General features: G+C 43.0%; 10 protein-coding genes and 1 non-coding gene across 13 annotated transcripts in view; 6 read left to right on the top strand and 5 right to left on the bottom strand.

The window, feature by feature from the left end:
• Nucleotides 1-25791: 25791 nt before the first annotated feature.
• Nucleotides 25792-27366, top strand: MARCKSL1 (MARCKS like 1). Its single transcript, XM_075264651.1, has 2 exons — nt 25792-25937; nt 26310-27366. The coding sequence occupies exons 1-2, from the start codon at nt 25872-25874 to the stop codon at nt 26811-26813; spliced, it is 570 nt and encodes a 189-aa protein (XP_075120752.1). The 5' UTR covers nt 25792-25871; the 3' UTR covers nt 26814-27366.
• A 7416-nt stretch (nt 27367-34782) lies between these two features.
• HDAC1 (histone deacetylase 1) lies at nt 34783-56846 on the bottom strand. Its single transcript, XM_075264649.1, has 14 exons — nt 56749-56846; nt 48763-48875; nt 47677-47794; nt 47314-47388; nt 44993-45131; nt 44699-44840; nt 41522-41614; nt 41336-41444; nt 39468-39608; nt 36972-37080; nt 36759-36889; nt 36534-36677; nt 35744-35792; nt 34783-35621 (listed from the first exon to the last, which is right to left on the bottom strand). Exons 1-14 carry the CDS (start codon nt 56795-56797, stop codon nt 35594-35596), a joined length of 1440 nt encoding a protein of 479 aa, XP_075120750.1. The 5' UTR covers nt 56798-56846; the 3' UTR covers nt 34783-35593.
• A 16593-nt stretch (nt 56847-73439) lies between these two features.
• Nucleotides 73440-102851, top strand: LOC142195141 (double-strand-break repair protein rad21-like protein 1). The gene is made up of 13 exons (XM_075264692.1): nt 73440-73583; nt 73941-74070; nt 74161-74260; nt 74667-74770; nt 75102-75269; nt 75357-75452; nt 91495-91626; nt 91775-92004; nt 96915-97008; nt 97198-97325; nt 102140-102196; nt 102356-102436; nt 102663-102851. The coding sequence occupies exons 1-13, from the start codon at nt 73440-73442 to the stop codon at nt 102849-102851; spliced, it is 1653 nt and encodes a 550-aa protein (XP_075120793.1).
• Nucleotides 102852-108706: 5855 nt separating this feature from the next.
• LCK (LCK proto-oncogene, Src family tyrosine kinase) lies at nt 108707-168009 on the bottom strand. The gene is made up of 13 exons (XM_075264687.1): nt 167967-168009; nt 146895-146992; nt 139807-139882; nt 130336-130426; nt 129149-129247; nt 119426-119529; nt 119104-119253; nt 117091-117243; nt 114585-114764; nt 113819-113895; nt 113473-113626; nt 111834-111965; nt 108707-108909 (listed from the first exon to the last, which is right to left on the bottom strand). The coding sequence occupies exons 1-13, from the start codon at nt 167983-167985 to the stop codon at nt 108707-108709; spliced, it is 1536 nt and encodes a 511-aa protein (XP_075120788.1). The 5' UTR covers nt 167986-168009.
• TRNAS-CGA (transfer RNA serine (anticodon CGA)) lies at nt 127024-127105 on the bottom strand. The gene has a single exon. It is a non-coding gene; the product is annotated as a tRNA-Ser (tRNA).
• Nucleotides 163980-168473, bottom strand: FAM167B (family with sequence similarity 167 member B). The gene is made up of 2 exons (XM_075264720.1): nt 167967-168473; nt 163980-165753 (listed from the first exon to the last, which is right to left on the bottom strand). The coding sequence occupies exons 1-2, from the start codon at nt 168249-168251 to the stop codon at nt 165490-165492; spliced, it is 549 nt and encodes a 182-aa protein (XP_075120821.1). The 5' UTR covers nt 168252-168473; the 3' UTR covers nt 163980-165489.
• Nucleotides 168474-180739: 12266 nt separating this feature from the next.
• Nucleotides 180740-197506, top strand: LOC142195139 (myotubularin-related protein 9-like). Its single transcript, XM_075264688.1, has 10 exons — nt 180740-180936; nt 184624-184777; nt 186862-186987; nt 187070-187243; nt 192725-192942; nt 193017-193178; nt 193439-193580; nt 194100-194320; nt 197186-197337; nt 197418-197506. Exons 1-10 carry the CDS (start codon nt 180740-180742, stop codon nt 197504-197506), a joined length of 1635 nt encoding a protein of 544 aa, XP_075120789.1.
• Nucleotides 197507-197682: 176 nt separating this feature from the next.
• EIF3I (eukaryotic translation initiation factor 3 subunit I) lies at nt 197683-207065 on the bottom strand. Its single transcript, XM_075264706.1, has 11 exons — nt 207008-207065; nt 205946-206038; nt 205699-205786; nt 205387-205452; nt 205025-205174; nt 203776-203903; nt 203453-203563; nt 200696-200785; nt 200012-200085; nt 199830-199922; nt 197683-199749 (listed from the first exon to the last, which is right to left on the bottom strand). Exons 1-11 carry the CDS (start codon nt 207008-207010, stop codon nt 199668-199670), a joined length of 978 nt encoding a protein of 325 aa, XP_075120807.1. The 5' UTR covers nt 207011-207065; the 3' UTR covers nt 197683-199667.
• A 72-nt stretch (nt 207066-207137) lies between these two features.
• TMEM234 (transmembrane protein 234) lies at nt 207138-215369 on the top strand. The gene is made up of 4 exons (XM_075264726.1): nt 207138-207398; nt 211079-211145; nt 211227-211319; nt 214212-215369. The coding sequence occupies exons 1-4, from the start codon at nt 207231-207233 to the stop codon at nt 214280-214282; spliced, it is 399 nt and encodes a 132-aa protein (XP_075120827.1). The 5' UTR covers nt 207138-207230; the 3' UTR covers nt 214283-215369.
• A 21472-nt stretch (nt 215370-236841) lies between these two features.
• Nucleotides 236842-255396, top strand: KHDRBS1 (KH RNA binding domain containing, signal transduction associated 1). 2 transcript variants are annotated; one of them, XM_075264701.1, is made up of 9 exons: nt 236842-237043; nt 246005-246132; nt 246982-247098; nt 247203-247349; nt 247839-247957; nt 251357-251552; nt 253086-253153; nt 254083-254141; nt 254798-255396. In XM_075264701.1, exons 1-9 carry the CDS (start codon nt 236941-236943, stop codon nt 254890-254892), a joined length of 1032 nt encoding a protein of 343 aa, XP_075120802.1. In that variant the 5' UTR covers nt 236842-236940; the 3' UTR covers nt 254893-255396. The 2 variants fall into 2 exon arrangements, with proteins under 2 accessions (XP_075120802.1, XP_075120801.1); XM_075264700.1 differs by having other exon boundaries at nt 247815-247957.
• Nucleotides 255397-281753: 26357 nt separating this feature from the next.
• Nucleotides 281754-288358, top strand: part of TMEM39B (transmembrane protein 39B) — a 16154-nt gene continuing 9549 nt past the window's right edge. Inside the window, exons 1-2 of one of the 2 annotated variants that reach the window (XM_075264689.1) lie at nt 281754-281865; nt 283214-283395. In XM_075264689.1, coding sequence (XP_075120790.1) covers nt 283268-283395 — 128 coding nt within the window. In that variant the 5' untranslated portion in view covers nt 281754-281865; nt 283214-283267. The other variant, XM_075264691.1, reaches the window with a different exon arrangement.

The raw sequence follows: 288358 nt of genomic DNA, 5'->3' as shown, positions 1-288358 counted from the left end.
GTTATGGTCACTTATCCAATACCCACAGGACAGGGAATAAGTATTTGGACAGGCAGCCAGGCCCGGAAGGGAGCACAGTTTGGGTTTAGTAACACAGATTTAGGCCAGGGTTAGCAAATCCCAATCCCACGTTAGGTTAAAATACGCACAGCAGATACGCGGCGATTTTCAAAACTGCTGCTGTTTTGGAAATTGCAGAATGTCAATTATACCTACAGAAACGCCAGTGGTTTCCCTATAGGTATAAATTAATCAGAAAGTCCGCAGAGGAAAACTGCAAAGTTTCTGTCAAAAGCGCTGCAGTAAGAACCATGATACGTTGCCGTTGCAGTTTTTCCTGCAGCGCTCTTTTTGCTGTGGGACTCCACGTAGGCCTTACCCCGCGTTCACATCTGCTTTAGTATTCCGTTCGGGTGGTCCCCATACGGACTACCAAATGCAATTGCAAACGCTGTGCAGTAAATCACACAGACCCCATAGACTATAATGGGGTCTGTGTGCTTGCCACACACTGCCTGCACAAATCATGCGGACAGGAAAGTAGACTGTGAAATACTTTCCTGTCTGCATGATCCCTGCAGAGATCTGGCGGCAAGCACACGGACCCCATTATAGTCTGTGGTGTCTGTGCGCTTTCACTGGCACACCGCTTGCAGTTGCGTTCGGTATTCCATTCAGGGGGGCTCCCCCGGACGGAATACTAACACAGATGTGAACGAGGCCTTAGACAGATTTAGCGGCACATACTTATCCCTTCATGCTCCGTAATAGTACGTTGAGGCATTTATATCATTAACATTCCTCTCAAAACTATTACGGCACTGTAATACCGGGGGCACATAGGCTGTACCTGCGGCATTACATCCTACTCTTGACTGTATTGCACAGCCGAGGGGTGGGAGCAGTCGATGAAGTTGGAAGATACTCTGGCTCCGGCAGATTAACCCCCTTGATGCCATGATCAATAGTGATCACAGTATCCAGCGGATCGGGGGCATTGTTTGCCCCATAACCCCTCGGACACCCATGATAAGATCGCAAGTTCCAAGGGGTTGCCATGATATCCAGAAGGCCAGGCCACGGCCTGCTGACTTCCTATGCACAGTTCCCATAGGAACTAGTGTGCAATATTCTGCAATACTATGCGTTGCAGGACATTGCACAAGGGATCTGAGATCCCAACTTAAACAGGCGCGGTTTTTGAAATCACAGCATGTCAATTATATATATGGAAACGCCGGCGGCTTCTCCATAGATATAATGGTGAACTTTCTGCTTAAAGCACTGTAGGAAAAAACATTCTTGAGTTTGGCTCAAAAAACCGCAACAAAATCTGCAACAAAAAAAGCTGCGTTTCCGCAACGTGGAGCTTTAGCTTTTTAAGACAAAGATCTGTTGTTGTTAGACATTGCAAATATTAATGACCAAGCCAGGATAACACCCACGCTCCCATGATAACCTACTCTTTTAAAGAAAGAATTTCTAAGTGCCTTAGGTGTTAAGTATTGCAGCTATTTATTCAATATGAGACATGTTACTAGTGAGTCGTTCACATCATTTTTTCATTGATAAATCTGGCCTGTATGTTCATGTGATTTTTCTATCACATTGATTGTTCTATCACCATTTTAATCAACTGTGTGTATTTCATAGAGAAATTAGATTGTAAGCTCCCCTAGAATAGTAAAGTGGTAGGCCAATGCATTATGTAAATATTACGTAATCCATACAAGTAGTTGTGAGTCACACAGTTTTACTGTCCCAGGATATGATGTCACACAGGTATGTTTCTCAATAACACATGTGGCATGTAAGGGACAAAAGGAAACACATGTGACTCATCAAACTCATTGTATCTTCCACATAGCCAAATCTCTGAGTAACTCTCTGCTAAGCTACAAAGGCAGGATGAAGGGGGTATTTACAACAGGAAAATGTAGAGATAGCATTATCAAATGAAGTAACTGATAGAAGTCAGAAAAGTATGAACAGCAGGGACAACGTTTGTGTTAAAGGGAAAATGCAGCACACAGATTTCCAATATAAAGTGTGAAGGTCTTGCAGACTCCTTTATGGGACTTTCTCTAAAGCAATTTTATTATTTTGCTTGTAATTGGAAAAAAAACCCCTCTATTTCCAGTCATCCTCTTTTTAAATGCCTGTATAGGGTAGAGCATACCTAGTAGAGGGTCTACAGTTTGTCAATCCACCAGTGACTCAGGCCTGGCACCATGCTGAGTCTTGTCACTGGAAGATTGAAAGATCAACTATTGTATAACAGTGTAAAACTTTCCAGAGGCCATATTTTTTCAATGGGTGGATGGATTTTAAAATAAAAACACCATATTGATCAGGGGCACAGACTTGTGAACCACAATTTTGCATCTTTTTAATGTCAGAATTCCAGACTGCGGCTTTTTCCAACTCAGATTGATTTAAAGTGGTTGTCTAACTCTTATAAAATATTTAGTTATGCTGCTGATAGAACCAATAAAACAAAAAATTGTATCTCACCTCTCCCCGATTCTTTATTTCCAACAGTGGATTCTGTTTATAGGACCCCAGATGACATCAGCATGTGACAAACAGGCAGGGGTGAACCTAGTCACTCTACTGCCTGAAGCGAACTATAGATTTGTGGTTCTCTGGGGGAGGGTTTTAGGTCCCCATACAGTATATGACCCCCTTTTCCTGCAGTGATATGTTCTGCCACTACGTACTGGATTATTACAATAGGTAGTAGCTGATAGTTTACTCATCAATCCACACTCCTGTAATGCTGAAAAATACTAGGACCTAGGTGGTAGCGGAGGCCAACCTGGACAGGAGCAATGATGTGTGAGTAAACTTTCAGACACTACCTATTGAAATAATCATATAAGTTGCGGACGATTAAAGAAAATGCCATCTCCAGTTTATAACAGGAGGCGCCACCCGAGGCCATCACCTCAGGTTGCCTCATGTCAGATGTGCCCTTGAGCTCAGGAACCCAGCAATTGAATCGGTTGGTCAGGGTCTTGGTAAAAATCTTAAGATGAGAATTTAGCAGGGTAATGGTAGTTAGAGAACTCCTGAGGGTTTAGGATAACAGATATATGAAATCTGAGCAAAAGTCTAATCATGAGGGGAATCAAAATATGCCCATATATTTTGTAATAAAGATATGTCAACCCATCAGGGCTGTGAGATTTCCTCCTGGGGAAGTCTCCTAGTACCTGACCCAACTTCCCCACTGTGATCTCCTGTGGTCAATGCAGAGTAAGGAGTGGCAGAGTAAGAGTCCCACAAGAGCTAATGTAGTCATCCAACATCTGATTATAAAGGGCTTCATCTTGTGGTAACGTGATAGAGGGAATAAAGAGCCTGACAATTGTTGAACAATCGAGCCATGGTTTTCAAGTTGTAGTGAGGAATCCCTAATTTATCTTTAACCAGTTGAGGATTAAGAATAAGGGTCTGGTCACACAACTGATGTAGTAAAAGGGTATGCAATTTGTTACAGTACTCATAATATCAGCGTTTGGAGTATTGCACTGGAGGCTCAACCATCATCAGAGAGAGACCTAAGATTTAGGCCCGAAGGTCTATGATCTTTTAGCAGAACTTTCATGGGGAAAATGATGAGATCACCCTCCAACTGGTAAAGCTCTCTCTCACATTCCTGGAGCAGTTGTTAAGAGGCCCACCACACACCTTCAGCTACCCCAATTCATTCACTTTGGAAAACTGCTTTATGTGTTTTCTAAAGGATAGAAGCTGCGGAGGCAGTAGGCGATTTTTCACCAAAATAATTAAGTAAAACTGTGTAGTTTATCCCTCAACATTGGGTTGGACAGCAGGGATTCATTAAGACACCAGTGGAAGGCCCCGGTATTGGGGCCTGAAGCATGAGATCCACTATCACCAGAGCATGGTCTGACCAAGAGAATGGACAAAGTCCGCCAAGCTAAGTGATCCCAATGTCAGGGTGCAGAGGCCACTATAAGGCATAATACTATGTGCAGGGGCCCCTATTGGGTATAATAGTGTGTGCAGGGGCCACTATTGTACATAATAGTATGTGCAGGGGCCACTACGGGGCATAATAGTGTGTGCAGGAATGTAGTTTGTGCAAGGAGGAGGGGGGGGGGGGAAGGTCGTGGAGTCACAAACTTGTCAAACGTTCCCCTCGGGGCCTGCCATTCCTAGTTACACCACTGAATAGAATGTTCTGCACAGTGAGTTGGGGGGAAGAAAATAAAGAAGAGTCTGAGGCAGACGTCTCAAATTCCTCTTTACTTTCTGATGTCCGAACAGGTTGTATCTACTTCTACTGGAGTGGACTGTAATACAGTCTATTCCATACGTCTCCCTCAGCAAAAAAACCCCACCCAATTGTGATAGTTTTTTTTGCTGCAGTGTGCATGAGTTACTCCAAAAGGGGCCCACTGAAGCTCTATCACCCAAGGGCCCACATAAACCTGGAGCCAAGTGTGCATGTGTATGGAAGATGAGCAGACATAGCTGTAGGCCAAACCTTCATGTGTAGGACCAGCCTATGACTTGTATCCAGACATTTATCAAGACAGCAGAAATCCTAAGGTATTTAGCAACACTGCCAAGTCTTCCAATTAACACATTGCAGCTATTTACACATCTCTCCCAGACACTCAGGTAATGAGTTTGTGACTCACACCCAGACAAACACTCTGATCTGAAGAAAAGCACACTATCAGATATGCAATGCACATTTCAGCAAGATGTGTTCCAGTTGTTCTCTTCTCTCCCGCTGCTCACTGATTTTCTCCAATTACTTTGATGACAGTTGTCTATCTGCTGGTGAGAGGCTTTACGTACAATGATTTTATTAGTTCCATCTCCATCTTAAACACTAATGATATTAAGGTAGTTTTCATAAATCTTACAAAAGGTGATAAAGATAGGACAGGGCATCCCTGTGTTAGAGCAGTGCTGCAGTTACCATGGTGACAGACATGTACCCTACAGTGCAGAGAGACTAGCCTAGAAGAGGACATATGCAAACATATATAGGCTGAAATAAGGATGCAAACCCGCACATGCACATAGTGCTTTTTTTAAAGTGTCCTCATTACTATATGTGATGTTATAGCTCACACTGCCACTAGAGCATATTTATCATGCACATATAAAACCACTATGTCTGTTGAATATTGCACAGGTGACTATTACATCATTACTGCTACCGTATACATATTCTCCTATATTAGATGACCTGGAAAGCACAGTGTTACTGATCACATCTTGAGCTGTCATGATAGGAGAGGATGGAAACACCCAATGCATTTTTATTTTGTGACACAGCCGGGGAACTTGACAAAGCGGGAAGCACCTGGTAGATCATACTGTGGTTAGATGTGTCATGTGACATATTCTGAGGAAACCTTTTACGATTATTTATGCACATTTATCCTCATCTTTCCCGCAGCCTGCACTTGTATAAGTGGTTTAGCTAAACATTTTTAAAATCCATACATTTGAGGAACACTTTTCCAAACTAGCAAAGCATTTCCCTGTGCCTGAGATTTTAAAAGCCATTACACCGTAGCTTCTATTTACATGTTGTCTAGCTGGATATACCTGATAGAAGAACTATAATAAATAATGCCCACAGATACTAGATTTTTTTTGTCATCAGTTCATTTCTGTTGCATTTATAGTTATAACCTCAATGTGCCACATTATAAAAACATGTCATGTAGTATTCACAGAACCATTATCAATGCATTTAACCCCCTAAGGCCCCTTGCAGACGACCGTTGTGTGGGTCAGTGTGCTCTCTGTGTATTTCACGGATAACACACTGACCCATTATTTTCTATGGGTCCATACACACGACTGTAAATTTCACGATCCTGTGTGTGGGCAGATAGCCCAGGCTGCAAAATTTAAAATAGAATCCTATTCCTGTCCTATTTTGCAGCCCGTGCTTCCGTGGCTACTACTCATTTAATGAAAGGAGCCGCCAAAGTATGGCCCATGCACGGGAGGCACACGGGGAGCATCCCCATGTGCAGCCCGTGCTTTTAATTCACGGCAGGCTGGTTGCAGCATGGTCAGGGCCATCGTTAGAGGGGAGACTGGGCAATTGCCCCAAAAGCCCGACCCCTCCGTCCCTGTGCTGTGCACGCTGATACAGTTTAATCCTATGACAGAGCAGGGAGCTGAAAAGTCCCTGCTCTGCCATAGAGGACTGCTGGTACCACACTGGACGTCACAGCACAAGTGACATGATGACGTCACTGCATTGTGCCACCTGTGCCACTACTACAGGGAGAATCTTCGACTGTTCCGCATCATGGAAGCGTGGTAAGGCAAGTACAAAATTTATTTTTTTTTCTGGTAAGGGAAGGGGATTACCTGTTAGAAGGGGAAACTATTATTTTTGGGGGGGCTATTATTTATAGTGAAGGAACTATTAAATATAAGGGGGCTATTATAAGGATGAAGTATTATTTATAAGGTATAACTGTTATATATAATGGGGTTGCTATACACAAGGGGAAACTGTTATATATAAGGGGCCCTGAGCACAGTTGTCTGCAACTGGCCTAAAGCTGTGGCTCCACATTGCAGAAACGCAGCTTTTTTTTGTTGTAGACTTTCTGCGTTTTTTGACCCAAAGCCAAGATAACATACACTGCAACATATAATGGGTTAAAGGGAAGTATGCTATATTATTAATAATAGGGGGAGGGGGGATGATATTATGAACCAAAGTCCATGGTACTCCAACCCAGTGGTCATATGAAGTTATAGGGACAGGGAAATAAAAAAAAAATCTTTCTCTCCCTTCAGCTGCACTTGGTCTCCTGCAAACTGGTTGAAAATCGGTTGAAGTAAAGCTGCAAGTATATGAAACTTCCCTTTAACTTGTGATATGTTAAAATCTAGGAGATAAAGTCAGTTAAAGACACTGCTATCTCAAGCAGTCTCCTTGAAAAAAAAATCTAGCTCAGGGTAAACGTAATACACTACCCTGAGAAGGGTTTGTTCACAACAAATTAAGCTGACCATTTACTCTAAATAGCTATAAGCCATACACTTGATCAGAGACAGCTATTTCTTCAATCTTTCCACTCCAGACATCTCAATCCCTTGACATCCGACATCAGGTGAAAATCAGAGAACCACCATACACATGGGATGCTTCGCTGTTGGCTGAGATTTGTTTGAAGTGTATGGCCACTCTTAGTCATCACAATCGGGCCTGTCTAAAGGAGGCCATAGACCTTCAACATCTGTATTCAAACTCTGAAACTCTCATCCAACCTCTTCATAGATATGTACACTCAGTTTGGCCAAGCAAACATGTGTTCTCAATGACCAGAGAGAAGAACATAAAAATAAAAAGATCGGGCATACTGAATTTTGTGCACCCCTGAATCCTTCGTTGCCCAATTTATGTCAAACATTCAAGCTGGCTGCGATCAGATTGAATCCACAACCAGAGAAGAACAATCTCTGTTCTCAGGATCAGTGAAGATTATAGCAGTCAGACCATCATCAGTCAGCCATTTTTCCTCGATCCCTTAATAAGGGAAGGTCAGGAGTAGAGATGAGCAAACGGCGTTTGATCGAATTGGTATTCGATCGAATATCAGGCTGTTCGAGATATTCAATTCCAATAGAATACCACGTGGCAAATGCACTAAAAATTTGTATCCCCTCCCACCTTCCTTGGCGCTTTTTTTGCACCAATAACTGTGCAGGGGAGGTGGGATAGGAAGTAGGAAAACATAGGCATAGAAAAAAAATTGGAAAAAGTAATTGGCTGGCTAAATCAGGTGACCTCCACTTTATACGAATGGTGGAGTTCAGATTCAGTTCATATGAGACTGTGAACTATGTGACTGTGAGACAGGGATAGATGTACTGGCAGGGTTAGCTAGGGATTAGCTTATTTAGGTAGGAATGTTACTCAAACAGCATTTTGGGGCTCTATCTCGTGGCAGCCCATTATATGCTAGTCGGATCCCTGTCAGCTTGCGTTATGCGGGAGCTGACTTTTTCTCATAGGAATGCATTGACCAGCATTGATTGGCCGAATGCCATACAGTGTACAGCATTCGGCCAATCAACGCTGGTTCTGCCGGAGGAGGCGGAGTCTAAGATCGGTCCACAGCAGTCTTCATTGTGGTCCGATCTCAGATGTAGCAGAGTTGACACAGCTCTGCTACATCTCAGGTATAGCAGGGTTGACACAGAGATGTAGCAGCGCCTGAGATACCTGAGATCGGACCATAATGGAGACTGCTGTGGACCGATCTTAGACTCCGCCTCCTCACAAACGAGCCTCTGGTAGAACCAGCGTTGATTGGCCGAATACTGTACACTGTATGGCATTCGGCCAATCAACGCTGGTCAATGCATTCCTATGGGAAAAAGTCAGCTCCCGCATTATTAGTGGTGTAATACAGGGACTTGGGCATGTTAGATGCCCCCAGGCATGCTTCCCCTGCTGTCCCAGTTGATGTCCAGAGGTGTTGTCATCATTTTCTGAGGTGTCATAGTGGACTTGGTGACCCCCCTGAGTCGAATTGTGGTTTCCCCTGAAATGAACATTTTTTCTCCATAGACTATAATGGGGTTCGATATTCGTTCGAATAGTCCAGTATTGAGGGGCTATTCGAAACGAATATCGAATATTTCACTGTTCACTCATTTCTAGTCAGGAGTAGCTGTCCAACAGATTGGAGCATTTGGCCAACAGCTGTTGAACAGTACAAAACTACCACACAATCCTATTAATATTATAAATGTGAAAGTTTGTGAGTTTGGATGTTCGGATGTTTGTTCCTCAATCACGCAAAACCCGCTCGACCGATTTGGCTGAAAGTTTCCACAAACATAGATAATACACCCGATTGCGCAATAGGCTACTTTTCGTCACAATAGCGCACATACGTTTGTGCCAGGACCCCCACAAAACCCAAACTCACATCACCATCTCTGCAATCTCACACACTTTGGACCATAGCAAGCCACAAAATTCATATTGCCCTCTACAGCCTCGCCCCTAACCCCACACAATCACATATACATATACTTTACCACTTTGCCCCTCACCTTAACGATTCTCCAGGAGGCGCTCTATAACGCTCCGGAGCAGCCATGTTTGCCGACCCCCACCACTCTGACAATCCGCGACACCGCCCACCCATGTCAATACCCCTAGGCGGTCTAATAAATGCAAAAAAAAAATTAAAAAAAAATTAAAAAAAATATAAAAACAAATAAAAAGGATTAAAAATTCAAATCACCCCCCTTTCCCTAGAACACATATAAAAGTAGTTAAAAACTGTGAAACACATACATGTTAGGTATCCCCGCATCCGAAATTGCCCACTCTACAAAGCTATACAAATATTTTTCCTGTTCGGTAAACGCCGTAGCGGGAAAAATGGTCAAAAGTGCCAAACCGCCGTTTTTTCACTGTTTTGATTCTGATAAAAATTTGAATAAAAAGAGATCAAAGTAATAACATTTCCCAAAAATGGTAGAACTACAAAGTACACCCGGTCCCGCAAAAAAAGACGCCCTATGCATCCCCGTACACGGACGTATAAAAAAGTTACGGCTGTCAGAATATGGCGACTTTTCAAAAAAAAAAAATTTAACATAGTTTTGGATTTTTTTAAGGGGTCAAAATGTAAATAAAACCATATCAATTTGGTATCCCCGGAATCGTAACGAAACACAGAATACAGGGGACAGGTCATTGTGGCTGCACAGTGAACGCCGTAAAACCAAAGCCCGTAAGAAAGTCGCAGAAATGCATTTTTTCTTCAAATCCACCCCATTCTGAATTTTTTCCCTGCTTCCCAGTACATTACATAGAATAAATAATGGTGGCATCATGAAGAAAAATTTGTCCCAGAAAAATTAAGACCTCATATGGCTCTGGGAGCGGAGAAATAAAAACGTTATGGGGTTTAGAAGGAGGGGAGTCAAAAACTAAAAACCAAAATCACAAAAATGCCATCGGCGGAAAGGGTTAACTTCAAATACCTCTGTCCCAAAGTCACTATGTAACTTTCTCACAACACCGTATATACCGACTTTTCAAGCGGGCAGCAAAACCCGACATGTAGGTTTTTGCTGTCCGCTTGAAAAGTCAGACATCTTTACAAACGGACACTTAAGGACAGGCACGGAGTGCAAAAGAGCGCACCCGATCGCCTTTTAAATGAATGAAAAGTGTCACGGACACAGCTAGTGTCCGCTGCTAATGTCCGTGCGAGATTTTGAACGGACACTAGGAGCGGACACTACCTGCCGGACAATGACGGTGAACGCCCCCTAACTTTAGTCTCATTTGTAGGTGCACTTTTACACAAATGGTAAATATTGACAAAAGATTTCAATTGTAAACAAATGTTATGTCTCATCTGCATGTAGATATCTTCATAAATATTTGATGGGTCTACAATGGAGGCTCTTATTGTTAAATGAAGAGGTAACATAGTCTTAATCTGATTAAAAACAAACAAACAAAACAGGTTATAAATCCAGCATATGTAAGAGATTATCAGTTTTAACACAAGCATTGAATCTAATTCTGACCTGTATGCTGGAAGGTAGAGGTGATAATTAGATTGTGGGTTTACCTTTGGGCATTTTTTACTTACCCAGTCAAATGTTAATGCTGAGCAAATGGTTCCTCCCAAAGACCCTGCTGTTAAAAGGTAAACAGACCCCCAGAGGTTTGTATTTTATCACCATCAAAGTGAATCTAAGAAGGTAAAAACATAAAAGGTAGAATCTTACATAATGCAGGCTACTCAAACATATTGTGATGCACCAAAAGTAAACTAAAGGAAAGTGGAATAAACTTTTTTAGGACCATGTATGATTGGATAAAAAAAAACTATAAAACTGCATTGAGAGAGTAGAAATTTTCATGGATGATTTAGAGCTGTGGTATGTTCATTCAGTGGACAAATGTGCATTGGTATGCATAATTGACCCCACAATTGTTCATACAGCTGATATCTTCCTACCATCCACATACCTTTTTGATTGTAATGAAAAGTGTAGCCAGGTAAGAGTTCTGAGGCTGGGTTTACCATGATGCTTTCCTGCTGAAGCTGGGAACAGTTTGTAACTGTAATAATGCCTGAAGGATTTCTGCTCTATGACAGGAGACAATCCTGGCAGCTTGGTGATTACTGCTATTGGCCGATCAACTCTAATAGGCCAATACCAGCTTTCCCGCACAGATCCAATCATCCGTGTCACCAGGTTACTTAAAAACTGGCAGTGATCGGATGTCCTTGTACTAACCACAATGCCATTGTACTGACCACCCCTGTCCCTCTACGTGGTACCAGTACTCCTACCCCCAAGCCAGACTGCATACTGGTATATAATATGTACATGGGATCTATCTGATCAAGTCCTAAAACCGTATAATGCAATGAGAAAAACAAATCTGCAGGCAGGCCAGGAACATTCCTTCAGACTGTATGACATACCATGTTTCCCCGAAAGTAGGACCCCCCCCCTCCTGAAAGTAAGGTATGTGGGGGGGGGGGTGTTCTGTTGAATTGCCTAATATAAGGCACCCCCCGAAAATAAGGCATGCCCAAAAATTATTGCAGCTCCGTGTACACAGGAAAACCGGCTGCTGCCTCTGCTGTTGTATCCACTGTCCCTGCTGCTGTAGGATAAGCTGGGAGATGCCCGCTGTGCATATGCTGTGGGGAGTCGGCTCTCCCAGCTCATCCCAGAGGCAGCAGCCGGCATACAGAAGAGGCAGCAGCCGGCTTTACTGTGCACGGTAGCATGCGGCTTCTACGGCTACTGCGCAGGCGCCCATGCCATTTTTTTTTATCAGTGTCAGTTCGCGAGCGCCGGAGGAGGACAGGACCGGAGGACATCGGAGGAAGAAGAGGTGTGGATGAAGAAGACGGCGCACCCTGAATGCCCGCCCAGCGTGCACGATCCATAAGTAGATAACATTCTTTTTTAGGGTTTTATTTTAAAACTGGGGGGTAGTTTAATATAACTTTTACGGTGCCTGAATAGCCTTTTTAAAGGCTATTCACACATATGTGGGGCTCTATCAGCATGATTTTGCTGATAGAGCCCCTTTAACAAATTTTGGGTTGCATTTTCTTCTTTAATCCAAAAATTGTGGTTTGGGCAAGATTTTATATTGACATTTTATAAGTCCATACATACATGTACCAGCACATAATGGGGTATTGTCATGTTCAAGAGAAATTGTACAACAAAATGTGTGGTGCAGTTTCTTCTTTAAACCCTTGTGAAGATGAAAAAGTTGGTGCCAAAGTGACATTTCATTGTATAAAAAAGGTAATTTTTCATGTCTCAATGGTAAAAAAAAAATCCTGTAGAGTCCAAGTGCTCACTATACCCCTTTGATAAATTCTTTGAGGAGTCTAGTTTCCAAAATGGGGTAGTTTTGGGATGGTTTCCATTGTTTTGGTACTTCAGGGGCTCTGCAAATGCAACATGGTGCCTTAAACACATTCTAGACAAATCTGTCCTCCAAAATCCCAATAGCGTTCCTTCTGTTCTTTACCTTAATATGTGTCCATACATCTGTGTACATTCTCATATGGGATAATATCGTGCTCAGGAGAAATTGAATGACAGATCATGGAATGCATTTTCTCCTTTAACCCTTTATGCATAAATTCTAGGGTTAAATTATTATATTTGTAACAGAAATTGAAAAGTGTAAATTTGACCTCCATTTTGACAAAGAAGGAGCGTACAAAAGTAGTCAAATTCAAAGAAGAAAAAAGATCAAAATCTTAGCACTACAAACTAAAATAGTACTTGTAATTTATTAGTTTAAAAAGGAGTGTCAGTGTTTGGCTAAAACCAAATAAATATACACACCAAAGGAAAGACGTATGTTAAACTATACAATTGTGTGCACGCACAAACTGCATATAGACTGACTAAGCAGACACTTATGTAAGATAACCGTCTGTAATGTGTCTACTAGGGCTGATAATCAGTTGTTTAAAAGCTATACAAATGACAGTGCTCCATCAGATGCAGACATCCCTCAAACAATAGAGTGCCACAGTCTTAGACAAATATAAGCCAATATTTGTGATCGGCACCCTTTGATATTATAGTAGAGGAGAAATTACCCCTGATCCTTAAGGAACTTTTGGGCTGCATCCCTAAGGGGTTATAAAGACAACATTTAAACTCCTTATCAAATGCCAGCCCTCCTACATTCCCTGAACTCAAGGATTCCTTCAGTTTGTTGGAGGTGTAATTCTGCTGTTGGCACGCTATGTCATATATTCTGGGACTGCCCCCTGATCCGAGGCTTCTGGAGGGGAGTTAAAGACATTACTAATAGCCTTTTTCTGTACGCTGTGTCTCTAGACCCTACCAGAATCTCTAAACCATATCAGAATCTCTCTCTAGACCCTCTCATCTATCTGCTAAACCTGCCTCCACAGCAGACAGACTAGAAATCGGCCAAACTGTTTTGTCATTGGCGCACAGCTGCAAAAACGCTTGTAGCCCAACACTGGAAATCTGTCACTCCCCCATCCTAGATAGAACAGGTCATCAATATAATTTGGCTGGAAGACCCCTTTAAACTGAGTACGCTCTTTGAGCATGCTGCTATTTTCATGTCTCATGTGTATGGAATTTGACAGAAAAAAACTCTGCATAAACTGGAGGTCTAGTGATTGCCCCTACATTTGATATAGCTCCATACAAAGAAGCTAGGTGCTTTACTCATTAGTGTAATAATAGTTACAAACGTGACGTTAATCTTGTGTAGATTTGTTTCTCCTTGTCCAATTGGTGAAAGTAAAACTAAAAGAACTTGTAGGTTCAGCAAAGAAGTTCTGGAAATTTGGGTGATTCAGAAATATATCCCCAGCAATACCATACATAAAGATTATTTAACAGATCAGGGGAATTCCTAATTCTACACTGGGGTTTTCCTTTAACCCCTTAGGGACACAGCCTAAAAGTACCTTAAGGACCTGGACTCATTTTTCAACATGGACATGTTTCCCTTTTGTATAGTAATAACTGTGAGATGCTTTAAATTACACAAGTGTTATTGAGATTGTTTCTTCACGACACATTGTACTTCATGTTAGTGGTAAACAGTGATCAATATTTTTGTATTTATTTACAAAAAAAAAGGGAAATTTTCTGAAATTTGGAAAAAAACGCAATTTTTAAAATGTGTAATGCTCTGCTTTTCAGACAGATACCACCCAAATAAATGAAAAATAGTATATACCATATCTTTGCTTTATATTTGCATCATCTTTTAATCGTACTTAAATTTAATTTTGGATGTTACAAGGATTACAAGTCTAATTTTCCAGATTCACAAGAAAATTTCCCAAACAAATTTTTTTAGGGAGCACTTCAGTTCTGAGGGGCTTATAAAGGCCTATATATTAGAAACCCTCTATAACTCACCCCATTTACAGAATTGAACCCCTCAAATTCTTCAAAACAGCATATGGGCGGTTTTTAAACTGTTTATGTATTTCATGGTAATTAAAACAATATTTTTTTTTTCAATAATACGTTCATTTATCCCTATAATTAACATATTCATAAGGGGTTAAAGGAGAAAATGCATCTCACAGTTTGTTACACAATTTCACAATTTTCAGAAAATACACAGAAATACGCCACATGTGGATATAAACTGATGTTTGGCACATGACAGCACGCAGGATTGAAGGAGCGACACTGGTTGTTTGAAAAGCAGATTTTGCTGCAATAGTTTTCAGGTGCCATGTCTCATTTGCAGAGCCCCTAAAGTACCAGTACAATGGAAATTCACCTTCAAATCCACAAACAACTTATGTCCTGACTACAAGAACAAACTTCTGACACCACATACTCCTTGCTGCCCTCTCAGACCAGCTGTTTAAAAAAAAAAACAAAAAAAACTCAAAATGGGTCTTGTGAGTTTGTTCATTTGAGGGCAAATAATGCTTCACTATAAATAGGATACTGCAAAATATATAGTTAAGCACTAGATTGTGCTTTGAGTCCATTGTTAAACAAGCACATTACTGATGTTTGTGTTTGTTGATGTATGACAGAAAGAATCTTCTGCCCATGCCTCCCTAATTTCCTCTATTAATACAAACACAAAGAGACTGAAAGATATTTTTCACACTTTGTTGGACTCAACTTGAGTGGATACTATGTAATGTAAGGGGAGACATGTATGGCCACATATCTCTAGGCTTATAGCCAGGGTTTTTGTTTTTCTCATTTACAATTGTCAAGATGGGAAAAACCTTTAAATTTCTCCACATATCTGAAGAGTCACATTGGTATGCCTATTGCAGCTGATTAGAATGATTAGCATGATTAGAAAATTGACTGGCACAATAAATGAGGATAATTAATGTAAAACTGGAAAGCCCCTTTAAAATTGAAACTTCAGTGACAACTGGAGTTTCCCATTGTACCTAGAAATAGGAATGTTTACAAATACAGTAAATCATTAAGCAATGTCCAGCACATAGTCTCTATGGCAGAGTACTTGATATCTTCCTTTCGTTTTCTCTTCACATGATCACATAACAGAAAATGACATGGTAGCAGCAAGTTACCAGCAAGTTACTAGAAAGAATCCCCAATGCTAGGGCATCTATCAGAAGGTTTACAGAATAGAAGTTTGCAGTTGTGCCACCCCCCACCAAATATGCCCTGATTCTTCAGTGGACTGTTTGTTTTCCAGTGTGATAAACAATTGACTATAAGCAAGGTCTCTCATTTGGTAGTTAATTCCACAAACACAGATATTTTTCATGACAAATGTTCTGTAAAGGGGCATGCCAACAAACAAAATCTATAGTATGTTCCCAGAATATGGCATAAATGTCATAGAAGAATCAGTGAGAACCTCAAGATCCTTGTTACGCCATATAGGTATAGTGTATCTTATGGAGAGACATTTGCTTATCTTCCACAAAAACAATTAGGCATATTGAAGTCCAAGAACTTAATCCTTCTTAGAGCTGCCATGAGGAAAATAGGGAAACACTGATATATATTAGTCAACTGTTATTAAAGGGGTTTCTGGGCAAAAAATCTTTTTTTTTTTTTTTTAAATTAAAAAAGGGTCTGTTGATGATATTAATACTTTAATAAATGCACTCAAATACCTTTAGCAGTGTTTTGAGTGATTTCTGTGTGTCTGTGAGAGCTCCTGGAATCTTCTGCATTTGTTTACTTTGTGTAGCTTCCTGTTCTTTATCCTACAACTACCATGATGCACTCACAGCTGACTCTCCCTCTCCTTGTTTCCCTAGTTAGCATGGCCACTACTAGCCATTCCTAACTAAATCAGCCTACCCCTCCCCACCCCATGATACTTACATGTCTTCCTGTCTGGATCTTCTTGCCATGGGAGATCCCTTCCTTCTGCGGGGCGGCTCCTCCTCTTTAGAGCTGGAGAATTGGCTAGTATTGATGACATCCAGCTGCATTTTTTTTTTTAACCAAAGCCAGGAAGGGATTTAGCAAAAGGGAAAAGTATAAGTCCTTGCTGTATATTTCCCATTCTTTTCCACATGGAAATTGCACTAAAGCATAGCTAAACTTTCTGACAACTTTTGATTTTCTGACACTGTTTGTGTCACCAATACATTTTGTAATATACTTTATTAACAAATTTTGGATCCTTTCTGTGAAATCCTGAATTTTTCATTCTTCTCCTTGCTTCTCTATTGAGAGTTGATTCTGCCACTCACTGAATGTTACTTCGTACTGGAGTATGGGCTGTGTAATATGTAGAGAAAATGAAGGGAGGGTCAGCTATATCATGGATACTAATAAGAAATTTTATTTATATAGCGCCAACATATTCCGCAGCGCTGTACAATTTGTAGGGTTCAAATACAGACAGAAAGATACATTACAAAGAAAGTTATTTCACACAATGGGACAGAGGGCCCTGCTCGTAAGAGTTTACAATCTATGAACTATAAAACATACAAACTTGCTTTTGGTGTCATCTGAAAGAGGAACTCATTTTCTTTCTTCTGATACTAAGATACAGTGCAACATAAATGATTTCTAGAGATATCACTGTTTAAAAACACACTCGGGACTGGGATTTTTATATCATACTAGCTTTTACCCGCGACTTCGTCTGCGGTGAGTGGAATATTGGGCGGACACAGACGTGTGAAACTGTAAAAGTGCTTTAAAAAGTTTGGTGGGCTAGCAAATGTGATTTTATGTGTTATATTGTGTATGTTGTGATACAGACAATGTGATGTGTTATACAGCCTGTGTACAGGAGTATATATGTATCAGGTACTGTATATAGCAGTGATAGGAGATACATGTAATATACAGTATAGTATATACAGCCTGTGTACAGGAGTATATATGTATCAGGTACTGTATATAGCAGTGATAGGAGATACATGTAATATATAGTATATACAGCCTGTGTACAGGAGTATATATTTATCAGGTACAGTATATAGCAGTGATAGGAGATACATGTAATATATAGTATATACAGTCTGTGTACAGGAGTATATATGTATCAGGCACTGTATATAGAAGTGATAGGAGATACATGTAATATATAGTATATACAGCCTGTGTACAGGAGTATATATGTATCAGGCACTGTATATAGCAGTGATAGGAGATACATGTAATATATAGTATATACAGCCTGTGTACAGGAGTATATATGTATCAGGTACTGTATATAGCAGTGATAGGTAATACATGTAATTATATAGTATATACAGCCTGTGTACAGGAGTATATATGTATCAAGTACTGTATATAGCAGTGATAGGAGATACATGTAATTATATAGTATATACAGCCTGTATACAGGAGTATATATGTATCAGGTACTGTATATAGCAGTGATAGGAGATACATGTAATTATATAGTATATACAGCCTGTGTACAGGAGTATATATGTATCAGGCACTGTATATAACAGTGATAGGAGATACATGTAATTATATAGTATATACAGTCTGTGTACAGGAGTATATATGTATCAGGTACTGTATATAGCAGTGATAGGAGACACATGTAATTATATAGTATATACAGCCTGTGTACAGGAGTATATATGTATCAGGTACTGTATATAGCAGTGATAGGAGATACATGTAATTATATAGTATATACAGCCTGTGTACAGGAGTATATATGTATCAGGCACTGTATATAGCAGTGATAGGTAATACATGTAATATATAGTATATACAGCCTGTGTACAGGAGTATATATGTATCAGGTACTGTATATAGCAGTGATAGGAGATACATGTAATTATATCAAATCAAATCAAAAAAAGCTTTATTGGCACGTCCGAATAGATATTTGGCATTGCCAAAGCTAGTAGAGTGGGGGGGGAGGGGAGAGTTGGACTCGGGTGGGTGAGTGGTGGGGGTGGTGTGGGTGGTTTGGGGTATAACAGTCCATGGAGTCTCATCTTCCTCTTCGTTGGTGACCGTTATATGGGGAGGTGGGGTGGGGCGGGGCGGTTGGTTTGGGGTATAACAGTCCGTGGAGTCTCATCTTCCTCTTCGTTGGTGACTGCTATATGGGGAGGTGGGGTGGGTGTATTGGGATAAATATAACAGTCCGTGGAGTCTCATCTTCCTCTTATTTGGTGACAGCTGGACACGTATTGGGCAGCGATCTCCACAGTGGCCTCTTCTTCTCCCAGTAGGATGTAGAGTTTCCTCTTCTCGTCTGCAGATATGAAGTCTGGGATGTGGGCAGAGAGTCTTTGGTAGTAGACGGCCCTCACAGCTGAGTATTTGGTGCAGTGTAGCAGGAAGTGGGTCTAGTCTTCTAGGACCCCCTGGTCACAGTGCTGGCACAGTCTCTTCTCCCGTGGCTTGTACGTCTGCCTGTATCGCCCCGTCTCTATCTCTAGGTTGTGGGCGCTCAGTCTGTACCGGCTCAGGGTCTGTCTGTGCTTGGGGTGGCGTATTCTCTCCAGGTAGGTGGCCATGGTGTAGTCCCTTTGTAGGGATTGGTACACGGTGAGTTTCTTGGAGTTATTTATTTCGTTTCTCCATTCTTCAATGTACCGCTCTCTGTTTGCCTCTGTGGTCGCCTTTATTTCGGCCTTGGTTATCATCTGTTGGTGTTTTTGGTTTGGTGGTTGGCTGCTGTTTGGTTGGTGAGTGTCTGGTTTGCTCGGGTGGCTTAGCCATGCTTGGTGGTGGTAGGAGTCAGGCTTGCTCCCCTGGATGTGTGCCTGGAAAGCTAGCGTCCTCTTCTGTATGGTGAGCCATAGGGGGAGTCTGCCTAGTTCTGCCCTGCAGGCCATGTTGGTGGTGTTGCGATGGACATGGAGCAGGTATTTGCAGAACTCCAGGTGGAAGTTCTCTGTTGGGCTGGAATCCCACCTTGACTGGTCTGGGTAGGTGGCTGGGCCCCAAACCTCGCTGCCATAGAGAAGGATCAGGGAGATGACTGCGTCAAATATCTTCAGCCAGACCCTCACCGGTGGTTTGAGGTGGTACAGTTGTCTTCTGATGGCGTAGAAGGTTCTGCAGGCTTTTGCTTTCAGGGTTTCTATTGCTGCTTTGAAGCTTCCTGATTGGCTGAGCTCCAGCCCCAGGTAGGTGTAGCTGTTGGTTTTCTCCAGTGTGGAGCCGTTCAGTGTGAATTGTGGGGTGGTGGAGGCTTTATTGTGGCCCTTCTTCTGAAATACCATGACTTTGGTCTTCTTCTGGTTGATGGGTAGGGCCCATGTGGTGCTGAATTTTTCCAGCACTGACAGGCTTTCTTGGAGGTCTTTCTCGGTGGGGGCCAGGAGTAGGAGGTCATCGGCGTATAGCAGGAACTTCACCTCCCGGTCGTTCAGGGTGAGGCCTGGGGTTGGTGAGGTCTCCAGGGCTGTAGCCAGTTCATTGATATAGATGTTGAAGAGCGTTGGGCTCAGGCTACAGCCTTGTCTGACCCCTCGGGCCTGTTGGAAGTATGCTGTCCTTTTCCCATTCACCTTCACACTGCACTGGTTTCCGGTGTAGGAGCTCTTGATGACGTCGTACGTTCTTCCTCCTATTCCACTCTCTAGGAGTTTCAGGAGTAGGCCTGGGTGCCATACTGAATCAAACGCCTTCTTAAAGTCTACGAAGCAGGTGAATATCTTGCCTCTTCTGGTGTTGTGGACGTGCGTCTTGATGAGGCTGTGCAGGGTGTAGATATGGTCTGTGGTGCGGTGGTTTGGCATGAACCCTGCTTGGCTCTTGCTGAGGACCCCGTGTTGTGTGAGGAAGGTGAGGATTCTGTTATTGATGATGCTGTTGAACAGTTTCCCCAGCGTGCTGCTGACGCAGATCCCTCTGTAGTTGTTGGGGTCATATTGGTCTCCATTCTTGTAGATGGCGGTTATGAGCCCTTTGTTCCAGTCTTCGGGGAAGTGTCCAGCATTGAGCACGAGGGTGAATAGCTTTGCCAGTGCCACGTGTATTGCTGGAGAGCTGTATTTGATCATCTCTGGTAGGTATATAGTATATACAGCCTGTGTACAGGAGTATATATGTATCAGGTACTGTATATAGCAGTGATAGGAGATACATGTAATATATAGTATATACAGTCTGTGTACAGGAGTATATATGTATCAGGTACTGTATATAGCAGTGATAGGAGATACATGAAATTATATAGTATATACAGCCTGTGTACAGGAGTATATATGTATCAGGCACTGTATATAGCAGTGATAGGTAATACATGTAATTATATAGTATATACAGCCTGTGTACAGGAGTATATATGTATCAGGTACTGTATATAGCAGTGATAGGAGATACATGTAATTACAATGTGATGTGTTGTATTGTGTATGTATAGTGGAAAGCTATATGTAAATGTGAGTGAGTAGAGTGAGAGCTACTCCTGAGGTGACAGTAAGGAGTGTGCAGGCAGGTTGAGGCAGGAAATGCCAGGCAGTGTGTGGGAGTCTATAGCTGGGGCTAGGAGTCCTGCTTTTGTGAGTCTCCTGCTAGGAAGCCATGTTGTTTAGTGGCACCAAAAGTAGCCTGTGACTCAATCCTGAGGGAAAACTATGTTTGTGGAAAATTGCACGCAAATCCGTCCAGGCGTTTTATCGTGATTGAGGAACAAACATCCAAACTCACAAACATCCAAACACACAAACTTTCACATTTATAATATTAGTAGGATAGTAAACAGCTCCATATAAATATCCTAATTCCGGGGGCGTAGCCTAGGACGTGCTGTGAACACGCATCTCTGCAGAGCTCCCGGACCCCTTCGGTGCTTTCCCTGCCTTTCCCAGTCCTACCTCATCCCCGACCTCGGTCCTGTGATGGTTCGGCGGGTGGGCCGAAAATCCGCCTCCTCGGCCCGGTCGGATCCACCGCTAGCGCGGTTTCTCATTGCTGCGGCCTCCTCGACATCCCCGGTGGGGGAATCTAAAATGGCGCCGGCACACGCCCTCGGACCAGTGTCGGCAGCTCCGGCTCTCCTCCTGCAGTCTCCTGCTGTGCCGGCCCTCGCTGCGGACTCACCTGCTTCCTCCTCAGCTACCATTCTTCTCCCCTGTGGAGTGGGGACTCCCCGGACTGCTACTGACCAGGTATCTCTGCTCTCCAGTGTACCGACATCCTTATGGCGGCCCCCCTCCACTGCACCCTGCCTCCATGCTGCGCTCCCAGCATCTCCTGTGCCCCCTCACTGTGACCTGCCTCGAGGAGATGGACAACCCCTCCTGTGGTCCCTTTGCTGGCCCAGACCCTGGCCCGGGGGGCTCCTTGCTTTGCTGCCCCATGTCTTCCTCCCTGGCTTCCATGACGCCCCCTGCGCTGCCTGTGGCTCCGCTCCCTGGGACCCCCTCCATGGTGGACTCTTTGACCCCTCAACAGTCTCTGCCTCCCTGGGGCGACCACCCTCGGCCACCGGAGAATGAATTGGATTTTTCTTCTACCCCTGCAGGCCCCTATGGACTCTGATTCTTCTGGTTCTTCCTCTCATGTCTCCCCATCTCAGGGTCGGCCTAAACGCCCTAAGTTGTCGGACATATGGGACCTGCTCCGTGCTATGCCTACTAAACTTGATATGGAGGCGCGACAGGATAGGATTCTGAATGATCTCAAGGCTGACCTGCATTCCCTTTCAACTACTATTTCAGCTCATCAGCACCGCACGGACTCTATTGACCAGCGACTCCTTGCAGTGGAGCGTACTTTGTCCACTCAACGCACGTTCAATCGCCATCTTCTGCTGCAGGTGGATGACCAAGAAAATCGGGGCCGCCGGAACAACATAAAATTGAGAGGCATTCCTGATGCTGTTGCTACTAAATAGCTTCGCTCCATCGCTGTCTTGCTTTTCAATACTGTCCTGTCTAGGCCGATGGATGCTGAGATCAATATTGAAAGGACCCACCGTGTGTTTGGGCCCCGGAGGGCCTCCTCCACTGACCCCAGAGATGTCCTTTGTCGGGTACACTTTTACAAAGAAAAAGAGGACATTCTTCAGGCAGCCTGGTGACACCGGTTTCTCCTTCCGACTTCTGGTAGCTTCCTACGGCTTTCGTTTCTCTCTACCCCGAATTCCCCTAGTATTGAAAGTTTACAGTGTGGTGGCCTAGGTCCCTTGGACTCTCTTCTAGGATACCCGCCCTTGCAGTGCCTGGTTGGTTGTGGTGCCTTATGTGAATGCTGGTCTCCTGGCTGGTGCTCAGAGCTGCTCCCCTATCCCTCTCCCCTCTTTTTCCTCTGGTTCTGTACGTCTACCAGTCTTAGTCCTTGCTGTCTGCCCTTGTGGGCCTTCTTTTATGTGTTATGCGTTGGTTCTGTATGTTTGACTATTTTCATTTGTACACTTTGCTGTTGTGGGCTGGTTACATCGCCCTTAGGGTGCATTCACACTGAGTAAACGCTAGCTTATTTTGTAGAGTAAAATTACACTTGTAAATTTTGCTATCCCATTGACTTCAATGATATTTTACAGGCGTATTTTTACAGGCGTATTTTTTACAGGCGTATTTTTTACTGGCGTATTTTTACACTTGTAAAAAAATATCATTGAAGTCAATGGGATAGCAAAATTTACAAGTGTAATTTTACTCTACAAAATAAGCTAGCGTTTACTCAGTGTGAATGCACCCTTAATGTATCTCTGTTCTGTTTGGCCTACTTCTTGTATGTTTATAAATAAAGAATTTATAAAAAATAAATAAATTCCTAATTCCAACTGTGTGTTCAACCAGTGATATCTCTGGAAATAATTTAGATAGCACTTCAAGTCATATGAAAGAAGAGAATCTCTTCTTTCATATGACACCAAGATCAAGTTTGTAGGTTTTATGATGTACAAGATATAACTGTTTGAAGTGACTGTCTCCTATCCTCATTTTCTCTACATGTCACACAGTACACAGTAACATTCAGTGAAAAGCAGAAACAGATCTCAATACAGAAGTAAGGGAGATAATAAAGAGATGAAAAATTTCACAGATTGGATCAAAAAATTGTTAATAAATTATCTATTCTAAGTTTATACCACTTCGAGCCTTACTTTGAGCCAGAACAACACAATTTTGCCGCCTCATGGTTTAAGAAACATCTCTTTTTTTTTTTTGAGAATCCCCACCTACATCTAGTAAATTGAAAAATTTTAGCCAAAACTAGATGAACCAAGATGTGCCATGTTTCCACTTGTATCTAGTCATAATTACTGTAGTAAATCTGATCCAGTGGGAAGAAAAATACAAACACTGGGACTCCCACTGGTTTCCTAAATAAGTGTTTCTCAACTTTGTCAAGCAAATTACCCCTTTGTAAAAAAAAAAAAAAAAAATTCCAAAAGAGTACCCCCAATGGACATTGTGGTGTTCATCATGTGACAGATCCTGCTCCTGTACTTCCGAAGTGGGGAAGAAAAGCTGGTGTGCTTGGTGTACTAAACAAATTAGTTTGCTTATGTGGACACCTTTGGCAAGCACACATGTAACGTTCTCAGGGTCTTTTAGCTTCAGACCAGTTTTTCACTCACGTGATCATAGATCAGAAGCCATCTGTCTATTTACCACAGGCCTACCCACTGATGTAAAGGAGACCTGCCTTCTTAACCCATACCCTACACACCTCCTGAAGTCTGTCGCTGCTTGTCAGAAGCCGTGGCTCAGTATTTGAAGATAGTGGGTGGTTTGGGCATCACTATTCCCTTAAGAGCCTATGCGTACCCCTGGGGTATATATGCCACAGGTTGAGAACCACTGGTCTGAATGAAAGTGCCATGTCCCCTATTTTCCCTGGGAAAAGATAATGGCCAGGAGTCATTAAATGGATTAGTGGGTGAGCATGTGCCCTGCAACTCTATTCAAAGTCCATGGCACTTACAAACCAAATGGGACAGCAGGGTGCATGCTTGAATCCACTTCATTCCACAAGGGAGGGGGTGGGGAAACACAGGAAATCCAACAGATAGGTGAGAACTTATTATAGATGGAATACCACTTTAAAGAAACATATGGCCAGAGTGTTTTTTTTTTTCTGGTTTAACACCAAACACCCACGAAAATGCATGAAAACACTGTGTGTGTGCATTCAGCCTTACATTATAAAAACATATACATCAGACACTGGCCATACATAATATGAATACTGAATAGCAGCAGTGTAGCTATAGGGAATGGCAGAAGTAGCAATTGCTACCAGGCCCTGGACCTCGTGGGAGCCCCAAATGTCCTTCAGCTACATAAAATATATTTATTCTAAAATTCGCATTGCAACCCAAAAGCTTTACGTTACACCTTTACGTCTGGTACTAAAACATTCTAACTTTATTCTCCATTGATACTGTATTATAGCATTGCATTAACACAGCAAGTAGTTAGGGGCCCCCTGTATCCTTGGGCTCTAAGACATTATCCAAATGGTCCTACATGCCAGTTTTGTATCAGAGAAAGAAACAGCATCATAAATGGAGATTTTCAGTGACCTCTGAGCTAAAAACTTGTTTATCAGACACTGGTTAGGGCTGAGAAAATGTATCCCAGAGGCAGAAGAGACAGGAAGTGTCCACGATTTAGGAATGCATGTCATCTCTTCAGATGCTAACCCCTGGAATGTGGATTGGGTCACCCCTCCCAACTTCTCCAGCCTGACTTGGTGTTCTGTTATCTGCACACAGATCTCACATGTCATCACTTTCATGTATTATACATGTACTAGCGTTTAACTTCGTCACGTAAATATGCTTGGGAACTTTACCTCACAAAGTGTCATTTATCACAGCGCATGAAATTAGGCGCCATGGGGGGTTTCACGTATTTTTCGGTGAATTACAAGTCACCATCTTGTTTCCCATTCACCAATACAGCTGCTTCACTCCCTCTATATGTGCCGCCATTTACTCCCCCCCGCCTCTCCTCCTCCTGAATGCATCTTCAGTCCTTCTCCCAGACACATATGAAGCCCACCCGCGTCGTAGTTGCTCACTTCCCCTTCTCTGTAAATGCTTATTCCCGCCCTAACTCTCCATCTGCCCCCATTTTATATTCCCGTTATCATGGTGAATTTCTATAGGGGACACTTCTTCCCTCAGAAGGGTCCATCAACCCCAAATCACGTTAACACTGCCCAGCGCGATACACAAGGACCTCGCCCTCACCCCCCTTCAGCTCTCTGATTGGCTGTGGCGGCCCTTCTATTGCTGATTGCTGCATTATGATTGGCTGGAGCGTGTCTCAGACAAGCTATATAAAAGACAAGGGAGGGCTGAGGGCGCAAATCAAGAGGCGGATACAGCGGGGTGTATGGTTGGTGCTGCTCCTTGCATTATAGTACGGTCCGAGATCACTGAATAACCCAGACCAGCAGACATGGGAAGTACCGAGTCCAAGAGCCAGAGCGCGGACACCGCCGCTAGTAAGACAGAGGAACAACAGGTGAGAAGATGCTACGGTTCATACATTGCATTATTTGCTATGGGCTGTAGGGTCGGCTCTTTAAATGTGTCAGTCGTTGTAGTGACTGGTATGGCTGAGCTAAAGACGAGTACACCTATAGAAGAATTGTGCTTATGACAGGGGTTTGGGCTGGGTTGCAGTGGGGGGCTTCGTGACTAGGATGCGAGGTATATTTTTTAAGGGAGGGGTGTGGTTAGATTTGCAGCTGACTGGGTCTAAACTCCTGTGATATTAGGTGATTCCCTATGAGCTCAAATCTGCAATAGTTTTCAACCAAACCCAGGGAATCCCCTTTGATGTTTGATTAATACTTAAAATACTAATTTTTATTTTTTTTTATTTGGAATTTAGGAAAATGGTCATGTGAAGACCAATGGTGATACTGTCCCAAAGACTAATGGGGATACAGCTGCTGCCAATGGCTCCGCAGAGCTGGTCACAGAAGAGGCGGGATCAGGAGAGATCATTGAACAAGCTCCACCAGCTAATGGCGAGACCAAACCAGAGGAGCCCCCAGGAAAACAGGCGAAAAAGAAGCGATTCTCTTTCAAAAAGAACTTCAAGCTGCCTTTCAGAAAGACCAAAAAAGATGCAGCCCCTGTAGATGCCACCCCCGATGAGGCTGCTACCCCCAAGCAAGAGGAAGAAGAACCCACCAAGACTGCTGAGCCTACAGCTGAATCTGCTGAGCCTGCCAGCCCTGCAGAGAAACCTGAAGATGAAGCTGCAGCAGGAGGTGAGGAAGCTGCTGCTGCACAGCCTGAGGCAGTAGAAACCGCTCCAGAGCAGACCCCCCAGAGCGAAGAGTCTGTGCCCAGTACGGAGACAACTGCTGAGCCTCAGAAGGAGGAGTAGCAAGGGGCAAGGAGGACTCCTCCATAGACTGTAATATGCTGAGCCCTTTTTTACACCTGTCATTCACCACAGCCCTGGGTCCTGTGTCAGCCTGTGCAGGGTGTGAACAGACCAGTGTGTGCCGAACGTTTCCCCTCCATGATCTTCACTGCCCTCATTAGGTGTTAAGCTGAAACTCATGTCCTGCTGAGGTGAACTGTAACAGACTGACCGCCATCTGCCGTGGTCTAGTCCACTGACAATCATAGTCTTTGGGGCATCCATCGTTGAATATGTAGCTGGATGAGGGGGGCACATGAGCTGCTTTTTCCTGTTCCTGGACCCCCTCCTCTTCATGAGGTGTCCCTGTTCAGAGGCATCTGTGAGTGTGTTGCTGGCTCTTCCTCAGGATGTGAGCTGTGAGTGATCTGGTGTGACTGTCACTTGAGAGAATGTGTGCATTTCTGTAAATACTTTTTTATGGTCTAGTTCTGTGGTGACTTTTCTAAATTCTCAGTTGTGTTTTTTTTTTTTTTTCATTGTGATTTTAAAAAATAAATTTGAATCCAGTTTACTGCAATTTGTCAGTCATTTTTTTATGGGAAAAATCAGTGTCTGCTAGTAAAGAGACTGAAAGAAGGGGGAATTGCTCTTCAAAAGCTACTAAGACATTCATCTTTGATTAGCAGTTACATGTTATCCATTCTACCCAGCTACCAGTCATGTTGGCTTGGGGGAGGTGCAGTCTTTAAACTGCTCCCACCAGAACACCCTAGTGGGCAGATTTACTTGTAATGCCACTCTTGTATGTAGTTCACAGCTAACATTTCAACTTTTTTTTTTTTTTTTTCTGCTATTTAAAAACTTTCTGACTTTTCTGAGGTTTCATTGGCACCCCACTAATCAGTTGATAGAAGGAGTCATGGTGTTGTAGAACAGGCACAAGCAGCCATATACCGTATAGTGGCTGTAAATGGTATTTCTGTTTAAACAAATCAAACAAATCATCCCCACCAATGTCACACTGAGAACTTGTTTTAAGTAGGTTATCAGAAGCTCAATACTATAATGGCAATATCTCAGGGTGGCTTCATGTGTTCTGGTCTGCTGTAGGACCAATAGAATTTTCAAACCATGAATTCTAGGTACCCAACTTGCAGGACTTGAAAGGGGTATTCCCATCCACATAATTATTATTAAATTTGTAGATAATTAAAAGTTAAACATTTTTGCAAATATAAGTAATTTAAAAATTCTGCAGAGTTTTAAAGATTTTCTCTAACTTTCTTAGTGGTGACAGTCTGTTATCTTGATCGGTTGCCATGGATACGACCACCAATGCAGAAACTTTCTAAGGTCAGAGAATCAGCCATGATTTCTTTATTGTGGCCAGGATATCTTCTCATACATGTAGTGTCCCTGCCTGATAACCCGGCTACAATAAGAAAATCATGGCTGGGTTTCTGACAAGTCCCAGACCAAAGAAAGTTTCTGTATTAGTGGTCGTAACCATTGGCAAGCAATCAAGATAAGACTGTCACCACTAAGAAAGTTAGAGAAAATCTTAAACTCTGCAGAATTTTTAATATATTTGCAAAAATGTTTAACTTTTAATTATCTACAAATATAGATATAATGTACATGGGAATACCCCTTTAATCTGACTCCGATATACAGATTTGTGTACATATCCACAGCCTCTAACTTTTTTTTTTTTTTTTCTGCATAAATGTAAAGGTTATACTCTTGTTGGTTCCACTTCTGTGGAATTAAAATACTGCTGCACAATACCAAACCTGAGCTATGACCTGCAATATAAGGGACAGTCCATGTGTCTACCTAGCTTTATGCTTCAGCACAAAATGGGAACTTATACAACTTTTTAGTAACACTAGTACATGGGCCAGCTCACTGAAAGTGTAGGTAGTAGATCTGCTGTAATAATCAGGTGCTACACTCCCGTTTCTAGTGATAAAATGTTTTATGCCTCTAGGTAAGTGATCTAATGCCATCCAAGGTAACAAATGGCATGACTAAAACCAATGGAACCTGTAATGAACTCAAACATCATGACATGGACCTGTAAGATGTATATTCACCACTTCATGGCAAAGTGTTAATTTGTGCCAGTGGCATCACTCCTGTGAAATGTGACAGGCTCTCTCCACACAGGAATCACAACGACACTTTAAACAGCCTGGTCCCTTTTTTTTTTTTTTTTTATCTTTAGATTGTACAACTACCACAGATTTGCTAATGGATCTGATCCCTCTGTACATATCTTTATCAAATCTTGTAACAAGGGCTGATTCATGATTGTCCGCAAGTATTGTGTAACCAAAAGATCTTCATCTTTTCCGTAATTTAACACCTCTGTAGGCTTTGGTTTACTTTTTGTGGCAATTTTTTTTTTTTTTTTTTGTGCACCACTAGGCTCACCTGAAGAATAAACCTGTCTGTGTGGCGGATACATTCCCATTGCTCTTAACAGCTAATTGTCCTTTGTCAAAATACCAATGTCTTTCCAACAGGGGCATCAATAAATCTATTAAAAGTTTAGCAAATCCAGCCTCTGTGAAACACCATTTTGTTATATAATTGTGCAATGGATAATGCACTTAGCGCTCATTGCACAAGTCAGTTACAATGCAGTGTGCTGTCAGACAAGTAAAAGTAACTGACAGTGAATTCTATGCACCCAGCCATGGTCAGTCCAAGATACACAGCCCAAACATGGGCAGTTTTTCCTGAATGGTCATATTCATGGCCACCATCAGCAAAACTCACGTAGCTAATAAACTATAGCTGACAATTGTCATTTTACTTAGAACACTGACAGCCCAGGGACTAGATGCAACTATAGAGCTACATCCAGGTACATTTTCCCCCATGAAAGTTCACACCTCCATAGCAGATATATTAATTCTGGAGCATATGGTTCTAATCTCCCAATGCAAACAGGAGACCGCATGGCCTGGTGAGATTTCTGCATAGCATCCTGGCCATGTCCGTCAAAGAAAGGAGGAGGGTGTGGTAGAACTGTGTGACGTGCAGCAATTCAGAGCAACCCACAGTGCACCAGATGGTCATTTGTCTACAATAAAATTTAATATCGGTAATGGAGGTCCATATTTTCATAAGGGTAAAAAAGGTGTTTGTTTAATATACCTAACCTTGGCGACAGACTCCCTCTAAAATGTCACCAATAAAAGCAGGGTAAATCTCCATTGTATCATTCAAGGACAGAATCAAATGGAAATGCTAGATCATGGAGTTCACATGGCCGTACAGATTTGCATTGCCTAGAAGTTTGGCAGACGTAGTCACAAGTAGCTCTAAGTTATTTATTCTTCAAGGCATTACCACTTATCAAACACTAGATTTCATCGTAACACTTTGAAATAGATTAACCGTGTCAAAAAAAGACATGTGACTTTAACTTTTCACAAAGTGCATGTGCAGCATTGCGGCCATAGAGATATTGCCTAAATAGCTGGCTAGGTTCACATCCTGCATATTTATTCTGGCATAATATTGCATAATCTGCATATAAAAACACAGGTCAATAATACTAGCAATACTGTTCTTACAAACCCTATATATTCAGAGTAAAAAAAAAAAAATCTCAAAGTTCTAGGCATGCTGTAGATCTGAAAACTTGGCATACAATATCTACTGCAGGAAATGCAACAGATCAGAGCAGAGTGTATATAAAACATGACTGAATTCTACATCTAACTTTTATGCTAAATTATATGCGTGTATGTTGTCTGCAAAGGTTACTAAATGCAAAACGCTGTATATGTAAATCATGCTGATCACAAGCACTGCTCCGTGGCAACTGCAGGAGCCTGAATAATTGATGGTAGGGTTGTCAGTGCCGCGACCTTTGGTGATGACATATAATTGCAGCTGTAACCCCTTTGATCATGCTGGAGATAGGAACCACACTGCATCATAAGGATGCAGTTGCTCTGAGAAACACTTATCGGGCCGATGGGTTGCTATGTTAGCAGAGGCCTGACAATTGCCTCCCTACCTGCAATCTTGCCAGAGAAAGCACAAAACACATGTTATTCTATTATACTAGCAATCACTCCCCTTAGTGGTGAAGTATAGGAGGGGGAAGAGACCCCCCCCCAAAAAAAAAAACAAAAAAAAACACTACACAACCTTTTTATTTGGACTTAAATCAATATTTTGCTCGTTTACTGGTGTGTTTTGGGTCATTGTCTTGTAGAAACAGCCATTTCAAAGGAATTTCCTCTTCAGTTTTTAGCAACATGATCAAGTATTCTGATATGTCCAAACTGGTCATTATTAATTATTATTGTTTATTTATATAGCACCATTAATTCCATGGTGCTTTACATTTGGGGGTTACATACAATACACAAAATATACAGGCAGATATAAAACTAACAGTGACCGACTGGCACAGTGGGGTAGAGAGCCCTGCCCGCGAGGGCTTACAATCTGGTATGCGGTAAATAGGCTCAGCCCCATAGTAAGAGAAACATGCCCATATCACAATGCTTGCACCACCATGCTTCACTGTTTTCAGAGTGTATTGCCGCTTGACCCCCAAACTCTGAATTCGTCTGACGACCGGTCTGCGACCCAGTCCACAAAATAGTTCTCTATTTCTCTTTAGGCCAATTGATGTGTTCTTTGGCAAATTGTATCAGCTTCACTACATGTCTACATGTCTCGATTGAGAGACTATAACCTGGTAATAATCCCAGCGTCATTGCTAAACAAAGGCCTCTTGGAAGGTCGGGCATGAGGCTAAAGGGAGCAGCCATTATTGGGTTATTTCACTGGAATCCTGTCTTAAGACGGGCTTGCACATTCCAGTGAGCGCCCTCTATTGGTTTGCAACAATGAGGCAGCAACTGTCTTCCTAATTACATCATGGAAGGCGGATTTGCATATTCTTCCCATAGTTCCTTGCAAAGTGGAGTGCTAAAGGCTTAACAAGTCTCCACACACCTATATGGTGGTCTCTCCCTAAGGAGTGACAATATCCCCCGAACCCTGTCTAAGCCTCTCACCTCTACCAGGTTATAGTCCTCTCTACATCGGGCTGATGAGATCCAACCAGATCGAAACAGCTGTCCTCGATTGAGAGACTATAACCTGGTAATAATCCCAGCGTCATTGCTAAACAAAGGCCTCTTGGAAGGTCGGGCATGAGGCTAAAGGGAGCAGCCATTATTGGGTTATTTCACTGGAATCCTGTCTTAAGACAGGCTTGCACATTCCAGTGAGCGCCCTCTATTGGTTTGCAACAATGAGGCAGCAACTGTCTTCCTAATTACATCATGGAAGGCGGATTTGCATATTCTTCCCATAGTTACATGTCACACAGACATCTTAGGGGCATTCACAGTAGCGTCGGTGTCCAACAGCTAGTGTCCGATGCTAACATCCACGCAAAATCTTGCGTGGCCATTAGCTGTGTCCGTTACATTTTGCATTGATTTAATAGGACATCATGTGCGTTCTTTTACAGTCCGTGTCTGTCCTTAAGTGTCTGTTCACAAAGATGTCCTATTTTTCAAGCGGACATCTTTGTGAACGCACATGATGTCCTATTAAATCAATGCAAAATTTAACGGACACAGCTAGTGTCCAATGCTAATGTCCGCGCAAGATTTTGCAAGGAAATTAGCATCGGACACTAGCTGTCGGACACAGACGCTAGTGTGAACACCCCCTAACTGCCACTGTACTCACAGGTAACTTGTGAATGTCTTTAACCATCCTGGAGCTGATCATTGGCTGGACCATTGCCATTCTGGCTAGTCTTCGAATGGTAGTCTGTTTTCTTCCACGTCTCTGGTTTTGCTTTCCATTTTAAAGTATTGGAGGATTATTTTAGCAGAACAGTCGCCATTTCTTAATAAGGCTGGGTTCACATGGGTTTTTTTTGGGCTGGATTTTGGACACAGAAGCTGCCTCAGAATCTGGTCCATAAAAATGGCTAGCCGCGATGAAAAAGGAAGTTAACTGTTCCCATTGAAATCAATGGGAGTGTTTTTTTAATCCGGAGTCTGAGGCAGGTTCCGCGTCAAAACCCAGCCCAAAAAACCCTGTGTGAACTCAGCCTAAGTTTTACTCTCTCCAACAAACAATATTTCTCATGCTTTCAAGGAGAAATGCATATACAACATGTGCTGGCTTCACCCTTAAAGAGATCATTCACTTTTTTTTTTCTAACACGTTGGAATAGCCTTAAGAAAGGCTATTCTCTTACCTTTCGTTGTCTTCTCCGCGCAGCCATTCGCCAAAAATCCCGGTTCTTGTCGGTATGTAAATAAGTTCTTTAGCAGCACTGGGGGCGGGCCTCAGCACTCAAACAGCACTGGGGTTGGCCCCAATGCTGCAAGAGAACTCTCCAGCGCTGCCTCCATCTTCTTCTGCAGCGAGATTTTCACCGCGTCTTCTTCCCGGTGGCAGCTTATAACTTCTAGACCTCGGGCAAGCCGACTGCGCATGGTCGCCGGCCACAAGAAAATGGCCACTTCCAATACTATGAGAGCAGCCATTTTTCTTGTGCGGTTTGTGCGCTGGGGCCCGCCCCCAGTGCTGCGAAAGAACTCATTTACATACTGACAAGAACCGGGATTTTAGGCGAATGGCAGCAAGGAAAAGACAACGAAAGGTAGGAGACAAATAGCCTTTCTTAAAGGGGTATTCGCATCACGCTTGTTCACCAACCTGCAGGCTGCGTGCTCTCTTCACTTCCTGGTTTTCTTGGAACATTGGTGGGCAGGGTTTCACTTGCTCTGCCATCTGCTATGTTTGCAGTCAGTAATGAGGGATTGCTTGTAAATGCATTACCACAGTATGAAGCGGATGTAGCAGAGCAGGATTTAAATCAGTTTGTAATACATACAGAGGTACCGGAATCCCTATCTCAGCCCTTATCAGAAATCCCGGAGCTCCCCCATCTGAGGAGCTCCGTTACTTGTTAGACATACACAGCTCAGAGCTGCTTCCAGCACTACCCCCCCCCCCCTCGTGGGAAAAAAAAAAAAGCAGCGAGTTGCCCTTTCTTGCCATGGATTCAGCAATGCAACACTCCCTCCCGACTAGGCCCATGCATTTGGTCCTAATCCAGAGCGGAATGCTGATGCTCTACACTGGCCTCCAGTCCCAGCTAGCTGCGGGAGGCGTTTTTTTTTAACCAGATTCTGAGGCGGCTTCCGCGTCAAAATCTGGTCCAAAAATTGAATGTGAACTCAGCCTACGAATGTACTGCAGCAACTGATAAATTGTTTGACATGTGGTAATATTTATACCAAAAACTGTCACTAATCTGGTCATATTGGACTGGACTATTACTTTAAACACAACTGAATAACTCATTTAAGCCAAGAAACCCAACTTTTTAAGCGGTCTCACCAAGCCGGGCCAGTATTTACCAGGATGAACTGAACTGACAAGTAGAGTTCATATCAGTCGAGCTGTATTAGGGTTGCTAAATCCAGTCGATAAAACACAGATATTTCCCAGACTGTTTGGCTGTGTGAAATAAGCCTTACATGTATTTTGCCAACCTCAATAACTTTCCATAAAGTTATGGAAACTTTTAATCAAACTTACAAAAATGTAAAATAGGTTTCCACTTCAACCAGTCATTTCAAGTATCTTCTGAAATTCTTCGCTTTCAGCAAAATCAGCTCATATGATCATCATTCAGAAAATACTTACATGTGACTTTTCCTGTGGGATTGTTCAATTATCATACCAGTAAGGGTAACCAAAGCAAATCTAAGAAGCCATTTATGTGTAACTGAACAAAAAAAAAAAAACATAAATAAAATATAAATATATATATATATATATATATATATATATATATATATATATATATATATATAAAACTAGGCAAACATTTTAAATGTAACATACGTAGAATATGCAAGATAAAAATGTTATGTATATGTTATGAACTTTCTGAAAGAACGTGTGAGAACACTAGTCTGTTGTATGATGTTTTATTACAAAGTTTCTTCACAATGTAAGCATAAAAAAGAAAAATCATTAAAACAAATCCCAGTCACAAAAAAGACATATAAACCCCCTGAACTCTATCCTTACATCGCTCAAGTCCCACAGTAAGATTACATGTAGAAATCCAAATAGCAACCCCTTTGAGGTAACAGGTAAATTTTAACCAGGTGCCCTCATTGTTTTTAAAATGTTGGCTTCAAAAAGGGGGAAAAAAAAAAAAAAAAAGGGAGTAGTAGCAGCATTCCCCCAGCAGGGAATCCCTGAAGAGTGATGGGAAGAGACCTGCATGTCCCTCTCCCATGAAGGTATTATAAGCCCCAAATGGAAGACAACTGGTTATCCATCTCTCTCACCCCATGGATCCTGAATCACGAGGTGTACATACGCTATCAATGCATAAAGAACACAGTATCTTCAACATCAGAGAGCCAACACTGTGGTGCAGGACTAATGGCTGCAGACACAGAATACAGCACCGGTGTACTAAAAGTAATACTTTAGAACATGGGATGAAACAGAAGGGGTTCATCAGGCCTTTCACATGAAGTGAGTAGAGTTAGGGTAAGCCGAGTCACCACCCAACAGAAGAAGGGGCACAGGATATAATGCCTACAAAGACATGATCCGTCTGGTTCAATTCCCTCCTTCCCCAAGCAAAGGGACAGCAATAATTTAGTCCAAATGGGTCTATTTTGCAAGAGTCACTGTACAAGGCATATATAAAAGTTAAGACCTCAAGGATCTCTTGGTCTTCATATTTTGCTTTTCAGCAGTCAGGATCAGGCTGTTTTGGTATCCTCTTTTACCCTGTGGAAGAATTGAAGGAGTGGTAGTTAGCACAGAATTACAGGAAGTGTTACAGTAGCATGTTTAAGTGTGTAAACAATCATGACATTTAAATAAAGTATTGACCATCTTATCAAACTTACCGTTTTGCATCAGACTTGTCATCTTTCAACTTATCATCCTCTTTAACATCTGCAATAAAAAAATAAAAATGAACGCATATACTAGTAAAACAAAAAAAAACAAACAAAACCCAACCATGAACAAAACTAGGCCAAATTAATCCAGGAACTTAAAATGAATTGTCAGTGCCGACGTAATTTTACTATGGGCCGGTCGTTAAGGAATGCATGTTACGGAAAATGCTATGCTTTCTGTTCTCTGAAATGGATATGACCGAAGGTTTGACAATTTCCCTTTAAAACAGTATGTGAACCATGTTCACTACATGGCCAACAATATGACTAGGATTATAAATTATACAATTTGTAATATTGTATAATTAGATGCCATTTGTCATTTACAAAGGAGTCGGGCTATTTGCACAATAAAGGAGTCAGTTGTTTGGCTGCACAGACCTGAAAGAGCTCTAGATAGGCAAGTTAGATAGGCGTTTATGGGGATGAACAGCCATCATAAATTTACATCCCTATGGTGCTGGCATTCCAAACTATTACAGCCAACTTTATAGTATTACACTAGTGGTTAATTTGTACTGTTCGAGTGAAAATAATTACAATTGTGAAAATCGAGACCACCTTTTTCTTTCAACTCTATTGTATTATTCCTCTGTTATTGCTACTACAATTCACTGTTGACCCAAGTCCGACAACCCTTTACCAACATGTAGCTGTCAATTTAGTCACAAATTCAATCATTTTTCTTCTATGTGGTATTATGAGACATACAGTTCCTCATTTAAAGGAGTCTCACCTTTTTTATCTTCATCTTTTTCATCGTCCGTTTTGGCACGTTTTGCCTTTTTGTAGTTTGCAACATTCCTGCGTCCTCCTTCACCTTCATCTTCTGAATCAGAGAACTCCTCATCACAAGCAATCCTCTTGTCTGAAGATCGAACTGCAAGAAAGTCACAATTACAGAGTCAGGGTTTTTTTTTGCATATTTGAACTAGTAACAGTGAATGGTTATGTAACTTACTAGAAATACGTTTGTCTGGATCATCTTCATCTTCATCACCACTATCATCCTGAACAGAATCCTCAGGGATGGGCTGAATTTGGACTCCAGGTGCATGTGGAAGCATACGCAAATTCTCAAACAGTCGTTGCCTGAAACAAAGCCATGAAAACCACATTTACTTACAACAACACTACAAAAGTGGCACTTTATTTTTACCATATGGTTACTTACTTGATCTTCTCCAAGTATTCATTTGTGTTTTGGTTTGTCATATTGGATGGACTGATGTGTAGCTTGAAGTCGGGGCCGAAGTATTCAAAATAGTCATTGTAAGGAAGCTCTGGAAAAAGAAAAAAAAAAGAAAAAAATTTAGGTACTGGTGAATTTCCTAGTAATAAAGATCTAAAACTAAAAATTTTAGAGGACCATTCCACCTCGATAAGATCACAAACAATGTAAAATACAAAAAAAAAAAAAGTGCAAGGCTATACTAACGTGCACACTGCACAATTCCTAGCAACAGCATATACATGTAAAACAGCTCTGAGAAATACTCAATAAGGTCAACACATTATTAACCAATAACAGTGGCTGTAAGTGGGAAATGCAACATCACATGTATGTCACTAATGGTCCCACCAATCATTCATTGTGGGGTTAAATCAGTTTTGTTTTATCAAGTATGAAAAAAGTATATTAAAAAAAAGTTTAAAATCTTTTATGGAAAGTACATATTGGGCATAAAGTTTGACAAATAACAATCCAGCTATATAGTTACACAGGTATGAAGTGAAGCAGTTCTACCTTTCAGTCTCCAGAAAGAAATTATCCAAATAGTCCATGGTAAAATAACAATTGGAGGCCTGCACAGTCTTGAAGTGCATGAGCTGGTTGCAAGAGTGTATGGGCTGATGGGTGAATGGAACAGAACGGCGCTTTCACACAGTAGAGAACAGGAAGCAGATAAGTCTATGATCACAGGCACTGACACCTTGGTCTCTGCTGTGTGAAACAAGAAGCCTTGCAGTTATGGCACCCACTCAGCTCGCAGCTCCCGACAAGGGTGCTAGATTTTAAGTCTGGCATCTGTGTACAATTTTGTTAGATGTCGGGAAGTTCAAACTACATGATTCTGTTACATACTGTAACTATGTTGCAAAAAATGGGTTAGGGTTGGCATTCCCCTTAACAGTCATTACAGATGAGAAGGAGTATAATCTATAAGAACAGACACTACTTTCTTTGTAAGGTCAAATTAATATAAAACTCCCTTATTTTGCTGTTGCAAGAAAGCAATTTACACAAAATTGAATGGTGGTTAAAGAGTACCTCTTTTTTTCCATTAAGTAAAAACAAATTGCTCAGTTTCAGAAGACAGGAGCTGATGAAACTGACTTAAACAAATCAGTCAGTCAGTCTCATTTTAGGGCTAATTCACACGGGGGGCGGATTTTGGCACCAAGAGTGACACAGGGAGCCACATCACTCTCAGATCAAAACCAGCCTGCCACGACTGTCTCAAATGAATGGGCCGACTCCAGAGGTTGCTGCCGACATGCGGACACCGTGGCTCAACGAGCCACAGAATCCGCCTGAAGAAAGGGCAGCTCGCTTCTTTTTTCAGGACTCTACTCACAGCCTCTGCATATTTAAAGGGGGTCTATCACTGGGAAAAGTCATTATTAAACTAATCACACCTTTGCATAGGCTTTAGAAAGTCTATTCCACACCTACCTTTAGTATGTAGATTGCCTCAGTGGTTTCTGAATAAGTCCGTTTTTATTCATATGCTAATTAGACTGGTGCACGATAGATGGTGCACACCTTTCCCACTTGTTTTCTATGGGAGGCTGCTGCTGCCTCAGCTTCCTGTATGCACACACACATAGGAGATAATAGGAGAGAGGAGGCTGCTGGGAACTTCCTGAGCTGGCTGGAAGCTCATTAGCATGTGAATAAAAACGGACTTATTCAGAAACCACTGAGGCAATCTACATACTAAAGGTAGGTGTGAAGCAGCATTTCTAAAGCCTATGCAAGCATGTTATTAGATAAAAATGACTTTTCCCAGTGATAGAGCCCCTTTAAATTCAGATCTGCTGCTCTTTGTTCCCTGCCTGTACACTGCTCAGGAGTTTGCAACTTATAGTAACTTCAAGGAGAGCGGTTTGTTTGCTGGATAGGATGTTAGGCATAGACAGCAACCAGTTTTCCAGATTGTGCTCAAACTTCTCTTTTCCCCCATCAGAGTAAGCTGTATAATCTGGATCTGGAATCTAGTGTTCATGGATCTCCTATGCTATATTCACCTGGGCTTTTGTCAGCTACTACTTTGTATTTTACACTTACTTCAGACAGAATTACATTTATAAAAAAGTCAAAAAATAAAAAACTGCAAACGTAAAAGATAGGGGACAAACCGCTTTGCATAAATAAATTCAAACATGACAAAAGCATTAAACTGTTGCATTGCAAGGGGTGCCATGGGTGTGTCAGTGGCTCAAACAAACATTAAACGATGCCATGTCCACACTTGCTGCAGAGGGACCACAGCTGACAATTACCGCTGTGCTCCTATGGAGATTACAGCTTCTGATACTGATCACTATGACATAACTGTACATTAGTCAGTTAAGTCACAGTGCATTAGAGGGGTTCAAGCACTGCTTAAGTGGATCAAAATGAGAAAACTATTAAGTACAAGCTGTACTCTAAAACACTACAAACCATTGGGGATTTCTGTGTCCAGTGCAACAGCAGTTTCATAAGTCCAGCAGCGGGCCACATTTCTGATTGTGTAGCCACCACCACCCAGCATCAACAATGGAAGGTTGAACGTCTTCATGAACTCCACACATTTAGCATGTCCTTAAAAAAAAAAAAAAAAAAAATTAAGCATTTAATTGTTAGGATTTATGAAACAACTGAATAGTGTGAAGATCTACACACAATCCCTCTTTTACACAACCAAGTTTCAAGCTAAGTGCAGACTAATGCTCCAATATCTATAGAGCAGGCCCCACAAAAAAAAAACACGTAATTGAACAGGGCATCGGGGGAGCCTTGGCTGAAGACATTCGTGTGCATGACGTCTAAAGTTGGAGTATGTGAACTCTATACAGGGTTTCATGGTCATTCAGCAGCACTGGGGGTCCTCTGCAGTACACCTTCATTTTAGCAGAACTTAATGGAAGCGGAGCTGCAGTAACAGTGGCCAGCCGCTATACAGGGCACGGAGCAATCTGCTTACTGCTCCATTGAAATAAAATGTATAAAAGTTCTGAATGTGGGAATGCACAGAAGGATAAAAAGTTACTGGTTTAAGGCTCAAAATTGGCTTAATCGCTAAAGGGTTAAAATGCACATAAAGCAGAGTTTTGTGTCAGTAATAGTTGACACCAAGTTCACATCTATGCCGGTTTCTCAGTTGGAGACTCCACCGCAGAAACCAGCGGAGAGAAAAGTCCTGTATGGAGGACTTTTCTCTCTGGTGGTTTCAGTATAAAAATGGCAGACATCCAACAGACCCCATCATCCTAGTCTATTGGGGCTGCCAGTGTCCAGGGGTAACCTCTGTTTTAGCATCTGTCTGTCGTCCAGGTGCCCTGGAGCTCCACAACAGTGGCAAGCCAGATGCAGAACCTAAGCAGAGCCATTAAATACCAAATCTGAAATCAAAAGTAGTGACCATTTGGGGAGAGTTATGGAAATTTTAATGTGACTGTTAGGGGGGTTAATCAGAAAAAACATTTAAAATGTGGTATATAAGCAAGTAAACTGTAAATGAAATGGGAGTTATACATTATAGGGATTCTATCATCAGAGTCCCATTTCTTAAGACTAACATGTAGGAATTGCCTTAAAGGCTATTCTTCTCCACGCCACCGTTCGGTAGATATCCTGGTTTTCTTTGGTATGCAAATGAGTTTTATCACAGCACTGGGGCCGCAATGCCCTGCGCTCAAACAGCACTGGGTGCATCCCATGTGATGTGAGAAAACTCTCCAGCGACTGTCTCTGTCTTCTTCTGGCGGTCCTCTCTGCGAGGACTTCTTCTGGATTAAAGTGCCACACATGAGCAGTCAGCTGTGCCATCGGGCAGAGCCGACTGCGCCTGTCTGCAGCCATTTTCTTGTGACCGCTTCCAAGAGTGTACGGCAGCCAAAAGAAAATGGCCGCAGACATGCGCAGTCGGCTCTGCCCAATGGTAGAGCCGACTACACAGTTGTGGCATTTAAATCCAGAAGAAACTATTGGAAGAAAACGTCGCAGACAGACATACCAGAAGAAGACAGGAGGTCGTCGCTGGAGAGTTTTCTCGCAAGAAGACTAATTTGCATACCGAAGAAAACCAGGATATCTACCGAACGGCGATGCGGAGAAGAATAGCCTTTAAGGCTATTCCTACATGCTTCTGCTTCATTCCTTCTGCTGCTTCTGATGAGATTGGACAATAAGGAATGTTAACTTTAAATATAAGCACTGCCTAACTACTGCCCACAGTTAGTAAAGCCATGACTATTTGCACACACAACTAAAGAAATCAGTTAGTACACACTTATTGCATACAAATGAAATGTTACTCTAGTGCTTACCTTTAATTGTCAGATTAAAGCAGCCAAGCCTGTCTCCAGATAGTGAGTCTGCTCCACACTGCAGAACCACAGCACTAGGCTGATACATCTCCATAACCTTAGACATCACCTGTTGAAAAGACAGAAGTTATGTGGATGACCATAAGCATAGAAAATTTTAAATAAAGCATTAGGAGAGATCCTTACTGGTTTGAAAATGGCTTCATACGATTCATCATCAATGCCATCTCTAAGTGGGTAATTCACTGCATAGTATTTCCCCTTCCCAGCTCCAATGTCCTAATAAGAAAATTAAAAACAATGTAATAAGAAGGTTAAAATATTATTTGTGGTGGTAATGAAATCAAATATTCTATCTCAGGCTTGGTTCACATCTGCGCACGGGTGCGTTCTTTTACTGTCCGTGTCTGTCCTTAAGTGTCCGTTTGTATAGATGTCCGACTTTTCAAGCGGACAGAAAAACCCGACATGTAGGTTTTTTCTGTCCGCTTGAAAAGTCGGACATCTTTACAAAAGGACACTTAAAGGGGTTGTCCCACGTCGCATACTCACTTGTCTTCGTTCCTCTAAAATCTTCTGTCTTCGTTTCGTCATTGGTGGGCGGGGTCACATATGCAAAGCCAAGCGGCGAGATGCCACCGGCCCTGCGTGCGCGCATACACCAGTCTACCCTTCACAATGCAAATACAGACCCGACACCCTGCGGGTCTGTATTCACATTGTGAAGGCTAGACTGGTGTATGAGCGCGCACGCAGGGCCGGCGGCATCTCGCCGCTTGGCTTTGCATATGTGACCCCGGAGCGGAACAGCATCGCTTCTGCCGCTGCTGGCTTCACGCAGGGCAGAAGCATAGCGATGTGCCTGTGCCGGCGTCTAACAGTCCCCGGCATCCGCCTATTACAGCGGATGCTGGGGAGTTAGATGCCGGCACAGGTGAAGCCAGCAACATCGCTATGCTTCTGCCCTGCATGAAGCCAGCAGCGGCAGAAGTGATGCTGTTATTCCACTCCTCTGCCCCTGTGCCCGCGTCTAACCCTGTATTGGCGGCCCCTTCCCCCATAGGGTAAACTACCCCCCCCCCCCCTCCAGGCTCGCTCCCGTGCACTTAGCCCCTCCTCCCTCCCCCCTGAGAGCAGCAGATACATCATTTGACTCAGGAGAAGCTAGGTCAGGGCTGTGGCCACAAAAGAATGAATAAAGTAAGATAGTGGCCAAACAAAGCAGTTTTGCTGAAGCAATGTATTTAGGAAAAGTCTTACATTCACATTAATAAGCATTATAGATAGGATCCTTGTGATGGGACAACCCCTTTAAGGACAGGCACAGAGTGCAAAAGAACGCACCCGATCGTCATTTAAATGAATGAAAAGTGTCACGGACACAGCTGTGTCCGTGCGAGATTTAGAACGGACATTAGGAGCGGACACTACCTGTCGGACACTGACGGTAGTGTGAACGCCCCCTAAGTGATCATATTAAAAAGTGAGACCTTGGTCAATAGTAAGGTTGTATGCAAGTAGTGACTTTAAACAAACGGTGCAAAAAACACACAACACGGACATCTTATATTAGATTCCAGAACACTGGTTTTAAAAACATCATAAAAGTGCTAGGACAAATACTTAAGATGCAGCACACATCTGAAGTCAAGCAGCAGGAGGGAAAGGTTTACTTCCCTATTTTACATAAGGAACAAAACTCATGACAGCAGAAAAAGATCACAACTAGAGATGAGCGAGTACTATTCGAAATGGAGTTTCAAATAGTACTTGCTCATCTCTAATCACAACCCGTTTTTCTTTATCTCTGCTTCAGTACATAGGTATTCCATTTTTGTTGCCATCCAAGGATATGTTCACACACTTGCAGGCATCCGCGTTGGGAAAACCTTTAGTTCCTTTGGATCTGGGATTGCGAACATAAGTGCATGTTCACAAATATGTGCCATGCATGAACTCTACATACCTTGAACTTCTACTTTTAGGAGATGAAGTGCAAAACTTTTAGCCATAGACCTTTTACACAGTTTGCAAAATGTTGCATTTTGATGCAAAACTCCATAACAGAACGCAATAATTTAAAAAGTTTAGGAGGAGATCTTCACAATATGCCAAGGTTCAGTCTTGGGGGTACAATGTGACTTGGCTGTACTTTATATAACACATACTTCTATAACATACTTATGTAACATGTAAAAATTTTTCTAAACACTTGGCAGCTAAGGCTAGGTTCATACTAGTGTTTGAACTACATTCAGGGTTTCCAGCCCAGAATCCGCTTGAAAAATGCAAAGAGAAAATCCTGCACGTAGGGCATTTCTCTCCAGACCCCATTATACTACGGCCCACCGAGGACATTTATCTGGCCCGCTGCATCTGGCCCGCACCGCCGCCGGGATCGTTCACTAACAGGGAATACTTGACCGCTGCTTTCAGTTCTATGTGCAAATGCACATAGAACTGAAAGCTGTCAGTGTAGGCCGACGCAGGCGCGATGACGTCATCGCTCCTGCAGTCTGAAGGAGGAGGACGCGAGGCAGTGGCTCTTTATGGGTAAGCTATATGAAGTGTTTGTTGTACTGAGGAGTATATAATGCAGTGAAGGGGGTACTGAGGAGTATATAATACAGTGAGGGGGGGTACTGAGGAGTATATAATACAGTGAGGGGGTACTGAGGAGTATATAACACAGTGAGGGGGTACTGAGGAGTATATAACACAGTGAGGGGGTACTGAGGAGCATATAATATATAATGCAGTGAGGGGGTACTGAGGAGCATATAATATATAATGCAGTGAGGGGGTACTGAGGAGTATATAATACAGTGGGGGGTACTGAGGAGTATATAATACAGTGGGGTGGGGGGACATACTGAGGAGCATACAATACAGTGGGGTGGGGGGCGTACTGAGGAGTGTATAATACAGTGGGGGGTGTACTGAGGAACGTATAATACAGTGGAGGGGGTGTGCTGAGGAGTGTATAATACAGTGGGGTGTGGAGGTGTACTGAGGAGCAGATAATACTGTGTCTGGGGCGGGGGGGGGGGGCGTACTATGGAGCATATAATACTGTGGGGGGGGGGGGCAGTGCTTCTGTGGAGCATATAATCTTACGTTTTTTTTAAACTATATTTTTCGGCCCTCCAGTGGTTTAAGGGACAGTGAACTGGCCCCCTGTTCGAAAAGTTTGAGGACCCCTGCTCTATGGCATCTGTGGGCAACTGCTTTTTAAGTGGATTAAGTTTCCAATCTTCAGGTATCCAAGCAGACCCAAAGAATAGAAAGCCGAACTCTAGTGTGAACCTTGCATCAAATAACGATGAGATCTTTTCTTTAGTAATTGGTGGTTCTCATACTTACCCGCAAGTCTCCAGTGCCTGGAAAATACTCTCCATACTTATGAAACGAAACAGTCATGACCCTGTCAGTGGTATAAAAGGCTTCCTCTACACCATCGCCATGATGAATATCAATATCGATGTACAGTACCCGCTGATGATATCTGAATTTGGTAAAACATAACATTTGAAGAGAAAAAAACAAAACAAACACACACACACACACACACACACACACACTCTTGCAGAATTGAATCACACAAGCAAAAAAAACAAACAAAAAAAAAAACACACACGCATTACACTGTATACATACTTTAGTAGTTCCAGAATGGCAAGGACAATGTCATTGACATAACAAAATCCTGAAGCCTCAGACTTCTTGGCGTGATGTAGTCCACCTGCCCAGTTTACAGCAATGTCCGTTTGCTGCTTGTTCAATTTCACAGAACTTGCTGCCAAGGAAAAATAACTTATGAGGAAAACAGTTTTTTTGGGTTATTTTAAAGCCATCAAGAAAAGTTGAGATTTCCTTTCCGTTACATGATACACTATATCAAAATCTGGCTTCCTTAGCCTACACCAAATGGCAATTAAGTGGGACAGGATGATTTATACCATGCTGCACATATCCTTCCGATGCTGCCGACTATAGTGCACTAATGGCAACAGATGATTGTGGACACTCACATTAGTTGCTCCTGCAACGGAATCAATCTTAGCACAATACATTTCACACAGAGATGATTAAAAACCACTCAATGTTTTTGGTAGCAACTATAACAACCTGAACAAACCCTTGATAACCATGGTTTAGATTAGTGGTCCTAAAGGCCCAGTAGGTGTACCCATGAGGGTACATCCACCTGTCCCTGGGGGAACATGAAGCAATGAAAGGCCTGCCACCATGGATATCTCATGGGGTTCCATCACCTACAAACTACATCATCTACCCTCAGAGCATAATTAGAGGAAGCCGCAATTCGGTAATTTAACATAAAAACAGTGCTACTTACCTCTGCTGGACTCCGGCATTGCTCTCCGTGTTCCTCCGGCCTACAGAGAGGACATCCAGCAGATACGCATACACTACATGACTGCCTGATGTCATCTCTGCAGGCCAGAGCAGCACGGGAACAAGTGCCGGAGCCCAGGGAAGGTAAATAACACCATTTTTTTTATGTTAGAGTACCTCCCTGCAGCCTCAGCTAATTATACACTGAGGGTTCGAATAGTATAATTGCAATTCGTGTGCACCAAACTCCCAGCTGCTATGGTACTGTGGGGGTTCTTAGATTACATGTGGAGGCCATTATATTACATGTGCTGGATACTGTGCAGGTCATGATATTACATACGGGGCACTATCATGTGAGGGCCATTAAACTACATGTGGGGGCTTTGTGGGGTTCCTTTACATAATTGTTAATAAAATAAGGATTTGAGCTTTCCTTAACATTTATAACTGATCGCTACTTTGGGGGTACTCTGTTGGGACATTTTCTCACCAGGGGATATTTTTTTGCTTGAAAAGGTTAAGAACCACTGGTTTAGACTATGGTTAATGCAGTAGAAAATGCAGGACGGCATGTTATAGAGCAAAAAGGAGCCGATTAGATGGAGATAATTTTGAGGGAAAAGACGCAATATAATCTTTCATTTAGCCATTGAACTTCTGATCTAAGTTCAGAAGTCATGAAGGTAGTCCTATCAGTGACTAACATATCTCTGTATGCACAGTCATGTAGGGATGGGCTGTCAATGACTGATGAGATGTCAAGGCGGTGGTCCTACCAGTGATTGATGCCTTCTCCTGTATGACTGTACATACAGAAATATCTGTCAGTCACTGATAGGACCATCGCTTTGACTTCCTAAGAGACAAACAGCAGATATAATTAATAGGTAAAGTTGAAAGGGAAGGTTAACTGAGGTTTACATACAAAAGTATTTAGCAAACTGTTCAGCTCCTCCTGTGCTCTATGACAAGGTGTCTGAACAGAATCAAGTTCAACCAAAGGATGAGAAAGAGCCTGACTGAAATTAAGGAAATAAGTATCCTAATATTTCCACAAGCATCAATGCTATTTTGGTGTAAAAAGACATTAAGCCTTTTTTGAATCAGCAGATGGTGCTGTGGTGCTCCTGGGGTAGGCTATAACACAGTAAAGAAGCCATGTCGGAGAGTAAACACCCTTTTTCCCCTTCTCTCTAGACAGATGGAGTGTCCCATTTTCTTTGAGGGGGATTATACACGCAGCAGCTTTTCCTCATATTTCTTGTATGGACCGTTTATAAACATTTATCACATATTCCCCAAATTACTTTCCTCTAGACTAAACAAGTAGATCCTTATCAATTTTGTGGAACTCTTTGGTACAACTTTAGGATACCCCTTGTATGATCTGGTGCCCAGCACTGAACCGTATATTCTAGATAAGGCCAGACCAATGATTTCATAAAGTATCAATAATAAAAATACTATTAGTAATAACTTATGAGTGCATGACACAAACTGGCTGCTACTTAGTATTAAAACTATGATTTCTCCAATTATTCTGGGGCAATTAGGGTACATATGTTGTCTACAGGTAGGAGAGTCTGACCATGCTGACAGGTTGCCATCAAAACACTTACCTACAGAGCCTCCTGTTGACAACTGGCAGAACTCAAACAGTCCATCAAACACTGGACAGTCCTCTCCAACATTAACTGTTTGTGAGGGGAAAAAAACAAAAAAACAAAAGAGTATTAGATCTTTGGTGGTCAGAGGAACCATCACAAATTGGACAAGGGCTGCATCCGAGCTATGTGACCAATGATTATGTTATTTGCCTATATAATGAAGGGTTTGTTGCACTTGGGTGAACTCCACTTTCTAACAGTTGAGCTGCTTGGAGGTCTCTGATGTCAAACTTTACCATTGCGATATGGATAGGCTATTCGATGTTATGTTAGGATATTATAGTACTGGTAAACCCCTTTAAAATGAGCACTTACACCTTTGCATTTGCTTGCTGTATTCTGACATGTTGTCTGGCCTGATAGATCGAAGAAATTTGATATAATCATCGCTGTGATATTTAGTCATTTCTTCTGCATTAGCTTTGTGAGGTCGCTGAAAAAAAAATAAAAAGATAAGTATGTCTTGTCCAGCAGCAAAGTCTCTATATGGACAGACATGGACACTGACAAATTTGTTAACGTGTAACTCCATGAATACACAATTTTGTAATACATCTTCTTAAAGGGTTTTAATAATCCTTACCATCATTCATACCATTTCTGCAGTCCTCTCTATTCACCTTGCATACAGATCTTTATGCAAAAGGGAAGGGGAAGAGGCTGTAGATTTATTGCCCTCTTCTGTGCAGTGGTAGAATCCTACCTTGAAACATGCCAGTTTTGTCATGTAGACGGATGATATTGTGGCACATATTCGGAACAAGCCACTTTCTTGTGCCAACCATGCGCCACAATCTCAGTGGACCAAGTCTCACCACACAATGATTATATACATCAGGGCAGTCATCATCTAAGGCTTCATGCTCATGACTGAATTTGAAATATATAAGATATTTGTAGAGAAGGTCCTAGTATATATTAGACCACATGCAGACTGTACATTCAGTTGTGTCCATGAAGACCAACTCTGAAAGGATGTAAATTAACATCTTTGTAGAATATAGCAGATGCATGGGACCATGCAGCTGCAGGTAGCTTGCTATTACTGCTTTCTTTCTGGGATATCTGGCATTAACAGTTTCTTACAATCCCTGTCTTCCTGAATGTTGTATATACAGCACTCAATGGACGCAGACCAGCTCTGCTGTTCATTTTAGGAGGCTGCATCCCTCCTGTAACTAATATCATCACCAGTTACAGGGGAAGTCAGCAAAGAAGAAAGAGTAATTTTAAAATTCCCCCAAAGGTCTAGTGTTACCTTATAGGGAGCAACACCAAAACATCTGAACAACTTGAAGTAAAAGGTACCAGAAGCAGAAAACAAGTAGACATGGTTAAAATGATCCCTAGTTATTTGTAGCTCACTGCTTAGCTCTATTCTCATATAAACCAAGATCTTACATAGATTTCCATCTTGCGGTAGAGTCCATAGTTCAGAAGCAGATTGTGTGTCATACGAATTCTGTGAGGCTTCATGGGATGTCCCTGCCCATAGTAATAGTTGCCAACATCCCCTATAAATATAACACAAAAAGGCAAGTCGTGAAAAACACATTATAAAACATAGATAAACAATATACAGTATGTCTGACAGAAATATTTTTTGCAAACAACTATAATAAAAGAATTTCAAGACAAATTTAACATTATACTAACTTAATTTTCCCAGGCCAGCTGAATGCTGGTGATCATAAATTGTGAATTAGGTTAACATCCATAGCTAACCCTTGTTCATAAACTCCTAAGGGCATGGCTCCTACTAAATGCACTATGTACACCAGGGGTCCTCAAACTGCGGCCCGCCATGCACTTCTGTCTGGCCCCGCCGACAGGCGTGCATTTATAATGAAGCTCCTGGGGAGCTCGGGCCAGGCCATGGAGCTCACTTCACTTTACCTATTGGAGGGCACCGCTCCCAATGTCTGTGCGATCTGCTCTGCCTCCGGCCCACTGTTTAAAAAGTTTGAGGACCCCTGATGTACACAATTGTTTAATGAATCCCATTTGTCACAGTGTGTTCTCCAATATTATAAGTAATACAGTGCAAAAGCAGATATTGCTCTGTACTATGTAACAAAATGACAGACTTGGCATACACTTTCTGTTCTTGTAGAAAACATTACAATACAATAAGGTATGTCTGCAGTTCTAAACAGCCACAAACATGCAGCCTGTTCCTATACTTTGGTAAGAGTATGACAAAGCCAAGGAAAAGACTTGAGTGTATCGTTCGCAAGAGATTTCGAAAATAAGTGGTGGTAGGAAAAAAAGTGGGAAGAACCGTATGGCTTTTTTTTTTTTTTTTTTTTTTTAAATTAAAAAAAATGGGTTCTGTGTAGTTTCTGGAGTGTGCTAGAGTCACATTTAGTTGTTGGGGTGGTAGCCCTTCCATTTCCAGTCTATAGAAAGCCCATATTCCACAACTGCTTTTTTCCGCTACAATGGAAACCACAACAGCCTCCAAAATGGGCACAATGGAAAATTACTACAATGACAAATAATTTCGGTCCTCCTTTTCAGATTTACCAAGAACACGTTCAAGGGACACACCTTACAAAGAGAGGGCCATACAAGCCTCTCTGAAATGACTGCTGTTTGACAAGTGTCCTACGGAAATCTTGTAGAAAAAAGCAACACCAGAGAATAAAATAAGTCCGAATTCTTGGCTGTACAAGAGAGTTGGGACTACTAAATCAAAGTGTAAGATTACCACCATACAGAGTCATATCATAGGATAACATTCATAGGGACTTGTTTGGCCAGATTTACCTGTATTATGAGGACTGGCTTTCCAATTACAATGATGTAGCCAGCCAGCCCCATATTACAGATAACTAGCAATGAACATGGGAGAGGAGAAAGGAGGAGCAGCGACTCTGGGTCAGGTATTGGTTCTCAACATGTGACCTGGGAACAGAACCGGCTTGGAAACCTTTGGTTAGCCCACCATATAACCTGGGGGAAGAATAGAAACCTTCCCTAGAGAAGCTCTTCAAAGAAGTTATCCAGAAAAAAAATTTTTCTACCCCTGTACCCATTACCTGACTGTCTCTCTCCAGGCTTCTTTCACGTATATTGCCCAAATATCCCTACAATCCACTTCTCCTCAGTACCTGATCAGACACCATGCTGACTTTTATACAGCTTTTTCCTAAGCCATCAATCCCATGATGCATCAGCATAGCATCATATAGACCGCTACAGACTGTATTAAATCCACCTTTAGATGGCTGAACTGTGAGCTCATGCATTCCTAGCTGTGTGACAGAAACGTTCTGCTCTTCAAACGGGTTGCGGCATTAAGGACACTTATTCCCGATCCACCCACAGGATAGGTAATAAGGGTCAGACCACTGGGGGTCTGACAGCCAGAACCCCAACGACCAGGAAAACAAGGGACTGTTAATAGAGTGCTTGAGTAGCTCCCCATTCTGTCCTGTGCCAGCACTGTAATCTCCAGCAGCTCCATAGAAGTGAATGAAGCAATGGTCATGCAACTACACTGGCGCTTCATTCACAAAATAGCCTTTAAGTCGGGGTCCCACATTGTGAAAACGTGTTTTGCAGTGTAAGGGACTTTGGTTATTCCCATCCACACAATGCAGAAAAACAAACAAAAAAACCCAACAAAACACAAGAACACTCAGCAGCAGAAAAACTGTGTTTTCAAGCATGCCCACGTTTTTGTAAACAGCAGCATGTCAATTAAACCTGCGGAAATGTTGGCGTTTTCCATATAGGTATAATAGGTGCTCGGTAACATGACTAAGCCCCAAATCTAACCAGTGTCTGCCAATGTGCAGGATGAAGAGAATCCGCTAGATACAGTAAACAAGATACTTAAAGCATTTTATGATATGACAGCATTTGCTGAACTGCAGCATGCTTATCTCTTGGCGTATTACATCTCATTTCATACAAAAGAAGTCATATGTTTGTGAAATACGCATGTGGTGTGTTTTCTTCTACCAGCATTTTGGGCCGCTTCTTATGCTGTTTACACAGCCAAGTAAATTATCAGCCGTCTGTTCAATGGATCTGTGTGGATGCCATAGTTTTCAAGGACCAATTCAACTCAAGGGTGAATCATGTCCGTGAAAACAAGCCTAATAGGCCAATCTGTGACAAAAAACAAAACATGGAGCACAACTTATTTTATTATGGATGGATAAAGAGCACCACATTGACATGATTTTTGGTTTTTGTCTGTATTTTCCACCATTTTAAATCTGCATTTATGAGGCTTTAACAATATTTATGTTCTGCAGTCAGAAGGAACGGGTTTTTTTTTATTCGTTTGTTGCATTTTAGAGCAAGTTCAGTGCTCCTCTGCACATAATTTCTCAATTTATCGTTAGACTTCTAATAAATACGGCCTTCGTAAGGTCACTGAAAAAGCAACGAATCAGGTACATTAAGGATGAAGATTTATGACGATGCAAAGCCATGAATTCAGCGCACTGTCAGCTTTCCAGCAGTATATAACACTGCCTGTGCCCAAAAGTGGTGAAAGGTCTTCTTTAAGAATCTCCAGCTAAAGAAGACGCATGACTTTACAAGAAGGGGGCGCTCAAACATGGATAACGCAACTGTGCTTGAGGCACAGGGACACACACAGCTAACTTACAAATGGAGAAAAACTTGATTAATAATCCAAAAAAAAAAAAACAACAAAACACTGGGAGGATGAACTTAAGGAGGACCTTTCACTTAAGGAGGACCTTTCACCATTTGGGGCACATGTGGTTTAATACACCACTAGAAAGCTGACGTGCGCCGAACTCAATGCACTATTGGCTTTCGTTTCTGTGCCCCCCGTTGAAGAGCTATCGGTGCCGGTACCGTAGCTCTTCACCATCAAAAGGGCGTTTCTAAACAGTCCGTCAGGAACGCCCTTCCACACAGTAGCGCCTACTGCACTGTACTGTGGGATGGTGAGGAACGCCCCTTCCCCTATAGATAGTGCTTGTCCAGTGTCATCGCTGGGCGGTAAGCAACACCCCCTCTCAAAGTACAGCGCTATAGACGCTGTTGTGAGGAAGGGCGTTCCTGACTGTCAGAAATGCCCTTCTGAGAGTGAAGAGCTACGGTACCGGCACCAATAGCTCTTCACCGGGGGCACAGAACGTAAAAGCAGATAGGGCGCAGAATTCGCTGCACTGTTGGCTTTCTAGCGGTGTATTAAACCGTATGTGTCCCAAATGGTGAAAGGTCCTCTTTAACTGGTTTGCAAACACCAAACACTGTGAGCCTACATGCCAATTGTGTAAATTCAATGTGTGTCTTTGCTTAAAATGAGTCTATCATTGGCAAAATCAATCTTTACATAAGCATAGATTCGGGAATACTTTGTTGTTCAACTTCCTAGAATTTTTTTCATATAAATCAAGGATTTCGCCACATTATCCCTGTGCACTGAGCATAGCCACATTATCCATATTTGAATGTCCCCTTGTTATAAAGTCATGCCCCTTCTCCTTTTAGCTGCAGCTTCTGAAGTGTGCACGAAATCTCATGTATGCAATGTACACTCAGCCACTTCGGTTTGTGCACCATCTTTATTTCTATTCGCGAACAAGCATAGAACTCTCGTGTAGTTCTATGAACAACTGAGCATATAGATATTAAAAATGGCAAAAAGAGTATATGCCATACGCACAGCCTGAACTCAAAGTAGCCGAGCATACACTGCATGTGTGAGATTTCGAGCACACTTAAAGAGGACCTTTCACCACTTTTGGGCACATGCAGTGTTATATACTGCTGGAAAGCTGACAGCGCGCTGAATTCAGCGCACTGTCGGCTTTCCCGATCCGTGCCCGGTGTAAAGAGCTTACGGTGCCGGTACCGTAGTGCTCTATGGTCAGAAGGGCGTTTCTGACCATTAGCCAGGAACGTCCTTCTGCCTCGCGGCGCCAATCGCGCTGTGCTGTGGAGCAGGGAGGAACGCCCCCTCCCGCTCCTGATAATGCTCGTCTATGGACGAGCGCTGTGAGCAGAGGGAGGGGGCGTTCCTCCCCGCTCCACAGCACAGCGCGATTGGCGCCGCGAGGCAGAAGGACGTTCCTGGCTAATGGTCAGAAACGCCCTTCTGACCATAGAGCACTACGGTACCGGCACCGTAAGCTCTTTACACCGGGCACAGATCGGGAAAGCCGACAGTGCGCTGAATTCAGCGCACTGTCAGCTTTCCAGCAGTATATAACACTGCCTGTGCCCAAAAGTGGTGAAAGGTCTTCTTTAAGAATCTCCAGCTAAAGAAGACGCATGACTTTACAAGAAGGGGGCGCTCAAACATGGATAACGCAACTGTGCTTGAGGCACAGGGACACACACAGCTAACTTACAAATGTAGAAAAACTTGATTAATAATCCAAAAAAAAAACAACAAAACACTGGGAGGATGAACAAAGAAGTATTCCCGGAATAGCCTTAATAAAGGCAATTTGAATCTATACTTATTTAAAAGCTGATCATGCCAATGACAGACACTATAAAAAAAAAAGATTTAAAGATATCCTTTTCAGGTTTCTCCTGAGAGCTGCAGGCTGCAGTATTGCTCAGTCACTACCACTCATTCCTTGCCTGTGTAATATAGAAGATCATTGTATATTGCAGACGGATTCCATACAGAAGAAGCTGTGCAGCATTCACCATCCTAAGTTTTCTCTAATTTATGGGAATTTTTTTTTTTACTCTGGCTTCAAAATGAAGAGGATTTTTTTTAATGTAGATTGTGAGCCCCATATAGGGATCACAATGTACATTTATTTTTCCTATCCGTATGTCTTTGTAGAATATGAAAAGGATTTTTAATTATACAATAATTATTATTATTTGATTGGATTAACTACATACTTGGTTGCATACTAACTTTCAAAATAATTCAACCACTAGTTTTTTTTTTTTAAAGGGATTGTCCAAGATAGCCATTATTTTATTAATTATTTTAGGCCAGGGAAGATGGAGACCCCGCTCTCCCCCCCCCCCCCAAAAAAAAAAAAAAAAAAAACACACACAGCTGTCCCCTGATACTCGGGCGTTTCCAAGCATGGTTCGGTCCTGCTGCATTCTCGGACCACTGAGGCCAGTCAGCAGCCTCTGCAAAGGACACAGGCATCTTCACCTGTGAGGTCTTGTGTCCTTTCCTTAGAACACTGAGTGGCCTCAGCAGTCACCGGGCCTTAGGAGAGGGACACAAGACATCTCAATACCACAGACTTCAGCCAGAAGAAAATACTGAAGAAGCAGGATTGGATCGTGCTGGAAGGTACCAGAGCCCTTGGGACAGGGGAGTTTTTTTTGTTTTTTTTATTAAGCCAGGGAAGGTGAAAAATATATATATATTCTGGACAACCCCTTTAAGGAATAAGAGGCTATTGGCTGCTTCTGAGCAACCATAGCAGTGCCATTTGTGAAGGAGTTGGCTGTGGAAACAGCCAACAGATTCCACAGGTCTGGTTACAGCTGCTCAGCTACCACTGAAGGAGACAGCTCTACCCAGTGTATTGTGGTAGCTAGTGGTACTACAGCTCAGCCCCTCTTTAGTCAGTTGCTTTCATCTGGAAAACCCTTTTAGTTTTTGTTTTTTTATTATTATTGTTTATTTATATAGCACCATTAATTCCATGGTGCTTTACATTTGGACTGTAGTACACACAGATTTCTTGGGCATACTGGTATGTTTAGACTACTCTCCCAGTGTTGCAAACCAATAAAGGGCGCTCACTGGAATGTGCAAGCCTGTCTTCCCTGATGTAATTAGGAAGACAGAATCTCAGTGAGATAGCCGAATAAAGGCTGCTCCCTTTAACATCATGCTCGACCTTCCAAGAGGCCTTTGTTTTGCAATGACGCTGGGATTATTAGCAGGTATAGTCTCTCAACCGAGGACGGCAGTTTCGATGTTATTGCACCTCGTCAGCCCGGTGTAGAGAAGACTAACCTGGTAGAGGTGAGAGACTTAGACAGTGTTAAGGGGATATCGTCACTCAATATAGTGAGGAACAAAAAAATTCTCACTCTCTTTAAAATTAGCAACTGGCAAACAAAGGATACTAAATTTGTTACACCAGAGGAAACCCACACAGAGTGACAGTTCAAGTACTACTAGGTCTAGTGCAGGGGTAGGCAAACTTCAGCACTCCAGCTGTTATAGGGGCTCTATCAGCAAAATCATGCTGATAGAGCCCCACATATGCGTGAATAGCCTTTAAAAAGGCTATTCAGGCACCGGAAAAGTTATATTAAACTAACCCCCCCCCTTTTAAAGATAAACCCTAAAAAAGAATGTGCTCTACTTAAGCATCGTGCACTGTAGGCGGGCATTCAGGGTGTGTCTTCATCTTCATCCACGCCTCTTCTTCCTCCTCTGGCGCTCGCGAGCGGACACTGATATATATATAAAAAAAAAAATGGCCTGGGCGCTTGCGCAGTAGCATGCGGCTGCTACTACGGCTACTGCGCAGGCGCCCAGGCCATTTTTTTTTTTTTTAATATCAGTGTCCACTCGCGAGTGCCAGAGGAGGACGAAACCGGAGGACATCGCAGGAAGAAGAGGCGGGGATGAAGAAGACAGCGCACCCTGAATGCCCGCCTACAGTGCACGATGCGTAAGAATCTTTTTTAGGGTTTTATTTTAAAACTGGGGGGTAGTGTAATATAACTTTTACGGTGCCTGAATAGCGTTTTTAAAGGCTCTATGATTTTGCTGACAGAGCCCCTTTAAAACTACAACTCCCAGCATGCATACTTACTCTGCTGTTCTTGGAACACCCATGGGAGTGAATGGAGCATGCTGGGAGTTGTAGTTTCACAGCAGCTGGAGTGACGAAGGTTGCATACCCATCAGTTACATAGCTACAGCTAAGATACTAATGAAACACTTGGGGAGATTCTTCAGCATTACTCTATAAAGAGAATGGTGCAGCTACTACCAGAAACCAATCTAATCCAAGCTCTCATTTTTCAGGTACTCTCAAAAAATGAAAGCAAGGATCTGATTGGTTATTCAGAGCGACTGTTGCACTTCACAAATGAATTCTCACAAGCCAGGCTCGTCCCTATAGATGAATGGCCCCATATAGTCTCAGTACTAGGGCCTAGCAGGCTGGCCTGGGGCTCATACACGGTATACGGGTTTGGCCGGTTCGCACACCTCGCAGCAGACGCCACAGCGGCAGTCCTTTAGCTCACCGTGCCCATGCCAATGGGCTGGCAGGCAAAGGAAGCATTAAGCAATATAATGGATTTCATGCGTGGCACATCTAGTCCCTCCTGGTCAATGGGGCCCATTTTTACACCCGACCTCGCAGCCCACATCAATCATAGCTCTCGCACGAAAGCAATGTCTCCTTATTCACTATATACCCTCAGCGTCCCCCTTACCATCATAATAATAGCACACTTTCTTCTTTGTTCCCTGGGTGTACGCCATTTTCCTTCCTGGGCTCCGGATCCACTCCTGTCCTACGACCCAGCGTCCGCCTACGTGCAAGACTGACTCACCCAATCCGAGCAGCGCTCCTAGAGTCCGGAGTAGACGGACAGTTTATTATCCAATAAGCAAATAGAACGAACAATGGAGGGCGGAGCCTTTCATACTGCTCTGTAAAAAATCAAGGTTAGGTTGATGGACAGTACCGGCTCAGCCAATCCTAGCAGGGACCGGCAGTCGGCATTTAGATGGACAACTCTACGTCCTATAATTAATAAGGAGGAACAATTGAAGGGCGTGGCTATGACGACATTTGAAGATTAGGTTAGGTTGGCTCGCGGAGTGTCTTGTTATCCCTCCTGCCTGCAAATTCTATCGCGAGATTAAACTCCCGCCCTTTGTGTAGCAGCGAGGAGGACACGAGCCGGTTGTCATGTAGAGAGAGCATGGTGTTTTGCTATGAGGGAATGATCAATTACTGGAACAAATTCACAGTGTATCTACTATTGAAGAGGGATAGAAAACGTTTGCCTTTGTTTTAATCAGTAAATTAAATCCACCTATTTATTTTTCTCAATAAATTTTGTGCCTAAAGTAAAATTGAAGGATTACTGTGCCCACAAGACATTTGTTTGTAATGAAGTCTGATCTTGGTGTGTTTTGTGAAAATCCTCTTCAAAATATGCTTTCCATTCGCTTGGCTGGTAGTTTAAAGAGGACCTTTCAATCTTTATATAGCGCCAATATATTCCGCAGCACTGTACAAATTGTAGGGTTCAAATACAGACAGAAAGATACATTACAAAGAAAGTCATTTCACACACTGGGACTGAGGGCCCTGCTCGCCAGAGCTTACAATCTATGAGGTAGAGGGGGTGCCACAAGAGGTAGCAGGGGCGGCATTGCTTAGACCCTTATTTCACCAAACCCAACCACGTCATCATACACACAGGGACAAAAAACCTTGAGGCCCAGGACCAGCACCAACAGATAGCGGGACAGCTGACCCAGCTAGCAGAGGAAGCGCAACAACAGTTCCCAGACTGTAGTATCATCCTGTCATCTCTGCTCCCACGAAAAGACATCTCTGAACACATCATCAGAGATATCAATTCAGAGCTGACATCCAAAATCCAATCAACATCAGGTATCACCCTGGCACAACACCCCTCCATAGACAAGCATCACCTATATGATGACAAACACCTCAACAAACAGGGAGTCAGCCTCCTGGCCAAAGAACTTAAAGACATAGTGCTCAACAGAGACCCCTGGCCCATACACTACACAAGACAAAAACCTGTGGAGAAGTCACCTTCCAGGAGACACATCCAAACACCATACCCCCCTCAACATACAAGACAAAGACCCATGGGCAGGTTACCTGGCTGGAAAATATCTCAAACACAACGTCTCCCCCAAAAAACTGGAAATGGGGACTACTATAAGCCAGGGCAGAAGCCACCTGTGCCATACAGAACAAGGCAGAGCACAGACATGGAGGAGATAAGAACCATGTTCAGCACCCTGTGCAACACACTGCTCCAGACTGGGATCCACAACATGGCCACCAGTCAGGAACCCAGCCCGTCCTGTGCAGGACAGCTCATTACAAGGTATACCCACCAAAGATGACACCACTGACTATCAGTAGCTGGAATATCCAAGGGCTGAACGCCTCAACCTTTGGATCCAAACCAAACGATCCAGACTTTATAGACAGACTAAAAAACATAGACATCCAAATCCTCCTAGAGATATGGACCCGGGCAGAAGATGAATCTCTAACACCCATGGGCTACAAGGAATTCTCTGTCGCTGCCTGGAAAAGCAAGACTACCAAACTAGGCCGCCACTCAGGAGGCATACTAATATGGTTCAAGGAGGAACTTAAAGAACATGTGAAAGCCATCAAACGCGGTGACAACCACATGTGGATAAAAATAAGCAACTCCATCCTCAACGGCCAACACGACATTTATCTCTGTGCAGTATACATCCCCCCATCAGAGTCCCCCTACCACAACCCAGACATCTATGAGGTCCTACAAAGGGAATCTGCCCAGTTCCAGTCCCAAGGCAGAGTGCTGATCTGCGGCGACCTAAACACCAGGACTGGAACAGAGAAAGACTTCCTGTCCTCTGATGGAAACCTGCACATCCCGGTAGGCGAGGTCCACCACCTGGAGTCTGCACAGAGAAGAAGAAATAGCTATGACATAGTCGTCAACAAGAGCGGGAGACAGCTGCTGAACCTGTGCCGGAGTCTGGGACTGTACATAATGAACGGGCGTACCAGAGGGGACTCTCAGGGACGCTTCACACTAAACTCCCATGTGGGCAGCAGCGTGGTGGACTATGTCATCACAGATGCAGACCCAGCAGACATAGATGCTCTCATAGTCACCCCTGAGACACACCTGTCAGACCACAATCAGATCCTGCTGTACATGAGATCCACTGACAAGCCACTCACACAGCAGCCCCACCAGATTGGTCTCTACAACCTGCCACCATTCTTTAAATGGGTCAGCCACCGGGCCACCGAATACACCAATGCGGTTAACCGACCCGAAATCAAGGAACTGCTCACAAACTTCTATATGAATTTCTACCAGCCAGACCACCAAGGGGTCACCCTTGCAGTGAAGGACTTCAGTAACATCCTGTACACCACGGCAGAACTAGCAGGCCTGAAACAGACAAAGCCCAAGAGACCGACTAACAAACAGTCTCACAAATGGTTTGACAGCGATTGCAAGGCTCTACGCCGTTCTCTAAGGGCAGTCTCCAACCAGAAACACAGAGACCCCAACAACAGAGAGACTAGGGAAGCCTACAACAATGTATGCAAGCAATACAAAGGCATCCTCAGAGAGAAGAAACAGAGGTACCTCTCCCACAAAATAGAGCAACTAGAGGACTCCCTCCAGGACAGCTTATTCTGGGAGACCTGGCACCACATGGGCACAAAGCCCAAGAAAAACTCTCTCCACATCCAAAATAGCAATATCTGGCTCAACTACTTCAGAGGTCTCTACAAAAACATCCCAGAAGAAGAACTAATCCCAGAACAGCAACAGATAATCACCAAACTGAGGGACATGGAGAAAGTCATCAAAGACTTCCAGAACCCTCTGGACTCGCCAATCACCATAAAAGATATACAGGAAAGAATTGCCCTGCTGAAAGGCAAAAAGGCCAGTGGCCCTGATGGCATCCTACCAGAGATGATCAAATACAGCCCTCCAGCAATACACGCGGCACTGGCAAAGCTACTCACCCTCGTGCTCAATGCTGGACACTTCCCCGAAGACTGGAACAAAGACCTCATAACCCCCATCTACAAGAATGGAGACCATTATGACTCCAACAACTACAGAGGGATCTGCGTCAGCAGCACGCTAGGGAAACTGTTCAACAGTATCATCAATAACAGAATCCTCACCTTCCTCACACAACACGGGGTCCTCAGCAAGAGCCAAGCAGGGTTCATGCCAAACCACCGCACCACAGACCATATCTACACCCTGCACAGCCTCATCAAGACGCAAGTCCACAACACCAGAAGAGGCAAGATATTCACCTGCTTCGTGGACTTTAAGAAGGCGTTTGATTCAGTATGGCACCCAGGCCTGCTCCTGAAACTCCTAGAGAGTAGAATAGGAGGAAGAACGTATGACGTCATCAAGAGCTCCTACACCGGAAACCAGTGCAGTGTGAAGGTGAATGGGAAAAGGACAGCATACTTCCAACAGGCCCGAGGGGTCAGACAAGGCTGTAGCCTGAGCCCAACGCTCTTCAACATCTATATCAATGAACTGGCTACAGCCCTGGAGGCCTCACCAACCTCAGGCCTCACCCTGAACAATCGAGAGGTGAAGTTCCTGCTATACGCCGATGACCTCCTACTCCTGGCCCCCACCGAGGCCTTCAAGAAAGCCTGTCAGTGCTGGAAAAATTCAGCACCACATGGGCTCTACCCATAAACCACAAGAAGACCAAAGTCATGGTATTTCAGAAGAAGGGCCACAATAAAGCCTCCACCCCACAATTCACGCTGAACGTTTCCACACTGGAGAAAACCAACAGCTACACCTACCTGGGGCTGGAGCTCAGCCAATCAGGAAGCTTCAAAGCAGCAATAGAAACCCTGAAAGCAAAAGCCTGCAGAACCTTCCATGCCATCAGAAGACAACTGTACCACCTCAAACCACCGGTGAGGGTCTGGCTGAAGATATTTGACGCAGTCATCTCCCCGATCCTTCTCTATGTCAGTGAGGTTTGGGGCCCAGCCACCTACCCAGACCAGTCAAAGTGGGATTCCAGCCCAACAGAGAACTTCCACCTGGAGTTCTGCAAATACCTGCTCCATGTCCATCGCAACACCTCCAACATGGCCTGCAGGGCAGAGCTAGACAGACTCCCCCTATGGATCACCATACAGAAGAGGGCGCTAGCTTTCCAGGCACACATCCAGGGGAGCAAGCCCGACTCCTACCACCACCAAACTTGGCTAAGCCACCTGAGCAAACCAGACACTCACCAATCAAACAACAGCCAACCACCAAACCAAAAACACCAACAGATGATAACCAAGGCCGAAATAAAGGTGACCACAGAGGCAAACAGAGAGCGGTACATTGAAGAATGGAGAAACGAAATAAATAACTCCAAGAAACTCACCGTGTACCAATCCCTACAAAGGGACTACACCATGGCCACCTACCTGGAGAGAATACTCCACCCCAAACACAGACAGACCCTGAGCCGGTACAGACTGAGCGCCCACAACCTAGAGATAGAGACGGGGCGATACAGGCAGACGTACAAGCCACGAGAGAACAGACTGTGCCAGCACTGTGACCAGGGGGCCCTTGAAGACGAGACCCACTTCCTGCTACACTGCACCAAATACTCAGCTGTGAGGGCCGTCTACTACCAAAGACTCTCTGCCCACATCCCAGACTTCATATCTGCAGACGAGAAGAGGAAACTCTATATCCTACTAGGAGAAGAAGAGTCCACTGTGGAGATCGCTGCCCAATACGTGTCCAGCTGTCACCAAATAAGAGGAAGATGAGACTCCACGGACTATTATATTTATCCCAATACACCCACCCCACTCCCACCTCCCCATATAGCGGTCACCAACGAAGATGAGACTCCACGGACTGTTATACCCCAAACCAACCGCCCCACCCCACCTCCCCATATAATGGTCACCAACGAAGAGGAAGATGAGACTCCACGGACTGTTAAACCCCAAACCACCCACCCCACCCCCACCATACCCACCACTCACCCACCCGAGTCCAACTCCCCACACACACACTTTACTAGCTTTGGCAATGCCAGATATCTATTCGGACGTGCCAATAATGCTTTTTTGATTTGATTTATACAGTAGTCAGACAATGTTGTAATAGAGGTAACTGTCATTACACAAAGATAAAACTTTATGAGCCCTCACTAGTGGTGTCCTTTAACATGTGGATGGAGCTTGGACATATAGAGTTAGCCTGAGATGGCATCATATCGTGGGGTAATGTGGCAGCGGGGACAGAGGAGGGTTAAATTTTGGGGATTCTAATTATAGTACGGAAGGGTTTACATTAGAAATTGTGATAGGCCTGTCTGAAAAGATGTGTCTTTAGTTTGCGTTTGAAACTGTAGAAATTGGGAGTTAATCTGATTGTCTGGGGTAGAGTATTCCAGAGAAGTAGTGCAACTCGGGAGAAGTCTTGTATACGAGCTTGGGAGGTTCTGATAATAGAGGATGTAAGTGTTAGGTCATTGAGTGAACGGAGAACACGGGTTGGGCGGTAGACAGAGATGAGGGAGGAAATGTAGGGAGGTGCAGCCTTATGGAGAGCCTTGTGGATGAGGGTGATAACTTTATATTTTATTCTATAATGAATAGTCAGCCAATGTAGCGACTGGCACAGACCAGAGGCATCGCTGTAGCGTCTAGACCAGGGGTGGGCAATTAATTTTCCCATGGGGCCGTATAAGAAATTGAAACTATGCTAGAGGGCCGTGCCACGACAAATTTAGCTCCACCCACTTCTACGTTGACTCCGCCCATTCCCAATCATCTTTCCATGTGCCCCCACACAGTATAATCCTCCTACAGTCACCCGTACATTATATGCCCCCACATTGTAATGTTCCCTTCCAACTGCCCCACAGTATTAAGTCCCTCTCATGGTGCTCCAGTATAAACTGGTGGAAACTAGAGGGGACATGAAACTGGAGCAGCTGGAGGGGGATATTAAACAGTGGGGGTAGTTGGAGGGCGGCAATAAATTGACAGCTGGAGCGGGACATGAAACTGGGGGCAACTAGGGGGGTACATTAAAATCAGGAAGCAGACATTAAACTATAGGGGTAGCTGGAGGGTGACAAACTGGGGGCAACTAGAGGCAGACAGGTCCCCCTACAGCTTCCTCCACGGTTTAATGTCCCCCCAGTCTGTGCCCTCTTCATCTACCCCCAGTTTCATGTTGCCCCCCCCCTCCATTTCTCCCTCAGTTTCATATCCCCCTTTATTTTCCCCATTTCATGTCTCACCCCCCCCCTCCATCTGCCAACTCTGCCCTAGTATAACATTCCCCTTCCATCTCTGCCCCTAGGTTACTGAGACACACATATATAGACAGACAGACACACATATATAGACAGACAGACACAGACAGAGTTCTCTCTCTCTCTCTCTCTCTCTCTTCGGCCGGCACTAAGTCACGCCCCCTAGACACGCCCCCCTAGTCAGAGCTGTGCGGGCCGGACTGAATCAGTCAGAGGGCCGGATATGGCCCGGGGGCCGGACTTTGCCCAGGTCTGGTCTAGACTGATAGATGAATAGATTGTAGAGGGGAGAGTTTAGTAAGGGGAAGACCAATTAGTAAGGAGTTACAGTAGTCAAGGCGAGAATGAATCAGAGACACAATAAGTGTCTTTAACCGGTTAAGGACCGGGCCCAAAAGTATGTTAAAGACCAGGCCTCTTTTTTGAAAACTGATGTGTCACTTCAAATGGCAATAATTTTGAGATGCTGTAACTTACACAAGTGATTTTGAGAATGTTTTCTTGAAACACATTATACTTCATGTTAGTGGTAAACACTAATCAATATTTTTGTATTTATAAATAAAAAAAATAGGAAATTTGATGGAAATTTGGAAAAATTGCAATTTTCAAAATGTGAAATTCTCTGCTTTGCAGGCATAGTCATACCACCCAAATACATGAATAAATATTATCTCCCATATCTCTGCAAAATTCCCCAAACCAATTTTTTAGGGACCACTTCAGTTCTGAAAGGAATTATAAAGGCCTATTTAATAGAAACCCCCATAAATCACCCCATTTTCAAAACTAAACCACTCAAATTATTCAAAACAGCATTTGGGATGTTTGTTAACCCTTTAAGCATTTCATAAGAATAAAAATAATATTGAGGTGAAATTTAGACATTTAATTTTTTTTCACTAATAAATTCATTTAGACCTAAAATTAACACATTCACAAAGGGTTAAAGGAGAAAATGCATCTCACATTTTGTTATGCAATTTCTCCCGTTCACAGAAATCCCCCACATGTGGGTGTAAACTGATTTTTGGGCACACGGCACTGCATGGAAGGGAAGGAGCGACACTGGGTGTTTGAACAGCAGATTTTGCTGGAATATTTTTCAGGCACCATGTCTCATTTGCAGTGCCCTTAGCGTACCAAAACAATGGAAACCCCCCAAAAGTGACCCCATTTTAGAATCTACACCCCTCACAGAATTCATCAAGAGGTATAGTGAGCATTTAGACCCTACAGTTGTTTCACAGATTGTACTAACATTGGGATGTGTAAATGAAAAATTACTAAAATGTCACTTTATCCCCAAATTTTCATTTTCACAAGGGGTTAAACGAGTAAAAGCACCCCACAGTTTGTTAAACAATTTATCCTGAACACGGCAATACCCCATATCTGGTCATAATCTGCTGTATGGGAACCTGGCGGGGCTTGGAATGGAAGGAGCGCTATTTTGCTTTTGGATGGCAGATTTTGCTGGAATAATTTTTAGGCGCCATGTCTCATTTGCAGAGCACCTAGAGTACCAATACAGTGGAAACCCCCTAAAAGTGATCCCATTTTGTAAACTACACCCCAGAACATATCAAACTACACAGAACATATCAAAGGGTATAGTGAGCATTTTGACCCTACAGCTGTTTCACAGATTTTATTAACATTGGGGCATGAAAATGAAAAATTACTTTTTTTCCAATAAACTGTCAATTTTGCCCCAAATTTTTCATTTTCTCAAGAGGATAAAGGAAAAAAAAGCTCCCTAAAGTTCGTTACACAATTTCTCCTGAACACAGAAATGCCCCATATGGGGTCATAATCTGCTGTATGGAAACCTGGTGGGGCTCAGAATGGAAAGAGCACTATTTGGCTTTTGAAGGGCAGATTTTACTGGAATATTTTTCAGATCCCATGTTGCATTTGCAGAGCCCCTAAACTATCAATACATTGGAAACCCCATAAAAGTGACCCCATTTTGGAAACTACACCCCTCATATCTAGGGGTTTGGTGAGAATTTTGACCTCACAGCTGTTTCACAGAGTTTATTAACATTGGGACGTAAAAATGAAAAATTACTTTTTTTTCCAATAAATCGTCCATTTAGCGCCATATTTTTAATTTTGCAAGTAGTTTAAGAATTAAAAGCCCCCCACAGTTTGTTACACAATTTCTTCTGAACACGGAAATACCCCATATGTGGTCATAATCTGCTGTATGGGAACATGGTGTGGCTTAGAATGGAAAGAGCGCTATTTGGCTTTTGAAGGGCAGATGTTGCTGGAATAGTTTTCAGGTGCCATGTCGCATTAGCTGAGCTCTAAAGTCTCAATACAATGGAAACCCCTCAAAAGTGACCGCATTTTAGAAACTACACCTGTCAAGGAATGTATCAAGGGGTATTATCATTTTGAGCCTAAAATGCTTCCCAAAAATTAATGTACAAAATTAAAATTGAAATTTTTAAAGAAATATGCCATTTCGGTGCCCAATACGTTGCACCCACTTTGTGTTGTCAGAGACCTGCACCCTAAAACTATTAAGGGGCCATCCCGAGGGGCAAACGAAATAACATATGTGGGTGTAAACTGCTGCTTGGGCACACAGCAGAGTTCAGAAGGGAAGGAGCACTGCGCTTTTTAGCTTTTGGGGTACAGATTTAGAGGGACTTTCTGGGTGCCATGTTATTTTTGCAGAGCCCTGGAGGTGCCAGTAAACTGGAATTCACCAAGAAATGACCCTATTTTGTAGGGGCAATTTTAGGGTCTCTGCAAATATGACATGGTGTCCAAAAACGAAGAATCTAAATCTGCACTCCAAAAGCACATATCGCTCCTTCACATCTGCGCCCTGTTCTATACCCAAATAACGGTGTATGCCCACATGTATGACACTGGTGTACCCCAGATAACGTACTTAATGCCATATGTGGGTAGAAACTGCTGTTTGTGCATAGCCGGGCACAGAAGGGAAGGAGCGCTATTTTGGTTTTTGGAGCACAGTTTGGTTTTTGGACGTCATGCCACTTTTGTAAAGCCCCTGAATTGCCAATAAAGTGGAATCCACAGGCATGTCACCCCATTTAAGACAATACCCCACTGATAGGATTTATCAAGTGGCGTAGCGAACATTTTTAACCCCTGAGTGTTGCATTTATTTAGTTTCTAGAAATGAAATCTCAACTGATAATGAGTAGAGATGAGCGAGTACTGTTCGGATCAGCCGATCCGAACAGCACGCTCGCATAGAAATGAATGGACGTAGCCGGCACGCGGGGGGTTAAGCGGCCAGCCGACGTCAAAGCGGAAGTACTAGGTGCATCCATTCATTTCTATGGAGCGTGCTGTTCGGATCGGCTGATCCGAACAGTACTCGCTCATCTCTAATAATGAGAAGTTAAAAATGAAAATTTTCCAGAGATTTGCCATTTCAGTGTGCAACATGTTGTGCCCGACTTATGTCAGCAGAGACACTCCAAAAACTGAAAAACTGTTAAGTGGGTATACCGGGCACAACAGCTTTTAGAGCGTTCATCTCTGATACAAGTCGGGCACAATATATTACGCACTGAAATGACGTATTCCTGGAAAAATGGACATTTTCACCTCTCACAATCAGCTTCGTATTCATTTATGGATAATAACTTATAGCAACATTTGGGGATTAAAAATGCTCTCTGTACCCCTGGATAAATCCTTCAGGGGTGTAGTTTCCAAAATAACGTCTCATATCAGGGGATTCCACTTTACTGGCGTTTCAGCTCTGCAAAAGTGTCATGGCATCCAAAAGCCAAACCGTCTGTGCCCAAAAACCCAATAATCTGGCTGTGCCCTAATATCAGTTAATACCCACATATGACATTACATATGTTATCCTGGGTACACCAGTGTCATACATGTGGAATAAACTGCAGTTTGGGCACACAGCAGGGCGCAGAAGGGAAGGAGCGCTATGTGGCTTTTGGAGTACAGATTCAGATGTTTGGTATCTGGACGCCATGTCATCTTTGTAGAGCCTGTAGGGTACCAGAAAAATGGGTTCCCCAAAGGAGTGAACTCCATTTTGAAAACTGCACCCCTCAAAGAATTTATCAGAGTTTAGTGAGTATTAGTCTGTGATTTTTTATTTATTTTTGACATACCATCTATATGACCACCTTACCCGTTTAGTGAGTATTAGTATCCCAGACATGACTGCACAGCGGATGGGGAAGAGGGAATATATAAGCGGTGCGGAGATGCAAACACCAAATTCCCTTCTATGTCCCAGTAGCTCCTATGATTGGTGGAGTCACTCTGGGGTCACTTCTGGTGTCTTTTCCCTCATAAGCTGTAAATCTGGGGTGTCCCCTGATATTCGCTCGCACAGCTTATATATTACCTTCCTGACGCAGCCAGTTGTATTCTAATAATTTGGCGATTTTTGCTGACTTTTGTCTTCACATTGTTAGATGCTATATTTTCTTTATTTTTCTGGTGATGTGGCCATAGAAGGGCTTGATGTTTGCGTGATGAGATGCATTTTGTAATGACACTATTTTTGGGCGTCTACATCTTATTGAATACATTTTATAAACTCTTTCTTGCTGGATTTAAAGAAAAAAAAATCTATCCTGGCATTGAGTTTTACATTTTTAATTTTACACCATGCAGCGTACAGTATAAGTAACATGTGGCCTTTATTCTGCGGGTCGGCACGGTTACAGCATGCAGCGTACAGTATAAGTAACATGTTATCTTTATTCTGCAGGTCGGTACAGTTACGGTAATACCTCATTTATATTATTTTTTTATGCGTAACTAATTCTGCAGAGAAAAAACACATTAAGGGTGCATGCACACTACGTAACGCCGGGCGTGTATGAGAGCCGTACACGCCGGCGTTACAGCAGGGCTGCCGAACACTTCCCATTCACTTCAATGGGAGCGCTCGTAAACGCCGCTGTTACGAGCGCTCCCATTGAAGTGAATGGGAAGTGTTCGGCAGTCTGCTGTAATGCCGGCGTGTACGGCTCTCATACATGCCCGACGTTACTCAGTGTGCATGCACCCTTAGGGACATAAATCAATGTTTTTTGCATCGCCATCTTCTGAGAGGCATAACATTTTTATGTTTCAATTGACAGTGTTGGTTGAGGGCTTATTTTTTGCAGGACAACCTGCACTTTTTAATGGTGCTATTATCGGGTGCATATGACTTATTGATCACTTTTTATAGCATATTTTGTAAGGTGAGATGACGAAAAATCATTATTTTCGGCGAGTTTTTTCCTTTTTTTCCCGGCGTTCACAGTGTACATTAAATATTATTTCAGTTTTATTGTACAGATTGTTACGGACGCGGCGATTCCAAATATGCATTGTTTTTATTAATTTTTAGTGCTTTTTTGATATAATTCATTTTCTATAGAGAAAAATGGATTTTTGGGCTTTATAACTTTATTAATTTTTTTCATACACTTTATTTTATTTTTTTTTCACTTTTTTTTCACTTTTTCATGTGTCCATTTGGGACAGCTACAGACACAGGCTCGCTCCCGTGCACTTAGCCCTTCCTGCCTCCCCCCTGAGAGCAGCAGATACATCACTTGACTTTTGAGCAGATAAGTCAGGGCTGTGTCAACAATGAATTGAATAAAGTAAGATAGTGGACAAACAAAGCAGTTTTGCTGAAGCAGTGTATTTAGGAAAAGTCTTACATCCATATTAACAATCAGTATAGATAGGATCCTTGTGATGGGACAACCCCTTTAAGAATCCAAATATACCGAAACATCATCCTTACATTGCACTACCTGGAGCTCTGTGAGTAAATTCTTTTGGCTGCCCGGAACTTACAAACTCTGTTGGGCATGGCCTCATCAATACAGCTCTTTGCATACCTGGCTCCAGTCACTATGGACAGACATAGAGCGCCCCGTGACTATAGTGCTCCAGAAGACTCAGATCCACTATCGTTAGGGCTTCCCCTCCCATGTGATTTGTACCCGTTAACAATAAGAAATAAATAACCTGATCCCTAAAGGAGGGATTTTGGGTGGAGGAACTGATCCCAGCCGACCCACTGCCTCAACGACACTGATGGTTCTGGATGCCAATATGCAAATGACCACTTACCTCTGCGCAACTCTTGGCAGAGGCCAATGCACCTTCACGATTAGATTGATCACTCTGTTTTTGTTGCAGGTTACCAGAATGGGCCTCACCATTTTATCTCTACGGCCCTCTTTTTTTGTTCTCTCATCCCCCTCTCTCCTTTCATGTTCCTCCCTTTCCTGCCAATCCTATCGCCAACCTCAACTTTCTTTTTTAGTACCTACTTATTGATTATTTATTTTCATTATTTTAATATTTTTTATTTAGTTTTTTCTGTTATTTATTATCCCTTTTCACTAATATCCTTCATACTACTCATTTCTCTCTACTTCCCTCCCTCTCCCCCCTTGTTTCCTCCTTATTTCTCTTTTTCTCTGCTTTTTCCAGTCCTTCTCCCCCTACGGTAAGTTCACACAGGGTTTTTTGGTCAGGGTTTTTAGGCCGTAATCGCCTAAAAACCCTGACCAAAAACATGGCTCCCATTGAAATCAATGGGAGCAGTTCAGGTCTTTTTTCCGGGAGCCTCGCAATTCGGCCTGAGGACACCCTCCTCCGGACTAGGCCCATTCATTGGGCCTAATCCGCAGCGGAGTCTGCGGCTGGATGCCAGTCACAGCTACCCGGCTTTTGGATCAGAACCTGAGGTGGTCTCCGCCTCAGGTTCCAATCCAAAAAACCCAGTGTAAACTTACCCTGACAGACACACTCTGTTCCGATCACTGCAACTAGACATGTGCAGCCCCTGCTGCCTCTCCCTAACAACTTATTGCGCACACCTGAGTGGACACGGCTTCTGAACCTGTGCTGCACTCTGTCTGCATCTCCACATGCTTCAGCCTCTCTCCCACCTACCCCACTCTTTTCCCTTATATTCCCAGTACTTAGCTCTGGTCTGAAGTTCTGTCCCATGCAGCTCTATTTTCTGGGTAAGTGACCTTCTATCTAATACATGTTTGGATGCATTAAACTGCTATACTTTATCATGTCTACACCACTCTGATTTTATAACCTCATCCTTGCATTACTCCATTATATCATTTACATTTCCACCATACGGAATCCCACATATTCAGACACTCCCATCTTACCCCACATTGGTCCACATCTAACATTCAACGCTCAATCTCCAACTATCATCCTTTGCATAGCATCACTCTCTTTTGTAATGTAATTGCATCATTATTATTACTTTGATTGCTATTGTTATCATTACTCTATAATAAATATCACTTTCTTACTCCATCTTATCATTTCCACTACCACTGTCACTCTATCACAGCTTGTCTTCTTATATGTATCCCCCGAATTGTAGCTGTACTATCACCTTCCTATATTACAATCTTGCACAATTTATTATGCATGAGTACCCCATTAACCCCTTCCTTCTGCAGGAATTTTTTGATTTTGTATTTGACTAGCCCCCTACCCGCCTTCCATAACCTTTTTATTGCAGGACAAATTGTTCTTCATGATACCCATTATTATTATGTACAATGCACTAGGAAGCTGTAAAAAAAAAAAAAAAAAAAAAAATCAGAATGGGGTACATTTGAAGAAAAAGTGCATTTGTGCGACTTTGTTACAGGCTTCGTTTTAACGGCGTTCACTCTGCAGCCAAAATGACGTGTCATCTGTATTCTATGTTTCAGTAAGATTCTGTGGACACCAAATTTATATGGTTTTATTTGCATTTGGACCACTTAAAAATCTAAAACTGCAAAAAAAAATTTTTTTTCTAAAAGTTGTCATATTTTGACACCCGTGACTTTTTTTTTTTTTCCTTATTAATATAATTCCATGTACAGGGATGCATAGGGCGTTGTGTGTTTTGTTATTTTTTGCGAGGCCAGGTGTACTTTTTAGTTATACCCTTTTGGGGATGTCTATTGCTTTGATCACTTTTTATTCTAATTTTTATCACAGACAAAAGAGTGAAAAAACGTTGGTTTGGCACTTTTGATGTTAATATTTTAATATATAGGGGTTTTCGGAGACAGGGATACCTAATGTGTATGTGTTTCACTGTATTTAAGTACTTTCATATGTGTTCTAGGGAAAGGGGTGCAATTATGTGTATATATATATATATATATATATATATATATATATATATATATATATATTGGCATTTATTATTCCCCCTGGGGGTCTTGAACCCTAGGGGGTCTGATCACTTAAGCAATGCATTGCAAATTACCAATGTTTCTATATGTTTTCCGTAGCGCTTTTAAGAGAAAGTTCAGTTTTCCTCTGCAGACTTTCTCTTAACATTATATCTAAAGGAAAGCCGCCGGCGTTTCCGTAGATTTAATTGACATGCTGCGATTTGCAAAGCGTGTCCACACTGTGATTTCTTCCGCAAAGTGGGTATGGGATTCGCATAATTGCTTGCACTGTAAAACGCCACGAGTTTTCCCGCAGCGTATCAGCTGCAGGCAAATCGCGGCGTTTATGTCCCGTGGGGCCCCAGCCTTAAATAGGACCTTTCACCACCGAGAACAAGTCCAGCTCTTTATCATTGCGCAATATGCACTTTGAACGCTTTAATTTTTAGACTCCATGCTGTGTAGTGATTAAAAAAAAAAATCCTCTGGCTACTTAGTCCCCCCCTGGTGTCCACTACCCTGCACAGACGCTGCCGCTGGTCCGGTCCCCGCTGTTCTCACTCCTCTTCTCGCCTCATTGCCCCTGCCTCCCAGGTTAGTGTTACAGACCTAGGAAGAAGGCGGGGCTTGTGGCTTAGGAGAGTGTGGGTGGGTACTGGGAGGGGAGACTTGAGTGTACTCTTCAAGAGAATTCCCCACCACCTTTTTAGTTATCTAAAATAGTGCTGACTGCCTCACTCTTTCTCCCACAACTACTGAATTGGATGATTCCCCTTTCTGATTGTTAGTTTAAGATTTTTGATGACCTGATTCAATATTATGCTTCCCTGATGCCAACCTCCTCTCACATTTAGGTGATTTGATATGTGCTGCATACCTCCCAACTTTTGAAGAGCAGAAAGAGGGACAAAATGTGTGGCGTGGCAAAATTGGCTCTGCCTACTTGTATTAATTTTTTCATGTGCCCCCACACAGTATAATCCTCCTACAGTCACCTGTAAATTATGTGTCCCCCCTCAATCTCTCCTCCAGTTTCCTATAACCCCTTCATCTGCCCCCAGTTTCATGTCCTCCCCATGTCTTCCCCCAAATCCATCTCAAAATCCATCCCCTCACAATAGAGGTCTCTGTAGACCGCTAGCGATCTTATTTCTGCGAGCGTTTTGTTACTGCTCATGGAAAAAAAGAAGTGAGCTGTCCTTTCTTGAGGTGGACGCCGTGGCGGAAGTCGGCGTGTCTGTGTCAAGACAATCCATCCGGACTAGGCCCATTCATTTGGTTGCGGCAGGTGCATTTTGGTCCTGATTATGACGCGCTTCTGGCATCAAAATCAGGACCAAAATACGTGGTCACTAGCCCGTGTGAGCTAGGCCTAAGATTCAAAGAAATGATCTGACATCAAGAATTAGCAGATGCAATTCGAATTCATCCAATACCTAGCAATTCGAAACCATTAAAACGTTTCTCTTCTGGTCCGCTCAAACTAAATGGACAAATATGCTTCTAGTCTCATGAAAACCTCTGAATGTTGCTACCGCTAAATCTGGATACACCCTACAGCATAGTATGCAGGGTATCCAAATAATCTCTGATAAGAATATCACTGCAAACGTATAAACTTTCCAGATTAATGCAGTTTTTAAAGGCAGTTAATAAACCATTTTTATATATTTCTTGCTCATGCAATTGTTTCTACATATGGAGTTTATTTACTCACGGTATATGCCAGTTTAGAAATCTATTATTTTATTGCTTTTGGTAATGTTATGCTTAGTAACAAAATTGATTACAATCATTTTCAAATCTATTTTTTTTTTTTTTACAGCTGAAACTATTTGCATATTCCTACCAGTGTAAATATGTTTTACACCTATCTGCTTCTGGGCAAGAGAGGGATCCTATCCAAGATCTGGATCGCTGCACACTGGGAGAAGAAACTTACTAAAGCACACATATTTGAATGCAACCTCGAATCAGCTATTCAAAGTATCATGGCACCAAAGGTATGTGCTTCTTTTACAGTTACATTTCTGACGTAATTCAATACAATCATTATTTCCTACTTTTGTCATTAATGGGCCACAGAACATGGACAAAAAGTTTTCTCTAGAATCATGACACTGAAAAAAATCAAGCTCCTACAGAAAGGAGTCCTAGTCTTCACTCCTTGACACTGACCTCTTTAAATATTATTGTTCTGAGGATTGCTGTCGGCAGCCTCATTCTTATATTCTGTTTCAGAATAGTCATAGATGCAAACACTACTGCTGTGCCCTCTATAAAAAATAAATAAATAAATAATTAAAAAGAATAGTAACTATTGTTGAGTGTAAAAATCCCCTTTATATTTCATATTATAGGTCATGCTTGCCCTAAGAACCTCAGGCCATTTACTTCTTGGAGTTGTACGAATATATCATCGGAAGACAAAATATCTTTTAGCTGATTGTAACGAAACTTTACTGAGTATGAAGATTGCATTTCGCCCAGGTGACCTAAACTCCCAGACTCAAAAATCTGACAATTTTGGCTTGTATATGTCATTGCGTGTGTTCTTATTTTTTTTTGTCATTAATATAGGAGCTCTGGATCTTACAGAAAATGACCATGAAGCTAGTTACAATGCTATCACTCTCCCTGAAGAATTCCCAGATTTTGACATGCAGTTGCCTGATTTAAAGTATTGCATCTAGTTTGCTTTTGGGTAAAATGTAAATTTACGGGTAGATTTAGCCATTTTTTAGTTTGATAATTTGACAATCATAACCAGTAAAACTGTAGCAGTCCCTATGCGCCTTATAAAAATCAGAATTCACCCCTGGGGTAAAGTGTTAGCAAAATAAATCTGATATTTCCAAACCTAAAAGGCATCCTCTTTCTCTAACCTGTGCCCTTTACATTAGACGATCTAAAGGCTGTTAAACATCGATCCCAAACCTGTAACTTTCCTGATGTGAGCAACTACAACACTTAGCATGCTGGAAAACAGAACCAAAAACGCCACCAAAAAATTAACTGTGGGCTCCCTTCGTGCTTTAATAGGCAAAAAATATACATTTACCCCTCTCTCTTTCTTTGTTTTACAGCTTAATAGACGTGGTTGATCATTTTGCCTTGAACCAGAGCCGAATAGAGGACATCACAATTCGAGAGGATTGTGACCTACATATAAATCTTCATAATAGTTTTGGTGAGAACATATATTAGATCCCAACACAAATATGATGTACACACCTTTAACCAATCTCTAATCTACGTTAGAACATGACATGTGTAATACATTTGGATGCTATCTTTATAAATGAGCCACAATATATTTCATTATATTCGGGGAATTCATCAATTAGAGAACTGGCGTAGATTATATTGTCGCAACATTAGGTGCATAGTCCTGATCCGCTCCACACTCGCCACAAAGATTGACAATGTATTATTCACATTATAGTTTAGAAATAAATGGCTAATATTGCTTACAGACCTGAACTATCTGTGTCCCTAATTATATATCATGTTTATTATAGGAGATGACTTAGACCCATTCAGACACGGCGATGCCAATGATGCTCCCTTTGAAGTTAGTAACGGCAGTGTTTTACCTGAGCAGAGTTCTGCCCTTATACCTAATGACACAACAGACCTTTTTGCTGATGACTTATTTGGAGATGAAGATTCAACAACAGATTTGTTTGGTAAAAAAATTTAGTTTATCCTCAACAACTGACAGACATGCTATGGTTGTAACATTCAGTACATGTTTGTTTGTTTGTTTTTTAAAGAAGACAATGAACTTTTTAATGAAACCAGTATATTGATTATGGGTAATGATATGAGCCAAGAAGTAATGCTTCCACCAGAGGATCAACCACCAGAAAGTAAGTGCTGTGTTTAAAATTTATAATTTAGAATACAAAAAAGAATATATATTGTGACGGAATAACTTGTTCAGCAGCCATAGCGGTTGCTACTGGGCCCATGATCTTAAGGAGCTCGATGGGCCTCTGTTGCCTTCTATTTATTTGGTAAATAGGCTGTTATTTGCTGGCACCTACTAACTTGCTGATCCCTGCTCCTTCCATCTGCCACCTCGCTACCCTTTCAGGGGGCTTTGTGCATCCCATATCAAGTTGCTGACTCTAATCAGAGTGATATGGCACACACAGGACCCCTTAGAGGGCTGAAGGGAAGTAGAGGTGGTTGTGGACAGAAAGAGGATGATCTGGAACTTGTGCCACAGCAAGATTATTTAAAACACCTCTGAACTGAAACTGCTAATATACTATGAGGTCTCTTTAGACCCCAGAGTATAATAATTGGAGGCTCAGAGAAGGTGAGCAAACATTAAAAAAAAAAAAAAAAAAAAAAAAAAGTGCTAATCACCTCGCCTGGGTTCTGACGCAGGTCTTTGGGTCTCTTCAATTACTTTACAGACGTCACATGTGTCAGGCCGGCATCATGCATAATGATACCGTCGTGACCAACATTTATGATGTCATTGAAGAGGCCAGAAGACCCACGCCGGAGCCTAGGAAAGGTGAATAATAGAGATGAGCGAACAGTGTTCTATCGAACTCATGTTCGATCGGATATTAGGCTGTTCGGCATGTTCGAATCGAATCGAACACCGCGTGGTAAAGTGCGCCATTACTCGATTCCCCTCCCACCTTCCCTGGCGCCTTTTTTGCTCCAATAACAGCGCAGGGTAGGTGGGACAGGAACTACGACACCGGTGACGTTGAAAAAAGTAGGCAAAACCCATTGGCTGCCGAAAACATGTGACCTCTAATTTAAAAGAACAGCGCCGCCCAGCTTCGCGTCATTCTGAGCTTGCAATTCACCGAGGACGGAGGTTTCCGTCCAGTTAGCTAGGGGTTAGATTCTGGGTAGGCAGGGACAGGCTAGGATAGGAAGGAGAAGACAACCAACAGCTCTTATAAGAGCTAAATTCCAGGGAGAAGCTTGTCAGTGTAACGTGGCACTGACGGGCTCAATCGCCGCAACCCAGCTTTCCCAGGATCCTGAATGGAATACACTGTCAGTGTATTCCCGTATACCCGATATATACCCCCGATACCCGTTCCAACGGTGTGCCCCCCCACCTTCACCCCAGAAATACCCTGCAAGTCCCCTAGCAATAGAATTGGGGCTATATACACCCACTATTTTTGCTACTGCCATATAGTGCCATTGTCTCACTGGGAATTCAAAGAATATATTGGGCTTACATATAACTTCAATTCCAGGGAGAAGCTTGTCAGTGTAACGTGGCACTGACGGGCTCAATCGCCGCAACCCAGCTTTCCCAGGATCCTGAATGGAACACACTGACAGTGTATTCCCGTATACCCCATATATACACCCCAAATCCCCGTTCCAACGGTGTGCTCCCCCACCTTCACCTCAGAAATACCCTGCAAGTCCCCTAGCAATAGAATTGGGGCTATATACACCCACAATTTTTGCTACTGGTATACAGTGCCATTGTCTCACTGGGAATTCAAAGAATATATGGGGGTTATGTGCACCCACAATTTTTAATACTGCTATACAGTGCCATTGTCTGACTGGGAATTCAAAGAATATATGGGGGTTATGTGCACCCACAATTTTTAATACTGGTATATAGTGCCATTGTCTGACTGGGAATTCAAAGAATATATGGGGGTTACGTGCACCCACAATTTTTAATACTGGTATACAGTGCCATTGTCTGACTGGGAATTCAAAGAATATATGGGGGTTACGTGCACCCACAATTTTTAATACTGCTATACAGTGCCATTGTCTGACTGGGAATTCAAAGAATATATGGGGGTTATGTGCACCCACAATTTTTACTACTGGTATACAGTGCCATTGTCTGACTGGGAATTCAAAGAATATATTGGGGTGACGTGCACCCACAATTTTTGCTACTGCTATACAGTTCCATTGTCTGACTGGGAATTCAAAGAATATATGGGGGTTATGTGCACCCACAATTTTTAATACTGGTATACAGTGCCATTGTCTGACTGGGAATTCAAAGAATATATGGGGGTTATGTGCACCCACAATTTTTAATACTGGTATACAGTGCCATTGTCTGACTGGGAATTCAAAGAATATATGGGGGTTATGTGCACCCACAATTTTTACTACTGGTATACAGTGCCATTGTCTAACTGGGAATTCAAAGAATATATTGGGGTGACGTGCACCCACAATTTTTGCTACTGCTATACAGTTCCATTGTCTCACTGGGAATTCAAAGAATATATGGGGGTTATGTGCACCCACAATTTTTAATACTGGTATACAGTGCCATTGTCTGACTGGGAATTCAAAGAATATATGGGGGTTATGTGCACCCACAATTTTTAATACTGGTATACAGTGCCATTGTCTGACTGGGAATTCAAAGAATATATGGGGGTTATGTGCACCCACAATTTTTACTACTGGTATACAGTGCCATTGTCTAACTGGGAATTCAAAGAATATATTGGGGTGACGTGCACCCACAATTTTTGCTACTGCTATACAGTTCCATTGTCTCACTGGGAATTCAAAGAATATATGGGGGTTATGTGCACCCACAATTTTTAATACTGGTATACAGTGCCATTGTCTGACTGGGAATTCAAAGAATATATGGGGGTTATGTGCACCCACAATTTTTAATACTGGTATATAGTGCCATTGTCTGACTGGGAATTCAAAGAATATATGGGGGTTACGTGCACCCACAATTTTTAATACTGGTATACAGTGCCATTGTCTGACTGGGAATTCAAAGAATATATGGGGGTTATGTGCACCCACAATTTTTAATACTGGTATACAGTGCCATTGTCTGACTGGGAATTCAAAGAATATATGGGGGTTACGTGCACCCACAATTTTTAATACTGGTATACAGTGCCATTGTCTGACTGGGAATTCAAAGAATATATGGGGGTTATGTGCACCCACAATTTTTAATACTGGTATACAGTGCCATTGTCTGACTGGGAATTCAAAGAATATATGGGGGTTATGTGCACCCACAATTTTTACTACTGGTATACAGTGCCATTGTCTAACTGGGAATTCAAAGAATATATTGGGGTGACGTGCACCCACAATTTTTGCTACTGCTATACAGTTCCATTGTCTCACTGGGAATTCAAAGAATATATGGGGGTTATGTGCACCCACAATTTTTAATACTGGTATACAGTGCCATTGTCTGACTGGGAATTCAAAGAATATATGGGGGTTATGTGCACCCACAATTTTTAATACTGGTATACAGTGCCATTGTCTGACTGGGAATTCAAAGAATATATGGGGGTTATGTGCACCCACAATTTTTAATACTGGTATACAGTGCCATTGTCTGACTGGGAATTCAAAGAATATATGGGGGTTATGTGCACCCACAATTTTTACTACTGGTATACAGTGCCATTGTCTGACTGGGAATTCAAAGAATATATGGGGGTTATGTGCACCCACAATTTTTAATACTGGTATACAGTGCCATTGTCTGACTGGGAATTCAAAGAATATATGGGGGTTACGTGCACCCACAATTTTTAATACTGCTATACAGTGCCATTGTCTGACTGGGAATTCAAAGAATATATGGGGGTTACGTGCACCCACAATTTTTAATACTGGTATACAGTGCCATTGTCTGACTGGGAATTCAAAGAATATATGGGGGTTATGTGCACCCACAATTTTTAATACTGGTATACAGTGCCATTGTCTGACTGGGAATTCAAAGAATATATGGGGGTTATGTGCACCCACAATTTTTAATACTGGTATACAGTGCCATTGTCTGACTGGGAATTCAAAGAATATATGGGGGTTATGTGCACCCACAATTTTTAATACTGGTATACAGTGCCATTGTCTGACTGGGAATTCAAAGAATATATGGGGGTTATGTGCACCCACAATTTTTACTACTGGTATACAGTGCCATTGTCTAACTGGGAATTCAAAGAATATATTGGGGTGACGTGCACCCACAATTTTTGCTACTGCTATACAGTTCCATTGTCTCACTGGGAATTCAAAGAATATATGGGGGTTATGTGCACCCACAATTTTTACTACTGGTATACAGTGCCATTGTCTAACTGGGAATTCAAAGAATATATTGGGGTGACGTGCACCCACAATTTTTGCTACTGCTATACAGTTCCATTGTCTCACTGGGAATTCAAAGAATATATGGGGGTTATGTGCACCCACAATTTTTAATACTGGTATACAGTGCCATTGTCTGACTGGGAATTCAAAGAATATATGGGGGTTATGTGCACCCACAATTTTTAATACTGGTATATAGTGCCATTGTCTGACTGGGAATTCAAAGAATATATGGGGGTTACGTGCACCCACAATTTTTAATACTGGTATACAGTGCCATTGTCTGACTGGGAATTCAAAGAATATATGGGGGTTATGTGCACCCACAATTTTTAATACTGGTATACAGTGCCATTGTCTGACTGGGAATTCAAAGAATATATGGGGGTTATGTGCACCCACAATTTTTACTACTGGTATACAGTGCCATTGTCTAACTGGGAATTCAAAGAATATATTGGGGTGACGTGCACCCACAATTTTTGCTACTGCTATACAGTTCCATTGTCTCACTGGGAATTCAAAGAATATATGGGGGTTATGTGCACCCACAATTTTTAATACTGGTATACAGTGCCATTGTCTGACTGGGAATTCAAAGAATATATGGGGGTTATGTGCACCCACAATTTTTAATACTGGTATACAGTGCCATTGTCTGACTGGGAATTCAAAGAATATATGGGGGTTATGTGCACCCACAATTTTTACTACTGGTATACAGTGCCATTGTCTAACTGGGAATTCAAAGAATATATTGGGGTGACGTGCACCCACAATTTTTGCTACTGCTATACAGTTCCATTGTCTCACTGGGAATTCAAAGAATATATGGGGGTTATGTGCACCCACAATTTTTAATACTGGTATACAGTGCCATTGTCTGACTGGGAATTCAAAGAATATATGGGGGTTATGTGCACCCACAATTTTTAATACTGGTATACAGTGCCATTGTCTGACTGGGAATTCAAAGAATATATGGGGGTTATGTGCACCCACAATTTTTACTACTGGTATACAGTGCCATTGTCTAACTGGGAATTCAAAGAATATATTGGGGTGACGTGCACCCACAATTTTTGCTACTGCTATACAGTTCCATTGTCTCACTGGGAATTCAAAGAATATATGGGGGTTACGTGCACCCACAATTTTTAATACTGGTATACAGTGCCATTGTCTGACTGGGAATTCAAAGAATATATGGGGGTTATGTGCACCCACAATTTTTACTACTGGTATACAGTGCCATTGTCTAACTGGGAATTCAAAGAATATATTGGGGTGACGTGCACCCACAATTTTTGCTACTGCTATACAGTTCCATTGTCTCACTGGGAATTCAAAGAATATATGGGGGTTATGTGCACCCACAATTTTTAATACTGGTATACAGTGCCATTGTCTGACTGGGAATTCAAAGAATATATGGGGGTTATGTGCACCCACAATTTTTAATACTGGTATACAGTGCCATTGTCTGACTGGGAATTCAAAGAATATATGGGGGTTATGTGCACCCACAATTTTTACTACTGGTATACAGTGCCATTGTCTAACTGGGAATTCAAAGAATATATTGGGGTGACGTGCACCCACAATTTTTGCTACTGCTATACAGTTCCATTGTCTCACTGGGAATTCAAAGAATATATGGGGGTTATGTGCACCCACAATTTTTAATACTGGTATACAGTGCCATTGTCTGACTGGGAATTCAAAGAATATATGGGGGTTATGTGCACCCACAATTTTTAATACTGCTATACAGTGCCATTGTCTGACTGGGAATTCAAAGAATATATGGGGGTTATGTGCACCCACAATTTTTAATACTGGTATATAGTGCCATTGTCTGACTGGGAATTCAAAGAATATATGGGGGTTACGTGCACCCACAATTTTTAATACTGGTATACAGTGCCATTGTCTGACTGGGAATTCAAAGAATATATGGGGGTTATGTGCACCCACAATTTTTAATACTGGTATACAGTGCCATTGTCTCACTGGGAATTCCACAAATAATTTGGGGATTCATTCACCCTACATCTCAGGCTCTTGCCATATTCACCCAGGTTGTCAGTGCTGCACCAGCTCGTTCCCAGACAGCTCGGCCCGAAAAACGCGTTACCTATATAGAGGATTTGGACAATGAAGACAACATGTTCTAAATCTAATGTCTGCACCTTCTCCAGAATTAAAATAAAGGCAGCGTTTAACTTTCAAATAGCACTGCACAAAGGAAGAGCTTATCAGCTTGTCTCATGACATGCTACTGAAAAGTTTCATTTGTGTATCTTAATGTAAATATAGTTGTATAAGCTTTTTGGGTTTTAGGCACTGCCAAGTTATTTATTACCACCCACTCCCTTATAATGATGATGACGCCAAAGTCACTGTGGGTGTTCAGAGCTCACAGCTTTGGGTGACATTTGTCTTGCTCTCTGTCGGTACCAGCTGTCTTTTTGGATACCGTAAAGTTATGTTGACTTTATTAACAGCTATAGAAGCTTTAGCCAGGTTGTGACGGTGTGTAACCCTAACAACACTAAGTGGGATACACATTAATAGTCAGTCTATGTACGCTAAACGTATCACTGAAGTAATTTTTTTTCCCTCTCCCCTAATATAAGAAAGGAACAGACATTAGACCTAGACCGGGGTTCGAGGCTTGAAAAAATCCAGTATTATTTGTTCTTCATGATGTGAAATATGTGTTGAAAAGCAACCCAAGATGAAGTCAGCCATGTGTGCCAGTGTGTTACTTGGCATGCCTTTGCTGGCCCCAACTGTAAGGGTCACTCTCCATTTCCTCCATTTTCCACTCCCCTTCACACCATTTGTGGTGAAGCAATGGGATGCACTGAAGTGCACCCTCTAGCCTCGTGTGGGATAGGGACATCAGATGCCACTCCAACCCCCTCGTCTTCCTCCGCCAGCCAACGGTGCGAAGATGAGAGGAGTGTGCTCTGAATGTTTTCTGCCTAGCAGAGGCTAGTTCTCACTTACGAAAATGGCCCCACTTTGACCTGTATATCAGGCACAATGGTGTAGGTTTCAAAGAAACATGGCACCAACAAGTTGGAAAACGTGGGCCATGCGTGGACCGTGTTTGAGTCTGGCAAGCTCCAGATCTGCTACCAGGTTCCAGCCATTATCACAGGCGCAAAAATGCCAGGCCCCAGGTGTAGCAGGGAAAAAAAAATGCCATCTCAGCCAGGATGGCATCCCTGACCTCGGAGGCACTGTGCTGTCTGTCCCCCAAGCTGATCAGTTTCAGCACGGCCTACTGACATCTCCCCATGCCAGTGTTACAGTGTTTTCCGCTAGTAGCTGGGGTGGAGGTTGCAGCTTCGTAGGGTTTCAGTCTACTCCTGCCATGAATTTTGGCCTGGGAGAGGAGATAGGCCACCCCAGTTTGCACCCGGGGAACAGACTCCACCACATTCACCCTGCCTGTCATTAAAGATAAGCACTGCAGCATCCCTGACCACAGGCGCTTGTCCATGTGTCGGTGGTCAAGTGGACCTTGCAGCAAAGCGCAGAGCTCTGGGCCCGACTGATGTTATGGGACACATGCAGGCGCAAGGCAGAGACAGCACACCAAGAGAAGTAGTAACGGCTAGGCCCAGCATAGGGAGGTGCCCCAGCTGCCATCTGCTGACGGAAGGCCTGGGTCTCCAGAAGCATAAACAAACACCAACATCTCCAGGGCCAGCAGTTTATCGATGAGGCTGTTACAGGCTTGGGCATGGGGGTGGGTTGTATTGTACTTCTGCCTGCAATGAAAAGCTTGGGAAATGTGGAGTGGCTGGGAAGAGGCGCATGATGGTGCAGGCCAAAAGGGCGCATGAGGGTGAACTCCCCAATGTGTCAGAGATAGGTGTGTAGGTGTCCTTGCATCATATACTTGCACCATATTTGGCTTTGGAAGTTAATTTTGTGCCAAAAAGTGGTTAAGACAGCGATCCCTCAGCTACTCCCGTTACACTGTCTATTGAAGTTACCATCTGTGGAAGTGGACCACCATTTCTAAGATCCCAAAGGAAGCAGGCAAGAGATGTGCAGTTCAGAAAAAAAGATGAGAAAATAAGTTTAGGCTGTAGAGCACAGAGGGATCGGAGAGGACAGAGCTGGTGTCGGCCAGGTATTCCCACAACATGCGCCTATACTTGTCCCTCCTGGTGACACTAGGCCCCTGAGTGGCAGTAATTTGTCCAGGGGGGCCATTAACGTGTTCCAGACCTAGGAATAAGTCTTCCAACAGGGTAGAGTTTTGCATGCCTTTGCTTCTACCCACTGTTTTTGCTGCTTAGCTTCCCTCCACATCTACTCTGCTTTCACCCCTAAACATCACCCCAGTTTATGCCTTTGCTTCTACCCAGGTTTTTTGTTGATTTAGCTTCCCTCTACATCTACACTGCTTTAGCCCCTAGACATCACCCCTGTCCATGTGGGGTCGGTGGCCTCGTCATCCACCAACTCCTCTTCCAATTGCGCACTGCCCCCTTACTGCAAACCGCACATGACCACAGCTTGCCTTGATGGCAACTGTGTCTCATGATCCCCACTTAGGTCCAGACAAGTCGGTGGCGGGTCCAAAACCCCAAAATTGGAAGGAAATGGCAGATGCTGCAGTATTTCTAACACCTGTTCCTGGTGCTCGGGCCTGGTCTGTGTTGTACCCTGCACCCTGCTTAACGCATCTGCCATATCCGAAGTTGTGCTGAGCGCATGCTAATGTTTCGTGTCCAGTGCAATGGATGGGATGGGATTTCACATAAGTCTGCCACCCATGGCCACTCATGGTTGAGCAACTGAGGGAGTTGACTTTGACGAACCCGAGGGTTTTGGAGTTGGAACTACATCAAAGGTCTGTGCTGCTCACACACTCTGCTCAACACATGATATGTTTAGTGCCAGCAGTGTGGAGACGTCGCACAACAGCCGTTGTTCCAGCAGGTACAGGCGTTGTAGGAGTGCATTGAGGCTAGCAGCGGCAACTATACACTTTAAAAACTATCCGCACAAGCGCCACACTTTCACCAGTAGCTCAGGAACATTGGGGTACCTTTTTCAAAAGATTAGCAGCAATGAGTTAAAAACGTGGCCCAGGCATGGAATATGTTGCAGGCTGCCAAGCTACAGAGCCAATCCCAGGTTACGGCCATTATCACACATGACAACATGCCTGGGCCCAGGTGCAGTGGCAAAAACCACATTGCCGTCTCATCGAGGATGGCATGACTCACTTTGTAGGCAGTGTGCTGTCTGGCCCCCAAGCTGATGAGCTTCAGCACGGCCCGCTGACGTCTCCCCACACCAGTGTTGCAGCGTTTCCAGCTCGTAGCTGGGGTCAATTTAACAGCGGAGGAGGGTGGTGTTTCAGCCCTCCTCCCAGGAATGTTGTGTGGGGAGACAAGTCAGGCCACCACATTTTGCGACCCGGTCCACGCCTCAACTACATTCAACCACTGTGCCCAAATTGAAAGGTAGCGTCCCTGTCCGCATGCACTTGTCCATTCGTAACTGGTCACATGGAACTTTAGGGCTAAGCGCTGAATTTAGGGACCGCCTCATGTTTGGGGGAAAGTGCTGGTGTGGACGGCACAGTGCGGTGGCGCAGTAGACACTCTGCCCAAAAAGGGCAGAGTGTCCCCCAGCCGGGATTCCAACATCTCCTGGGCCAGATTTCTTGAGATGAGGCCGTTGAAGCCTTGGGCATGTGGGTGGGTTGCGCTGTACTTTAGCATGAAATGAAAGGCTTGGGAGATGGGGAGTTGCTGGGAAGAGGCGCATGATGGCGCGGGCAAAAGGAGAAATGGCAGGAAAAGGTGAGGATAAGGGTGAACTCCCCAAAGTGTCAGAGGCAGATGTGGAGGTGTCCTGGCTCCTGGTCTGGACTGCAGCGCCAGCCCTGTCAACAGTGGAAGAGGCAGTGGCCGCCAGGCCAAACGACGATTATCCTGCGCTTGCTCTCACCCACTGAGCCCAGGGCTTGCCTTCCAAATGATGGCACCCGCAAGAGGTGGTGAGATTCCTCTCCGCAGATCTCCAAACCATCTTGGACTTGCAAATTGCACTAAATTTGTCATGTAACTGACATGTATATGATGAGTCTATCCATTGTCTGTTCATTTTGGTGAAAGTCAGCCTGTCAGCTGACAGACAGCTGTGCTTGTCAGTGATGATGTCACCGGCTGCTTGTACCCCCAGTTTTTGCTGCTTAGCTTGCCTCCACATCCACACTGCTTTTGCCCCTACACATCACCCCTATCCATGCCTGTGCCTCTAGCCATAAGTCTGCCACCCATGGAAACTCATGGTGCAGAAAGTGAGGGAGCTGACTCTGAGGAACCCTTGGGTTTTGTAGCTGGTACTCCATCAAAGGTCTCTGCTGCTCACACACCCTGCTGAACATACGGTATCTAGGGTTAGAGCGTGTGGTGACCTCGCACAACAGTAGGTGCTTCAGGCAGATGTAGGCCTTGCTGGAGTGTATTGCGGCTAGCTCCAGGTACTGTAGACTTGGGAAAGTGGGTGTCCAAGTGCCGCACTTTCACCCTTAGCTCAGCTAATTTGGGGTATGTTTTTAAAGATCATTGCACCACTACATTGAACATGTGGGCCAGGCATGGAACGTGTTGGAGGCTGGCAAGCTCCAGAGCCCTCCAACAAGCTAAAAAACCTGGCCCCAGGGGCAGCGGGGATAAACAAATTGCCATCTCATCCAGGATGGCATCCCTGACCTCAGAGGCAGTGTGCTGTCCGTCTCCCAAGCTGATGAGCTTCAGCCCAGCCTGCTGACGTCTCCCCACACCAGTGTTGCAGCGTTTTCAGCTCGTAGCTGGGGTAAATCTAACAGCGGAGGAGGAGGAGGGTGGTGTTTCAGCCCTCCTCCCAGGAATGTTTTGTGGGGAAACAAGTCAGGAAAATTCTTGAAACGGGAGAGTTTTGCATCTTTGCCCTTGCTGCCTATGGACATCCCTTTGCCTCTAGCCACCATTTTCCCTGCTTTGCTTGCCTCCAAATCCACACTGCTTTTGCCCCTAGACATCACCCCAGTCCATGCCTTAGCTTGTACCCCCAGTTTTTCCTGCTTAGCTTGCCTCCACATCCACACTGCTTTTGCCCCTAGACATCACCCCAGTCCATGCCTTAGCTTGTATCCCCAGTTTTTCCTGCTTAGCTTGCCTCCACATCCACACTGCTTTTGCCCCTAGACATCACCCCAGTCCATGCCTTAGCTTGTACCCCCAGTTTTTCCTGCTTAGCTTGCCTCCACATCCACACTGCTTTTGCCCCTAGACATCATCCCTATCCATGCCTCTTCCCCTAGCCATAACTCTGCCACCCCTGGAAACTCATGGTGCAGAAACTTTGGTTGCTGACTTTGAGGAACCCTTGGGTTTTGTAGATGGAACTCCATCAAAGGTCTGTGCAGCTCACACACCCTGCTCAAGATATGGTATTGTAGGGTTTCAGCGTGTGTGAATGACGGACAACAGCCTGTGTTTGGACAGATGTAGGCCTTGCTAGAGTGTTTTTAGGCTAGCAGCGACTCCTGTGCACTTGCAAAAGTGGGCGCACAAGCGCCGCATTTTCAACAGTAGCTTCGGTACATTTGGGTATGTTTTTAAAAAACTTTGCACCACTAGGTTAGACGTGGGCCAAACATGGAACGTGTTGGAGGCTGGCAAGCTCCAGAGCCGCTACCAGGTTCCAGCCATTATCACAGGCGTAAAAATGCCAGGCCCCAGGTGTAGCAGGGAAAAAAAAATGCCATCTCAGCCAGGATGGCATCCCTGACCTCGGAGGCACTGTGCTGTCTGTCCCCCAAGCTGATGAGCTTCAGCACCGCCTGCTGACGTCTCCCCACACCAGTGTTTTAGCGTTTGCCGCTAGTAGCTGTGGTGGAGGTTGCAGCGTCGTAGGGTTTCAGTCTACTCCTGCCATGAATTTTGGCCTGGGAGAGGAGATAGGCCACCCCAGTTTGCACCCGGGGAACAGACTCCACCACATTCACCCTGCCTGTCATTAAAGATAAGCACTGCAGCATCCCTGACCACAGGCGCTTGTCCAAGTGTCGGTGGTCAAGTGGACCTTGCAGCAAAGCGCGGAACTAAGGGCCCACCTGATGTTGAGTGACACGTGCTGGTGCAAGGCGGGGACGCCACACCGGGAGAAGTTGAGACGGCTAGGGACGGCATAGTGAGGTGCCACAGTTGCCATCAGGTCCGGGAAGGCGGGAGTTTCAACAAGCCGGAACGCCAACCTCTCCTGGGCCAGCAGTTTAGCGATGTTGGCGTTCTAGGCTTGCGTGGGTGGGTGGTTAGCGGTGTATTTCTGCCGGCGCTCCAATGTATGAGAGATGGTGGGTTGTTGTAAAGAAGCGCCTGATGGTGCCTTTGATGGTGCAGGAGAAGGAGATAAGACAGAAACAGGGGAGGATGAGGGAGAAGTCAACAAAGTGGCGGAGGCAGATGAAGTGATGTCCTGGCTCGTCCTCTGGAGTGCATCGCCAGCACTGTGAGCAGAGGCAGTGGCATGAACGGCGGGCGACGTTTGTCCTGCCGTTGCTGCCTGCCACTGATTCCATTGCTTGGATTCCAAATGACGGTGCATTGAAGTGGTGGACAGGTTGCTCTTCTCAGGGCCCCTACTCGATTTCGAGAGGCAAATTGTGTAGACGACACTATATCTGTCCTCGGCGCATTCCTTGAAAAAACTCTACACCTTCAAGAAACGTGCCCTCGATGGGGGAGTTTTTCTGGGCTGGGTACAAAAGGGAACATCTTCGGACATTCCGGGTCTGGCCTGGCTTCGGCAAAGCAGCTGACCTCTGCCTCTGGACATGTCTCTGCCTCTAGCTACCCTTTTTGGTGCTGCACCTGCCTCAACATCCACACTACTTTCCCAGCTTGACATCTGCCTTGTCCAGGTGGGGTCGGTGTCCTCGTCGTCCACCACCTCCTCTTCCAACTCCTGTCTCGCCTCCTCCTCCTGCACAATGCGCATGTCAACTGGCTGCCCTGACAGCAACTGCGTCTCATCGTCGTCGATGAGGGTGGGTTGCTGGTCATCCGCCACCAAATCGACCGGAGATGGAATGGAGGAGACTCTAGTGTTTGAGCATCTGGACACAGATACTCGTCTGTTAGGTCCGTGGAATCGCGAAATGGAGGGGCAGGTTGCGGTACAGTCAAAGGAAGGGAGAACAGCTCTGGGGAGCAGGGACAGTTGGGGTTATTGTTCTGAGAAGATTGGGAATTTTGGGTGGAAGGAGGACAAGACTGTTGGGTAAGAGGAGGTAGAGGCTGACTGGCTGGTGGACAATGTGCTTTAAGCGTTATCCGACAGCCATTGCAAGACCTGTTCCTGGTTCTCGGGCCTACTAATCTTTGTACCATTCAGCCTAGTTAATGTGGAACTTTTGTGCAAAGCGCAGAACTTAGGGCCCGCCTGATGTTAAGGGACACACGCTGGTACAAGGCTCAACTCACCCTAAGTGCCAAAAACACTGCTGGTGCAAGGCTCTACTCATGCCAAGGGCCTCAATCTCTGCTGGTAGCTCAGCTTAAGGTCATGTAACTTTGTTTGGAAGGGCTCATGTTAAGGGCTAGAAAAGTGAATTTTGGAAGGTCTTACCACATCACACACACACACACACACACACACACACACACACTCAAAATGACAGTTAAGGGTGAGGGCTTTTGGAATTCCCATTGCCTATTCCATTTGTGGTGTTGTCATGGGGAACGTGATTTAAAGGGGTGGTTGTTACTGTTTGTTGAGCTTAAATTGGGGTTTGTGTCCATCCATTTGGGGAGTAAAGAAGGTTTCCAGGTATTTTCCCACTTTGATAGAGGTTTTTTTGAATGTGGAAAGTGTGTAGTTGTTAGGCAGTGATGTTGGGGTAATAGAGGGTCTTTGGTGTGTTAGATGCCCCCAGGCATGCTTCCCCTGCTGTCCCAGTGTCATTCCAGAGGTGTTGGCATCATTTCCTGGGGTGTCATAGTGGACTTGGTGACCCTCCAGACACGGATTTGGGTTTCCCCCTTAACGAGTATCTGTTCCCCATAGACTATAATGGGGTTCGAAACCCGTTCGAACACACGAACATTGAGCGGCTGTTCGAATCGAATTTCGAACCTCGAACATTTTAGTGTTCGCTCATCTCTAGTGAATAACACTTTTTTTTTTTTTTCTTTTTTAATGTGCTTATTTTAATAGGTATAGCTCGCAGCTGCAAACAAATGCTGCTGGGATGCTATTAAACAAAACCTGCTGCTTTATTTTACTTTACAAGGATGGTGCAGGAAAATTAGTTAAAGTAATCTAACTGAAATGTAGTTAGTAGAAGTTATGGGTTTTTTCCCCTTTCAGCAGACAAAGGACAAGGCCTTCTAATTTTAACCTTAAATGCAAAACCATCTGAAATGCTCAGTATGAAAGAGAACCTGTCAGGTTGTTAGTCCACCCTTAACTGACCAGCATCAAGTAATGACTTTTCCTATGGTGCCCTTCACTAAGATTTCTGTTGGTGAAAAGTCAAGTTATAACCATTTAAAACCTTAAATTAATATACTTAACTTTACCATAACTAGTCGTGGATAGTGCTGGGCAAAGCATCTCGCAACTAGTCCGTTTGGTCTCAAAGATTTTAACTTGACTTTTCAGCAACAGACAGCTTAGAGAGCTGGGTTGCATCTATAGTTCTGGGTCCAGTCACAGCGAATACAATGTGCAGTGACTTAACAGGCAAATCACCAAAATACACCATACAACACAGCAAAAAATAAAATTCAAATACACGCATCATTTTTTATTACCAAACAAAAAATTATATAAAAAACAAATGTATGCTACAACCTACACAAGACTGACAATGCCCACTGTTGGTAATGTTACGTCATAAACTCATATAAATCAATTTCCACATTAAACGCAGTGCATAATAAATATTAATAGACTGTCAATACATATATCACAATTGTAAAATCTATTACTGTCGGTTACAAAAGGAAAACATAAAAGGTAGGGGAGACAAATAGTACAACCTCAATATGTGTTTCACCCAGCTTCCTCTAGGAGGCTAACCTAACTACCGGTATATCTCAAAGGTTGTATGTAGGTGGTAGCAGTAACAAATCACAAAACACCACAGCAGCTAAATAAAATCAGGTAATATATTTTCTATCCTGTATCATGCCAACGCCATGTTGTTATTCCCTACCTCAATATCTAAGTCATTGCAAGAATCGCCACATATGATTCGTGATGGTGTGATGTAGGATATAAGATATCTTGTTTGTCGAAACACGTGTTATGGTCTTACCCTAGTGGTCATCATAACTGTTTTTTCTTCCTTCCCTCTTGTGTTTTTCTTGTATACCTAGTAGTAAAGGGTTTTATAATTGAGTTATATGTTGATAAATTGATCTATATGAATTTGGAGACACACCTTCACCTATAATGGATATTGTCAGTCCTGTGTTGGTTATGACATGTGTATGTTTCTTTTATTTGTAATTTTATTTTATACAGTTTTTTTTTTTTTTTTTTTTTTTTTATTAGTTATAAAAAAGTGTATTTTTAAATGTTATCGTTGTGCTGTGTATTCTATGTTGGTGACAAGCTGGGGTAGATTTAGGATGTAAAAACCACCTGATAGGTTCCCTTAGTTGTCCAACAACACCCAAATTGATAGATTTAGTAATATGTTGATACTTTGCTATGGAAAATATGCATTGGTTACTTAATATATCATTGTATATGCAGCTCACTTGAATGAAACCCAGGAGTTGCCTTCGGATGATGATGATGATGATGATGATGATCCAGTTGCAAACACTACCACTCTGGTATCTGATGAAGAAGTTGGCTTTGTCTTGGAGCCTATTGATGTTTCAGGTACAGACTACAATGTGAATGTACAAGCCTGTGAGGCAATAAAATTTAAATCTGTCTATAATTTTTGTAATGACATTTTCAGCAAGATAAGAAATAGAAATACAAATGACGTAAAATACTTTCTAAAGAGCCATCTTCATTCTTCAAGTAATTGAAAAGAAAAAACGAAATAAGCGAAAGCGCAAGTTAATGGTGGATAAGCTGAAGGAGATCCCAAGCAGTTGCATGCAGGAACAGCTAAATAATATCGCAGACACCATCACGACTTTGAATATTGCTCCCCCAACTCAGAGGCTTATGGAGTGGAAGCTGAATGGAGGAGTGCAGTGGCTACTGTCTCACCCAAGTCAACCCATAATCAGTGCTGAGCTGTTAATGGTAAGATGTCCCACACTTTGCTGGGTCTATTAAAATTGGTTAGCACTATTGCCTTTGCTGAAGTCATGGGTTTGAATCTGGCAAACATCAGGAGAATGGTTGTATTGAGTCTTAATCTTTGAAACTTGGGTTGAGTTTAGAAAGGAGTGGTTTAAATCAATTGCATCGTGGATACAGTAGGTGGCGCTACCTTTTGGCTCCTGTAGTTTTAGCTGTTTGGTCTAGCAGCTACCACACCCGGAGCCTTAAACGGGTTGTCCCATAGCAAGGATCCTATCTATACTGCTAGTTTATGTGGATTTAAGACTTTTTCTAAATATATTGCTTTGTTTGGCCGCTATCTTAATTTATTCACTTCATTGTTTACATGAATTTCTATGACCATGGCCCTGGACCACGGGCTTATCTGCTCAGTCCCTCAGTGAGGTAGCTGCCTGCTCTCAGGGAGGAGGGAGTGGCTGAGTGCTGGAAGCAGCTCTGAGCTGTGTATGTCTGCAAGTAAAGGAACTCCTCAGATAGGGGAGGGGGGGGAGGTGAGAGCTCCGAGATTTTTTTAAACTTTTTATCTCCTTCTCTTCCACTTATCAGCCAGTTTAATTGAATTTGGCTGAGATGGGGAGTCCGGTACCTCTGTATGTCTTACAAACTGACTCAAATCCAGCTCTGCTACATCAGCTTCTACATTAGCTTCATACTGTGGTAATTCATTTACATCCATTCCCTCATTACTGACTGCAAACATAGCAGAGCAAGTGAAACCCCGCCCACCAATGTGCCGAGAAAACCAGGAAGTGAAGAGAGCACACAGCCTGCAGGATGGTAAACAAGGGTTATGGGAATATCCCTTTAACATCTTGTAGTATTTTATGTTTGAAGTAGTGGATAACTATGCATCTCCTATATGCAACCCTAGCCCACCTGGTTTATTGTGGATACAGTATATGCTACCTCAGGGGTCGCCAACCCCTGGCACGCGTGCCAAGAGTGGCACGGGAGGTATATTTTGCAACCTTCATGCATTAAATTGAGAGAGCGTCCCTTCAGTGTTCTGCTAGAGCTGAGGTGTAGGACACGCCCACTTCTATCACTGCCGACCAATCAGAGGTGAGCCTCTCACTGTACAGCATAAGGGCTCCCTGGACCCTGCTGTACACGTGAGGAGCTCCTGCTGTCTGCATCCATGAATAGGAAAGGAGCAAAGTGAAAATAAAAACATCACCAGGTACCTGCTTGTGTTACTAACCTTAATAATGTCAGGCATTTGGGGTTATTACTTTAGTTTTAGTGACTCCATGTGCCTCACATTAATAGCAGATAACCTCATCATGTCCCTCACATTAACCCCTATGTACCTCCCTGGGTTAATGTGAGGGACACTTTACATTCATAGTAGCACACCTAAGCATCAGGACCATAGATGAGCGGAACACTATTCGAAACAGCCGTTTCGAATAGCACGCTCCCATAGGCCGCTTCCATTCATTTCTATGGGAGCATACTATTCGGAACTGCTGTTCCGAATAGTGTTCGCTCATCTCTAATTAGGACCAGTGGTGTAACAGGTCTTGTGAGCCCGGGTGCAAACTTTTGTCCGGGGCCCCCTACTCCTTCCCTACAGCAAATTTTTGATAGTGACGGTTACAAGTGCTGTAGCAGTATCTCAGATACTTGAAAGAGATACAACTGTAGTACACACAAAAGCAGTTATCAAGAATATGATGAGTGAGCAGCGCCTGGCATAAAAAAAAAAAAAAAAAAAAACATACTGGGAGCTGCGTGCTTTGTAAAACAGCTGATCGGTAGAGTTCTAACAGTCTAAGGCTTGGTTCACATATGCTGATGTGTTCCGTCCGTAAGAGTCCGCATGAGGACCCCTACGGACGGAACACAAGCGCAACTGCAAGCACTGTGCAGTTTAAGCGCACGGGCCCGGACCAGGGGTGCTCACACTTTTTCAGCATGTGAGCTACTTCCTAAACTGACAAAGGCAAAAGATCTACTACCCACTTCTTGTGGGCGAAGCCGGGAGAGCAGGAGATAGCGGCGTTCTGTGGCCACCCAGGGATCCCCGCTGTCTGCTTTTTCACAGCGCAGGCTGAGAATTATCTCTGGACACTGGCAGGCTGGGGCTGCGGCAGCCCCGCCTGCCAGTGTCCAGAAATGACTCTCCGCCTGCGCTGTGAAGAAGCAGCACCCCGGCTCCCTCCATCCCTAAGGAGGGGGGAGCGCGTCATCCCCCGGAGCTGCTGCTGCTGCCCAGCCTGCAAGTGTCCGGAGTGCTTGTTCACAGCGCAGGCTGAGAGTCGACTCAGCCTGCACTGTGAACAAGCAGAAGCCAGGGATCCCTGGCTGCATCCCGCGATCGAACCATACGTCCTTTGTGATCGACCAGTAGATCGCGATTGATGTATTGGGCACCCCTGCTATAGACTATAATGGGGTCCATGTACTTGCTGCGCACTGCCCACATGAATCGTTCGTGCGGGCAGTGCACGGCAAGCACACGGACCCCATTATAGTCTATGGGGCCCGTGCGCTTGAACTGCACAGCGCTTGCAGTTGCGCTTGTGTTTCGTCCATAGGGGTCCTCATGCGGACCCTTACGGACGGAACACATCAGCATGTGTGAACCGGGCATAAGATATATAAAGATCAGTGGGGGTCCAAAACCTGAGGTGCCTGCTGATCAATTCTTTGAAGTTACTGTGGTGCTTTTGTGTGCGCTGTGACTCCTTCCCTATTCACATTGCACAGCATCAGTTTTATAATCTCCAAACAATGTTATTACAGCCTGTAAATAATAGTGCACAACTCCTATAAAACAGATGGCGTGCAAAGTGAATAGTGAAGGGGCCACACACAGTATTATATGCTCCAGATTGGCCCCACACACAGTATTATATGCTCCACAGTATCCTTCACATAGTATTATACGCTCCACAGTGGCCCCACACAGTATTATATGCTCCCAATAGTCCCCTTCCACTCCGGTGCTATTATTATACTCTGGGGTCTCCTCAGACCCCAGAGTTTAATATTTGGAGGCCAAGGGAAGGTGAATAAAAATATCATACACTGATACTCACGTTGCCTCACCTTTCCTGGGCATTCTCTCTTCACCCTTCTGTCTTCAGCATCTTTAGACGTCCCTGCTGAGGCCTGTCATTGGTCCTCAGCAGTCACATGGTGACGCACTGACGTCATTACCCGGCTGGGGCCTAATCACAGGCCTCAGTCATGTGACGGAAGAGCACCGGATAGGACCCTGAGCCCAGGAGAGATGAGTATAAGTATTTATTATTTTAAGTCACCTCCCCTGAGCTAGCATCTATTGAAAAGGGGCCTGGCGACTTTTCCAACTGATCGCAGGCCCTGCATCCCACCGGGCTCGTTTGCGGTCGCACCCTCTACGACTACAATCGTTACGCCATTGATAGGGACTAAGTAGGAGGGAATGACTGCAAATTGTAAGCAGGCTCACCCCTATCACAGGAGGCTAGTGGAGTCCAGGGTGACAAGTATTATCTGCAAGAGGAACAAAACCGAGTCAAATACCAAGTTAGGGGCAGAACTGGGAGTCTCCTGCCAGGGGACCATCAAACCATCATTAGAATATGTACCAACAAGGTAGAAACAGTAGTAGTAAAGACAATAAACAGCGATGACCCCTATTATGAGGATAGTGATCGGGGAGTCAGATGTAGAGTGCCAGTAGGCTCCGTAACCCTTGAAGTAGCGTGGGAAAAGAGCCGAGTGAGCTCCACATCTCAGAGTGCACCCCATTTGTGGGTGAATTTAAAACTCCATCCCAGGGGGTTCTCTGCTTATATCTATTGTGAGAATCTAATAGGCAGAATGCTGGAGTCCAGATACAGTATATTAGCCCCAGCTTTCTGACATGTGTAGTCCAAGGTGGATCTGGAGTGGGCCTCAGCCCAGGTGTACATCCTTGGTTCATTATTGAGCCAGATCCTGCATTGCAGTGCAGTTCCATGAGGTGAAAGGAAGTGTATGGTTCTGTCCTGTAACTCTGAGTCTGGTGAGACTATATTGCTCCTGTTTTGTTTGTGTGGCTGGAAGTAAGCCACATGTATAGTTAGGTTACCCATTCTGTTTAGCTAGTGGCTCAGACAAGCAGGTATTATGTTTTTGCCTGAAGTTAAGGCTGTATTTTGTTTTGTTTATTTTGTGCCTGAAGTCAAGATTTATTTATTTTCCTGTTTTTTTTTTTTTTTTTCTAAATCAACCAGTTTGCGGAACATCTTGTGTCCCTGTCTTGAATGCTTAGGTCCGCACCACTGCTTCTACCAAGCTAACTTCCCCACACTATCTACAGACATTTTCATACATTTGCCCTGGTTTATTTAATTATTTTTTCAGCCATATGCTATGTTATTTTATACATTGAAACTTAGTCCCCCACGATGAGAATTTAGGGGTGCTTTTGCTTTCTATAAATGGAATATTTTGAGCAATTGTAGTAGTATCCTATATATGTGAAGAATGTCTTTCCTCTCGCTTTGACACTGACCACTACCAGTTCACGTATAGATGTATATATTGACACTCTACACGTATTTTAAATACAGGATCTACTGCATTAACAGTCTTTCTTGCCTTTTGGAGGTCAATAATTTTATCTGGTATATAATATATATATCCCGATTTAGTAGTGTCTATCATGCAACCAAACATCCATGACCATGCAAAGGGCTGATGGACACTCCTGGTTCACTCAGCTTTACTGGTATTGTTTAAGTGTTAATATGTGTAATGTAAATATATTATGTTTATGTATTTGTAACCAAATAATATTACCAATAGTTTTATACCAGTAAATATCATTATTTCACATTAGCAAGTTGCTTTCCAGAAGTGGAACGTCAAAATCATGATTTAACTTCTTACAGCTTTTTACGCAAATCCAGACGGTCGATATTCCTATAGATATGCAGGAAGAACCAGCAGAGCCTACAGATACAACACGGGAACAAGAAGAGATTGGTATGAGAACAGATATGTCATAGATTTACTATGATGTACTTCATTAATGATGGAGCAAGAAATATGGCAGGCTCTACAGTACCCTGAGTATTTTCGGCTGTTATATACAGCATTCTATAAATATGATTAAGATTTTGAACCAAAATATAATTTGCCTGAATCTGTATTTTTGTTTATTTGTGCCTATAGATTTGCCTCAGCTAGAAGTAGCCAAACTAACAGACATTGGTTCCTCCATCACTGATCCTTTATGTACAATGGTAGACCTGAATGACTGTCTTCAAGCAATAAGTGATATGGACAGCTCTGAGTATGAGGTAAAGTTTTCAATGTTGTGTTTCCTTAATCCCTTACTGCCATAGCAGTGGTGTAACGAAGGTCTTCTGGGCCCCGGTGCAAGCTTTTCTCTAGGAACCCCTACCCCCTCCCTAGAGCGAATTCTTGATAGTGACCGTTATGGGTCACAGTGATATCTCAGATACTTGAAAGGGATAAAGCTGTAGTACCCACAACTGCAGTTATCAAGAATACAGTGAGTGAGCAGCACAGAGCCCAGCATGTAAACAATATTGGGACAATATAATATGCTCCAGAGTGGCCCCTACACAGTATTATATGATCCACAGTGGCCCCTACACAATTTATTCGATCAACAGTGCCCTCCCACACAATATTATGTGCTACATAGTGGCTACACACAGTATTATATGTTGCACAGTGGCCCCCACACAGTATTATATGCTCACAGTTGCCCCCACACAGTATTATATGATCCACAGTGGCCGCCCACACAGTATTAAATGATCCACAAGACCCCCCTGCCCCCAGAGACGGTGCTATTATTATACTCTGGGGTCTCCTTAGGGGAGAAGAGTCCCAGGAGAAGAGATTAAAAATAACAAACACTTATGCTCAACTTACCTTACCTCTCCTGGGCATCTATAGTAAGTCCATCTGTCTGTCTTTCCCATCCTCCTTGGTCCTCTTCTCTCTGACAACTGAGGTTATGTGCCCCAGACATCACTACTGGGGCCTGTGATTGGACCTCTGTGGTCACATGGATTGCAATGACGTTATTATGCTGGTGTGTCTCATGTGACCACAGAGGTCCAATCACAGGCTCCAGCAGTGAGGCTTAGCGCGAGTGACCTCAGTCACCGGCGGGGAGGATGCTCAGCTCAAGACAGGTGAGTATAAGTATTTAATTTTGTGTCACCTCCCCTGGGCTGGAATGTAATGGAAAGAAGACCAGCTGGGCCCCTTTCCATTAATAATAGGTATAGAAGTCGGGGAACCAGGATTTCCTTGACCCCTATCATGATGGCCTGGGGCCCCAGCCATTTCCAGCTGGCCACAGGCCCTATACTTCTCCGGGCCCGGTCAAGGATGCACCCCCCTGTGACTGCAATCGTTACAAGACATAATAGTATTTATTAGCCAACAATGCATTGGCATACAGAGCAGGTAGTAGCTATAGCTGGCAGCTAACACCCTGCTCCTTTACCCCTGGTCAGAGCTAAGCTCTGATGGAGGTTTTAAAATCTTATAGATGCAGTGAACAAACATGAATGCAGCATCTAGGGGACTACCACTATAATGACCCCCATTGGCCACCCCCTCCATGGTGAGTTCTAGGGGTGCCTTTACCTATTTTTGGCAGTCGGGGTCTGACTAGTGACCTGGGCTGCTAGGATCCCACATACCTTGATCCTGCCGCGATGAGATGAAGTCAGCCTATGCATAGGCTTACTTCCTGTATACATTGTAATACATGTGTATTGCAGTGCATACTATTGATCAGCGATCAGAAAATCACTATTCCACTAAGGGACCTAAACCAAATTCCAGTAAAATCTGCCCTCCAAAATCCCAATAATTCTCATTTTGTTCCATACCCTACTGTGGGTCCATACATCAGTTTACATCCATGTATGGTATGATTTCATGCTCAGGAGAAATTACATAACAGATTGTGGAATGCATTTTCTCCTTTTAACCCCTTGTGAAACTGTAAATTCTAGAGCTAAATGAATATATTAGTAACAGAAATTGAATAGTGCACATTTCACCTTCATATTTTTTAATAGCTGTGAAATGCTGAAAGGGTTGATAAACTTCCTAAATGCTGTTTTGAATTATTCTAGGAGTGCAGTTTTGCACATGATGTTTTAGGGGGTTTCTATTACAGAGGCCTTTCAATACCCTTTCTCAATTGAACTGGTCCCTTGAAAAATGGGTTTTGGAATTGTTCTTGGAAATTTGGAAAATTGCTTTTTGACTTGTAAGCCTTATAACATCTGGAAAAAAATGAAAGGGTGAATAAAGTTTGATGCCAACATAAAGCAGAGATATGATAAATTATATATATATATATATATATATATATATATATATATATATATATATATATATATATATATAGTAAATTGCTATCTAAATTAAAGGTATTTAATTTCAAAGATTGTTAAAGTGTTTCAAAATTATTACATAAAATGACACATCCGTTTTGGCTTCCTCAATGTATCTCTACGCATGTCCAAATAATATAAACCAATCGCCAAGTTAAGGGAAGCACCAGGACTGGAATTGTCGCATGTGCAGTAATCTTAGTGGCGTACATCAGCACCATCTTACTACAGAATGAAGCCTTAATATTGCCATTCAAGTGTGCACATGCGCATAATAAACATAATTGCTGATGCCATATTAGAAAGAGAAAAACAGGGGAAAAGAAGCACAGACTGACAATTCTGTTCGGCCCCAACACTAATGCCATCATGAGATAAATATACCAAAAATGCCACTGTGCACTTTGGCATCTGAATAGCATATGAAGAACCCAAACAGATAAATTAGAGACTTAATACAGACTTATAAGTGGATATACAAGTTAATTACCCAGCATACTAAATATTCATAAAACTGCCCTCCATAGGAGTGTTCCATCAGAACCCCTCAGGGCCACATACCAAGTATACCACAGTAAATGAGGCTCCCCATGCACGATAATGGAGCAAAGATCCATTTATACCTGGATATCTACAACCCCTGACAAAAACTATGGAATCACCAGTCCCTGAAGATGTTCCTTCAGTTGTTTAATTGTATAGAAAAAAAAGCAGATCACAGTCATGAAAAAACTAAAGACATTTTCAAACGGCAACTTTCTGGCTTTAAGAAACACGAAAAGAAATGAAGAAAAATAATTGTGGTAGCCAGTAACAGTTAGATTTTTAGAACAAGCACAGGGAATAAATTATGGAATCACTTAATTCTGAGGAAAAAAAATATGGAATCATGAAAAAAAAAAAATCAAAATAACACTAACACATCACTAGTACTTTATTGCGCCACCTCTGGTTTATAACTGCTTGTAGTCTCTGAGGCATTCAATCTAAGTAATATAATGAGAAAAAGTAGAAACAAATGCCATTCTAGTTACCCTTCTAGTTACCCTTCTAGTCTCCCCCAATATGTTTAAAATTACTTGCTATCTCATCCAACCTGTCTATAGATGTTGTAGTGTCCTCAGTAATTCTATTAACCCTAAGCAATTGACTATAGTAGTGATTTCCAACCTTTCCAGACTCAAGACACCCCTGGGGGAAAAAAAAAAATGTTTCAGCACAGTTTTTAAATTTACAGCTGGAACATAAATTTGTTTCATTTGTAAATTTAGAAAACCTCACTGAAAACCAAATCAAAACTTCATGAATTTGTTTCAATGCAATTATAACTGCACCATAGCACTGTGTGAATGCACCCTCAAATATAGCCTATACTATACTTTATATCTTGCATATACGAGAATTCACCTTTTACCATCAGCAGACTTCCTTAATGGCCCTGAACTGTAATGTAGACCCGATAGTGTAGGTTACAGGAGTTAACTCCTGTCTATGCCTCTATCAGGTGAGAGAGTGAAGGGTGTGGTCTGGGAGAACAGATATGTTCCAGCCAGGCACCTAAAGGGTGTATGATAAAGACCCATACCAGGGAGGTCAGTTGTGTAATTAAGGCCTGATATAGTCTGTGTGTCAGGACTAGAAGCTGTGGCACCACACTGACAAAGCTGAGAGTTCCTTTGTGAACTAAACCTACAAACCAGGTACTATGCCACCCATTTGATGTATCCAGAGAGAGAATCTGGCAGCCAGGCTCCTGTATAGTCAGGGAAAAAAATTCTTATGTTTAGTTAGTTCTCAGCCGAGAAGGCTTTTGTTTTGGTTGTCTGTGCCTTTGCAAAGGCAGTTAATGCATTACAAGTGAAATAAATGCTGAACTTGTGTGCAACTCTCTGTCTCTGTCCCTGTTTCCTACACTGCTACCATGCAGCTACCTGAGCGGTTCCCCACACAGGGTTCATACAAGAAGCAGAGAAAAAAATGATAGGATCAAGAATATATCAAAATAAACAAATAAATAAAACTTTGCTTTTTATTAAAACTGCTAAAATAAGGACAGAATATACACACGCAACCCATGGCTACCAAATGACAGTGTTATTGAGGGACTGAGACCATATGTGGTATGCGGTTCTATGTATCCTTCACATTATTCCCATTCAAAATTATCCTCAGTTTGCTTATAGGGCCAGTTTGATCCACAATTTGTGGACCAACAGAGAACAAAGCAAGACAGACTTACTATAGCCCGTATTTTAAATCTCTGGGGATAATATATACACAATACATGGAGGTAGGGAAGGATCATAGGAAACACCTGCAACACAATGTCCCAAACCAGGTGCCTCTAAACCCCTCATCTATCCTATACAGTTTAGGCCTCGTTTCACATCTGCGTTTGGGTTTCCATTCGGGAAGTCCGCTTGGGGACCCCCCTCCCCTCCCCTCCCCGAATGGAAACCTATACGCATAAAAAAAAATAAAACCATTACCTTAGGAAACCCTTGGACTCCATAGACTATAAATGGGTCCATGTGGTTTCCACTCAGTTTCCGCATGAAACTTGTGGAGAGAAAAGTGCTGCTTGTGGGTTTCCCAGGTAACTGTTTTTTTTTTTTTTGTTTTTTGTTTTTTTTTACCCAAATGCAGATGTGAACCAGGCCTAACATATCATTGGACATATACCTTCCATACATTATGTTACTAACCTGTCTGCATTATTTTAGGAACATGCTGATTGTATGCTGGTTAATTCTCCAAACTGTCTGGAGGAAGAGCTTAGTGTAAGTATTGGGGACCAAAGCATAATTCTATTGAATTATTTTTCTCTTTTTTTTTTTTTTTTTTTTTTTTTCAATTATGAAGAGACACAAGTATTAAACTAGCATTAACATTAATTATTGCTTTATCTGTGACTACTTTGTGCATTATTATATTATTAGGAACCAACAAAGACGAGTCTTCAGAGCAATGGTGAGGAGCAGTGGAACAAAAGAACTGAAAACCTCCTAAATGACTTACGAGTAAGAACCATCTTTAATGAGAAAAGTAGGAGACTGTATTGTCCTAACAATATATGGCCATGATGACTTATTTTGACACTGTCTGAAGGATGTCAACTTTTTTCAGATATTTTTTTATCAGATGATATAACAGTAATCACATAACAATTCATAGCTAAAAAGGTTTGTTTTACAGTTTTGGGAAAAGTGAACAGCCCAGTATAACCTTATTTTATCTATTGTGCAGAAGATGAATCAGTCTGGTGTGAGCTCCTTTTGTTTTCAGAACTTCTGTAAGAATGACAAACGAAAACAGGTATCTGCCAAGTTCTACAGTTTCCTGGTTCTAAAGAAACAATCTGCAGTCAATATGACACAAACCACTCCATATGGCGACATCACTGTCATCCCAGGACCTACATTCCATATGTTGTAATTTACACCTCTAAAACTCAAGCAGTAACTAAGAATGGATCGCCATTGTCTTTTTCAAAATGTATTTTTCCTCTCTTGTACATGTCTATATTCTTTTATACATGTGTACAGTGGTGAACCTAGCCTCTCTGCTGCCTGAGGCGGACGAATAAAAGACGCTCCCTGCCCCCCGGTATTGAGGCAGGGCGGCGGGGTGTTGTTCATCTTTTGATTGTCCGCCTCAGGCAGTGGGGGGGAGGTAACATTACAATAAATACAATGCAGCAATATTTTGTGCAGTAATACTCACAGGAGATGTCTTTCCACATTTCCCGTCTCTCCCCTTTGGACCGCCATGACCACTTCTTCCAGCTGTGACTTGACTCTCTGTAAAGTTTGCAACACAGACATCTTTGACTCCTCACTTCTCCACGCCCCCAACTCTCTCTCTCTCTCTCTCTCTCTCTCTCTCTCTCTCTCTCTCTCTCTCTCTCTCTCTATATATATATATATATATATATATATATATAGTCCCTGCAGCCTATATTATGCCCCACAGTGACATGATAGACTGTGGGGCATAATAGAGGTTGCAGAGGGAGCCATTGTGGGGCATAATAGTGGTTACAGGGGACACAGTGGACCCTTCAAGCTCTATTATGCCCCACAGTTGCACACCCATGAACTATTATACTCAGGGGTCTTTTCTGTAACAGCCTGTTGCTATACAGGACCAAAGCCTGTGCTAGCAGTAACAGGCTATTACTACGAGCACAGGCTTCGGGCCTATATGGTACTGCTAGCACAGGCTTTGGGCTTATATGGTAATATCCCAGACCACATGAGGGGCCGTTTGGGTTGTTATAAGAGCAGCCGCTCTCCTGCATTAGTTTAGGTAATAAAAAAAAAAAAAAAAATCACCGCGGCTACTGCCTCCCTCTGGAGCACCACCTGCGGCTGTCGCCTCACCTCATTAGAGGTGCGGCACTGCATGTATAGATATGTTTTCATTGAATGTGCATTCACTCACAAACCTGTCAACCCCATGCTTTCATTGTCATATTCATTCATATATATCTCTAGATTAAGGGCTCACACACCTTAACCCTTACTGTACACATGCCATACTACAATACAGGAAATTGTGCCACACATGTCTATATAGTGAGTCTGTAACCAGAAAGGGAGCGTCTTCAGGTGGACGTCCGTGGCTGAATCAGAGTTGGAATCTGCCTGAAGAAAAGAACAGGTCGCTTCTTTTTTTCCCACAAGTGGGAACAAACTGCGGGAAAAAGAAATAACCGGCTCCCATTGATTTCAATGAGAGGCATTTTTTTTGGTAAAAATCCTGACCAAAAAACCCCATCTGAACTCAGCCTAAGAGTCACATAGACGAGGTTAATGTTGAGATGTTTTTCCCCAGGCAAGAAGGGCAATACTGTTTCTCTCATCACACCAATAACTACCTCCCTGCTTTGACTGACAAAGCCATACAGAGCATATGCCAGTTATGGCAGGGAGGGATAGGGAGACTGAACACTGGAAAGCATGGATCTGTCTGCCTCTGTGCTGTGTGCATATATTAGCTGATTGATGGGGTCCAGAGTGAGTGAGTGCTATACTTCATTAGGACCTTCTTCTTGGTCCTGGTGACTCGCGTTACCCAATAGGCAGTGCTGCCTCAGCGCCAGGTGTGCTAGCTGTGTGGTGCAGCAGGACTTCACTCACCAGCCCATCAAAGCTAACACAACCTTTGTCTGAGCATTTTTTGCTAGAAAAGGATCCAAATGCAAAGCAACCTTTTCTAAAATGCAGCCCTAACTCGCCTGGTTGAAGATGGACACGGGGTGATGCTGAATATTAACTGTCACAGAAGGGGGGCGTGGACATTAGAAGTGGTACGCAAGCAAAACTTTTTATGGACAATGGCATAATTTGAAGCTCCAGGGCCCCAACGTAAAATCTTTAATGGACCCCCTACCTTGTTTTATTAGATGTGGGGAAGGTAGCTCAGTAGCAGAAATGATGCAGACCCAACCAGTCAGAGACAAGGACACAAAATCTGGTGCAACATAGGTTTATTTAGAAAAACAGCAAAATAAATACACCTTCACTTCAGGTACAAAATGAGTAAAATAAAATTCAGGCAAAAATGTCAAACCAAAACCCTGCTTGTCTGAGCACTAACTGAAACAGTATGAAGCCATCTATATGTGTGGCTTACTGCCAGCCATATGAACAAATAAATAACACATTTAAGTCTCACCAGTCTCCGAGTTGCAGGACAGACCCACGCACAGCCGCTCAGGATCTGCCCTGCAGTAAAGACTCTGCAGTCTTTTATGGGCCAGTAATGAGCCCAGGCGCCACACCTGGGCCTGAAGCCTACTGAAGTCCTGCCCTGGATGATACATAGAATCTGGAATCTGGGGGATATATATTGTGGCTCCAGCACTCTGCTTGTCACCTTCTCACATAGGATAGTGGTATATTTTATAGGGCAGAGGGATCCCTTTGGGAATCCTCAGGGAGTGAATCCACACCCCCTAAATCTACACCGCCGCTTATGGATTATAGTATTTAATCTCTATTGTGCTATATTCTTTTGATAATGGTGTATGTCAGAGAGGCTATTAAGAATGAAGGACCAGCGAACTTCTATTGGCTAAGATGGGTCATGTGATATGATATTGAGGAAGGTCATAAATGTGGAAGCCAGTAGTGCTTTATTTGTTTTTCTAAATATGTCAAGAAGAGTAGGTGCTAAAGAGCTGAAACGGCCTAAAATCTTCAAAAATACCTGGATGGTGCAGATTGATCCAGTCTTTTCGGATTTGCATAAAGAACAGTCGTCAGACAATAGAGATTTCATTATATAAAAGATAAGATACATACATTTGGCATTTGTTTGCGCATAGGCTTGTAAATAACATAAGCAAGAATTATGATCTAACATTACAATGTATTTCCTGTTTATTTATATCCATTTTTCTATAGTAAATGATATTAAAGGGGTTTTGAGAGATTTTATTTTTTTTTTTACAAATTAAAAAAGTGCTGAATTTTTTTTTTTCTAATTTAAACCAAATAAAACATTTCCTACTCTTTTAAATAATTATGTGAGCCACACAAGCTCTATTACAGTCCTTACTGGTCCCGTTCATGTGTATTCATTGACTGCAACCAGGAGGGGGTGGGGACTGGTCCTGATCACCACACAAGCCAGCACCTGTATCACACATCTAGAGGCAGCAGCGGCAAGGACGTATAGACAAACACATTTTTTTTTTCTTATTTTCTAACTATTCTTAACTATTCTTTTTTGTTTTGTTTTTTTAATAGCAAAAACGCACCATGTGAACACAGCCTTACTCGTAAGTGTTGTATCATGGTACAAGATTGCATAATTGTGCTTTACTCAATACACAGATATATACAGATACAAATGTATATTCTTATATATTATATATACACATACAGTTGCATATATATAGGAAAGTACGTATACAAATACACACATATAAATATATATAGTACATTTAAATGCTGTGTATAGATATATATGTAAAAGTAAATATATATGTGCACATACCTAAATTTATATATGATATGTGTGTGCGCGCGCACACACATGTAGCAAGACAGGGAGAGTATGGCACAACATTAGAGGGTATACTGGGCGTAAATGATAAACTGCTATGAGGTGCAGTGGCGGATGCTGATAGGGGCTGCCTGGAAAAGCACTGACACTGACACAACCAGGAAGTATTGCATGAGCCTGAAAATATGTATAGTAAAAATATATGTATAGTAAAAATAGCCCAAACACACATAAGGGTACTGAGTTTTACTTGTTCATTTATATGATATTTCCTGACTTTAGTCACATATTCTTAGTCCCGGAAAATTCTATTATTTTATGTTATTTTTGTATAGGGACAATATGTGATAATAAAATAAGCCATAGTTACCTCATCAATGGCGTCTATTGCTGATGTGTGAAGATGCCTACAGCTGACTGGTATTTCTTTCTTTTACTGTGGATACGTGGGACTCTGTTACAGCCTGGGAGCCTACCATCACCCACCTACCCCATGAGTTTATGAAAGCTTGGCAAGACAGCAGCACCATGTATACCTGGATGGCTTCAGACTTCTTTGGGCAGTAGAACACAGTGGTAAGAAGAAAGGAGGAGGGCTTGTGATGAAGGACATTTGGAGCATTTTTTTGTGGTTAAAGAACAATAGTGCTGATGCAAGATACCGAACTATCAGCTGTGAGCAGGAGATCTCACTACCTACCAAAGGAACTACCACGTGTTATCGTGATAGCTGCATATGTCCCCCACGTCTACAAAAAAACGTCTCAGCCTGTTATATCTACATGCTGTGACCCCTCCTTGTGTCCTCTAACTACGGTCGGGCTGTTTTATCAATATCACTTCACACAGAGAACTAAATGATCCTGCAGTGTGTCTTTGTTTCTTTCTTTTTAGTTTCTATGATTCCTAGTATTTCTCTATCTGCCATGTGCTTGTATGTGTTTCTCTCTTGTTATATACTACTGTACCATCCATGAAACTGTATCACTGAAATTTCCCAATTGTGGGACCATTAAAGGATTATCTTATCTTATCTCAATATCCGATCACTGCCATTCCAATGCTGCCCAGTTTCCTCAGTTCTTCACTTCCTATTTCCCATCTTGACACACAGGCAATGGAAATCACTAGCTACAGTCAATGATTGGCAGGTGATTCATTGCATTTTATGTGTGTTGAGATGGGGAGTAGGGAGCAAAGAAAATGAAGTGCCAGGGGATTCTTGCGATAAGCATGGTCCTTTTTATTAAAAAAAAAAAAAAATCCATTAAAAACTCTCTTAGGTAGGCCAGGGCCCCATGGGCTGGAAATGCCACAATTTGCCTGCCCTGGAAATGCCAGGCGGACATGCCGAGATTTCCAAACCATTGCGGTTTTGGAAATCGCAGCATGTCAATTATATCTACGGAAACACCAGCTGTTTCCCCATAGATATAATTGTAATAGAAAGTCTGTGGTGGAAAACTCAGCAAACTTTCTGTGTAAAGCGTTGCGGGACGAAACGCGATGCATTGCCACAATGGTTTTCCCGCAGCACTTTATTGCTGTGGGATGTCCCATGGGGCCTTAGCCTAAAACTCATTCCAGAACACCAAAGTTTGCAGTATATTTATCTCATCCTTTACACTCCCTCTTCTACCACAGTCTTGTACATCCTGTGCTGCTCCTGTTGTCTGTCCAACGAACAACAGAAGTGGAGGTATAATTGATAAGGTAAAAAGCACTTTAATCATGGAAATACCTTCAATCTCTGCATTGATATATCTGAGGTGTTTGTTATTAAATTATATGATTTCAACTACAATAAAATAAAAGTTAAACTGGCTCAGAATTGCTTAAAGACATAAAAAAGGTTGTATTTACCAAACCGCTACTCCCATTCCAATGCTTCCCAGATCTTTATCTGTCTCTACCTTCTGTCCCTTTCGTGCGGAACATCTAATGGCACAGATATCTCTGCAACTGGGGCAGATTCTGGCAAAACCGACAGTACACTGAATTCAGTGTGCTGTCTGCTTTGCATAGGTATGACACGCAAGATGTTAGAGAACACTAAAGGTCCTCTATGTTTTGCATTCCCTGTGTTGTGTGTTGATATAGGAGCAGAAAGTAGAAAGCAGAAAAGAACCACCAAATAGGAGTGGCAGGGAATCAATGGCGTATTACATCTTGTATATTTTCCCCACTGGACAACTACTTTAAAGCAGACCACCACCTTCCTTTAGAAATGTTGAGGGGTATATGCTGTGCTTTGGCAAAATTCTAATGTGTACAGTTTAAGGTTGAGCCTGATACTGGCCCTCAGTAGCTGTGAAAAAATCTTCCAAGTAGGAGCGAAGAAATTCAAATGTCGGTCTTTCTTCAGGGGAGTCCTTCCAGCATCGAAGCATCAAATCATAAAGTTCTGTAGGGCAATCTTCTGGCCTTGGCATACGGTACCCACGCTCAAGATGATCTATGACTTCAGGGTTAGTCATGCCTGTATAATGGAGAACACGTATCATTTTCTCTAATTAATAATACTAATAATACATTTTATTTAAATAGCGCCAACATATTCTGCAGTATTTTATAAATATTGGGTTCAAGTACAGACACAAAGATACATTACAGAGTAATAGCCAATTCACACAATGGGACTGAGGGCCCTGCTTGCAAGTGCTTACAATCTATGGGGTAAGCGGGGGTGACACAAGAGGTACACATACTTAAAGCGGACCTTTCACCACCCCAAGGCTGTGCAGTTTTCTGCACCATGTTATAGCTCAGGGGTAGGGAACGTACGGCTCTCCAGCTGTTGCAAAACTACAACTCCCAGCATGCATACTTGCTCTGCTGTTCTTGGAACTCCCATGGAAGTGAATGGAGCATGATGGGGGTTGTAGTTTCACAGCAGCTGGAGAGCCAAAGGTTCCCTATCCCTGTTATAGCTGCTGCTTCACAGACTCTGGGAAACTTTGAATTTTGTCTCTAGCCCCCCCCCCCAGATGCGGAGTTCTGAATTCTTATTTTTGGCACCATGTATGTTAATTAAGCAAAGAAGAAAAAATTGTCTCAGCCCGTATTACAAAAATAGTAAATGTCTCTTACTGTTAATGCAGGAGTAGTAGGTGCTTGTAGTCATCCGGATGCCTGGGACATGATGTCCGGCACAGACACAATAGAAGCAGCAAATTGAAGTAGTCTCAGCACGCTGGATGAGACTATCATCCGGCGTGCTGAGACTACTTCAATTTGCTGCTATGTTAATTAAGCCCTTCCCTATCAGAAGGGCATTTCTGACAGTGAAGGGAGCAGCGACGTCATTCTGACACTGTCCAATTAGCAGAGGACAGTGTCAGAGCAGCTTCAGCAGCGTAATCTCGCTAATTTTCTAATATCTAATTTTCTGAGATAGTAACTTTTGGGTTCTCATTAGTTGTGAACCATATTCATCAACATTCAAAGAAATAAACACTTGAAATAGATCCTTCTGTGTGGAATGAACTATAAAATATGAGTTTTACATTTGAAATGAATTACTGAAAAAAATAAACTTTCCAAAAATATTCTACTTTATTGAGATGTTTTTGAATAGGAAGAGAAAAAAGTCATAGGCAAAAAAACCAAAACGCTGGTTAGAATGAGTGTAAGTTTAAAATGCTTCATTGTATAATGCAGTGATTTTCAACCTTTTTTGAGCCGCGGCACACTTTTTACACTTAAAAAATCCCGGGGCACACCACCAACCAAAATGGCACAAAATGACACTAAAACAGTACATATTATACATATAGTTAATAATATAGATTCTAAATGGTTGATTCTTTGGTTGAAATAAACTGCCGCAAAATCTGCAACAAAAACGCTGCGTTTATGCAACGTGGGGCCTCAGCCTTACGCCTTCTGCATACAAGTGGCACGCATGTGGTTTTCACTGATATAAACATTAAAAATTAATTGACAGGGCCACAAATGCAGACAGATATAGGGTAGGTATAGGACAGATATAGGGTATATATAGGACAGATATAGGGTAGGTATAGGACAGATATAGGACCTGCTCTATAATTTTCAGCTCTTCAATTTGGCCCAGATACACAGCCACAAAAAGAATGGCTGTATATATGGGTCCTTAGAAATGTATAGGTCTGTACTCTTATCCACAGTTGTGTATAAAAAGTCTGGTCATGTATATTACAGGTTACAACTCAATGTGCCTCATATTAATAGCAGTGAACCCCATCCTGTCCCTCACATTAACCCCCTGTGTGCTTTACATAAGGGATACTGATATGTGAGACATATGGAGGTGATAATTAAGTAAATATCTTCATTATATAGTACCCCCATATGTCACACATGTTATTAACTCTTATGTGAGCCACACAGGAGTTAATATGAGGGACATGATGGGGTTAATTGCTATTAATGTGAGGCACATGGAGTTACTAAAACTAAAGTAATAACCCCAAATGCCTGACATTAATGAGAATAGTTACTAACCTGGTGTTTTCTTTTACTTTCACTTTGTTCAGCTTCCTCTCCTCCTCTCCTATTCAGGGCTGCAGACAGCAGGAGCTCCTCACGTGTAGCAGCAGGTCCCTTATCCTGTGCAGTGAGAGGCTTACCTCTGATTGGTGGCAGGGAGAGAAGGGGGCGTGTCCTACACCGCAGCTCTAGCTAGCAGAGCAGTGAAGGGACGCTCCGTCTACATTTACACGGGGACTGGCTGCTGTGCCAGCAAAATAGGTCTCCCGTGCCAATCTTGGCATGCGTCTGGGGAACTTTCCCTGCGGCACACCCGACCATGTGTCACGGCACACTAGTGTGCCGCGGCACACTGGTTGAAAATCACTGGTATAATGAACCCATGTAACTCACAAAGTAGCGATCCTGAGCTAATTCCCCTGAAAATGTTACACAGGGTGCCAAGCATAGTCGTAGACTGAAGAGCAAAAGAGAAAAAACTAAATTTCGTATGGACAAAAATAACCATAAACTTCATGTTCAGAAATAATATTGCTGGTGATCAGAATGGAGTGGACCCCTTGTCAAGTTTTGCTCTTGGACCTATTGGAATCCCAAAAGTATTCCTTTCCAGGGAGACAATGCCAATAAAGCTTGGTGTAGGCACAGGATTTGTCATTCTGTAGTCCCTGATTAGTGCTACAGTTTCTTTAAGCTATGTTTACTCCTTTCCAATGTATCTTTGGTCAGGCTTAGATCAAATTTGCCTTCTGTAAAAGTGTTGCTGTGTCCAAAGGATTCAGTAGAGAGGCAAATGCAGCCCTCTGTGTTCAGTTATAGAAAGCCCCCTTTCTCAGTATATGCTAGGACCCCACACCTTTCAGGCATTTATGGGTGGCTTTGGATGGAATACCACATCAATATTTTCTTGGATGTATTTTTTTGTCAACATACCTGGGTAAGGAATTCGCCCCCGTGTGATGATTTCCGTTAAGAGAATACCAAATGACCACACATCTGATTTAATAGTAAATGTCCCATAATTTATTGCTTCAGGAGCTGTCCATTTAATTGGGAATTTGGCACCTGCAGTTAAGGAAAGATTATATTACTTGGATAATCTACAATACTAATATTCTAGTAATGATTAATAAACAGATTTGCAATTGCTTTAGATTTCCTAACATTCTTAATTCCTCATATATTGAACATACCAGACACATCATATAATCCTTGGCTGGAGGTGCAGTACATGCACTGATAAGTTGAGTAAAATTTCTACACCAAAGGAGGTAAAGAGAACGAGTGAAGCAGCAAAAATTCATCTGCTCGTTTAACCCATGTGGTGATTCCATCGCTCATCTAAAGATCCATCTTGCGTCCCTTTGTAATGTAGTGTAGGAGGTTTTACAAGGTCATTGCCAAGTGAGTAACTTGAGGGGGTGCAGATTGTGTACTCGCATCGGGGCTCAGGAGCCTTAGGGGGTCCATAAGCACTGGCATCAGTATAGAGATTGCAGCTTCCATCTGGCCCATAAGACAAGGAGACCCACAGATTACCCTAAGCACACTAAGGTTGGTTATACTGCTTAGCACGTGTAACCATCACTATCAAGAATTCGCTTTAAGGATGAGGTAGGGGGCCCCGGACAAAAGATTGCACCAGGGCCCACAAGACTTTAGTTTCACCACTGGTCAATGCCCAACGATTTTATTTGTACCAAACACAGAGGAACCAAAACTGCTATTATACTGTGGGCCTCTTCAGACCAAATAAGTGGAAGGCTTCAACTCCCTGCTGTCTTCTGCGCTTCTGGCTGATTTCAAGGACTGGCTGATGTCACGTGGCATTGCAACATTTGTGTCTATGCATCACGATGCTACGTGATACTGAGGCCCATTCAGCTGTTTTTTATGTTTCCTCATCTTCCCTGGCCTTCCACTTATACTCTGAGGACTGAATAGAACCCACAGTATAATATTCGCAGTTTCAGTTCGGCCGTATTCAGTCCAAATGAAAGTGCAAATATTGTAATAAGCGAACTGAAATAACTGCCGTGAACAAAACCCCATCAGTTATCCTGGTGGACGTCCGGTTTTAGTCATTTTTCGATTAATTGTCTAGCTCTAATGCATTATTATTATTATTATTATTATTATTATTATTATTATTGTTTATTTATATAGCATCATTAATTCCATGGTGCTTTACATTTGGGGGTTACATACAATACACAGAATATACAGGTAGATATAATACTAACAGTAACCAACTGGCACAGTGGGGTAGAGGGCCCTGCCCGCGAGGGCTTACAATCTATGGGGACTCTTTATTAAAGGGAGTTAAAAATTTTTAAAAAACTGAAAATGTGTCTTAACGCTTTTGGTTTTATTTTAATTGTTGGATAACCACTTTTAGTTAATCTAATGCAAATTTCAAATAGCTGTAGAGGTAAGAATAGCTTGTAATGTAATGGTTAATAAAATGCTTCACATCTACCAGTAACATCATTTTAGGGGAGTAAATCTATTTCATGAATACAATATACTAGACATTTGCTGTATACTGGACAGGGTTATTATACTTTTTTACCTTCTCGTGCTGTGTACTCATTGTCCTCTATCATACGAGCCAGTCCAAAATCTGCAATTTTGCAAATGACTCTTTCAGATACCAAGATGTTAGCAGCTCGTAGGTCCCGATGGATATAATTTTTACGCTCCAGGAAAGCCATTCCTTCTGCCACCTAGTGATTGGAAAGTGCATTACAGTGAAGAAGATTGATGATAATTCCTTTAGTGGGTTTGAAGTTCACATATAAAATATTGTAATAGAATGAATAGTAACAATTAATCTATGTTTCTTTAATACTTCTCTGGTCCTTTACATTTTTTGGAGTTGTCATTTTTTTTTTTCAGCATTGTTTTTGAATCCTTACCTGAGCTGACATGTCTATAAGTTTATAGACATTTAGTCTGATGCCTTCTGGGGTCTTCAAATAATCTACCAGACTCCCTATAGTATGAAAAAAGAAGCTGGTGGGATTCGTCATTAGATAATAATACGAGATAATTCATTATTACTATTTAATTTTAACCATTAAATGGTCTGTCATAACCTGACAAAAGCTGAATTTAGGAGCTTTTGTCAAAGCAAAAATTGGCTACAAAGAGTGCCTATCCTGTAGAGAACCAAGGATATCCATGAGGATATTGTCAGAAAAAAAGCGCCGCATCCACTGTATAGAGGTAGTTTCAGGGAATTGCTGTATATGCTCCGTGTCCAGTAGCAGCTGTCCCATTGGTCACATACTGATGACTTATATGGAAAAGTCATCAGCATGAAAACTCAATTTGGGGGCAGAAAACCCCCTAAGGAAAGGGTACTTAGAAAAGTTCAAGATACTAAAGGGCAGATTTATTAAGATCTGCAGAAAAAGAGATTTATGAATGGAAATTTCCATTTTAACTCATAACATCCAATCTGTCAGACTGAGATGTCTCTGCCGCTCCACGCACTGCTCACATTCACACAGTGTGGCAAGCGAGGCATGAATTGGGCCTTACAGACAAATGTTCGCCACAATGTTATCCCTCTATGCCACAAAATGGAGAGATATTGATGAATTCTCTCCAATGTCTGTCAATTTGTATCCTCCAGTAGTTAATTTCTTATTATTACAATGTACTATTATTAAGTCTTACCATTTTCCATGAATTCTGTCACAATAAATATAGGTTCTTCGGTCACCACGGCATGTAAGCGGACCAGTCGTTTATGGTGAAGCTGTTTCATTAGGTTGGCTTCTGCCAGGAAAGCTGCTGGGGGCATGGTGCCCTGCTTAAGGCTCTTTATAGCTACTTTGGTGTGCTTATTGTAGTATCCTACACCAAACCAAGTGTAATAGAGAAATAAGTGAATAAACAGACTTGCTGTTCATGTTATCATATAAGTTCAAGACAGGAACACCATAAAAAAAAATTGATGTTTAGGCCAAGGCCGCACATTGCGGAAACACAGTGTTTTTTTGTTGCTGTCGAAATGCAGTGGAAAAGTGCAATTAAAAAGCTGCATTTCTGCAACGTGGGGCCTCAGCCTTACAGTATTTGCAAAGTAAATGAGATTTGATTTCATCTCATGCCCATATTGCAGAAAAAAGAGCTACATTTGTGAAAATACACATGTTTTTCAGAATGTTAATTTTTAGAGATGAGTGAACACTGTTCGGATCAGCCGATCCGAACAGCACGCTTCCATAGAAATGAATGGAAGCACCTGGCACGCAGACTTTGCCGGCGGCCGGCCGCTTAACCCCCCGCGTGCCGGCCGCTTCCATTCATTTCTATGGGAGCATGCTGTGAGCGTGCTGTTCGGAACGGCTGTTTCGAACAGTGTTCGCTCATCTCTATTAATTTTAGCTGTGGAATTGCAAGCATTGTCCCTATAGAAAAAAAATGCAGGAAAAATGGAAACATGCTATGTGTTTTTACTGCATTTTTCCTCAGTGATTCATGGGGACTCTCCAAACGGAATATCAAACGCAACGTCAAGCGCTGTGCAGTAAAAGCACACTGACCCCATAGAATATAATGGGGTCCGTGTGTTTGCTGCGTGCTGCGCACACGAATCATGCGGACAGGAAAGTAGAATGTGAACTACTTTCCTCCCCGTATGATCCCTGCAGAGATCTGGCGGCAAGCACACGGACCCCATTATAGTCTATGGGGTCCGTGTGCTTTAACTGGCACACCGCTTGCACTTGCGTTCGGTATTCCGTTCGGGGGGTCCTCATGCGGCCTCCCCCAGATGGAATACCAACACACATGTGAACGAGGCCTTAGCTGTGTTTCGCTACATGGTGCTTTATCCTTAGGCTAATACCTCTGTTTAGTAAAAACTGATTTTTTTGTTGCTGATTTTGCTATAGTTTTATGACCTAAGGCCGGGGCCCAAACAGGACGGAAACGCCATGATTTGCCCATGGCAGAAACGCTGTGGAAAAAATTGTGGTGTTTTATAGTACTAGCAAATCCCATGCCCACATTGCAGTAAAAACTGCCATGCGGACACGCCGAAATTTCCAAAGTCGGCACGGTTTTGGAAATCACAGCATGTCAATTATACCTATGGAAACGCTGGCAGTTTCCCCATAGGTATAATTGTAACAGAAAATCTGCAGATGAAAACTCTGTAAACTCTCTGTTTAAAGTGCTGCAGGAAGAGCTGTGGTGCGTTGCTGTCACAGTTACTATTGCTTCTATGTCTCATTATGTTTGTGCTGCCGAAGATGAAAAGGAAAGCTAAAATTACAGGTAAGACAATTTTAGTTATATATGGTCACTTGCATGCTGTGCTGAAATTCTCCAGCAAGGTATATGCAAGTACGCCAGTAATACAATCAATATATACAAACTGAGCGCCGGTAACTATAGACAGAAGCACAGTGGAGCCAGGCTAAGGTATGTATTGTACTAACTGCAGGTAGTGGTGGAGTAATGTGACAATTATATGATATTAGTCGCTTCCACTGAAATACAACAACGTCAAGCTGTCAAAAATGCAACTTGTTTGGGGGTGACATAGTGGCTCAGTGGTTAGAATTGCAGCACTGAAGTCCTGGGTTCAAATCCTGCCAGGAACAACATCTGCAAGGGGTTTGTATGTTCTCCCTGTGTTTGTGTTGATTTCCTCCCATTCTACTGAAAGAACATACTTAAAGGAAAATAAAGGTACATTGCGATCCCTATATGGGACTCACAATCTACATAAAAAAAAATGCAACTTGTTTATGAAGATCAAGATCCAGTGAGGCTGGACTGCAATTGGCAGTAGGGTAGCCAGAAAGCTGGAGCATGCGTCAAAAAAAAAAAAAAAATTCCCAATGATGTATAGACACACAGTAAGACACAGAAGGGAAGGAATCTGAATGAATGTTCCTGTCCTTCTTGCATATCATGACATCACATAAGCATTATACAGTGCCATCTATACAATATACATGGCCAATAGATTTTAATGCAGCCATGTGATGGCTGTAGACATCTCTAGTCTGAATAGAGCTTAAGGCTTGCCTTACAAACACAAATAATAAAGTTAATGCAAATATGCTGAGCAATTTAGCTTGCGTATTAGCAAAACAATGTGATATTAGCAAACTCACAATTATCATACACAGTTGTTATTGTTATAAATATAAATAGATTTACTTACCCATCCAAACTTCCCCAAACTGCCCTGCACCTAATTTTTTAACCAACTGAAGTGAACTTCGTGAAATTTCCCATTCATCTCCCCACCAGGGCTTTTGTGGCCGTTGAGTCTGACATGGTTCCTTCAGTAGGGTGCACAACCCATCTGTTGCACCTAGGTAAAATACCAAACATAACTTACGCTATATAAAACTATATTTATTGACTGACCTGTGAATTTTCTTTGTTATACCTTTTATAGCCAGAGGAATTTATTGTTAACCTGCGTATTCGGATCTTTTTCATTCCCTCTGCTGCTCGCTGTAAATGCACAAATTCAATATACTTGCTGACTTAGGTTTTTCCTAGTATGAAGGTGTTGTGTATGTTTACTCAACTATAGTTTCACTATAAAAAAAAAAATGAAAATGCAGCAAAATTTTCCTATGTATTTATTTGGCTTAAAGGGGCTCTATCACTAGGAAAAGTCATTTTTAACTAATCACACCTTTTGCATAGGCTTTAGAAAGTCTATTTCACACCTACCTATAGTATGTAGATTGCCTCAGTGGTTTCTGAATAAGTCCGTTTTTATTCATATGCTAATTAGACTGGTGCACGATAGATCGTGCACACCTCTCCTGTTGTTTTCTATGGGAGACTGCTGCTGATGACTCGCTTCCTGTTTGCCTCACACACATAGGAGATAATAGGAGAGAGGAGGCTGCTGGGAACTTCCTGAGCTGGAGGCTCATTAGCATATGAATATAAACGGACTTATTCAGAAACCACTGAGGCAATCTACATACTAAAGGTAGGTGTGGAATAGCATTTCTAAAGCCTATGCAAGGATGTGTTTAGATAAAAATGACTTTTCCCAGTGATAGAGCCCCTTTAAGGATGTTAAAGACTCTTATCCTTTGAATAGTAGATAACTGCCTGATCGCTAGGATTCAACCACTGGGACCCCCAGTGACCTGGAGAATGGGGGGCTACAGTGTGAGTAGAGCAGTGGTTAATGCATAGACACTGCACCATTCACTTCTTTGGGACTTCTGTATTGTCAACCACTGGCTGTCTCATAGAAGTGAAAAGAGAGGACACTGAGGATGCAACCACCGACGCTCTATTCACATTGAGTACTTGCAAATCCCTATTCTTAGAATTGCTGGGGAGGCCAGTGACCATCATCCCACTTATCTCCTATCTTTAATGTCATTAAACCTCTTTAAGTAATTACAAGACATGGAAGAATGGAGAAAATGGGAATATGCTACAGGTTCACATTATGTTTTAGTGAAAGTGTGGTAGAGTGGATACACTTGTATGAGACCTCAAATATTGCAATCCAAGAAGTAACATAGAAGTGAAAGGAGCACCACTTTACTCACATTGAGGCCCCTCTGTTCTCATGGTGACATGAGTCCCTGCGGTTGGATCGTCATTTATCCACTATCCTGAGGAAGGAAAAGGGGAACTGCAGCTGCAATTTCACACCATCCCTTTACTACATTCACAGTGGGAACTTGTGGCCTCCATTTCTCTAGATCACAGGGGTCCTAGCAGTCAGCCACCCCACACAAAGTGTAAGGCCACGTTAGTGCTCCCACATAGTATAATGCTCCCAATCCCTCCCCCCCTACCACCACAGTTTTATGCCATGTTACTGCCCTCCACAAAGTCTAATGCTCCTTAGTGCTCCCTAATAGACGTTAGTGCCACACACACAGTATAGCACCCATTAGTTCCCTCCCTCCACAATATAATGCCCCATTATGTTGTATGGAGGAACCAATAGCACATTATACTATATGGAGGCCACTGATGGGGCATATAGCATACCAGTTAGTGATATTGACCCCTCTACTCAATTTGAACACCAGAGAAGGTTAAATTAATATGAAGTGTTTTTTCCTTATTTTTCTTTTCCAAACCTGGGGTGCGTTTTATAGTCAGACATGTCTTATTGTCCAAGAAATACAGTAGGAATGTTGTATTACATAAATACAAGCCCTAGATAATACCATAATTTTACCAGAATAATGTTGTACAAGTTCTTGAAGGGTCATAAAAGTTATTCGAGGAGATATATAGAACCCTCCATTGTCCATGTTGCGAATCTTGTAATGTTTCACTACCTCTCCATGATTCTGATCTAGATCACGTACAGACAATGAATAGGAGCCTGGAATAGAAAAAATAAAAAAAAAGAGAGAGATTAATTTGTAGAGACAAAGGATGAAGCTTATCACCAAAAATTGTCAGAATACAATGAACTAAGAATAAAATATATAACAAATCAACTTACAGAAAAGTCCTAATTATTTTACTTGCCTATTTCCACCATAAAACAATACCTTTATTTGTCTCACTCTCTCGGATAAGGAATGATCCTTGTTGGTTTCCAGGAGCCAAGAGCTGGCGCTCTGCATCTTTCCGACCCAGATCTTTGAAGAACCAACTAAAGAGATTATGTTAGGACAAATTTATATGATACATGTTTAAAAAAAAAAGTTGCACATAGTGTTTTATAAAAAAAAAAAATCCCTATGGATCAGTTGATGAATACAGCAGTGGTGCTCCAAGAATACCACTTCCACTTCAAAGCCAAGTGATGTCTATTTCATTAATCACATGACCTGTCTGCCTACCAATACAAATGAATAGGGCTGAGCTGCAATACCAAGCACGGCTACTGCAAAATGTACAGTGCTGTGCTTGGTTTCATGTGAAGGGGCCCCAGCACTGTTCTGAACATTGTGGTCCTTTCCAATAGCTGATCTAGGGGCCCAGGTATCGGGTTTCTATTGATGACCTATTATTAGGATAAGGCACCATTTGATAAGCTTGGAAAAGGCCTTCAACCCCTTGAGGACTCAGCCTAAAGGTCCCTTAGGGATCAGGTTGAAAAACCTAAAAGTTCAAATAACTCTTCTTTCCCTTCAAAGCGTACTGCACATGCATGGGATTTGGATCAGCTCTCCATGATGTCAGAGCAGTCACAGGGGATATACTAGTATCCTGAGTGGGCGTGTTTATCGATGACACTGCTTTTTAGATGCATCCCTTGGGCACAGAAACACTATACAGACAGGGTCCCATATTTCAAAAGCGCAGCGTTTTGGCTGTGGCAGAAAAACACTGCTACAAAAACATTGTGCTTACATTAACTGCAAAGTGGATGTGATTCTGGCTAATTCCATGCCTTAAAGGTAATGTTTAAATTTAATGTATTCACAGCCTCTGCAACACTGTGGAAGTGATGTACAGTAAATTGGCTGGGGAAGATGATAGACTCCTTTTAAAACGTAACTAAATGTTCGGACCACATTTGATTTTCTGTCAGTATTTGTCATAAATACATTTTGTAATTTAATTTAATTTTTCCATTCTTTCACTTGTTTCTGTATTGAGAGCTGTTCTTGCTTCTTACTAAGGCTAAGGTCCAGGGGTGAACCCAGTGGCGTAACTACCACCATAGCAGTGGTAGCAGCTGCCACAGGGCCCGGGACATTAGGGGCCCGGTGACAGCTGCCACCGCTGCTATCATTATTCTCGGAGGTCTTTTCGGACCCCCGAGTATAATGATCGGGGCCCCCTGTTGGTGGAATACTTTCCACCAACAGGGGGCCCCGAAGCTGCAGCAACGGCTGAGACACAGGAGCTGCAGCTCTGGCTCCTGTCAGCGCTGCAGGACGTTCCCCCCTCTCTCTCCCCCCTCCCTTTCTCTGCTGTCCTCTGCCCACCAATGAGAGGAGGAGGCGGGGCTTATCCCTGCCGAGCTCCTGCCGTCCGTCCTGCACTGGAGGAAGAAGGAAAATTAAACTAAAGCTACACAGGTACGTACTGGGGTTACTTATTAATGTCAGGCATATGGGGGGATTACTTGTGTTTTAGTAACTCCATGTGCCTCATATTAATAGCAGTTAACCCCATCATCTCCCTGACATTAACCCCTGTGTGCCTCACCATAAGAGTTACTGATGTGTGAGACATATGGGGGTAATAATAATGAAGATACTTTCTTATTACCTCCATGTCTCTCACATATCAGTAACCCTTATGGTGAGGCACACATGGGTTAATGTCAGGGAGATGATGGGGTTAACTTCTATTAATATGAGGCACATGGAGTTACTAAATTGTAATGCACATGACCAGATTTTTTATCCACAATTTGTCCTGGTATAGCGGTCAGCGGGTGACGTGACAGTATTTAGTCCTGTAGGGGCCACTAAGGGACATAATACTGTGTGCAAGGGCCACTATTGGGTATAATACTGTGTGCAGGGGCCACTATTGGGTATAATACTGTGTGCAGGGGCCACTATTGGGTATAATACTGTGTGCAGGGGCCACTATTGGGTATAATACTGTGTGCAGGGGCCACTATGGAACATAATAGAGCGCGCAGGAATGCGTAGGAGGGACTCGGTCGAGATCTTCGGTGTCGGGGGGGGGCCCCATGTCAAAAGTTCACCACGGGGCCCCGCCATTCCTAGTTACGCCACTGGGTGAACCTACCCCTTTCGCCACCCGAGGCGAACAACAGAAAGCCGGCGGAGCGGAGGGGGCGTGGCGGAGCGAAGGGGGCGAAGCGAAGGGGGTGGGGCTTAGCGCCGTTCGCAGGTAGAGAGAAGGCACGGAGAGGACCTGCTCTCTGCCTGAGCATGAGGGGAGGCTGCTGGAGCAGCGCTGCTCCAGTGGCCTCCCCAATCCACTGTTCAGTGCTAAGCCAGTCCAGGACAGCTTGTCCTGGACTGGCTTAGGTAAGCAAAAATGCCGGCCTCCCTGGGGCTCTGGCATAGCGCCGCCTGAAGCGGTCGCTTCAGGTCGCCTCATGGGAGGTGTGGCGCTGCGGTCCCATGCTGCAGAAAGGCAGCAGAGAAAATGCTGCTTTTTACAGTGCCAGCAAAGTCAATGAGATTTTGGTTAATCCCATCCAAAAAGCTGTGTTTTTTTAAAAACACACAAGTTTTTGAAAAACGCAGAATGTCAATTTCACCTGGGAAAACGCTTGCGTTTTCTTTTTTAGATACAATAAAGGAATAAAATCACAATTGCAATGAAAAACGCTGTGGAACTAATTTTTTTTCAGCAGCGTTTTTTAGCTGTGTTCCACAGCATGAGGACTTACGAGTGATTATGAAGATAATCTTGTTTCCCTTAGTCCTAACAGCGGCACAATGTGGGGTATTTCTGCCCCTGTGTGCTGGTAGGACAGGCGGATATTTAATTAGCCAATCAAATGCGTGGCAGGCCCTATAAGAGGGCACAAGAACCTCCCCTCTGCGTGTAAATACAAAAGTACCTCCATTACATTTATATACAGTTTTATACATAAGATATGATTCCCAGGGTGGGAAATCTTGTGCCGCTGTTAGGACTAAGGGAAACAAGATTATCTTCATAATCACTCGTTCCCTGTCGTCCTCAACAGCGGCACAATGTGGGGATATAGCAAGCAGGTCCCCAAGATGGGTGGGACAAACCCATGACCGAACTTAAACTGGTCTGGGCAAAGGCAGTGGAATCTGCCACTTGGTCCTTCAGGCGGTAATGCCAAATGAAGGTGGATTCAGATGCCCAAGAGGCAGCTGCATATATTTGGTCCACAGACAAAGCACTTCTTTCTGCCCGTGAAGTGGACACTGCCCTGGTTGAATGGGCATGAAGGAAAGATGGAGCCGACAGCCCTTGGGCGGTATAGGCGACTCTAATAGTCTCGGTAACCCACCGGGATATTGTAGCTTTGGCGGCTTTGGCGCCCTTGTTTTTCCCCGTGTAGCTGACCAACAGGTTTTCAGTCCACCTAAAGGGGCGAGTGCGCTGCAAGTAGATCTGCAGGCATCTAACCACATCCAGCTTGTGCCATCTTTCTTCTTCAGCAGAAGAAGGGAACGGAAAAAATACTGGAAGGGAAATCAGTTGGTTCCTGTTTACAGCAGATGGCACCTTGGGACGAAACCCAGGGAGGAACCTAAGCTGTACATGGTCAGAGAAAAAGGTGGTATATGGCTCCTCAGCGGACAAAGCTTGTAGTTCACTAACGCGTTTGGCAGGTGTGACTGCCAATAGCAGCGCCATTTTGCCGGTTAGCGACTTGAGGGAGACCTCTTCCAGAGGTTCAAATGGCTGGCCACATAGGGCGTTCAGGACCGGAATAAGGTCCCATTGGTGGACAGGGGTGTTTACCACCGGTCTCAGCCTAGTTGCCCCTTTAATAAAGGTGCTCACTAAAGGATCCTGAGACAAACGCCTCCCCAGATAGGCGGACAGGGCCGCTACGTGTACCTTGAGTGTGGCCGCAGCAAGACCTCTGTCTAGTCCGTCTTGAAGGAAGTCCAGGATCGCCTCCGTAGGGGGATCGGTGGAGTCCACTTGATGCTGCAGACACCAGGCATTAAAGATGTTACCTATTCGACGGTAGTTCCTGTTAGTCGAATCTGCTCTGGCGCTGGATAGGGTCTTCAAGACGGCTTGTGACAGTCCTCTATTTCTCAATAGGGACTGGTCAACCTCCAGGCTGTCAGGTTGAGGCTCCGCAGATCCTGGCATCTCAGCTCTCCTTGGGTTACCAGGTCTGGGAGTGGGGGAAGCCTCCAATATATGCCCTGACTCATTTGTATGAGCTGAGCAAACCAAGCCCTTTTTGGCCAGAACGGGATTATGGCTATTCCCGAGGCTTGGTCCTGTCTTATTTTTATCAATACCTTCGGTATGATTGGAATTGGAGGGAATATGTAAAACAGCCTGAACCTCCATGGGATGGACAGGGCATCCACCGCCAAGGGATTGTCCTCCTGGTACAGAGAGCAGAAGGTCCCCACCTTGGCGTTGAGTCGGGTAGCCATAAGATCGACCTCCGGGAGACCCCATCTCTGGACGATCTGTTGAAATACGTCTGGATTGAGAGACCATTCTCCTGATACGGTAATACCCTGACTCAGCTGATCCGCTACTATGTTCAGGGAGCCCTTTATGTGAACAGCGGATAACTGGACCAGATTCTTCTCCGCCTAGGCAAATATGAGATTCGTCTCTCTCAGCAAGGTTGGTGACCTGGTGCCCCCTTGTTTGTTTATATAGACTACCACCGTCATATTGTCTGACCGGTTTTTGACAGACTTGCCTTTCAATTCTGGGGCAAAGTGTACTAGGGCCAGGTACACTGCTCTGAGTTCCTTGAGATTGGATGACCCCAGCTCCGGACATCTCCATCGTCCTTGTACAGTTTTGTCTTGACAATGGGCTCCCCATCCCCACTGGGATGCATCTGTTGTCAACAGGGTCCACACTGTCGGGACCGTGGACCTTCCGTCTTTCAGGTGTATCCACCATCTGAGGGAAAGACGGGTAGCGGGAGAAAGGCAGATCTTCTTGTGCAATCCCCGTGGAGACCTGTTCCAGGTTCTCAACACTTCCATCTGCAGGGGACGCAAATGCCATAAAGTCCAAGGCACCGCCCTGGCCGAGGATGACATCAGGCCCAGGACTCTCATGGCGGTCCGGATGGTTACCTGCCGAGTGCGCAATAGGAATCGTGCACTGGCTTGGATTCTTTCCTTCCTTGGACTGGAGAGGAAGATCTGCATCGCTTCTGAATCCACTATAAATCCGAGGAATTTTCTTCAGGTGGATGGAACGATTTCGGACTTCTCCCAATTGATAATCCTAACTCCTGTAGGAAGTTGATGGCAAGGTTGAGCTGCTGGAGGAGGGCAGCAGGAGACTGAGCTTTCAGTAGCCAGTCGTCTAGATAAGGGACGATGAAAAGACCCTGAAGTCTGAGGGCCGCGGCGACCGGAGAAATCACCTTGGTGAATACCAGTGGGGCGGATGTGATGCCGAATGGCAGAGCTGTGAATTGATAGTGCTCCCTGTGGCCGGCCATAGCGACGGCAATCCTGAGGAACTTCCTGTGGAAATGAGCAATGGGGACATGTAGATAGGCGTCCCTCAAATCGAGGGTAACTATCACCTCTCCTGGCTGAAGAAACACAGCCACGGAATCCACGGTTTCCATTCGAAATGACCTCTTCCTGATAAACCGATTGAGGTACCTCAGATCTATTATCATCCTCCAGCCCCCGGTGAACTTGGGGACCAGAAAGACGGGGGAGTAGACTCCCAGACCGAGGTCTGAGGCTGGTATGTTCTCCAGGGCGCCCTTGGTAACATATTCGGCAACCAAGGCTTCTAGACTGGCCTGCTGAGAAGGTGGAAGAGTTTGGGTGGAAACGAACCGATCTGGAGGTGGAAGATGAAAGTCGATGTGATACCCGTGTTGTATGATCTTCAACACCCATGGGTCTTGGATATGGGTGAACCATGCTCTGGAAAAGGAGGAAAGACGTCCTCCCAGGAAGGGGGGCCACAGGGAGCTGCCCCACGTCAAAACTCAGGCTTCCTCTTGGTGTCCTCCTTGGAAGCGCCACGACCAGCTCCCCTAGGGCGATATCTAAAACGCCGTTGTTGGGAAGGGCGTCTATAATTAGAGGAAGAACCTCTGCCTCTAGAGGGAGCACGTCTGCCCCTGGATGCTTGAGGTAGGGACCTTCCCCTACCTTCAGCTAATCCCTCCATAATGGCGTCTATAAGCTTTGGCCAGACACCCTTCCCGGCTCAAAGGGGAGAGCACAGAGTGCTGCTTTAGACGCAAAATCTGCCCGCCAAGGCTTTAGCCAAAGGGGTCTACGGGCCGCAGTAGACAACGCCATAGATTTGGCGGAGATTTTTAATTGATGGCAGGAGGATTCCGCCAAATAATCTGCAGCCCTATGAACTCTTTTCATAGAGGCCAGAATCTCATCTCTGTCTACGCCCAAGTCTATATCCCGCTCCAAGGCGGCTAAGCGGTTGCGCAAAAAGTCACCAACCATAGAGGAGGCTATGGCCACAGAGGCTTGCGCGGAGGAAGCTGAGTAGACCTTCTTCAGAACGGAGTCCGCCCTACGATCCAGAGGGTCCTGAAGATTTGAACCATCTTCCAAGGGCACCAGGGTTCTGCGGGACAGCTTTGCTACGGCCAAATCCACCTTCGGGGGAGGCCCCCAGGAATCCCACTGGGTAGTGTTAATAGGAAACAAACTCTTGAAGATCCTGGAAAGCGAATGTCCTTTCTCTGGCTGTTTCCACTGCTGCGCCATAAGGTCGGTCAGCGTGGCGTCCGCATGGAAGGCAATATGTCCCCCAGAGGCAGACGTGGAGGCTTCCCCGTCAACATCTCGGCCCACTGTAGACCGGATGGACTTCAGCAGCCTGCCCGTTTGTTCATAATGGAACGCAGTTCTGCTGGAATAACTGAGTCGTCCTCGGAGGAATCATCCTCTGCCACCCGCAGGTGTTACAAGGGGGGGGAGAGAGACGAGGAACGGAGCTCAGAGCATGGTCTCCTGGTGAGCTGAGACAAGGTGCAATGGATCCCTTTGAGGGAATCATCCTGCAAAATAAAAAGGAGAGTACAAGCAAGGGAAAAACTATTTACCCAAGCGATGCCCAAACTCACCATCTCCTTGACCCATGCCATCATATCTCTGGGAGAGGGCTCCACAGGTGGAGGACCTCTGCACCCGCGACAACGGGCCCACTCATAGCCTGAAAATAGGCAAGTTATAGGACCAGTAGTACCCCGCAGGGCACAACCTTTCAAGCCGCTACCTACCATCAGGGAGCGGTGTGTCGCAATCGAAGCAGGAAAGATGTTTCCTCTTGGAAGAGGTTTTCCTCCTACCATCCCCAGGAGGGGTAGTAGAGGATGACATATCCTACAGAGAGAGATAATAGACCATGCAACACTGTCACCATGACATCATACCAGCTTTTAAAAAAAGGGTAAATCTTACCAGGTCCAGTAGACCGGACAGAGAGGTGACTTGGCGCCCAACGTGCGACTCGAACCCACGACCTTGAGATTAAGAGTCTCATGCTCTACCGACTGAGCTAGCCGGGCTGGTGCTGTGAACAGGATCTGAACCTGTGCGGGGAGACCCCATTGGATTTCGAGTCCAAAACCTTAACCACTCGGCCATCACAGCCGGTTCCCAATAAAGTTTGCAAACTGGAAAAGAGTTCAAGATCAATGAACACCACAATCGCACGCCTTCAGCAGATACTACAGGAAGGTCTCTGACACCAGGCCAGCCAGCCTCTTAATTCTGGCCGGCTGGAAGTGGGCGGAGCCACAATCAAAGCAGGTGAGGCAACCTGCCCAGACAACTAACCCTGTAATCAGGGGTCTGCAAAGATATACATTCCCCCCCACCAAGAGGCCCTTAACACGGGCACTTACCCCCACATCTCCCCGTCTTTTCCGGCCTTTAATAAGGCCTGAATCTTCCCTGAGTGAGCGGCCGCCAGCGCCAGGCCGTTGCCATGGCGCTATGATACTTCCGGCGAAACCGGAAGTGCGCGCTTACAGCGGCCGGCGGGGAACAGGATACACAACAGTGTGGTTCCACCCGCCGGCAGTCCGCGCAGCCACCAGAGGCGGCATGCGGAGTCCCCGAACTCTCACCAAAATGTCAGGTAAGTCACAAGGAGCAGGGGAAGCGGAGGAGAGGGGGGGCAGGGGGGATAGAGGGGGGTAGCCACACATGGCTAACAAGACCTTCTCCCCGCAGGGCACAGAAGGTGACAAGAAGAAAACAACCGCTCAGGAGGTGAGTGATCCTGCTGAGCTTCTCAAAGAGGACACAAGTCCTCCCACCTGTCCTCTGTCCACACAGGACAGAAAAAAACACGCAGAGGGGAGGTTCTTGTGCCCTCTTATAGGGCCTGCCACGCATTTGATTGGCTAATTAAATATCCGCCTGTCCTACCAGCACACAGGGGCAGAAATACCCCACATTGTGCCGCTGTTGAGGACGACAGGGAAGTCTTAATATCACCGACCGTGTATGGGGTACAAGCTTAAAATAAGGAGCTGTGTAATATGTAAAAAAAAAAAAAATCAGGCTGGGGGAGGGTCACTTCAAAAAGTTTCTATCTTGGACATTATAAAACGTACAAACTTGCTTTTGGTGTCATAAGTAAGAGGAGATAAAAGAGGTTGCAGTGCTATCTACATTATTTCAGGAGATATCACTGGCTAAAAACAGTCGGGATTAGGATATTTATATGCAGCTGTATAGTATATATATATATTATAAAAATCTCAATCTTAACTCTGTTTTCAACTAGTGTTATCTCTGGAAATAATTTATTTTTATGTAGATTGTGACCGCATATAAGACTCACAATGTACATTTTTCCCTATCAAGTATGTCTTTTGGAGTATAGAAGTAAATCCTTGCAAACATGGGGAAAGCATACAAACTCCTTGCAGATGTTGTCTCTGGCAGGTTTTGAACCCAGGACTCCAGCACTGCAAGGCTGTAATGCTAACCACTGAGCCACCGTGTTGCCGCATCTTTGGAAATAATTTAGATAGCACTTCAAGTCATATAAAAGAAGAGACTCTCTTCTTTCATATGACACCAAAAGCAAGTTTGTATATTTTATAATATCCGAGATATAACTGAAGGGACCCTCCCCTCATTTTCTCTCCATATTACACAGCCCTGTACTCCATACACAGTAACAATCAGTGAGAGGCAGAAACAGCTCACTACAAAGGGAAAGATTGAAAAACATGCAGGATTTCACAGAAAGTATCCAAAATTTGTTGAGAAAGTACTGTATATTGTAAAATGTATTCATGGCACAAATGCTGTCAGAAAATCAAAAGTTGTCCAAAAATTTGGGGCCACACGGTGGCTCAGTGGTTAGCACTACAGCCTTGCAGCACTGGAGTCCTGGGGTTCAAATCCTGTCAAGGGTAAAAAACCATCTGCAAGGAGTTTATATGTTCTCCCCATGTTTGCAAAAAAAAATGTTCATTGTGGGTTCACAATCTACATTAAAAAAAAAAAAAAGTTGTCCAAAAGTTTAGTTACACTTTAAGAAACTTTGTGCCTTCTTCCACTAAGAAAAGACAAATGTTATGAGCAAAGTTTTACTAAGGAGGTTTGTAAATAAAAAGTCCACAAAAGGTCATTACAAAATGGTTGTTTGGATGGTCAGCCTGAATGGATACTCACCGTTCAGATGCGACTCCAGTTACATATGCTACAAAATTATATGGCACCAGCCCCTCTTCCCCTGTACATAAGGACTTCGCCTTCCACCACTCTCCAGTTCTGTAAGTGATAAAATATGAATATTTTTATTATTACTCAGCAGAATAACATTTTGATCAGACTAAGACCAAGGCCCCAAGTATCGGGCCGCTGCAAAAAAAAGCACTGCGGGAAAAAACGTGGCAGCAACACATTGCGATTTTTCGCGCAGCGCTTTTTGCAGAAAGTCTGCAGAGGAAACCTCTGCAGACTTTCTGCTTCCATTATACCTATAGGGAAACCACTGGCATTTCTTAATTGACATGCTGCAATTTCCAAAACCGCAATGGGGTAGGCCATCAATATTACATCTGTGGGAGTCTGATAGCCAGCACAGCTACAGGTAATGAAGACAAAACTAGGAGCCACGCTGTTCACTTGCCATACAGGATGTAGCGGTGGGTTTAGGTGGTGCGTTGGAGCACATCGTATGGTGGGTGAGCAGCATGGCTCCTGATATGTTATTACCTTTAGCCACCCTGTCACAGTAAAGCTGATCTGCAGGGGTCCCAGTGGTGAGCCCCTAGAAACATTTCCACTGGTTAGCCCTTGACATCCCAGTCTGACCCTGGTCACAGAATGCTGCGAGTGAAACAGGTATTATCCATTGGCCTGACAACCGTCATGTGAGTTGTCACTCTTAGGGTGCATTCACACTGAGTAAACGCTAGCTTATTCTGAACGTAAAACACGTTCAGAATAAGCGGCGTCTAAAGCAGCTCCATTCATTTCTATGGGAGCGGGGATACGAGCGCTCCCCATAGAAATGAATGGGCTGCTTCTTTCACTCCGTGCAGTCCCATTGAAGTGAATGGGGAGTGCCGGCGTATACGGCAAGCTCTGCTCATGCCGGAGCGTACACGCCGGCACTCCCCATTCACTTCAATGGGACTGCACGGAGTGAAAGAAGCAGCCCATTCATTTCTATGGGGAGCGCTCGTATCCCCGCTCCCATAGAAATGAATGGAGCTGCTTTAGACGCCGCTTATTCTGAACGTGTTTTACGTTCAGAATAAGCTAGCGTTTACTCAGTGTGAATGCACCCTTACAGGACCGTATGTAAGGAATCTAGCAAACATTTTACATCTGTGAACAAAATTCACACTTACGAATCCAGGATGTGTAGCTTCTCTCCAACCTTAAAGCCGAGATCACCATCATGCACAGGTTCATAATCATACAGGGCTACCATCTGTTTATCTGGGATATAGAGAAATCACTTTAACAATAATGCATTAATAATGACAAAGTCTATTACACAGTAACTACACATTTTCAGGCTTTGCTGATGCAATGTTTGAAGCCAAAACCAAAAATGATTGAAATAAACAAGTAGAATTTACCAAGACTTTGGTTGATAGGTCATCAGTCTGAAAATTCATATTAGGTTAGAAAACCCAGCCTTTTAAATTTTTTTAGCTTTTATGATGCACTTCTGGATTTGCTTCCAAAGCGGCATCAACAAAACCTGGCCATGTGTCCTTACCTGACTCAAGTTGATGTTGTCATTAATTTCAGTTTCATAAAAATACATGTGTCAACATTAAAATCATTTTTTACTTGTTCCCTGTGAGTGTAAAAAGAAGGGCATCTTATGTAGGTTTACAAAGTCCAAGTTCACATCTGCGCCAGAGTCGCCATTGGGAACTCCGTACCAATGTCCACCTAAAAATTGCCGATTTCGGTTTTAGAACGATGGACACCTGACAGACACCATTATAGAGGTTGCCTAAACTCTATACATATTGCTAATGGAAAGGGACCTGGCATGTTTCCAATAGATGCCTGTCCAGGGAGGTTAAAAAAACCCAAACAAATACTTATACTCACCATTCCTGGGCTTCTGACTCATCCTGGCATCCACTCTGGTGTTCTTTCAGCCTGTTACTGAGGTCATACACTCCAAACATCATTGCTGGGCCTGAAACTGGGCCCCAGAGGAATGATTTCAGGGCACCCCATGTGACTGGTGAGGCACATCACAGGTCCATGCAGTGTTTTCTGGAGCATATGACCTCAGTCACAGGCAGAAGAGGTCTGAAGAAGATGCTGAAGAGAGACAGACAGAGCAAAGATGCCCAGGAGACGTAAGGTAAGGTGAGTATAAGTGTATGTTATTTTTAATCACTTCCCCTGGGCCTCTATTTATTATATTTTGGGGTCTGAGGAGACCTCAGAATATAATAAAAAAAGTGATGCATAGGGGCTTCACCTGAAACGACTCTAGGAAACCACTGTGGAGCATATAATACTGTGTGGGGACCATTGTGGAGCATATAAAACTGTGGGGGCCACTGTGGAGCATACAAGAATGTGTGGAGGCCACTGTGGGGCATATTATACTTTGTTTGGGGTCACGGTGGAGAATAATATACAGTGTGGGAGGCCACCGTGGAGCATATAATAATGTTTGGAGGCCACCTTGGTTCATATTATTATACTGTGTTGGGGCCAATGTGGAGCATATTTTACTGTGTGGGGGACAATATGGATCATACAGTACTGTGTGTGGAGCATATAATACTTTGTGGGGGCCACTGTGGAGCATACAAGAATGTGTGGAGGTCACTTTGGTTCACATTATTATACTGTGTTGGAGCCAATGTGGAGCATATTTTACTGTGTGGGGGACAATATGGAGCATACAGTACTGTGTGGGGGCCACTGTGGAGCATATAATACTTTGTGGGGGCCACTGTTAAGCATATAATACCATGTGGGGCCACTGAGGAGCATACAATACTGTCTGGGGGCCACTGTGGAGATTATAATACTGTGTCAGGGCCACTGAGGAGCATTAAATACCATTTGCATAACATTGATTAAAGCCTATGGCTTCGGTGTGTCATCTGTTTTTTTGTGGACCCAGAGACATGAAAAATTTTGAAAATTAAAAAAAAAAAGTTGATCTACAGATGTAAAAGCGGATCAATTACAGATAACACACCACCTGCAAAAGAGCAGAGTGACTGCCTTATTACAACCATAGTAAGCTTAGTATTGTATTTAGAAGGCTATGAAATGTTGCTGGGGCATAAGAGTCCCTACTATAGCTTTGAGTTGCGCCCAACTTTTCCAGTATTTGATCTGGTGCTTGAGAAACCAATAGTGCTAAAGTGTTAGGAGTATTTAGGTTCATTACTTTCTATTTTTCTTACCTGGGGAGTTTTTGGCTGCGCAGTGTCTGGGGTGGCATCCTGGCGCTGCGGGGTTGTCCTGTCGTGGGTATTGGTGCACACCTTCTGACTTGCACGCGCGCACTGCTGGTAGGCAGCTTTATCTCCTGGTTGATTAGTCTGTCCTCCCATTTGCACCTGGGAGGAGTGGTCTCTACTCTGTAATTAAACCCATGCCTCCCATGGTTCTGTGCTGAGTGTCACTTTTACAGAGCTAGGCCTTAGCAGGAGGAGTAGGTGGTTATCTTGGATAGAGGAAGTTCCGTGGTTGGTTTTTGGGAGGTTTGGGTGAACGAGTTGGTTTGTGTGTTTTCCCTTCTGTGTTCACCAATCCTCCCTCTGTGTATAATTGACTGTGTGAGTGAATTGCCTTATCCTTTGATTTCTACTCAGTTTCCCTGTGTTTGTTTCCTAGTGTAAGGTTCCTTCCCATATTGGTTTGGGGGAATCCTTTCCCACATGTTTCCTGTGTGCTGCTTGTGTTGTTAGTCAGCGCACACCCTTGTCAGTCCCTGTCAGTAGCAGCTTCACTTGTTTGTTAGGGGTGACCCCCTTTAGTCTCCAGTCCCTAGAGATCTTATAGGGCATTCCTTCTCCCACTTCCCTCTAGGCCTACGGTATCAGTGAGAGAGGAGCTGTCGGGGTCAGGCTTAGCCTGAGAACAGCCGACCCACACCCGTGAGGCAGGGACCGGGATAGCTAGTGGGAGTAGTGCAGGGCGAGGTTTCCTACTGCTATTCCTTAGCCCCGTTGCAGCTACCTGGACTGACATAACACTAAAGGATACGTAATAACGATGCGCTACTTAGGTATCACAGCAAGCAGAACCAGTAGAGGGAAGTTTGTCCTAAGGTCTGGTGTAGCTCGGTCAGTTGTATGGCACGAGTCTGGTCGGCTGACCGAAGTAGTGAGCATTCTTATTGCTGAAACATCCTTGCGCAGAAAGTCAAGTGTCAGCTGAGGATACAATGTGGGTGTCTATGGCAAAGGCTATAAATGAAGGTTATGTGTGAAATGTAATCTCTCAAATTATTCAACAACAAGGTCTCAAAGTGCCCTCCTAAAGTAATATGTGTGGTTGATGATGTTTTCTAGAAGTTTGTTGTCAATGTAGGTTTGAAATAGCTAAAAAAATAGGTACCCACAGCCAGGCCATGCCCATAGGATAATTTTTCTAAGACCATGTAAAGGGAAAACTGTTCATTTTTTATGATTTATAAGATGAATATTTAATATGATATAAATGATATTTAATGGTAGGACAACCTCTTTAAAAAGTGTGTCTTCAATTACGAGAATTTGCATATGAGGTTTGGAGAGGTATTCTGTTTCATAAATCTCATAATCTAAAACGTTTCCCTAGAGTAAAATGGTTTTGATGGGCTGTGACTTTTACCATGAGTGATGAGAGTGTGGGAGGTTACAGAGGAGGAAAAGCAGCTCAGATAGAGTTAAGAATGTTCTATAATAGATATTACTTATCTGTTACCTCTCCCTTGGTAACATTACTAAGAAAGTATAGTAAAGTACAAGATTAGAGATATGCAAAAGAGTTACTTAGAACACAACCAAATGTGGGTGTTTCTTCTGTTCTGTACCTACTTGGATATTCTTATTTCAGCACCCACTTCCGAAACACACTTCCTCCACTTCCAGGTCCATACCAACACAACAAGGAAGCCCCTGTATGGCTTAGTTATTTACTTAGCTAAGACAACCCCTTTGTCATCTCAGCTGATACAGATACAGTACATAGAAGAGGCCTGGCTTAGCTAATGTACAGTAATGAGCCAGACAGACAGCTTCCTTCAAGCACATAACAGACGCAGTGTGGGGAAAAAGGGGTTCTTTTCCCGAGTTGAAACAAATTTGGAATAGGAGAAAGTGAGACCAGGATAGGGGCGCTGGGACTGGTTCAACTATTTTATAGTTCTTCAACAATAAAACATATTTTTGCATCTGTGCCAACAATACAAGATTTATTATGGAGCCCCATATACCAGGTGCCATCTATAATGCTGGTGTCCTCTTATATTGTAGAGGCTCCAGGGCCCAGGAGTGACTTCTACCTCTGCAAACCTATAGATACACCCCTGGCAACCACTTTAAAAAATGTCAAACCTGAATCCAATTTATGAAAATCACATACAATATAGTGCAAATGCTTTAAATAGGTGTGAAAAAACTGCTGCACAGTAAGAATTTTTTCAAAAATAGGAGTGTTAATAGTTTATTTTTGTCAATTAAAAAAACGAATGAACAAAAAATAAATTTCAATTAACCCCTTAGAGACACAGCCCAAAAGTGACTTAAGGACCAGGCCTCTTTTTTCAAATCTGACATGTGTCACTTTAAATGGCGATAACTTTGAGACGCTTTAACTTACACAACTGATTCTGAGATTGTTTTTTCGTAACACATTGTACTTCATATCAGTAGTAAATTTTCGTTGATATGTTTTGTCTTTAATTATGAAAAAATAGGAAATTTGGTGAAAATTTTGAAAAAAATGCAGTTTTCAAACTTTGAAATTGCAAGCCTTTCAAATAGAAAGTCATACTACCCGAATTTTTTCATAAATATAATTAACCATGTCTCTGATTTATGTCGCAATCAAATTTTAAGCACCCTTTCATTTTTTTCAGATATTATAAGGCTTACAAGTCAAGCAGTAATTTTCCAAATTTTCAAGAAAATTTCCAAAACACATTTTTCAAGGGACCAGTTCAGTTCTGAAGGGAACTTGAAAGGCCTCTCTAATAAAACCCCCCAAAAGTCACCCCATTCTAAAAACTGCACTCCTGAAAGAATCTAAAACAGCAGTTAGAAAGTTTCTTAACCCTTTCAGCATTTCACAACAATTAAAACAAAATGGAGGTCAAATTTACATTTTTCAATTTCTGTCACTAATATATTCATTTAGCCCTAGAATTTACACATTTACTAAGGTTTAAAGGAGAAACTGCACCCCACATTTTGTTACACAATTTCTCCCGAACACGACAATACCCCATATGTGCTGGTACCCTAATGTATGGGCACACGGTCGCTCTCAGAGCGGATGGAGCACTAATTGGATTTTGTAGGCCAGATTTTGCTAGAATATTTTTCAGGCGCCATGCCCCGATTGCAAAGCCCCCAAGGTGCCAAAACAGTGGAAAACCCCAAAATGTCACCCCATTTTGGAAACTAGACCCCTCAAGGAATTTATCAAGGGGTATAGTGAGCACTTGGACCCTACAGGTGTTTCACAGATTTTTTTACCATTGAGATGTGAAAATGAAAAATTACTTTTTTTATAATAAAATGTCACTGTAGCCCCAAATTTTTCATCTTCACAAAGGGTTAAAGGAGAAACTGCACCCCACATTTTGTTACACAATTTCTCCTGAACACGAAAATACCCCGTATGTGCTGGTACCCTAATGTACGGGCACACGGTCGCTCTCAGAACGGATGGAGCGCTAATTGGATTTTGTAGGCCAGATTTTACTAGAATACTTTTCAGGCACCATGTCCCTTTTGCAGAGCCCCCAATGTGCCAAAACAGTGGAAACCCCCAAAATGTCACCCCATTTTGGAAACTATACCCCTCAAGGAATTTACCAAGGGGTTTAGTGAGCCCTTTGACCCTACAGGAGTGTAACAGAATTGGCCCAACAAAAGGAAAAGTGACATTTTTTGCTATAAAATGTAGCTTTAACCCCAAATTATGCATTTCCACAAGGGGTTAAAAAAGAAAATGCACCCCACAAATTGTCAAGCACTTTGCCCCAACTACAGAAATGCCCCACATGTGGATGTAAAGTGATGTATGGGCACACTGTAAAGTCCAGAGCTGAATGATCGCTATTGGGATTTTGGAGGGCAAATTTAGCTGAAATCTGTTTCAGGCACCATGTTGCATTTGGAGAGCCCCTGAAGTGCTAGAACAGTGGAACCCCCCCCCCCCCCCCAAACGACCCCATTTTGAAAACTAGACCCCTCAAGGAATTTATCAAGGGGTTTAGTGAGCACTTGGACCCTACAGGTGTTTCACAGATTTTTTTACCATTGAGATGTGAAAATGAAAAATTACTTTTTTTCCAATAAATCGTCCATTTAGCGCCATATTTTTAATTTTTGCAAGTAGTTAGAGAATTAAGAGCCCCCCACAGTTTGTTACACAATTTCCCCTGAACACGGCAATACCCCATATGGGATCATAATCTGCTGTATGGGTACATGTTGGGGCTCAGAATGGAAAGAGCGCTATTTGGATTTTGGAGGGCATATATTGCTGGAATAGTTTTGAGGTGCCATGTCGCATTTGCTGAGCCCCTAAAGTATCAATACAATAGAAACCCCTCAAAAGTGACCCCATTTTAGAAACTACACCCGTCAAGGAATGTATCAAGTGGTATTATGATTTTGAGACTAAAAATGCTTCCCAAAAATTGAAATTTTTAAAGAAATATGCCATTTTGGTATCCAATGCATTGCACCCACTTTGTGTTGTCAGAGACCTGCACTCCTAAAACTATTAAGTGGGCCTTCCCGAGGGGCAAAAAAATTATATATGTGGGTATAAACTGCTGCTTGGGCGCACAGCAGGGCTCAGAAGGGAAGGAGCACTGTGCTTTTTAGCTTTTGGGGTACAGATTTAGAGGGACTTCCTGGGCGCCATGTTGTTTTTGCAGAGCCCTGGAGGTGCCAGTAAACTGGAATTCCCCAAGAAGTGACCCCATTTTGTAGGGGAAATTTTAGAGTCTCTGCAAAAGTGCCATGGCATCCAAAAACCAAACCATCTAAGTCTGTGCTCCAAAAACCAAATAACCTTCTTCCCTTCTGTGTCTGGCTGGGCCCTAATATCAGTTTATACCCACATATGACATTACGTACGTTATCCGGGGTACACCAGTGTCATATATGTGCCCTAATATCAGTTTATACTCACATATGACATTACCCCGGTTACAGCAGTGTCATACATGTGGCATAAACTGCAGTTTGGGCACACAGCAGGGGGCAGAAGGGAAGGAGCGCGATGAGGCTTTTGGAGTACAGATTCAGATGTTTGGTATCTGGACGCCATGTCATGTTTGTAGAGCCTGTAAGGTACCAGAAAAGTGGATTCCCCAAAGGAGTGACCGCAGTTTGAAAACTGCACCCCTAAAAGAATTTATCAGGGGGTGTAGTGTAGTATTAGTATCCCGGACGTGACTGCACAGCGGATGGCGAAGAGGGAATATATAAGCGGTGCGGAGGACATTGCAGACACTAAATTCCCTACTGTACCCCCAGTAGCTCCTATGATTGGGGGAGTCACACTGGGGTCACTTTGGGGGTCACTTCTGGTATATTTTCCCTCATAAGCTGTAAATATAGGGTGTCCCCTGATATTCGCTTGCACAGCTTATACATTCCCTGCCTGCCGCACCCAGTTGTGTTCTAATGATTTGGCGATTTGGCGTGATTTTGTCTTCACATTGGTAGAGGCTATATTTTCTTTATTTTTCTGCTGACGTGGCCATATAAGGGCTTGTTGTTTGCGGGATGCGATGTATTTTGTAATGACACCATCTTGGGGTGCCTAAAACTTACTGATTACATTTTATTAACTCTTTTTTTGCTGGATTTAAAAGAGAAAAAATCAATTCTGGTATTGAGTTTTACCTTTTACATTTTTCGCCATGCAGCGTACAGTATAAGTAACATGTGACCTTTATTCTGCGGGTTGGTACGGTTATGGCGATACCTCATTTATGTTATTTTTTTATGCGATACTAAGTCTGCAGAACAAAAACACATTTGGGGACATAAATCAGTGATTTTTGCATCGCCATCTTCTGAGAGGCGTAACATTTTTATTTTTCGCTTGACAGTGTTGGTTGAGGGCTTATTTTTTGCGGGACAACCTGTGCATTTTATTGGTACTATTTTGAGGTGCATATGACTTTTTGATCACTTTTTATAGCACATTTTGTAAGCTGAGATGGCGAAAAATCACTACTTCCGGCGGGTTTTTTCCGTTATTTTTTACCGCCGTTCACTGTGTACATTAAATATTGTTTCAGTTTTGTTGTACAGGTTGTTACGGACGCGACAATACCAAATATGTATTGTTTTTATTAATTTTTTGTGTTTTTTTTACATAATTCATTTTTTATAGAAAAAAGGGATTTTTGGGACTTTATAACTTTATTAATTGTTTTCAAATACTTTATTTTTTTTTTTACACTTTTTTTTTTACTTGTTCTTGTGTCATCACTGATTCTCTACTCTAGACTGAGACACAGGCTGCAGTGACAGCCTGCACGTGTCTCACTCGAGAAACAGGAAGTGAGCTGTGCGGACGGGACAGCTCACTTCCAGAAGACGCCGGGAGCATCACCAGGTAAGTGAGTGCTCAGGGCTGTCTGGGGTCACTAACCAGACCCCAGACTACGTATTACAGATACCGGCACCCCCCGATCTCGGTCCGGGGGGTGCCGGCAGGGGGGGGAGAGATCGCGGCACCCTTTGTTTGCGGTGGTCATGTTTGACCATCGCAATCAAAGGGTTAAAACCTCCGATCGGTAAAAGTACCAACCGGAGGTTATGGAAAAGGGTGATAGCTGTCAGTAACAGCTATCACTCAGTTCCGATTCCGCCCGCTCAGCTAGTGAGCGGGCGGAATCACCATGACATAATATTACTTCATGGTGCGCGAAGTACCTCGCGTCCATGACGTAATAGTACGTCAAAGGTCGCTAAGGGGTTAAATGAATATTTGGTGTCACCATCATTAGGAGAAGAGTCCTAAAAGGGATGATTTAGTTCCCACAGGGCCCCGATCTCAACATGATCGAGTCTGTTGGGGTTAGATGTAGAGACATAAGGATTTTGAGCAAACTTACATCTAAAGAAGATCTGTAGTTAGTTCTCCAAGATGTTTGGAACAACCTCCCTGCTAAGTTTCTTTAAAAACTGTGTGCAGATATAGCTGAAAGAATTGATGCAGTTTTGAAGACAAAGCGTGGCCACCGAATATTGATTTCATTTAGATTTCTATTTTGTTCATCTACTTAATATGGCTAATTGACAAAGTAAACCATTCTCTTCTATTTTTGAAAGCATTCTTAATTTGCAGCATTTTTGGACACGTTTGCACAACACTTTAGGCTCATCACCCCCACCTCCCTTTTTATCCCATCCTGACTTCAGATAAAGTAGCACAGGAGAAATAACAAAGTTACTTTAAAATCAATGGTCCTCTACCATCCCATTGAAGACAGTAACGTATTCTACATTATGAACAAAAAAGTTAAGTTTAACTTCTCGAACCCAACCACTGTTGGGTTTGCTTCATTACACTTTCATCTGCACCTCTCAGTAAAGTGAGTTTGTACAGTAAATTTATGATCAGATTTTTACTATACTTACCATGCACTGGAGAAATGGGAGGAAATTGAGGTATATATGAAACCAATGGGTCTTGTATATCATATTGCATGATCATCTGAGAGGGCAACAGAAGAGAGAAATAGCTATAAATATTTACATATATCACTTTTTTTATTTTGTCTCCTGCAAGTTATGGTAGTTCTATCCATTGTGTCTTAAAGGGGGATAATGTTAGTTGCCCTTATAAGCATTCCTATTTCCCAGGTCAAAGATTGGCTAATTGATCGTTGCTTTAAAGATAGAACAAAGGAAAATCCTTTAATAGGTACAGTATAACAGTTTGTAGACAAAAAAATATCTATACTCAGCAATTACGGAGCTTTTATTCCTATTATAACAAACAATGGAAACATATTCAATTGTTACACTACTGGTGATACAGCTGGAATCCGATAGCCAGGAAGGACGGCAGATGCCGCGGAGTAGGAGACTTGGTCAAAGGATAGCCAGAGATCGGTACACGGAGCGGGTAGTCGGTGGTAGCCAAGGAGTCGGTACACAGAGCGGGTAGTCGGAGGAAGCTAGGAGTCGGTACACAGAGCGGGTAGTCAGATGAAGCCAAGGAGTCGGTACACAGAGCGGGTAGTCAGATGAAGCCAAGGAGTCGGTACACAGAGCGGGTAGTCAGATGAAGCCAAGGAGTCGGTACACAGAGCGGGTAAGCAGGAGAAGCCAAGGTATACTGAGCAAGAATACCTCAGAGCTAGAGGACTGGGAACAAACACAATACTCAAGCACTGTTTATAATATGCTCTGGCTATATATAGGGCCAAACAGGAAACAAGATGGCCGCCAACAGGAAACAAGATGGCCATGGTCATGAAACAATACTCGCCATATTAACTGTGGGCAAGAGTCAGGGAACAGCAGCCTCCAGTGGTGGGAGTAGTAATGACACTTGAATAGCGGCCACAGTGGAGATCCTTGGAACAGCATCTTCACATGATGATGAAACAGAGGTTCTAACACACAGATTCTGACATTACTCCCTCCTTTAACAGCGGCCTCTGGACGCTGTTTGACCTGGCTTGTCTGGATATCTTTGGTGGAATTCTCTAATCAAGCAAGGAGCATTGATGTTGCTGATGGGCTCCCATGAATTTTCTGAAGGACCATATCCCTGCCACTGTATTAAATATTGCAGACGGTTTCTGAAGATCCTAGAATCCAGGATTCTCTCAACCACGTAGTGTTCTTCTCCAGCAACTTTAATGGGACCCGGAGGAGGCAACAGACCACCTGGAAAAGGGTTAGGAACAACTGGTTTCAATAGTGCAACATGAAATACTGGATGTATCTTCATTGTCTTGGGGAGTTGGAGGCGGAAAGCTACAGAGCCTACTTGTGCTGTTATCTTAAAAGGACCGATAAACTTCTGTCCTAGTTTTACTGACGGTACATTGAGCTTTAAGTTTTTAGTAGACAGCCAAACTTCGTCCCCTATCTGGAAGGTCGGAGAAGGTCTGCGTAACCTATCAGCTGTCTTCTTATACTTCTCTTGAGCAAGTTTGAGAGTCTCTTTTAACATCTTGAGATTTTGCTGTAATGCTTGGATTCTATCGGTGACTGCAGGAATGAAGGTTTCTATCGGAAAGTTAGGAAGAATATTGGGGTGGTAACCTAGATTTGCAAAAAATGGAGTTTGTTTCGTTGATGCATGCTGTGAGTTGTTGTACGAGAATTCTGCCACAGGAAGTAAGTCGAACCAATCGTCCTGCAGATGACATGTATAACATCGTAGGTATTGTTCCAAGGTCTGATTGGTGCGCTCTGTTTGTCCATTAGACTGAGGGTGGAAGGCAGATGATAGATTAATATCGATATTTAATGCCGTACAAAAACTTCGCCAGAATCTTGAGGTAAATTGTACTCCACGATCTGAGACAACCTCATCAGGCACTCCATGAAGACGAAAAATGTTGTGAATCACAAGATCAGCTGTCTCCTCAGCTGAAGGTAATCCAGACCAAGGAACAAAATGTGCGGCTTTAGTGAGACGATCCACCACCACCAGAATGGTATTCTTCCCCTTCGAAACTGGCAGATCTACGATAAAGTCCATAGAAATTGATCCCCAGGGGCGAGATGGAATTGGTAAGGGCTGCAACAACCCCATAGGTGAAGAGCGTGGAATCTTATTCATTGCACAGGTACTGCAAGATGTCACATATTTCTTCACATCCTTGAGATGATCAGGCCACCAAAAGAAGCGGGATAGGAATTCTTGTGTCTTCTGCACTCCCTTATGACCCCCTATCTTGGAGTCGTGAATTAGTTTTAAGACTTCTAGTCGTACTGCTTCAGGAACATAGAGACGGTCCTCATGGATCCACACCTTGTTCTTGAAGACTAAAGATAAATCATTGGGGGGATGTGCCAAGACTGGGTCACTTGTATAGGCTTCTCTTAGCTTCCCCAGCAGGTCTGTGTTATGGATCACCCCAAAGAATCTTGATTCAGGGAGGATAGTCTTTGGTGGCTCTGCAGGAGAGGATTCAGTGGAAAACATTCTAGATAAGACGTCGGCCTTACCATTCCGAGAACCAGGCCTGTAGGAAATTAAGAAATTAAACTGATTCAGGAACAAGCTCCATCGGGCTTGACGAGGACACAGACATTTGGCAGATCTGACAAATTCTAAATTGCGATGGTCAGTTAAGACCACTATTTGCTGTGTTGCGCCCTGTAAATGATGTCTCCATTCTTTGAAAGCGGCTATGATCGCTAGGAGCTCCTTGTTTCCTACATCATAATTCTTTTCTGATGAGGTCAGGCGTCTTGAGAAGTAGGCACAAGGGTGTAGCATGTCTTTTTCCCCAACTCTTTGTGACAAAATGGCTCCAATTGCACAATCCGAGGCATCCACTTCGACAATGAATGCACGTTCCGGATCAGGATGTATCAGTATGGGAGCTGTTGTAAATTTTGTCTTTAGCTGAGAGAAAGCTTCTTGTGCCTGAGTGGACCAGACGAAGGCTGCTCCCTTCTTTGTTAATCGGGTAATTGGTGCAATTATCTCCGAAAAATGTTTGATAAAACGTCTATAAAAATTGGCAAATCCCACAAACCGTTGCACCTCCTTCACATTTTTGGGAATGGGCCAGTCCATGATTGCTTGAACTTTACTAGTGTCCATGCATAGTCCTGAGGGAGAGATTACATAACCCAGAAACTGTATTTCCCTTTGATGGAATTCGCACTTCTCCAGCTTGATGCAGAGTTGGTTGTCCCTCAAACGTTTCAGCACGGTCTTCACGTGATTTTGATGTTCTTCTAACGTGTTGGAAAAAATTAGAATATCATCAAGGTAGATGACAACAAATAAGTCTAGTAAATCTCTGAAAAGGTCATTGACAAAGTGTTGGAAAGTTGCCGGTGCATTACAAAGACCAAAGGGCATGACCATGTATTCAAAATGCCCATATCGTGATCTAAACGCTGTCTTCCATTCATCCCCTGGTCTAATACGAATAAGATTATAGGCTCCTCGGAGGTCTAGCTTTGTGAACACTTTTGCCTGATGGACTCTCTCCAGCAATTCAGGAATCAATGGGAGGGGATAACGGTTCTTAATGGTAACCTTATTCAGCTCCCTGTAGTCGATGCATGGTCTAAGGGAACCATCCTTCTTTTTAACAAAAAATATGGGTGCGCCTGCTGGTGATGAAGATGGACGAATAAATCCCTTTGCCAAATTCTCATCAATGTATTCCTTGAGAGACTTCAGTTCTGGTTTGGCTAAAGGATAGATGGTTCCAAAAGGTATAGCCGCACCTGGTAACAACTCCACCGGACAGTCATAATTGCGGTGTGGCGGGAGTTTATCAGCATTCTTCTTATCGCAGACATCAGAAAATTCTGCATATATGGATGGCAGTCCTGTAGTTGATTGAGGATTCTCCTCTGGCTTGCTCTGGGGTGGTTCTGAAAAACACTCCTGTTGTAAAGACTCAGATGGGAAGGATATTTTCTTAGTCTCCCAATCAATTATAGGGTTCTGTGTACGCAGCCATGGCAGTCCCAGAATAATAGGGAAATGTGGAAATGAAATTAGAAGGAAAGACAGGACCTCATGGTGATTAAGCTCCATGACCATCTCCAGGGGTTCAGTCTCATGATCCACCGGCCCTGAGCTCAGTGGAGAGCCATCCACAGTTTCCATAACGATAGGGGACCGCCTTTTTTGCAGTTTCACCCCATGTTTTCTGGCAAAGTCAATGTCCATAAAGTTACCATTAGCTCCAGAATCGACCATAGCTTGTGTGGATATCCACTGGGAGTTGGCTAAGAACTTTACAGAAATAACACAGTGGGAATCTTTGTTCTCCTTCCCTATACCAGGTGCAATGGAGTGAGTAACTGCAACCACAGGTGAAACATGTTCAGAGCACACGGATTCCTCATCTGAAAACTCTGGTTCGACTACTGCGGCAACAGTTTTGCGCCCCCGGTGGGGACAATTAATGAGGAAATGATCATTTTTCCCGCAATAGAAACATTGGTTCTCTCGAAGCCTACGTTCCCTTCTTTCAGCATTTTCACGTCTCTGCATGCTGTCTACTTGCATCAGCTCTACTCCGGATTCCTGTTACCCTTTCTCCTGGGAGTCTCTGGTAGTTGGAGCTGAAACAGAAGTATAGCTGTTATTATTACGGAACCACAAGGAGCCCCATCTCTCCTGTTTACGTTCAGCCAATCTAGTGTCAATCCGGATACAGTGTTGTACGAATTTATCCACCTCAGTGGGGGCTTCAGCACGTGCCAACTCATCCTTTATTGTCCCAGAAAGTCCATTTCTGAAGATTGTAAGCTTAGCAGCGTCATTCCATTTAGTGTCAATTACCCACCTCCTGAATTCCAAGGCATATTCAGCTACCGAGCGTTTGCCCTGGCGTAGTGCTAGTAAAGTCGCCTCCGCTGCAGCCACTCGGTTGGGGTCATCAAACACTTCACTCATAGCTGCCAGGAAGTCTTTTAAATTACTCAGCCGAACATCGTTTGTCTCGATGAAAGGGCTAGCCCAGGCTAATGCTTTATGTGTCAGGAGCATGATGATGCACAAAACCTTGGATCGGTCTGTGGGGTAATGCATGGGATGAGCTTCAAAAAAAAGTTGGCACTGATTGAGGAATCCTCGAAATTTATCTCGGTCCCCACCAAACCTAAAAGGTGGAAGTGGCAGAGTGGGAAGGGCAGATGCTGTTCCACCACGCTCTTGGGACTCCAGTTTGACCACGCGGTCAGTGAGATCACGTACCAATTCCTGCAAGGTTTGAATGGCTTGTCCATACACTTGAATGTGGTGTGTAGTCTGATTTTCCAAAGCCGTATGTTTGGTCTTGAAGTCACGCACCTCACTATGAAGCTTGGACAGTGTACCATGCATCTGGTTCACACGATCCTCCAGACTCTTAATCCCGGCAGACTCCATATTAAGGCTTGAGTATCCTGTTACGCTACTGGTGATACAGCTGGAATCCGATAGCCAGGAAGGACGGCAGATGCCGCGGAGTAGGAGACTTGGTCAAAGGATAGCCAGAGATCGGTACACGGAGCGGGTAGTCGGTGGTAGCCAAGGAGTCGGTACACAGAGCGGGTAGTCGGAGGAAGCCAGGAGTCGGTACACAGAGCGGGTAGTCAGATGAAGCCAAGGAGTCGGTACACAGAGCGGGTAGTCAGATGAAGCCAAGGAGTCGGTACACAGAGCGGGTAAGCAGGAGAAGCCAAGGTATACTGAGCAAGAATACCTCAGAGCTAGAGGACTGGGAACAAACACAATACTCAAGCATTGTTTATAATATGCTCTGGCTATATATAGGGCCAAACAGGAAACAAGATGGCTGCCAACAGGAAACAAGATGGCCATGGTCATGAAACAATACTCGCCATATTAACTGTGGGCAAGAGTCAGGGAACAGCAGCCTCCAGTGGTGGGAGTAGTAATGACACTTGAATAGCGGCCACCAGTGGAGATCCTTGAAACAGCATCTTCACATGATGATGAAACAGAGGTTCTAACACACAGATTCTGACATCAATTCTCAACACTGTGTTATAGAAATCTTAGGCAAATGAGGCAGTTGGTGCACTGGGGCAAGTCTTCAGCTCTTGCCAATCAGACCGCTACCATCTTCTGTCTGAGAGAGACTGAGACACTGACACAGTCAACCAGCCTGAGAAAGCTCTGCCAAAAAGGACGTTGTTAAGGTGCCGGGTATGTGTACCCGTTGTTTACTTGTAAACCCTATTTTGTTAGGAGGTCAGCAGTAGGCTGATCCCCTGGTTAGTGAGGGAAGAAATTGTTTAGTAAGCCGCAGGACAGGCGTAGGTCTTTATTTTCATTTGTTTGTTTTGACATGCGGAGCTGCTGAGCAACACTACCTGTACCTGTAAGCTTGTCTGCTGCAATAAAGACTGCTGTTCGGAAAGAAATCAGAGCTTCTGAATCCCCCGTACATCACAATATGTAAAGGTTTAAGATAGATTGTCAACATTTTTGTTAAAAAAATGGATCCTATGAAGAACTCCTTTAAAGGAACAACAGTAACTGGTCAGACAGAATGTTTGATACTTTCTGAAATATTTCTTTGTACATTTTATTGGTACTTTATCAGTAGATAGCTTTAGCATTTTGTATATATATTTTTAGGCCCAATTCACAATGTAACTTTTGTACTATTTGTTTTCATAAGCCTTTTTAAAAAAACAAAAAAAAAAACAACATAAACATTAAGGAGAGAATTAGTTAATACAGATCCTAAGAGTTATTTCCATAGCCTGATGTTTGGGAGGACAAGCACTAATTGATGATATAAGATGTTGATTGATATAAGATGTTGATCAGCGCTCATTTGCAAATGCCTTTTACTCTGGCCAAGACAAACCACGTGGGAGAGGAATGATTTCTACTGAATTTGTTCCTCTCCAATACAGTGTTATTGGTTGTATGTAGCACATACCGCTGTATAGACAAAGAAGTAAGTTAGCATTAACTGAAGATTAGATGTTAAGTTAATTTTAAGCTTAGATGTTATCATTTGCATTTGAGTTTTTATGTGTATACTGACCTGTTTTTTCTCTCGAGGAAGATGGCAGTTTTCACACACATCAAAGTTTTCCATCCAGTCCTCATCATACTCAGAGCTGCACCCACACCCCATTGTACCTGCAAACACAAAAACCTTTAAAGTAAATGTAAAGTGGGTGTTTTGTGTAACTACTGATGAAGAAGGAAATATATATATCTTTGTACCATGTTATCCAGTTGATATAAAACATAAAAACTAAGAGTCTTCAGCAGTTGGTTCCTTTTAATGGCTAACTGAAAAGATGATGACAAATAGTAAGCCTTTGGGACCATTTAGGTCTCTTCATCAGGCATGGTATAATGCAATATCTGAAGAGTCATATCTTTACATACCAAAGGACTCTGGCTTCTTTAGCTGTTTCCTTCCCTCTTTATTTCAATAGCTCTGTTTTCATCACTTGTCTCATTTACCATTCTGTTCCTATGTCCTTTTCTGTATGAGTATGTGACTCTTCAGATATTGTATTATACCATGCTTGATATAGAGAACGAAGTTGTCTCCAAATCTTGGTATTTGTCATCTTTTTTTCAGTTATCCATCTCAATATTTATCCTTTAGACCACTAAATAGGAATCCACATTCAGCGTTGTTTTGTGAGCTCAAAACACACATTCTGTTTTATTGAAAATGGCTGCCTGCCCTGTTTCTCAATCAGCTCACAAATTAAAACTTATCTTTTTTATGAAAGAGGCAGAGCCATGAGGGTGTATTTTATTTTTAATTTTTCTCATAACTGTATTTTTCGAGTTCATTCACCTTTTTTTTTAAACTCGTTTTATTGAAGAAGATATAAAGGAACAAACAATACAATCAGGAGAGTGCATACACAATATAAAATTAAGGAAAAGAAAAGGGTTCCAAACAAACAAAGATCTGCCACAGCGCCACCCCAACCCAGGCCCGACCATCTCGCACAAAAGAAGTGAAGCAGGAATGAAGCACCTCAGCGTCTGCATAGAAACCCAACATAAGGGGGCTACAGCCTATTCAACAAGTCTCTCTCTCAGGATTCAAGGGCGCCCAATGCTGAGCGCAACAAGGGGGCAGAGTACTGGGTAAGAGGAGAGTCACACCACGCTCCCTAAACCTAGATGAATTTCTGGGGGCAGCCCTGACCTTTATATATAATCTGGTTGAACGGAAGGATCGAGTTAACCAATTTCCTCCATTGAGACACAGACAGGGATCGTGAGGCCATCCACCGCAGGGCTATGGCCTTCCTGGCGTAAAATAAACACTCCCGAAGGAAAATCCGAGTATGATACAGCCACACCTCCTCATCCAGTACACCGAATAGACAAACCTTAGGAGAAAATGGGACAGGGCAATTTAAGACAGCTGTCAGGAGATCTACCACCTCCCTCCAGAAGTCATGTATAACCGAGCAACTCCACATCATGTGCCAAAAGTCTGCCCGGGGATGCAGGCACCTAAGACAATTTGGATTCGGCAGCCGACCCATCTTATGAAGACGGGCCGGGGTCAAGTAGCATTGATGCAGAATAAATATTTGGATCAGCCTGTTATTGGACGAGGGTGAAACATACAGGGGAGATTCCAAAATATCCTGGAATGTCTCATCCGTCAGCTTAGGAACATTAGTGCGCCAGCGTGTCAGAGCTGGGGGCTCAGATGTGGATACCTTGGCGTGGATTAAATGATCATAGAGAGCCGAAACAAGGCTCCCAGGACCCTGAGAGCGCAGCACACCAATCAGCGGATATTCGGAGATAGCACTCGGCTGGGTGGGAAATAAAGAGGAGAGAGCATGGCGTATTTGGAGGAATCGAAAAAATTGGTGGCGGGGTATCTCACAGGAGACAGTCAGAGAATCAAACGAAATGAAGATTCCTTGCACATACAGGTCCGACAGGGAGGATGAGTTCATTCATCTTTACATAGTTTAAAGGGGCTCTATCAGCAAAATTTTGCTGTATGAGCCCACATATGCGTGAATAGCCTTTAAAAAGGCTTTTAAAAAGGCTATTCAGGCATCGGTAATGTTATTTTAAACCCCCGTTCCCATTTTAAAATAAAACTATAAAAACATATATGTAAATCATACCTTTGCATGTACAGGGGGTGGTTGTGCACGATCCGATGTCATCTTCGGTGCCGCCTTCCTCTTCTTTCTTCTTCCAGCGACGTCTTCCTGTCCTGGCTCTTCTCCGCCTTCATCTTCTGTTCTTCCGGCGGGTTGCATTCAAATCACGCGCATGCACAGTAGCCCTCCCTCCGGAGTGCCACTGTGCACGCGCCAGTGCCATTTTTGTTGTAGTTCTATGTATCGCTTAGAACTACGCGAGCATGCGCAGTACGCTCGCCAACATCTTCACTCCGGAAGAACAGAAGATGAAGGCGGAGAAGAGCCAGGACAGGAGGACGTCACTGGAAGAAGAAAGAAGAGGAAGGCGGGACCGAAGATGACATCGGATCTTGCACGACTGCCCCCTGTACATGCAAAGGTATGATTTACATATATGTTTTTATAGTTTTATTTTAAAATGGAAGCGGGGTTTAAAATAAGATTAGCGGTGCCTGAATAGCCTTTTTAAATGCTATTCATGCATATGTGGGGCTCATACAGAAAAATTTTGCACATAGAGCCCCTTTAAACTAGGGGTCGGCAACCGTCCATGGCATATATTGCTGGCACGGCAACCTGCACGGGACCTTCATGTAGTAAATGAAAAGGGAGCATCCCTTCAGAGCTCTGCGAGAGCTGAGGTTTGGGACACCCTTCTCTCCCTGCCCACCAATGAGAGGGGTGAGGAAAGCCCAGAGGCAGGGCTTATCATTACAGCACAGGGATCCTGCCTGGACCCTGTTGTCTGCATCCTGCAAAGGCTCCCTCAAGAGGAGGAGGAGAGCTCCATACAGCAAAGTGGAAAAACCAACAGGTACATGGGTTACTATTAGTATTAATGTCAGGCATTTAGGGTTATTAATTTATTTTCAGTAACTTCATGTGCCTCCCATTAATAACAATGGACCCCATCATGTCCCTTGCATTAACCCCTGTGTACCTCACATAAGGGTTACTAATATGTGAGACATATGGGGGTTCAAATAAAGTACCTCAGTGATGAAGATACTTAATTATTACCCCCATATATCTGACATATCAGTAACCCTTATGTAAAGCACATGAGTTAATGTTAAGGACATGATAGGGTTAACAAAAAAAGTTGCCTACCCCTGGTTTAAACAATGATACAAAAAGATCTTCTCAATCTTGTAGAAAACATTCGGCTTCTGAACGTTAATACTAATTTGCTAATTAAGAAACTGATTTTTTTCATTTTAGTTATTTTCATGTTCAAATAAGTATCTTGAAGAAATGTTCTTCAGGATTATAAAGGGGGTTCTCATAAAGACAACCTGTTTTTAAAATTAAGTCAGCGTACATTTTCCATTGATGTCATAAATTTGAGCTGCCACTTCCTGGGTGGGTTGTCTCCCCTCGTAGTGGGACCAGTTCCCGGCTGGCTTCCCCAGGCATGATTGTCCTTGTGCTATTGAATAAACATTCTACCTACTCTGAAGGGCCTTTGTCCCCAGTTTCCCTTCTCTTCTCATGGATTTGAGCTTCCTAATGGCAATCTTTGCTTTCCCATCCCTTGATCGCGATATGTGTATGCAACATCTGCTATGTATCCCTGCCCAGGGGTGTTCTGCCACATAACTTCTTCAAGATCTCATAACTTACTATAATAGCCTTCCAGGTGCATTTGGGCCTCCCTGATTGATTAATTAATTAATTAATTTATTTATGTAATCATTTATTCATTCAATCATTCATTCATTCATTCATTCATTCATTCATTCTTTCTGCCAGGATTCCTCGTCCCAGCTCTTGAGTGATCCATTCACTCAAAGATCCCCAGGTACTGTTGGTCGCTCCTTTCTCAGTTTTATATGCTGTCGTGGAGACATCAAGTATTTGATACCAGCTGCCCCAAAACCCGCTACCTGGAAATAGGGTATTTGCAATACTTAAGGTTGTTGTTTTCCTCAAACAATTGTATAAGGTGCGAGTCTTTTCTATTTTTCTTGTTGTGTCACCTCAATTGAGACAGTATCACGCTATGCACAGCTCTTTGCTCTCTTTTTTTTAATTTATTTAGTGTAATGATTCAGGAAGAAAGCAGTCAAGATAATCACAGGGAAAGCAGGTTGCCCCTTCTCCAAGTGACTGCATATGACCTGCCTATGTGGGAATTATGTGTACACAATTCAACATACTCACTAACCAATAAAGAATCCAACTAATGCCATCCTCAGGAAATGATTGTGTCAGGTCCTAATGTGAGTTGCAGTGACAGCTAGCCCTTCTGTGCTGTGGAGACCCAATGATCATGGTGTTTCTGTAGCATAGTGGGTTAACACAGCTTGTGCTCCAGGTGATGGTCTTAGGACTGGAGCCAATCAGGTCTTAATGTTGGCATTTGGACTAGTAGCTCTTAGATACCACTAAATGTGATCATCCCCCAGAAACCCTATGATCAACAGGGAAAGAAGAGATCATATTCTGTGCTAACTCTTCATATTGGAATGCTGCTGTATTGTCTCTGCCTGATCGGGTCTCTGCACCACCTTCCGCTCGCACGCTGTGGCGCAGGAGGCATGTTCAGTTTGATATGTTGCTTAGTGATTTAGTTGCACTGTGTGAACACTGCTCTATCTCAGTAATTGAATTTCCATCACACCCATCTCTGATTAAAAGTAGCAATTGTAAACAGAGTAGAGATAATGACATAAGGACATTTATTATATAAGATAAGGACATTTATTATATGTCCTTATCTCTACTCTGTTTACAATTGCTACTTTTAATCCCCTTATCTGTCCTCTAGGGGATGGACAGCTTTTGCTATCAGCATAAAAAGGTGTCAGTATACAATCAGTATGTGCATCAGTCCGTTTTAAAGTCTCAAACTGAATTCAAACAGACGTACTGATGTGTGAACCAAGCCTTAGCAACTTCTAGGTCAATCACATAAATGAGTCACAGCAATTTAGGCCACGCTTTCACATGGTTAGTATTTTCCATCAGTATTTGTAAGCCAAATCTAGAAGTGAAACTTATGTAAAGAAAATGCATAGTGTGTTTTGGACATACTTCTGATTTTGACTTACAAATATTGACGGAAAACATACTGTTGTGGCAATTTTTTGTGACGTTAAGCACTCTTTATTAACAACATCATATAGTACAGTTGGGTGAACCGAGGTGACTGCGGCACCTTCTTTCAATGTGTCAGGGCACACCTGCCCTTAGCCCACCCACAGATTAGGAGCCAGCGGTGAACACGCATCTCCAATGACTCCCTCTGAGCAACCACGGGCAAGCCTTTGCGATTGCTCAAGTACATCTGAACCAGGGACTAGCATAAGTCTGAATTTCACAAGCTCAGTATTTTGTCAGCATTTGCATCAGTATTTCCAAGGCATAACTAGAAGTGGAAACTAAACAAAGAAACGTATAAGAAGAATTAAGACCTATTTCTTGTTCTGGAACCTCTCTTGCTTTACAAACACTTACTGCAAATACTGACCCATGTGAATATGAGAGGAGAATGATCTGAATATTCCATTCTGTATTTGATATTATTAACAAGAGAGAATATAGTATATAATAGAAGTTCAATATTAGAGAGAGACTTCTACTGGCAATAAGTGTCATTTTACCCTACTATAGATGAAAAGATAAAGACAACACTATCCATTATGGGGAAATGAAAATTATGAGACACAAGATCACATAAGTGACAAAAACACGAGATATACACAAGATTCACCATACAATCTAGTGTGTGTAAAATTATATATCTACCCTTATCACCTACTTTGCAGTTGTTACAAAGAGGAAATATGAACTAATACACTTTCACATTGTGAATTTATCACATGATGACCACTGGCAGATCAGTACAACTACTGGGCGCAAGGTCAATATTCATACTAACTGCGTTCCTACATATACATACTTGGAACATTTGTCTTGCAATTCTACTTCTTGAGTCTGCCAAAACTATGGCAAAAACTAAAGGCCAACGATACATGATAAAACCTAACATATCCATCTATAGATGTGCATGTATATTATTTGCTTATATCGCCAGAAGAAGAAATTGTTATTCTATGGGACACAGTTAGCTTAAATTGTGTATCTTGCTGATATCCTGGATTTACTAGAATGTTCGGTAATACCTAAAAATCGTCTTTGCCTTATTTCTACTTTTAATTTATAATTATTTCTTATTATTTATTTTATGTTTTTTTCAAGGATAGACAAACTCATGAAAGTAATGAGCAAAACTTAAAATAAATTTCTACCACTGTTTTTAGGTCAGTCAGACCTCAGTTCTTTCTCTACTCCTACTGGTCTTGAGAGATTCCAGATTTTTCTGATGTTTTATTTTGGAAGTGTGCCGGAAATGATTTTTATTCAAATTCTAAATGCGATCTCACGTTTAATCTGTAATACACAGTACATCCAATATTAGGACGATATTGTAGTCTGCGTACAGACAACACAAACTTATACTGAATGACAAATGAAAAACTACAGGCAGGATAATATATACGGTCAGGTGATGATCCCTGGCAAATCTTGTCCTATGTTTTTAGTCAAAAACACTGCAATAGAATAAATATTTATCTGACTAGACAAACTGGATTGGCCCTTGGTTTAACATTTATAGCTAATCTCAGTATTTACTCTGTATAATGTCTTGTGAATGGAAAGACAAGAATGGAACCGCCAAGAAGTGTAGGGAAATTCTTCACCATATAAGTTTTATAAAGCTTTTTGGGGTATTTTTGTTCATTCTTTCTTAGTATGTAAAGATCAGTAATATGCATTGAATTTCCTTTGGTTGCAGGAAGAGTTAACAACAGTGTGATAAACACATGGACACACATTGTTAGTACCCCTCGTTTAGTGAAAGAAAAACCCATAATGGTCACAGAAATAACTTGAGTCTGACAAAAGTAATAATAAATAACAATTCTATGAAAATTAGTAAATGAAAGTCAGACATTGCTTTTCAATTAAACATAATTAAAAAAAAACAAACAAAAAAAAAAACCCCTTATGAAACAGGCCTGGACAGAAATGATGGTCACCTTAATTTAATATTTTGTTGCACAACCTTTTGAGGCAATCACTGCAATCACACGATTCCTGTAACTGTCAATGAGACTTCTGCACCTCTCAGCAGGTATTTTGGCCCACTCCTCATGAGCAAACTGCTCCAGTTGTTTTGTGTTTGAAGGGTGCCTTTTCCAGACGCCATGTTTCAGCTCCTTCCAAAGATGCTAAATAGGATTTATGTCAGGGCTCATAGAAGGTCACTTCAGAATAGTCCAATGTTTTTTTCTCTTAGCCACTCTTGTGTGTTTTTAGTTGTGTGTTCTGGGTCATTATCTTGTTGCAAGACCCATGACCTGTGACTGAGACCGAGCTTTCTGATACTGGGCAGCACATTTCTCTCTAGAATCCCTTTATAGTCTTGAGATTTCATTGTACCCTGCACAGATTCAAGAAACCCTGTGCCAGATGCAGCAAAGCAGCCCCAGAACATAACAGAGCCTGGTCCATGTTTCACAGCAGGGACAGTGTTCTTTTCAAGATATGCTTCATTTTTCCATCTGTGAACATAGAGCTGATGTGCCTTTCCAAAAAGTTAGATTTTTGTCTCATCTGTCCATAGGACATTCTCCCAGAAGCTTTGTGGCTTGTCAACATGCAGTTTGGCAAATTCCAGTTTGTTAGCTTCAAGTTATTTCTGTGACCATTGCGGGTCTTTCTTTCATTAATTGAGGGGTACCAACAATTTTGTCCATGTGTGTACCTCTAGGTAATGTACCGATGCATGCAAGTGAAGTCAACCAGAATAAAGATCCTTTATTTATCTCAGAGATAAGTGATGCTAGATATAATATATGTTAATAAGGAATAAGAGTTATAGTGTACTGATTGTACCGCTAACTCCTATCTCATGTTTATGGCCAGATTATAGGATTATGCAAAAATCATCTGTTGCTATTTTATATTAGAAAAATATGCACATTAAAGTAACAACAATATTAAAGATGTACCAATGATTCATGGTGGCAAGGTACAACACTTCGGGATTGTGTTAATGCCATGAATGTTAATCCATATAGAGCATTAGCATCCGTTTATATGTATTAATCTGCAAATAGAAGGTAGGCATATCTTATATCATCCTCCCAGGCTCAGCCATTTTGTGAAAACCATCAGAGGAAGTTGCCATTTTATGCTGTAAGTAGTTCACAATCATTGTATAGTATACTGGAGTCTAAATACATTCCTGTTAATGTTTACAGCAAACAATGGACACAAATTTTGATTGAAAATGAAGCAGACTTTGCATTGATATGACCCATCTAAGGCCAGATAAAGCACAGCTTAGTATACATAACCACAATCACTGATGTGGTCAATATTAAACCTAAGCCACACAAGACACAAGACTATTGGTATAGATATCCTAGCTTATTTGAAATGGTTGATGGACTTTGCACATAAAATGTGTGTGTGTGTATATATATATTTTCACAGGCTATATAATATTAGATATATTAGTAGACATGAAGATTTTACCTGTTAGAAGAAAGCTGTGAACAGTTCCACTTAGGGTATGACAACCATTGTACCTATAAGATGTCTTCCATGTATATCTTCTACCTTTTCTCCTTTTTCCTCCTTACCACACTCTTCGTCTTTATGTTTCTCCAAGGATAGACCTATCACCAGTATTAAATATCCTTTGGCATTTTAAGTTTTCATTTGGCTTTTTGCAACAAATTGCTTGCGTTTTTCTTCTTTCTACAGCAAACTCTTATCTCCCTCCCCTCCTTTTCTTTTACTTTGCATCTGTTTCTTTCCTTCTCATTGTTACCTGACTTCCTGCCCAAACCTAACTCTAAACACCCATGCTACAACCACAAACCCATACTGATGATTGTATATTGTGCTGTAATAATATGTAGTACAAGCCAAGACTAAAGTTCTTACACTCTGTTCGGCCTTTGCTTGAGTGTCTTTGACCAGTAGTGTCCACACTAAAAATGATCCCTAAAGCTCCCTAAATGTTCACTACCAAGTAGATGTGGCTTGATGGGTTGTTTAGGTTGTAGTCATATTCATTCATGTAATCATATTCGGTTTTTCTATTTTGTTATAGGAACAGCTGGGAATCAATCTACTACATGATATTCATTAATGGACCGCAACAAAACCCTTTGATTATAATAAGGTTTATTGGGGCTTTGTTATGGTGTCTGTCATTACGGTATGCCACACCAAAAAAAAAATACAACATTCTCTTTTACTTTTATCATTAGAGGGGTTTTCAACAGATCATCTATTGCCTGTCATAAGACCACACAGTCCAGATTATTTTTTAAGATTGATATCAGATCAATAATATAGTGTACAGTTTTTAATGTTAAAAAAAATGTCCAAAACACTGGGCGTACTTTTAGGGAAAGAAAGACTAAATATTAAATTTAAAGTAAAAATCTGAAGACGGATCAGAGTAGGAGTAAATATGTTAGTTCTTTTGATGTTTTAGTTCTTTTAATGTACAATTTCCCCTCTTCAGACACCTTTTTTTTTTGGAAACCATGCAACACCTTTAATTTTACACTTCATCCTCTAGACCAGCATAAACCAGAAAAAACACGATTGACTCATGTGCTTATATTTTAAAGTAATACAGTGTTCTAGAAGAAAAATCAAAGATACATGTAATAACACCCTCCCACTCTGTGACGCACTATTATACCACAGGAACAAGACAGTTTCCATGAATTGACCTAATGGTACATTGCAATGATGAAATAGCTTTGCCTACGTCATTACTTGCAGGTTCTGGCTACATTATACAGAGGTAACTTTAATCCTGGCCCTTTAACCACTTAGATGGTGCAATCAATGCCAACCGTTACGTCTAAGTAGTTGGAGTGAGGAAGTGGGCTCCCTCGCCTCTACATTGGCCCCTTACAATGTAATCACAGGGTACTGATGGGTTTCCATGGCAGCTGTGGCTGCCTCTAGGTCTATTAGGCTTTAATAGGCTGTCAGTTTCCTCCAATAGGCATATGGCTGTATTGCAGTGTCTTATTAAAATAATCATATAATCAAGTTCCCTAGTAGGATTTAAAAAAAAAAAGAAATTAATTTTGTTTTTCAGTAATCTTTGTTAGGATTTTAAGCATAAATATCTTAAAACAATAAGAACAAAAGAAGCGCATAACAATGGCGCCATACGTAAGAGGTGCTAAAGTACAATTCTACGTGACATTATGCAAATGAGTTTCCGGCAGGAGCTAGGACATATGTCAGTAAGAAAAACAATATCAATGTAAGCCCCACAAATTAATAAGCAGTCAACAATGTGCAAAACATAGAATCACACTAGAATAAGTATATAAGGCACATTACCAAAAAGAAGTACTGTACTGATCTTAGAAAGGGTGTGGGGGGATAAAGAGAAACATAAAAGTGAATGGAAGGAAAGAAAAGAGAAAAGGAGAAGGGAGAAAAACAGGCAGGAAGAGAAGATATATTTCGACAAACAGACCTCACTTAGCCACACCCTGTCTATCAGATACTAGAATGTCTCTTACATGTGTGCTGTCTGCTTTTCATGGACTCACAGACATTGAGAAACATATGAAATTATTAGAAAAAAAAAGTTGATCAGTTATTGCCAACCATGAATAATGGATCATCCACGGACAGCTTACAGTCCACAAATTAGTGGGGTGTTGTCCCTGAACACTGTGGACCTTAAATGTCTACTGATTGTGGATGTGTGACTGAGGCCTAACAAAAACAAATTATGATATGCACCCCAAAATGATATTATTGTGCAAAAATTACAAAATATTTTAAGGGATGTTTTTGTATGCAAGCGAGCCTTGTCTTTCCACAAGACATTGATGTCAGGTTAACGGCAGCAGGTTGTTGACTGGACTTCATTGGAGGGAGGCCACCAGATGCAGCATGTCCATAATCATAAAAAAAAAGTTACATACTTATTATTGTGTGTCTCACCGGCAGGTCTTCATGTCATCATAATTAATAAAGCATTGCACAAATCTCCACCAAATCAACACCACACTTTCTGTTTCTATTGGTTGTACGCCTCAAAACTGCTTGAGCAACACGTCCTCTCAGAACTCTCCTCCTATCTCTCGTCCAACCTGCTCTTTGACAGACTACAGTCAGGCTTCAGACTCTATCACTCCACTGAAACTGCCCTAACAAAAGTCACTAATGACCTTCTAACTGCCAAAGCCAAGCGCCATTACTCTGTCCTCCTCCTCCTTGACCTCTCCTCTGCCTCTGACACAGTCGACCACTCCCTATTGTCTGGGGCATTATCATACAGGCCCAAAGCCTTATGGTAGCAGTAACAGCCTGTTGCCATACAGGCCCATAGCCTACTACCACAGGCTTTGGGCCTATATGGTAATATCCCAGACCACGTGACATCTGGGATATTACCATATAGGCCTGAAGCCGGCTAGGATTAACATGAGCACAAACAGAATGTCATGCATTTTTCCCCCTCGGCTTATACTCGAGTCAATAAGTTTTCCCTGTTTTTTGTGGTAAAATTAGGGGGGTCAGCTTATATTCGGGTCAACTTATACTCAAGTATATACGATATATGGTTTTCCCAGACAGGAGACTTTGAGTACTGTACATGCTTCCAATGAGAGGACAAATCAGAGTAGAACAATATCCAGGAAAATAACATCGCATGCATATAGCAAATCTCTGAACATATTGTTTGTGAAATCCTGAAAGCCATTGCTATAGTAGGAATTTTGGATTGGTGAGATGCCAATATGGCAGTTTCTGTTATAACATTTTAAGTGTGGTTGTCATTTTTGGATATATCTGATGAAGTTATAGAAATCATCGTTCAATTGATGAATTATTGGTGAGCACATTTAATCAATATATTTATCATCTTTTTGTAGACCATATTAGTATATTTATCATCTACCTGGAAATTCTTTACTAACATTGGAAGTTTGTTGTAAATTTGGACTATTTTTTGGCATTTTAATGAAGATGTTGCTATAACCGGATGGGCTTTGTGGCATAATAATAGAATTATACCTATACTCACCAGACCTGTATATGATATTAAATATTGTTGAACAGGCAGTGATGTAATGAATGTATGAATGTATGAAATCCTGTATTTTGTTAGTATATTTCAAGTTTCTGATATTGACATTAATTTAGAGATTATCAAGATATATGTGATGTTATATTATGTTTCCACTTGTTTCCATGTCTGGTTTGATACTTAGCACTCTTTTACTTGCTCTGACCACCCATTTCCTCTCTCTCACATTTATTAGTTATTTTCACACTAAGTATAAGCAAAACCACAAAGACAATCTCATGACACATAGTTATGTTGAGGGTTATACATAAAACCTCATAGATAAAGAAAAATCTCTAGTTTTTTTTTACTTTCAGGGACAGAGTTTAACAGGAAGAAGCAACTTAACAGAGTTGTGAAAAGGGTGTCAGTAAATCTCCCTTCAAGTCTGCTCTGCATAACTTACCATCAAAGCAGAAGAAATAATCACAATAGGCCATGAAACCAGGCCATTCAGCTTGGCTCCATACAGAGACTTCAACCGGGGAGAGCCCTTCAAGGGGTGATTTACGAATGGCAAGTTGCGACCAAATTGTGGGTGGCCTTTATTAAGGGCATGGTCTTTATAGAAGGGCACAGCTACATATATACAGACCCTTTATAATAATAGACCCTAGATTGTTACTGGTCAATTAAAATAAACAATTAAGCCATTTTTAATTCCATCATTTAGCGATCACTTTATTTTTTGGCAACACTGTATGTGTGTGTATATATATATATATATATATATATATATATATATATATATATATTGTACATCATACATTTTATCTATATAGTGCCAACATATTCCGCAGCACAAGTTGTAGGGTTCAAGTACCAACCAAAAGATACATTACAGAGTGATAGTCAATTGAAACAATGGGACTGAGGGTCCTGCTCGCAAGAGCTTACAATCTATGAGATATACAGTATATATTGAGAGAAAGAGAAATGTATTGATAATGATTTAATATTAAGTAATTGCTAAAGACTTATTTTAATATTTTTTCCATTAGGTATGTTTGCTATCTTGCCAAGCTTTCTCTTTCCCTGTATAATAGTACAGCAGATGTCGGGTATTTAAATTTGGAAGCTGCTCAGAAGCTGAGACTTGACACTAATACCTGCGAGAAGTCAAAAACGAATATTGAAAAATGCCTTTGGTGGGAAGGGATTAAGCATGCAATGTACTGCATATAGAGATCTCTTTATATACAATACATTATGGAGGCACAGTACAATACTATTGCAGCTTGTTATAAGAAAAAGCTAGCTACTACTGATTGAGCTGTATTGAAACTCATAGAGCTTGTGGCTCAATCAGTAGAGTAACAGCCTTAAACATACCTGACCCACCCAAATTAAAAATGCCCTCACACAGTGTAATTCCTTCTTACTGGCCCCATACAATATAAGTAGCCATGCCCCTGTACTTATAAATAGTAGTCCCCCTTATAAATAATATGTCCTGTTCACAGCTAACTGCACCCTTATCAATAATAATTATAAGGTGGTCATTATTTATAAGTAGAGATTACTATTTAAAAAAGGGGGCCGAGATTCCTTGCTTACAAATAATAATGTACCCATATCAATAATAATCCCTACTTATAAATAATAATGCCTCCTTATAAATAAGGGCCCTGCTTATAAATAGTGTCCTTTATTAGTAATTGTCCCTCCTTATAAATAATAGTCCCCCTTATTATTAATAGTACCCCTTTATAAATTAAAGTACTACCTTATAGTTCTCCTTTTTAAATATTAGTCCCTATTTATAAGTGATAGTCCCCCTATTATATATAATAGTTCCCCTTTATTTATACAGGAGAACTATCATTTATAAGGAGGGGAACTTTTATTTTTAAGGGGAACTATTATGGGGGAAACTTATTTTCAAGGAGGGTTTTTTTTCATGGCTATTTTACATAAGGGGAAAACTTTTATTTTTAAGGGGGCTGGAGGGGAACATTAAACCATGGGGGGAGTTGGATGTGGACATTAAACTGGGGGCTGCTGGAGGGGGACATTAAACCGTGGAGCTAGCTGTAGGAGGACATTAAACTGGGGGCAACTAAAGACAGACTTGTCACCTACAAGCTACCCCTATGGTTTAATGTCCTCCTCCAGTTTCTCCCAGTTTAATATCCCCTACCAAATTGCCCCCATTTTAATGTTCCCATTCAGCAAACCCCACTGTTTAATCTCCCCCACCAGCCGCCCCAGTTTAATTTCCCCCTCCAACTGCCCCCAGTTTAATGTCACCCTCCCAGTTTAATCTGCCCCAGTTTAATATTCTTCTTCATCTCCCCCAGTTTGATGCCCTCCTCTATCTGCTCCCTAGTTTAATGTTCCTCTTCATCTCCCCCAGTTTAATGTCCCACCTTCATCTGCCCCCAGTTTAATGTTCCTCTTCATCTGCCTCCAGTTTAATGCCACCTTTTATCTGCCTCCAGCTTAATGCCCCCCCTTCATCTGCCTCCAGTTTAATGTCCCACTTCACCTGTATCCAGGCTAATGTCCCCCCTTCACCTGCCTCCAGTTTAATGCCGCCCTTCATCTGCCTTCAGTTTAATGCCCCCCTTCATCTGCCTCCAGTTTAATGCTCCCCCCTCATCTGCCTCCAGTTTAATGTCCCCCCTTTATCTGCCCCCAGTTCAATGTCCTCCCATCATCATCCCCCAGTTTAACATAATAAAACACAGATACTCACCTCTCCTTGTTCCCGTACCACGCTGTGCGGTCTCTTCAGGGAGCTGCAGGCATGATGTGAGTGATATCATTACATCGTACCTACAGTTCCCAGGGGTGGATCACACAGCTCTCTGCCCTATCATAGGCTTTAACTGTATCGGTGTGCATTGCATGTCAATACAGTTGTGAGTAGAGCTGTCCTGGACAGAAATTCTGGTGCCCAAATCCAGGGCTCTGCACAACCTTAGGGCCCGGTGAAAATGCACCGTTTTCCCTATGGTTAAAGCGGCCCTGTTTGTGAGCATCTACCTAGCTATTTATCCATCTATCTAATTATCGATCTATCCAGGGGTGTAAGTAGCAAAAACTGGGCCCCCCAACAAACTTTTCACTTGGGGCCCCCCATGACATAGAACCCCCTTTACTTGCCCCCACACAGTATAACACCCCAGTGGACCCTCCACAAAGTAGTATGGCCCACAGTAGCCCCTCCACACAGTATTATGTCCCATAGTGACCGCTGTACACAGTATTATGTCCCACAGTGGCCCTTCATACGGTTATTATGCCTCACAGTGGCCCCTGCACATGGTATTATGTCTCATAGTGACCCCTGCACACAGTAGGAATCGCAGGTCACATCGGATCGCAGGAGAGATGAATAACATTGGTTTTTATGTTCCCTGACTTCCCCTGGGCCTCTGATTATTATACTCGGGTGTCTGCCTCCCCACATGGTATATAACTCCCTTTTTCTGGCCCACCACACAGTATATGACCCCCTTTTTTTTTATCTCCACAAGGTATATGACCCCCCCCTTTTTTTTACCCCCTTCTCCCCGGTAAATGACTCTGCTCTTTATGGCCCCCCACAATATATGACCCTCCTTTTTATGGTCCGCTACAGTGTATGACCGCTTTCTTATGCCACCCCCACAGCATAATATGACCCCTTTTTTGCCTCCCCACAGTACCCGACCCCTTTTAATGGCCCCCACATAGTATCTGACCCCTTTTTATGGCTCCCACACAGTATCTGACCCCTTTTATGGCCCCCATACAATATATGACCCAATGTTTTTTTATCCTTCCATCCACAAACACAGCATATGATCCATCTATTTATGGCCCCCACATAGTTTATGACCCTCTTTTATAGCCCTACACACAGTATTTAATCTTTTTTTTTTTTAAATCCCACATGTAATGTATACCCTTATACCCCTACACAGAGTAGCAGATGATAACCTTTACTCACCTGTCTACATTCCTGTCCAGTTTGCCCTCTGCTGTTGCCTTGGGTGTGTGCTGTGGCCAGCGCTGAAGTTTTTCAGTCTTGTGACATAATTGTAGCACCGCCTAAAGGATTCAGTGGAGGGCGACCAGGACAGGAGCGTGGACAGGAGAGAAAAAAGTATCTGCAGCTGCTTATTGCAATAATACAATAAGTGGCTCCCAATTAGAAAATGCCACCCCTAACTTTATTCCCTGAGGCACCACCTAAATCCATTGACTCATGTCATTGAAGTTGCCAGCCTCTGATCAGGCCCATTCATTTGGGCTGTCTCAAGCCATGGACTTTGTGGCTTAATTAGCATTGGAATCCATGGCAAATTGAGAAGGACACTTATTTTTTCTGCCTACACAATATACAGTAGAACTGCATTCCAAACCGAGGTTATGCTTGAATAAATTATCCTTTATTAGAACTTGGTACAACGTTTCGGGAAAAACCATGTATTGTGTAGTCGGAATTATCCTTTGGTGGGGAGGTGGTCAGCCTGTCTCTGAACCAGCACCCGTGAAGCTACTCCTGTGTCCATGTGCTGCCTTCACATATCTCTATTCAACTTACTTTTATTGCATCCTCCTTTGGTCTCTGCCTCCCATTCAGCTAAATGTTCTGCTTATTTTGAAGAGGACTCTGCCTCAAAATCATTGCCAGTTTACCCCATGTGAATGGGCCCTTACATCAGAAAAGAATGGTTAACCCTTCATAACAGCCATATTATGTACCTTTCTAATGGGCCAGAGAATGCACATTTAGGTACATTTACTTTTTAAGAAATTAGATGGCGTAATAATGTCATTTTTCTTTCTTTTTTTTCATCTATTGTCATTTGTCATTACAAACATTTTACAAAGCAAACAACAATGCCAATGACATTTTCCCTGTATATATGAGTTCATTTCATTTATTAAATAGAAACCACATGCAACAAAATACATAGTTATAGGTAGTAATCTCAGTAGGTCACCGCAAACCCATTGGTAGCTAAACCACTGTCATCTACAGAGGCAGAATAGCAGATTAAATTTATAGAAATCCCATCCACATGCTGCCCATAAACTAGAAGAGAAAAGTGACTTTTGCTGTGAGTTTTAAAACTGTAGTAGAAAGGTTGAAGGCCACAGGGTCTGGCTGGTTCATGCTATCCATGGAAACCTTTAACACACAAATAATGTTTTAAAGAGGAACAATGTGCTGAAAATAAGAACATTGTATCATAAACTGCACAATAAAATTATACTACAGTAAATGTAGCTGTGTATAGCAGTGTGATACTAATGGTATTTAACCGAGGAAGAGACACCAGAAAATTACATTTTTTAATCAAATGTTAACTATATTTAGAAAAACATTTTTTGATGAGTTTAAAAAAAAAAAAAAAAAAAATATTATTTTTTTAAATGTAGATTGAGAGCCCCATAATGAACATTTATTCCCTATCAGTATGTCTTTGGAGTATGAACATACAAACTCTTTGCAGATGTTGCCATTGGCAGGATTTAAACCTAGGATTACCAGAGCTGCAAAGCCGTAGTGCTAATCACTAAGCCACCATGTTGGCCTGAAAATTCCATGTTGTTATTTATATTTAAAAACATGCATAAAAAGCCTGCAGTTCAGGCTCCACCTAATAAAATACAGAAACTTCCTGTTTTCTATGGGAGAATACTTTACAGCAGCCACCTCACTTATAGTCTATGGGGTCCATGGGTTTCCCTGGGTAACCGCTTTGTAAGCGGATTGGGGTTCCGTTTTTTGGGTTCCCAAGCGGACCCAGCACAAGTGTGAAGCTACAGTTATATATTGCTGTTAAGTAGAGGAAAAATTTATGTTTATGTTCAGAAACAGCAAAATTTATGGTTTTTCACATTTATCAAGCAGAGAGTTAGTCATACAATCCAGTGAGATTGCTTGCTTTCACAAACTAGGGAGGAACTACAAGAAAAAAAGCCCCTTCCTTTGAAGCTTCCATATTAGTAAAGCTCTATTCATTTTATTGCATAAACATAATCGGCTGCTCTATTGCTCCTTCTTGGCACATGGATAGTGATTTTTCTGACACTTAGGGAAAAGGATCAGTTCACAGACCCAACTCTCTGTGATAAAGATACAGTTTTAAATCAAGTTTATGTATTGCCAAACACCCTATATCTAAATGCCATAGCCAGAGTGGTGTTTTGGCACACTCTGTGGTACACAGCGCCTAGTATATTTGCCGAATCGGTTCCCACACACCCAGTTAGCACAGTACACTGAATTCCTAGCAAGCTGTAATATAATATTATTTATAAGATCTTTTAGTATAAAGTTCATATTCCGATAAATATCTGGTAGTAACGTTGCTATAATGTTACTATATACTGTACATGGTTAGAATGTCTTAGCACAGTGAAAATCTTCGGGAATTAATATTCATGCGTGTCACCCCAATATGTTTAAGGGGAGTAGAAAGAGAGAAGGCAGCTCTTGGTGGGATGTTGCAGAGTAGATCAGAGTCTTCATCACAGACTTCAAGGTCAAAAGTCGCATCGTCTAGCATCTCCTTATGCCTCTCGCAGGTCTGCTCAATTTTAAACTGTGAGATTTGGGAGCGTAATTGCATAAGTTGTCGTGCCAGAAGGTGGTCGGACGCCTGCATTTCCTGCTGTGTGAAATCAGAAAATATATTTCTACTGTGATCACAATACCAGTGAATAAAGTGCACAGAAGGAGCAATGTACAGAGCAATTTGAAGGAACTTTTTAGACTTTAAAAACAGTTCTAAAGATTACATGCTAGCAAAAGAAAACTAAATGTGACTTCATTGAAACAATGCGTTTAGAGTCATTTAGGATGTATGCTGATCTGTATAGAGTATGTACCTGGGGCAGATTCTATGGACAACTCCTTTTATGAGACTGGAACCAAGTCTCAAAAATAAGCCTGTCACCGGTCACAGGCAGGGCTACGTATGTGACAATAACATATATAGAAAAATCCAGGCTGTATGTTCGATCAAATTATGTGGGCCTTCAGCCTCTTCCTACATCTCACATATATTTGATGTGTTGTAGGACAGTAAACCATAATGTGTGTGTGTGGTGGTGGTGGTGGGGGGGGGGGGGCACAAAATTTGCCTGTATTAGGCCCCCAAATTGAGTTGGGGATGAAAATACCTTGTCTCGGCCGTTGTTTGTAACCCTGTAAATGAAGACATTACCTAACTGGAATCCCTCTACTGTGGAGCTTTTTGTATTTGTGTTTTGTATTTAATATTAATATTGTATTATCCATGCTGCTGTAACACACTGAATTTCCCCACAGTGGGACTAGTAAAGGATTATCTTATCTTAACTATACCACAAATACTCAGATAATGTTATTACTAGTTTCATGTTCACCAGTTATTTGATATTAAGGCATGCTTACAGTAAAGTTTGTTTTTTTCTTCCACTTCCTTGCACTAAACTTGGTTATATACTGTGGTAAGCTGAATGTTGTATTTGTAAACAATTTTAACATATCGTGGTAACTTTATTAAGCCCCATTTCAGGTTTCTGGTGTTAAAAAGCCGCAAACCTTGGCTTTCCAACTTTTTAAAAGCCACTTGTTACAAAAATTGCTCTAAGTAGTGTTTCTATGTTGACCTTGCAGCTTTATGAAAAGGGGTGAGGTGAGGATGTGTCATGAACTACTTTCCTCTCCGCATGACTTGTGCAGACAGTGCGCAGAAATCACATGGACCCCATTATAATCTATGGGTCCGTGTGCTTTCATAAGCTCACCGCTTGTCAATGCATTCGGTATTCCATTTGGGGGTCCCCATGTGGACTCCCCGAACAGAATACCGAGCGCAGATGTGAACCAGACCTTAAGTGTGTTTTTTTCTATACCATCACAACTTCACAGAGAGCAAAATGTGGTAAACAGAAAATAAGTGAGCAACAGGTTGAATATAGTAAATACCCCCCTTAACAGATTGTACATATTGTACATATTGGAAAGTCATATGGTCATTTAATCCTGCTTGTATCTTACACACTTGTATCTTGCTAGTATGAGACCAAGTTTTATCACTATATATTGTAAAATGTATATTATTGTACATGTATTTCAAGGTCAGAAGTCTGCCATACGTCATACTATATTTTAACTATTTGAGGTCATCAGCGTCTGTATTTCCTGTGGTATGATGAAACCTCTTGTTTCCTATCTAATTGCCTAATTGTGTAATAGCTGATTTTATCAGAATGCTATAAAAGTGTCCTTAGAATCCCCTATCCAACGAAACAGCATCAGAATCTGCTAATATATACAGTATTAGACTAAGGTTAGGTTCATATCTGCATTGAAGTCTTTGAAGGAGACTCCACCACAGATTCCGTCTAAAATTGTTGAAGAGAAAAGTCCTGCATGATCTATGGGGTGCGTGGGTGTCCGCAGGTAACTGCTTTTTTAGTGGACGGGCTCTTCTTCTTTAGGGTCCCCATTCAGACCTGAATGATGGAGAGCCGAATGCTAATGTGATCCTAGCGTTAGCTCTAATAGTTATGAATAAACTGGAACCATTGGCCTTTGACAGCCTCCTTTTTTGGAATTAATTCTTAAAGATAAACTGTTGGTCCTTACTACTAATGAGATATGTGAAAGGTCTCAGGCACTGAGCTGCATTAGAAGTTTGTGTTGCATAGCATCTGTACACTGTTACAGGCCCATATTTTTCTCGGCACATGGAAGTTTTTTTCTGACGGATTTCGTTTTCACCATTTGCAATAAACCCTTATTACTAGAAGGTTTGGGAAACTCAATAAAATATACTTTGTTTATTATATCATATTTACCCTTGATATGCTGTAAAGAAACAAAATAAAAACTTACCAGTTCTTTTCTGAGCCATTGTAAAGCTTCATCTATGGAGCTAAACCCACATATGCTGTTTTTTGGGGAGCATTGCCCTTGATTGGGAGAGAGCTTTTCTTGGTTATTGCCTCGATTTTTCGCCCATGGTCTTGCTTGCACTCTTTGTGTCCATTCCTGGTATGATGGTCGACGGGTCTGTAGCTTCAATCTGACTGCCAGGGCTTTAACAGACTCTAAATCAGGAGCTGTATCACCCTCCTCATCTTCACACAGCTCATGGAATATAACTGGGTTAAAGGACATGACTACGCAAAGTCTCAGTAGTCACTAAATGAAGTTGTAAAAGGTTAGAAGATTTTGTGTCAACCTAGAGTGCACTTCAGTAGAAATGTTTGCTGTATAAGCTTCCAAATCTTAGTGAAAAGCTATACATACTTGAGAAGATCAAGTGATCAGTGTAAAATAAGGTCCATTTAGTTTCGTGAAGTGCTCCAGGCTGAAACTTTCTAATGTCTAGCTCTTAGTATCTACTGTCCACTGAGTTTTATGAGTTTTTATGATTTGTTATTACGCCTGCAGGATCCTCCCATTTCTGCAGGAAACTGCACCCAGAATCTAAGTTTATCCAGCGTTCAGGAGAACAATAATAGAATATCCTGCTGATCAGAGTGCAAAGGAAAACTCATTAACACATTCATCATCTATGATCTATTTAAAGATGATCTTGTGCTCTAGGACATGCTAGGAAGGAGTCCATCAGTCAGGAAAAGGAAGGCAAGAAGTTGGGTGGAACATTACATACATGTCACTAACACACATTACATCCTGTAGGGCTGTCTGCAGAAGGCAATGTGGCCTTCACACATTTGTACATATTGTAGCATGTGCTCTACAGGTATCTTAACATCCATTGCATGGTCACAAAAATGTCTGTTTATGTGGAAAAATATTGACTGTTTAATGCAATTTAGCATTATATCATTTATTTATAACCAGTCTGATAAATGCAGAAGACAAGAAGAGCAGAAGTAAGAGTTACAATTTCAAACAGTTCTTAAGAGGAAGTGCTGTTCTTAGGAGTAAGCTGAGTACACTGTGTGTTTTGATCAAGGACTCTAGTCTACATATAAAGCACATCAAACCACCTTTACAACATCCTGCCGCAAAAAGATAAATACAAGAGACAATGTCCCTGTTACCGTTAAGCAAAGACATAATGTGAGTGTGAACTTAAAAAGGACCTGTCACCAAGTACGAAATAGTAAATGCCATATATCATTTGATGGTTGCTATGTCCCTTTTGAGTATTTATTTTTAAAATCTGTCTACCCATTTAAATTAAAGGCAGTGGTGTAACTAGGAAAGGAGGGGCCCCATGGCGAACTTTTGACATAGCCTCCCCCCTTCCTCCACATTCCTGTGTGCACTATTGTCCCCCATAGTGGCCCCTGCACACAGTATTATTCCCCATAGTGGCCCCACCACACAGTATTATATCCCCTAGTGGCCCCTGCACATAGTATTATGCCCCATAGTGGCCCCTGCACACAGTATTATACTCCATAGTGGCCCCTTCACTCCAGTATTATGCTCTATTGTGGACACCCATGAACAATTATTATAGTAGTATAATCAGAGACCCAAGGGGGGGATACAAACATAAAAACCGCTGTTACATACCTATCCCTGCCTCCGAAGCTCTCCCCGCTGATGGCAGCCATCTTCAATGACGTCCAGGATGTCATGTAACCCGGGGGCCTGTGTCATGACGCACAAGGATGCAGGCCCTGTTCATGTGATGTCAGGGACGTCACTGAAATAGGCCTGAAGCCCACCTGGAGCCAGGAGAAGTAAGTATGTTTCCTTACCTCTCCTGGACCTCCGATCATTATACTCGGGGTCTGAAAAGACTCCCGAGTATAATAATAGTGTCTGCCAGAATCAGTAAGTAGGGCCTGTTGCCGGCTGGAGTAACTACAGCCGGTAATGGCCTATTAAAAAAAAAGTGCAGTGGTAGTGGCTGTTGCCGAGCCCCCTGATGTCCCGGACCCTGTGTTAGCCGCTACCGTTGCTACCGCGGTAGTTATGCCCCTGATTAAAGGGCCCCTGAAGAATTACAGAGAAAATTGGTTTTACCTGGAATTTTGCACAGTAAAGGTGGATCATCACTGCAGAGAACAGAGCAGCACTGGAGAATCAGTAAAGAAGAAGGGGCTGTCCCTCAGAAAGAAGTGTGGAGGGTAAGTATATAATATGGGTCGGAGGATGGGCTGAGTAGGCAGGGAAGGATGGGATAGCTAGAGAGACAGGGAGGGGGGTATATGGGAGGGAGAGATAGAAGAGGGAGGGAGAGAGGAAGGAGGGGGAGTAAGGTGTGACGGGTTAGTGTGGGTTACGTAGCAGGAAGTTGAACCAAGTAAACAAATGCAGGAGGTACCAGGAGCTCCCAGAGACACCCAAAAATCACTCAGAACACAATAATAGCACTAACAGACATTTAAAAAACAACCCATTTTTTAAAAACATTTTAAAACCCCTTTAAGCTGCAGATGAGCACCCCAGTGTCTCATGGAGGAATCTGTGGTTAAGTTGACTAATTCTTTGGACTGGAAACTTTCTCCAAGTTGTATCGATTGAGCCACCATTTAAAGTCTTTTCTTGTGGCTTGATCTAGACTTATTTTTGTATGCATCCCTTCATATCTCCATTCTAATGATGGAGCATATTGTGCTGGAGACTCGGGCTGTGTACCATAGCCCAATGTACTGCAGCTATCAAGGCTTCTAACAAACCCAAGAGCTTCCTGATTTGATGAATCATAGGAAGTGGTGTCTTGATTAAATCCTTTACTGTTGCTTGGAGTTTTTTACATTTTTCCTTGAGGAAGAAAATGGACTTGCAATTCTGTGTTTATTATGAAACCTAGAAAGTATTTTGAAGTTTCCGGCAGTAAGCGCCACTTTTACTAGTTTATCTGGAATCCAAGTTCTCTAAGGGGTCGTTCACACTACCGTCAGTGTCCAACAGGTAGTGTCCACTCCTAGTGTCCATTCAAAATCTCGCATGGACATTAGGAGTGGACACTAGCTGTGTCTGTGACACTTGTCATTCATTTAAATGGTGATCGGGTGCGTTCTTTTGCACTCCGTGCCTGTCCTTCACTGTCCGCTTGTAAAGATGTCTGACTTTTTTTTTTCTTTTTTAATGTAGATTGTGAGGCCCACATAGAGCTCACAATGTACATTTTTCCCTATCAGTATGTCTTTTTGGAATATGGAATGGAAATCCATGCAAACACAGGGAGAACATACAAACTCCTTGCAGATGGTTTTACGCCCTTGGCGGGATTTGAACACCAGGACTCCAGCGCTGCAGGGCTGCAGTGCTAACCACTGAGCCACCGTGTGGCCCCAGATGTCCGACTTTTCAAGCGGACAGAAAAAACCTACATGTAGGGAACATGAAACTGGGAGAGGAATGGTGGGGGGAGATGAAACTGTAGGGGTAGCTGGACGGTGACAATAAACTGTGGACAACTAGAGGTAGAAAGGTCCCCCTCCAGCTACTCCCACAGTTTACTGCCCCTTCCAGTTGTCCCCAGTTTAAGTGCCCCCCTTCATCTACCCCTAGTTTCATGTTCCCCTCCATCTGCCCCAATTTCATATACCCCTTTCATCTGCCCCCATTTTCATGTCCCCCCTCCATCTGCTCCCATTTTCATGCTCCCCCTCATCTCTGCCCCCAGTTTCATGTTCCCCTTCCATCTGTGTCCCCGAATTTCATGTCCCCCCCCTCCATCTCTCCCCTTAGGTTACTGACACACACACACTCCACTTTGCATCTCACATTCCTCTCAGTACTACATCTCTTCATCTTCCGGCCGGAATACTATGACACGCCTCCTTAATCACGTGACGTCTGACGTCACACACAGGTCCTTCAGTTTTAAACTTCAGTAGTACTAGCTTTCCACCGATCACCCATCACTTTCTAGTGCTGTTATAAGAGCGGGGGAGTGATTGGAGGAAAGTTTAAGTAAAACATTGACTAAAGGAACATAGCGGGACATGCAGGGAGCTGCGTGGGGGCCGCAAACTATCGTCCCGAGGGCCGCAAGTTTGAGACCCCTGGTTTATAGCATACAGTATAATGCCTCCTTAGTACCCCCACAGACTGCAACACCTCCCCACCTGTAACACACACAGTATAATGCCCCCTTAGTTACTCCACAAAATATTATGCCCGTTTAGTTCAAAGTTTTTTTGTTTTTTTTACGTTTAGTTCCCCCACAGAGAATATTATTTATTTAGTGTCCACACACTATAATGCCCCCTTAGTGCTTCCTATACACTATAATGCCCCCTTAGTTGCTTACCCAGTATAATACCCCTTTAGTGCCCCCACAGAGTATAATGCCCCTATTACTAGCCCCCATACAATAACAATTGGCTGCTACCTATTGGATTACACTCTCTACTCCCCAGGGCCCTGCTCTTTGACTCCAGCCTGTTGCCATATATTAGGTGCAGATACTGAACAATCAATCAATATGTAAAAAGAATTATTATTAGCAACTTTGCAATGTCCAGAGAATAAGTTTTTGTTTAGTTTTGTTGTTTGTTATAAGAAATACTTTGATAGAATGAAGCTAATACATGGAAGAATGTTATAGTTATTTAAACACTTATGGGGATTTCAAGAGCCTCTCAAACCTAGTACTTGGGGTATGACTAAGAATGTTATCAAGGGAATTAAGTAGTATTTGTTTTAAGCTCACATGCCTTCATGTGATCCAGTTTTTGAAGCAGGTATTGCAAAATCTACTTCTCCAGGGTGGCTGTTAAAGAGGAGCTATCACAACTCCAGACATGCTTTAGTTAATAAAAATATTCAGCATAATATAATATTTCTGGAAAATATTTTTTCAGGCTTTTGTCTTGTGCTTTCTCTGTGTTAAATATTATATATTTACAATATTCTCTAGCAGACATGGGGTTAACACTCTACTGACATCATAGTCTTATATTTTGGGTGCATGGGTGCGGTTAGAGTAGACCATTTTAGAAATCTCCTTACATAGCTACAAGATGGAAGGTAACACCCACTCTCATGAATATAAATGAGTAAGAAATACACATGTCTGGGTCTGTCTTTGGGAAGACCAGGGGAAGACCAGGAGGTCTGTCTTTGGGAACACCAGGGTGGGTGGTCCAGGCAGATGGACATCCATGGACGTCGTAACCAGCCCAAGTCCACCAACCAGATGACAAGCATGAACCAAGCTGTAACTACAAGATATCCAGATGATTTAACTTCTCTGAAGATGTAAGCTATTGACAATTGACTGATATTTGTGTTATTTTGGACATTTTCTCTGTTCCTGTGTTTTCCTTCAAGATATTAATAAACCTCTACACTGTTTTATAACAAGCTGACTTCTTCCTATCGTGGATAAGGCCTTCAACACGTGACACAAGTCTATCCCACAATTTCAAGGCTAGGTACGGATATTTAACAGTGGATACAAGTCTCACCGGCAAATACAAGATATTTAACACTCTGTTATTCCTACTAGTATGCTATAACTAAATTGACAACAGGATTACAGTTCCAGACTGTATAGGGACACTGTTAGGGAATTGCTAGGACAGCAATTCCCCAGTAGCTGTTTAAAACCCTGGGGCAGGGCACAAGAGACAGTGAGCCCTAAGCTGAAGCCCCCAACTGTCCCTTCCTATTGCCAGGCCCTATCCTAGGTAATAGGAGGCAACCTCGAAATCGGTCCCTTCCTGTATATGTGAAACACAAAATGCAGACAAGACGGACAACAATAAAGGGAGATCAGCTAGCCAAGGGTCAGTAAACAGTCAAGCGATGCAGTGCCAAATCAGAGTCCAAAGAATAGTCAGTAGGGGAAGCCAGAGGTCAAGGTTTGGAATGCAAGCAAGAATAGTGACAGCAAAAAGCAAGTACGCACAAGGCAATAGCAAGCACTGGTGTGAATGATGTTATGTCAGTCCAGGTAGCTGCAACGGGGCTAAGGGATTGCAGTAGGGAATCTCGCCCTGCACTACTCCCACTAGCTAACCCGGTCCCTGCCTCACGGGTGTAGGTCGGCTGTTCTCAGGCTAAACCTGACCCCGACAGCTCCTCTCTCACTGACACCGTAGGCCTAGAGGGAAGTGGGAGAAGGAATGCCCTATAAGATCTCTAGGGACTGGAGACTAAAGGGGGTCACCCCTAACGAACAAGTGAAGCTGCTACTGACAGGGACTGACAAGGGTGTGCGCTGACTAACAACACAAGCAGCACACAGGAAACATGTAGGAAAGGAATTCCCCAAACCAATATGGGAAGGAACCGTACACTAGGAAACAAACACAGGGAAACTGAGTAGAAATCAAAGGATAAGGCAATTCACTCACACAGTCAATTATACACGGAGGGAGGATTGGTGAACACAGAAGGGAAAACACACAAACCAACTTGTTCACCCAAAACCTCCCAAAAACCAACCACGGAACTTCCTCTATCCAAGATAACCACCTACTCCTCCTGCTAAGGCCTAGCTCTGTAAAAGCGACACTCAGCACAGAACCATGGGAGGCATGGGTTTAAATACAGAGTAGAGACCACTCCTCCCAGGTGCAAATGGGAGGACAGACTAATGAACCAGGAAATCAAGCTGCCTACCAACAGTGCGTGCGAGCAAGTCAGAAGGTGTGCACCAATACCCACGACACAAAATACTCCTAACAGGATCCTCCCCTCAAGGAGAAGACTCCGGATTCTCTAGGAGCATCCTTCTTCGGGAACTCCTTGTGGAATTTCTCCACGAGTCTGGGGGCTGACATATCCGACTCCAGAACCCAAGAATTATCTTCAGGACCGTATCCCTTCCATGCCACCAGATACCGTAGCTTCCCCCGAACATATTTGCTATCCAGAACTCGGGATATCTCATACTCCCCGGACTCAGAAACTGGTGGAACTTTAACTGGAGACGTTCCCTTCTTGGCCTTCTTTAACAAGGAGACATGAAACACCCGGTTTATCTTCCACCTTTTAGGTAGTTGCAGCTGCGCCGCCACTTCATTTACCATCTTGATGATTTTAAAAGGACCCACAAACCTGGGACTCAGCTTCTTGCTAGGAACCTTCAACCTGATATTCTTGGTGGACAACCAAACCATCTCACCAGGGAGGAACTGCAACTCCCCTCTCTTCCTATCCGCCTGGACCTTAGCCTGGTGCGACGCCCGCACCAGATTCTCTCGGATACGGGACCATACCCCTTGCAGCTTTTTAGAAAATAGCTCCTCCTCCGGAACTGGGGACGAAATGGAAGAAAATACTCCGAAAACAGGATGTCTACCACCGGAGCAAAAAAAAGGTGTGGTACCTGTGGCGTTGGAATCATGGTTGTTTAAGGAAAATTCTGCCAGGGGAAGAAAGTCAGCCCAATTATTCTGATTCTCTCGAACAAAACACCTCAAAAACTGTTCCACATCCTGATTCTTCCTCTCTGTTTGCCCGTTAGACTCCGGGTGAAACCCGGAGGAAAACGACAGTGTAACTCCCAACCTGCTGCAAAAAGCCCGCCAGAATTTAGCCACAAATTGCGGACCCCTGTCCGAAACGATCTCCTCAGGAAGACCATGCAACCTTACAATTTCTTTAATAAATGACCCTGATAGTGTCTTGGCACATGGCAGCCTGGAAAACGGGATCAAATGGCACATTTTCGTGAAGCGGTCAACGACTACCCAAATGACCGTGAAACCCTTAGACACTGGAAGGCCCGTGATGAAATCCATAGACAGATGAGTCCAAGGTGCCTTAGGAGGTTCTAACGGATGTAGAAGACCGTGGGGACGGGTATGCGACGCCTTGGCTCTTGCACAGACCGAACAATTTTGAACAAACTGCAAGACATCCTTACTCCACCCTGGCCACCAAAAATTCCTAGACACCAATCTCATGGTCTCTGAAACCCCCGGGTGACCAGCAAGAACCGACTCGTGACACTCCCTCAGTAGACTTTGTCGGAGAGTAGTTGGGACAAACAGCTTGTTTCTAGGTATCTTGGAAGGTGCAGCGTGTTGCGCTTCGATCAAGGCTTTCTCCAATTTCGTGCCCAATACTGCTACCACCACTCCATCCCCAAGAATAGTGGCCGGCGCCTCTCGTTCCTCCTCAGTCGACATATACCGGGATAAAGCATCAGCCTTAACATTCTTTGAACCCGGCACATAAGTCACGGTAAAATGGAACCGCGCAAAAAATAGAGCCCATCTGGCCTGCCGTGCATTTAATCTCTTCGCCGACCCAAGATAAACCAAATTCTTGTGATCGGTAAATACCTGGACTGGCCTTCTGGCCCCCTCCAGGAAATGACGCCAATGTTCGAACGCTAGTTTTATTGCCAGTAGTTCTCTATCTCCGATGTCATAATTCCGTTCAGAGGCAGAGAATTTCTTAGAAAAGAAGGCACAGGGATGCGTACCCTCCTCGAACTCCTGAGAAAGTACTGCACCCACCCCCACCGAGGAGGCATCCACCTCCACTCGGAAGGCCAACCTCTCATCCGGCTGTCTCAAAATGGGAGCGGAGGAGAATCGCTCCTTCAATTCTTCAAACGCGGCTAGCGCCTCTGGCGACCACTTAGCACAGTCAGCCCCCTTCTTAGTCAAGTCCGAGATGGGTTTCACAACCTCAGAAAATCCCTTAATAAACTGGCGATAATAGTTGGAGAATCCCAAGAACCGTTGGACCGCCTTTAGGTTCTCAGGTCGCGGCCACTCCAAGACTGCCCTGACCTTCTCAGGATCCATCTCGAACCCCTTGTCCGATAGGATATAGCCAAGGAAACATAATTTATTGACCGCGAACACACATTTCTCCAGCTTAGCACTTAATTGGTTAACCCTCAGGAGATTTAAAACCTCTCTCACTCTCTCCCAATGAGTCTCCAAATCCGGGGTGTAAATGAGTATATCGTCCAGATAGACCACAACCCCCCTCCCTATGACGGCACTTAGTACATCATTAATAAAATTCTGAAAAAACGCAGGCGCATTGGTTAGACCGAAAGGCATCACCAGATTCTCAAAGTGTCCTAGGGGTGTGTTAAACGCTGTTTTCCACTCATCCCCCTTCTTGATTCTCAGCAAGTTATACGCCCCACGTAAATCTATTTTACTAAACCAGCGAGCTCCCGTAATCTGGCTGAAAAGATCCGAGATCAACGGGATGGGATAGGGATTCCGCACCGTGATTTTATTAATCTCCCTAAAATCCAAACAAGGGCGCAACCCTCCATCTTTCTTCTTTACAAAGAAAAACCCCACTGCTACTGGGGACTTAGATGGGCGAATATGCCCCACCTCTAGACTCCCCTCAATATACTCTTTGAGCGCCTCCCTCTCCGGAATAGTGAGATTGTACAACCTTGTCTTGGGTAACACTGCATTAGGTATAAATTTAATCGAGCAATCATAGGTGCGATGTGGTGGTAATGTCTTGGCTGCCCTTTCCTCAAAGACCTCCCTGAACTCACATATTTCTTGAGGCAAATTGTCTATAGACAAAGACATCACGGATATGGGCAGACATCGACCATTACACCCATGCCCCCAAGAAACTACTGTCTCGGTCTCCCAGTTGATAATAGGGTTATGCTGCTTCAGCCAGGGCCACCCCAACACTACTTGTGCTGGTAATTTAGACAACAAGAACAAGTCAATCTCTTCCCTGTGGCCACCCACAATAAACTCCAGACCCTCCACCTGTTTGGAGATGACAGATTGCTGTAGAGGGGTCTTATCAATAGCCCACACCGGTATCTGAGACTTCAAGACCAAAGGACTCACCCTTAGTTGCTCGCAAAACTCTGAGTCAATAAGGTTGACTGCCGAACCACAATCAACCAAAATCCGGCACTTCTGCCCATTTACCCATCCATCAAGGGTCAACCCGGCAGTCTGAGTACAGGAAATATGCACACCTCCCTCCTTAGTAGGTTTTCTCCCCTTACTCTCAATAGACCTGGGGTTATTACCCTCCTTGGCGAACCATTCTCTGGAGGGGCACACCCTTGCTAAATGTCCCATTCCTCCACACACAAAACAGCGTACTGTGCGGGACCCTTCACTCTTGGGTCTAGCACTTCGCACAGTGGCCCCAATCTGCATGGGTTGGTCCCCCGGGTCCTCTCCAAAAACAGAGAATTGAGGAGGGCTAACCCCCCCAGGACTCTTGTCTCCACGCTCCCGGAGGCGCCGTCCAACTCTAATTGCCAGCTGCATGGCCTCATCTAGATCTCCAGGAACAGGGTGAGAAACTAGATGATCTTTAACCTGGTCCGAGAGCCCTGTCTCAAACTGACTAAGTAGAGCGGGGTCATTCCAGTGTACTTCTGCTGCCCACCTACGAAACTCTGTGCAATATTTCTCTATAGCGTGATCCCCTTGCACCACACGTCGTAGGTTATACTCAGCCGTGCGTACCCTGTCTGGGTCGTCATACAGTAACCCCATTGTGGAGAAAAACGCCTCTACAGTTAGTAAGCAAGCTGAGTCGGCTGGTAACGAATGTGCCCAGATGAGGGGATCATCTCTCAATAAAGTAATAATAATCCCAACTCTCTGTACCTCAGAACCGGAGGAAAACGGCCGTAGCCGGAAATACAAAAGACAGTCCTTTTGAAATCGGAAAAAATCTGACCTCTTACCTCGGAAGGGTTCAGGTAAGCTGACTTTTGGCTCCAGAGGCCGACCCACAGGGGCGCTACTCACCTGCCTCTGTATGCCCTCCACCTGAGAGGCTGTGTGTTGAGCCAACTGCTGTACTTGAGATACGCCAGAAGCTTGGATGGCATCCATTCGTAGCTTGATCCCCTCCATCTCAGTGGAGATCTGCTGCACCGCCTGGTACAACTGTTTCAGGTCCGTCATAATGCAAACGAACCTTTTTTTTTTTCTTTTTTTTTACCGGCTGAGTGTACTGTTATGTCAGTCCAGGTAGCTGCAACGGGGCTAAGGGATTGCAGTAGGGAATCTCGCCCTGCACTACTCCCACTAGCTAACCCGGTCCCTGCCTCACGGGTGTAGGTCGGCTGTTCTCAGGCTAAACCTGACCCCGACAGCTCCTCTCTCACTGACACCGTAGGCCTAGAGGGAAGTGGGAGAAGGAATGCCCTATAAGATCTCTAGGGACTGGAGACTAAAGGGGGTCACCCCTAACGAACAAGTGAAGCTGCTACTGACAGGGACTGACAAGGGTGTGCGCTGACTAACAACACAAGCAGCACACAGGAAACATGTAGGAAAGGAATTCCCCAAACCAATATGGGAAGGAACCGTACACTAGGAAACAAACACAGGGAAACTGAGTAGAAATCAAAGGATAAGGCAATTCACTCACACAGTCAATTATACACGGAGGGAGGATTGGTGAACACAGAAGGGAAAACACACAAACCAACTTGTTCACCCAAAACCTCCCAAAAACCAACCACGGAACTTCCTCTATCCAAGATAACCACCTACTCCTCCTGCTAAGGCCTAGCTCTGTAAAAGCGACACTCAGCACAGAACCATGGGAGGCATGGGTTTAAATACAGAGTAGAGACCACTCCTCCCAGGTGCAAATGGGAGGACAGACTAATTAACCAGGAAATCAAGCTGCCTACCAACAGTGCGTGCGAGCAAGTCAGAAGGTGTGCACCAATACCCACGACACAAAATACTCCTAACAAATGAGAGCCAAGACTATATAGGGAGGAAGAACCCGCCCTGAATTTAATATGTAGACAGGCTGTCAATCACACAAATTAACCACTTTATGAACAGAGGCATACAAGGGCAGAAGACGGGTGTGGTGGAAATTCAATCACAGAACTAGAGCCTTGTTCACACAGTGCAACCAAAAACTTTGAGCCAAGAACCAAACTGCACCCGCCTCCTGCACCGCCGCATGCGAGCAGAGGGTGGTGCAGTGACCCGAACAGCCAGAGATGTTACAGACACCCTTTCTGCAGTTATACTGTGTGGAGTTCAGGAAAGGGGGCGCTATGCCGTGGGAGAAGAGGGTCCAACTCAAAGGTTTCTATGCACAGAAATTATATATGCATCTTTTTTTATCTTTGCATTTTTTAAAAAGAGAGCCTTGTGATACGGTACAGTGTGTTTTTTTTTTTGATTCGTTTGGCTGGTAGTAAGCCACATGTACAGTTAGTATTTTCTGTTTAGTAAGCCTCATTTACACAGCAGTATTCTAGTCAGTATTTTACATCAGTATTTGTAAGTCAAAAGAAGGAGTGGATCCAAAACACAAAACTGTTACAAATCCCTCCATATATGACTGGCTTGCAAATACTAATGCAAAATACTGACAGACTAGTGGACGTGTCAAAGTTCATGTGGTCCTCATAACGTCGCAAAGCCATATATATCAATTACTATGATAACAATGTCTGTAGGATTAGGAGAGGGTTAACTTGTTAACTTTTAACATTTATGTCAAGAAAACCTCAACTTCCTTCTTGCAACGAGTCTCTTTCCATCCTCTTCAGCTAAGCAGTGGTAACAGGCAGTTGCGTCGCTGAGTGAAATATGTTACTAAGGGCTGGCGAGGGATATTGTGTCACTTTAGTATTAGTATCGCTCTTGTTTCACTATACATATTTAGAATTCCCTTGTCGTGTTCCAGAGGACACATCTTGTAGATCATAGGTAAATAGTATATAGGAATAGTTATACAGTTGTAGGCACCTCATTCTGATACAGGACATGGAGCTCTCACATCATATACAGAGTTCACAAGTGGAGAATGTACGTGTATGCTGCCCCCTAATGCCTCCTGTGACTGGGACCCTGTGTGTAAGCAGCCATCACTTGATACTCTCTGCTCATCCTGTGGAGGGCAGAAATCAGGAAACCTGTGGACTATGGCTTCTGCATTGTGCTGTGGACTCGGTGGAGAAAAGGTAAAAGTACCAAGTGACTCTGCTGTGTGTATGGAAAGTCTGGGTATTTGGAGATTATATACTGCTACTATTGTATACTAGAATTCTATGCTAAAAAAAAATTAATATGAATGTATATGAACATGTGAATTTGTATGTGTATACATTTGTATACGCTATATAGAGAAAAAGTATTGGGATGCACATCTTTATCAGTGAATTCAAGTGTTTGGCTAAGGCCCTACAGTATGTAGCGAAAAACAGCTAAAAATGCTTGTAAAAAAACTGAGTAAATGCTGTGTATTTCAAAAAGCAGATTTTCTGAAATCTGTGGAGGTTATTAACCAAAATCTCATTCCCATTACTGGTAGAAAGGCTTTTTTTTTTCCTGCTGTGTTTCCATAATGTGGGACCTTAGGTCTCGTTCACATCTGCGTCGGTAATCCGTTCGGGGGAGTCCGCATGGGGACCCCCGAATGGACTACCGAACGCATTGGAACGTGGTGTACAGTAAAAGTACACGGACCCCATAGACTATAATAGGGTGCGTGTGCTTTCCCTACGGACTCTGCACGGAACATGTGGACAGAAAAGTAGTTCATGATCTACTTTCCTGTCCGCATGACTGATGGAGCCAGAGATGGCAAACGCGTGTCGGAGCGTGTTTAAACACATGGTAGGATTACCTTGTTGTCATTTGCATATGTTTATAGGGATTTAAAAGTGTTTTATCCCATTGCACTTCTTTCAGTATGTACATTTGTTCTAACATGATTATATCTATGATATTATGACTCTATACACATGTAATTCCTGGTATATAGTGCAGGGGATATTATATGGTTATTTCATCTATCCCTTTATTTATAATATTATGTTAATTATTCCTACTTGTGTCTCCATTCGGATGTAGCTATGTCTCCCTCTTTTTTTCTTGTGTATATGTTTTTTCATATTTATTTTATCAAATAAAATATGGTAATTTTCTTATATTGTTACATTTTGGTAGTGTCGCCTTTATTTGGCATGTGTTGTTTTTAAATATTTCTGACGTTACCTCATTTATATAGCCAAAACTCTGAGCAATAACTATGCTTCTTCAACCCCGCATGATCCAGCCCTCAGACCGATCAACTGTATGGAGCCACTTCCGGTGAAAGTCCTGTACACAATATGGGGCCAGAAGCAGAAAGCTCTGTCTGCTGTATATCAGCCAGCACCTTCACTGCATCTCAGCACATATGGAAATCAGTGGGAGCTGAACTGCAGTGAAGGCGACAGGCGACTAAAGAGCGGATGGAGTTTTCTGCTTCTAGTCCTGTATTGTGTACAAAATGGGCACCGGAAGTGGTTCCGTACAGCTGATGGGACAATGTGTCAGGCCCCTAGCGATCAGGTGTTTATGGCCTATCCTGAGGATACACCATATAAATAATTAAGCCTGGACAACCCCTTAATATGCTCCACACAATTTAATGTCCCCTTCCCTGCCTCCAAGGTTTTTTTCCCCACACAATATAATGACCCCATCACTGTTCCTCATAAATAAATTAGTCCCAAACATCCCCTTTGAAGAGGTTGTTTAAAGCATACTCACCTGTCCCCTCCTGTGTCAGTTCGGTTTCATGGTGACGTCTCATTTTTGGAAATCCTCTACGTAATTGGTCCCAGCAGTCATATGAGGTGCAGAACTCCCAGCAAGAAGGTGCTGGCACGAGGCTGAATGGACACTGGTGACGGACAGCAGAGTGCCGGGGACAGGTGAGCATGGCTCTTGTTTATTTTTTTAGTTTACACCTCCTGCTCGCCTCATGGATTGCTCCAATTCCTGGACAAGCTATTTAATAGGTTTATCCATGTTTCTAATATTGTTGGCCAGTCCTGAGAATAGGCCATTAATATTACATCTGAGGGGTACAACAGCCAGAACAGCTTTTTTAGGACAGTGCAGATACAGGTACTGGTAACATTTCCAGGAGCCCTGCTGTTCACTTGCCATACAGGTTCTAGAGGTGGGTTTAGGTAGTGCAGTGATGCACATTGTATGGTGGGTGAGGAGCATGGCATTGTTATTACCTGCAGTCACGCTGTCTCGGTAAAGAAGGAGTCCTGGCGGTGGGCTCCTAGAAGCAATTCCAGTGGTGGGCCCTAGACATCCCAGTCTGACATTGGTCTTACATGATCCTTTTCTGGAACAATCTATGAAAAATTAAAAATCTATATTAAGAGAAAGGTCTACAGATTCTAAATCTTGTGTTCAGCTATTCATGAATTCTAATCAATCATGTGCCAAATTGTTCCTTTCCTGGGGTCAGGTAAATATTATCTCTCCCTATTTTGAATCCAAAGTCAAGAAGTAGCTGGATTCAATACATTACAATTTTTAATCATATGAAATAAGCGATAAACATTAAGACATCTTCAAAGACAATAACAATGCTTTCTGTGTCTAGTAAGCGCCGCTCCTGTTTTATTACCATACACACAGCTGTGCTTAGTCTTCCCTCCTATGTTAGCACATAAAGATTAGAACCACATAGCCCAGCGAAACAGCAAAGAGATTAAGAGACTAAGAAGAAACAAAGTAACTAAGTCTTTATATATTATAACTCATAGTTTAAAAGTTTCTTTTAAAGTGTCTGCTGTTATAGACAATCCCATACAAATAAATTTAAGTCTCTAGATCTCCTCCACACACTCCAGAATTACAAGCAATTCAATGTGGTTAGTAAATTCACAATATAGTCTCAATTTTCTCAGTCAGAGCAGCAGGAAGAAGAAATAGAAGAGCATAAAATATGGAGTCAGTCAATCCATATTGTGGCCACTAGACCTCCTAATCCACCCACCATACAACATCTACTCAACTGGGCAGACATCTACTCAATCATTGACATACATTGACCAGATTTTCAAGGTCGTGTGAAGTCTACATTGGGCATACCAGGGTCTCTTAGCTTATTTGAGAGGCAAATATAAACAATTGGTTTTTCACATAATGCTATTGTGTAGCATTTCATTAACAGTACTAAATCTGTATTTCTTTCAGGTATCTGAGATAAGGCTATAACCTTGACACCAGGACACTGTGTGTAGTGTCCTGGTGTCCTTCAGTGTTATGACACAAGTAAGCGCTGCCTAGAGGGGGCAGCGGAGTTGTCCCTCGCAGGGGTGTGAACAAGTGAGTAAATAGTATTGGCCGCTACTTATTGCAATTATACAATAAGTAATGGCCAATTAGAAGAAATCCTCCCCCTCTCAGTTTATTACCTGACATGCCATTGCTTCAGGTCACCTCATGGAAGGTATGACCCTGATCCTAGTGTATTTCCATGTTGAATCTGTGTCCTATCTGTGTCTAATTTGTCTTCTTTATTTTTCATTCTCACCTGCCAATATATTTGTTAAAAAGGACTGTAAATAGACAGCACATGGACGAACTCATAGACTTACATGGCTGAGAAAAAGAGTAAAAAATTGTGGGCGTTTGCTGGTAGGGGTTGCCTGGAAAAGCACTGACCCTTCCACAACCAGAACATGTAAACCTGAAGCAATGCATGAGTCTGAAAATACCAGAAATGGTAAAAATGGTCCAAACACAAATAAATAAATGCAGTTATTTTTGTATATTTATATAACAAGCATTTAGTCACTTTAGTCACATTTTCAAAGTCACGAAAAACATCTTTAACAATTAATTCTTTGTAGTGTTCACAACATTGGTATGTTGAAGAGCAAAGAAAACAGTAAATATGGACAAGGAAGCTCAGGAACTGTCACTCTGAAGTGTAAAGATTTACGGATTATACAACTGGAAATACCTGATATGGAAGAGACATTTAATGTGGCCCGCTCTGTCCAGGTCAGTAACAATATAAATCCATGTGTAATCTTATATGATGTGGCAAAACCCGCAGGCCTGTCCCGATAAGAAAGCAATAACAAGAAAAATCTGGTGTATACTTTTCAATTTATATTCCATGTAGACAAATAACATAAGTCAAGGTGACGCTCACTTCCTGTTTAATGTCCCAGTAATTTGGGTTTAAACATGGCCCAAGAGTGTTATCTTACCATTATTTTGCCACCAAAGACATTGAAAATCAAAGACTACATGTAGGTATTTACAATGCAGTCAAGCCAACTGCAACTACTCTTCCATGATCAGATATCATGGCCCACATTTACTGAGGTCCTGATGCCAAAATTCTGGCCTAAGTTCAAACTTCTTTACAGAGCAAATCAGGTTAGAAAATATTTTATTGATTCATGCCAAGGTGAACAGATGCTTGCACCTCGATAGAAAATGTTCATATACGTTGGCCCACGTTTACTGTTATGATTATGACTGGACATAGGCGAAAATATTGCGAATTTCCTTTGGGATAAAATTTTTTAACTTGCTAAACATGTGAGTATGGATTCCCAGAAAAAGGGGGTGTGACTTAAATGAGACATGATGCTCCAAAATTGTGTTTTACAACTCTGACATAAGCCAACAGATTTAACACCCAGCATCGGCCACTATGAAATATATGCTGCGTTTTCAGAATGCTTGTGTAAGTTTACACTGTTTAGTTATTGTCTTAAGAAGTGAAAAAAGTGTAACCTATAGCAAGGTGCGCCAAATCTATTACACAATGTGCACTTCTATAAATGCAGAAAATGGTGCATGTATGTATGACTGTATAGATAACATTAGTAAATGTGATTTATTGGCCTAATGGATACAATGATCCAGTGTAATGGATCAGCCTAACATGATCTGTTAGGCCAATAAATGACATTTACTAATGTTATCTATACAGTCGTACATACATGCACCATTTTCTGCATTCATAGTAGTGCACACCCTATTGAAATAGAACTAGCTGATCTTAAATTGACCACGCTGCTACCTCTAGGACCTTGGCCTCTTGAGCACAGCTGTATTGAAAATCGATACAAAGTCACATTATCTACAAATGTACAAACGATACTTGTAAATTTCCCAATGGGATAATGTTTTGGACTGTATATTTCCATATGGTGTTCCTGATGTATACTGTTTGAGTTTCATCCATATTTTAGAAGTGTTTCCATTAAAACTAGTCCTCATTGCCAATAATCTAGGGAGAAATTGGTACTCATACAGTACTACTATAGAGTTTTAACACTGATTTCTGTACAATTTTTTTTATACTACTTTGATTTATATGGTGAAAATCGATACCCACACAACTTCCAAAGGAATATGGCACAATGGTGCTTAGATAGGAGTACTTATGAGGTTCAGGAGACCTTAATAAGATAAGTTTTTCATACTGCACTACACAGTCCAGTCACATTAATGTGACCACCTGTCAAAATCCAGAATAACCACATTTGGCAGAGTGGACGACTCTGACGGTGATGTTCACTGGGATGTTGAGCCATGCTGACTCCAGTGCCGTGTCCAGCTGCGCTATGTTACGCGTTTGAGCATCCATGGTGCGAACAACCCGATCGAGGTGGTCCCACAGATTCTCGATTGGGTTCAAGTCCGGGGAATTTGCTGGCCAAGGGAGTACGGTAAACGCATCCTGGTGCTCCTCGAACCACGCACATGCACTGCGAGCTTTATAACATGTCACATTGTCCTGCTGGTAGATGCCATCATCCTGAGGAAAAACAATTTGCATGTAGGGGTGAACATGGTCCGCAAGGATAGATGCATACTTGTGTTGATCCATCGTGCCTTCCACAATGATGAGTGCACCCAGATGGCTGATGACACGTGCCTTCTGCAATTGATTATTTAACGTTGATGTCAAAAGTAGGTGGTGGTCACATTAATATGACTGGACTGTGTATTTGGAATTGGTAAGGTCCTATGATACAATTATGTGTGTAAGACCTTAGTAATTATGCATTGTAACACTAGGATCTGGATAATTTAACATGGATGTTATAATTTTATGCCTCCAGGCTCTTTCCTCGCTGGATAACATTTCTCTCAGCTACCCATTTTTCTTCAGACCAGCAGGGTGCAAGTTAGGAAAGGGATGGGCGAGAGATACCATGGAAAACTTTTATCAGAATCTCAGAGCTAAGGTAAATTCATTATATATTAACATGTTCTAAAAATATTATGTGCAGGGTTTGTAACAATAATGTTTAATACTTGTCTTTTTAGACAGATGCTTGGAGACTGAGTGATGTCAATCAAAACTTTAAGGTTTGCTCCAGTTATCCACAAAAGGTCATTGTACCTGTATCCTGTTCTGATCACTGTCTGAAGCGAGCCGCAGCTTTTAGGCAGGGACGCAGATTCCCGGTATTGAGCTACTACCATCCAAGGAACAAAACAGTAAGTTCTAGAAACATTGTATAACCATGTCAAGGTTTTATATGTGTCATAATGCCTATAATGCTGTTTCTTTTAGTACATACTGAAATCTAACCTTTGTGAAATGAGACCTAGCAGAAACTGCACTAGTGAACTGAACTAGTCTACTGAACTGAGAATGCTATGACGTATACTATATGAATATGGTACTCATATAAGGTTATGTTGTTGTATCTCTGCATTCACACTAATCAACACAGCCTCATAAACTGTTTTATATTGGTACATCATTGCACAGCATTGTAAGCGGCCATTTTCTTGTGGCCAGTGGGCATGCGCAGTCTGCTCTGCCCAAGGCTCGAGGCCTTAGAAGTTACAAGCCACGGCCGGAAGAATAGGCTGAAGATGAAGCTGCTGAAGAAGAGGCGGCGCTGGAGAGAGTTCTCTCGCAGCATTGGGGCCACCCCCAGTGCTGTCTGAGCGCTGGGGCCCACGCTCCAGTGCAGCAAAATAACTAATTTACATACTGACAAGAACCGGGATTGTAGGTGAAAGGCGGCGCAGAGAAGACGACGAAAGGTAGGAGAAGAATAGCCTTTCTTAAGGCTATTTCGACGTGGTACCTACAAAAAATTGTGTCTGATTGATAGGATCCCTTTAAGTATAATAAACTGATGACTGTATTAATGACCTGATATTCTGCCACCTAGTGGTAACTATAAAAACAGTAGGTTCAAAAACAAGCAGTGGGGAGATATGTGGTTAGCTGCAAAAGGGCCATATACTTTCTAAGGTGAATAAATCTGATCAGAGTCAACGGGCACAGTGAACTTTGTTCCAGTATCCATGTCACTATGCCATTTATTTTTTGAAGATTATTTTGGAAATGGCAGACCCTTTAAATATTTATTTTCACATATATGTTCTTAAATCATAAAATTAGCATACATAATACATGATTAAATATAGCCTAATAACATTGTAATGTATTGAAAAATACATTTATTTGAACGATATTAATTATAAATTAAGTATAAATGGCTTACATAGTAAATGGCATATTTGCAAACCAAACTAAATTAGATATAGTAATTTATAAAGAAAATGATCATGGAAGACAGATGGCTAGTGAAATGGAATATGATATAGTATCAATATAGAGAAAAAGATGGTTAGGCTTGGGCTTCATAGAGCTATTGCATCACTGTATGCTGTAGGGCAGTGATCTGCAAGCATCAGCACTCTATCTGTTGTGAAACTACAACATATATATATATATATATATATATATATATATATATATATATATATATATATATATACAGCAAGCTCTAAATGCCAGCTGTCAGACCTCTGCTGTAGGGGAGCCTGTTTTATACAGCATCCTTGGCCTATAGTTGGACCTGTACAAGTATGTATGCTATCAGATCCCTTCTGTGGCACCTGGAAATCCAAATTGTCACTGCTTTACAGATCTTATTTGTGTCCTCCCAATAGATGAATAAATATCAACAGTTAACTGTTTATTAAAGGGATCCAATCATTGGAATCCCATTTTTTCTTCCTAACACGTAGGAATAGCCTTAAGAAAGGCTATTCTTCTCTTACCTTTAGATGTCTTCTCCGCACTGTCGTTGAGTAGAAATCACAGTTTTCTTCGGTATGCAAATGAGTTCTCTCGCAGCACTGGAGGCGTCCCCAATGCTGCGAGAGAAATCTCCAGCGACACCTCTCTCCTTCTTCCTTCGTCCTGGGTTTCAAGCTTCTAGGCATGCACAGTCGACTCTTCCATCGGCCTCGGGCAGAGTCGACTGCGCATGCCCGTGGTCATTTTCTTGCAGTCGCTTACAACCAACTTACTGTGTAAGCGGCTGACTGTTTGAGCATTGGGGACCACCCTCAGGGCTGCGAGAGAACTCATTTACATACAGAAGAAAACCGGGATTTCTACCGAATGGTGGCACGGAGAAAACATCTAAAGGTAGGAGAAGAATAGCCTTTCTTAAGGCTATTCCCACGTTAGGGACAAAAAATGGGATTCCGATGATTGGATCCCTTTAAGCCATTTGTATTCTTCCTCCAGACAATGAAAATTTTGAGTAACTTTTCTTCATATTAATGTACTAATCTGGCATCCTAAAGTCTGAATAATAATCATAATGAGGGTAACATCCATTCGGTCTACAAGAAAGATTTCATCTCCAGTAAAGAGAGTTCTTTGTTTTTTTCCTTATCCGTATACTGCATAAGTGATAAAAATTAGAAATCACTGTTGTTGGTAGTCGGCAATGAAGACATTGTATAGTAAAAGTCAAACTAAGGGAATCTTACCATGTAACTATCATTTACATTGTATATGATATGGATGTATTAGTTTATAGGTTGACTTAGCTAAAAAGGACTTTTCATGTCCGCAGAGCTGTGCGATATTACATACCACTAGAAAAGCAACAGCACAATGTCCGTCTTCCTGGTATGGTACCTGGGCTTTACAGCTTAGTATCATTGGTGGGCTTTGAGGAACGCACCCCCTCCCCCTCATATAACGTACAGAGATGTCAAATAATGGCAAAACTTGGGGGAGAAAGAAGGGGGTGGAGAAGGGGGAGTTGCAAGGTGGGAAATGAACAAGAAACGGGCAAATGCTCTGGCGCAGCAGAGCTGAGAAACGAAACATATGCAAAAACCTCAGAACATATGAATATCAATTGTCAGAGGAAATAAGGATAAGTTGAACAGACAAAACGCACAGGGGGACATTACACAGGGGACACAGAAGGGAAGAGGGAACGGAAGTCGGCAGAGTAATAAAAATGGTTCCAAAGGAGCCAAGTCTGTTGATGTTTGGTATCATCCTGACGGAGCTCAGCTACCAGGGTCTCCATAGTTCGCAAGGCAAGAACCTCATTCAGCCAACAAATGAGCGAGGTAGGGGTTGTGGACTTCCATAGCCTGGGAATGACAGAGCGAGCTGCCACCAATAAAAATCCAAGAAGTCTACGGGTAGGATTACGAAACGTCCGGGAGAACAGGGAAAGAAGTAGCAGGGCCGGGTCATCCTCCAAGTCAATCCCCATCACCTGCCGAATAACCTGTCTGACCCCAGTCCAAAAGGGGCGTAGGAGAGGACATCCCCACCAAACGTGGGCCATCGTGCCGCGGTCGGAGAGACATCTCCAGCATCTATCAGAGGTGGAGGGGTAAATATCATGTAGGAGGGCTGGAACCCTATACCATCTGGAAAGTATCTTGAAATTGGTCTCCTGCGCCCTACATGATATGGCGAAAGTATGACACGCACGAAAGGCCGATGACCACACACCAGGAGGGAATGAGACCCCTAACTCCCTCTCCCACCCGCTAGTAAATGACGGAAGCGAATCCTCAGCCCCATCCATTAAAAGACCATACAGAAGGGAGACAGTGTGAGAGGGAGGGGAGGGAGAGATACAGAGACATTCGAACAGCGACAGGGGTCTATGAAGGTCCCGAGAGGACCATAAAGAGGAGTAGAAATGAGAAAGTTGGGAGTATTGCCAAGAAAAGAGTGGCGTATCTGAACAGGAGGTTTGGGTCAGAATCTCACAGTGGGAGAGAAGTGAGGAAGCTGAAGTGACCTGCTTGAAGCGGAGGGTGGGGGAACCCACACGGTAAGATAAAAAAGGAGAGCCCAACGCTGCAGGAAAGTCTGGGTTACCCGATATGGGGGTCATGGGGCCATCATTCGTGTAGAGGAGGCGCATGGCACTATACCTACGACACACTCCCATAGTCTGGCGCGCTACATAGGGAAGCGGATACCGTTTATCATCGGTTCAGTATTTCTCATGGAGCCAGGGAAGTGCAGTGAGGGGGACAGGGCTCAACGAGTCTTCAAGGGAAACCCAGAGCTTAGTCTTAGCCGAGTGATGCCAGTCAAGAATGCGTGTAGCGACCGCCGCCAAATAGTATTTCAAGCAGTCCGGGGCCGCCAGGCCTCCTCTCCGTTTGGATCGGGCTAGCGTATTGCGGGCAATACGGGGGGGTTTCGAAGCCCAGACAAATTTGGTAAAGGTTTTGTTAACCACCGAGAAAAAACACGAAGGCAGGATCACCGGGACAGTCTGGAAGAGATACAGCAACCTAGGAAGGACATTCATTTTCAATAAATTGATGCGTCCCAGCCACGAGAGGCCCTTGGTGTCCCAGCGCTCAAGATCAGACCGCAAGGTGCGGAGTATTGGGAGAAAATTCAGCGTATACATATCCCCCAAATTACGGGGTAGCTGCACTCCCAGATATTTAATAGATCTAGGAGACCACGAAAATGGAAAGGAAGAACGCAAGGAACCAAGGGTCGATGGCAGCAGTGAAACATCTAGGGCTGTGCTTTTCGTCAGATTGATCTTATAATTACTAAAAAAGCTATAAGCGCTAATCTCCTTAATGATGGATGGGAGTGAAGTAAGCGGGCTAGTAATAAACAGGAGAACGTCATCTGCAAAAGCAGACACCTTGAGATGACGATTGCGAATCTGCAGGCCTCGGATGTCAGGATTGTTCCTAATAGCGACTAAGAGATGTTCCATTACTAGTGCATATAAGAGGGGGGAGAGCGGGCAGCCCTGTCTAGTGCCATTATAAATAGTGAAGGGGGAGGAGAGTGAGCCATTAACCCGGACCCGAGCCATAGGAGAGCTGTAGAGAGCCTGAATGCGCATAAGCATGGCAGGACCAAGGCCTATTTGAACCAAGGCGGCCTCTAAGAACTTCCAATCCACCCTGTCAAAAGCCTTCTCCGCGTCAAGAGATAACAGCATCATGGGGGTTCGTGAGCGCTGCGCATGATGGATCGCAGAGAAGGCCCTCAGGGTGTTATCCCGGGCCTCCCTACAAGGGATAAACCCCACCTGGTCAGGATGTACAAGCTCTCCCATGAACGGGCTCAGACGATTGGCAATCAACTTAGCATACAGCTTAGCGTCTGTATTCAGGAGTGAGATCGGCCTGTAGTTAGCACAGAGCAGATGATCCCTTCCTTCTTTGGGTATAACAGTAATATGAGCTTGAAGAAAGGCTGGAGGGAAGGGGACCCCGGAGGTGGAAGAGATAAATGCGCGCAAGAGTGCGCAGCGGTTTTTACCATAAGGTGGGCACGGGATTCGCAAGAACCCCATCCATTTTGCAGTTACTGTAAAATGCCCCAATTTTTCCTGTGCGTTTTTGGCCCGTGGGGCCCCGGTCTTAAAGAGGTTTTTGATCTTACTATGGCTATTGCTTATCCTTAGGCTACGCCATCCATATCGGACTGGTGGGGTCTGACTTTTGGCCCCTCAGCTGATTGAAGGGCTGCACTACCTTATTTCGCCTCTTCAGTGTTAAATGCATTACTCTACCTGCACACAGTTGGCACTTTCTCTCATTGATTTGAATGGGACAAAGCTATAAAACAGATAACTGATTTCTTAACTCAGCTGATTCACTTTACATGTTTTCTTATTATACATACCTTTTGTGTCTCAGATTTTATTGCGATCTGCACAGCCTTTAGTGGGTCCTAACCACTACTATTGTGAAGAAGATGAGATGTTGCTGACTGCTGCACTAATGGGCCGCTCACGTGGATTTATTATTGATATTCGTACTGAACAGGAAGCTAAACAATCAAGAAGTGCGGGGGGTGGCACAGAGAGCAAGGACAGATATCCCAACTGGAGTGTGTTCTATCGCCCATTAGAGAGGTATGTTTTACATAGCAGTGTTACTATATTGTAGAGGAATTGATTCAATAGCCATTTAATTCTTATGTCTTCAGAGGACAAGCACTACAAAGCAGCCTGACACGCTTGGTTGGTACCTGCTACGAGACCTATCTGGGAAGGGATCATTGGTTCAGCAAGTTACAAGCTTCACAATGGCTGTCCCATATCAAGGAAGCTCTAAGTGTGGCAGGCCTAGCTGCTGAATGCATGGAAAGGTGACAATTGAATTATAAATCAATTATATTAGTTGCACTGTTGAGAGATGGCAGTGACTAAAAGGATAAATTGGGTATGTCAGACTTGATTAAATAAATAAATACAATAAAATAAAATTCAGGCTTTATTTGAGTATTTGCAAATGTGCATAGTGGTAAAATAAAAGGTTAGTTTATGTGTATTTATGAATATTTATGAATATTAAAATGAAATTAATAATATGTATATTTTACTTTAAAATCTTTTACTGTATTCGCAGGGAGGGTACTTGTGTCCTTGTACATGGTGAAGAAGGGGCTAACAATACACTTATAGTGACATCCCTGGTCCAACTTATTTTGTCCCCTGACTGCCGAACAATGGTTGGCTTCCAGGACCTAATTGAACGTGAATGGCTACAGGTAACATGCACATGCTTCTTTGTACACAGTAAAGACAGGTAGTCAGTTTTGGCAAACCTTTTAGAGACCAAGTGCCCACAATTCAGCCAGAAACCTATTAATTTATCGCAAAGGGCCAACATGGCAATTAAACCTTTAAGGGATTTTCCAGGCAGAAAATCTTTTTTTTTTTTTTTAAATAAAAGTCTGTTAGTGCTAGTGATGGATTAATAAATACACCCATATACCTTTAGCAGTTATTGGAGTGATTTCTGGGTGTCTCTGGTTCCTGCTGTATCCTCTGTGTTTGTTTACAAGGTGTTAGCTTCCTGCTGTGCAGACTTCCTGTGTAAGCTGCTGCACTAACTCCCTCTCACTCGGCCCCCCTCTCTCACTCTGTTACAAACTGTCCGGGTCACTAGCCTAATCCCACCCATTTACTTGCCCGTCCCACCCTTGCTAAGAATAAGGTTGTGCAAATGGGGTATGGTGTATGAAATTTAGTGATTGCTCACTTTGGTTTAATTCCTATTTTCATAGGCTGGGCATCCTTTTCAGCTACGGTGTGCTCGATCTGGGTGGGCACAGGGACGTTTTCATCAAGAATCTCCTAACTTTCTCCTTTTCTTGGACTGTTGCTGGCAACTCACACAACAGTTTCCTTTGGCAATGGAGTTTAATGAAAAACTTCTAAGTACACTTGCAACCCACGCCTACAGCTCAGAGTATGGGACCTTCTTATGCAACAATGAAAAGGAAAGGCAAGTTCAATACACAATATCGTAAAATAGGACAGTCTATGCTTAACCACTTCCAGACCACCCATAGAGAATTCATTTTGGAAGGGGTTGCCTTGTTTGAAATCGTGCAGTTGCTGAAATGGGAGCCGGCTGTAACTACAGTCAGAGCTCCCCTAGAGAAGGCAGGGGATCAAAGTGTGAACAGAGCTCCCAAATCCCATAACTTTATTTTTCCGTACACAGAGGCATACGAAGACTTAATGTTTGCAGGACAAATTGTCCTTCATAATTGTACCATTTATTATTCTGTGCAATATAAAAAAAAATTTCAGAATGGGGTGGAATTGGTGCAATGTTTTTACAGCGTTCACTCTGCAGCCAAAATGACACGTCACCTTATGTTTTGATACAATTCTGGGTTTACCAAATTTATATACTTTTATTTACATTTTAATCCTTTAAGAAAGATCTAAAACTGCAAAAAAAAGTCCCTAGTGCAACACCCATTTCTGTGTACAGGGATGCATAGGGCGTCTTTTTTTTTTTTTTTTGCAGGGCCAGGTATACTTTTTAGTTATATAATTTTAGGAAATATCTATTGCTTTGACCACTTTTTATTAAAATTTTTACCAGAGGCTAAACAGCCAAAAAAACTGGTTCAGCATTTTTATTTTTTTTTATGGCGTTCACCATACAGGAGTTTGATAGGTTTGTAGGCCAAAGTTTTCGGACGCAGGGATTCCTAATATGTATGTGTTTCACAGTATTTAAGTACTCATATCTGTTCTCCAGAAAGAAGGGGGGGGGGAATATATATATATTTTTTCTTACAATTATTAGACCCCCTAGAGGTCTGGTCACTAATGCAATGCATTAAAATGCTACATTTTAAACCAATGTGCAATTCTATTGCAGGTTGCATAGAGCGGGCACTGATCGTGGGCATTAGTGCCGCGTCTCTGCTGTGTAATACAGGAGAGACCCTGCAGCTATAGCAGCTGCCATATTTAAAGAGGACCTTTCACCACTTTTGGGCACATGCAGTTTTATATACTGCTGGAAAGCTGACAGTGCGCTGAGTTCAGCGCACTGTCGGCTTTCCCGATCCGTGCCCGGTGTAAAGAGCTTACCGTGCCGGTACCGTAGTGCTCTATGGTCAGAAGGGCGTTTCTGACCATTAGCCAGGAACGTCCTTCTGCCTCGCGGCGCCTATCGCGCTGTGCTGTGGAGCGGGGAGGAACGCCCCCTCCCTCTGCTCACAGCGCTCGTCCATAGACGAGTATTATCAGGGAGGGGAGGGGGCGTTCCTCCCCGCTCCACAGCACAGCGCGATTGGCGCCGCGAGGCAGGACATTCCTGGCTAATGGTCAGAAACGCCCTTCTGACCATAGAGCACTACGGTACCGGCACCGTAAGATCTTTACACCGGGCACGGATCGGGAAAGCCGACAGTGCGCTGAACTCAGCGCACTGTCAGCTTTCCGGCAGTATATAACACTGCATGTGCCCAAAAGTGGTGAAAGGTCCTCTTTAAATATGCAACATCTGTTGTACTATAGACAACGGATATCAGGAAGGGGTTATATAGGTGCTGCTGAACTGATTCCAGCACAACTGGAATTTCTCTAACCCCTACCATTCCTGAAGTGGCTACTTTTGTTTGGAGCTCTGAAGCATGATGATGATCCCCCCCCTTCCCAAAGCCCTGCCTGACACTGCATTTCTGACAATTATTGGGTTATTTCACTGGAATCCTGTCTTAAGACAGGCTTGCACATTCCAGTGAGCGCCCTCTATTGGTTTGCAACAATGAGGCAGCAACTGTCTTCCTAATTACATCATGGAAGGCGGATTTGCATATTCTTCCCATAATAACATAGCTAATCATAGAGGTGAAAGAGAAGGTGAAAGATCCTCTTTAACAGCAAATATATAGCTTCAACGTGGTGGGGTATTGAAACTAAATTAAAAAACAATCTGCTACACTTTTCATTTATAAAATTATTAAATATACAATGAAAACATTTTATTTCACATATTTCAATTGTAATAATACGAAAAAAATAGGATGATATGAAAAGGAAAAATTATGGGAGCAGTTTCTGGGATATTTTTTATGTTTTCCACTAAAAGGAGACAATTCCTGAGGAGCAGATTTCAATTCTGGTGAAAGTGTGCTTGAATTATTAGCCTTTTAATTCAAACGCAGTTGGCACCAGTGAGGAATTAAGATTGGTGTTCAGAACATCAGTGTTAATAAATTCACCCCATTGTGTTTAGCAACTCAAAGATTTGTACAGTGAATGAAAATAAGAGACTATTTAGTGCGTGTTCACACCTGCGCCCGATCTCAGTTATGCAGGTTTCCGTTTCCTGCTCAAGAAACTGGGCAGGAGACTGAAACTGGCAATCAGTTTCGGGAAAAGTGTTCCCCGTGAGCGTCTTCTGCTCTCTGCAGCGAAACCGTTTTTTTTTTTTTTTTACTGGACATGCAGGACTTTGTGTTTGGTTAAAAAAAAACACAAAAAAAAACAAAGGTTTCGCCGCACAGAGTAGAAGACGCTCACGGGCACTCACCGGCGGACACTGAATGCAGGTTTCAGTCTTCTGCCGACAGAAAACGGAAACCTGGATAACGGAGATTAGGCGCTGGTGTGAACCCATCCGTAGCTGTTTACTTGCATTCAGCCTTTGTTCCTTTGGAGCGCCGCTGCACTACTCTGGACTACAAGCTATGTTCTATGTGCTACAGTTTAGCCCTAATCTAGTGAAAGCCAAGCTTCATAAAAAAGCATGCAATATAGAGCAATGATGTTATTTGGAAATATGGCTTACTATCAAGTTGCTTCTATTTATTACTGGTATTATACAAATGTTTTTCCTCAGACATGCTTACAAGGTACGAGACAAGACTCATTCTCTTTGGGGTAATCATAACAATTTCAAGCAAAGAAGACAATTTATAAATCCAGTTTATGAAAGAATTCCAATAGCCATTTGGCCATCGGTAGCACCACAAAGTATCCAACTATGGGAAGGTAATTATAATCACATTGTGGTTTACATTGGGCATATTCATAAATATAACCATTTATGTGCATTCTGCTTAATTTTACAGGTTATTTTCTTAGGTACTTAGTATCCACAGAACATAAAGAGATGTCCTGGCAGCGAGCATGGGAGCTTGTAAATAAAGATTCTTACTAAATTACTTTCTTATACCTGCCAAAACCTTGTGAACAAAAGTCGACTATTGTTCAACAAGCGGTACTTCAGACATTGACTTAGAGAATAGGCACCTTTAAGAGTCCTTAAAGTTTCATTCTGCTTTCCAACACAAGATCACAATGAAATAGAAAAGACAAAATACACCAAACACAGACTGTTCAGATTTTACTTTTATTTTCAATTTCAAAAGAGATCTTATGCTCACAGAGAAGCCTCCATAATAGTAGTACAATGAAATGTCTCTGCTAAGCATAAAGAGCAGACATGGTATATAAATAATGGTGTATCTGGTAGGACAAGAACAAATACATTCTCAGCTACTAAGCCTATGAATCATTGTTTTGGTCAATATTAGTTTCCAAGCTGTTGTGGACTTTATAAAATGTTTCTTGAATTGAATAGAAAAGTACAAATGTGGTGTGACATTGCTACACTGTTATATTGCTGTAATTGGCCTAAAGAAGTATGCATGTCAATGTTGAACCTTCAGCTGAGCTTCAGGTTTAAGAAGACCGCCACAAGAGATGGATAATACTGCGGATATTCCTTCCAGATTAACAGGCATTGACAGCGTATTACAGATTTTAACAAATCTTATCCAGACAAACTGCAGACAACTGCAGCAAAAACAACCAGTGGTGCAAACTTAACCATTTTGCAATCAATAAAGGAAAATATTGCGGCAAGTCTCATAAATTTTGCTGCAGATTCACATCTATATCTACAACAGAAAATGTGTTTTTGTGTGTTTCAAGTTAATGAGAACCTCACCTGAATAAGCAAATAGACAACAAATGTTTACGGAAAGTTTGGTAGCCACCTAGGTGCCTTCACAAATGACTTGCTGACAAAGCCTTCTCACATCTGTGAGCACCTCTGAAGCAAATGGATTATGGTCAAATCTTTACAGCTGATTTAGCATAGTTTACCATTTAAACTAAGGGAAATGAACAGAATGGAATCCCATGACTAAGCTTTAAAAGGGATTCGTCACTTTTGCCAAGCACATTAAACAGGCAACATCATCTTACAGAGCATATTATGGTGTTATCAGTATATCTTTGTTATATATGTCACTTCTCTGGATTGTAAGAAAAACTTTCAACTCTTAGGCAGATGATGCACTGGATAGGCTTTCAGCTCTTTGAAGCTCTGCTCTTACCTTGATCCTCTCACTGCTATATCACCTAACCTAAACAAGCAGCAAGAGCAGCGCTCCTGGAACTGAAGGTCTTTCCTCAGTCAATCAACTGTCTCATTTGCACAAGACTTAAAAGTTGTTTCTCTCAAAATCTAGAAAAGTGACATTGATAGATAGATAACAAAGGTATACTGTTTACCACTGTAATGTGCTCTGTAACATGGTGGTCACAGTTAAATATGCCTGAGAGTAGATAGACTCAAAGCTATATAAGGAAAAGTCTGGCAACATTGTTATCCCATTTTATACAACATCATGTAATAACGGCCACCATTTTCAGCAGCTTTTTCATACTATGACAATATTAGCTAAGGAACTCTCCAAGTCATCAATGAGCGCAATGCAAACATTTTTTATTGTTTTTTTTCTAGAATTTTTACACACGTAAAACAGAGTTACATAAAACATGCTCACACTAGGAAATGTAAGTCCCATCTAAAATTTTACCATCCTGGTGAACCATAGCTCATCTTAAAGCATTGTGCATATGGCGAGGGGCGTGGCCATAGGGTAAGCAGAAGCAGCAATTGCTACCAGGCCCTGGGGCCTAAGTTTTACAAGGCCTCTCTACAACACGAGAGGTTACCAGTATTATAAATGGCCAATGGCAATTGAGGACCCGATTACAAATTTTGCATTGGGGCCCAGAAGCTTCAAGTTAAGCTTCTGCATATAGCTACAGTTGAGCTATGTGCTAAAAGGATGAATCTGCTCACATAAATTGCTGAGTAAATGGTTCTTCCCCTGGCAATATTTTAACAGGTATTAAGTTACACAGAATGAGCATCTCATACTATATACCACTGTTTTACAAAAATGTAAACCCCTTTAATACATTCAAATGAAAAGAATATATTTTGCAGTTATCAAATTATATTTTGGTGGGTAAGGATTCCTAGATTCAAGAATAGTCTGAACAGCCAGAAGGAGAACATAACCTCAAGATTCAAACTCAAATTCAAAATACTGCTGGTCAAAGTAATGTATTCTGACATATCCATCCTCTCCGCCACTGCTGTAACTGTAGAAAGATGGAAAGAAAATTTATCACAATCATGTTACCAAGTGATTCCATCAAAGATCACATGAAACTGCATTTACCTTTTGCCATCGGGGTGGAATGCTAAACTGTTGATTGGGCCAAAATGGCCCTTTACTCTCCCAAATTCCTCCTCAACAGCAACATGGAAAAATCTAAAAGAAGCAAACAGTTATTGCCTGATAACCCTACAAAGTTACTATCCTCTTAATAAGACTGTTGTCACGATGGCAATCTTCCTTACCTTGCTTCAAATTTACCAATCCTGGTTGATGTCGTGGTCACATCCATAGCTTCTTGCCCTCCTCCCAAAACAACCTGTAACAGTTCATGTAAAAAGTTAATATTAGCAGGACGGAACTCTTAATTAGGACATCTACTGGGGCAAGACAGCTCCGATGCCAATAGGAAGCGATCAGAGATGAGGGCAAATAACTCAAACAAATCTGAAATGTCACGTGTTTCTTCAGTTTAACTCTGGGTCTACGTCAAATGAGTTGTATAAAAAAACAATTGCAGTTTCAATGTATATTAGGAAATGTACAATTCTTAAAACAGAGAATTGCATTGAGATTTCAACTTTTTTGTCATGATTTTTTTTTTATTCTCCATAATATAAAACTTCTAGACAGTCATTCCTTATAACTCTGCTGTGTGCTATCCCTGTTATTTCCCCTACAAATCTATAAATTAAAAGCTAGCGTTACAACATGAGGTTGCCTCCTTATAAAGTTACACTATGCAGTTTGTGCTGCCATTATCAAATTGTGTAGAAATACACCCTTTTGCCAAATTCAGAATTTCTTCATAAACACTGAGCACAGGAAGTGCACAACAATAGTCTTAAGAACGAATGCTCCAGGAGTAACTAAACCAGTCATGTCAGGGGTAATGACAGGTCTCTTTAGAATAGTTTATTCTTACTTACATGGTCATATATTGGAGATAGTGCTGCAGAGTTTACAGGTCTCTCTGTTCGAAATGATTTCTGATGTTCTAGAGTTGTGCAGTCAAAGATCTGCAAAGAAAATACAGATTAACTTTTAATGCTAATAAACACTTTTGCATGTATAGTGCAGTTACAACAAAAGAGAATAAAACCAACGACAGATAGCAGGTTGAAGAAAAACCAAAATCCTCCATGTTCAATTTTCTATATTTAAAGGGGTAGTGTTGTTAAATCCCTCTTCATTTGAGAAAGAGCCTACATATAGTGTATTCCCATTACTATTAAACTTGTTAACAGCTTTGCTGTAAAGTAATGTGTACTGATCTCTAGGCTCCTGCAATGCACACTATTAAAGGGGCTCTATCAGCAAAATTATGCCGTATGAGCCCCACATATGCCTGAATAGCCTTTAAAAGCTCCCTCGTTTTTAAATACTACTCTAAAAACGATTATTAAAATCATACTTACCCGTGCACGGTGGGCGGTTCGTGCACTAGTGGACGTCATCTTGCCTCTTCTTTCTTCTTCCAGTGACATCCTTCTGGGCTCTTCTTCCACGCCTTGATCTTGATTTCTTCTGGCGGGTTGTGTTCAAATCCTGCACGTGCGCAGTATCAATCCCTCCGGAGCGCAACTGCGCACGCTCCAGTGCCATTTTTGTCGTAGTTCTAAGTTCCCCTTAGAACTACGCGAACGTACTGCGCATGCGCAGTACACTCGTGAACTTCTTCATTCCAGAAGTAAAGAAGATCAATGCGTGGAAGAGTGAGGACAGGAAGGCGTGACTGCAAGATGACGTCCACCAGTTCACGAACCGCCCACTGTGCACGGGTAAGTATGATTTTAATAATTGTTTGTAGGGTATTTAAAAACTGGGGAAGCTGTTAGAATAAGCGTGGGGCTCATACGGCATAATTTTGCTGATAGAGCCCCTTTAATGCAGTCTATTAGACTAAGACTGAGCCTCTAATAGACCTGTACTAATAGTCTGGCACGCTGTAAGGAAAATTTATTAACATTGACATTTTATATGCCAGTCTTAATCATTTCCTCTGCTGGAGCGAGATGCACTTGAATTATTAAGAGGCTTGTATTCTCAAGTGTCTGAATTGATATCTACTCTGGTATAACTCATGCCAGTTTACTTATATGAATTATAGAAATTTATTAGAATAAGGTGCCTGAACTGATCTGCCCACTAGGAGCTGGGAGATTAATTAAGCATTTTATCTCAACTACAATTAATGATTATTTTAGGACATGTCCCTTCTTACAAGCCACACTATGCCACTGAATTTTGGTTTCCGTTATTCATGCATCTGCAAATCTGATGGTGTACAGTTATAGTTACATATTCTTTAGCCAATGACAGTAAGAGACAGGAAGGCATGGATGCAAAATAATAGATGCAAGCAAGTTTGCACAGATTAGTTGAGTTAACGTTTGGTTTTGATTAGATGCCCAGCCCGAGTGTCCACTATCTTAGAAAGCAGCAAGCAGTTTTCTAGAGATTAGATACTCTATTATGTGCCTGAAATGCACCAATTTTGGGCTCAGTTTTCAAGCAAAATCATATCAGCTTGTATGCAAAAAGGAGAGAGGAAGCCAGTACTCTGGAGGGGAACATATAACTTCACAATAAAGTCCTTCAGTAAGTTTATCTGTAAAGTTAGGTTACACTACCATTATGCAAGAAACATTACATGACAAATGCAGACAGAGCCTACTCAGAGTGAAGTTTGTCTGCATTCACCCCCCATGTTAAAATCTGGGAAGAAAAGCAAAACAAAAAAAAAAAAAAACCTTATTGCCATGACTCTTACTTTTGTGATTTTTCTTCCATTACAAAGGTAAAATAACATGATAGAGGAAACTGTACATGTCCACTATGGTTTTTGCACTATAGCCAACGGAAATTGACTCAAACAAAGGGGAAGTCAGTATGTGCTCGTCAATCTACTACTGCTAATATCTGTTGCTCTCATCCTATGACAGATGATAGCAACAGAATGTAATAACAGTAGAGTCAACATCCCCTTACAATACACGAACACATAGGCTAAACTGAGGGTCACAAAAATTGTTTACTGGAGTGCTTATTTAAGAACCCAAGTATAAAGTTTCTAACAATGACCGTAAACAGTATTTATATAGTACTATAGGCATACAGCTGATCGCGCTTTGATAACATACTTGTTAAACCCCCCCCCCCCCCCCCCACCTTCCAATCCCCAAAACTTTTTATTTTATTGCAATGCATTGTGAAATACCAGGGTTTCTTTTGCAGGCTACATAGAGTAGCCTGCAATAGAAGCCAGTGAATGACAGGCCAGGGAGTCTTCACAAGGCTCCCCGTCGTCACAGCAACACGATCCCGGACCCAAGAAAATGCGCCGCTGGGAAAATCTGTGCGGGCAGCAATAGTGGGCATTAGTGCTGGGTGTCTACCATATAAAACAGTAGACACCCGGTGACTATGGCGGCCTCCATATTTAAACACCCGGCATTTGCCATAATAGTACGGCGGATGTTGGAAAGGGGTTAAATATGGTATGAATACAACTAAATGATTGTAAAAACACTGCTGCTCAGACAGGAGTTAAATCCTAAGACTACATTTTCTGCCAAAAAGGCGATTTTTTTTTTCTTTCCAGGATTTCATACAAGCACAGTTGTCAGAATCTAATATCTACTGACAATCCTCCAAGGGTGAAACTACTTTTAGTGTACTCTTACCTTGGCACTGCAATCTTTGGACGCAGTGATAAACATAGTCATATCTCTAGAGGTCTGAATATCATTGATCTGTTTTGAGTGCTCCTTGATGCTGTTAACAATCTCTCCAGACTAAAGAAAACAAAGGGTTAGAAGTTTACAAAAAAATTCATATTTATACTTTTTTTTTTTTTTCTTCTTACATTATTTAAGCTCAGAGCGGGGAAAAAAATATCTGCTAATTTCTGTATAAAATGCAAAATATATTGTGCAAGCTGTTAGGGGGAAATAAAAATATATAAAAAGGGTACACATTTGGTGGGTGAAAATTACTTGTTGCTCACCTTTGCACTATACTGGTTCAGCTCTCCATTTTCATGCCCTGCAATGATGTTCTCCCCTAGAGGTCCCCATACAGCACTGGTTATCTTTGACTCACTGCAGTTAATCTTCATATAAGGTTCGTTGTCCTCTGCAAAATTGGAAGAAAATAAATAACTTGCCAGTAAAATCTAAATGTTTGTAGTCATAGTTTATATATAATGTATATCTAAGACAAATCTGTCATCAAATCTTGTCTAAACGTATGGTGACAGTGTTCGCTCCTATGGCGCAAAAATTATATATATGTATAGGGCATTTTTTTTTGTGGGGCCAGGTGTAGACCGGGCATTTTCAGACACAGGGATACCTAATGTATATGTTTCACAGTAATGTTATACTTTTATATGTATTCTAGGGAAAGGAGGTGAACTTTTATTTATTTTATTTTTTATTATATTTTTTTTTAAGTGTTTTTTTTTTTATTACTATTTTAATATCCCCCGCCTAGGGGGCTTGAACCTGCAATCATTTGATTGCAAGTCCCATAGACGGCAATACAAGTGTATTGCCGTCTATGGGAGATTCTATACATTACTATTGCGGAGGGTCATAGACCAGCCACGATAGTAATATATATCTATGACAAGCCTGGGAGCCTTCATTAGGCTCCCGGCTGTCATCGGAACAGGTCGGCTCCTGCGGCCTCGGGGCTAACTGACTGTCGGGACCTGCGGTGGAGGAGTGGGTTTGCAGCATGGCCGCGCTACTGCCACCGCTGGTTTTCTTCAGCGGCAGTAGCGCGGCAATCTGCAGGCCCCGGCAGCTAAGACAGTCCCCGGCATCTGCTGTAATAGACCGGCGGATGCCGGGGACTGTCTTAGCTGCCGGGGCCTGCAGTATTGTCACACTTCTGCCGCTGAAGAAAACCAGCGGTGGCAGTAGCGCGGCAATCTGCAGGCCCCGGCAGCTAAGACACTCCCCGGCATCCGCCGGTCTATTACAGCAGATGCCGGGGAGTGTCTTAGCTGCCGGGGCCTGCGGATTGCCGCACTACTGCCGCTGAAGAAAACCAGCGGTGGCAGTAGTGCGGCCATGCTGCAAACCCACATTCAGACTATAAGACGCACCCTCATTTTCCTCCGAAATTTGGGGGAAAAAAAGTGCGTCTTATAGTCCGAAAAATACGGTACATATGGTTTACTACCACAAACGGTGCATACGTCTTGCAAATGCTCTCACTACTGTGGCATTCAACCACAATTTACTTACCAATTTGAGATGGGTCCCTTAGGTCAAAGAAGCTGACAAAACACTGGTAACCCATCTGCTTGTCTGTCGAAAACATGATGATATTGCCACCAAAGTCAAATCCACAGGTTCTAACAGCTGAATTTGTTTGCAGCAAAGCCAACTGTTTTCCTACAGGTCAAGAAAGGAAACAATTAGACAGTAAGGGGAAGCACAAAACTAGAAATACTATTGATTTACTTTCTCCTTGCGCATGATATGATGAATTTCCACAAATGTTCAGTCAGAGATCGCCATTGGACAAATCAGAAACTATTTTGTTTAAATGTAATAGTCCCGGAAAAAAATAGATGTACGATCACAACTTGAATTTTCTTATTTACCTGTTTCACAGTCCCATAACCTGCAGGAGTTGTCTGCTGATCCAGAAAGCACATGACGTGTGTCCCCTGCATACTGGAGTTTAGGAAATTGGCATATATTGATCGGCGCTAGATTACTACCAGTCAAACTACTAGTAAGGCTATATCTTGCCTGAGAATCACACAATTATCTTGTATTAATTAACCATAAAAATAAAGTGCAGGTCATGAAAAGGTACAAACAAAAGGTATAAAATCTGTCCTAGCCACATCCACTTTACACATTAAGTACAGGACACAGAGTTACAGAAAAGTTGCAATCAAAAAGGATACAGTCAACATCCACACACCACACAGCGCCTGTGTGACCATTGTAGGTTCCAAGACGTTCTCCGTTCACAGAGTACCAAACATTGACTACCTAGGGAGAAAGAGAAAAAAAAATATTGAAAAATATGAAAGTTTCTGTGAAGTTGAAAGAATACCCCGCCTCTCTAAAGTAGCACAGAAAGACTGGTGCGGTCTCCTCTATATTACTTCTACCTAACAGCAGAAAAAAATATGTCAAAAAGAAACTTACTGGATCTTTAGCAACTGTGAAAAGCAGATCACCATCTCGGTTGTACTTGATCTGAGTAATGGACCGCTCGTGGCCCTGAAGCAGGATGGGTCTCTTAAAACAGAAATTTTAAATGATTAGACAGGTTTGATTTGCACCAATGACAACTAATACGTTTGAATTGAAATTTTGATTTCATATAAAGAACAACAGAAAAGAAAGGCTTGTGTACTGCGCTTTATTTCTTCCAATCACGGCATCTTATGCTGTTCAAACCAACCAGTTTCAAGCACTACCTCAACAGCATAAGTTAAGAGACAAAAAAAAAATAAAAAAATTATCAGGCATATTGAATTTTAACATGCCCGATTTTTTTTTCTCAACGGAAAAAGCATACCTTGAATATACATCTTTATTAAGTGTGAATGAAATTCATCCTTATCCTATAATACAATAGTCAGACAGGGCCTCTGCTCAGTACCAGACACCGATCCAATAACTGCGGCATACACCTGTGTGAACGTTTCCCATCTCGTACAATACATCTACACAACAAGGATTACTCAGGCGGTGTTTGAAGACACAATTAAGTGTAGATTATAATGGGGCAGAAACAATAGAGGACAGATGGAAGTTCTATTTTTTTGGAATTCTCTCCTGGTTCTGGTTTCAAAGACCACATACAAAAACCTGAAGATGTAAATGCACCCTAAAAGTAATGCATGAGATCTCTACACTGTGTATCAATGTACGTTACACAATGGTGTTTACCAGCTGAAACCATATATGATGTGATAATAAAGGGTTAACGGCCAGATGGGACAATGACTCCACTGAAAAGTAAGTGAACCCCCTAAGTCACTAACCAGCTACGCTGTACAATTAGATGGCGTCAGCAGGATCATAGATGCGCATGTACTGCCCGTACTGAGCAGCCCCAGCGTGTTGTCGCAGCACGGCTCAGGCAGGTTATATACGAGAGCCCGTTATGGCCGTGAAGATATAATCTACTAGTATCGGGAACACAGCAAAGCGGCCTCATAAACAGCCATATAGAAGCCCACAGACTCTCCACTCACTCACCATAATGTACACAGCTACCGGCCCGTCCCGAGGCGCGTGGAGAAAGGATCCGGAAGTAGGATTGACAGAGTAGCACTACTTCCGGCTCTCTATGATACTTTCACCGGAAGTTTTCTCACCATCTGGTAAAGAGGCAGAAGGGTTATTTATGATCGCCATTTTCTTGTAGCCCCGTCACATGTATAGTGTACCGGCTATGATAGCATATAGATTATAGACCCCAATGTCTCCGTCTATAGGAGATGTGTTATCTCTCCTTTTTGTGTCCATACTCTGGGGAGTCACTAATCCTTTCCTGAGAAGAGGAGCAGAAGGGGTTGAACGTGTGAAAGTGGAGGGGAGAGTACGGAGACTGCTGTATGAGGCAAAGTTCCTGATCTCTAACTACAGGGTGAGAGACACCTTGGCAACTACAAGATGTCTTATTGATACAAATAATAATAATGAGGTGTCTCTTTTAGGCTAAAGTCCTTTGTTGTAAAGCTTCCTTTTATTTTGTTTTTACTGCTGCCCTTTTATAGTTTCCTTTTTATGCTCCTTTATAAAATAGGGGAAAGTCATGAATCCATTGTAAAATGTTACTCTAGATAAGCTATGCCCACATTCCCTTACCAAAAAAGTAGAGTGAGGAGACTTGTGAAAATGCCTTCAAAATGATGAGACACATGATTCTTGTGCATACGCCATAAAACTAAAAAACTAAAGAAACAAAAAAACGTGTAATTAGAAGAAAGTATGTGTAAAATGCTTGATAAATACTCCATAATATTTCCAGCATAAAGTGATCTATTCTGGACCATTGTATCGTGAAACCACACATTACAATACTTGGCTGGAGGTTTCAACAACATGGCCATTTCAGTGGTAGAGCTATGTATAAGGCCTGGTCCACATCTGCGTTCGGTATTCCGTTCTGGGAGTCTGCATGGGAACCCCTGAACGGAATGCTGAACACATTGACAAGCGGTGAGTTTATGAAAGCACACGGACCCTGTAGACTATAATGGGGGTCCGTGTGTTTTTTGTGTGCTGTCTGCACAAGTGATGCGAAGAGGAAAGTAGTTCATGAACTACTTTCCCCTCCGCATGATTTGTGCGGAAAACGCACAGACCCCATTATAGTCTATGGGGTCCGTGTGCTTTCAGTGCTCACTGCTTGTCAGTGCATTCAGTATTCCATTCAAGGGTTCCCCATGCAGACTCCCCGAATGGAATACTGAATGCATATGTGAACCAGGCCTTAGTGAAGTGCATTCACTGATTGACTGACTAGTAGCATATGTTCATGGTTTCCATAAATATTGTTTATCTACTGACCAGGGAAGAAAGTATCTACAAAGATTGTTTTTCACTCTGGAGGAATTGTCTTGTCCTGTTTTATGCACATAGCTTATTGATTTCAACAGGTACTGTGTAATGCTTCATTTCTCCTGTGGTGGCACTGCAGTGAAATTAAACACTTTCTGCCAGGTGTCCTCCAGATCATGGCTGACTACCAGAGTTACCTGGGTTTTCCAGTAAAAAAAAAATAAATATTTTTTTATTTATTTATTTTTTTAAAAAAAAGGTCTGTTAGTTCTATTAATAGGTTAATAACCAGATACCTTTAGGCTAAGGCCCCACTGGGCGGAAACGCAGCGCTGCGGGAAGAACTGCAGCGTGAACGCATTGTGGTTCTTTATGCATCAATTTCAACAGAAAGTTCACTGAGTTTTCCTCCGCGGAACTTTCTGTTACAATTATATCTATATGTATCAATGTCAAAGACAGAAGCACTATGGAGTAAAATAGAAAATCTTTATTTATAAATACATATAAAATTAACAATGTACAAACATGTAGAGACAGGGGACCAATGCTTCAATAATGTCTGGTGGCAAATAGTTAAATGTGTTGAAAATGCACAATTAACTATTTGCCACCTCTGACACTCCTTTCCACCACCCCCCACCCCATTTCCAAAGCTAGCCTTCCCACTACACCCTTAACAGACATTTTTAGACTCCTAGTTCTAACTTGGTAACCTTTTCCTTTGGCTGTAATATTGTAATCACCTCCATGTATCATCATTACAGTCACACAGAGAAAGCTCCAGGACAACACTGAATTTTTCCAGCTTTTTTGACATTTGGTAAATAAATATAAATATGTGTATATATATATTGTGGGAAACCGCTCAGGTAGCTGCCCGGTAGCAGTGCAGGTAGCAGGGACACAGACACTTGGTTGCACACAAGTTCAGGCTTTATTCATTTGCAGTGCATTAATTGCCTTTGCAAAGGCACACATAAACAAAACAAAACCTTCTCGGCAGAGAACTAAACTAAACACAAGTAAACTTTTCCCTGTCTATACAGAAGCCTGGCTACCAGTCTCCCACCTTGGCAACAACAACGGGTGGCACAGTACCTGCTTTGTATGTTTGGTGTGAACAGTTCAGCTCTGTCAGTGTGGTGCCACACTTCCCAGTCTTCACACACAGACTATATCATATATATAATTTATATGCAAACATACAGTACAGACCAAAAGTTTGAACACACCTTCTCATTCAAAGAGTTTTCTGTATTTCCATAACTATGAAAATTGTAGATTCACACTGAAGGCATCAAAACTATGAATTAACACATGTGGAATTATATACTTAACAAAAAAGTTAGAAACAACTGAAAATATGTCTTATATTCTAGGTTCTTCAAAGCAGCCACTTTTTACTTTGATTACTGCTTTGCACACTCTTGGCATTCTCTTAATGAGCTTCAAGAGGTAGTCACCTGAAATGGTCTTCCAACAGTCTTGAAGGAGTTCCGAGAGATGCTTAGCACTTGTTGGCCCTTTTGCCTTCACTCTGCGGTCTAGCTCACCCCAAACAATTTCGATTGGGTTCAGGTCTGGTGACTGTGGAGGCCAGGTCATCTGGTGTAGCACCCCATCACTCTCCTTCTTGGTCAAATAGCTCTTACACAGCCTGGAGGTGTGTTTGGGACCATTGTCCTGTTGAAAAATAAATGATGGCCCAACTAAACGCAAACCGGATGGAATAGTATGCCGCTGCAAGATGCTGTTGTAGCCATGCTGGTTCAGTATGCCTTCAATTTAGAATAAATCCCCAACAATGTCACCAACAAAGCACCCCCATACTATCACACCTCCTCCTTCATGCTTCACGGTGGGAACCAGGCATGTAGAGTCCATCCATTCACCTTTTCTGCGTCACACAAAGACACAGTGGTTGGAACCAAATATCTCAAATTTGGACTCATCAGACCAAGGCACAGATTTCCACTGGTCTAATGTCCATCCCTTGTGTTCTTTAGCCCAAACAAGTCTCTTCTGTTTGTTACCTGTCCTTAGCAGTGGTTTTCTAGCAGCTATTTTACCATGAAGGCCTGCGTCGGCACAAAGTCTCCTCTTAACAGTTGTTGTAGAGATGTGTCTTCTGCTAGAACTCTGTGTGGCATTGACCTGTCTCTAATCTGAGATGCTGTTAACCTGTGATTTCTGAGGCTGGTGACTCGGATGAACTTATCCTCTGCAGCAGAGGTGACTCAAACCTAGAATATAAGACATATTTTCAGTTGTTTCACACTTTTTTGTTAAGTATATAATTCCACATGTGTTAATTCATAGTTTTGATGCCTTCAGTGTGAATCTACAATTTTCATAGTCATGGAAATACAGAAAACTCTTTGAATGAGAAGGTGTGTCCAAACTTTTTGTCTGTACTGTACATACATAAATGGTATAATATGCTCCACAGTGGCCCAAGCACAGTATAATATGGATTGCGCATTCACAGTCCATATTATTTGACGCTACATAATTCTTTGGAGAAGCCAGCTGGCACAAACTCTTTGGGGCTTATAGTTAAATTATTAATTTATCCTGTACAACCCCTTTAATGTCAAAGAGACCCCTCTAACAATTAGAGCTTGTCCACAGAAGAGAACCCCTATAACTAGCATGATGGAAGGAGCAGTGACCTGCTGAAGCTTAAAGAAAACATTACAGAAAGTTATGTAGCTCTTAATATAATATATAGTCATGTATACTATTATTCTTTCATTTCAGTATGTGGTCCCGTTTTTGCTGAACCAGAGTGGGTCATTGGTTTTCTACCTTACGTTAGCCTCAACAGGTATGCGGTAGAATATGTTCTGCATAGTCTTCAGCACAGTATTAAGTACAAGCTTACGTCTGTTTGATTACTGTTTTGTAGATTTGTCGTTGGCTGTTCCTGTATGCAATTCTCTGGCACTAGTTTTTACAATAGTAACAGGAAAGATCCTTGGGGAAGACATTGGAGGACTGGGTAAGATACTGCAGTCATTTCTGTTATAGTACCGGTTTTGTATAGACAAATATTGTCGCAAAGCTGTTGCATCATATCTTTTCATTTTATTTCCTGTATATGTTTTATTTCAGGCTTGTTGTGTTTAAAGATTAAATGATTTCAACACCTGAAAGTTGTTTTACTGCCTGGCCAAAAAAAAAAGTTGCGTTGTGCAACAAGGTACCGTTCCACCCCTGATATAATTATGAACTGTTCATGACAGGAATTTGCATATATTCTTGAATATATATAATTGAGCTGTAGTCTGTCAAGTGCAGATCATAATTAAAGGTGTGAAGCGATGTCTACCAACGGAAGAGCTACCAGAGGAAGAGATGTTAGTGCCTTCAAGAAGGGACAAGTCAATGGATTGCATCAGGCCAACAAATCGACCAAGGAGATAGCCGAAGTGACTGGTATCGGACAGAGAATTGTTCAGCGTATCATACGAGCATGGCGACATGGTGGAGAACCCCCCTCCAACCGTGGAAAGTGTGGGCATAAGACTATACTCAAAACTCGAGGTCGTAGGTTCCTAAAGCGACTGGTGAAAAATAACTGCCGGAAAACCACCTTTGAGCTCACACAGATGTTCAACTCGACGGAGCGACACATTTCGGAGCAAACAATGCGACGAGAACTCAAAGAAATGGGTCTGAACAGTTGTGTCGCCACACGAAAGCCATTGGTGACAGAGACCAACAGACGTCGGCGCCTGTCATTTGCAAGAGACCACAAGGATTGGACGCTAGAGCAGTGGAGAAAGGTCATGTGGTCAGATGAATCACATTTCACATTGTTCCAGACTGATGGTCGTGTCCGGGTGCGATGAGAAGCACACGAAACACTGGAATGTGCTGGAAAGGAACCTGTGCTGTCACTCGCCACCCCCAACGAATCTGCGTAACCTGGGCTCCCTGACACTCGAGAATTGGATCAAAATCCCTGAGTCTACACTACAGAACATTATAGACTCCATGCCGAAACGGATGCGTGCTGTTATTCGTGCTCATGGTGGCCCAACTAAATATTAACACTCGCGACTTTTTTTTTTGGCTAGGCAGTTGTACTGCAGTCATTTCTGTTATAGTACCGGTTTTGTATAGACAAATATTGCATCATATCTTTTCATCTTATTTCCTGCATATGTTTTATTTCAGTCTTTTATTTCAGTGTTTAAAGATTAAATGATTTCAACACCTGAAAGTATTTCAGATTATTATTCAGTTTTGTTCTTATGCATTTCACTCATCTGTATTGTCTTGTGATAACATTAGTGATTGAAGGGTTGCATATGACTTGCTGTAGGGAAGAGACCAGGAACTGGCAGAAAACCACTGGGGCAAGCATTTGATAAAGATATATATTATTAGAACTATTAGCCAGCACCTTTAGCAATAATCTTTTTAGGTTATAATACGAGCATATCACAAATATGTATGTGTGTGTGTATATATATATATATATATATATATAAAATGTGTGTGTGTGTGTGTGTGTGTGTGTATATATATATATATATATATATATATATATATATATATATATATAAAATACCGTATTTTTCGGACTATAAGACGCACCTAGGTTTTAGAGGAGGAAAATAGGGGAAAAAATTGTAAAATATTTAATATATGGGAGTTGTAGTTTTGCAACAGCTGCAAGGCCAGATTGACAGGTGACCCTGCAGCTGTACGGGGACGCATAGAGAGTTTTCTTTTTGCAGGGCCAGATGTACTTTTTACTTATACCATTTTGGGGAATGTCTATTGCTTAGATCACCTTGTATTGAAAAAAAACCCCGGCGGTTTAGCACTTGTGAATTTGACGTTCACCGTACAGGAAAACTATTAGTAGACCGGGCATTTTCGGACACAAGAATACCTAATGTGTATGCGTTTGACATATGATTTTCTACTTTTATATATATATTCTAGGGAAAGGAGGTGATTTAGAACTTTTATTTCATTGTTTTATTATATATTTTTAAAGCTTTTTTTTTTTTTTTTTCTTTTTTTTACTATTTTATTCCCCTCCGGGGGGCTTGAACTTGCAGTCACTTGATTGCAGTTCCCATAGACGTCAATACAACTGTATTGCCGTCTATGGGACATTCTGAATATTACTATTACGGCTGGTCATAGACCCAGCCGCAATACTAATATAGCATTGACAGGCCTGGGAGCCTTCATTAGGCTCCCGGCTGTCACCCGAACAGGTCGGCTCCTGCGATATCGCCGCGCAGGAGCCGGCTTGCAACTTTACAGGTATGGGGCCGGTGGGGACCGGCCCCGGGGGAGAAGGGGCCACCAATACAGACCCGGCATCCGCTGTAATAGAGAGGCGGATGCCGGCGAGGGATAGACGCCGACACAGGTGCTGGGGCCTGAGACATCGCTGCGCTCCTCTGCCCTGCATGAAGCCAGCAGCGGGGGTACGGAGGAGTGGAATAGCATCGCTCCTGCCGCTGCTGGCTTCATGCAGGGCAGAGGAGCGCAGCGATGTCTCAGGCCCCAGCACCTGTGCCAGCGTCTATCCCTCGCCGGCATCCGCCTCTCTAGTACAGCGGATGACGGGCGGCCACATTCGGACTATAAGACGCACCCTTCTTCTCCCCCCAAATTTTGGGGAAAAAAAGTGCGTCTTATAGTCCGAAAAATACGGTATATATATATATATATATATATATATATATATATATATATATTCTTTTGCTGTACAGGAATCAAATTCAGATTTGTCTGTGTGTGGGGGAAAAAAAAAACCTTAGAATTTTACCAATAGAGGCACGGATTAATATTCATTTATTTCTTGCTTTGATTTCATTCTTAAATTACTCCTTATGTTTTCTTTTGTTCGTATTTTCAATAGGAGCTGTTCTTGGATTGCTTCTTACTACACTGGGTATTTCAATCTGTGTGGGAAGTTCTGTCAGAGATTGAGGCATCTTGCCTCCTACCAGAAAAAAAAAATTGGAGACAATAACGACAGTGGATTGATACGATGAGTGAAAATTGAAGCAAAGAAAAAGGATAATACTCACTCGCTCACGGTTTTCATGAAATAAGTTGCTTGCCACCTGTATTCCTTCTATAGGGCTTTGCCCGGACGACATATGCTCTCTCGGTTCAGAGCGATACACATGGAAAATCACCAATAAAAGCAAATCCAGCAAAGGCCACGGTGGATATATTGGAAAATCTTCTTCTTTATTAATTACATCCTCTTAATAAAACGCAATGGTACAAACAGGGCAATCATGATGCGTCAATGGATTGATGCCTGGATGTAAAGCACATAAATAAGACATCAGTGTTACAACTTAGTAGAGAAGGTAGGGCTGCAGTAATAGTCAGCAAGAAAATAAAGGAATACATATAGAATATGTACATCTTCTCTTTAATTTAGATGGATCAAGCACTTGGATTGCCAGAGAAACACATTTTTATGTTTAATCAATTTTTATTGTAAATGTTTTCAGTAAACGGGAAAGGAAAACAGGCAATATAACGGTGTGAACAGAAGCTTATAACCTCACAAAAGAAACTGAAGCATAAAACCTCCATGGGTGGATAGAATATGTACCAACAGATCCACGTATGCTTGACAAAAAAAGAAAAATATATTAAAAAAACCCATAAGGTCGGTGAGGCCTGGTTCACATCTGCGACAGTAATCCGTTCACGGAGTCCGCATGGGGACTCCCCCCCCGAATGGACTACAGAACACATTGGCAAGCGGTGTGCAGTGAAAGCACACAGACACCATAGACTATAAGGAGGGAATAGATAAAGGACAAGAAAGGGAAAGAGAAATAGCAGGGCCATGAGGCCAACTTCCTGAGGGCAGGGGGGACAAAGGAACAGTTCTAAATCAAGAGAAAACATCAGAATACTCAGAGGACTGCTGGAACAGAAACACATTTTAATTCCCTTCAATTTTTATGAGAGAGGCTTTCCTAGAAATGTGAGGACACATTGCAGCTCTAGCTGAATGCCACTGTAAGATCATGTCTATTGATGTCATGTAGTGTCTTATACGCTTAGATATAAAATAATATTTTTTTTCAATAAAATTTGGAAATGGAAGAGTATTCCATTTATTGTAATCAAACTAAGTGAACTAATAATTGATAGTATTTGATATGCAAACTGTATTTGACAAATGTGGATTAACGTGAGATTATTCTCTAATAATTTTACTTAAAGGGAGTTTATCATTGGCTCCAGTGATTTTTTTTTTTTTTTATTAAGTATATATTTGCATATCCTTTAGAAAGGCTATTCTAGACATACCTTTTATTCATTAATCCTCCCAGCCGGTTTTTTGAATTAGGCTGTTTATATTGATATGCTAATTAGCCACCACGGACCACCAGATGTTCACGGAGCACTGTCTGCTGTGTGTAAACTGGGGGAGGTGAGAGCGGGGAAGGCTGCTGCTGACTCATCAACCTTCCCTGCGCTCACCTCTCCCTGTTTACACATATCACACAGTGCTCCGTGAACATCTGATGGTCCGTGGTGGCTAATTTGCATATCAATATAAGCAGCCTAATTCAAAAAACGACAGGGAGGATTAATGAATAAAAGGTATGTCTAGAATAGCCTTTCTAAAGATATGCAAATATATACTTAGTTAAAAAAAAATCACTAGAGCCAATGATAGAATCCCTTTAAATTGCTTAAACACGTAGGAATATCGTTAAGAAAGGCTATTCTTCTCCTACCTTTAGAAGTCTTCTCCACGCCGCTGTTTGGTAGATATCCCGGTTTTCTTCTGGCATGCCACTCTGCCACATCTTCTTCCGATGGCTCCTTCTGGATTTAAATGTCACACATGCGCAGTTGGCTCTGTCTGCTCAGTCTGTGACATTTTCTTGTGGCCGCTTACATGTGTACTGCGTGCACTGTACTGCGCATGACTGTGGCCATTTTCTTGTGGTTGCTTACATGAGTGTATTGCATGCACAGTACGTTTGTGTAAGTGGCCACAAGAAAATAGCCGCAGACGTGTGCAGTTGGCTCTACCATCGGTAGAAGTAGTGGCGGAGAGCCATGCCAGAAGAAGATGAGGCATCCGCTACAGACTTTTCTTGCAGCACTGGGGGCGTCCCCTGTGCTGTGAGAGAACTCATTTCCATACTGAAGAAAACCAGGATATCTACCAAACGGCAGTGCAGAGAAGACTTCTAAAGGTAGGAGAAGAATAGCCTTTCTTAAGGCTATTCTTACGTGTTAGTCTTAAAAAATGGGATTCTAATGATAGAATTCCTTTAAAGGGGCTCTATCAGCAAAATTCTGCTAATAGAGCCCCACATATGCGTGAATAGCCTTTAAAAAGGCTATTCAGCACCACGGACCACCAGATGTTCACGGAGCACTGTCTGCTGTGTGTAAACTGGGGGAGGTGAGAGCTGGGAAGGCTGCTGCTGACTCATCAACCTTCCCTGCGCTCACCTCTCCCTGTTTACACATATCACACAGGCTATTCAAAAGGCTATTCAGGCACCGTAAATGTTACATTTAATCCCGGTCCCGTTTTTAAATAAAAGTATTAAAACATATATGCAAAACTTACCTGAACGTGCACCATGGGCGGGGATAAAGGATGCAACGTCAGTTTCGGGCACGCCTGCCTCTTCTGTCTTCTTGGAGCGACGCCCTCTGGTTCCGTGTCTTCCGGCTTCTTCTCTTTAAATCCCGCGCCTGCATAGTAGCGCTTCCCTCTGAAGCGCTGCTGCGCAGGCTCACTCGCCATTTTACTTAATGGCAGTTTGCGAGTGAGCCTGTGCAGCAGTGCTTCGGAGGGAAGCGCTAATATGCAGGCGCGGGATTTAAAGAGAAGAAGCCGGAAGACACGGAACCAGAGGGCGTCGCTCCAAGAAGACAGAAGAGGCAGACGTGCCCGAAGCTGACGTCGCATCCTTTATCCCCGCCCAGGGTGCACGTTCAGGTAAGTTTTGCATATAAAGAAATAACATAAACTCCTATCACTAGCCACTGATGATGATTAGACAGGCTTCTGTCACACAGTTACTGTATAATGAAGAACGTAGGAAGCCATCCTCCTAAAATATATACCGTATTTTTCGGACTATAAGACGCACTTTTTTTCCCCAAAATTTTGGGGGAAAAGAAGGGTGCGTCTTATAGTCTGAAGGTGGCGCCTGGCATCCGCTGTAATAGAGAGGCGGAAGCCGGTAAGTGATAGACGCCATTACAGGTGCCGGGGCCTGAGACATCGCTGCGCTCCTCTGCCATGCATGAAGCCAGCAGCGGCAGGGGCTCCTCCGTGCCCCCGCCGCTGGCTTCATGCAGGGCAGAGGATCGTAGCGATGTCTCAGGCCCCGGCGTCTATCCCTCCCCGGCATCCGCCTCTCTAGTACAGCGGATGCCGGGTCAGTATCCGTGGCCCCTTCTCCCCCGGGGCCGGTCCCCACCGGCCCCGTACCTGTAAAGTTGCAGGCCGGCTCCTGCGCGGCGATATCGCAGGAGCCGACCTGTTCGGGTGACAGCCGGGAGCCTAATGAGGCTCCCCGGCCTGTCACGGCTATATTAGTATTGCGGCTGGTCTCTATGACCAGCCGTAATACTAATAGACAGAATGTCCCATAGACGGCAATACAGTTGTATTGCCGTCTATGGGACTTGCGATCAAGTGACCGCAAGTTCAAGCCCCCGGGGGGGAATAAAATAGTAAAAAAAAAAAAAAAGCTTTAAAAATATGAAATAAATAAAAGTTCTAAATCACCTCCTGTTTTTTTTTCAATACAAGGTGATCTAAGCAATAGATATCCCCCAAAATGGTATAACTAAAAATTACAGCTGGCCCCGCAAAAAAAAACGCTCTATGCATCCCCGTACAGCTGCATGGTCACCTGTCAATGTGGCCTTGCAGCTGTTGCAAAACTACAACTCCCATATATTAAATATTTTACCAGTTTTTGCTTCAAAATTTTTTTTCCCTATTTTCCTCCTCTAAAACCTAGGTGCGTCTTATAGTCCGAAAAATACGGTACTTATTGTTTCTTAGATTATTTAGGAGAATATAGAGAGAAGGATAACTACACCAGCAGACAAAGATAGCACTGTCTGGAGCTAACCATGGGATGCTGTGCTCAGGTATCACAGGATATCACTGCTGAAGCCCAATCACAGGTCTTAGCGGTGACCGCAGGTGCATAAGATCACCGAGAAGGCCGAGAGAGAGTGTCGGACTCCACGAGGAGGCCCAAAAAATGTAAGGGAAGATGAGTATGAATGATTTTCTTTTTTTCACCTCCCTTGGGCCTCCAAATACTCTGGAATCTAAAGAGATCTGAGCCACCCAAAATGAATCCTGAGAAGTTTAACCATTTCTAGTGGAGGACATTCACAAAAACAGCTAATTTGCATATGGATTAAAAGATTTTCTCAGCAGCAAGTCTGCACTTTCAGACAATAAAGGTCTATTGACTATGTCACTTACCAGCTCTACAAACACATATAAGTGGTTTAGAAGCGATATTAGTGATGGGACACTTACTTTAAATTCTTTTACAAGTCATATAATTTTTCTGAAGAGCATGAATGTAATAGTAAATATCTTTGGTATTTTAAATGTATTCCATTGCAAAAGCCAGGAGGAAAACATTTCCCATTATTGATGCCATTGTTCCATCATGTCCACTAACCTGGCTTCGAGCTCTTGGCATAACTTGGGCGTCTTTGGAAAAATGTTCTGCACTTTAAGCTGTTATTGGATGTAGTTAGATCGAGATTGTGGTCCAACCTTTTCCAAATTTCAATCCAGGAACTTTGACAAAAGTAAAACATATAAAAAAGAACATGTACAGGAACATTCCATTAATTCTTCACTAGAGATGAGTGAACAGTAAAATATTCGATATTCGTTTCGAATAGCCGCTCAATATTCGACTATTCGATCGAATATCGAACCCCATTATAGTCTATGGGGGAAATGCTTCGTTTCAGGGGATCCCACCATTCGACTCAGGAGGGTCACCAAGTCCACTATGACACCTCAGCAAATGATGCCAACACCTCTGCAATGCAACTGGGACAGCAGGGGAAGCATACCTGGGGGCATCTAACAAGCCCAAGTCACTGTTTTACCCCAACATCACAGCCTATCAACTACACACTTTCCACACTCAAAAAAACCTCAATCAAAATGGGAAAATACCTGGGAACCTTCTTTCTTCTCCAAATGGACAGAAACCCAAATTTAAGTAAAGAAACATTAACAAGCACCCCTTTAAATCACGTTGCCCATGACAACCACAGATGGAATAGGCAATGGGAAATCCATCAGTACCCACCCTGAACTGTCATTGTGGATGTGCGTGTGATGTGGTAAGACCTTCCAAAATTCACATTTATGGCCCTTAACGTGAGCCCTTCCAAATTAAGTTACAGGCCCTTAAGCTGAGCTACCAGCAGAGATTGAGGCCCTTTACGTGACTTCAGCCTTTTACCTGCAGAGTTTTAGGCCCTTTAACTTAGTTCAGCCTTGCACTAGCAGAGATTTGTTGGTCCTTTGGGTAAGTTGAGCCTTTAAACAGCAGAGATTTAGTTTTTGGCCCTTAGAGTGAGTAGAGCCTTTAAATAGCAGTACTTTTGGCCCCTGGAGTGAGTAAAGCCTTGCACCAGCAGTATTTTTGGCCCTTGGCGTGAGTAGAGCCTTTAAAAAGTAGTGCTTTTGGCCCCTGGAGTGAGTAGAGCCTTGCACCAGCAGTGTTTTTGGCCCTTGGAGTGAGTAGAGCCTTTAAAAAGCAGTGTTTTGGGCCCTTGGAGTGAGTAGAGCCTTTAAAATGCAGTGCTTTTGGCCCCTGGAGTGAGTAGAGCCTTGCACCAGCAGTGTTTTTGGCCCTTGGCATGAGTAGAGCCTTTAAAAAGGAGTGCTTTTGGCCCCTGGAGTGAGTAGAGCCTTGCACCAGCAGTGTTTTTGGCCCTTGGAGTGAGTAGAGCCTTTAAAAAGCAGTGCTTTTGGCCCTTGGAGTGAGTAGAGCCTTGCACCAGCAGTGTTTTTGGCCCTTGGCGTGAGTAGAGCCTTTGAAAAGCAGCGCTTTTGGCCCTTGGAGTGAGTAGAGCCTTTACAAAGCAGTGCTTTTGGCCCTTGGAGTGAGTAGAGACTCTAACCAGCAGAGTTTGGGGGAATCAGGGTGGATTGAGACTCTAACCAGCAGAGTTGGGGGAATCAGGGTGGTTTGAGACTCTAACCAGCAGAGTTGGGCGGAATCAGGGTAGATTGAGACTCTAACCAGCAGAGTTGGGGAGAATCAGGGTGGATTGATCCTAGTAGGATCAGAATTGTGCAACGCTGATGGTGGAGGAGTATGAGAAGGAGGAGGAATTGTAGAGGGTGAGCACACACATGCAACTTCATGTCAGGGTGCTTGACACCGGTGGACATGAAAATGATGGTTCTATCCAGGGGCTGTTCATTTTTATGAGCGTCAGCCGGTCAGCAGACAGCCGGCTGCGCTTATCCGTAATTATGCCACCGGCAGCGCTGAAGACCCTTTCCGAAAGCACGCTGGCGGCAGGGCAGGAAAGGACCTCCAATGCGTAGAGCGCAAATTCCAGCCACAAATCCAACTTGGAGACCCACTAAGTATAGGCCGCAGAGGGATCGGAGAGGATAGGGCTGGTGTTGGCCAGGTACTCCCGCAAAATGCGCCCATACTTATCCCTCCTGGTGACACTAGGCCCCTCAGTGGCGGTACTTTGGCGAGTGGGTGCCATTAACGTGTCCCAGACCTTGGAGAGTGTGCCCCTGCCAGGTGTGGTCCGGATGACAGTATGTCGCCTGTTGGAGGAACTCTCCTGTGTGCCGCCAACGACAGTTGATGGAAACCTCTCCATCATATTCTGCACCAGTTGCTTGTGGCAATCACTCATGCGACTGGCCCTCCCCTCTACCGGAATAAAATTACAAACATAATTTTTATACTGGTGGTCGAGGATTGCAAAAATCCAGTAGTCGTTGCTCTCCAGGATTTTGGCAATGCATTTGTCAGTTGCAAAGCACTCCAACATGTATTCAGCCATGTGTGCAAGAGTGTTACTTGACGTCACTTGGCTGCCCCCACCAGAATGGTCACTCTCCATTTCCTCCTCCTCCTCCATTTCGCCCCAACCGCGCTGCAGCAATGGGACGCAATGAACTTCCCCGCTAGCCTCTTGTGTGACAATGAGATCTGCCACTTCGTCATCCTCCTCCTCCCTCAATATACGCTGTGAAGTGGACAGGAGTGTGCACTGACTATCCTGCTGGGATGTTTCTGCTCCTATGCCCGACTCCTCAGCGTCCAATGCGTTATCCCTGATGGCGATGAGGGATTCTCGCATCACACACAGGAGCGAGATTGTGACACTCACAATTGCGTCGTCACAGCTGACCCTCATGGTTGACTCCTCAAAGACACGCAAGATCTCACATAAGTCTGCCATCCATGGCCACTCATGGCGCAGAAACTGCGGGAGCTGACTCTGAGGAACCCTTGGGTTTTGGAGATGGTACTCCATCAAGGGTCTCTGCTGCTCACACACTCTACTCAACATGTGGTACGTCGAGTTCCAGTGTGTGGGGACGTCGCACATCAGCCGGTGTTCTGGCAGATGGAGGCTTTGGAGGCTAGCAGCGGCTACTGTGGACTTGCGAAAGTGGGCGCACAAGCGCCGTACTTTCACCAGTAGCTCGGCTACATTGGGGTATGTTTTCAAAAACCATTGCACCACTAAATTGAACACGTGGGCCAGGCATGGAACGTGTTGGAGGTTGGCAAGCTCCAGAGCCACTACCAGGTTGCGGCCGTAATCACACACGACCATGCCTGGGACCAGGTGCAGCGGCGAAAACCATGTTGCCGTCTCATCGAGGAAGGCATCCCTCACCTCTGAGGCAATGTGCTGTCTGTCCCCCAAGTTTATGAGCTTCAGCACGGCCTGCTGACATCTCCCCATGCCAGTGCTGCAGTGTTTCCAGCTGGTAGCTGGGGTCAATGTGATGGTGGAGGAGGAGGGTGGTGGTTCAGAGCCTCTGCCAGGAATGTTGGGTGGGGAAATGAGGTGGACCGCCCCAGATTGTGACCCGGTCCCAGCCTCAACTACATTCACCCAGTGTGCTGTCAGTGAAATGTAGCTACGACTAAGGAACTCGTTTCCGAAACGCGTTAGTTTGGTTGCTTTTCTCTCGCATGGGGCTACCACTACCGATGGATTCATATGTGTATATTTTTAACACACGTTTTTCAATAAGTATGGAATTTTAAAGAAGTTTTTTGCGTGCTGGATTCCCACTTCGAAGTATTCGTCTACGAGTGCTCTGGACCGAGAAGCCTTATCCGTGCACCATTACTTCCAGTCTGGAGGATGTGAGTCATTATCTCAATTCATTGTTCATTGACTGTGGGCTGTATGTTATTTTTCCCCTTTCCCCTTCCCTCGATACTAGTATTTTTGAAATGTAGCATCCCTGTCCGCATGCACTGGTCCACGCATCGGTGGTCAAGTGGACCTTTGTGCAAATCGCGGAACTGAGGGCCCGCCGGATGTTGCGTGACATGTGCTGGTGCAAGGCGGGGACGGCACACCAGGAGAAGTAGGGCCGGCTAGGGACGGTATAGAGAGGTGCCGCACCTGCCATCAGGTCACGGAAGGCCTGAGTTTCAACAAGCCGGAACGGCAACATCTCCTGGGCCAGCAGTTTGGAGATGTGCGCGTTTAAGGCTTGTGCATGGGGGTGGGTAGCTCTGTATTTTTGCCTGCGCGCAAAAGTCTGGGAGATGGTGGGTTGTTTTGAGGAGGAGCATGATGTTATAGGAGAAGGAGTTAAGGCAGGAGAAGGAACTAAGGCAGGAGAAGGAGCTGAGGCAGGAAAAGGGGAGGATGAGGGAGAAGTCTCCAAAGTGGTGGAGGCAGATGTGGAGGTTTCCTTGCTGCTGGTCTGGACTGCAGCGCCAGCACTGGCAACAGTGGGGGAGGCAGTGGCAGCAACGCTGGACGACGATTGTCCTGCGTTTGCTCTCTGCCACTGAGCCCAGTGCTTGCCTTCCAAATGACGGCGCATGGCAGTGGTTGTAAGGTTGCTCTTTTCAGAGCTCCTACTCAGTTTGCAGTTGCAGAGTGTGCAAACGGCACTATATTTGTCCGCAGCAAATACATTAAAAAAATTCCACACCACCGAAGACCGTGGCCTCAATGTGGGAGTTCTTCTAGGCTGGCTACAAGAGGTAACATGTTGGGCCCTGCTGCCTGTGGCCTGGCTTCGGTGAAGCAGCTGTCCTCTGCCTCTGGACATGCCTCTACCTGTAGGCATCCTCTTTGGTGCTGCACTTCCCTCCCCATCTCCACTGCTCTCCCCGCTTGACATCCACCCTGTCCAGGTCGGGTCAATGGCCTCATCGTCCACCACCTCCTCTTCCAAATCCTCTGACGGCCCCTCCTCCTCTTGTGCACTGACGACAGCAACAGGCTGCCCTGATGGCAACTGTGTGTCGTCATCGTCGTCACTGAGGGCCAATTGCTGGTCAACAAGAACAACAGGAGATAACGGATGCTCCAGTGTTTGTGCATCAGGCAACTCATCCGTTACCTCTGGTGATTCAGGACGTGGTGCGACAGAGAGAGGGACAGTGAATGGAGCCGAAAACAGCTCCTGGGAGGTGGGAATGGTGGGATTAGGTTTCTGGGAAGATTGGGCATGTTGTGAGGAAGGAGGACCAAACTGTTGGGTAGGAGGAGGAGTTGAGGTAGAGGCTGACTGGCTGGTGGAGAATGTGCTGGAAGCATTGTCCACTAGCCATTGTAACACCTCTTCCTGGTGCTCGGGCCTAGTTAGGTTTGTACCCTGCAGCCTACTTAATGTGGCCATCAAGCCGGGGACTGTGGGGATGCACAATACTTGCTGCCGCAGAGCAGTAGGCACAGTAGACGCTGTTGGTTGAGCACAACCTTGCTCCACATCTGCATTTCCACGGCCCCGTCCTCGTCCCCTTGCGCTAGCCTTACGCATTTTGGATGTATACTAATTCCCTTTTTTATGGTCTATACACTAATAAAAGCTGCTTGACAGGTGTATCAGCAACAAGTAACTTCTAGGGATGCCTGCAATTTGGTGTACGGACACCCCCAAAAAATAGATGTTTGACAGTATATAGCAAGAAGTCAATGCTTTGTGTTCCTGCTAATTTGTGGCTGGGGGACAGCCAAAATAAAAGCTGTTTGACAGGTGTATCAGTAACAAGTAACTGCTGGGGATGCCTGCAATTTGGTGTGCGGACACCTCCCTCCAAAAAAGTTTGACAGTATATAGCAAGAACTCTATACTCCTCTCCCTTTAGTATATAGCTCTGAAAAGAGCTGTTGTTTTTCTTCGGTTTTTCCCTGCCTACTACAAGCTAATGCCTATCTAGCCCTCTGCAGCTATGTCTCTCTCCCTATCTCTGACCGCAAAAATGGCGAATATGCCGGCAGCCGTTCTTATAAATGGGAGGTCACATGTTTTCGGCAGCCAATGGGTTTTTTAATTTTTTTTTAACTGCCTCCACTGTCATAGTTCCGGTCCCACCTCCCCTGCGCGGTTATTGGTGCAAAAAAAGCTCCAGGGAAGGTGGGAGGTGATACGAATTTTTACTGTGTATGCGGCCTGGTATTCGATTGGAATCGAATACCTGGAACGACCTGATATTCGATTGAATAGCTACTCGGTCGAACGGTGTTCGCTCATCTCTAGTGGTGAGCAATGAAAGCATACGGACCCTATAGACTATAATGAGGTCCATGTGTCTTCTGCGCGGTGTCCGCACGAATCTTGCAGAGGGGAAAGTAGTTCTTGAAACACTTTTCTCTCTGCATGACTTGTGCGGACGCCGCACGGAAAACACACGGACCCCATTATAGTCTATGGGTTCCGTGTGCTTTCATTGGTCACCGCTTTTTAATGCATTCGGTAGTCCATCCGAGCAGTCCCCAAGGGGAAAACTTAGAAAGCCTTCTGAATAAAATCAGTCTGCAATGTTGAAATACTTCATCCTAAGTAATATTCTTAAAAACTGTTATTTTTCCATGTATTGCCGCCTTTCACAATCTACCAAGTATAAGAATACCTGTCAGAGCTATTCACACCCTACCATAGAAAAATCACTGTTTTATACGTACCTTAGAAAGACAGAATTCCCCGCCAGGTCCTTGGAGCTGAGGAAATCACTTCCTTTATTTATCAATGTGTCACAAGGTGAATTCAGTCGCCCCTCCTGTGTAGTTTAACATGGCACCTTAAAATATAAGGCACTTAATGCATACAGTGTAGCATAGCCTATATCCAGCTGGCTGGCTGCCTCTGTGTCACAAGCTATCTATTATTCTGCAGTGACTGCTAAACTTTGAATAATACAGATCGCCTCTGGGGGAATATCTGAAAAAGGACGGATCCGGTTTGTATACTCTTTACATGAAAGAGCCCACAATGCTTACTGCCGTCTTGTTTCTTCCTTCCCCCTCGACACAGCTTGTTTCGCTTACGGCTATTATCAGTCACAACAATTGGCAACGTAGCAGTCATCGTGTTTATCCCTGATATGTAGAACGCTAACCCAAAAAGTCTACAGTATATTCTCAATGTTCTGTGACACTCACAAATGGGCTTTTGACAGCTTCCATAAGCGGATGCCTCTATGGTGCCCCTTTACATGACGTCTGGAATTGAGATCTGTAAAATCAGATTTTATATTAAACATTTATATACATTCATTTTACCTTCTTTAGGTTAAGTCACGTGCAAGTCCTTGAACTCTCTTCTAAGTTCTTATAGTAGGACAGAGTCTATAGGGCTAGTTCACATGGGGCTAGGGACCGCATATTTTGGTCCTGATTTTGATGCGGGAAGACGCGTCAGAATAGGACCAAAATGCGCCTGCCGTGACTGTCGCGGCTTCCGACAGTCGCGGCTTCCCACTCCGGAGTAGGCCAAAATGAATGGGCCTAGTCCGGAGGGTGCTGTCGCAAGGCGGACACCGTGGCTGAATCAGCGCAGAATCCGCCTGAAGAAAGGGCAGCTTGCTTTTTTTTTTACATGAGATGTGTGATGGGGCGGATTTTGAGGTGGATTCGGCGTCAAAATCCGCCCCCTCTTGCCCCTTGTGAACGAGTCTGCCACTGGGACTACATAGTGGACGCAGTTGGTAGCAGACGGCTCTGTTCACTGTATAGTGGCAGTACCTATTTTCTGCAGCTCCGCTACCATAAAGCGGTATAGCTTCCGTAACCACTGTATAGCATTGGTAACTTCCCATGTCAGTTGATCGATGGGGGGTGCTAGGTGTTGGACCCCCATTGATCTGATATTGATAATTTATCCGGATAATTTATACTTAAAACCTGGAAGACCCCTTTAACTATGCAACACTATGTAGCCGAGGGAATATCACATTACAAAAAAAAGCAATAGACTTAACCCTAATTTTTAACTATATTTGCCATATACACTACATTGTATATACAATGCATAGGCCTAATGTATCTATAGACTTGCCTGTATATGTTTTTGCACGTTTAATAACATTTTTTTTTATTATTGTATTAAAAAATATGATCAAATAGGCTTTTTTTTGGTATACAGAACTGTACAGTAATATATACAGCAGTCACTAGTAAGCTTGCAGAGTGTATGTGTGTGTCCTATTTTACCATTATCTGCACCACCCTTGTAGATAACCTGTGAACCTTGCCAAGCAAGGTTAACTAGTATGGCATAAGCGTCAAGTGTCTTAGAAATCATGAGACTTTCCAGGTATAAGCATGATATATAACACAATGTATCAGTGGCGTAACTACGGTAGGAATGGCAGGGCCCTGTGGCGAACTTTTGACATGCCCCCCCCCCCTCCCTGACCGATGCCAAAGACCTCGACCAACTGACCCCTACCCCCTCCGGTGCATTTCTGCGCACACTATAATGCCCCACAGATGACCCTGCACACAGTATTATGCCCCATAGTGGCCCCTGCGCACAGTATTATGCCCCATAGTGGCCCCAGTACACAGTATTATTCCCCATAGTGGCCCCTGCATACCGTATTATCCACATAGTGGCCCCTTCACACAGTAGTATCCCCATAGTGGCTTCTGCACTAAGTATAATTCCCCATAGTGGTCACCCATGAACAATTATTATACTCTGGGGTCTTTTCAGACCCCAGAGTATAATAATCGGAGATCCAGAGGGATACAAACATAAAAAACTACTGTTACTTACCTATCTCCCGGCTCCGCTGACTTCCTGGCCCCTGCCAGGATCGGTAAGTAAATAGGGCCCGTTACCGGCTGGTAATGGCCTATTAAAAAAAAAAAAAAAAAACGCAGCGGTAGTGGCTGTCGCCAGGCCCCTAATGTCCCAGGCCCTGTGGCAGCCGCTATCCCTGCTACCCTGGTAGTTACGCCACTGAAGGGATTCTACCATTAAAATTAAATTTTTTGTCGTTGACACATAGGAATAGCCTTAAGAAACGCTATTCTTCTCCTACCTTTAGATATCTTCTCCGCGCCGCCGTTCGGTAGAAATCCCGGTTTTCAACGGTATGCAAATGAGTTCTCTTGGAGCACCGGGGGCGTCCCCAATGCTGCGAGAAAACTCTCCAGTACCGCCTCCATCTTCTTCAGGAATGGCCTCTTCACGTGTCTTCTTCCGGTGCTGGGGGTCAAACTTCTAGGCCTCGTGGAGAGCCCACTGCGCATGCCCACGGCCACAAGAAAAAAGGCTGCTTACACAGTAAGTAAGCGGCCATTTTCTTGAACCTGTGGGCATGCGCAGTCGGCTCTCCCAAAACTCTTAGACTAAGGCCACGTAGCTTTTTTTTTTTTTTGCAGATTTTGCTGCAGTTTTTTGAGCCAAAGCCAGGAATGGCTACAAAAGGAATGTAAAATATAAAAGAAGTTCATATACTTCCACCATTTGCTCAATCCACTCCTGGCTTTGGCTCAAAAATATGCAGCAAAATTTGCAACAAAAAAAAAGTTGCGTTTCTGCAATATGGGGCCTTAGCCTAAGTTCACACTGGGTTTTTTGTTCAGGATTTTGAGTCCGTATGCGCCTCAAAATCCTGACCAAAAATTTCAATGGGAGCCGTTCAGGTTTTTTTTCCAGGAGCCGTTTGTTCCAGCTCCCGGAAAAAGAAGGGAGATGTTCATTCTTCAGGCCGATTCGCCTCGCAATTCGGCCTGAAGACACTCCCTCCTCCTGACTAGGCCCATTCATTGGGCATAATCTGGAGCGGAGTGCGCGACTGGATGCTGGTGCAGTGCACTGGCATTCAGTCGCAGCTACCCGTTTTTTTGGTCCGAAACCTGAGGCGGCCTCCACCTCAGGTTACAAACCAAAAAACCCCGTGTGAACTTACCCTTAGAGTGTTTCTGTTTTACTGTCACCAGTCTGTAAATATGTGCCTTAAAGGGATAGCCGGACAAAGGCTATTCTTCTCCTACCTTTTGTTGTCTTCTCCGTGCCGCCATTCACCTACAATCCCGGTTCTTGTCGGTATGTAAATTAGCTCTCTTGCAGCACTGGGGGCGGCCCCAGCGCTCAAACAGCACTTGGGGCATCTCCAATGCTGCGAGAGAACTCTCTCCAGCGCCACCTCCTCTTCTTCAGCAGCGTCATCTTCAGCCTCTTCTTCCAGCGGTGGCTTGTAACTTCTAAGGCCGGAGGCCTTGGGCAGAGCAGACTGCGCATGCCCATAGGCCATAAGAAAATGGCCGCTTGCATAGTATTGTAAGCGGCCATTTCCTCGGGGCTTGTGGGCATGTGCAGTCTGCTCTGCCCGAGGCCTAGAAGTAAGAAGACACCGCTGGAAGAAGAGAATGAAGAGGCCGTTCCTGACGAAGATGGAGGTGGCGCTGGAGAGAGTTCTCTCGCAGCATTGGGGCCTCCCCCAGTGCTGTCTGAGCGCTGGGGTTCGCCCCCAGTTCTGCGAGAGAGCTAATTTACATACCGACAAGAAGCGGGATTGTAGGCGAACGGCGGCACGGAGAAGACAACTAAAGGTAAGATAAGAATAGCCTTTCTTAAGGCTATTCCGACGTTTTACTCAGAAAAAATGTTGTCTGAATGATAGTATCCCTTTAAGTCATTACTGTATGCTGTTTCAGCATGTATTTACAGACCACACTTTAATAGCTAGTTCAACTTCCATTGTACTAGTACTTTAGGGGCTATGCAAATGTGACATGGAACCTGAAAACTATTCCAGCCACATCTGCCTTCCAAAAACCAAATGGTGTTCTTTCCATTCTGAGACCCCACATGTTCCCATACAGCAGATTACAACCACATATGAGGCATTTCTGTGTTCAGGTGTTTAGGGGGTTTCCATTGCTTTGGTACTGTAGGGGCTCTGCAAATGAGACAAGACATCTGAAAATTATTCCAGCAAAATCTGCTTTTCGAATGTTCAGTGGCGCATCTTCCCTTCCATGCGCCCAAACATCAGTTTACACCCACATGTGGGATATTTCTGTGCTTTGCAGATATTGCATAACAAACTGTGAGATGCATTTTCTCAATTTCCTTTGTGAATGTGTTAATTTTAGGTCTAAATGAATGTATTAGTGAAAAAATTTCACCTCCATATTGTTTTTATTCTTGTTAAATGCTTAAAGTGTTAACAAACATCCCAAGTGCTATTTAAAGGGGTTGTCCCATCACAAGGATCCTATCTATACTGCTTGTTAATGTGGATTTAAGACTTTTCCTAAATACATTGCTTCAGCAAAACTGCTTTGTTTGGCCACTATCTTACTTTATTCAATTCTTTGTGGCCACAGCCCTGACTTAGCTGCTCATGAGTCAAGTGATGTATCAGCCTGCTCTCAGGGGGGAGGGAGGAGGGGCTAAGTGCAGGGAGCGAGCCTGTGTTTCTAGCTATTCCTGTGTCTACACCACATGACCTAGCTTCCTGTTAGCAGACAGGGGAGAGGAGCTGCTTTCATTTCTTCTGTTCTCCCGTTATCAGGCTAGCTAATTCAATTGTGTTCATTATGGCAGAGACAGGCAGTCTCTGTATGTACAAGCACTTCCTTTTATACCAATCAGCCGTAAATGGAGCACCTGAAAGTATTTCCATTTATTTCCAGACATGCTATAACTAGCCAATATCATGAATAGCATCAAATCCATATTATAAACAAATCTACAATACCACATGCAGTACACAGATCTGGAAAACTACCAATACAAACATTATAAACCATCTATAAGTATGTCAAAGACAAAACAAAATGGACTATTATCGATAGTGAAATGAGAAATATGTATAAACAAAAACCCACCTTTTGATGGTTTTCCCAAGAGACATATCCCGAAACTATATAGAACACATACATCATATTGTTATTTTCGAATCTATAAAAGAAATATATTCCTCCATCGGCTGCAAGCGAGATGTTCCGGTCACGTGATAGGGACTACCAATGCTCTGAAACGCGTTGGCGGTTTTTATGCGTTTGTCTTATGTTATTTGTCGTCTGTTGGCACGTTCTTACCATGTACTTTTAAAGATGAAATAAAGGTTATATTTTAACCGGATCAAGGTGCTGCGGACCATTTGTACAGATTGTTTTCCATGGAAATTGTTCTCTAAAGTCCGGGAACCTGCAGGTCGTGCACCCTTTCTGGTCCGGTTTTTATGGTGAGTGGCAGTGTGCATACATTCTATTTTTTAGTCTCTGTATGTAACACAGAATGGAGTTGCTGCTGCCTGTACTTCATAGTCCAATGTAGGTGGGCGGAGCTACATGCGAATATGGGGGCGGAGCTAAACTGCAGGTTGCATGTGAAACCCCGCCCACCAAATGATGCAAGAAACCAGGAAGAAAGAAGATTTTACAGCAGTAAAGACTGATGAGTATGTGAGGTGGGAACACCCCTTTAACACTTTGCCCCTCACCTTAACGATAGGAGACTACTTCTTCCATGCTCCGGAGCAGCCATTACTATTGCAATACATTGCATTACTCATCACACTCCCTGCTACCCCTTGGGGGTCTACCAAAAAAGTACTAAAAAAACTAAAACTAAAAAAAAAAAAAAAAAAAAAAAACCAAACAAACACCCCCCTTTCTCCAGTACTTATGCTTTTTTAACACTATAACACGGCCTTTTTTCCCCCACTTTTGGGGGGAAAATAAAGGTGTGTGTTACAGTCCGCATGTGCCCGCCACTACAGACCCCGCATCCACTGTAACAGAAAGGCGGATGCCAGGGAGGGTTAGATGGCAGCACAGGTACTGGGGCGTCCGACATGGCTACGCTTTTGCCCTGCAGGAAGCCAGCAGCGGCAGGAGTGATGCTGTTATTCAGGAGTGATGCTGTTATTCCCACCGGAATAGCAGCATCACTCCTGCCGCTGCTGGCTTCCTGCAGGGCAGGAGCGTAGCCATGTCGCACGCCCCGCTACCTGTGCCGCCATCTAACCCTCCCCGCCATCCACCTTTCTATTACAGCGGATGCCGGGTCTGTTTTGCCGGCCCCTTCCCCCCAAAGTGTAAACTAACCCCCGCAACCCCCCCCCCCCCCCCCCCCCGGCCCACGCCCCATCGGCACCATACCTGTAAAGTTGCAGGCCGGCCCCTGCGTGGCGATATCGCAGGAGCCGACCTGTTCTGGTGACAGCCGGCAGCCTACTGAAGGCTCCCAGGCCTGTCACTGCTATATTAACATTGCGGCTGGTTCATGACCATCCGTAATCGTAATATACAGAATGTCCCATACACGGCAATACAGTTGTATTGCTGTCTATGGAACTTGCAATCAAATGTCTGCCCCACTTCTACAATCACCGCAGACGAAGTCGCGGGTACCAGCTAGTAAGTAAATAAAGCGGAGTCATGTACTGTCCATGATTACACTGACATCACACATTCACAAAATGTGGATTTGTGAATAAGTCCTAAGGAGCCAAAATGAACCAATGAGCCAATATCTTCCTTTATGTGGAGTTTGCATAAGAAATTAGAGGTCAATTGTGTTCAAAATATGGCAAGAAATACAGAACACTTTTATATGCAAAATGTATATTCTTCAACTTCTAATTGGTAGATTGAGATATTGAGTCTCTGACCTGACCTTGTCCAGTCCTTAACACAGGGTTCGTGTTGAGCTGTATTTCCCAGACTAACAAATAGGTAAGTACAAGGTAATAATAAGTAATAAGGCAAGGTAATACATTCACATCTGCACCAGGAAGTCCGTTCTTTTGGTCCATCAGAGGACCAGAAGAATAGTTAATGGACAATAACTGACTACATTGACTATAAATGGGTCCACAGTGTGTCTGTTTTGTTTTTCTTTTGTACTGAAGTTACGCTGGGTTCACACCAGCACCCGATCTACGCTTTCAGGTTTCCGTCTTCTGTCGACAGAAGACAGAAACTTGTCAGACCGTGACCGGCAGTGAGCGCCAGTGAACGTTTTGTGCTCTCCGCGGTGAAACCATTTTTTTTTAACCGGACACAAAGTCCTGCGTGTCTGACTTTGTGTCCAGTTAAAAAAAAAATGGTTTTGCTGCGGAGCACACAAAACACTCACCGGCGCTCATGGCCGGACACTTTCCAAACCAATTCAAATGAATGGGTTTGAAAAATGACTGCAGATTTCCGTCTCCTGTCCAATTTCTTGGGCAGGAAACTGAAACCACCAAAACGGAGACCCAGGGCGCAGATGTGATTGAGCCCTTAGTGGACAAATAAAGTTGGACTTGCAGTACTATTTTCATCTAGTGCTTTTTTTCTGTTTTTTGTTTTTTTTCAAATATAGTTTTTTATTGAGCTATCATACAAAAAAAAACAAAACAGCCCAGCATACCATATGCAATAAAAACAAGGATATGATCAATGACTCTACAAGAGAATATTTTTGAAGGAAAAAACAAACAAAATATATTCAAATAGAGTTTACAGAAGAGGAAGAAAGTAAAGGGGGGGTAGTGGAAAGGGGTTACAGAGTTCACAGTATTACATAACAGGTGCCACATGTAAGTGTCTATGAATAGAAATAGAAAACCCTCAATATATTGTCATAGTGTCACTAAGAGTATCAGGTGATAAAATCAGAAGGGTAATAATCCAAGGGTTCCACATTTTACAGAAATAAGCAAGTGAAAGATTTCCAAGTGCAAATAGTTTTTCATAAGAACACTGAGAAGAGACCATTTCAACCAGGGAATTATATAGAGGACGTAGGAGGTACCTCCAACTCCTAGCTATCAGTGAGGTAGCTGATGGTAAAATATGGCAAGATAGTAATCTAATGTCAGGGGTATCATATCAATATCAACACACAAAAGGACCAGTTCAGTGAAGGGACTAATCGAAATTAGAATAAGGTCAGAAACAAGTGAGAACACTTTTTTTTTTCTTTAAGAAGTCATGAGCATGGGGCACGGACAAAAAATATTTAGGAGGGTGCCAGGGTGAGCACAGGTGTCTCCAACATGTGCTGGAAGGGTCAGGAAATATACGGGCTAAATTACTTGGAGTATAATTCCAGCTACTTGTAGTTATGAGTTTGTAATGAGACTCTAAGGCCTGGTTCACATCTGCGTTCGATATTCTGTTTGGAGAGTCCGCTTGGGGAATGGAATACCGAACGCATTAAAAAGTCCAAGCGGACACACCGGACACAGATGTGAATCAGGCCCAAGAGAACTATAAAACTATAGCTGAAGTTTGGTTAACCGTTCAACAAGAACCCTCTTCCCCCTCCAAACAAGGGCTAGGCCTTCTGACACAGGGAACTAAACTATCATAAAATCAGTTATTTTCAGTACTCCAAAAATAGTAAAATGTGCGCCCCTTCAGAGGTACCCTTATGGCAAACAGTTTACGCTGCAAGTGTCCACTATATACCGTAATATCCTCTGTATTTAAAGAGGACCTTTCACCACTTTTGGGCACATGCAGTGTTATATACTGCCAGAAAGCCGACAGTGCGCTGATTTCAGCGCACTGTCAGCTTTCCCGATCTGTGCCCGGTGTAAAGAGCTTACGGTGCCGGTACCGTAGTGCTCTATGGTCAGAAGGGCGTTTCTGACCATTAGCCAGAGACGTCCTTCTGCCTCGCGGTGCCTATCGCGCTGTGCTGTGGAGCGGGGAGGAACGCCCCCCTCCCGCTCCTGATAATGCTCGTCTATGGACAAGCTGTGTGAGCAGAGGGAGGGGGCGTTCCTCCCTGCTCCACAGCACAGCGCGATAGGCGCCGCGAGGCAGAAGGACGTCTCTGGCTAATGGTCAGAAACGCCATTCTGACCATAGAGCACTACGGTACCGGCACCGTAAGCTCTTTACACCGGGCACAGATCGGGAAAGCCAACAGTGCGCTGAACTCAGCGCACTGTCGGCTTTCTGGCAGTATATAACACTGCATGTGCCCAAAAGTGGTGAAAGGTCCTCTTTAATTCATCCTTCACTCATGACCAAAGGTGTATTACATACAATATTGAAAGGTCTTAGTGCATGTTGCATTTTATTAAGAGTATACTAGCAGCCATAAAGGCTAGCAGGGGTTGTTGTTTTCAGTGATAGAGTCTCTCAGAGAGTGGCGCACTTGGAGGCTTTAAGGGGCCTTGTAAATTGTTCAGGATAAAAGACACCATTAAGCTTTTATCTGGTGATTTTTGATAGGTCTGTGATGGGTATTATGGTAGCAGAAAGAGAAATGTCAGCAACAAATCTGTGTGAAACCATATTCTTGTTGTTACTGTAAAACACAGGGCTGACCTGTCTAGGTTTTGTCTTAACCCCTTCCCGACATCCGCCGTAATAGTACGACGCATGTCGGGTGTGTAACTATGATGACCGCCCGGGAGCCGGGCGGCCGCCATAGCCACTGGGTGTCTACTGCTTTAAGCAGTAGACAACCGGCTCTAACGCATCCGATCAGTCCCTGGAACGATCGGAGGCATTAACCCCTCCGGCGCCACGGTCAAAGGCGCCATTTTCCCGGCGGCGCATGGGCGCCACCATTTTGCCGGTGATCGCCAGCTCCTGGAGCATGCTCCAGGGCCGACGTCACGTTGGCATGACAGCCGGGGGCCTTTACAAGGCTCCCAGGCTTATCTGCAAGCTCTTTCTTTTGCAGGCTGGTCTATGCAGCCTGCAAAAGAAAGGATAATTTTTTGCAATGCATTAGCATTGTAATGCATTGCATTAGTGATCAGACCCCCTGGAGTTCAACACCCCTAGGGGGTCTAATAAATGCAAAAAAAAAAGTAAAAAAAGTAAAAGAAATATAAAAAAATATAAAAAGTATTAAAAATTCAAATCACCCCCCCTTTCCCTATCAACACATATAAAAGTAGTTAAAAACTGTGAAACACATACATGTTAGGTATCCCCGTGTCCAAAATCGCCCGCTCTACAAATCTCTAAAAATATTTTTCCTGTTCGGTAAACGCCGTAGCGGTAAAAATAGTCAAAAGTGCCAAACTGCCGTTTTTTCACTGTTTTGATTCTGAAAAAAATTTGAATAAAAAGTGATCAAAGCAATAACATTTCCCGAAAAAGGTAGAACTAAAAAGTACAACCGGCCCCGCAAAAAAAGACGCCCTATGCATCCCTGTACACTGACGTATAAAAAAGTTACGGCTATCGGAATATGTTGACTTTTAGAAAAAATGTTTTTTAACAGTTTTGGATTTTTTTTAAGGGGTCAAAATGTAAATAAAACCATATAAATTTGGTATCCCTGGAACTGTACTGAAATACAGAATACAGGGAACATGTCATTTTGGCTGCACAGTGAACGCCGTAAAACCAAAGCCCGTAAGAAAGTCGCAGAAATGCAGTTTTTCTTCAAATCCAACCCATTCAGAATTTTTTTCCTGCTTCCCAGTACATTATATAGAATAATTAATGGTGGCATCATGAAGAAAAATTTGTCCCGCAAAAATTAAGACCATATATGGCTCTGGGAGCGGAGAAATAAAAAAGTTATGGGGTTTAAAAGGAGGGGAGTCTAAAACGAAAATCAAAAAATGCCATCGGCGGGAAAGGGTTAATGGACTACATCCATTTTTCCTTCCGAGTTGTATGCCTACATTAACATGATCTGAATCTGGGTGTATTTTTCGTTAGATTATGTAATAACATAGTGCGTAGTGATGTAATTGGTACAGGCCATGGGAGCGCCTCTCACATCTTCACTGCAAACAATGCTTTACCACGTGGTATGCAGTCTATAGTGGCGTCCATCCCTAGCACCGGAAGTAGCTAGTTTACTTTACTGCTATGGAGTAACTCTCTGTAAAGGTTATTTGTTTGAAAATGTCTCTATTGCTTCCGACAAAGAATGGAGACCAAATTATCTGGCAATGAATGACAGTAGGCACGAATGGCCCACCTAAAATGGCTCCTATACTTGGGACATTAGTGCTCGCGCTCTGTGGATGGTAATCCATAGACCCTTCCCAAATCTAGGCGTTTGCCGACATCACTTCCGCTGGGCGGGTCACCCTGGTTGCTTTTATCTATTGGGGAGGATTCGTTCGGCTTAGTCTGAGACCAAGATTCGGGTGAAGTTACGTGCAGTGAGTCCTTGAAGAACCATGGAGACTACCACCACCGAGACTAAGTACCTGCCCGAGCTGATGGCGGAGAAGGATAGCCTGGACCCGTCATTCACGCACGCTATGAGCCTGCTCTCGAGCGGTTAGTAGTCCTTGGAATATGTGGCGGGGTTTGTGAGCTGGAGATATGGACGCGCGTGTGTTCTAGATTGAGGGCGGGAAGTGTATGGAGTGTACTGCGGAGCACTTAGCCTGAGTGTGTATAGGGGTAGTAGATCCGTAGGAGGTGTGAGCCTGTACCCGGGGGGGAGGAGGGGATGGGGCCTCATCGTCACTTCTTGGCTCTGTAAGCAGTCTTACACTTTGTAGAGATGTGTGAGGAGAGCTCCGGCGCCTATAGCTAGAGTCTTGTCTGGTGGCGGAGCCCGCGTTGCTGCCTCTATTGCTCGGCATTGTTCTACTACACGCATGGATAGCGGCAGGCGCTCCTCTATGGGGGACTGACTACTCCATGCACTAGGATGTCCTTATATCGGTGCGAGGACTCCCCTTATGTGCTGTAGTCAGTGTGCGCTACTGAACCTCTCGGGATCACATGCCTGGCTCCGTATCACTTTACAGGAGAGGGATGGCTGCGCCCCATCCATGGTGGATAAAGCAGATGGCGGGTTCTGCTAGGATCAGCTCATAGGCTGAGTAAGTCACCAGTGGGCCTAGGAGACATTCCCCAGTACAGGAGATCTCTACAACTATCTTTTTTCCTCTTTGGTATCAGTTTCTGTGCTGCTAATGTAATGGAGGACCTCTTTAGTCTTTTTAGCCTGATAGCATTGCCATCTCTGATGTTTACAAGGTGTGATCTTTACAGGGCCTTCCACCAATTCCACTTTTTACCCTCTGTTGAATACTGATGCAAGTGCAGATAGAATTTTTTTTTTTCAAGCCACCACCATTCCCAAGTAATAAGTGCAGTTAGCTTTGGTGCCTGATGTAATATTTAAAGGGATAGTCTAGCAAATAACAGGTTTTTGTGGCCAACCCATTTAAGCCCTGTATTGTCAGTGGCAGAGTTGGGTGGGGGAGGGGAATTTGACTCAGAGCTCCAATCGGAGGCAACCAGTGTCAGAGCTCAGAACCCCACCCTTTGTCTGGGTCTCTTGACTCCTCCCCCATGACAGTACAGAACCTAAATGGCATATTGGGCATCAACTATAACAGCATTGATTATTCAAGATAGTTGGGGGTTAGAGGCAAATTTCAAACTGTAGAAATTCTCACCGGCTGTGATATCCTGGTTCCCAACGCTGAGGCCACAGATTGGCCTCCTGGTCACGTGAAGAAGCTACTTCTGCTGGAAGACAACAGAGATGTCAGACCGGGTTGTGTGGGGAAGCACTAAGGAAATGTGATTGTAGGTTGTTTTTTTTTTTTTTTTTTTTAATTTGCCACCCTGGTAAAATTAATAATTTGAATGTCCATATTTGCCTGGATACTCCCTTTAAGCTGTGTTTATTATTTCAGCTGTCGCACTTGATTATGTGGGTATAGTCATAATTATGTGATCATGTGCCATTGTGTGTGGCAGCCTAACGTTTGACTCACAGGACTGAGTCCAATCTGGGTAAACAGCTACATGTGGTTCTTTTTCAGACTGAAATTAAAATCACAACATCATAGATAAGATTAAATAAACTCCCAGACAGCCAGTGTGCTACTGTAGTGATGAGACAAAGCCATCAGCACAGTATTGATCTGTTCATTCAGGAGTTCACTGAGCCATAATCCATTCACATGCTAGTGGCCAGTCCATTAAATACAGCTCACAAGTGAAACACTGTCCTGTGGCTAATAACTTTGGGCTAGTACACACAAAGCAGCTGTCACTTGGCAGAATATCATTAACTTTTTTTTGAATGTATGAAGTGGTTACAATATGTGGTGGGTGGGGGTCTTCAGGTAGCTTATTACCTGCTGCAGAGACATGTGGCCATTTTCATGATTATTGAAAGTGCTTTCACACAATCTATCAAATATTGCAGTCCAGAATTCTAGTGCCAAAATAAAGGTGCAAAAGCAGAGATTTGTGTGTTTTGTTGTTTTAACTTTGTACTTATTTGCTCAAATTGTCTTAACTTTCCTTTATTACTGCACCTCTCATTTCATTCTTCAAAAGTGGGTCTTGCTGTTACCATCTGCAGTTGTGGAATCCCTTGAGACTGGGTTTACATGCTGCTTGTTTTGCATAGAAGTGCATGCAGTTTTTTGTGATGAGGAAAAAAAGCTTAGCAGGTGTTCACACTACCATTGGAAGTCAGTTATGATTATTTTTTCATGTATATCTCTCTGACCCGATCATAACGGACACTAACTGATGTTAATGTTTTCTTAAATGATCCATTCAGTGGATCAGTTAAAAAGATGCACACAGCACACGCTGAACATTTTTTCAGCATGTGCAGAAAAAAACGGACAGAAAGAATCATCCGTTGCCATCCATCAGATGTTCCTGAGTCATAGACCTTAATGTTAAAAATATTGGAAGGTTCACATGCGTGTGACCGCTGAGGCCAGTCATCGATGAGCCTGAATGTCGCTACCTGTGACATCACGGGTCCTCTTCCTGAGGCCAATCGGAGGCTTCAGCACAATGCCGGAAGAGACCCAGGAGCGCAAACAAATTGGCACCCATGGTGTGACAACGAAGCAACTGGGACAGGTTGAGTATTTTTTATTTGTTTTCCACTGCCCCCAACGTATTTAAACTTTAAAAATTTAGCTTGAACCACCCCTTTAATCTTTTCTAATGGCTGTTAATAATGGACATTAATAGTAGTGTGAACACCGCCTTAATTTCATAAATAACTACACAATTTTGTGGATAAAACTGCTGTATAACGGCATTATTACGCAGCCAAGTAACAGCCACTTGGTTCATTCTTCCACCAAAATGATGATTAACCTCAATAATACATTTTATTTCTATAGCGCCAACATATTCCTCAGCACTGTACAATTTGTTGGGTTCAAGTACAGAGAAAGAGAGATATTAAAAGATGTTCAATTCACACAATCGCACTGGGGGCCCTGCTTGCAAAAGCTTACAATCTGTGGTATAGGGGGAGAGACAGGTAGTGGGGCGGCATCAAAGGTAGCATTGCTTATACAGTGGTCCAGATGTTTTTGTGATAGAGGTTACTGTCATTACACCTATATAAAGTTGTATGAGCCATCAGTAGTCCTTTAATGTACAGATGGTGTACGAACAGGCTGAAACGGCATCATATTTTGTGGGGTAATGCGGGAGTGTTAACAGAGGAGGGTCTGATTTAGGGGTTCTAACTGCAGAAGGGTTTACATTAGGAATTGTGATAGGCCTGTCTGAAAAGATGTGTCTTTAGTTTGCGCTTAAAGCTGTAGAAATAGTGTTAATCTGATTGTCCGGGGTAGAGCGTTCCAGAGAAGTGGTGCAACTGGGGAGAAGTCTTATATATGAGCGTGGGAGGTTCTGATAATAGAGGATGTAAGTATTGGGTCATTGAGTGAACGCAGAGCACGGGTTGGCCGGTAGATAGAGATGAGCGAGCAGTATTCAATCAAATACCTCCCTACCATAGGTATTCGTGTAAGCGGCTGAACACCAAGAGGTTAAGCGCATTGAATATTCGATGCACCTAACCCCTTGGTGTTCGGCCACTTACACGAATACCTATGGTAGGGAGGTATTTGATTATATACTGCTCGCTCATCTCTGGCGGTAGACAGAGATGAGGGAGGAAATGTAGGGAGGTGCGGCATTATGGAGAGCCTTGTGGATGAGGTTGATAACTTTATATTTTATTCTATAATGAATAGGCAGCCAGTGTAGTGACTGGCACAGACCGGAGGCATCGCTGTAGCATCTAGACTGATAGATGAGTCTGGCCGCTGCATTCAGAATAGATTGTAGAGGGGAGAGTTTAGTAAGGGGAAGACCGATTAGTAAGGAGTTACAGTAGTCAAGGCGAGAATGAATGCGCAACAATAAGTGTCTTTAAAGAGGACCTTTCATGAGGTTGGGTGTTCCTCCCTGCTCACACTCTACAGCGCGATAGGCGCTGCTGTGGACAAGGACGTTCCTGACAGACTGTCAGGAACGCCATTCTGACTGTAAAGAGCTACGGTACCGGGACCAATAGCGCTTTACCGGGGCACAGATCGGGAAAGCCGACAGTGCGCTGAATTCAGCTTTCCAGCAGTATATAGAACTGCCTGTGCCCAAACCCATGAAAGGCCCTCTTTAATGTATCTCTGGTAAGGAAAGGGTTGATTCTGGAGATAGTTTTTGAGGTGGAGATGAGATGACATGAGCGTGTGAGTGACTGGGTGAGGAAGTTGGCATCCAATAAATTCAGTCTTGATAGATGCAGCTATGGCTAGTACATGGAATCAGAGTTGGATAGGAATATGGTGCATATGACATAATACTGTAAAGGGAGTCTGCCATTGGTGAAGTACATTATAGTAAGTTAGGTCAGATTCACCTGATTGCAACACCCCTTTCCCCATGAAAATTCTTGCCTTCATTGCTGAGAGATTCATTTTGAAATATCCAAATGAGCAATCATGGAGCACCAGATTAACCCTTTCCTGTCCACGGTACTATTATGGCTAGATTTACTAGATGTCTGGAATTTAAAAATGGCGGCCACTCAGGAACCAAGCAGCTGCTGGGTCTCTGTTGTATTCTCCTCGTTGCTAATGCCTGTGATCAGTGAACGCCATACAAATAAAGCCTGTAAGAAAGCTGCACAAATCCTTTTCTCAAATTCCACCCCATTCTGAGTTTTCAGCTTCACAGCATATTGTATGGAATATTAAATTGGAACCATTACGGAGAACAATTTGTCCTGTAGATGTTAAGTCCTCATATGGCTCTTTGCTCTCCACACTTCTCATTTGCATTTTGGAAAATGAGTATCTCTGAAATGGAGACATTTAGGTGAGCTTAACCTATTTATATTGCTGGTTTAATATGCTTCACCCTGGTGACAAACTCCCTATAAAAGGGTTATCCCCTATCCATATGATAGAAGATAACTTGCAGATCAGTGGCTTCTAACCGATCAGACCTTAACTGACTAGGAGAACAGATGATTTCTGTCCTCTTCTGAATGGAGAGTTGGTCAGGTAGCATGTGCACCACCTCATTCATTTCCATAGGAGCAGTAGAGATGGATACAGTACAGTTTATCTTGCTTTTCCGCTGAAAGGATTGGAGCAGTGCCCAATAGGGCATGCTCAGTAAAAAGCCTGATGTGAAGTCCCTATAGCAATCAGTTGGTAGAACAGTGAGTGACTAGGCATTGCAGGGGTCACCAGTTCTCCACAGTGAGAGCCTCTTACCATTGGGCAGAGGATCCACTTCTATAATCAGAGAGCCCCTAAAGTTTACACTCTCAAATCCACCATTTACTTGTGTTGTACTGCTGACTATTGTCAATGCTGAAACCTTTCTGCCAGATGTAAATGAGTAGTCACAGAAAGATATTTCATTTAGTTCTGAAATCTTCTTTTTATTGGTAATGGTACACACAATCAGTATGTGTACAGTCTGTCTGCTGTATGCTTCTAGTCAAAAATGGCATTACGTGACTTGTTTGTTGATCATATACCCAATGTGTATTCACAAAAACCCACCCCATTTACTCTGAGCCGTTCGGAAGGTTCAGTAATGACCAGTCATGTAAGCGGACATGTTTGGATTCAGGTTAAGGCTCTGTGCCACATACTATAGAGCTGCCGCTGACTTCTGTAATGGAAGGAATGTCTGTCTAATCTGCTGTCTAAACAGTCTGATCGGATCCGTTTGTATTTTTAGCCCCCTCGATGCATGACCTGAACAGGTTCTTAATGTGTGCTGATATTTCTTACTCATGACTTTTGTTTAGCTCCAGCCCGAGTGTCTCTAGTGTTCACGTTGATGCTCTGCACACAGCACCGCTCTGTTCTTTGTGTGTGTGAAAGGCTGCCTAAGCCTCCATGATGATCCCCCTCCCCTCTTGGAGCAGTTGTTCTTTGTCTGAGATCTGTGAGCATGTGTGGCCTTCTTTCATGGCTGGTTAGAATGGTAGTGTATATTCTGTACGTTCTTCTGAGGTGCCTTGTCTTCCACGCAGTTAGTGAATTGTATTTCAGAGGAATTATTTGTATGATTCTGAACTGCGTGACTGTCTTTAAATTCAGAGCAGTTTTATTGCAACATTCACGCTGGCTATGTAGGGAAAGTCAGTATTAGACTGTACCTAGCACAGACTGCACCATGATAAAGCCTGAACAGCATAAATCACTACAGCTATTATTTATGGGGGAGGGTCTGATGGAAGATCGGGTTCCTTCATGGGGATGGGCAAGTGCAGATAGTCAACACTTACAGCGACTCAACCTTTCAACAAACAATAGTACAGTGTATGGACAAGAATAACACTTTTTGTCTATTACTTGGATCTTGAATTTTTTTTTTTAGACTACATGGCTAATTCTCAAATATCCATGCATTGGTGGTTGGAGACTTGCTGCTGTGATGGCTCCCATATACTGTACACTGTCTGTTCCAAACACTGGAAAATAATGGGGATTTACAGAGTAGATATGAATCAGTTAGAGATATAGTAGATATATATATATATATATATATATATATATATATATATATATATATATATATATATATACACATATACACACACACACACTATTTTCAGCTCTAGGAACATGAGCTACATGTATAGCTGTTTGGACCTCCAGCTCCTGCTCACTACTTCTCTCTCCATATACTTCTATGTAATTGAACGCCTGTGAGTTCAATGCCTCTTGCTAGCTTGAAAGAAAAAGTGCATGTTTTATTAGGCTATTAGGATTATACTATATATTGTCAGTTTTGGATGTACTTGGCACATCAGGGCACATTTATTTAGTTTACATGAGACCTGGTATAAAGATCTCAAACCTTGGTTTATGACTCTTTAAATGCCAGCTGTGACAAGGATACATATAACTGGAGGGTTTTTTGTGCCTCTCGCACTACTTTCATGAAAGTCTTGTAGTGGTTGTGGTAGAGTTAATATAATTTACACAAGTTTACGTCACAAGGGATCACTGAAATCCTGTAGTTGGTATAGATTCCAGCACAAACACTCAGCCCGGCAAAGGAGCTACTATAAATAAGACGAGGGTTATGAAGACTGGCTTTCAATACACTACTCTTCATAAATATACCCCATTGTTAGGGCATTAGATCAAAATCTCAATGAATTCAACATTTTTATCACGATCAACAAATTTTAGGACACTCCCCTTTTTACTACTGGTTCTTATTTTGCGCCACTGAATTTTGGTATCAGTTATTCACATATTGGAAGTTGAGTGTCTAACTTACAGATACTGACGTTGGCTAAAGGACATGTCACTATGAGAACAGGAGAGGCGGGATGCAAAATTGATTTTGGACAAATTCACAACAATTATTGGACTGACTTTTGAGAAGTTATTGTTGAATTCCCCAAACCTACCCATGATATTTAGAAGGTCTTGTGTTTCCTTGGAAGAGCAACTTTCTTGGCTTACTGTAGGTGGAGCAGACCTCCATAAGGAGGAGGATGTGATGTCTCAGATCTCCTCTTCAGGGACATGTGCAGTCTCCATCGCTCTGGCAACTTATAGGGGATGTTCACTAGTTACTATGGCCATAATCCAATGTATATCTGAATTTGGTGTACACTTGTAGTTTGCATTGTGTATGATTATACATGTAAGTATTGTGTTAATTTGCTCTTCAATTAATCACATTTGCTAGGGAAGGATTTGGCCTTGTCTCCTACATAATTCTCTAGGCACCAGATGATTCTTGATGGTATTGTTCTTTACAATGTTTGCATGTCCTGAGGGTGTTTTTTCTTAACGTTCCTGACTGCATTTGTTTGCATAGTGTCTCATTAGAGTTTACAAGATCATCACACTGAGCTCCTTCTGGCAGCAGTCTTATTTCTTTGAGTGTTGTTGGGGGTGGGGATAAATAAAATTAATCTAGAAGTAAAGTGAGCACCTATTTGATGGTTGGCAATAAATGGCTCTCCTAGAAGATTGTAGAAACTTGTTTGGTTACCATGGCAGTCTGGAGCCCAGGTGCCCTGTAGTAGTATAATAGTTAAGCCGTGTCACGCTCCCGAGCTTTTAACCCCTTCCGACTCAGCACCATACTGTTACATCACGCTGAACATATAGTTAACGCTCAGCACTGTAATTTGACACTCTTAAGGGGAGGTGTGTAATATATTTTTGAGGTTTTTTTTTCCCCGACATGATCCAGACAAAGGGGCGAGTACAAAAAGGCGCAGTCTTCCTCTGCTGCTGTCCATTGCTGATATTTTTCTGCCATACTGCCAAGAGTAAGTGTACAATAGCAAGTAGCTGAAAAAAGCTCAGGTAATCATAATATAGGACAGTGGTGCCTAATCTTTGGATGCATAACCCCAATCAAAGGCCTGAAGAGGACAGGATGTCCCGGAATGTTGAGTGTAACTTTGTGTAAGACTCACCTCCCCCTGGGCCCACTGGTGCACATGCTGCAATGTTCTGCTACTGATTCTACTGCTACTGATGATGACTTATCACCAGCCATATTGGGACTGTAGCACAGAGCAGCCCAGTGTAGTCACCACTGATGGCTGGCAACCTCCCCACCCTGGCAGTCTTCACATGACCTACCAATTTGAGAACCACTGATATAGGAGATCCCAGTCCCCTGGATTGCAAATAACACAGGTAAAACAAAGGGAAAAAAAAAAATCTGAGTACAGTCAGGAAAGCTGCTTGCGGTCTGTGAACAATATTCCAATCTGCATTCATTGCAACAGACCTTGCCCTCTCCACTAGTCAAAATACAGTAGGATCACTATATCTGTGAACGGACCTTGCCTGTATGAAATGAGACTAAGTTGTCTGAAACGTTAGTGACCATTTAAGGTACAAACTTTTATGCCTGTATTTTTCCCTGCAACTTTGTTCATATGTGATTTAGCCCATTCCATGGCTTTCTGTATAAAGGATTTATTTTGCTTTATTGCAGAAATTGAACGTCTAAAGAAAGGAGGTGAAGCAAAAAAGGATGAAGAAGACACTTATTTGGATTTGTTTTCTCATAAGAACATGAAGCTCAAAGAGCGCATTTTGATTCCTGTTAAACTGTACCCTAAAGTGAGTGATCTGGTTACTTGTGGTGTTAGTTTTTGTAAGATCGCAGGATTTACTAGAGTTGAAATGTTGTATGTATAGGAAATTACTACAAATAAAACTACAATTTACTATGAGTGATTCTGCGAGTAGTTAGGGCAGACCCCTGTGGTTGCTTACGCTGGTTATACCTTTAGACTGCAAGTATTCTCTCAACAGTTTATCCCAATGCTTATCAACCTTTATAAACTTGAGGCACGCCTGGGGAGATGGGGGGTGGAATCCTTGTGGCACTCCTACCACATGCCGCTTAACTCCCTGCATGCCGGCATTCCTATGGATGCGTGCCATTTGAAACTGCCATTTCGAATAGTACTCGCTCATCTCTAATTCATACCCTTGCTTCTCTATTGAGCTGTACACTACTTATCGCAGTATATGATGTGTCTTATGAAAGATGAGAATATCTTTTCATATGACACCAAATGCAAGCTTCTAAGTAAACTTCTTCATTTCCCCTATATTACACACAAGCCTGTGTACCATATAAAGTGAGAAACAAGGAAACTAAAAAAAAAAAAAAAAAATTACAAAATTTGACACATTCTTCTAGAATCCAGTTCTTTGAAAGTTTAGTTTTGATTTTAAAAGAAACTTGCAATCTAAAAGGGATGAAATGTATCACAAAATAGGCCTGAAAATCTTCTACCTTGCGTTCTTCCCTATGTCTCTGTTATATACGATATTGATTGATATGAATTGTTTGCTTAGTTCGTACTTTAGATGCACACCACAACTTTCTATCCTAGCCGCTGACTTGCTAGGCCTTGTTTGATTCCACATACAGTATTTGACTTATATTTCTATTTCTAGTTTAACTTTGTTGGCAAAATCTTGGGTCCACAAGGAAATACCATCAAGAGACTACAGGAAGAGACTGGAGCAAAAATTTCTGTACTAGGGAAAGGATCAATGAGGGATAAGGCCAAGGTACCTTTTTTGTGTGTGTTCTAATAACTGTCTTAGTTTTTATTGGTGCTACAGTACCTCAGACTTTATTTTAAAACAAAAAAAAAATCACAACCTCACTTTAGGAAGAAGAACTGCGCAAGGGAGGAGACCCAAAATATAGTCACCTAAACATGGACCTTCATGTTTTCATTGAAGTTTTTGGCCCACCTTGCGAGGCATATACCCGTATGGCACATGCTATGGAAGAAGTCAAAAAGTTCCTGGTGCCGGTATGTAGACTTCTGTTTTGGCATTGATAATGTTTCTACTTGTGATATGCAGTGAATGAATCTCAATATTGTAGCAAAATATTGTAAAAGGCTGTTATAACGTTGCATAGTATGGAAATACAATATCAATGCTCCATGCTGCATTCATACTGAATTTAGATCACTTTTATTTGTTTAAATGAGGTGGTTTCTGAACATTTATGATGGGTACGCTTTAAGTATATAGGACAGTTGCTAAAACAATCCTTTCCTCAATGCTTTTGCTTGGGAAAGTTGTGATCTCCCAAAACAAGTATTGCAACTCTGGCAATGCCATGAGTCCAATACTCCTAACTTGCCCACAGTGGTGCAGGTAATGAAAAGGAGAGATCTGATCTGGACGTGCTTGCTGATTTGTCCTTTTTCTTAAAATGTACCATATTTTAATTGTCAAAACCCCATGTATATGTTCACGTTTGCTCACAGGATATGATGGATGATATTTGTCAGGAGCAATTCTTGGAGTTGTCGTATTTGAATGGAGCCCCACCAGAGACAGCCCGTGGAGGAAGAGGAGGACCAGTTCGTGGTAGAGGAGGACCACCATCTGCTGCTGCTCCACCGGCAAGGTAATATATATTGAAATTATTGTGTACTTTAAATGGATACTAAAAACTGAAAAGGGAATGATGCCTTGTATATTTTATCTGAGAATGTTTCTTCGGGGTTCTAAACAATTGCTGCTTTTCTAATTTGACTTTCATGTTGGGTAATTGTGAAATAGGATGTAAGGACTTTACCCTGGAGGTGTAATGGACTGTAGTGAAGGGCTGGTGGCGGCACTCTATGTTGATTTGAACTTGCTAATGGCTACCTACTGAGCCAGCTCTCCTCATGGACTGATCCAAATGTTGTGATTTACCTCCTACTTTGCCTTCCTCTACCATTAGCAGATGTATTAAAATAAAAAAAAATTGTTAAACTTTTTATAAAATGTACTGTCTGCACTCGTGTTTATCAAAGTATTTACTATAGAACAAGTACATTCAAAGCCTATGGTGAATACTACGTAGGGAACAGAAATGGGCATTATGGGCCGAGTGTTATTACAGTTACCTAATCTGCTGGCACAGAGTGATGTCTATATTATATACTATCCTGCATGCAGGTCCGTCCTGTCTACGACTATCCTTTGTCAGTAGCACAATGAGCAACTTATCAGCACTGACTGAGGCATTTATTGCAGTTACAGGGGCCTGCTGAGATATCAGCACTTGGTGTCTGAAGTGGTTAGTAGAGAATGCAGCTCACCAGTTCTGCTTGCAGTGTAACCTGTAATAAAGACCAATGGTTCATAGGTGTAGGGTGTTACAAATGTTCATGCATAAATATGTTGTATAGGTGAAACTTAAAGCTTATCATTCTTGGGAATGTCCACTAATATGTTTAGTCTCTTTCATTGTAGTCTCTAATGCAATCAGCAGGATGCCCCCAAGACAGCATCTATGGTTTATGCAACTAGTCTTGCTGAGCAGTCCATTTTAAGGCTGTGCAAGTCTTCATCTGTAGTGTCCTCTCAGGTTTTTGTGCTGCTAATGGCGCTCAGCACATTTGCGTTATTCCCTGAGGTGTATATTAAGAGCTGCTACCACTACTGGTTTCTTTCCATTTATCTTGTCAGAATTACATGTAAAGTAGAAAACTGACTCGGACGAGCCCATGAGGCTCTAGGACAGGGGTAGGCAACCTTTTTTGTTCGTTAAAAAAATAATCAGGAGAGGGGCTTGGGTGTGTCGGTCAATAACGTTTAAGACTGACTTAGTCATATACTACATATACTTAGTCATATGCCACAAAGTTGCACACAAGATGCTTCAGGACACATGCCTTTCTGCCTTTTCCTGGGACTCACCTCTACTTTTCTATTAGGAGCATTGAATTAACATGTTCAGACCCAAATTAGTAAATGTGTTTGTCAAAGGAGCACTATATGGCAGCACCCTTTTGGTGGAAATACACTATGTATCTGGATGCAGCTATATTCTTAGGCCACTGGAACTTTTACATAGATGTAGAACTACGTACATATGGTGCGTTTTTGCACAAAAATAACTGCCTGTGTTTTTGGTGCAAAAACAGACACCGTTGTACAGTATTATGTGCCATAGCTACAGTCTTTCCATGAAAATAAGACAATGTCTTATATAAAATTTTTGGTCCTAAAGATATGCTATGTCTTATTTTCAGGGGATGTCTTATTTTATTTTTGTGTGCTGCTGCCACCACTGTGCTACGCCGAGATGTTCTTGCCACGCAAGAAAAACAATGCAGCCAGCCGAACACTGTGTGCGGTGCTCCGTGTGCACAGGAAAGCCTGCTGCTGTGATATTGTACGTTGTATCCACTGTTCCTGCTGCTGTGGGATGAGCTGGGAGAGTCAACTCTGAAACTGGGCAGGAGACGGAAACCTGCAGTCAGTTTTCAAACCCATTCATTTGAATGGGTTTGGAAACTGTCCGGCCGTGAGTGCCGGTGAGCGGTTTGTGCTCTCCATGGCGAAACTGTCTTTTTTTTTTTTTTTTTTTTCTCTATATATATATATATATATATATATATATATATATATATATATATATATATATATATATATATATATATATATATATATATATATATATACCGGACACAAAGTTGGACATGCAGGACTTCGTGTCCGGTTAAAAAAAAAAAAAAAAACCTGTTTCGCTGCGGAGAGCACAAAATGCTCCTCTGCGCTCACGGCTGGACACTGTCTGTCGGGTTTCAGTCTCTTGTCTGCAGAAGACGGAAAACCGACAGACTGAGATCGGGCGCAGATGTGAACGAGTCCTGAGTGTATGCACAGCGAGCAGGCATCTCTCATCTCATCCTACAGTAGCAAGAACAGTGGATACAACATATTGCAGCGGTGTGGGCATACTTTTGCACGCGGAACATCGCGCATAGTGTTCAGCCGGCTGCAATGTTTTTCATCATACAATCTTTGCGCAGAAAGATTATTATTGGGGGATGTCTTACTTTCGGGGGGGGGGGGGGTGCCTTATATTAAGCAATTCAACAAAACCTCTATGTCTTAGTTTGGGGGGATGACTTATTTTCAGGGAAATGGGGTATTATACTGTGGAGTCTTTTCAGACCCCAGAGTGTAATAAATGGAGGGCCAAGAGAGGTGACAAACATTAAAGAAGAAGAAGAAAAAAAAGTGTTATTCGTCTCTCCTGAGTGGCTCTGTTCTTTTAACGCTTCTGCCTTATCTCAGCGAATGCTGATTGGGTCTCAGGCAAAGGCCCCACGGGACGATCCGCAGCGCTAAAGCTCTCCGGGAAGAATCGTGGCGGGAACACATCACGGTTCTTCCCACAGCGCCTTGAACAGATAGTTCAGAGTTTTCCTTCACAGACTTTACCATTATATCTGCGGGAAAGCTGCTGGTGTTTCCGTAAATATAATTGACATGCTGCGATTTCCAAAACCGCACCAATTTTGGAAATCGCTGCGTGTCCGTGCTGTGGTTATTACCGCAGAGTGGGCACTTTGCAGTTATTGTAAAACGCTGTGATTTTTCCCACGGAGTTTTACAGCCTGTGGGGCCCCAGCCTAAGGGTCATGGCGACCACATTATGTGTAATAATGCTGACGTGACCTTTGAGACCCGATCAGCGGTCTCTTACTGCAGGCTGAAGCACCGAAGACAGTAGGGTGTTTTTCCAGAGCACAGGAGAGGTGAGTATTATGTGTTTGATCACCTTCCCTGGGGCTCTGTTTGTTATATTCTGGGGTCAACCACCAGTAGTGGTAAACACTATGAAATCCTCTGTGGAACAAACAGCAATTCATTTCCACTGAGGGTTTTTTTTTTTTGTTTTTTTTTTCTAGAATAGCATGTGCTATTAAATGAGACAAAGGTATCTGAGAAGTTAATGACAAGTTATGTGTATAGCTTAGTGTGTGATTTTTTTTTTTTTATTTTTTTTTTTCTCCTTTTTTAGAGGAAGAGCTGGCCCTATCCGTCCTCTTGTTCCAAGGGGAGCACCAGGAAGAGGAGCCATTTCACGTGGTGCCAGTGTTAGCCGAAGTGTGGCACCTACATCTGCAGCTAGGGGGGCACCTTCTGCTAGGGCTCGAGCTGCCTCAATTCAAAGGATTTCCCTGCCGCCACCTGCACCTGAAGCCTATGATGACTATGTAAGTGAATGACTAAGTTGTCACTTATTGTTTACTGTGCAATAACTCTGTAGTATGGTGCATACTTGAAAATGGGTCTGAATTCACCTTGGCACTGGTTAGTCTCAGGCTGTTTTTACATCACTGTTTGTGCCTGGACAAATGGTCTATATACTGGATGGAGAACACTTTGCTAGAATTGGCTGAGCTGACATGCTCAGTTTATTCATCCGAGCTCCATTTGAACTGCTAAGGTAGCGTTCACACTATCGTTGGTGTCCGTTATGAAGGTGTCCGTTTAAAAGAAAAAAAACGGACACCTATCATAACGGACACTAACTGATGTTAATGTGTCCGTTTTTTTAACTGATCCATTTAATGGATCAGTTTTAAAAAAAAACAAAAAAAAAAAAAAAAACGGACACATTAGTATCAGTTACACTAGGTTCACATCTGCGTTTGGGGTCTCCGTTCTATGGTTTCCGTCTTCTGCATGCCAGAAGACGGAAACCATAGACCGGGTGCGGCGGTGAGCGTTTTAGGCTCTCCGCCGCGAAACCGGATTTTTTTTATCCGGACACAGAGTACTGCATGTCCGACTCTGTCCGGATTAAAAAACCCGGTTTCGCGGCGGAGAGCGCAAAACGCTCACCGCCGCTCACAGCCGGACAGCTTTCTCACCCATTCAAATGAATGGGTGAGAGTCTCCTGCAGGTTTCCGTATCCTGCCTGTGTTTTAGGCAGGAAACCTAAGTACGGAGTGCCGGGCCGCAGATGTGAACGAGCCCTTAGCATCAGTGTCAGTTTTTTATACTGTCCGTTTTTTCTGAGCATGTGCAGAAAATAAACGGACAGAAAATAACGGACTGTAACTGATGGCCATCAGTTACTGTTCGTTATATGTCCGTTGCCCATAGACCTCAATGTTAAAAAACCCGGACAGAAAGTGTCCGTTTTTTCAAACGGACAAAAAATTCTCCATGTGTGATTTCTCTGTCTGCTTGTAAAAACGGACATGGTGGTTAACGGACCCTTAAGGACATAAACGGACAACAGATGAAATCCCATTGAAATGAATGGAAATTATAACGGACACAACTAGTGTCCGTTGCTAAAATCTTGAACGGACAGTAGCAACGGACACTGCAATCGGACACCAACGGTAGTGTGAACGCCCCCTAAATCTGACCAGTAAATGGATCATTTTGGGTCTATTCACATCTGTTTAACAAATGCAAAAAACTAATACAAACAGATGGTTGTTTACATAGATATCAGCGTACACCACGTTTGTGTTTGTTTTTTAAAGAGGAAAAAAAAAATGTGAATGGGAACTGGGTTTCTAGATCAGTTGTACACTCAACAAGCACAAGAACAGGAGTGGCTTGCATCCCAGTCTGAAGGGAGCTCTATCCACACACATGCTCATCTTTGTTTCAGTGCTATGGGACTGTTGGTGACTCCAAAATGCATAGTAATTTGTAGGTTCTATAGTAGTGATTGTCCTTGTTTTATGAACTATTTTGTTTAGAACTTTTTTTTCTTTTTTTGCAGGGTTATGATGATGCTTATGCAGAGCAAAGCTATGAGGCGTATGAGAGTTATTACAGCCAGAGCCCCGGGTAAGCTAATGAAACTTCGTAGAGTTCTGCTGACTACTAACATAGTGTTTCATGTTGTAGGAAATTTCCTTCCCACTTTATGAAGAATAGTTTTACTAAGGATTAGACAAATCTAAAATGAATTCCTATCATTGTACTCTTTAATTGTACTCACTGTACAACTTAAATCTCTGCTGTTCTATCAGTGATTTACTGCTTTCCCTCAATATGGATATCACTGATAAGACCATCTCCTTGACTTAATAGCAAAGGAGCCAGAGGTCGCAATTAAGCAATGACAGGTTATATTGAATCTTTTCCCACAAATTGATATATTTGCTCGGCGCCTTCTGCTCTGTCGTATTGCCAGCAGATTGTTCTTCATTTTTAATGTGATCGTTTCCTTTAGTCTGTCTCCCTTTCAGGTTAGGGCCATGTGGGCTGTCAAGCAAAGATTGCACTTTCACTATGCTACTTCACCTCATCTTGTGACTGTAGGGTTGCTGCAATGGTACTGCCAAAATTGCCCCATGGCCCAAAGCTGGTCTACTTAAACTTTCTTGTTGGAGGGACCTGTGTGTTGTATATTAGGCTGGGAGAGGTCGGAGAAAAGCAAGTTTTAGCCAGACAAACCCCTTTAAGATTTTATCCAAGAATGTGAATGTGTACTTAATTAAAAGACAGATCTTTGAGTTGCTGGTGTTTAAATTTATGCAAAGCTCCACTATTTATAACTTGAATACATCTGCAGAGACTGGTTATGGCTAAAGTACAGTGATGGCATTGGCCACTGTGGCCAAACGATGCAGAAATCCCCTTTTACAACTCTATAGACCTTTGTTTTGCTTTCAGAGCAACATTAAGTTAATATCTGCACATGTGGAAAAGTTTTGGGGGTTTTTTGCCAGTAAATCCACTAAGGTATTAATGTATCTAATTTCTCTTTTTAGCGATACAGAGTATTATGACTATGGTCATGGAGAGGGCCCTGAATCATACGAAAGTTATGGTAAGACTTGTGTGTTTTACAAAAGTATCTATTAGAAATAATCTCCAGGCCTTCCCTCCCCGTCTCTGATTAGGAACAGATCTCTCACGTCAACTTTCTCTGTTTCCTTGATCCCCCTGAATGCTATTCTTTACATGGAAATCAAAGGAGGTTCAGGAGATTTAGCAGGGGGTCCTAATGAACCCCCCCCCTTTGTGTCGGATTGTGTCTCCATATTTACTTTGAATTGTTATTGTGTTGCTGTTGTTTTGTCGATTGTTTGATTTTATGAAACGAAAATTTTTATTAACAAATTTATCTGATTAAAAAAAAAAGTAATCTCCAGAAATGTGCTGCTTACGCTAGGTTCACACCTGCATTCGGGTGTCTGTTCTTCAGGTCCAGTTGGAGACCCAAAATACAGAAACGCAATCTGCTTAAAAAGCGTTTACCCATCAACCCCACCTGAAAAATGTGGACTGAAAAGTCCTGCTCGTATTTTTCGAACAAAATGAGGGGATGAAATTATATATACATAAATATACTTATGGATTGGTTAATTTGTGTAACTTTTCTCACCCCCTCAGATCCCAGAAAGCTGGCTTTTATTTTTTTCTCCTCTCTGTACCTTTGTAAATTGTTAATCTTTATAAACTTGTTCCATGTATTTCTTACAGGACAAGACAGTTGGAATGGTTCTCGGCCTTCCTTGAAAGTACCATCAGCCGCTAAAGGCAGTTCCTACAGAGACCACCCATACAGACGCTTCTAAGACTGCTACTTCTCCAATTATTTCTGATATCTTGTGTCCAAGGACTTCTGTTCCTTATCCCACAACACAAGTAAATTCTCTGTGCTCTGTGACTCCTTTCCTTTCCCATTCAAGCTCCCTTAATCCATCTTGACCTTTCCCTCATAGAACCGCTTTTAAAATTGGTGAAAAGAAAATATCCATTTGAGGATATTTAGAACCATTTTATTTTCATTGTTAACAAAACACAAAACAAAAAAAAAAAACCCTTTAAAACGTAAGTGCTTTTCATGTAAGATGCGTTAAATAGTTTGCTAAGTGACTGTTTGAAGGTTTCTAACAAAAAAAGTGTAGTGTTAGCTGTAGAGTCTGTCCTGAACTAAGCTGCATTTCAATATTCCATTTTTTTTTTTATTTGATCTAAAACGTAACTAGCTGTAATATTGTTTGCTGTTAAAACTCCAAGCAGTTGACTTTGTAATTATAATCCACTTTATGTTATTAAACATATGGACAAATCTCGTGTTAGTGTTGTCTTAATTCACTTGGACTCAAATAGGGTGTTAAAAAATAAAAAAAAAAGTAAAAAAAAAAAAGCCAAATTGCACATTTATGGCTTTGACCAATGCAATCAAGCCTTGTGAACTTTTTGTAGTGTTCTACTCACAAGAGGTTGTTAATTCTATGTAAATGGTGAAATGTCCCTGCCTCAAAGACTGTCTGAGATTGCTTTATTCAATATGAAGTTGAAAATGTTAGTGTAGACAGTCACAGGTTAAGTATTGTCTATATTGAAAAAATAACTCTAATTTCTACTCTCCACAAAAAAAAACCTGGTGTGAAGTACAACAAAAATTGCACCCAACCTATGTAAGGCTTGCTCTGTGGATCTAGAAGTAGCAGTTTACTTGGGCCAGGTACCTGATGGCCTGCATAGACAGTGGTTTTTAAAAAAAAAAAAAAAAAAAAAATTTACGCAGACCGATGGCTAGACAAAGTGTAATTCACAAACCACAGATGCAGAACTGTTGGTGCATATGATGCTGATGATACCCTTGAATATACAATATTGTCAAGTTTCAAATTTTAGTTAAAGTCCTTTTGTATGTACCTTTAACTCTTGATCAGATCGATCTCCTTTTCAGATATACCTCTTGAAGAGCCTGCTTAATTTATCTGTATGAAAATGTACAATACTTCATAATAAACTAACCTTGTTCTTAGTTTTAGTGATTTTAAAAGACTGGATCCAGGTGGTAAAAATGTTCTATTAAAACCTAAAAAAAAAAAAAAAAAAATTACTGGTGTCTTAAAAAAGAAAAGAAATTACACAAGTATATTAAAATCCCCTAGCACTGTAAATTGTATGAGCCTTATTAGAACAATAGTGCTACTATAAAACTTTACCACCATAAATCTTGCTGTGGACAATTGTAATAAAAAAGTGCTCTAATTTTAAAGTGGATCTGTGACTGACTTATACTGCGCTTAAAGGGATTCTACCACTAAAACACTTTTTTTTTTCTAGTTACCACGTCGGAATAGCCTTTAAAAAGGCTATTCGTCTCTTACCTGTGGAAGTGCTCTCCGCCGCGCCGTTCGTTCAAAATACCGGTTTGTACCGGTATGCTAATTAGTTCTCTCGCAGCGATGGGGGCGTCCCCATTGCAGCTCGAAAACCGACCGCAGCGCCGCCTCTCTGGTCTTCGGTGTCCTCCCCTTGCCTCTTCAGTGTCTGTCGGACGCCTGCGCAGTATGCTCTCTGTTCGGCGAAGCTTGCCGAACGTACTGCGCATTCGCAGACACAGACACTGAAGAGGCAAGGGGAGGACACCGAAGACCAGAGAGGCGGCGCTGCGGTCGGTTTTCGAGCTGCAATGGGGACGCCCCCATCGCTGCGAGAGAACTAATTAGCATACCGGTACAAACCGGTATTTTGAACGAACGGCGCGGCGGAGAGCACTTCCACAGGTAAGAGACGAATAGCCTTTTTAAAGGCTATTCCGACGTGGTAACTAGAAAAAAAAGTGTTTTAGTGGTAGAATCCCTTTAAAGGAGTTTTCCCATCTCAGATGTTAATGGCATTTCGACAAGATATGTCATAAATGTCTTTAACGACACTTCTGGTATTGGGACCTATTTAAAAATGAGTTAAAGGCCCCAGTTCACTGGTTACATGGCATGGCTGCCGCCTTCAACTCTTTTGTATGGCAGTTCCATAATTGGCAAAACACTTGGATGTTTTTGGAACACCCATGGAAATAAATGCTGAGAGACGTCCCATTAGAATGGGGATCATAAATAAGTTGCGCATTTATATATTAAACTTATTACATCTTGTGGATTTACCATAAATGTCTGAGATTGGGAAAACACTGGTTCAAGAACTGTAAGTAAAGGTCCTCAATGTGTCTGTGGTGCCATGCCAAATATCACCCTAAAATATATTTTCTGCAAGTAATGCAGCAAATGCATGTTATGCATTCATGAGAAGGGTGCCGCATTCACCCACCGCCTGGCACTTAATAGTTGCAGCCATCATTTAGGAGTTGTGAAGAACAGTATTCTTCTCAGGTTTTAGCCGACTTATACGCATTTGCTTGCTGCATTCCTTCTAGTTTCATAGTAGAAAAAAGTTATAATCTTTTTATTCTATATTTGGCACCAAAGACATAATAGAGCTCTACACTTATAACATGCTGCTATTAACTAGGTTACATATCTGCTTTAAGGTTATCACATTCAGTTCCACAACTTCAAATGTAGTATACAAAACAATACTTAGCTGCAATATGCTGGTCTTTGTGAAGGCTTTTACATATAAATGGTTTTCCCACATCACTTGAGCTTCGTTCTATCCTTCCTAGGAGTGCTTATTCCTATGGTAGGGTTGGTATTTGGCTGCATGGTGTAAGCCTTGTACATACAGACACAAAATAATAGAGAGACAAAATAAACTTGTTATTTGTAGTCTAACGGAAAAAGACTGGACAGTTCCCATGGGCTGTGGACATCGTACAAATGCCAAGGTTCCTTAACCTTATTAAAGAAAAGAAAAATCCTGCAGGAGTCTCAGGATGTGTAAATCATGCATCGCAAACCAGGTAACAGAATTCCCTAATACTGCTCTCCACACGTTAATGTATCAAAGTCAGTGAGTGTCCTGTGCATTCTAACCGGGCAACTCTTCACCAAGACTATTTTATCGGGTTGACTATCTAGGGTTGCTGGTTAAAGTGTGCAGGCCGTAAATATTTTGTTTAATAGCCATATAAACTGATAGCAGATTGAACCTTATCTAAAGAAGTGATCAAAAAGCTTTAAAAGCCATGTAAAACAAAACTGTAACAATTTTTACATTTAATGTAAGTTGACTTTAAAAAGGTTTCCAAGTTGCCTTTAATGCCAATAGCCTTTAAATCTGCTACCTTTTTAATAAATCTGCTCAGTTATTAAAAACTCTTCAGCCCCTGTTCCTACAGTTATTTTACTCTTGTGGCTTTTTTTTTTTTTTTTTTTAAGCTCTCTAAAGCTTTCAAACCAAAAGTTAATCTGGTTTTTCTATCTTTCAGGTGAAGGTTGGAAGTATGTTGAAAGTGTGATTTAAAGGTACGTGCTTTGGAAATGTGCTGCCTGATTCCCACTTACCATCGTGTCTCAAAAGTACAGGACCTCTTATGTTTACCTAGTGCTAGCCTATTTGCAAGATCATACAGTGATTCAAACGTTAGTACCTGTCCCCATTCATTAAGTTGTTGGTGTGTGGGAGGAAACTTGTATAAGTTTGGTCACAACATAGAAACTCCATGTAAATGTTGTCTTTAGTCAAATTCGAGTCCAGGACTACAGCACTGCAAAATGTTAACCCCCCCATCCACCATACTTTCCATGAATGTCTGTGTACTGTATCACTCCCTCAGCCCTATGCCAATTTAATTTCAGTCCTGTTAATTTCAATCCTGTGGGACCTGCATACATCGGGAGAGTTTTGGGGCTCCAGCTCCGTTTTGCTTGGTATCACTAGAGGTGCAGCAAGCAAGAGACTTGCAAGAATCTTCATGAGACAGAAGTCAGCTGCGTATTGGCTCACTTAGCGCATGTTGTAGATAATGCAATCTGCCACTTAGATGCTAAGCATACATGGCAACAGTCTTAGTTTTGCATGGACAATCTTGGGGAGAGGGGGGATTGGGCATGTAATTGTGACGAAGTCTGTCAAGTTTAGCAGTGAGGAAAAACATTTGTCTGGTTTTGCGGCTGTGGATGCGCAGCCCCTATTCATTGAATGAGGCTGCAGAAGCACGGGTGGCACATGGATGATATGTGTGTCGCCTGTGCATCAGCCATGCTGTTTAGTCGGGAACAGCATCCATGATATGTTCAGTAGAAATTCTCAATTTTGTTTTTGGTTACTATCCTTTTTAAGACCTTGGGTTTTTCGTTTAACCCCTTAAGGACACAGGGTACTTTGGGTCTTAAGGCTCAGACCCTGTTTTTCAAATATGATGTTTTACTTTATGTGAGGATAGCTTCATAATGCATTTACCTATCCAGGTGATTCCAAGATTGTTTTTTCGTGACACATTGTAGTTTATGTTGGTGGTAAATTTTGGTCATTATACTTTGCGTTTGTTTGTTAAAAAACGGACAATGTACTGAAAATTTCATAAAATTATCAATTTTGAAAGTTTCTGTTATTCTCGTGAAAACAGACAGTCATAACACACAAAATTCTTCCTAATTAACATTTCCCATATGTCTACTTTATATTGGCATTGTTTCTTCAATGTCTTTTTACTTTTCTAGGAAGTTAGAAGGCTTGTAACTTTAGTAGCAAATTGTCAGATTTTCAAGAAAATTTCAAGATTTTGTATTCTAGGGACCTATTTAGTTGTGAAGTGACTTTGAGGGGACTATATAATAGAAAAGACCCATAAATGACCCCATTTTTGAAACGGTAGTCTTCAAACTATTCAAAATTGTATATAGGAACTTTATTAACCCTTTAGGTGTTCCACAGGAATTAATTCAAAATGAAGGTGAAATTTCCAAAAGTCACTTTTTTATGCACATTTTCCATTTCAAACCACATTTTTCCGTAACAATGAAGGGGTTAACAGCAAAACATACCATAATATTTATTTCTCTGATTCTGCAGTTTGTAGAAATATCCCATATGTGGCCCTACTGTGCAACATGACTCAATACGTGTCCTCAGAAATCAAAGAGCACCTTTAGAGATTTCGGGCAGCAATTTCATTAGGATGGTTTTTAGATACCATGTTGCATTTACAGAGCCCTAGAAGTACCACAATAGTGGGAAACCTCCAAAAGTGACCCCATTTTGGAAACTGCACCCCTCAAAGAATTTATCAGGGGGTGTAGTGAGTATTAGTATCTCAGACGTGAATGCACAGCGGATGGTGAAGAGGTAATATGTAAGCGGTGCGGAGGACATTGGGAGCACCAAATTCCCTACTATGTCCCAGTAGCTCCTATGATTGGGGGGGTCACTTTGGGGGTCTCTTCTATTTTTTTTTTTCTTGTAAGCTGCAAAACTGGTCTGTACCCTGACATACGCTCGCACCGCTTATATATTCCCCTTCTGACGCATTTGGTGATTTTTGGGGTTTTTTTTTGTCTTCACATTATTCAAGCTATATTTTTTTTATTTTGAGTTGATGTGGCCATATGAGTGCTTTTATTTTTCTGGGATATGATGCATTTTGTAATGACACCATTTTTGGGTGCCTATAGCTTATTGGCTATTTTTTATTAACTCTTTTTTTGCTGGATAAAAAGAAATCTATCAATTCTGGCATTGCATTTTACTTTTTAAATGTTTTTCCACATGGTGTACAGCATAAGTATCATGTGAACTTTATTCTGCGGGTCGGTATGGTTACGGCGATACCTCATTTATAGTTTTTTGGGGGTTTTTTTTGTATTAGTAATTTTGCCGAACAAAAACCCATTTGGGGACATAAATCAATGTTTTTTGCATCGCCATCTTCTGAGATGCGTAACATTTTTATTTTTCGATTGACAGAGTTGGTTGAGGGCTTATTTTTTGCGAGACAACCTGTGCTTTTCATTGGTACTATTTTGGTGTACATACGACTTTTTGATCACTTTTTATAGCATATTTTTTAAGGTGAGATGGCAAAAAACATTTCCGGCGTTTTTTTTCCGTTTTTTTTCCCCGACATTTACCATATAGGTGAAATAATGTTTTAGTTTTATGGTACAGGTTGTTACGGACGCGGCAATACCAAATATGCATTGTTTTTATTATTTTTTAGGTGTTTTTTTTTAATAACTCATTTGCTATAGAAAAAGGGAATTTTGGGGCTTTATTAATTAATTAATTTATTTATTTATTTATTTCACACACTTTATTTATTTTTTACACTTTTTTCACATTTTTTATTTCTCCTATTAGTGTACTTGAACCAGCAATACTCTGATTGTTGGTCCAGTACTATAGCCTGCAATATACGTGTATTGCAGGCTATATAGGAAGTGTGTCTCTGCAGACGCATAGACACACTTCCAGCAACACAAGCAGGACAGCAAGGTAAGAGAGGTCCTAGCAGCCCGGGGTCACTATCCAGATCCCGGGCTGCATAAAATTCATCAAGGCACCCCCGATCTCACCGCGGGGGGTGCCCAGGGGGGGGTGATGTCACAGAAAACGCTCCCGATGTCGCGGACATGCGTCCGCGGCATCGGGAGGGTTAATACCGCCGATCGGAGTGGAGCTCCGACCGGCAGTTCACTGGGGCAGCTCGTCCAGGCCCTCGGCTGTGTAATACAGCCGAGTGTCGGGTGTAATGGCGCAGGCACAGCTTCTGTGCCGGCGCCATTACTGGTCAGTAATAGTACTGACCTGAGCGCGAACGTGCTACTTGCCAGGACGTACTATTACTGACCAGAGCGTTAAGGGGTTAATCTCCTCTCCATTACTGGCTGATATTTGAAAATTCCTGCATCTCTGGAAAACTCTTCACCTTCTCAGACGGCCAAATAGTCAACTGAAAGCGTTCCATTCGATTTCTGGAGGTCCTAGTAGATGTAAATCGCTACAGAAATGGCACAGCTTGCTGTGCTTTGCTGTTTTTGCAATTCCTAAGTTATGGAAGCAGTGGAGCTCTAGGCTGGTCAGTTTCCAGATCTTCTGTCCAAGGAAATGTTCACATTATTGTAAGTGCAGTGCGGTCTTCCATTATGGGGAATGGTAACTGATAGACTGAGCCCCCTTCATCTGGAAGTCATTCTATTTGACATTTATATACTCGGGGGACATTATAAGGCTGAGCATATAAAACAATCATCCATTTCAAATTCAATTCCAGGGCTGACAGGGATCTCCTCTATTTATCAATAGCATGGTCAGTATGAGGCTGTGTTTGCTAAGACACTTGTTTTGTTTTTTTAAATTAAATACTGAACTGCATGTAGCTTTTAATTTCAGTAATCATTACTACATGCTTAATTACATCCTTAATTTACTCTCCATTAGCATAGAGGTGACATGCGTAGTAACACCTTAGTGCCTTTAGGAAACTTACATCGGTATACAATGAACATATCAGTGCATGGTGGGAGGTTCATAGCTTAGAATGTTATATTAAACAGAATATTGTACCACGAGGTCTTCATGTCCCTTTTATAGCAGCAGCCAGGTGTAGAAACTCCACTTTTTTTTAAGCAAGTGAGAGAGAAGCTGCTAACTCTTTACTTCGTCTAATGAACTTGCTGCTGGAGGAGGAGAGATACAATTTGGACAAATTGAATATCAAACTTAGAGGAACTTTCATGGGTTTGGGCACAGGCAGCTCTATATACTGCTGGAAAGCCGACAGTGCGCTGAATTCAGCGCACTGTTGGCTTTCCTGGTCTGTGCCCCGGGTAAAGGGCTATCTGTTCCGGTACCGTAGCTCTTTACAGCCAGAAGGGCATTCCTGACAGTCTGTCAAGAAGGTCCTTCTCCACAGCAGTGCCTATCGCGCTGTACAGTGTGAGCGGGGAGGAACGACTCCTCCCTCTGCTCACAGTGCTCCCCCATAGACGAGTATTATCAGGTGGTCCTCCCCGCTCACACTGTACAGCGCGGTAGGTGCTGCTGTGGAGAAGGACGTTCCTGACAGTCAGGAACGCCCTTCTGACTGTAAAGGGCTACGGTACTGGTACCGCTAGCTCTTCACCCGGGGCACAGATTGAGAAAGCCGACAGTGTGCTGAATTCAGCGCACTGTCTGCTTTCCAGCAGTATATAGAACTGCCTGTGCCCAAACCCATGAAAGGTCCTCTTTAAAGAACATATTGAGGTTGATCAAAAATTCTCTTTTGAACCAGAGTTTGTCAACCTTTAGAGATCACTGTAACAAACTGGAGAGGTTTCAGTTTCATGCGCACTTACGTTCTTTTCGAACTGGGATCTACTGCGCATGCACTTCATTTCATTTTTCTACTCTATTTTACACATTTCTTGAGTGCTCCTTCTAGGGTTTTTCTAATAGGGTGGCCATATATACAGGGACAGGTTCCTGTCAGGTCATGAGCCATTAGGGCAATGGTCCTGAGTTAGGTGTGTAGGGTGTTTGCAGAATCGCACACTGTCTAGTCTTCTGTCTTTTCCTGCAACTTCTCATCTTTTCATACCATTTTGGCCTCCATATTATTTGGTGAAACCCTTATTGTGGTCTAGTGTGCAATTGTGCAACTTTCTCCATTTATGCGACTTCAGCTGACTGGTGAGTTCAACTGGTTTATTTTCTTGGAGGCTGCCGTGCCTGTGTTTTTTGACTTGTGTGTCTTCAATTAGTGCACACTGGTCCACAGGTTTGTTTCCTTCTCCGTTTTTTATAGGACATTGTGTTTTAACATATATTCATTAAAAGTTATATTTTATCTCCATTCTATTCCATTTGGTGGCTTGTTTTGAAATGTTTGGATAGATCATTTGACTATTATCTCTGCATATTTGGATTAGATTTAGAATTCAGGGCCATCATCTTTGAACTGTTCTTGGACTTCTCTCCTTCAGTATCTTCCAGTCAGTCCAGACCAACAACTCTGTCAGCGACCACCCACTTGAACCACAGTGTGGTTCAAGGAGCTGAGCTACTATGCAGGAAACTTCCGTTCTATTCATTGGGAATAATGTCACACTCCTACATTCACTACAGTCCATATCATAGGGGTGGCTAGTTGCCTAGTGGATTACCTAAACGGAAAAAAAAAAGCTTGTCCCAGGCAAATTGGTCTGTTCACCAGCAGATCAATCTTCTGCTGTGTCTCCAGTGGGGAAAGTCTTCCTTCAACTTTTGTATCTGTTCTCCCCTTACCTCTTCTGTGTTTTATGGTGTGGCTGTTGAAGCTGAGGTTCTTTAGCTTCTCTTCTGACCATCTTCCTGACTATGCTCAAGGTTCCAGGTGTGATACATTTTTGTAGACTATGTACAGTGGTACAAACCTCATCAACTTCTATCTGCTTTTTTCCATTCCCCGAATTCTGGCTTTACTCCAATCTGGTCCTGGACCAGGGTCTTTGGATTTATACCCTTTCAGTTCTTGTGAAGACTCTAGCCTCAGGTGAAGACCTTCCTGCAGGGTGTGGTACACTGTATACCTCCATCCTTTTCAAACCTTTGGATCTCAAACTCAAGGTGCTTCAGGCCTAAAACTGCTCTGAGAGCTTACTCTCTGCCTTCACTTCTGGGAGTTTGACTTCCTGGTGGCAGTCATGTCTATTCCATCCCCATGAAAGTTTATACTGGATAACTCCTTTAGCCCCTTGGTTGACAGCTCACTCCACCACTTCTGCTGGAGTCAGACATCAGGCTTCTACTCCCCAGGTCTGCATGGTTGCTAGCTGGGCCTCTGTTCACACTTTCACAAAGTTCTATCAGATCCATTCTGTGGCCGATGCCGGGTTGGTTTGGTCATGAGGTTCTGCAAGTGGCTGTGCTAGGTTTCTAGGTTTTCTGTGGTGTATTTGTTTTTTGTTTTATGTCTAAATATTCTCCCTCCTACCAATTCCCAATTGAGAATTTTTCCAGCTTACCAGTACATTGTACAGAATATTTAATAGTACCACTATGAAGTACAATTGTTCCTGCAAAAAAAAGTTGATCTGCAGCAGGAAAGGGTTATAAATAGAGATGAGCGAACACCGGTCAATCGAATAGGTGTTCGATCGTATAGGTATTCGATCGAATATCAGGCTGTTTGAGGTATTCGTTCCCAATTGAACACCACACGGCATATGCAGTATAAATTTGTATCCACTCCCACCTTCCTTGGCGTGTTTTTTTGCACCAATAACTGTGCAGGGGAGGTGGGAAGGGAACTACGACAACGGAGGCAGTGAAAAAAATTGAAAACCCATTGGCTGCCAAAAATATGTGACCTCCCATTTATAAGAACGGCCGCCGCCAGATTCGCCAGATTTGCGGTCAGAGATAGGGAGAGAAACATATCTGCTGACAGCTAGATAGGCATTAGCTTCATATAGGCAGTGAAGAAGTTATAAAGAAAACCAACAGCTCTTCTCAGAGCTATACTCTGTAGGGACAGGAGTCCAGCTTTCCACGGAGGGTGGAAAACAGGGATACAGAACAGTTACTTGTTGCTATATACGTGCACACCAGCTTTTGTTAGGGGTGTCCCGACACAAAATAGCACGAATCCACTTCAGTTACTTCTTGCTATATACGTGCAAACCAGCTTTTCTTTGGGGTGTTGTCCCCCCCCCCCCCACACACACAAATTTGCAGGTATACAGAGCAGCTACCTCCTGCTATATATGTGCAAACCAGCTTTTATTAGGGGTGTCCCCCACAAAATAGCAGGAATCCACAGCAGTTACTTTCTGCTATATATGTGCAAACCAGCTTTTCAGGTAGTGTGTAACCCCAAAACAGGGATACAGAGCAATTAGGTCCGGCTAAGTACGCTCAGTCCAGATATCCAGGGTGTGTACCCCCAAAACCTAGGTGGGAGAGACAGAAATTCAGTCCGGCTATGTACGCTGAATCCAATTTTTAAGGGTCTACCCCCCAAAGCTAAGTGGGAGACACAGCAATTCAGTCACGCTATATCAACTCAATCCAATTTTTTGTTCAATCCAGTATTGTTTGGTCTCCATGATGTGAACTATGCCTTTGTCTCTTGAAAAGCAACCCAACATGAAGTCAGCCATGTGTGCCAGTGTGTGTGTTGGTATGACTTCGCTGCCCCCAACTGTAAGGGTCACTCTCCATTTCCTCCATTTTCCACTCCCCTTCACACCATCCGTGCTGAAGCAATGGGATGCATTGAACTTCACCCTCAAGCCTCGTGTGGGACAGTGACAAGAAATGCCACTTCATCCCCCTCATCTTCCTCCGCCAGCCAACGGTGCAAAGATGACAGAAGTGTGCTCTGAATGTTTTCAGCCTAGTAGAGACTACTTCTCACTTCCGAAAATGGCCGCACTTTCACCAGTATATCCGGCACAATGGTGTAGGTTTCAAAGAACCTTTGCACCAACAAGTTGAAAATGTGGGCCATGTGTGGACCGTGTTTGAGTCTGGCAAGCTCCAGATCTGCTACCAGATTCTGGCTATTATCACATACGCCAACCTGTGCCTGGGCCCAGGTGCAGCGGGGCAAAAAACATTGCCATCTCATCAAGGATGGCATCCCTGACCTTGGAGGCACTGTGCTGTCTGTACCCCAAGCTGATGAGTTTCAGCACGGCCTGCTGACGTCTACCCACGCCAGTGTTGCAGCGTTTCCAGCTCGTAGCTGGGGTCGATTTAATGGCGGAGGAGGAGGAGGCAGAGGGTGGTGTTTCAGCACTCCTGCCAGGAATATTAAGCGGGGAGACAAGGCAGGCCGTCACGGTTTGCGACCCGGTCCCAGCCTCAACTACATTCAGCCAGTGTGCCGCAATTGAGATGCAGCATCCCTGGCCACATGCACTTGTCCACGGGTCGGTGGTGAAGTGGAACTTTGTGCAACTTAGCGCAGAACTTGGGGCCCACCTGATGTTACGGGACACGTGCTGGTGCAAGGCTCAACTCACCCTAAGGACCAAAAACACTGCTGGTGAATTTAGTTCCGTTCCAAAGGACTCTTTACATTTGTCTGTCACAGCTACAGAACATGCCTTTGAAGGCAAGGTTTCCTTTAGTGGCTCCATCTCAGGATGATGATGATGATATTATTATTATTATTATTATTGATGGATGGATTATTATTGGTTAAATCTGGTGTCGGAAGGGAAAGTGGTTTCTGATCTACATCTAAAGTACTGGAGCATGTTGTTTGGACTAGTAACACCTGATCAGAACCCTGTAGAAATAATGTAGAGTCTGATATTAGAGGACCATTACCGGTAGTAGTGGTTTCAGCCAATTCTCCACCTTTGCGGCCCTCTAAATAAAAGTTACCCCCAAGACTTGATGCCAAAATGTTATCAATTTCACAATCAAGGTCAATGTCTGGGTCCTCAGTCCAATCCACTGCATCAATCCGACACAATGAGAGTGATGGTTCTGGAACCACCGTTCTAGGGGCTAAGAATTTTAAAGGGGCTGCTGGTGCTAGGCTCTACTCACCCAAAAGGCCTAAATCTCTGCTGGTAGCTCAGCTTAAGGGCTCCTAACTTAATTTGGAAGGGCTCATGTTAAGGGCCATAAAAGTGAATTTTGGAAGGTCTTACCACATCACACACACACACACACACAATGACAGTTCAGGGTCGATACTGTTGGATTTCCCATTGCCTATTCCATCTGTGGTTGTCATGGGCAACGTGACTTAAAGGGGTGCTTGTTAATGTTTCTTTAGCTTAAATTTGGGTTTCTGACCATCCATTTGGGGAAGAAAGAAGGTTTCCAGGTATTTTCCCACTTTGATAGAGGTTTGTAGTTGATAGCCTGTAATGGTGGGGTAAAACAGTGACTTGGGCTTGTTAGATGCCCCCAGGCATGCTTCCCCTGCTGTCCCAGTTGCATTCCAGGGTGTTGGCATCATTTTCCCCATAGACTATAATGGGGTTTGATATTCGATCGAATAGTCTAATATTGAGCAGCTATTCGAAACAAATATTGAATGTTTTACTGTTTGCTAATTGCTAGTTATAAAGTTTAGTAGATTGTTCAAATGCTATCCATATTTTGCAGTGATAGTCTGTGTTCATATCCATATAACATAGCCTGTCTGTGCAACTAAAACTCTTCTCTCTTCTTTTAGGTGCAACAAAGTGAACATCAGCAGAAGTCTTGTTTACCACATTTGGCTTTGGAGCTTGGAGGAAGCCTTGCATGGTTATAAAGAGTTCATTTCATGCAGATGGCACCTTGGTCAGAGCTGATCATTTAGATACACTACTGATGAATACACGAATACTAATTTCATATTTCTTTCCTAAGTTGGCTGGGCTGAAACCGTTTTGTAATTCCTTCATTTATTTTTTAATATGCCAACTTTGTCTATGTTGCTGTCCACGGAAATGGAGAGTGTAATGCATTCCTGTAGCAATGTTAACATTGTAATATGGTGAAATAAAAGTATAGATGAACGTCTCAAAATATCTTAAAGAGGACCTTTCACCATTTTTCACACAGGCAGTTCTATATACTGCCGGAAAGCTGTCAGTGCGCTGAGTTCAGCGCACTGTCGGCTTTCCCGATCTGTGCCCGGTGTGAAGAGCTTACGGTTCGGTACCGTAGCTCTTCTATGGTCAGAAGGGCGTTTCTGACTGTTAGCCAGAGACGTCCTTCTGCCTCGTGGCGCCAATCGCGCTGTGCGATGGAGCGGGGAGGAACGCCCCCTCCCTCTGCTCGCAGTACTCGTCCATAGACGAGCATTATCAGGGAGGGAGGGGGGAGTACCTCCCCCCTCCACAGCACAGCGCGATTGGCGCCACGAGGCAGAAGGACGTCTCTGGCTAACTGTCAGAAACGCCCTTCTGACCATAGAAGAGCTACGGTACCGGACCGTAAGTTCTTCACACCGGGCACAGATCGGGAAAGCCGACAGTGCGCTGAACTCAGCGCACTGTCAGCTTTCTGGCAGTATATAGAACTGCCTGTGTGAAAAATGGTGAAAGGTCCTCTTTAAGGCTAAGTCCCCACGTAGTGAAACATAGTGAGGGAAAAACACTGTGGAAAAAGCATCAGGAACTGCATTTTTACGCAGCATTTTTCATTGTTTTTGCGGAGAACATCAGCATTTCTACAGGTATAATTGAAATGGTGCTCTTTTCAAAAATACTGACATTTTGGGAAATGCAGCACTGCAGATTTTATTTACCCTGCAGTGTGTGAGATTCACCCAAATTTTACTCGCTGCACAGGAACTGTGAAATGCAGCATTTCTACCACAGTGGCAAAAACACTTGCGTTTTTACAATGTGGGACATCAGCCTATAACTGCAGGAATGAAAAACTGTAAATTCATTTAATAAGTCTGTGAACTATTTTCTTGTGAATATTTTAATGGTAATTTTAAAATGTAACCTCTGATTTTGTTTATAGACTGGTAAGTGTAGTGCATCACACGTTTTAAGAATGCCTGGTGCAATTTTGTATGACATGCAGATTTCAATAAAAAAATAAAAGACCTACTTGGTGTGCTACGCAATAATTTATAAATATGTCAACTCTTGTATAACCGTAGAGAGTTTTAGTTGTTTTTTTTTTTTTTTTTTTTTTTTTTTTTTTGCAAAGATCCTCTTCTGGATAAAACGATCAGCTGAACGCAGGACAAAGTGGTATCCTCTTCCCTTCCCAAGACAGGCTTACAGACCAGTCACACAGGCCAAACATTGTGTTCAATAAATCCATTCATATCTTTCCAGCCTTGTTGAAATGGAGTGCCCAATTCAGCATACATATTTGCAGTATGCTTTTGCACTTTAGCATATGAAAGCAAATGAGTCAAATTGTTGCCATACACACCCTGCTACAGTTAGGTTGGGCTGTTTGTGGTTCCTTCTGTTTTTTCTTTTGAGTTGTCTGGTTCTAGTGGGAGAGATGATGGGACTGTTCCATTTTGCGGGAACTCCTGCGACCTTGGAGACATGACAGTCCTCACATTGCAGCATCAAATACCACTCTCGGAGGTTTGCATTGGAACCCGAAGCAGGACAGGTGGGAGGCTTGCTGTTGTAGGATTCAAGGCTTCTACTGCCCCTTACGCCCTGTGTTTTAGGCACCAGGGACAGTTGTCTAGGAAGATGAACCTGACACTGATGAATCTGCTTCAGCCCTGCAGTCTATCAGCTTCTGAGTCTGCCGGTTCACAAGGTCCCAATATGTCAGATGATGGAGGCTGTCCAGAAAAGTGCCAACGTAGTGGAGAGCTCTAAGCCTTCTTGTCTGGTGCTGCTCTTGGTGATCCTGGGACTTGGCATCTGTTGGTAAAATGCATAGTGGGTTTTTTTTTTGGCTTTTATGGACTGTTAAACTCCTGAACTGGCGTTTCTATACATTCAATTCATGCCTCATTTGCTAAACCTATGTGACAGTGTTGCCTGGACAAGAGTAATGCTCTCCATATGAGGTTGCAACTCTTTTGCCATCGAGTCCTAGTGAACTGGAAGGGCCCTTTAAGCAAAACGTTCCACGACCTAGTATTTCATGTCTGTATACTAGTCAGCTGCAGCTCAGGGTATCAGGATGAAGGGGAATTTTTATTGATCGGGGTTTGTCCTCTGAGGGTGCAGCTTAGAGCACCTTTCTGACCTGTTAAGAGATGCTACTCAAACAGTTGAGTCTTCTATGGGCTTGGAAGATACTGGTGAGACTACAATGGTCTCTGACTAGATATTGAATGCCTATATTTTTCCTTGGTGGGAGGGTACTTGTCAACAATGTTTTCACTCCTTAATGTTTTCTCAGGATTCTTCTATCCCTTAAACTCTTGATGTATCCTTTTTGATGGCTGACTCAGCAGATTGGGACAAGGCCCCTAGCATCAATGTCCCAGTAGCCATATTGCTAAGGGTGGTACTTTGCCGTTTTGAGGACTGTCTGTTTGGAAGAGACACTAGGTGTACCTGGGAATCAATAAATAAATTAATCATAGATTTTGCTCTCCACCTGTTTGTAAAATAAAAAAAAATTAAAGGATCACTCCTTATGAAGTAACTTAATAATTAGTTTTGGTCAACACTAAAATATCTCAACACTATATGACCTAATGCCCAATTAAATAAGACCCCATCAATAATCTATATACATAGTATTTAAATTACACCCAACCATAAGGACAACACACAAACAAAAATCCCTTCTATACATCTCGCAGCTTCTCAACTTGTGTTCCATAACAAGTCCTCTGGATAAACAGTCCAAAAGGTCCCACAGTTAAATACATGGTGTATACAATCCTCCACACTTAAGAAAAAAATAAAATTCAACTTTGCAGTTAAAAGTTGAGTATTTAACTCTATAAATTACCCTTGCCCTGGAAGGCTTGTATCTTCCTGATGAAGAGAGCTGGAGCTCGAAACATGCAAGGTCAGTTGTGAAGTCTTTCAGTTTATCTAAACTCTGCTTTATCATACAAATAGTTGAGGGTACAGAAACAGCTAGTTTGTTTCCTGCTGCCAGCAAAGTTTGGTCGATTGCTTCTATTTTATATTAGCGTTTGCCTGCGACTTCGTCCGTGTGTTGTTGGCAACAACCCACGTACACGCATGCAAGTGTTGCTGGTGATGATCTGCTTTCGCCCACGTCTCGGCTCTGATCCATCTCTGTATATGTGCAGTATACCGAGGTGTGAAGGATCTGTGGTGATATCATCTCAGGTCCTTTAGCCTTGCCTGAACAGAAGTTTGGTGCTAGCAGTCGTGAAGTCCAGGCATTTAACTGCATAATAAGGGTCACAATCTATGTATGTGTCAAATGTCAGCCAAATCCGTTCAGCCGTTTTGGTGTGATTGAGTACCAAACACACAAACCTGCTCATTTATAATATTAGTAGGATTTCTTTTCAAGCCATTCCTGACTTTGGCTCAAAAAAACCCCCAAAATCTGCAACAAAAAAATGTTTCTGCAATGTGGAGCCTTCGCCTCAATGTAGTGGGGAATCTGTGACCCTCACTTAAAAGGTGGTTGTCCCAGTCGGGAAGAAAGAGAATGGATATTCTATTCCCTGCTTTAAATGTTCAAAATGGCCAGTGGAAAGTTCAGAGTTACGGTCAGTCTTAAACCACTGAGCAAATTCTTGAGTAGAGAAGGTTCAGGTTGGAAAATATCTCTACCAATATCTCAGGGCCTGGTACTCCTTGAAGATCAAGGTGCTTCTGGCAAATCAAAAAGTCCTCCTAACTAATCTCTAGCAATCTCTTAAATCAAATGCTGGAGAAAGGTCACAAGATCTGCATCACTCCTAGACCTGTCCAATCCTATCTTCAGGTAGGTGGAGCTCCACCAGGAGAATCCTATCAGTGGTATAACCAAAGGGGAAGGACAAGAGCGGCAAACTTCCTCAGTCAAACAAGGGTCAAAAAGGAGGAATCGTGCCGTCATTGAGTTATTTAAAGAGGACCTTTCACCGATTTGGGCACAGGCAGTTCTATATACTTCTGGAAAGCTGACAGTGCGCTGAATTCAGTGCTGTGTGAAACAACCAACATGACATCAAAGGTACATCAAAAGTATCAGAACATACCATGTTCCTTCTATATGGGTTATATCATAATAATTAGAGATGAGTAAACAGCGTTCGATTGAGTACATGTTTGATCGGATATTGGGCTGTTCGAGATGTTCCATTCGAGTTGAACACCAGGTGGTAAACTCACTAAAAACTCAATTCCCCTCCCACCTTCCCTGGCGCTTTTTTTTGCACCAATAACTGTGCAGGGGAGTTGGGACAGGAACTACGCCAACGGAGGCATTGGAAAAAGTAATTGGCTGGCTAATTCAGGTGACCTCCAATTTATACGAACAGTGGATTTAATATCCGGTTCATATGAGACTGTAAACTATGTGACTGAGACAGGGATAGATGTACAGGCAGGGTTAGCTAGGGATTAAAGCAAAAAAAGAAGAAAAAATTGACTTGTAAGCTCACCTTCACACAAACCAGGTGCACGATCATCAACTTCTGGACTTGACGAAGCTTGATATTTCCACGGAAACAAATACTGAGAGAATAGATCCGCAGCTCTTGGTTGTGGTAAAAATTTAACTTTTAATACTCCATATAAAATATACAAACAGAACAGTGAAAAAGGCAGAAATAACAAAAAAGTGTAGCTAAAAATCGCTGTTGTTACATGTTCAGCTAATTGGCTGACGCGTTTCGGGATTGTGGTATCCCTTAATCATAGCCCTAAAAGTGCTCGAGCACGTCTAGGGCTATGATTAAGGGATAACACAATCCCGAAACGTGTCAGCCAATTAGCTGAACATGTAACAACAGCGATTTTTAGCTACACTGTTTATTTCTGCCTTTTTAACTGTTCTCTCTGTTTGTATTTTATATGGAGTATTAAAAGTTACATTTTACCACAACCAAGAGCTGCGGATCTATTCTCTCAGTATTTGTTAGCTAGGGATTACCTTTATTTAGGTGGGAATGTCACTCACACAGCACTTTGGGGCTCTATCTGGTCGGGATCCCTGTCAGCTTGCGATATGCGCGAGCTGACTTTTTCCCATAGGAATGCATTGACCATACAGATTACAGCATTCAGCCAATCAACGCTGGTTCTTCCGGAGTCTCGTCTGTGAGGAGGCGGAGTCTAAAATCGGACCAGAATGGAGACTGCTGTGGACCGATCTTAGACTCTGCCTCCTCCGGCAGAACCAGCGTTGATTGGCCGAATGCTGTACTCTGTATGGCATTCGGCCAATCAACGCTGGTCAATGCATTCCTATGCCGAGATGTAGCAGTGCTGGCCATGCACTCAGCACTGCTACACCGGAGATGCAGCAGAGCTGAGTGTGCAACAGGGCCAGCACTGATACATAAAAACTTGCAAAACAGCCATGAATCCCATTAATTTGCTCTGTTGGATGTCTAAACCATTCTTGTAAATCTTTAGTACCTCCCCGGGGCCATAAGCCATTAACTGCCATTATCCCCAATTGGGAATTGGGTACTTTAACCCGCCTACGAACGCCATCTGTCATTGAGGAATAGAAACAGGACATTCACGTGCTCCAGCAGGATGTCGCCCGTGATAGGAAACCTAAACTGATCACATTCATGCATTGCCTTGCGCACACAATGTTATTTTCAAGTTGCAGTTCCCAGTTATTGAAAAAAAGGAAGTTAATGGTTTAATATTGTCCTAATGGCTCCTAACCAACATCTGTTTGAGCTGATTAAAAAGGTTTCTGTAAGGGCATGTTCACACATCAGTATGCCATCAGTCCGTTTGAATTCAGTTTGAGACTAAAATGGACTGATACACATACTGATTGTATACTGACACACTTTTATGCTGATAACAAACACTGTCCGGGGCCCCTAGAGGAGAGATAAGGGGATTAAAAGTAGCAATTGTAAACAGAGTAGATATAAGGAGATATAATAAATGTCCCTGTGTCCTCCTTATCTCTACTTTGTTTACAATTTTCTACTTTTAATCCCCTTATCTGTCTTCTAGGGGATGGAGAGCCTTTGCTATATTGTTTAAATATACAATGTTTAAAGGGGTACTCCCACGTCGCATACTTACCCGTCTTCGTTCCTCTAAAATCTTCTGTCTTCCGGCTTTGTCTCGTCATTGGTGGGCGGGGTCACATATGCAAAGCCAAGCGGCGAGATGCCGCCGGCCCTGCGTGCGCGCTCATACACCCGTCTAGCCTTCACAATGCGAATACAGACCCGACACCCTGCGGGTCTGTATTGGCATTGTGAAGGCTAGACAGGTTTATGAGCTTGCACGCAGGGCCGGCGGCATCTCGCCGCTTGGCTTTGCATATGTGACCCCGGAGCGGAACAGCATCGCTTCTGCCGCTGCTGTTTTCATGTAGGGCAAAAGCATAGCGATGTGCCTGTGCCGGCGTCTAACAGTCCCCAGCATCCGCCTATTACAGCGGATGCCGGGGAGTTAGACGCCGGCACAGGTGAAGCCAGCAACATCGCTATGTGCCTGCACTGCATGAAGACAGCAGCGGCAGAAGCGATACTGTTATTCCGCTCCTCCGCCCCACCTTACCACCCCGCCCCGGAATAGCAGCATCGCTTCTGCCGCTGCTGTCTTCATGTAGGGCAGGCTCATAGCGATGTTGCTGGCTTCATCTGTCCCCCAAAGGGTAAACTACCCCCCCCCCAGGCTCGCTCCCGTGTACTTAGCACCTCCTCCCTCCCCCCTGAGAGCAGGCAGACACATCACTTGACTCAGGTCAGGGCTGTGGCCACAAAAAAATGAATAAAGTGAGATAGTGGCCAAACAAAGCAGTTTTGCTGAAGCATTGTATTTAGGAAAAGTCTTACATTTACATTTACAAGCATTATAGATAGGATCCTTGTGACGGGACAACCCCTTTAAATATTGCAATAAAGGCTGCCCAATTCGTGTAACAGGAAATCATCACCAGGGGGCTTGTGACCAACGTAATCCCGAACTAAAGCAACAGGACATATGGAGTCCCCTAACGTTCAAATGGTTAACCAGGTACCTCTACTGAATAAAGCCGTTTTAGAGTCTTGGATGCGTACGTGGATCAAACCCAACACCCAAAATGTCTGTCAAAGCCAGACCACCGATCTTGTTGCTGCTGGCGCTAACCAACTCACCGACGCGATAGGCTGCTAAAAATGCCAACGCAAATGCCGTGCAAAACAAACGCACCACCACTGCGCCCGAGCAGACTCCGGGTAACATGGACATGAGTCTACTCAATAACGAGAAGGAAACCGGACGCCTGATGGCTCAGTGTACTGACTCTTTGGACCACCCCTTTGACACTAAGTATTTTGACCATAAATGACACCCCAGCCAGAAGTTTTATGGCCACATTGGCCGACCATCCCCTGAACCGCAACACCATCAACAAGAGAACAGTAACGTCCAGTAAGACGGCTTCCTCTGTGGGTACCTTACAGCTCCATTAAGACCTCCCAGCCAGGTCCCACAAGTAGTCTGGGCATCCAGTTCCCTCCCCATCCGCTGAGAGTTGGAGAAGCCTGAAAACCTGAAACTACGAACGGGACAGGGCAGTCAAAACACCATTCCCCTTTTAAATCTAAATGATGCAAGCCAAACTTCTGCCATGCAGTCCCTGTCCCTCTCGCTAAACGGTCCAGGGCCTTCAACACTGTGTGAATTGAGCCTTAGGTTGTGTATTAAATTCTACCGAAAAGTACAGTATAAGATAATTTTTAAATTTTTTTTTTACATTTAATTCTTATTATATTATATACTAGCAGTTACCCGCGACTTCGTCTGCGGATTGGCGGTAGCGCTGAACCGTTTATATTTCTTGTTCTCCCATGTCTGCCCCCAGTTTCTTGTCCCCCCATCTCTGCCCCCAGTTTTGTGTCCCTCCCTTCATCTGACCCCAGTTTCTTGTCCCCCATATCTCTGCCCCCAGTTTCTTATTCCCCCTTTCATCGGTCCCCAGTTTGTTGTCCCCCCCCATATCTCTGGCCCCAGTTTGTTGTCCCCCCATCTCTGCCTCCAGTTTTGTGTCCCTCCCTTCATCTGACCCCAGTTTCTTGTCCCCCATATCTCTGCCCCCAGTTTCTTATTCCCCCTTTCATCGGTCCCCAGTTTCTTGTCCCCCCCCCCATCTCTGGCCCCAGTTTCTTGTCCCCCCATCTCTGCCCCCAGTTTTGTGTCCCTCCCTTCATCTGACCCCAGTTTCTTGTCCCCCATATCTCTGCCCCCAGTTTCTTATTCCCCCTTTCATCGGTCCCCAGTTTCTTGTCCCCCCCCCATCTCTGGCCCCAGTTTGTTGTCCCCCATCTCTGCCTCCAGTTGCTTGTCCCCTCATCGCTGCCCCCAGTTTCTTATTCCCTTTCATCTTCCCCCAGTTTCTCGGCCCCCCCATCTTTGCCCTCAGTTTGTTGTCCCCCCATCTCTGCCCGCAGTTTCTTGTCACCCCATTTCTGGCCCCAGTTTCTTGTCCCCCCTCCATCTCTGCCCCAAGTTTCTTGTCCCTACCTTCATCTACCACCAATTTCTTGCCCCCCCCCAGTCATCTGCCCCCAGCTTCTTGTCCCCCCCTTCATCTCTGCCCCCAGCTTCTTGTCCTCCATCTCTGCCCCCAGCTTCATGTCCCCCCCCCTCACATCGGCCCCAGTGTAGGTGGACTCACCTTGCCACACTCCCCCGTCGCTCTCTCCGCTCGCTTGCTGCACATCGGTGTCGGGCGGCTGGCTGCGTGTGGCGTATAGGAGGCAGAACGAGGCCCGGCGTCAGGTTGCTATGACAGCCGGAGCCTCGCGCGGCCTCCCTGACCTGTCAGGTGTGCAGTTGTATTCCAGCCTAGGCAGGTAGACTGCAATACAGGCGCCGATATTATACAGTGCATTGCCGCCTGTATTGCAGTGTACCTGCCATAGGCAGCCAGCCGCCCGACACCTATTTGCAGCGAGCGAGGGGAGAGAGCGTTGGGGGAGCGTAGCAAGGCGAGTCCAACTACGCTGGGGCTGCTGAAGGGTGGGGGGACATGATGCTGGGGTATGCGGTCGATCCCTGTGGACCCCGACGTAGGGACGCGGCTCCCCCCCCCCCCGGGACACCCCCTCCCCCCGCAGGACACCTCCTCCCCAACCTGCTGTACCCACTGCACTTACCTGTGGTGTGTTGGGTGCAGCAGCCTCCTCCGTCCGAGAGCTGTGTAGGCGGGCTGGGACAGCTGCAGCGCCGGGTCCATGTGGGCTGCTGCCATCTTCTTCAGTGTGTCCGTGCTGAATCGGCACGCCCACCTTCAGCCCCCAACCTATGGTGCGCAGCCCTGGCCCCAAAGCCCGCCCACAGCCTGCCATGCACCAATAGGAGGTGCGTGCACAAACCAGCGCTGGCAGAATGCCAGCTGCTGCAGCCGAGCCGGAGGATTGTTTGGAGGGTCACGGTGGCGATTTGGGGTGAGTGACCCACATTTAAAATAGCCTACTACCTTTTCCTGGCAAATATGTGTGTGTGTGTGAAATTACCCCAAAATCCATTCACCTGTTTGGCTGTGATTGCGGAACAAACATCCAAACTCACAAACTTTCACCTTTATAATATTAATAGGATGTTATAATACGGTTTGATATAAAAATATAACAATATTATATTATTGCAATATTATATAATTGCTATCGGCATAAAAAGGTGTCAGGGCTCGTTCACATCTGCGCCCAGGTGTCCGTTCTGCAGGTTTCCGTTTCCTGCATAAAACAGAGCAGGAGACAGAAACCTGCAGGAGTCTTTCTCACCCATTCATTTGAATGGGTGAGAAAGATGTCCGGCCGTGAGCGGCGGTTGAGCGTTTTACGCTCTCCGCCGCGAAACTGGGTTTTTTAATCCGGACACAGAGTCGGACATGCAGTACTCTGTGTCCGGATTTTAAAAACCGGTGTCGCGGCGGAGAGCATAAAACGCTCACGGCCAGACCCGGTCTGTGCTTTCCGTCTTCTTGCATGTAGAAGACGGAAAGCACAGAACGGAGACCAGAACGCAGGTGTGAACCTAGCGTCAGTATGCAATCAGTATGTGTATCAGTCCGTTTTAAAGTCTCAAACTGAATTCAAACGGACTGATGGCATACTGATGTGTGAACATACCCTTAGACTTAACCCAGAAGAATCTCTTAGATCCAGGGTTCTCCTCCCAGCCATCAGAAGACACTTTTCATTAGGCCTCTGCCCTAACTTCCATAAGAATCGGAGAGCTATTCTTACTACTTTTTATCCAAACCCCAGGATTTCCCAAAGAGGAATAATTCCATTGCCTATATGTTAGGAGATGTCTTCTGAAATATTTGGAAGAAAAAAAAAAACTTCTCTACTAGTTTCAGGGTAGCCAGAAGGGTCAAGAAGGCCCCTCTTCTTCCCTTTCCAGATGGATTAAACAGACTGTTTTCTTGGCCTACTCCTTTGATCTTTTGGGAAGCAAAACTTTCAGGGTTTTATTGTGTTTTTTTTCCTTGTTATAGCATTCATTCTATGGGAAAAATCATTTTATAATCTTGTAGTTTACTGTTCCTACAACGCTATGGGCCACAGAACCCCCAAAACAAGATTGTTTCATACGCTGTACAGTGGCCATGCTGTGCTATTACAGTTTAGCTACCCTTATGCTGAGGCTCCTGGAGAAGACAGAGGCTTCAGAACTTAAAGGGGTATTCCCATCTCGAGGATCCTATCAATACTAGTAGCTTATGTAAATTGAAGACTTTTCCTAAATATATTGCTTTAGAAATGCTGCTTTGTTTCCCTGCTATGTGAACTTATTATTCCTCCCACTGTTTACACAGTGTTACCGTAACCATGGACCTGTGAGATAGGTCGTGACATTACTGACTGCTAATTGCAGTTTGCTGATGAGTCTGTTATCTCTCTATGTAAACACACAGATAACACTGAGTTTGTTCTCTACAAGCATGTGCATATTATCTGATTTGCATAACTATTGTGATACCTCATAGTATGGTTCAACAAGCTGTGAGGGAGAAAAACTGGAAGTGAGAAGAAGAGACAGCAAGCAAACTTCTGAAACAGTGAGCTGGGTAAACCCCTTTAACCTCTTTGTGACATGTACCATAATAGTACAGGGATGTTGGGACTCTAACCATGACACTGCTCAGGAGCTGAGCGGGCGACGTAGCTGCAATAATTGAAATAATCATTGTGGGCAAGTTCACAATGAGTAATTGAGCTGACTTCCGATTTTACGCTGTGCTGTGAGAGCCGGGAGGAACGCCCCCTCCATCTGCTTGCAGTACTCGTCCATAGACGAGTATTATCAGGAGGGGAGGGGGCGTTCCTCCTGGCTCTCACATCACAGCGCGATTGGCTGTGCTGTGAAGAAGGACGTCTCTGACTGAGTGTCAGAAACGCCCTTCTGACCATAGAAAAGCTACGGTACCGGGCCGTAAGCTCTTCACACTGGGCCCACATCGGGAAAGCCGACAGTGCGCTGAACTCAGCGCACTGTCAGCTTTCCGGCATTATATAGAACTGCCTGTGGGCAAAATGGTGAAAGGTCCTCTTTAAGGTCAAAAATCTGCAACAAAAAAAGTTGAGTTTTTGCAACGTGGGGCCTCACCCTGACATGGCGATAATCGTACTGACTCGGAATAAAGTGGACATGTCAATTTTAATGGTTGGTGAACACTGTATGAATAAAACCTGTAAGTAAATGACACGATTCTGTGGGTTTTTTTTTCTCTATTTAATAAGTTTTTATTAAAATGTTTCAAAAGGAACAGACAAGAGAGTGTGATGCAACACATGTTTTTGTTTTTTTTTAATCCTATCCTGAATTTTTTTTCTACCTTCCCACTATATTGTACAGAATATTGAATGGCACCATCATAGTGTACAATTTGTCCAGCAAAAAATAAGCACCTAACTTTAAAAAGTGATGGCTTTTATCAGGCAGGGAATACAGAATACGCAAAACGCAAACATGGAAAATCGCTATGTCCTTAAAGGGGTTGTCCAGGCAAAAATAGACAACTGTTTTAACGTTTTAAATAAACTGAGGAAGTGAAGAAAAAAGTAAATTGGACACTCATTTGTCCCCGTTGCACCAGCGGGTCTTTTCCAACGTTGTGCAGAAGCCGCTGATTGGCCTCAGGCCCTTTGCTTCAGCACATCAGAAGAGACCCACCGGAGCAGATGAATCTGGAAACATGGAAGTGGATAGGTGAGCATCCATTTTTTTTCCCCCACTGCCCTTAGCTTATTTAAATGTTAAAAGGGTTGACCATTTTTGCCTGGGTCCAATTCATTTTTATAGATGGCCTAAGGCCTGGTTCACATCTGCGTTTGGTATTCCGTTCAGGGAGCACGCATGGGGACCCCCCCTGAATGGAATACCAAACGCATTGACAAGTGGCGAGCAATGAAAGCACACAGACCCCATAGACTATAATGGGTCCATGTGTTTTCCGCGCTGTTTCCACACAAGTCATGCGGAGAGGAAAGTAGTTCATGAAGTACTTTTCTCTCTACATGTCCCGTGTGGACACCATGCGGAAAATACACGGACCCCATTATAGTCTAAGGGCTAGTTCACACGGGGCACGGATTTTGGTCCTGATTGTGACGCAGGAAGCCGTGTCAGATAGGACCAAAATGCGCCTGCCGCGACTTCCGTCAGTTGCGGTTTCCTGCTCTGGAGTAGGCCCAAATGAATGGGCCTAGTCCGGGCGAGGCAGACACGAAATCCGCATGAAGAAAGGGCGGCTTGCTTCTTTTTTCCATGGGCGGGAACATACCGCTCACGGAAAAAAGTAAGCTAGCGGTCTACAGAGACCTCTATTCTGACGTGGATTCAGGACCAAAATCCGCCTCCTCTTGCCCCATGTGAACGAGTCCTATGGGGTTTGTGTACTTTCATTGCTCAACACTTGCCAATGCGTTCTGTATTCCGTTTGGGGGGGGGGGGGGGGAATATGTGAACGCAAGCGCAGATGTGAATCAGGACTAACTTCAGTTGGCATATAACACCTAAAATCTCCTCAATGCTCATGCAATCACCTTTGCTATTTCCATCCTGTTTTATAGCAGCCATACAATGTAATTACAGTCTGGTTCCATTCACTTTCACATGACCGTCAAAGCCCCTTCGACTAACCCCAATCTACATCATTATAGACTAGTCTGCTATTGCGTATGAGCTTCTAGCATGCTAAACATACGTTCACACAGCAGCTCACGTCTGGTGTATCCGCGCATGCTCAGAGTGAAGAAGCTAGCCTTGGAGTGTAGGCGTGTGACGTAATCACGCAAACAGGCGCGCTTCCTTTCCCAACCTTGTCCCGCTGCGCGTCCTCGCGCTCTATGACACAAGGCGCGCTCCCGCTGGACAGAAGTGGTGAGTGTTTTGGGGGTGGTTGTTGTACCTCTAGGGAGGCAAAGTGAGGCCCTACCGTGCGCGAGTGTGTCTGCGGCTGAGTCCTTATTACTGAGTGTCTGCGGGGGCGGTAAGTGCCTGGTGTTTTCATGTGGAGGGGAGAGTGCAGTGTGCTACAGCTTGTGCCACCACTCCTTGTTCCTAGGCTGCCCCCTGAACACTGGAGCCCCGCTGCTCTTCCTCCACTCGCCCGAATGCCTGCGCTTCTTATGGCTTCTGACAGTAGTGATAGACTATGCAGTGTGCTGGAGCTCCATTATTGGTCAGGGCTGGGGAGTTGCTTAAATGACAGTTCCATAATCTATTCTCCCAGTCACACGCAATCCCTTTCTAGTGATCTCCGCTTTTATATCCCATGACCTGCGGGTTAGACATTTATGGCAGCCTGCCTTTCTGTATAAGTAACCTGTATAATCAGGCCTCGGGTATAAAAGGTGTTGGCCCAGAAACCAGTCCGATCTCTTATGTTATCTGCATCAGTCAAGTAAAAGATGGCATGAAGTGACGATATCTTTCCTGCCAGAGATTTTGTACAAGTTCCCATTATAACAACAACCCTCCTTGTAAAGGGAGCATGGCAGAAATATGTTTCCCCTTACACTATAAAGAGACCCTGCCATATTCCCTGAAGTCTCTATATTGGTAGAGACTTGTTTTTTTCTTCTAAAGTGTCTTTCCTCTGTTATTCCTCCTGGAAATGTTTGACTGCATTGACAGCTGGCTGTTAATGTTTTGCCCCAATACAGTCTGTGTCCAGTCAGTACTGACGCCATTCTACCATCTGCCATGCTGACAGTGCTATATTGTGTAGGGTCAAGCCTTTAGTAAGTGGAAAGGTAATGCACTGTCTAAATCCTAAACATTCAGAAGAAGTAACAGGAATTTGGAGCAGGATTTCTGAGTAAATTCTAGCAGTGACCATTGTGCAAACCCTATTAGTGTATGGACAGGGTGAGCAGGGCTCTCACTGCCTCTCCTATGATTTTTGTCAGGATTTGCTCTGCATTTTACTTGTAAGTAATATTCCATATCCTATACATACTCTTCCAGACCTGGGTTGCAGGTGTTTCATGTTGTAAGAAGATCTGTGTGTCTCCTGCATTCCTCGGTCGTTATTGCTAACAAACAGTCTTAAATGCATTCTGTCCATTGCCTAAAAGTCCATGTACATTTCGGAGTTTGGCTCACTTTTTTGAGCCATTATGATGGGGGAACACCCGTTTTCATAGTATTCTTCACTTTAAAATCACATATGTAATGAGGTGTTTTGTTTTGTGTTTGTTTTTTGATGTAGTATTTTGTGTTACAGCAGGTCCATGGACTATACATGTCTTGTTTGTGACTAAGGTAGATAAGCCCAGACATGGCTGGGGGCCGCCGGGGCCCAAATCGGACATCGTACTGCCGCACTCCCCTTTGTGACCCTGGATCTGCAGGTGGTGCCGTCCATGGAGGAGCTCCAACTGTGAGTGGAGTGAGGTCCAGAGCAAGGTATTGGGCAAAATAATTTGGGTCAATATTTTTATAGGTTAACAGTATAACATCACCTAGAGGCAGGTACTCTTCTAAATTAACACAGTGAAGAAGTGGTTTTAAAGACAACAACAAAAAATCTGTTTTCACAAATTGTCCTATTTAGTTATGGTCATGGATGTTCCCTGTGTGTTGAACCAAAACATGCATGTCACACCCTTGTTGTTGGAGTGTGCAGGATTGGAAAACTTGATGACTTTCTTTTTAAAACCATGCCCTACCTGTTCACAGGTTGTGTGCATTTAAAGGGGCTCTATCAGCAAAATTATGCTGCTAGAGCCCCACATATGCGTGAATAGCCTTTGAAAAGGCTATGCAGGCACCGCTAAAGTTACATTAAACTACCTCCCCCTCCCTGTTTTAAACTAAAACCCTAAACAAAGAATATATTAATGTTATCTATCGTGCATGCCTCACTAACACATAGCAATAGCCTTAAGAAAGACTATTCTTTTCCTACCATCAGATGTCCTCTCCGCGCCGCTGTTTGGTTGAAATCCCGGTTTTCTTCAGTATGTAAATGAGTTCTCTCGCAACACTGGGGACAGTCCCCAGCACTCAAACAGCACTGGGGGCGTTCTCAATGCTGCGAGAGAAATCTCCAGCGCTGCCTCCATCTTAGTTTGGAACGCCCTCTCTCCACAAAAAAATGGCCATAGGCATGAGCGGTCATCTCTGCCTGAAACCCGATGGCAGAGCTGACTACGCATGCGTTGAAGTTTGAACCCAGCGCCGAAAGAGGGCGTTCCAGGCGAAGACAGAGGTGTCACTGGAGATTTCTCTTGCAGCATTGGGGACGCCCCCAATGCTGCAAGAGAACTTATTTGCATACTGAAGAAAACCGGGATTTGTACCAAATGGCGGCGCAGAGAAGACATCTAAAGGTAGAAGAATAGCCTTTCTTAAGGCTATTCCTATGGGTTAGTGAGAAAAATGTCATTTTAATGATAGAATCCCTTCAAAAAAAAAAAAAATGCTAACTCATTATAAGGGTGCATGCACACTACGTAACGCCAGGCGTGTATGAGAGCCGTACACGCCGGCGTTACAGCAGACTGCCGAACACTTCCCATTCACTTCAATGGGAGCGCTCGTAACAGCGGCATTTACGAGCGCTCCCATTGAAGTGAATGGGAAGTGCTCGGCAGCCCTGCTGTAACGCCGGCGTGTACGGCTCTCATACACGCCCGGCGTTACGTAGTGTGCATGCACCCTAACAAGAATTAACCCCTACCCATGTCACTACCTGCTTGGGGGTTGCTGTTCATGTCAAATGAATAGGTGTTCGTCCATGTAGAAGTGCTCATGAGTACCAAACAGTATACTTGAAACACTCAAGAACTAATCGGTATACAGCCAGAGATTGTCTCAGTGAATGATTGCCACGTAAAAAACAACTTGCTTGTCAGTAATTCTTTCTGTAACATCAAATTAATTGGGACCTGGGACTGTGTTGACTCAATGCTGGACAATGCTCTTCTAGTGACTATAGCTCAAATGACAAGAGTGTGTTTAGCAAATGTAGTAAGACAACAGTAAGTCAGACAAAGTATTGAAAATTGCCCAAACTGGATTCTTGTGATAAGTCTGAAGTAGGTGCTGCCTAATATCAAACTACGTAGGTTGTAGGGGGCAACATGGTGGCTGTAGCGCTGGAGTCCTGGGTTCGACTCCCGCCAGGAACAACATCTGCAAGGAGTTTGTATGTTCTCCCTGTGTTTGCATGGATTTCCTCCCATTCTACAAAGACCTACTGATAGGGGAAAAAAAAGTACATTGCGATACCTACATGGAGCTCCCAATCTACATTTAAAAAAAAAAACTACATAGGTTGTGTATTAGCACACTCCCAGAATTTCTGAAAGATCTCAGTCTATTTGATGATATTTAGCACAAGAATAGGTCACAGAGGGGGATATTGTAGATTAAAATAAAGCGAGCCATGTCTCAATAGGTACTAGCTGAGATAAGAGAGCCTCTAAAAGGTCTGTTAATTGGGAGGATCATTTGGCAGCTCCTATTTGGATTTGTAACCAGTCAATTCATGATCAGATACCACACTAGATATATTTAAAAAATGTTTGAGCACAGCTGCAATCCTGCGACTGTAACTTTTGGGAAATTTGCCATGTGAGAAACAGGGTTTGTCCATAAAGATAAACCATACTTATTAATGAGTTTATAATTTATGCAGTTTTCATACTTCCTCCATGCCAAAATGGTAGACCATATGAGTGGGTTTTCCCTAACCTCTATGACAAGAACCACTGTAGAAAAATGTAAAAGGGCTTCAGTCTGTAGAGGGGGAAGCAAATTCCATCTTGAGACACACTTATGAGATGGGATACTCCTCTAAATCATTTGCCACAAAGCGTTAATGTGCCACAAGTGAGTATAGCTTTGAAATGGGAAGTTTAACACTCCCCCGTCATCCTTATACTGCTGTAGCTTATACATTCATACATATATGAAAGCACAAACATACTTTAGCAGTACTTTGTTGCAATCTTAGTAGAGTATTTATTGGAATAGATTGTTGACATAAAGTAACTTAGGCAAAATAATCAATTTAATTGAATGAATTCATTCTGAATAGGAGAGACAAAAACTTTCATTGTGATAATAACGAAGATACTAACAATAGTTTGGTATGTATTTAGACTATACAACTGATGTAAGTTCAATGGTAAATTAACCCACTGAAGCACAATATTTGAAGTGTAAAGGGAAAAGTGGATTAATATGGACAAAGCAAGGAATAAGACTTAAAGCATATGGAACATTTAAAGAGGATCTTTCATGGTCTGGGGCACAGGCAGTTCTATATACTGCTGGAAAGCCGACCGTGCACTGAATTCAGCGCACTGTCGGCTTTCCCAATCTGTGCCCCGGGTAAAGCGCTATCTGTTCCGGTACCGTAGGTCTTTAGAGTCAGAAGGGCGTTTCTGAGAGTCTGTCAGGAACGTCCTTCTGTATAAGCAGCGCCAATAGCGCTGTACTCTGAGATCGGGGAGGAACGCGTTCTTCCCCGCTCACACTGTATAGCACTATTGGTGCTGCTTGATCAGATTGATCTGCTTGAGCAGATTCAAGACCTAAGACAGTTGAACACAATCACAATATGTTAAAAGTAATTGTTTTATCTAGAATCTGTCCTCTCCCATTCTGACACCACTCCAGTTATGCTTTCTGCACTTTATAGTATTCTTCTTAAGGCTGCTGCACCAGATAGTCCACCTTCACAGGCCTTTGGGAGAAGGACCTCCATTTGCAGCTTTCTCCTGACGTTTGGGATAGATCCTTCCCACAAACTTGGTTACAGTATGTTGTATTTATTGTCCTGATTTCATGCCATGCTACATTTGACTGGCATACTTTGCAATATGCAAAAGTGTCAAGAAATTTGTATGCTTCAAAACTGCTCCCATCAAATCTCCAGTTTCCATCTGCAGTGCCAGTACTTCATGCAAATTCGTATGACTTCTGAGTAGTAAATGAGTAAGGGGGGTATAAAGTAGACAAAAGGTTTTTTTCCCCCAACTTTCTATAAAGAAACTACAATATTATTGTTTCTTTTCTTTCATACCAATTTTTAATAGCAAAGAAAGCTCACCATTGTATTAAAAACTTGTGTGTTTAAGTATTATTCCACTAATTTGGGGGTCTGACCAATGAATCCCCAGCTGATCAAGAGAACAAGGTTTCTGTTAGGATCCTATAAATTGAGAGGCGTCAAGCATGTATGATTGTACTTAATTCATTTTTATTTGGGACCCCTGTTTCTTGTTCAGTGTGGAATAAACTATGCTATTTTACATATGTAAAATTAAGAGAATGCTATATTAAACATAAAGGCTTAAAGGGGTTCTATCATTGGGAAAAGTCATTTTTAACTAAACACATCCTTGCATGGCCTTTAGAAAGGCTATTCCACACCTACCTTCTGTATGTAAATTGCTTCAGTGGTTTTTGAATGAGCCTGTTTTTATTAATATGCTAATTAGCCTCTTGGTGCACCCCGGAAGTCATCGTGCACCCTCTGCTATTCTTTCGTATGTATGTGTACAGCACAGGCTGCTGCTGATGACTTCCTGTTTGCACACACACACACACACACACACACACACACACACACACACGAGATAATAGCAGAGACGAGTGCTGCTGGGAACTTCCTGTGCTGGCTGGAAGCTAATTAGCATATGAATAAAAACGGACTCATTCAAAAGCCACTTAGGGAATTTGGTATGTGTGGAATAGCATTTCTAAAGGTTATGCATATACTGTATGTGCTTAGTTAAAAATGACTTTTCCCAATGATAGAGCCCCTTTAATAAACATCAATGTTATTTTAGTTGTATGTCTTATTATTCATTAGTGGGTGAGATTATATTTGACGCTAGGGTCACACTAGCATTCGGATTTCCCTCCTTCGGGTCCGTTTGTGGACCTGCAAGACGTAAACCCTGTCCGCTTAAAAAGTGATTAACTGCAGACCCCATAGACAATAATGGGCCTGCACGGTTTCTGTCAGTTTTATACTGGAACCGGTAGAGAGAGAAGTCCTTAGTTTTCTCTCCACCGATTTTAAGCAGAATCTTCAGCTGGGTCTTACAGATGTCAACCTAACCTTAGCTGACAACCAGCTACATAAATTGCAGTGGAAAGTAAACTACATAGTACCAGAGTCGATCTGGTATGATGCAGCAGAAAAGTGATTTAAAGGTCTGCTTCAATGTCCCTTATAACTGTGTATGGAGCAAGTGAGCTATCTCTTGTGCTGTAGATGTCCCCTAAATGCTGCTTAGAGTTACAGTACTACCCTAGAATTCTATGCATGTACAGGAATGTGATCTGACAGGGTCCACCCCCATAAAGTGAAAGTAGAGCTCTACGCTTTAGTAAACTTTAGGGAAAGTAA

Source organism: Leptodactylus fuscus, chromosome 2 (assembly GCF_031893055.1).
Source record: "Leptodactylus fuscus isolate aLepFus1 chromosome 2, aLepFus1.hap2, whole genome shotgun sequence".
NCBI lineage: Eukaryota > Metazoa > Chordata > Amphibia > Anura > Leptodactylidae > Leptodactylus > Leptodactylus fuscus.
This window is presented reverse-complemented; position numbering and strand designations above follow the sequence as displayed.

Coding starts and splice junctions, on each gene's coding strand:
- MARCKSL1 (XM_075264651.1), top strand. CDS start 25,872: ATGGGAAGTACCGAGTCCAAGAGCCAGAGCGCGGACACCGCCGCTAGT. Junction 25,938..26,309: donor GTAAGACAGAGGAACAACAG/GTGAGAAGATGC, acceptor TTTGGAATTTAG/GAAAATGGTCATGTGAAGAC.
- LOC142195139 (XM_075264688.1), top strand. CDS start 180,740: ATGGAGCTCTCACATCATATACAGAGTTCACAAGTGGAGAATGTACGT. Junction 180,937..184,623: donor GTGGACTCGGTGGAGAAAAG/GTAAAAGTACCA, acceptor AATTCTTTGTAG/TGTTCACAACATTGGTATGT. Junction 184,778..186,861: donor ATGTGGCCCGCTCTGTCCAG/GTCAGTAACAAT, acceptor TTATGCCTCCAG/GCTCTTTCCTCGCTGGATAA.
- LCK (XM_075264687.1), bottom strand. Junction 117,244..119,103: donor ACTTGTACAACATTATTCTG/GTAAAATTATGG, acceptor TATTTTACCTAG/GTGCAACAGATGGGTTGTGC. Junction 113,627..113,818: donor TTATAGACATGTCAGCTCAG/GTAAGGATTCAA, acceptor TCCAATCACTAG/GTGGCAGAAGGAATGGCTTT.
- KHDRBS1 (XM_075264700.1), top strand. CDS start 236,941: ATGGAGACTACCACCACCGAGACTAAGTACCTGCCCGAGCTGATGGCG. Junction 237,044..246,004: donor TATGAGCCTGCTCTCGAGCG/GTTAGTAGTCCT, acceptor GCTTTATTGCAG/AAATTGAACGTCTAAAGAAA. Junction 253,154..254,082: donor TATTACAGCCAGAGCCCCGG/GTAAGCTAATGA, acceptor TTCTCTTTTTAG/CGATACAGAGTATTATGACT.
- LOC142195141 (XM_075264692.1), top strand. CDS start 73,440: ATGTTTTACACCTATCTGCTTCTGGGCAAGAGAGGGATCCTATCCAAG. Junction 74,261..74,666: donor ATGCAGTTGCCTGATTTAAA/GTATTGCATCTA, acceptor TTTGTTTTACAG/CTTAATAGACGTGGTTGATC. Junction 91,627..91,774: donor GGAGCCTATTGATGTTTCAG/GTACAGACTACA, acceptor TCATTCTTCAAG/TAATTGAAAAGAAAAAACGA.
- HDAC1 (XM_075264649.1), bottom strand. CDS start 56,797: ATGGCGTACACCCAGGGAACAAAGAAGAAAGTGTGCTATTATTATGAT. Junction 47,795..48,762: donor ACCGCAAGATGGAAATCTAT/GTAAGATCTTGG, acceptor TTTTTTTTTCAG/CGACCTCACAAAGCTAATGC. Junction 39,609..41,335: donor CTTTAATCTGACAATTAAAG/GTAAGCACTAGA, acceptor TTTTTTTTTAAG/GACATGCTAAATGTGTGGAG.
- EIF3I (XM_075264706.1), bottom strand. Junction 205,787..205,945: donor TCACAGTTGCTAAAGATCCA/GTAAGTTTCTTT, acceptor CTTTCTCCCTAG/GTAGTCAATGTTTGGTACTC. Junction 205,175..205,386: donor GTTATGGGACTGTGAAACAG/GTAAATAAGAAA, acceptor CTTGACCTGTAG/GAAAACAGTTGGCTTTGCTG.
- TMEM234 (XM_075264726.1), top strand. CDS start 207,231: ATGTCTCCGTCTATAGGAGATGTGTTATCTCTCCTTTTTGTGTCCATA. Junction 211,146..211,226: donor CCTTACGTTAGCCTCAACAG/GTATGCGGTAGA, acceptor ACTGTTTTGTAG/ATTTGTCGTTGGCTGTTCCT. Junction 211,320..214,211: donor GGAAGACATTGGAGGACTGG/GTAAGATACTGC, acceptor TATTTTCAATAG/GAGCTGTTCTTGGATTGCTT.
- FAM167B (XM_075264720.1), bottom strand. CDS start 168,251: ATGTCCTTTAACCCAGTTATATTCCATGAGCTGTGTGAAGATGAGGAG. Junction 165,754..167,966: donor AATGGCTCAGAAAAGAACTG/GTAAGTTTTTAT, acceptor GATTTCACACAG/CAGGAAATGCAGGCGTCCGA.